This window comes from Artemia franciscana, chromosome 5, assembly GCF_032884065.1.
Source record: "Artemia franciscana chromosome 5, ASM3288406v1, whole genome shotgun sequence".
Taxonomy (NCBI): Eukaryota; Metazoa; Arthropoda; class Branchiopoda; order Anostraca; family Artemiidae; genus Artemia; species Artemia franciscana.
Genome location: NC_088867.1, coordinates 30195156 through 30483513, shown reverse-complemented (window position 1 = coordinate 30483513; position 288358 = coordinate 30195156). Strand labels below are relative to the sequence as shown.

The following is a 288358-nucleotide window of genomic DNA, read 5'->3' as shown; positions in this document are numbered from 1 at the left end:
CCTATCTACAAAAATGTGGAATTTCGCATTTTTTTTTTGCCAGAAGACAAATCACGGATGCGTGTTTGTTTGTTTTTTTTTTGTTTTTCCCCAGGGATGTTCGTATCGACTGAGTGGTCCTAGAATGTCGCGAAAGGGCTCATTCTAACGGAAATTAAAAGTTCTAGTGCCCTTTATAAGTTACCAAAAAATTGGAGGTTACCTAGGCCCCCTCCCACGCTCATTTTTTCCTAAAAGTCACCGGATCAAAATTCTGAGATAGCCATTTTATTCACCATAGTCGAAAAACATAATAAATAAGCCTTTAGGGACGACTTACTCCCCCACAGTCCCATTCTGAGGGGCTGTAAGTTACAAACTTTGACCTGTGTTTACATATAGTAATGGTTACTGGGAAGTGTACAGGCGTTTTCACGGGGTGATTTTTTGTTTAGGGGGGAGAGTTAAGAAGGGGGTTACGTGGGAGGATATTTCCATGGAGAAACTTCTCATGGGGGAAGATAATTTCAATGAAGGGGGCGCAGGAGTTTCTAGCATAATTTGAAAAAGCAATGGAAAAATAAATATGAAAAGTTTTTTCTACTGAAAGTAAGGAGCAGCATTAAAACTTAAAACAAATAAAGATTATTACGCATATGAGGGGTTTACCTCCTCGTTGTACCTCACTCTTTACGCTAATGTATTTTTAGTAATTTCGACTATTTATTCTATGGCCTTTGTTATCCAGAGGTCATTCTTAAGGAATTGGGACAAGATCTAAGCTTTAGTGTAAAGAGCGAGGTATCGACGAGGGTTGAACCCCCTCATATACGCAATAAAAACATACGAATATAGAAGATCGTTATGTAAGTTAATTCGTAAGTTACGTATACTTTTTACCAATGAAAACGTTTGTAAAAATTAAAAGTTATATTTGCTTTTTAAAGTAATAAAAAACTTGGAGTGCAACTAGGCCTCCTCCCTCACTCCTTTTTTCTCAAAATCTTCTGATTAATTGCAATTAATGAATATGCAAATTTCGTTTTAATTATTTATGTGCGGAGAGCCAAGATCAAAACATGCATTAATTCAAAAACGCCCAGAAATTAAATAAAAAAAAAACAAGTTTTTTAAATGAAAGTAAGGAGCAACATTAAAACTTAAAACGAACAAAAATTACTCCGTTTATGAAAGGAGCTTTTCATCCTCCACGCCCCGCTCTTTACGATAAAGTTTCTTACTGTTTTAAAAATAGAGTTAAGAGAAAGAGTCAAACTTTAGCGTAAAGAGCGGGGCGTTGAGGAGGAAAAGCCCCTTTAATATACGGAGTAATTTCTGTTCGTTTTAATGTTGCTCCTTACTTTCTTTTAAAAAACATGTTTTTTTTATTTAATTTCCTTTTACGTCCCATTGTACATTAATATTGTACTAATATCCAAATATTAATACGTATTACTAAATATCCAACAGTTCTTGAAATAATGTTTTCAGCATTGAATGAGTATCCAAAAGTTCTTGAAATAATATTTCCACATAAATCCACAGAGAGGTCTTAAATGCGTCTTGCTCTGACGAGAGCATTGAATGAACTGACTTCTATGTTTTGATAGTCAATAACTAAAATGTTGTTAAAATGTAAAGTGGATAGATGTTTGTGTTTGTCAGTATCGGAAAAAGTAATTAATCACCTGCCTGTATGCTTTAACTTCATACTTTTATTTTATTATTTAATGATTTATTTTACACGTAAAAAAAAAAATTGAAATTGGCTGAGTCGTTTTTATAAAGCTCTTATTGATTTTACACGATTTATTGCTTTAAGATAAAGAATCAGTTTGTTGACGGTTCTTTGTTTATTTTACTGCTCCTTTTCTGTTCAAATAGCCATGTTCTGTTAAGTAAGAATACCATAAATTTACTAAAGCAATGTTTTATTTTAATGGATAGATAGGTAATTGATACGAAACATGGCTGAATCCAAGAAGAAATGTCAATAATACAGTGATGATTATTTTAAATTTGGTTTTCTACCATCAAAAGCCGACAAGCGGCTGCCCATATGCCTTTTATGCAACTAAGTTTTTAGCAATGATTCTATGAAACCATCGAAGCCCAAAGATCATCTAAAAAGGTGTCATCCTGATAAACTTGATCAAGATTTTGGAATATTTTCAAAAATTGAAGAAAAAAAATGAAAAGAGACCCAATGTGCACAGTATGTTTGCTTCAACGTCTGAAAGAAACAATGATGGGTTTCGAGTATCTTACAATATATTATTACTTATAGCGAAATCTGGAAAACCGCACACCATTGGAGAACAGTCAGTTTTACCCGCTGTTGAAAAGGTTTTAAAAAATGTTCTGCACAACTGTCCATATGATATACTCAAAAGAATTCCTGTGAGTAACAACACTGGACAAAGACGTGTTGATGAAATGAGCTTTGATACTTAAAGTTTCTGATGTAATTATCTGCAAACAACTCATTTATCCTGGACGAGTCAACCTTACCCGGTAATGATGCGTTATTATTGGCATATGTTCTATTTGTAATTGACCAAGAAATTCATGAGGAGTTACTATTCGTGAAAAATTAAAAGACGGACACGAAAGGTGAATCAATATTTATCATCCTTAGTGATTTTTTAAGGAAAAATCGATTCCACTCACAAACGTTATTTCAGTTGCTACAGATGGAGCTCCTGCCATGTTCAGGCAATATCGTGGGTTAATAAGCCATCTTAAAAAATTATACCAGAGGTAACTGCAATTCACTAGGTCATCCACCGACAATATCTAGTAGCGAAAAATTTGGGTGAGAAATTGCACCAATCACTTCCATTTGTGATTAATGCAGTTAACAAAATAAGAAGCAATGCATTGATTGCGCGTTTATTTGCACAATTATGCGATGAAAAGGATGAAAAATTTTAATGGTTGCTCTTACATACTGAAGTATGCTGATTATTCAAGGATGCATGTTTAACAAGATTTTACTCAATATTTGAATCAGTGTTGAAGTTTTTGGAAAGTAAACATCCAGATTTAAGAAAAAACTGATCAATTCAGAAGCAGACATCGCGTATTTGACAGATTTGTTCGAAACATTTAATGATATTAACTTGCAATTACAAAGGGACATTCTCAATTTATTAACAGTAAAGGATGAGGATTCAGCTTTTCTTAAACAAGAGCTAAGAGCTCATATGGCCCTTGTGACGAGGCAAGAAGAGCTAAGATCCAAGAGGTCATATGGTATGAGCTCTGGCAAAATTCTAAGAATCAATAGATTGAAAAAAAAAGGAAAATAAGAGGCTTAATGCTGGTCACGATTTAAAATAAGAGCTCTGAGTCACAATATCCTTCTAAATATCAAAATTCATTAAGATCCGATCACCCACTCGTAAGTTATAAATACCTAATTTTTTCTAATTTTTCCTCTCCCTTTAGCCCCCCAGATGGTCTAATCTGGGAAAACGACTTTATCAAGTCAATTTGTGCAGCTCCCTGACACGCCTATAAATTTTCATCGTCCTAGCACGTCCAGAAGCACCAAACTCGCCAAATTACTGAACCCCTCCCCCCAACTCAACCAAAGAGAGCGAATCCAGTACGGTTCCGTCAATCACGTATCAAGGACATTTGCTTATTCTCTCCACTAAGCCTCATCCCAATTCCTCCACTCCAAGTGTTTTCCAAGATTTCCCACTCCAACTCCCCCAATGTCAAAAGATCTGGTCGGGATTTGAAATAAAAGTTCTGAGACATGAATTCCTTCTAAATTCCTTCAAGATCCGATCACCTATTCGTAAAATAAAAATACCCCAATTTTCACGTTTTCCAATAATTCCGGTTTCCCTTCCAACTCCCCCCAATGTCACAGGATCTGGTCGGAATTTAAAATTAGAGCTTTAAAGCGCAAGACCCTTCTAAATACCAAATTTCATTAAGCTCTGGTCACTGTTTCGTAAGTTACAAATACTTCAAATTTCAAAATTACCCCCCCCCCCCCAACTCCACCAAAGAGAGCAGATCCGGTCCGATTATGTCAGTCATGTGTCTTAGACAGGCTTTTATACTTCCCATCCAGTTTCATCCTAATTTCACGGCTTTAAGTATTTTCTAAGATTTCCGGTTCCCCTCAACTGCTCCCCCCCCCCAATTACGCTGGATACGGTTGATATTTAAATTAAGAGATCTGAGTCACGAGTTCCTTCTAAATATGAAGTTTCATGAAGATCCGATCACTCCTTCGTAAGTTAAAAATAAGTCATTTTTTTTTAATTTTTCAGAATTAACCCCCCCCCCAAAAAAAAAAAAAGAGCGGATCTGTTCCAATTACGTAAATCACGTATCTAAGACTTCTGCTTATTTTTCCCACCAAGTTTCGTCCCGATCCCTCCAATCTAAGCTTTTTCCATGATTTTAGGTTCCCCCACCCTAAAATCCCCCCAATGTCACCAGATCCGGGCGGGACTTAAAATAAGAACTTTGAGACACGATATCCTTTTAAAAATCAAATTTCATTGAGATCCGGTCACCCGTTCGTAAGTTAAAAATACCTCATTTTTTCTAATTTTTCAGAATTAACCCCACCCCCAACTACCCCAAAGAGAGCGGATCCGTTCCGGTTATGTCAATCATGTATCTAGGACTTGTGCTTATTTTTCACACCAAGTTTCATCCCGATCCCTCCACTCTAAGTGTTTTCCAAGTTTTAGGTTTCCCCCTCCCAACTCCCCCCCCCATGTCACCAGATCCGGTCGGGATTTAAAATAAGAGCTCTGAGACACGATTTCTTTCTAAATATCAAATTTCTTTACGATCCGATCACCCGTTCGTAAGTTAAAAATACCTCATTGTTTCTATTTTTTAGAATTAACCCCGCCCCCCAACTACCCCAGAGAGAGCGGATCCGTTCTGGTTATGTAAATCATGTATCTAGGACTTGTGCTTATTTTTCTCACCAAGTTCCATCCCGATCCCTCCACTCTAAGTGTTTTCCAAGTTTTAGGTTCCCCCTCCCGCCCCCTTCCCCTCCCCAATGTCACCAGGTCTGTTTGAGATTTAAAATAAGAGCTCTGAGACATGATATCCTTCTAAATATCAAATTTCATTGAGATCCGATTACCCGTTCGTAAGTTAAAAATACCCCATTTTTTCTAATTTTTCAGAATTAACACCCCCCCCCCCAAATTCCCCAAAGAGAGCTAATCCGTTCCGGTTATGTCAATCATGTATCTAGGACTTGTGCTTATTTTTCCCACCAAGTTTCATCACGATCCCTCCACTCTAAGTGTTTTCCAAGATTTTAGGTTTCCCCCTCCCAACCCCCCCCCCCCCCCAATATCACCAGATTCAGTCGGGATTTAAAATAAGAGCTCTGAGACACGATATCCTTCTGACTATCGAATTTCATTGAGATTCGATCACCCGTTCGTAAGTTAAAAATACTCCAATTTTTCTATTTTTTCCGAATTAACAGGCCCCCCACTCCCCCCAGATGGTCAAATCGGGAAAACGACTATTTCTAATTTAATCTGGTCCGGTCCCTGATACGCCTGCCAAATTTCATCGTCCTAGCTTACCTGAAAGTGCCTAAGGTAGCAAAACCGGGACCGACAGACCGACAGAATTTGCGATTGCTATATGTCACTTGGTTAATACCAAGTGCCTTAAAAATTGAAAATATATGAATAAAAATATTAGCCGGCATTCAACATTTAATTGCCCTGCATGATGACTTTCAAAATTATGTTTGAAGATATTCTGACGATGGAAATACCATCATGGATCATAAATCCATTTGATGAAGTGGAATTGGGCAACGTTATATTACAAGTGGAGTTATTCAAGCATAGCACTAATGAGGAGCTGAAGGTGAAATTTAAAAGAGAGTATCAAACATTTTAACATTTAACATCAAACATTTTAGGCAGAAATACCCGAAAAATATTTAGGAATGTCGGTATTTGCGAGAAGCTTTTGATAGTGTTTCCCTCGTAATGTCTTGTCTATAAGATTTTAGTGTCGTTACAAACTTTATAACGGAAAAAGGAGCAGATTGAATACCACAGAACGGGGAGATCTGCGGTTATTCCTAACCAAATTGAACCCTAAAATTGATAATTTGCTGTCAATTCATGAAGTACATCCTTCCCATTAACATATGACTATTTTGTGACTGTTATTGCACAAATGTAGAACTTAGTTTACATTATTAATTAAAAGTGTAATAAATACATATTTGAATAAATACAACGCAAAAAGTATACTCTTTTATATATTTTTCTGTCTGATTATTTCTATATAAAATAAGTGAGAATTTATTTTTTCCTTTTGCTGCAAGTAGATGTAAAAAAAAAAATTAGGTTGAATGGACACAATTTTTTTAATTGGTCAATCTTAAATTTTGACAACCACTCACTGAACAATCAGTTTATTAATCTACCAATTCTCATTTTTTTTTTCTCTTGAAAACTGTTAATTCGTGGTTGGAACTCAGCCAGAAAGCAATTTTCCATAAGTAGATCTGATTTTCTCATTTTTGTCGAGATTTGGAAATATGGTAGAAATGTAGCTGAAGGGGGTCCACCGGAACCAGTAAATTTTTTAAAGTGGTCTATGAGAAAAGAGAGTTGGGAACCTCTGCTCTAAAGTATAGTCAGTTGAAAGGTGCATGTCTCGCCCATGACCTACCATAATATTGCCTACCCCCACCGGTGGGGCATGCGCCCTACGTTAGGAGTCACGGATGTAGCGCTTCCAGTCCTTTTACGATAACCAAGGCTCTGGGATTAAGGTAAATCTTACTTTCAAATAATGGGAAAAATTAATTATTGACTTTTACCTTTCCACTCAATTGTCGCTACCTGACCTGGTTGGCTATCCATGAAAGATAGCAATCACAAATAAAAATTGTCCTCCTTGAGTTGAGAACTATGCTGGAGAGCTCAGACTTTTGGCCTTAGCATGCTTTTTATCATGGCGCCAAATTTTTGCTTTTGGGTTTTGCTTTGTGTTTTTATTTTTAGTTGTTGGGCTTTTTGGTCTAGTTTACAGGTTTTAGTGTCTATTTTCAAGGAAAATCTATCTTTATCGTATTTGCAAAATCATTTCGCGAATTTGGCAAGTATTTATAAACTTAGGGTTTTGGGGTGGATAGAGAAGACTTTCCCTTGAACCAAACTTTAAGAACAGCATTTTCTATATGAAGTAAATCATTAATTTATGTGGAAAATGCTTTGTACCTTCCGGTAGATAACAGCAAGCCCTGTAGTTGCGCAGTGGGTTTGATCTCAGCCTGGTAATACGGGATCCAGAGTTCGAACTCAGGGTTTGATTGCGGTGATGAGATTATGCAAAAGCGTCACCAAATTAATCCAAACAAGAAGAAGAAGAAGCATTAACAGTTTTTAATAACTGATTTTTGTTCTCTGGAAATATGTTCTGGCCATGGAGCTAGTAAAAGCAAAATAAATAATAATCAAATAGGCTAATTGAAATTTATGATTATTGTGGTGTTATGGATAATGATGGCTCTAAAACCCTCTAGATTGAAGAATAGGATTATAGAGTTAGGAAACATTCTCCCAAAGACAAGAACCAACGAACTTACTCGTATGCACCGAAAAAAGTCATTGAATAACTTATTTGCAGTATCTTGTCACTTTTTAGTCAAGGTTAAAAGATGAGTCAAACAGGTTTTATGGTCCGTTCCTTTCTAGGGGTAGCTAGATCTTGATTTAAAAGAAAAATATTATGTGTACTAAAATACCAGTTATACCCGCATTCACAATTTTCTTTATTCTGTGATAGTGAATGTAACCTCAGCCTTTTGAACTAAAGAAGCAACGATTCGGTCAATGACAGAAAAGCAATTTTGAAGACTTGTTCATGGTGACCAGTCCCTCAAACGCAAGAACCTATATTTGCTTTCCAGATATTCTTGATGTACTGCATCCTTCTAACAACTGAATGTGATATAACACCATGGCATAAAACTCTGCAATGACAAAATTTACCCATGAAGGTGTACTGATCATTTAATCAATTTTAAATGTAACGTTAGCCTATAACACTCCACATGCTTCATTATGCTTGTTATTTACTTTGAGATATTTTTCAGTTGTCCAATTATACCATTAAATGATTTTACCCCCAGCCACACTGTTTCTTCATCATATATCTTACACCGAAAGATTGCACTTCTTAAAACCTTCAAATGTTCAACCATACCACTACAGAGTAATCACATCAGTTATGGAAACTCTTATTTTTGATTAATAGAGTTGGTTCCAAAACCACCTAAGATGTGTAATGGTTATTCCACACCACGCCGTAAAACTTTTCAAAGTAGCATAAATTAAGACTAAGTTGCGTTATGGAATCTTACGCAGCAAATTTTGTCGGTGACGTCAGCAGTTAGGGGTCATATCCAGGACTTCTTGGGGGAGGAGGGATACAAAAAGGGATTTTTTTTTCGCATTCATTTTGTTACGTTTTTGCTAATTTGACAAACATTTCGGGGTTGAGGAGTTTTAAAACTTATAACCCCCTTCCCCCTGGATACGGTCTTGTCAGCCGTATTAAGTAAACTCCAGCTCTACTTAAATTTTTATATATTGTCATTTTGTTGTACGTTATGGAAAAATCAACGGTCAAAAGTCAATAGCAGAAACAGAAAGGAATTTCCGGATGCGCGATTTTCAAAGCCTTAAAAATAAATTTTTCCAAGAAAGCCTTTCACACTTGGTCAAAGATTGAATGTCTATCTCCATTGTACATTTTTGATTAGCTTAGGACGATTTTAGTCGATTATTATGATGGTTTTATGAATATTTATTTTAGTCTAGTTCTAATAAGTTAAAAGAGCCAATGGGTGGAGGAAAACGAGTTGAAAATAACAATTTATCGAAGATCAAGAGTATTGGGAGAGGGAGTTCAAGTTTACCTGAAATTTCGGACTGAGGAGGGGACAGAGGTAAGCCAGAGGAGACTATACGTATCCAGAATATTGAAACAGCATATCTACAATAAACAGCTTGGTACAGATTGGAGGATGGAGTTGAGACTCTCAAGTACCGTTGAGAAAAAAAGGGGGGAGGGTGTGGGTAAACAGTCCACAAATTTTACACAGGGAGAAAAGGGAAAAGGCTAAGATATTTTTGTCCCCGATCCACTACAATTTTTTTGTAATATAATCTATAATCTATGCACGGTTAAAAAGCAAGGTAAATCAAAAGACAATGTTTGTTGCAAGTTTATTCAAATGGTGCATCTGCAATAAATCGGGAACTGGTTGAGGCATCAAGACAAAATTTTGTGTTAAGAGGAGGGGCAAGTAGTGCAACCCACTACAGAACCAAGCTGCCTGAGGCCGATACAGCTGTGCAAGCTCCTCCATCCCAATCCTTTCAAAGTTTCCCTCTTCACCCCTTCCCTTAACGTTCCAGTTTTCCATCAATTCCTTTCTTTTGGCCTTTCCCCCCCTCTTCAGGGATGATTTGATTTTTGCTTGACCCAAAATAACTAGTCAAGAAGCACAATCTTTGGCAATATTCCATGTGTAAAACGTGGCTTAGTCACTTTAACCTTTCTTTCGCTATAGGCCTGGGAAGTTGGATCGAAAAAGCAACTTATTGTTTGATATACGGTCAGCTAAACAAGTACCTAAAACTATCCTTGGACAATTCCTCTGAAAACACTGACACTCAGTCTGTCTAAGCACCCAAATTTTCTAACCCAGGCTTCTAAGCCCCACCTGACAACTATTGTTACCCTGGTTCCCAATATTCTAATCTTGGAATAATCGTCTCCGCATTAATTTTCTAACCTATTTTTCCACCCTAAACCAAATTCGTTCATTTCGCTAACATTTTCATCTAGCATTTTTCAATCCATCTGAGTGGTCTAGAAGAGCATTACTTTTCCATTTAATACCATGTTCTTTCGTACCCTTTGACTTGTTTGTCAAGACCAAGTCTATCAAATTCATTCAAAATAATTATTCAAACAACATCTTCCTAGGGTAGCCCAACAGGAGGATAAGTGTGCATCAGAAGACCTAAAACATGGATAATATGAAAAAAACTTCGTTTTCTTAAAGAGTTAAAGAGGCTGCGTCCCAAAGTCGAACCTTAAAACGTACAGGAATTAGGAGAGGCAGTTGGGGGGCTGCCGCCCCCCAAACCCCCCCCCCCCTTTTAAAGACTCTTTTGTACAGGTTTTTTGTTGTGGAGGGACTTCATTGTTACTAATTGCTTGTTTTGGCGCAATGGTTCTCCTGTCCTCTTGTGTTTAACATTTTTCGAAGTTATTCCATTATTCATTCATTTCAATTTTTTGTTAATTAAAAGAGGGCCTTTCCGAAGCCAAGAGCGGGGGGTTAGGGGGGCGTCAGCCCCCCACAACAAAAAACCTGTACAAAAGAGTCTTTAAAAGCGGGGAGTTTGGGGGGCGGCAGCCCCCCAACTGCCTCTCCTAATTCCTGTACGTTTTAAGGTTCGACTTTGGGACGCAGCCTCTTTAACTCTTTAAGAAAACGAATTTTTTTTCATATTATTTCTGTACGTTTTTCTACAATCCATGGTGGATGTAATTTAATAATAATTTTCCATGTTTATTTTCTCGCTTTCTGTATCAATAAATTCAAACTGACAAAATTATCTAATTTTGATAATTTTAATAGTTTAGCAGCTTAATTAAAAATTTAGCAGCTAGTGGTTTTTACCCACCCGCCTCCGGTTTATGGGCCCAGCGCGCTTCCGCTGCGCCAAGCTGCTGTTATGCTTGTTATCAAACAAGTTATTACAATAGAAAATTTCACCAACGGCTTCAATTAGAAAAATCAATTTAAATGGTTCTTTTAACTTGCTTCCATCAAGCCTTACCCCCGCTTCAGTATAAATTCTTGTGAACATTCCAGTATGTAATTCTGATCACATGTTTCCATGTTTATTTTCTCCTTTTCTGTATCAATAAATTCAAACTGACAAAATTACCTAATTTTACAAATTTTAAAAAGTTAGCAGCGAGCGGTTTCGATACACCGGCCTCTGGGTTATGGGCCCAGCACGCTTCCACTGCGCCAATCTGCTGTTAGTGTAAGAATTTTTCAAACAAGTGATGTTATTACAAGAGAAAATTTTACCTTCAATGGGGAAATGGGTTTTTCTAAGCTAGAAAATCGGGGGGTTAAGATTTTCCGACGAAACTTTCCAGAAAAATTACTCCGAGAATTCCGCGTCGAATGAGTCCTCGTACACCCAGATCCGATGTCGGCTGTGACCTGTAGGCGTGGCGAAAAAAAAGAACACGAACATTAAGTGGCTATGCGTGGTTTCTGGAAAACAGGGAAGGAGTTATCGGATCCAGCTGAAATTTCGCGGATAAGCTCCTGGGCCCTAGGGGACTTTAACTTGTGAATTTCAGCCCAATCAGACAACGTTAAAGGGGGGCTGGGGTTGGGGGGTCGGCTACGAAATGCATCCCTCCACATCCCTCTGCGACCACTGGAACCGAAGATCGCTTAACATTGTCGTGGTTCGCCTCTTTAAAGAGGCACGAGTGTGCCTCCTTGAAAAGAAAGATTTGTTAATGCTATGAAAGACAAGACATCTTACTGGTAATTTTTTTTAGTCATTGCTACTGTATGTCAAGGTTATTTCCTAGGAGTTATTTATGAGTATACCTTACTTTCAAACTTTTTAATAATTGTAAAATGAGCATTAACGTTATAAGCTGGTGTGCATACGTAAATATAACAAAAGGAAAGCTTTGGGGAGGATGTCCTAAGTTGAAAAAAAAGGAAGAAAAACGAGTAATTTATGTGATAAATATAGAAAGTTATAGGAAAACTGTAAATATTTTGTGCTTTGAGGAACCCATGGCCCTAAACTCTCCCCCTTCCATGCCTAATCATGTCCTTTCGAATTTTTTTCATCAGAAAGACAACTTAAGGGTTATCAAGTATTTTCTACTGGATACACTTCTAAAACATCCCCATCCAATTATCCTCATCGTCTCTGAGGTAATTAAGGGGATTGCCGGTAAGAAATAGTAACCAATACTTATAATACTTCTAAATACCTGGCCAATCCTTGTTAAAGTTATAATCCAGGAAATGTCTACGTTGGAAATCGACTTCTTTGGGGAATTGAACAGTTGCCATACGATCGTTGGAAGACGATTCCTCCTCGTTAGATACGGATTAGAACCAAGTTATACAGTCAAATGACAGGGGAAAAAGAAGAGGATTTCTGACAGTTATCTCTAGAAAAGGCAACTTGGGCAGCATTTCCCACAAGCTTAGAATTTCTGCAGAGTTTAGACAAGGATGCTCTTTTCGTTTTGAAATTGATTAAATCATGGTCTCTAGAGTAAGGTTCAAAGAGTGATAATCATCCCGCTCATTCCTATTTTAAAACCTGACCTTTCTTTTTTTATTTCTCCTGCATAAGTTTGCTAGTTTTTCGGAAACATAGTTACTTTTTACGCTGATTTGTAGTTATGAAAGGTTTCGCCCAAATAAGTATAATAGTAGAACTGTAAATACTCGAGGTGACAATAAGCTGAAAAATTGAAAATACGGAACTGGATGTGCACCAAGTAAAAATGGGACGTTTAATTATTCAGGTCTTCCATTTTTGAAATAGAAGTTTGTGTTGTAATTGCACTGTCACAGGCCGTAACCACAATTTTTTTTCGTATCTAGATGCTCTTGAGGATATATTCGCTCTTTATCCTGATTAAATAAAAAAAACTAGTTTTTTAACTGAAAGTAAGGAGCGACATTAAAACTTAAAACGAACAGAAATTACTCCGTATATGAAATGGGTTGTCCCCTCCGCAGTCCCTCGCTCTTTACGCTAAAGTTTGACTCTTTGGCACAATTCTACTTTTTAAAACAATTAAAAACTTTACCGTAAAGAGCGAGGGACTGCGGAGGGGACAACCCATTTCATATACGGAGTAATTTCTGTTCGTTTTAAGTTTTAATGTCGCTCCTTACTTTCAGTTAAAAAACTAGTTTTTTTTATTTAATTTCTGAACGTTTTTGAATTAATGCATGTTTGATTTTGGCTCTCCGCACATAAATCATTGAAATGAAATTAGTATATTAATTTTTTTTTGGCTAAATGGCTTTCTCTTAGTTTTGATCAGACGATTTTGAGAAATAAGGGGTGGGGAAGGAGGCCTAGCTGCCCTCCAATTTTTCGGTTACTTAAAAAGGCTACTAAAACTTTTAATATTCAACGAACGTTTTTATTAGTAAAAAATATACGTAACTTAAGAATTAACTTACATAACAAACTTTTATATTCTTATATTTTTATTATGTGTACGAGGGGGTTTGTACCCTCGTTAATACCTCGCTCTTTACACTAAATCGTAAGTTTTGTCCCAATTCTTTAAGAATGACCCCTGAATCAAAAAGGCCGTAGAATAAATAGTTGAAATCACTAAAAATATTTTAGCATAAAGAGCGAGGTATTTATCTCCTCCTAAATACCTCGCTCTTTATGCTAAAGAATTTTTAGAACCCCTCATATGCGTAATAATCTCTGTTCGTTTTAAATTTCAATGCTATTCCTTACTTTCATTTGAAAAAACATTTTCATATTTTTTTTTCATTGTTTTTTGTATAGTAATGCTAGAAAATCCTGCGCCCTTTTCATTGAATTTTTCTTCCCCCATGACATATTCCTCAAAGGAAAGATCCTCCCACAAAGCCCTCTCCCATCAACCCCACCCCCAAACCAAAAAATCCCCATGAAAACGTCTGTACACTTCCCAATAACCATTACTATATGTAAACACTGGTCAAAGTTTGTAACTTGCAGCCCCTCCCTCTGGGATTGTGGGGGAGTAAGTCATTCCCGAAGACATAGTTATTATGGTTTTCGACTATGCTGAACAAATGGCTATCTTAAAATTTTAATCTGTTGACTTTTGGAAAAAAATAAGCATGGGAGGGGGCCTATTTGCCCTCCAATTTTTTGGTCACTTAAAAAGGGCACTAGAACTTTTCATTTTCGTTATAATGAGCCCTCTTGCGACATTCTAGGACCACTTGGTCGATAAGATGACCCCTGGAAAAAAAAACAAAAAAAACAAACAAACAAATAAACACGCACCCGTGATTTGTCTTCTGGCAAAAAATACAAAATTCCACATTTTTTAGATAGGAGCTTGAAATTTTTGCTATAGAGTTCTCTGATATACCGAATGCGATAGTGTGATTTTTGTTAAGATTCTATGACTTTTAGGGGATGTTTCCCCCCTTTTTCCAAAATAGGGCAAATTTTCTCAGGCTCGTAACTTTTGATGACAAAGACTAAATTAATTGAAACTTATATATTTAGAATCAGCGTAAAAATTCGATTCTTTTGATGTATCTTTTAGCATCAAAATTCCGTTTTTTAGAGTTTCGTTTACTATTGAGCCGGGTCGCCCCTTACTACAGTTCCTTACCACGAACTGTTTGAAAAGAAAATAATTCGGTATTTCGGGGCTTCTGACATTATTACTCCTTTGCGGAAGTTAGGCTCAAAATTGAAAAAGGATTATATTTTTTCTCTGGGCCCCTTCCACCTCTTAGTTCGTTTATTTTCCCCTTAGTTTTCACCTGTTTTCGCTTTATAGTTGTGTTATCTCTTAGCAGTTCTTTCGTTAGTTGAGTTATGGCTGTGGTATATATGTTTTATCGCTCGTATAGTTGTGTTATTTTCAAATTATACTCCATAATAGAGAGGCTCCGAACACCCAGCATTGTATATTAAGCTCTTAATTTGACGTTTTTTTCTAACGTGACCAGATTCGTCCTGCGACCTTTTCATTGAATTTTTTTCCCCCATGGCATATTTCTCCAAGGAAAGATCCTCCCACATAGCCCCCTCCCTCAACCCTACCCCCAAAACCAAAAAAATCCCCCTGAAAACGTCTGTACACATCCCAATAACCATTATTATATGTAAACACTGGTTGAAGTTTGTAACTTGCAACCCCTCCCCCAGGGACTGTGGGGGAGTAAGTCATCCCCAAAAACATAGTTATTATGATTTTCGACTATGCTAAACAAAATGGCTATCTCAAAATTTTGATCCGTTGACTTTGGGAAAAAAATTAGCGTGGGAGGGGGCCTAGATGCCCTCCAATTTTTTTGGTCACTTAAAAAGGGCACTAGAACTTTTCATTTCCGTTAGAATGAGCCCTCTTGTGACATTCTAGGACAACTTGGTCGATACGATGACCCCTGGGGAAAAAAAAAAACAAAAAAAAAAAAAAACAAATAAATAAACACGCACCCGTGATTTGTCTTCTGGCAAAAAATGCAAAATTCCACATTTTTGTAGATAGGAGCTTGAAACTTCTACAGTAGGGTTCTCTGATACGCTGAATCTGATGTTGTCATTTTCGTTAAGATCCTACGACTTTTAGGGGGTGTTTCCCCCTATTTTCCTAAATAAGGCAAATTTTCTCAGGCTCGTAACTTTTGATGGCTAAGACTAAACTTGATGAAACTTATATATTTAAAATCAGCATTAAAATGCGATTCTTTTGATGTAGCTATTGATATCAAAATTCAATTTTTTAGAGTTTTGGTTACTATTGAGCCGGATCGCTCCTTACTACAGTTCGTTACCACGAACTGTTTGATTCCAAATATATAAAGTCTCTTAAGTTTAATTTTACGTATCAAAAGCTACGAGCCTGAGATAATTTGCCAGATTTTCAAACAAAGGATGAAACATCCCTGAAAACCCAAAAGTCAATTAAAATCATATCACCAGATCCAGCATATCAGAGAACATTACTGTAGAGGTATCAAGCTCCTATATTTAAAAACGTGGAATTTTGAATTTTTTGCCAGAAGAAAGATTACTTATGCTTATTTATTCTAGAGCTGGAACGGATAAAATCTTACTCCTACTTCTTTATTTTTTATTTTGTGCCAGATAAATGTGCAAGTTTACAAGTGAATCTAAACATAAGTAAAGTTTTGGTATATAAGGGTTTGTAAACATTACAAATCTTATATTAACGAGACACCTGATTCCCCATCTTTTTCCACATATTAAATTTAAAAAACAAGTTTTTCCAACTGAAAGCAAAGAGCAACATTGAAACTTAAAACGAGCAGAAAGTATTACGTATATGAGGGGATTCGCCCCCTCGTCAATACCTCGCTCTTTACGCTAAAGTTCTAATTTTGTTCAATTCTTTAAGAATGAGCCCTAATCACAAAGGCCGTTTACTTAGAATAAATAGCTCTTTTGAAAGTACTAAAAAAAACTTTAGCGTAAAGAGCGAGGTATTGACGAAGGGATTGAACCCCCCCTCCCCGTATACGTAATTATTTCTCTTCGTTTTAAGTTTTAATATTTGTCCTTACTTTAGTTGAAAAAACCTTTTTTTTTTCATTTAATTTCTGATCGTTTTTAAATATTGCTGGGAAATCCAGCACCCCCTTCATGGAAAATTATCTTCCCCCATGAAAAATCCATCCATGAAAAGATCCTCCCATATGACCCTCTCCCCCGACCCCCCTACTAGAAAAAATCCCCCTTAAAACGTCTGCGTACTTCCCAATAAACAAAACTATATGTAAAAAATAGGCAAAGTCCATGACTTGCAGCCCTTATCCTGGGGACTGTGGGGGATTAATTCGTCCTCAAAAACGTAGTAATTAGATTCGTTTCAACTATGCTAAACAAAATGGATATCTCAAAATTTTGATCCGGTGAATTTGGGAAAACCTGAGCGTTGTGGAAAATTTGGGAAAACCGAATTTTTGTGGCCACTTTGAAATGGCACTAGAACTTTTAATTTCTGTTCGAATGAGCCCTCTTAAAAAAATTCTAGGACCATTGGGTCGATATGAAACCCTCTGGGAAAAAACACGCATCTCGCATCTGGGAAAAATACGAAATTCCATATTTTTGGAGACAGGATTTTGAAACTCTGCAGTAGGGTTCTTTGATACGCGGAATCCGATTGTGTGATTTTCATTAAGATTATGTGACTTTTAGGATGTGTTTCCCCCTTTTTGAAAATAAACCAAATATTCTCAGGATCGTAGCTTTTGATGAGTGGGATTAAACTTGATGAAAATTATATATTTAAAATTAGCTTAAAAATTTGATTCTTTTGATATATCTATTGGTATCAAAATTCTGATTTGTAGAGTTTCGGTTACTATTGAGCCGGGTCACTCCTTGCTTGACATTCGGAGACAGACATGCAGGAGCTATTTCTGGTATAAAATCTAATTTTCTACGCTTTTTCATTCTGGGATCGGAAAACCACATATTAATTTTTTTTTAACAAGAAAGTTAAATGTGAACTTTACATCAAGAGCTGCCCCCCCTCCAAACCATTGTTGCTTTACATATCATCCTTAAAAATTTTTAATTTTGTTCCTGCTATAACAATTTAAGAGCCTTCCTTACACCGAAAATATCGTTTTCTTTTCTAAAAGAGAACCGAATGGAAAATGCGTTCATAATATTTCTTTGTGAAAAATAAGTCAGCAAAACAAATTTGAGAGGGGAAGGAGGTAAATTTTTGAATAAAAATATCGATTTTTTTATCTTTAACATTGCAAAATCGATATTGCTAAGGGAGGTGGTAAATACATCATCAACCTCACACCGACCTGCATGTGCCCATTTTTTTTTCTTGTCCATAGTGTATGCTTTTGTGGGTAACAGTCTAGGTTATATTTCTCCTTAAAGACCTATCAGCCCTTCCACTACTGGCTCTTTCCTAAGTCTGCAATTTTCTTTAAATAGAGGGAGGGATAAATATTTAGAAAAAGTGCTAGAAAGAAATCGTTTAACATAACGAATTTTGCACTTTCAGGGGAAGGGGAGTAGATGCCCTGTCTACGTCCTCCAGTCTGCAAGTGCCTATACTTGTATCTTGTCTTTATTACAAACATGAATCTAGACTATGCCTGGGACTATAAGCTATAAGCTAGCAATTTTGTTTTTTCATTGTGCACAAGGTTTGGATAACTTGTTCATTTGCCAGCTCAGTGTTAGTTTACTTCCAATGGAGGAAATATCCCATCTAACCGGCTCCACCTATATTTGTCCGTATTTGTATCCTCATTACATTGTTTATAAGAGAATAGATTGCCCATAGGGTTAAAGAAACCGCAAAAGCCCATTGGCTTTTTTTATGGGGAAAATGTGTAAAAACGAATTTTTTCCCGAAATAGGTTTGGGGAAACATTTCTTTTTTACATTATAACTAGAAAGCTTTTCATTTCCCCGGGAGGGCTGTGAATTATGTACTCCCCTCCATCTAATAGTGCCCATTTTTGCAACGGTCACGACACAGCATTGAGGCCATTTCTACCATCTAGTGGTGTAAATTCCAATTTTAATAATAAAAATTTTTTAAGCATGAGAAAAAATTTTGAAATGATAAGTTGAAATATTAAGTTGAATAGATTCAAAAAAAAAGTGCTAGTAGTCCTTTAAAATGTGAGGCGATCTTGTTGAAAATCACTACGGAAAATTCAACATGTCTGAGGAGCCTAAAATAAATTTTTCAAGCTACTATATACGAAAATACAAAATTTCTCATATTTGTGCTACGACATCAAAAGTGACCGAGAGAGGGATAATTCTTAAGATAATTTAAAATTTTAGCACCATTTTTTAAGTAACAAGAAAGATCATGCCATAACAGAGTGCCTATTTTTGCCATTGATCTCATAAAACCACGGTTGGTGTCTGAACAGGGACAAAACGTTAGAGAACAAAAGTTATGAGATAGTCAATCTGCTTTCATCTATCTATATTCTACATAAATTTCCTCCTAATTTCAGAATTCATGTATGTGAGTGGCGACGCGTTCATCCCCGAATGTTCGCAATCGGCAAAAATGAGCTCTTATTATGGACCACTGTATATAAATTATATAAGTGTATATACATTATTAAGGACTAACAGATATTAGTAGATTGCTATAGTTACGTGCCAGTAATCAGGCTCCGGGGTAGTGGATCTGTTTTTGAGAAAGGATGGACACCAGTAGTGATGGCTCTCTGCTTTTAAAGGCACCTATACCCACTATTATTTTCTTCCTTTGACGATTTAAGTTGAATAGCGACCTCCTCAAGACGCATGTGCATGTTACGTCATAGGGAATGTTTTTTAAGGGATGCAGGTGTCTGTTACGTCATAGGGAGTATTTCCTAGGAGATGCAGGTCTCTGTTACATAATAGAGAGGGTTTACTTTGGCTGTTACGTAATATGGCTTGTTTACTTTTGGTTGTTACATATTAGGGTTTTGACTGTTACGTAATAGGACGGGTTAGAGTTCACTAGTCAAGCAGGGAAGTTTTTTTTTAAGACATTTCTCTTCAAGACTTTTCAAGACATTTTCTAAGACATTTTTCTTCAAGGTGTTTTTTTCAGACGTTTCAAGACATCTCAAGCCGTTTTCAAAGACATTTTTGCTTCAAGGTGTTTTTCTTCATGATTTCTTTAGTTCTTACCTAATTGAGGAATGTTTACTTATGTTAAGGATGACACATTCACACCTGACTTGTTTCTTCAGGCCCCCGTGGGGATCCCTGCTTGTAACTGAGGAGGATGTACATGTGGGTGTTGCGTAATGACGTTGAACACATGAGATGTTACATAATACTTTAAGAAATTTCATTTTCTTTCAATTTTTTTTCTCGGGGAACCCTTATATTCTAATGATTTATGTCCACATTATGATTCGAAAGGGCTATTTCCATCCAGTGGAACTACGCCCTAGACAGCTGGACCATGAAACCCTGTCTAATATTATGATTCAGGAAATAGATTCCAAGAAATTACCTATTGCACGCAAGGAGAACCCCCTGTTGGCGCATACTAGAAGAATTGAGGTATTTATAACGTGTTTCCTATGACTGCAATAACTGACATGCAGGGTAGAAAATCGAGTACTGAAATTTGGTTACGTTTGGTACGCACCAGCATGTTAGTACATGCAATGCTTTACAGGATGTTATCAGATAATATTGTGGGTTGCTTTTGAGGTCTTTTTTAGTAATAGAGTCTGTTACACTATTAGAAGTTGGAGTTTCTATCAGGTGTGAAATAAAGGTGAGGGGGCTACAAGATTGTCAACGGGGGTGCATAGTCTTGGCTCAAAGAAACGTGGCATTTTCGCTAAAAACCCTCAAAAATATATTTACGTGATTTAAATTTACCTTTGAAAAGATTATATAAAAATTGAAGAGAAAATATTATTCAAATGTGCGCTTGTCAGCCGGGGTGCATAGTCTTGGCTCAAAGAAACGCGCCATTTTCATTAAAAGCTCTCAGAAATAAATAGCTATTAATGGGGCTTAAATTTACCTCTAACGACTTTATGAGAAATTTGAAGAGAAAATATTATTTAAGTAGGCGCTTGTCAACCGGGGTGCATAGTCTTGGCTCAATGAACGGGGAATTTTCATTAAGAGCTCTCAGAAATAGCTCTTAATAGCGTTTAAATTTTCCTCTATCTGTTTAAACAGATCTGTTATCTGTTATAATAGAATTGAAGAGGCACATTAAAACTTGATAGTTCCTTCTTCTACAAGGTAATTACCGTCCATTTCAAGTTTTAACGTCACTCTTTACTGTCATTATATTTTCTTCTTTTTTTTAAATTGAATCAGGAAAAGAATCCTTTGATTTTCTTGAGTTTTTTCATTATGATTTAAGAGACAAAACATCTGTTGTGGTTAACGAATAAGTACATTGCCCTCTTTGTACTTTAAACTTTGCTTTAAAAGGATTTTTTTTTTCATAAACACCGCAATTTAAATAGTGGCTGGTTTACTTCAGGTACACTCCAAGTCATTTAGAAAGAAACATAATTATGTGAAAGATATTAATTGTTGTTTTTCTCAGCCAAAAAAGTATATATATTTTTCTCATTTTACTGAATCATTTAAACCCTTTTCCTAGCTAGGCTACTACCCGCGTTCAAACATTCAAAAACATTCAAAACATTGAAAAACGTCAGCTAGCTTTATAACATCCAAATTTTATTCGTTGTAATTACAGACTAGCTACAGGGTTTTCCGTAGTCTCCGACATTTTATATCAGTCCCCTCTTTTTTCCACCTAAGGAGTTTTAAGACCCACCTAGGAATCCACTTTCGAACTTTGACCCCTAGTTCAACAAAATATTGATTTTCACAATTTCTTTGAGAAAAAGGGAGATAAGCATGCCATTTTATGCTGTTTGATAAAATGTTAAATTCTTACGTACTTTCTTATATATTTGTTTTCTCTTTATTTTTCAGTTTTATATTCTTTAACATTAGTCTTGTATTAATGTAACGCTGTTATATATTGCGGATATCTTTTCAATATAATTTTTGTCATTAATATTCTCCCTGAGGCAATAATTGATGGTTCCTGAATAACGATACTTCCCTTCTTATTTTGATAGAACGCAGTTGGTCTTAAGGGGAATCCAAAACTGCATAGCCATAAGGTCCTAGTATGGCCCTGCTGGTTTTGTCATAATGTGGATCCTTAAGAGTAAATAGCAAAACAATCCTCTCTATTTTCTCATGAAAGGTCGTCTTTATGATCCGTTTTAAATATTAAATTTGACAGTTTTGATTTTCAGCGAAAGGTTTTTTTTTCTTGACTTTTAAAACATTAGGAATGTGCTTAACTATAGGCAGGTGAAAGTGTATATCTGATCCGCCATAGAAAACATTCAAGAGGGATTAATCGCAGTTTCATTTATCCCAGCACAATCTACACAATAATCATTCACGTCAATCGAAATCACCTTTGCACCTGCCCTCCTGCCGATCAGTAGAGTGCGCAGAGAAGAGTAACCTGATGACAAGGGGAGTGTGTGACACGTGTCCAGCTCATTGATAATTACCCATGTCCCGCCCATTTAGTTCCCCTCCATTAGTCACATTTTGTATCTTAATTGTTGTTTTGGCATCAGCTATTATGAAAAGATTTCTGTGTGTGCTATTGACATGGAGGGTAAAAAAATATCTAACTTCAAGTTCATAGAGCGTGAGAATGGTACTTTAAAAAGCAGAGATTTGTCTGACATATAAATCCGAGAAACGCCCACCATCAGCCGATGCCCCTGAATTATTTTCAGATGAAAGAAATTTGATTCAAAATCATGGAGCATGATTAGGCTATGCAATGTAATTTTAAAGGGTTTTTATGGCAATTGGTATTTACCAAGTGACATAGCAATCGCAAATTCTGTCGGTCTGTCTGTCTGTCGGTCCCGGTTTTGCTACTTTAGGCACTTCCAGGTAAGCTAGGACGATGAAATTTGGCAGCCGTATCAGGGACCAGACTAGATTAAATTAAAAATAGTCGTTTTCCCGATTTGACCATCTGGGGGGAGTGGGGGGCCGGTTAATTCGAAAAAATAGAAAAAATGAAGTGTTTTTTTATTTATTAACTTACAAACGGTTGATCAGATCTTAATGAAATTTGATATTTGGAAGGATATCGTGTCTCAGAGCTCTTATTTTAAATATTGACCGGATCTGGTGACATTGGGGGGGCTGGGAGGGGGAAACCTAAAATCTTGGAAAACACTTAGAGTGGAGGGATCGGAATGAAACTTGGTGGGGAAAATAAGCACAAGTCCTAGATACATTATTGACATAACCGGAACGGATCCGCTCTCTTTGGGGTAGTTGGGGGGGGGGGGGTTTAATTCCGAAAAATTAGAAAAAATGAGGTATTTTTAAATTACTAACGGATAATCGGATCTCAATGAAATTTGATATTTAGAAGGATATCCTGTCTCAAAGCTCTTATTTTAAATCCCGACCGGATCTGGTGACATTGGGGGAGTTTGGGGGGAACCTAAAATCATGGAAAACGCTTAGAGTGGAGGGATCGGGATGAAACTTGGTGGGAAAAATAAGCAGAAGTCTTAGATACATGATTGACATAATTGGAACGGATCTGCTCTATTGGGGGGGGGGTTAATTCTGAAAAATTAGAAAAAAATGACTTATTTTTAACTTACGAAGGAGTTATAGGATCTTCATGAAACTTCATATTTAGAAGGACCTCGTAACTCAGATCTCTTATTTTAAATCTAAACCGGATCCAGTGCCATTGGGGGGGCAGTTGGGGGGGGGCAGAAATCTTGGAAAATACTTAAAGCGGAGAGATTAGGATGAAACTGGATGGGAAGAATAAAAACAAGTCTAAGATATGTGACTGACATAACCGGACCGGATCCGCTCTCTTTGGTGGAGTTGATGGGGGGGGGGTAATTCGGAAAAATGAGGTATTTGTAACTTACGAACGGGTGATCAAATCTTAATGAAATTTGAAGTTTAGAAGGATCTTGTGCTTTAAAACTCTTATTTTAAATTCCGACCAGATCCTGTGAAAATTGGAGTATTTTTATCTTACGAACGGGTGATCGGATCTTAATGGAACTTGATATATAAAAGGATATTATGTCTCAGATGCTCCCTTTTCGACTCAAATTGTATCCGGGGACATAGGGGGTTGGAGGAGGAAAACAGAAATCTTGGAAAACGCTTAGAGTGGAGAGATCGGGATGAAACTTGATGGGAAGAATAATCACAAGTTATAGATACGAGATTGACATAATTGGAATGGATCTGTTCTCTTTTGGGGAGCTGGGGGTTGTTAATTTGGAAAAATTGGAAAAACTGAGGTATTTTTAACTTAAGAACGGATGACCAAATCTTAATGAAGTTTGATACTTAGAAGGAACCCATGTCTCAGAGCTCTTATTTCAAATCCCGACCAGACCTGTTGACATTGGGAGGATTTGGAGGGGTAAACTTGAAATTTTGGAAAACGCTTACAAATGTTGTAGATACTTGTTTGACATAACTGGACTGGATCCGCTCTCTTTGGGGGAGTTAGGGGGTGGTCTCAGAGCTCTTATTTCAAATCCCGAACTGATAATTTGACATTGGAAGGAGTTGGAGGGGGAAATCGGAAATCTTGGAAAACGCATAGGGTGGAGGAATCGGGATGAAGCTTGGTGGATAGAATAAGCAAATGTCGTAGATACGTGATTGACGTAACCGTATTGGATTCGTTCTCTTTGGGGGAGTTGGGGGGAGGATTCAGTGCTTTGGCGAGTTTGGTGCTTCTGGACGTGCTAGGACGATGAAAATCGGTAGGCGTGTCAGGGTGCTGCACAAATTGACTTGATAAAATCGTTTTGACAGATTCGATCATCTGGGGGGCTAAAGGGAGAGGAAAAATTAGGAAAAATGAGGTATTTATAACTTACGAGTGGATGATCGGATCTTAATGAATGTTGATATTTAGGAGGACATCGTGACTCAGAGCTCTTATTTTAAATCCTGACTGGCATTAATCCTCTGACTTTCCTTTTAAATCAATTTTTTTAGAGCTCATACCATATGAGCTCTTGGCTCTTAGCTCTTCTTGCCTCGTCACAAGTGCCACATGAGCTCTTAGCTCTTGTTTTTCAGGCTATTGTTTGGAATTATTCTATGCGTATAACCCCCCCCCCGGATGGGGGATACCTCCACCTCCCTCCCACCTCCACCTCCACCTCCCACCTCCCTGCGGCAACTTGGTCACCAATGACTTTCGACTAATAAAAAAAGGACAAGAACTCTCAATTTCATATCAAATGAGCACCCGTTGAAGCGTCTACAACTAGGAGAGGGAGGTAGGGATGAGGAGGGGGCAATCCCCCTCCTACATGGAATTGAGTCTGCTTATTTTGGGGTTTAATGTTACTCTTTACTTTCATAATTCCCAGAAATCAAGTGGGATTAAATATCAGTTTCACATTTTTGATAGGATTTTTAAGTTTTTATAACCCCTTTCCTACGCCCGAAAAAATATATGCCCTGAAGATTATACAATTTCTATTTTTGGTACTGTCTGGCACAGGGCTCCAGTGAGCCTCTAACTGGGGTATTTTTCTTGTACATTACCCAGTATTAAGCACATGAAGCAAAAATCCAGTTTTAAAACAGAAAGTCACATTACACAGCGTGCCAAAGTTCTGTAATTGACATCTATAAGCCAACTGTAGCTACAAAAGGTGTGATGTTGAACCTAAATAGCTATTAAATAAAAACAGTTTTTTTTAACTGAAAGTAAGGAGTGACATTAAAACTCAAAACAAACATAAATTATTCCATATATGAAAGGGGCAGTCCCCTCCTAAACACCCCTCTCTTTACGCTAAAGCTTGACTCTTTCTCACATTTCTACTTTTTAAAACAATAAAAAACTTTAGAATAAAGAGCAGGACGTTGAGGAGGGGGCAGCCCCTTTCATATACGGAATAATTTCTGTTCGTTTTAAGGTTTAATGTCGCTCCTTACTTTCAGTTAAAAAATTTTGTTTTTTTATTTAATTTCTGAACGTTTTTTGAATTAATACAGGTTTGAATGTGGTTCACCGTATATGAATAAATAAGACGAAAATGCACATAAATTTTACTTTTTTAACTAATAATAACCTTATAACCTATAATAACCGTTTTATATCAGACACCACAATTGTCTCAGATTTTTCTTTTCGTTGTTATTACGCATATGAGGAAGTTGCCCCCCCCCTCAGTACCTCTCTCTTTATGCTAAAGTGTTTATGAACTTGTAAAAAGCTTATTATTCTAGTTAAACGGTCCGTGTGTGTCAGGAGTCATTCTTGAATAATTAGAACAAAAAGTCAAACATTAGCATAAGACTGAGATACTGAGAAGGGGGCAACCCCCTCATATACGTATTAATTTCTGTTTGTTTTAACTTTTAATGTTGTTCCCTACTTTCGGTTTGAAAAGCTTGCTTTTTATGGCAACTGGTATTTACCAAGTGACTTATAGCGATCGCAATTTCTGTCGGTCTGTCTGTCTGTCGGTCCCAGTGTTGCTAGTTCGGGCACTTTCAGATAAGCTAGGATGATGAAAGTTGGCAGGCGTATCAGGAACCAAACCAAATTAAATTAGAAATAGTCTTTTCCTCAATTCGACCATCTGGGGGGAGTGGAGGGACGGTTAATTCGAAAAAATAAGAAAAATTCGGTATTTTTCAGTTACGAACGGGTGATCGTATCTTATTTGATATTTAGAAGCACCTCGTGCTTCAGAGCTCTTACTTTAAATCCTGACAAGATCTGATGACACTGGGGGGAGTTGGGGGGAGGGGAGCCGGAAATCTTGGAAAACGCTTAGAGTGGAGAGATTAGGATGAACCTTGGTGGGAAGAATAAGCACAAGTCCTAGATCCGTGATTGAAATAACTGGACCAGATCTAGTCTCTTTGGAGGAATTGGGGGGGGGATTTCAGTGCTTTGGCGAATTCGGTGCTTCTGAACGTGCTAGGACGATGAAAATTAGTGGGCATCTCAAGGCCATGCACAAATTGACTTGATAACATTATTTTCGTTTGTGTCTCAGATGCTCCATTTTCAATTCGAGTTGAATCAATGGACATAGGGGAGTGAAGGGGGGAAACGGAAATCTTGGAATTTGAAAATCTTGGGAAACGCTTAGAGTGGAGAGATCAGGATGAAATTTGATGGAAAGAATAAGCGTAAGTTCTAGATAAATGATTGACAGAACTGGACAGAATCTGATCTCTTTGAGGGAGTTGGGGGGGGGGGGATTTCCAGTGCTTTGGCGAGTTCAGTGCTTCTGGACGTGCTAGAACGATGAAAATTGGTAGGCGTATCAGGGACCTGCACAAATTGACTTGATAGCAGTCGTCTCCACGATACGATTATCTGGGGGCTGGAGAGGGAGAAAAATTGAAAAAAATGACGTATTTTCAAATTACGAATGGCTCATCGGATCTTAATGAAATTTGATATTTAGAAGTACCTCGTGTGTCGGAGCTCTTATTTAAAATCTTGACCGAATCCAGTGATATGGGGGGAGTTGGAGGGGAAAACGGGAAATCATGGAAAACGCTTAGAGTGGAGAGATCGGGATGAAACTTGATGGGAAGAATAAGCAGAATCCCTAGATACGTGATTGATATAACCGGAATGAACCTGCTCTCTTTGGGGGAATTGAGGGGTGTTAATTCGGAAAAATTAGAAAAATTGAGGTATTATAACGCACGATTGGGTTACCGGATTTTAATGAAATTTGATATTTAAAAGGAACTCATGTCTCAGAGCTCTTACTTTAAATCCCTACCAGATGTGATGACATTGGGAGCAGCTGGCGGGGGAAACCAGAAATCTTGAAAAACGCTTAGAGTGGAGAGATCGGGATGAAACTTGGTGGGAAGAATAAGCACATGTCTTAAATACGTGATTGACGTAACCAGACTGGATCTACTCTCTTTGGGGGAGTGCTTCTAGACGTGCTAGGACGATGAAAATCGGTAGGCGTGTCAGGGACTTACACAAATTAACTTGATAACAGTCGTTTCCCCCGATTCAATCGTCTTGGGGGCTGAAGGGAGAGGAAAAATTAAAAAAATAAGGTATTTTTAACTTACGAATAGGTGATCGGATCTTAATGAATTTTGGTATTTAGAAGGACCTCGTATCTCAGAGCTCTTATTTTAAATCCCGACCGGCATTAATCCTCTGATTTCCATTTTAAATCAATCTGTTGATTCCTAGAATTTCGCTAGAGCTCATGCCATATGAACTCTTGGCTCTTCCGATCTCGTTACAAGTGTCATATTAGCTCTTAGCTTTTGTTTTTATTTAATAACAACCACAAGTCGAAGACATACAATATCTTTGGCTTATAAAATAAAAATCATAGTCATGAAGCTGCTTAAGATAAAATTAAATGCTAAAATAGGCCAAAAAGTAATAAAAACAAATTATTGTTTATATCGGCCAATATTTAACACAATTCTAACTTTAGCATAAACAGCGAGATAGTTACAAAGGGCCGAGCTCCCTCATATACGTAGTATGAGGAGGTTTGCTTCCTCGTGAATACCTTGCGCTTTACGCTAAAGTTCGAATTCTGCTCCAATTCTTCAAGAATGACCCCTGAATCACAAAGCCCGTTTAATTAGAATAAATATCTCTTTTGAAATTACTAAAAATAGTTTGTGTAAAGAGCAAGGTATAGAGGAGGGGACGAACCCCCTAATATACGTAATAATTTTGTTCGTTTTATGTTTTAATGTTGCCCTTACTTTCAGTTGAAAAACTTGTTATTTATTTCTGATTGTTTTTTGAAATAATGATGAAAAGTCCAGGGCCCCCTTCATGGAAGCTCCCTTCCCCCATGACAAATTCCTCCAAGAAATGATTACCCCTAGGAAAAAGAAAAAAAAAACAATAAACACTCATCCCTGATCTTTCTTCTGGCAAAAAAAAATACAAATTCGATATTTTTGCAGATAGGAGCTTGAAACCTCTACAGTAAGGTTCTCTGATAAGCTGAATCTGATGGTATGGTTTTTATTAAGATTCTGTGACTTTTAGGGGTTTTCTTCATTTATCGAAAACCAGACAAATTTTCTCAGGCTCGTAACTTTTGATGGGTAAGACTAAACTAATATATTTAAAATAAACATAAATATTCAATTCTTTTTATGTATCTTTTGGCATCAAAATTCCGCTTTTTAGAGTTTCGGTTACTATTCAGCCGGGTCGCTCCTTACTTATAGTTCATTACCATGAACTGTTTAATTTCTGCAACCATGAGGACTTAGCAAAATTAAACAAATAAAATTTTAGAGACTTAGAATTTGATAATACAATTAACTACATGCTTGTTTACATTTGAAACTTGTAGTACAGTGGAAACATATTCCATATGCGTCACAAATAAGTGTTCTAGTCGTATTTCGCTCAATAAGAATCCCCTTTCTGATAAAGACATGGCCGGGCCCATGGTGTTAAGATTTTTCAAACGTTTTACATGCCTCTTAAATATCACTTTGCTTAGAACTATTTGCAATACATAAGGAGTCTCTTTTATAAATTTCTATCCATAATTTTGAGATCATTTTGACAACTATACCAAGTTTTGCCCTGATTCCTGAAAGCACGTAGCGATTTAGTCGCAGCCAGTTTTCTTATTCTTGTGCAACGTAAATATGTTTAACTTATTATCCAATTTCAATCCTTAATTATATGCCGGTCAAATAAAAAAGACCTTTACCTTGACTGGACGACCATGGTCCTATCATGAAGCTTTGACCTCCCAAAGCTCTATTCCATGTGGGGGAAACTGCTCACTGCATTCTTGTTGGAAATTTTTAAATTTTGTACTAATTCTTGGAGATGGGGCGGACAAGAACGGAAGCAGTGAGTGAAGAATTAGGCAGGATTGTATCCATGATTTTTTTCAGGGGTTCTTACAAAAATTTCTATATTCATTTTTATTATGTTTTTACAAGTCGAAAAAACATTTCGAGGGGGTTCAAACCCCCTATCCAGGTAAGGGCCTGGACACGGCCTTGGTTTCATCCCCATAGACATCACAAATATTCTAGATTTTTCTTTGCCCTTCTTCGTCAAAATAACAGTTTTTTCATTAGTAGAGCCCCCCCCCCAAAAAAAAAAAACATCCTACTTACGTGTCTGGGGACATAGTATTCATGCCATTGATTTTAGTTGTTTTTCCTTTGTTTTGGTAAGTAGCTTTCGTATCGCATGGATTGGCCTTATAATTATAGTATCCGAAAAAATCCAAAGTCTCATCATAAATCTAGAAAAATTTGAAATAGAAATTTCATAAATAAGATCAAACAGTTCGTGGTAACGAACTGCAGTAAGGAGCGACCCGGCTCAATAGTAACCAAAACTCTAAAAAATGGAATTTTGAAACCAAGAGTTACATCAAAAGAATCACATTTTAATGCTGATTTTAAGTATATAAGTTTCATCAAGATCAGTTATACCCATCGAAAGTTACCTGAGAAACTTTGCCTTATTTTAGAAAATAGGAGGAAACACCCCCTAAAAGTCATATAATCTTAACGAAAATCACATCATCAGATTCAGCGTATCAGACAACCTTATTATAGAAGTATCAAGCTCCTGTCTACAAAAATGCGGAATTTCGCATTTTTTGCCAAAAGACGGATCACGGATGCGTGTTTATTTGTTTTTTTTTTTTTTTTTTTTTCCAGGGGTGATCGTACATACTGATTGGTCCTATAATGTCGCGAGAGGGCTCATTTTAACGGAAATGAAAAGTTCTAGTGCCCTTTTTAAGTGACCAAAAAAATTGGAGGGCACCTAGACCTTCCACGCTCATTTTTTCCCAAAAGTCACCGGATCAAAATTCTGAGATAGCCATTTTATTCATCATAGTCAAAAAACCTAATAATTATGTCTTTAGAGACGACTTACTCCCCCTCAGTCCCCGTGGGAGGGGCTGCAAGTTACAAACTTTGACCTGTGTTTACATATAATAATCGTTACTGGGAAGTATACAGACGTTTTCAGGGGGATTTTTTTGGTTTAGGGGGGAGAGTTGAGGGGGGTGTTACGTGGGAGGATATTTCCATGGAGGAACTTTCCATGGGGGAAGAGAATTTCAATGAAGGGGGCGCGGGATTTTCTAGCATTATTTGAAAAAAAAAACAATGAAAAAATAAATATGAAAATTTTTTTCTACTGAAAGTAAGGAGCAGCATTAAAACTTAAAACGAACAAAAATTATTACGCATATGAGGGGTTTACCTCCTCGCTTTACCTCACTCTTTACGCTAAAGTATTTTTAGTAATTTCAACCATTTATTCTACGGCCTTTTTGATTCAGAGGTCATTCTTAAGGAATTGGGACATTTAAGCTTTAGTGTAAAGAGCGAGGTATCGACGAGGGTTGAAACCCCTCATATACGCAATAAAAACATACGAATATAGAAGTTCGTTACGTAAGTTAATTCGTAAGTTACGCATAATTTTTACCAATGAAAACGTTTGTAAAAAATTAAAAGTTCTACTTGCCTTATTAAGTAATCAAAAAATTGGAGGGAAACTAGGCCTCCTCATTCACTCCTTTTTTCTCAAAGTCTTCCGATAATTGCAATTAATTAATATGCAAATTTCGTTTTAATTATTCATGTGCGGAGAGCCAAGATCAAAACATGCATTAATTCAAAAACGGCCAGAAATTAAATAAAACGGCCATGAAGGGGGATTTTCTTCTTCAACGCCCCGCTCTTTACGCTAAAGTTTCTTACTGTTTTAAAAAGTAGAGTTGAGAAAGAGTCAAACTTTAGCGTAAAGAGCGGGGCGTTGAGGAGGAAAAGCCTCTTTCATATACGGAGTAATTTCCGTTCGTTTTAAGTTTTAATGGTGCTTCTTACTTTCATTTAAAAAAAACTTGTTTTTTTCTATCTAATTCTTGATCAAGTACGTACAATTAAGGCGTCAGAGGCTGAAGCTTAATTCTTTTTTTCAGGACGTCTTTTGATCTTCATAGTGTTTTTCGTGTTTTTTTTATGTCTAAGGAATTTGCCCTTCTCTCCCCATCCCAAATTCTATGCACACGTGTTTGTGCATTTTTAACTTCTTTCTTCAAACTCCGTTTAAATTCGGAGTATGCAATGATTGAAAACTACTTCTTAATCCTGGAATAATTAGTAATTGACAAACTTTAAAAATTCAATAGCCAATGTTCCAATACCTTGAGGTGTAAGAGGAACTGCGCTTGCTCTCTAGATTCTATTCACAGAGTCGAATTATACCCGACCTTGAATCCCCAAGTCTTGTTTTCACGAGCCTCACTTCTCCGAAACCTTTTCCCTTTACCTATTGTTCTAAGTTGGTGTTCTTAATCTCTTTTACATTGAATCTGGTGCCTCAGTAGATGAACTGATAGGCAACATTTTCGAAAACCCAGCTAATCCTGAACATGGTATCCATTAATTTTCTGGTCACTATGAAATTCTCATTGAAAAGAAACCCCTAAATAATTGCACTTGCCGTGTGTTTTTTTCTTCTTTTTAAGAGGAAAGAATTGGTATATGTGAAGCGAAACAAATTAATGACACTTCATAAATTTGGAAATGGTCATTGTATAGCGCTACGAATGCTTAAAAATCGAAAGTTGGCTATTATTCCAGAATCGAAATCCCAAAATCAGTCTGTTTGACAATGTAATCAAATTCAACAGAGGAAGCATAGCATAATAGCTATTGATTCATTGAAACTGGAGCTGCTAATGGAGTAAATACGTACAGCAGGTGTTTAACCCCCTAAAGGGCTAGTATTGAGTATGAGGTGTGCTAAGAAAAGTAGATGAATGGAAACTAATTGGCTTTCGCTTGGGGATCCTCTCCAAATTAAAATTAAAGCCGAGCGCTAACTTTTCAAGATGATCCGATGATATCAAATTTCTATGGTAACGGTATCCATTACATGGGACAGTACCAATAACTGTCAAATCATAGCAAAGGGTGGCATTCAAATTGACTGTTATTATTGTCGTTAGATATCCAATAATGAGCAGGCTTTCATTTTAAAAAGCTTGATAATAGCCATTGTTCATTAAGCATCTGTTTTGGTTCAAAGGACTATGATGTATGCTTTTTTTTTAGATATTATGTAGGCACACTGTGACAACTGTAGTTATGATACATTACACGGCACTAGCAAAATTTCGTTTCAGGGGGGGGGGTCTGTTTTCATTGTTTGGAATGAAATTTTTGCAAATGTACTGAAATTGTAACATTTTCTGTATATATATATATATATATATATATATATATATATATATATATATATATATATATATATATATATATATATATATATATATATATATATATATATATATATATATATATATATATATATATATATATATATATATATATATATATATATATATATATATATATACTACTAATAACTCACTGCATCACCAAGCCGCCTGAGGCCAACACAGCTACGCACGCTCCTCCTCCAACCTAATCTATTTAGAGCCTCCCTCTTTACACCCTCCCGGGTAGTTCCCATTTCCTTTAAATCTTTATTTATGACATCCTCCCAACCCAGACAAGGACGACCTGCTTTCTGTGTAGCTCCAGACGGTTGACCAAAAAGGACAATCTTCGGTAATCTGTCCTTCATCCGTAGAACGTGGCCAAGCCAATCAACCTTTCTTTCATTATAGCCCCAGAAAGCGGGATTGAACCACATTTTTCGTAAAACCTACTTTTTGAAATACGGTCAGTCAGCCGGGTACCCAGAACAATCCGTAGGCAATTTCTCTGGAAAACATATAGTAAATTTTCATCTGCTTTTCGGAGTGCCCATGCTTCAGAGCCATATTTGACCACTGTCATCACTGTAGCTTCCAATATTCTTATCTTGGTTTGAAGACTTATCTTTTCATTCTTCCAAACTTTTTTTTAACTGTGAAAAAACACCCTGAGCCTTAGCTATTCTACTTTTAACATCTTCACTGCTCCCACCATCCTTACTAATAATACTACCAAGGTAACTGAAGCTCCCAACCTGATCAATCTTTTCGTTACCTAATGTCACCTGTTCATCTTCACTTATTCCTATCCTTAGTGACTTAGTCTTCTTAACATTAATTTTCAAGCCTATTCTAGCACCTTGAACTCGCAAAACCTCTAAAAATTCATTCATTTTGCTCACACTTTCATCTAATATGCTTAAATCATCAGCATAATCTAAGTCCAAGAGCGTTTTTCTTCCCCATTTGATTCCATGGTCTCCAATTGCCTTTCCTGTACTCCTTAAGACGAAGTCCATCAAAAGGATCCATATAAAGGGGGATAGAACACAACCCGGCTTAACTCCTGATTTAATACAAAACCAGTTGCTAACCTCATTTCCTACCTTAACCGCAGCAGTATTATTCTCATACATAGCACAAATCACTTTAATGTATTTTTCTGGTATATCATACAACGATAAGACCTTTGTTGACGCTCTTCTATCAACAGAATCGAAAGCTTGCTCATAATCGTTAAAACCGAGGACCAAAGGTGTTTGACAACGAAGGGACTTATCAATTATTAACCTAAGAGTGAAAACTGAACGGTAGCCCTACTCCTGTTTGCGTAATTCCTCTTTAAAATTCTTTAAAGATTAAAAATCTTTGCATCAAATATTGTAAAAAAAAAAAAGGATTGAAGGTATTGAATCATTTTAATTCATGTCCCTCTTATGATTCATTAATTCATATGATGTTTTTGTTTATCCTAAATTTTATTCGGTTTGGGCTTCATTTATTCAGGGAAGTAATTTCTGTTTATTTTTTATCTAAATTTTCATAGGATTTTACGTCTGCTAATTGTAGGTTCAAATATCGCTTTTAATTTCTTTTAAGTTTCTTTTTATCGAAAATATTGTTTTAAATTGATAACGTAAACAGATAAACCTCCGCTAAAGCTTCTTTTAGTTGAATCAAATTCTCGTTTATAATCTTTAAAACTGAGGATTAAAGGGATCTAGAGATTCAGACACTACCCAAAACTCAGGCTGTTATGCAAACTCTTTCGTTTTTAAAACCAGTAGTCCAATAATAATCTAAGTCTTAGTCTAATAATAATCAGTAGCTAAGTAATTAGTTTCGTCTCGAAATCAAAGTAATGCCTTCAGAATTACGACACTCATTCTTATCATCTTTCTTTAGGGGTTATAATTAAAGTTTTCTTATATTATCACTTATACTATTATTTTCGGTACGGTATCTTGCAATAGCGGTATTTTAAAAGCTCTTAAAATACCCTTTGGGAAGTTTATGAAAAAAGAGTAATAAATGGGCTTTGGAAAAAGCAGATAGCCGAACCTTAAATACTCTTTGTTATACAGCTCTTTCTTATGTTGTTATACACAAATAATGTATAATAAAACATAACAAAATATATATAAAACATAACAAAATTATGTTTTGTTATGTTGTTATACACTTGTTGTTATACACACTCTTTGTTATGTAAAAATGAAAATATCTTGAAATAATAGTTGCCAAATGCCAAAGATCTGACGATTAAATATTTGTCACGCTAATTTACTCACTTCGCCATATTTGACAAGCAAATCCGTATCCAGGGGGGAGGGGAGATACAGGGTTTCAACCCCCCCCCCAAAAAAAAAAAAATTTGTCCAACACCTGAAAGCGTAACAGAATGCATATAACTTTTTTTGTAACCCCCCCCCCCTGAACAAAATCCTGGATACACCCTTGTTGATAAATCTTGCTGTTAACAGGACAAACCAAATATATTTATTGAGTGGATTTAATTATGATTAAATTGCAAATTTTTCTGCCAGAACATTGGACATCCTTCAAATACTTCTTAACTTGCGATATGCAAGTTTCTAGGATTTTTGTTTCTTTTTTTAGATATACAATTGGTTTGTATCCTAGACTTTGTATTTACTACCTTTTTCTTTAACTATATTACTCCCGTCACTTTCGTAAAGAAAAACTGTGTCAGACGGAAAATCACTCTTATATCGAGGAAAAAAAGAAACAGTCAGCAAATCCTGCTCCTTCCAAGGGTCATGGTCTCAAGTCTTGTGTAGGAAGGCCTCATTAAAAAAAGAAGCTTCGTTGCATAGTTAATGTATCATCAAGTTTTGGCAAATGCTTCTTTGTCGCCATGCAGGTACAGGATGAGCGGTTCACCTTGCAATCTGGGTATAAAGTTGATGCTGATATGAAATAACATCATCAGAGTTTCGTTTACTTTCATCGACTGATCATTACCGGATAACTGATCGAGCATCATGAAAACCGTAAGATTTTTTGAACGTTTCTTCTTCAAAAATTGGCTTATATATATATATATATATATATATATATATATATATATATATATATATATATATATATATATATATATATATATACTAGCTGTTGGGGTGGCGCTTCGCGCCACCCCAACACCTAGTTGGTGGGGGCGCTTCGCGCCCCCCCCAAGCCCCCCCGCGCGCGTAAGTCGTTACGCGCCATAATAGTTACGCGCCATTGTAGTTGTGTCCCTATGTCCCACCTGTGAATATAGATAGATATATATATATGGTTTTAACTACGTAAAACTTGCGAATATACAACATTCTTTGCTGTCCCATTGTCTTTGCATATAAATAGATTGTCAGGTTTACCGACTCTTGAACATGCAACATATAATGGTCCATGGGAAAACAATCTGTATTCAGATCTATACCTCATGATTCTAATGATTGCCCTTGAGCTTTGTTGATGGTGATTGCTAATCGACCATTCCCTGTCCCGGTGTCCCGGTCGTCATTTACATCCCCCTGTTTCCCCCGGTGTCCCCGTTGTAGTTGTGTCCCTGTGTCCCGGTCGTCATTTATATTCCCTGTGTCCCGGGTCCCGGTCGTCATTTGTATCCCGGTGTCCCGGTCTGTATATACATTCGTTTTTTAGTTTTGTTTTTCTCCTTTATTTTTTTCCTTTTTTTTTCTTTTTTAGCTTATTTAGATTTTTAGATTTTTTAGTTTTTTTATTAGTTTTTAGTTTTTTTTTCTTTTTAGTTTTTTTGTCCCGGTCGTCATTTATATCCCCCTGTTTCCCCCGGTGTCCCCGTTGTAGTTGTGTCCCTGTGTCCCGGTCGTCATTTATATTCCCTGTGTCCCGGTCGTCATTTGTATCCCGGTGTACCGGAGTTGTGTCCCTGTGTCCCGGTCGTCATTTATATTCCCTGTGTCCCGGGTCCCGGTCGTCATTTGTATCCCGGTGTCCCGGTCTGTATATACATTCGTTTTTTAGTTTTGTTTTTCTCCTTTATTTTTTTCCTTTTTTTTTCTTTTTTAGCTTATTTAGATTTTTAGATTTTTTAGTTTTTTTATTAGTTTTTAGTTTTTTTTTCTTTTTAGTTTTTTTGTCCCGGTCGTCATTTATATCCCCCTGTTTCCCCCGGGTCGTCATTTATACTCCCTGTGTCCCGGTGCTTTGTTGATTGCTAATCGAACATTCCTTTTGTCCTGGTCGCTTTCTCTTTGAGTGTCGTCATTTATTTTTTTCTTTTTTAGTTCTTTTAGTTTTTACCTTTTTTAGTTTTTTTTAGTTTTTAGTTTTTTTAGTTTTTTACCTTTTTTTAGTTTTTTTAGTTTTTTTTAGTTTTTTAGCTTTTTTATTTTTTTTATTAGTTTTTAGTTTTTTTGTAGTTTTTGCCTTTTTTTTAGTTTTTTTAGTTTTTTAGCTTTTTTATTAGTTTTTAGTTTTTTTTGTAGTTTTTGCCTTTTTTTAGTTTTTTTAGTTTTTTAGCTTTTTTATTTTTTTTATTAGTTTTTAGTTTTTTTTGTAGTTTTTGCCTTTTTTTTCTCTTTGAGTGTCGTCATTTATTAGTTTTTTCCTTTTTTTTTTTAGTTTTTTATTGGTTTTTACCTTTATTTTAGCTTATTTTTCAGTTTTTTCCTTTTTTTTAGTTTTTTTTATTTTTTATTTTTTTTAGTTTTTTACCTTTTTTTAGTTTTTTTAGTTTTTTAGCTTTTTTACTTTTTTTATTAGTTTTTAGTTTTTTTTGTAGTTTTTGCCTTTTTTTAGTTTTTTCAGTTTTTTTTTTAGTTTTTTATTGGTTTTTACCTTTATAGTTTTTTTAGTTTTTTAGCTTTTTTATTTTTTTTATTAGTTTTTAGTTTTTTTTGTAGTTTTTGCCTTTTTTTAGTTTTTTCAGTTTTGACGTCACCTGATCCAGTTTTTTCAGGTGACGTCACCTGACACATCCATCCATCCATCCACAGACAACTTATTTTTATATATATAGATATATATATATATATATATATATATATATATATATATATATATATATATATATATATTCTTAACTAAACAGTTTCATATTATTACATTGTTTAGTAGTGCCCTTTGCAAAAGAGTAGCATCATTCGGTTCCTCATTCAACGCTGTTCCCAAATATATTTGGCCGCTACCGTAATAGTTGCCCTCCAACCCCTCGCCAGTAAGATGAGTATATAGCCATAAGCACCTCACAAAAGCTGTCTGATTTTGTTGTTATTTGCTTTTTCTTTTCAAAATAATATTATTTGGTGCTATGAAGCAGCTGATAATGCGAAATAAGAACAAAAATTAATACAAACTAATAAAATCGTCTAACTTTTGTATATAATACTACTGTGCGTACTACTACCCATCTCAGCACCAGCCCACTTGAGGCCAACTTAGCTGTACAAGCTCCTTCTCCACCCCAATCTTTTCAAAACTTCCCTCTTTACACCCTTCAAAGACGTTCCCAGGCGTATATCCAGGCATTTGGAGGAAGAGGACAAGGACACAATCATGACTGGCAGCGATTGCTATAGTCGGAACGAGCGTTGAATACGAAAATAGAGGGTTATAGTTTTTGTTAATAAATTTCTGTGTTATACCAGAATTCTGCAGGGCACTGGGGGTCCAATTCTGTCAAAAATTGCATACCCAGGCATTTCATATATATCCGAAATTTTTGACAGGTTTGACAGGTTTTTACGTTATCGTCGAAAACAATTTCTGCAATAAATCCCTACGTTCTTGTCTGTTTTAATTTTTTTTTTTTTTAAACAAGTTCTTCCAACTGAAAATAAGGAGCATTAAATCTTAAAAAGAACAGAATTTTTTTCCTTATGTGAGGGTGGCTGCCCCCTCTTTGACCACTAACTCAATAGACCAATGTTTTTTAGTGCTTTAAAATAGTTTCGTTTACGATTCAGTCCTTAGGCTTCTGCAGTCGTTCTTAAGAAAGATTAGGACAAAAAGTCAAACTTTAGCGTAAAGAACGAGGGGCTTAAAGGGGGGAGATAGTCCTTTAAAATAGTTTCTCTTACGATTCAAAGGTCCTTGGGCTTCAGCAGTCGCTCTTTAAAAATTTGATAAATCAAAAAATCAAACTTTAGCTTAAAAATGAGGGGCTTAAAGGGGGGCAGCCCAGCTGAAATACAAAATTATTTCTACTCATTTTTAGTTTTAATGTTGCCCCTGGCTTCCAGTTGAAAAAATTGCTTTTATATTTAAGTTTTTTATCACTTTTCAACCCATGATCAAGCCTAACAAGATATAATGCGGGCTACCAGCCACACAAACCTCTAATTTCTTACTGTTAAATTGTGGGCTATAGATCAATAACTGTAAACTGATTGGTAGTGTCATGTTTTGTTAGTTTTTCTGCTTAAGAGTTAAAATGCTGGATTGTAGTTTGAATTTTGGATAGAATTTTGGATATTTAGTCAAATTTTCGACGAACACTAGTTTTTTCGAACAAGTTATTAATAATATTTTTACTAAATAATTTTTGTGATACGAAAAGGATTATTATTGTTCACTTGGATGGAAGTTCTGATTGAATTTGAATTTTTGAAGTTATCCAGGCCTCTACAATAAAACTGTAGTTTCAATAGAACTCTGGTATTTATATACATTGTGCAGATATGTTCAAATGTTCCAATACACCCAAACACTGTATATAAATAGGGAAAGATAAATATTACCATTTAAAATCACTGCAAGCAAAGCTCCTGGTAGCATTCCCCCCCCCAGGGAATTTTCTGGCGAGGCTCACGATGTCCTACTTCAAGTTTCCTCCTCTGTGCCGGTAGTCATGTGAGTGTAATATTTCTATGCTCCATAGAAAAAACTGCCCAATGGGAGGGACAATATTATCCCCCACCCCCACCCCTTCTGCCCTACAGCACCAATAATAAAAATGCAGGTCAAAAACATTCCCATGAGGGGTTAAATATCAATTTCTGCCCTGCAACAACAAGAGAGAAATCACCCCGCAGCACCCTTATTCAGGCTTAGTGTAAATGAAGGGAGACGAGATGTTGATATCTAAACTCCTCCCCCAACCCCTTTCTATGTATATATGAAAGTCAATGGAGAGTTAAACAAAATGAACATTAAAATGCGCTCTTTCAGGAACCTGGCAAACCCCCGCCTACACAATGGACCCCCGTCCCTCCTTCATAATAGCTAATTCACAATTATACATCGCTATACATAATTTCATGAGAAATCAAGGGAATGAACTTAGTTAAGTCAAGTTTATGATAAATGTAAATATTAACAATTTTTCTTGTACAAACCACGTAACTTTTCAGGAACGAATGTGCCACCTTGCGGGATAACTTCCTCTGTACCTGGGAAGCTGATTATATAGGTTTTTGATACTGTTAAATGGATTGACTATCTAATACTTTCCAATAAATAGCAGCTTTGTCCTTTTTGAAGGGAAATCGCATATTGGTGCCACGTGATGCCAGAAACGCCACTTTCCACGATGCGATCTTTTTAGACACTTAAGAAGGGCACTGGAACTCTTAATTTCCGTTCGAATGAGTCCTCTATCGATCTTCTTGAACCTTTCTTTCGATACGATCATCCCTAATAAACACACAAACGAACAATTTAGCACGCATTCATGATCTTTCTTCTGAAAAAAAGATTGCATAATTCTACTTTTTGCAAATAGGAGCTTGAAAAATCTTCAGCAGCGTTCTCTAGCATGCTAGGCCTAATGGTGTGATTTTTATTACGATCATTTGCCTTTTAGGGATGCCCCTCTATTCGAAAATCAGGAAAATTTTCACAGGCTCGTATCTTTTGATGATTAACACTACAGTTAATTAATTTATATTTTTGGAATCAGCAGAAAAAGCGAATTCTTTTTGAAAAGCGAATTGTTATCAAAATCCTTTTTGCTAGAGTTTCAGTTACTATTGACCCGAGTCGATCCTTAATTACAACTCGTTACCACGAACTGTTTCACACAAGTAGAGGACAGATTTCAGCTAATTTATATTAAGATATAAATTATCTGAAAATTATCCATTTATCCGTGAAGTTAGCTGAAATGATTAGCTTGCAAATCAATTTATTTGGACTTGTTATAAAAAAAATTGGGGTTTGAAGTAGAACTTCCGTGAGGTTTCCGAAGTTCTGAGAGAGTTTTACCAATACACTTCCCTCCCACATTCATATATTTTTGCTGCTAACAGACACATTCATGTAATATATCACTTTTAAAACTAAGAACGGTTTGAACCGCCCCTCCACGTTTAAGATCTTTGGATATCTCCCAACCATTTAATGCTATTTTAGGAACATCTTCTCCTTGTTTACTTAAATTAGTAATATTCCATAATCCAATCCTCAAAGAGCTGCCCCCCTGAATCTACCTGATGGCTTTATAATATTTTTTTTATTACCGTTTCAAAATTGCTTCAAGCATTGTAACCACTGTTAGACAGAATCAAATATTGGAGATCCCACTATTAACATGGCTTTAAATGATGTTACATAAGCCAAAAATGCTGGATTTTAGACATTTCTCTTCGTTTATTTCTATTCCTGTAAATTTTAGCATTAGCCTTTGTAAATTTGGACATTTTAAGATGTTGATCACTTTTGGTTTATGTGACATTATTTAACCACGTAATATAACTAGCGCGCTAATCTAAAAGGGCATGCAACAGATCAAATCCTTCAGTGACCCATAGTGTAAGACTTTTAGATTTAAATTAGGTGAATCTAGAGGAGATAGAGGTCTCCCTAGAGAGGGGGGTTTACTGTTATTTATTTACCATATAGTTGCATCAATTATAATGCTTACATATGGATAATGAATGTTTATTTTTATTGTCTTGGTTAAACCTAACTTCTTGAATTAACTCTATCCAAACTACTTTTTACCCTTTTATGAGTTCTCTTAGTAATCTTAGACATATGACGTGATCAGGCTTTTTATTTTAGTTCATTGTCGTTGCCTGCCTGTTAGCCGTTGCTTATTGTCGCCCCCAGGCATCTGAAAGAGAAGCCGAAGTTATTGAAGAAGAAAGCGAGCTAAACCCTGAAGATGGAAGCTACAGATTCGCGTAAGTGATTTTTATTACTCATCCTCTCCATAAAATTATTTATCAGCATTTTTCTCTGAAACAAGAACAAAAATATTATATTCCACGAAACGATTGAGCCTACAATTCCCAACACTTAGAATTGGTCTGAACTGTGTATTGATAGTTATGCACCTTTTTTGTCATTAGTCTGCTATTTTTGGTTAATTTACAGCGCAAATAGAATAAAATTTCTCTTGCTCCATTGTGCATATCACTCATTCTTAAAATGGTAAAACTTTCTACTAGTTATAGTTACAGAGGAAAACTTCAACAATATTTAATTTACTGCAGTTTTTTATTAATCAGCTTCAGGAACGTATTCGGCAAGTGTCCTGGTCAAAGACCATCAGATCTTTTAATTATTACTGTTTTCACAAATCCCAAGAATTTTCATAGAAATTTCCGTTTTTAAAGTTTTGTTCTTTAGATGCCTAATTAATGATACGGAAACCTCGAAACTTATCCACCATCTTTAGACTACAGTAAAACTATAAACAATAATAAATAAATTATGTAAAATTGCTGATTCTAGTTAACATTCCGTCTCATAGTTCCGTGTGCCGAGAATTGTAAAGAATTAATGTATACGAAATAATGATTCCCATGTGGTTATTTCATTTTTGAAATAAGAACATTTGAATCTCTACTCTTGACATTTATTTTGTATTTTCATTGGAAATTTAAGAAAAAAGACAATACTACCCCTCCCTAGATTTCAAACGCACATTTGGCCCTTTCTCCTAAATTGTTGTGAATTGACGCGATTTCCCGCTCCCTGAAGTACAGGGTGTCGTTTCTACTCTTCGCAAAATTAAATAGACAGTCTAAACTGAAAGTTCAACATAGATAATTCAGTTCTATATATTTGGAATTAATCGATATAAAAGGAAGAAAACATGGAAAAAAAGAGGAAAAGGTGAATATCCTTTTTTAGACACCCGATACTAAACCTCTTTTAGATCCTCAACCTTTTCCAGCAAATTTCTTATTGTATCTTGTTTCAATGTTGGATTGAAAGATCCTAGTCTCCTCCACATTATCGCTCATTTCTTCATAATCCTCATAAGTCTAGAAAAGATATAGAATCCTTGCCCTAACGGGCTGAGGTGTTAGTTTTATAACCTACACAAGCAACCGTCAAAGGACAAACGAAAAGTAGGTTGTCCCCGACTGGGGTTGGAGGACGTTGCAAGCAAAAATTTAAGAGAAATGGAGACTTCTTGGGAGGGTGTAAAGAGGAATGCTTTAAACGAGGAGGAGCGTGCGTAGCTGTTTTGGCCTCAGGCGGATTGGTGCTGCAGTAAGCTGTTAGTAGTAGTAGAAGTACACGAGCTTAGTAGTACCTAGCATCAAAGGAGCCCTAAGAAGTACACTCTTGGATTTAGGACAGTTTTGTTTTGCTAGTTCAGTAGTAGAAATTTTATTAAGTTAATAAAGTTGCAATTTTCATAACAAAAATTACCAAAAGTTTTGCAAACCTCAGAGAAACTTTTCAACTCCGTAATGGAATCCCCGTAAGTCAAAGATTTTCTAATTTCCACCTTTTATGGCTACCGAATTACAAAAGAAGCATTCTTATTCTGCAATACAGGTACAAAAAATGACCATTAATCTTCCTCGTCAAAACATGTTAGGTTCCAAGGCACACTCTCAAGCGGTCGTGTCCTTTGGACGGGCTGAATTTTACTATTGTATAGTCAATTCATTTATTGTAGGCGAGTTCAAATAAGACAGTATCTTCATTTTAAATTTCTGTTGAAATGACCGTAAAGAGCAACACTAAAACCTGAAATGAACACAAATCATTGCAAAACAAAGGGTTTTTTTCTTCACTTATCTTACACATTTACTCTTTATATCTATTTCGGTATATTAGTTTTGTATTAAAAACTTTTCACTATGTTTATACTTTCTCTGTCGACTGTTTTAGAAGCGGAATTAGTTTGGCTTCTGAATGGGTCTGTCTGCTTTTCTGCGTCTAATATACTAAAAGATGTCGATTGGTCTAAATCAGATTTTCTAATTTGGTCTATGAACTAGGCTTGACATTTAAGCTGTAAAAAAAACTATTATTATCTTTGATTTTCCTCAGAAAGTTAAACCTTTTCTATTGTAAGTTGCACGGTCCTATTAATTATGTGATAAAATCTTGTTAAAGCTAACACCATTGAATTTAATGCCCCTGTAACGATTGCTCACAAAAACCAACTGTCATTTCTTTTTTTCTAGCTATAAAACAAGCAACGGTATTACACGCGAGGAGAGCGGCCAATTGAAGCAGATTACACCAGAAGATGCTGGCACCGCACAAACCGGTTCATGGACTTATACTGCACCTGATGGTTCTGAGGTCAGATTTTCTTTCACTGCTGATGAAAACGGATACCAGCCATCCAGTGACCTTCTTCCAGTTGCACCCGAAATGCCCGCACATGTTATTAAACTTTTGCAAAGCATTGCAAGAAGAGCCGCTGCGTAAACGACCTCAGACTTCTTACATTTTTACTTCTATGTAAATAAAGTTTCTATTTTTATTTAAATAACGCGGTTTTCCATGTCTTTATTTTTCATAAAACAGGTTTATAACTTCAAGGAACCTTTCTTTAATCTAATCAAGTCCAAGAAAATTCCTTTGTAAGCTTCTTGAAGTGCTGATGAAACTTTTGGTAAGCTTTTAGTAGTTAACAACCACTTGGAGAGGAAACATGCTAAATAAATAGAAGTGGTACTATTACATTCCTTATTTTACTGTTTTTCCAAATACAATGACCGCTTTTCCAACAATGCCTCACAAGCCCCTTTCAAGGTCCCAGTTACAGGCTTAGGATAAATACAAAACTATGGACAAACGCTAAAGCAATTAAGCTTCTTCCTTTATAATATGTAGCATGTTTATTAAACAGATTATCATGTTTTTTTTTTTTGTTATCCCCACTTTTAACCATTTTTGAATAATAATTTTACCCAACAATTCAATTGTAATCACTTGGGCGATTTCACTAGAAATGACAAAATGAAAAATTTTGTAACTAAGAAAACAGCGAGGATAATTCCAGACAGTGAACGAAAAAGAATAACATGAGAATATTTCGATCGAGATCACCGCTCAGCACTCAGCCGCCCTCAGTGCAAAATAGGAGGTAAAGAGTAAAAAAATACAGTTAAGAGCCCACGGGACTGAATAAATACAGGACAAAACTTAAAACAAACACTAAGATAAAAGAGGCCCTCTCCAAGCAACCGCATCGGTGACAGGACAACTGAACTGAATAAGAACAGACATTGAATGTCTATTCAAACATGGACAGTCATTTTATCGGAGTTTTTTGAACACTAATAGCATACCAGGCACGGCATTATCAAACATCGGTTGCGAAATAGGAGTTTGTGAAAAGAATTATATGAAGGATTGGAATTAAAAAGTTCATTATAGAAGAAGCTTAGATAAATTTCTTCAAAATCAAACAGTTTGTGGCAGCGAACTGTAAATAAGGAGTAACTCGGCTCAATAGTGACGGAACATCTAAAAAAAAAAATTTGCATTGATAGACATATCAAAAAATTTCGTTTGTTATGCTGATTCCAAATATGTAAGATTCATTAAGTTTGGTGTTACCCATCAAAAGTTCCTGACCCCTTAAAAGTCAAGGAATCTTAATGAAAATACCGCACTAAAATTCAGCGTATCTGAGAAACTTACTGTAAAATTTTCAAGCCCCCATCTGCAAAAATAATGAGTTTTGTATTTTTTTCCAGAAGAAAGATCACGGATGCGTTTTTTTTCAGGGGTGATTGTATCGAACCAATAGTCCTGGAGTTCCGGGAAAAGACTCTTTCGAATGGAAATTAAAATTTCCAGTGCCCTTTTTAAATTACCAAATAAATTGGGGGCAACTGACCCTCTCCCCCTTTTTTCATCAAAGTTGACCAATCAAAATTTTTAGATAGTCATTTTGTTCAGCATAGTTGAAAAGTCCGTTAACTATGCCTTTGAGATAATAACACCCCCAGAGCCCATGGGAAAGGCCTGTAAGTTATGAAGTTTGTCCATTGTTTGCGTCATGAAGCTTGCAGGGTTGGGTGGCAACTAGCCCTCCTTCCTTTTTTCCTGAAAGTCGAAATTTTGAGATTTCAAAATTTTGAGATAGCATTTTTTTTCAGCGTAGTTGAAAGTCCAGTAGCATTGCCTTTGGGGATAAGATGACCCCCCACAGCCCCTGGGGAAAGGTCTGTAAGTCATGAAGTTTGTTCATTGTTTGCTTATGAAATTTGTTATTAGGAAGTTTACATACGCTTTTCGTGGGGGGGGGGGGTGAATTTTCTGGTTTGGGGATCTTCGAAGTGAAAAGATATCCTTGAAGAGGGAATTTTCAGGGGGTTGAACTTTCCGGGAGAAATTTCCCATTCCGGGAATTTCTCAGAATTCCTAAACAAAATTATTTTTACTTGTCTCACTTTCTCTTTCCCTACTCAGTTTTACGGTGGCCAGCGTTTACCCCCATGAAAGTATTACCCAGCGCATACCCCCCCCTCCTTGGAAAATTCCCCCAGAGAATACCCTCGTGGAAAACAAGGCTTTCCAAATTTGAGAAATTATTTGAGTTTTGTTTTTTAACTTTCTGTTGGGGGAAGGAATTTTGGTACTTGTTTATTATACGCCACTCACTCAAGCTTACACTGTGTAAAGCTCGAGGACAAACTGGTTTCTTCGTTAGTTTCTTTTAGCTTAGCGAGACAAAAGACAAAGACAAGTGATAGAATAGATGAGAATTATACAATTTGGGCTATATATTTGCACATAAAGGGGGTTATAGTATTTGGACGGTTTGAAGTCAGAAAACAATTCTTACTTCATAATATGCAAAATAATTGTACCTAACACATTTTGTATGCAGACCCACTATACTATACCCCCCCCCCTCCTAATGCGCAAATATGTAGCCCAAATTTTTTCCTAAACTAACGACGAAACTAAGGAATAAACCGGTTTGTTCTCGAGTTTTACACGTCGTAAACTTGAGTGAGTGTCATATAATACACATGTACCGGAAGTTTTCATGGAGAGAGAGCCAGATTTCCTTTTATTATTGAAAAACGATCAGAAAATAAATAAAAAAAAAAAAACAAGTTTGTTTCAGCAAGAAAGGAGCAATCTTAAAACTTAAAACAAAGAGAAATTATGACGTATATGAAAGGAATTACCCCTTAAACAAGACCTTGGTCTTTACGCTAAAGTTTTGACTTTTTGTCCTAATTATTTAAGAACGATTCCTGAAACGTAATGGACGTTCAATTAAAATAATAAGATTTGTTTTTTAAATTCTATAAAAAAAATTGGTGCAAAGAGCGATGTCTTGAGGAGGAGGTAGCCCCTTTCATGTATGTAATAATTTCTGTTCGTTTTAAGGTTTGATGTTGCTCCTTGCTTTCAGTTGAAAAAACTTATTTTTAGTTTAATTTCTGATCGTTTTTAAATAATACCGGGAAATCTGACTCTCTCTCCGTGAAAATTCCGGTATTTGTGTATTCTACGCCACTCACTCAAGTTTACGATGTGTAAAACTCGAGAACAAGCCAATTTCTTCGCTAGTTTCTTCGTTTCTTTAGGAACAAATTTGGGCTCGCGGGCCTTATGCAAAATGTGTTAGGTACAATGATTCTTCATATTATAAAGTTGGAATTGTTTTCTTACTTCAAACTATCTAAATATTTTCCCCTCCCCCTTTATATGCAAATATATAGCCCAAATTATATATTTCCCGTCTATTCTGTCACATGTCTTTGTCTTGTCTTACGCTAAGCTGAAAGAAACAAACACAGAAACCGGTTTGTTTTCGAGTTTTACATAGCGTAAACTAGAGTGAGTGCGGTATAATGCACAAGTGCTAAATTTCTTTCACCCTACGGGAAATAAAGGAAAAAAAACTTAAAGAGAATTTGCAAATTTGAAAAGCCCTATTTTTCAAGAGGGGAGGGGGAATTTTCCGGGGGAGTATCTTCCAGGAGTGTGTTCCCGGGAATGTTCGCCGGGGGGATGTATTTTTCAGGTGGATTTTCCAGGGGGTAAACGCCTAGAACCACTCGAATAACTTTCTAGTAAGGGTGGGGGGGTCTCTTTACGGAAAAACATTTCCACAGAGAAGGGGATTTCCGGAATGATTTTAAAGACAATCAGATTCCAATAAAAGTGCGCTATGAAAAAAAAATTCACCCACAATCGTCCACAAGAAATTTTCTGGGTTGAATTTCAGTTGGGGGCTGAAGTGTTGATTTGTTTTCATCTGCCATTTATAACCTTTTATCTATAATAGATACCAGCAAATTAATGGGATATTCATTGTGCTTTAGTTTGATGAAGCAATAATTTATAATCGGTGAATGAATATATGGTTTTCTAATCAATTTTCTTTCCAAGTGAAAATAAAAAAAAAGTATCGTCATCTCAGTAAGTTTGAAGTATTAAAATCTGAGATGCACGTAATTTCCTCCGGACAGCTGCAAGCCCCATTCAGTAGTCCCATATCTTCAAGAATACAAAAGGTTTCGCCTCAACACACATTCCTGCTTAAAAAAATGAAAAGAAGTCAATCAAAAACACATTTTTTCTGTTTAGATCCCATCCTACCAGTTCAAAATATCTGGAAATACCCTCCTCCCCCTCTCTCTCTCTGCCTCTGAAGATCGAATATAAATACTGTGAATGTAGATTAAATTTACTGTTGGATTGTCCTAAATTGCACTGTTTTTGGATCGAATCTGGGATACACTAGAAACACGTTTAAGCAAATAAGTGCTAACCATTCCTTAGCATACCGTATACAGGATTACACTGGTGCCATGTAATGCTAACCTTTGTAAATTTTGCCCTTAGCATTGGAAAATAGGTGTTTCTTGGTGCACCTGTCTTAGAGAAAAGGAAAAAAACGTGGTCACGAGCATTTAATGATACAAATTACTGTAACGATGTAAATAAATCCAAATTCAGAAATTTAATCATGCAACGCTGTTATTACTAGTACTAACGACTCATCATAGCACCAAGTCACCTGAGGGCAACGTAGGGGTGTACCCTCATCTTTCACGAAACTATCTTTAAACTTCACTCCTTGCTCTCTTCTTTAAGTTTCTAATTACCTTTAGATTCTTTCTTATGACCTTTTCCCATCCCTTGTGAGGAAGTCCTGATTTTCATTTGCCCTAGGTGAAATAGTCAAAAAGCGGAATTTTCGTAACCTATTATCCTTCATCCGTAGAAAGTGGCCTTAACATCTCAACTCTCTTTGATTTTGGCTCTAGAAAGTGGGATCAAATAATATTTCCCCTATAGTTTATTTTTTTATATACAGTCAGCGAAACTAGCAGCTCAAACTACAACAAAGCTCAAAGCTCTTTTCTGGAAAAAATTAAGAACTATCGAAGAACCAACAAAAAGGGTTGTTATTTTCATAATAGTTGGTTCGTTTTTTTTTTGTTTTTTTTTCTGCTGAAAAGCACACACAGACAATATAGCAGACAATATAATACCACAATTATCTAACTTATACAGCAATATTTTATGACAAATTGTGTCGAAAGCTTTTCCTAAATCCAAGAACAGCGTCGTAGGAAGAAGCCCTTTATCTAAACATTCATGGATATACTGCAGCATGGCAAGAACTGCATGCTGGGTAGAATGTTCTTTCCGAAAACCAAACTGAAACTTACTGAAAAATTGCCGCGATTCCAATAACTTATACACTCTATTGTAAAAACACCTTTCAATTACTTTAGAAAAACCAGATAATATGGATATTGGCCTGTAATTAGATGGGCTTGCAGAATCCCCCCTTTATGCAATGGAATTATCTTAGCACTTTTAAAAAAACTTGGGAACATTCCTGTTGAAAATGCAAGGTTAATCAAATGAACCATAATTCTACTAATACTAGGCATAATAGACTTGACAATATTAGTCGAAGATCCGTCAAGTCCTTGAGAATCACCCTTCTTCATTAATAGACATATATTCAACAGTTCACCTTCCGTTACAGGAGTCAAAAATATTGATATATCTGATGAACTCGGTAAATACTTTATAAATCTATCATTACTATAAGAATTTCCTTTCTCCAATTTTTTAAGTCACAACCTCTCCAATTGAAGCAAAGTGATCATTAAGGCAATCCGCCACACGAACATCGCCTTTTATAATTTGTCCAGCTAAATTATGTACCTCTATAGGATTCTTTGAAGGGAGGTTTTGACCAAGAATGACCAATTAATTAGTTACCAAGTCTTCTTAGGTGAATTTAAAGCATCCCGAAATGCCTCAAAATAATATCTTTTCTTAGCTACGCGAAATATTTTAGTTAGACAATTCTTATACTTCTTAAATTGGGTTTTATTTGATTCAGATGGGCCGTCAAAAATAACTTAAACAACTCATTTTTTACCCGGATAGATTTGAGTAGACCTGGTGTTATCCACGGTTGCTTCGGGGTATTATATTTATTTCTACGAATTTTAACCTCAGGGCAACTATCATCAAGAGCCAGGCGCAATTTTTCTAAAAAAGATTCTGTAACAACATCCACATTATCGCAATTTAGAAAATTAGAGCAATCATTAGAAGATAGAATAGCATTAAGTTAGCTAAATTCGATTTATTAACTATGTGTCGTGTTGTTTCAATAAACTTAGCTGACCGTACCGCGTAATTTATATCAGCTAAAATTAAAAAATGGTCAGAAAAATCGGTCAATACCACTTTCGATGACGTAACTGATCTCGTAAGAAAAATGGTGTCAATTAATTTTGCTGAAGAAGCAGTCACAACTGGGAATATTACACACAGGGGAAAGAAACCTTGAAAATAAAAGGGAAAGGAAATTAGATGTAGGTGTATCATTTTCATATTCCATTAGGTCATAACTTTTCAAAAATCGCTAGGAAATCATTAACAGATGACGAAGGTGGTCTATATACAACACATGCTTGTACAGTTTGTAGCCCTAATTTAAATTCAATTGCAATAATTTCACAAGGCATTTCTGTGCTAAGTCGCTCTATATCAGAAAGACAGTGAAATGAAATTTCCTCTTTAATAAAAAATCTCGAACCCCCTTACTGTTAGTCGACCGATTTTTTGCTGTAAAAACGTAACTTCAACATTCGGTACAGTTATTTCATTCAAAAAAGATTCGCAAACACCAAGAATACTAACAGACTTTGAAGGGAGTAAAGTAATTATTTCATTCATACTACTCAGAAGACCTTGGGTGTTCAAAAATCCAATTCTCACATCATTCGGGATCAGTGTATTAGCAAAATCATGCAAACATGAATAACAAGCTGATGGAGAATTGTTTACAACTGAATTATCATTTTCATTATCAAAAATACTAAAAGGTTCGCTAAAAGAAGCAAAATTAAGTGGCCTTGTCTCAAAAGACATCAATCTGTCACTCCCCGGCACGTCCAAATGATTGTCAATCATATAAACTTACCATTATTGTATCCCGCCATGGGCAGCTGAACCGCAAAACCAGGAATATTTGATCTCCAGTCTACTGAGTACTGATAATAACTAAAAAGCACATATGATTTTTGAACTTATGTTTTAAAAATAAACTAAAATACGAAAGTAAGACAAAAAAGAAAATAAGCCTCGTGAGAAACAAAGTGAAACGTTGGGCAATCTTAAAAGCAAAACAAAACAAAACCTTCGGCAGCCCGCACAATGATAATTAGATTAGTCACTGTCATCAATGTCCGACCACTGCTCATTTGATGCGTTGCGATACTCCAACTTAAGAACAGCGCCAATTTGCCTTATACGTACACACGTGTATTTTTTTTTTCGTCATTTAAAGCCTTAGCTTTGGCAAGCAGCTGGGCTCTAATTGCATTTAGGGTGGGTGGCAAATCAGCGCAAATATGCAGTGCTGAACCTTTTAGTTTACCCACTGATTTCATGATAGTAAGAATCTCCGAATCCTTGCTGCAAGAGAAGACAACAGGCGGTAAACTAGGTTTCTTGGTATTCCCACGAACAGAAACATTGCTTTGTTTTGCTTGACTCTGAATGATCTAGTAATCTGAATATTGTCTTTAATCTCTAGAGAACTTCTGAATAAATCCTGAAGATTTTGCTCAAGGGTTTCGCCATTTTTTTCTTTTCTTAAACCATCACAACAACATTAAGCTTACGGTCTTTAACTTCTAGTTCCAGTAATCGTTGTTCCTGTTGTTCAATCCTCGAGTTCAGTTCAGGGATTAGTTTGTCCTTTTCTGAGAGCTTCGAACTCAGCAACTGAATTTCAGACTTCATTTCAGAGAATTGTGCAGGTAACTGACCTTTAATCTCTGATTGCGATGCAGAAATGGCCACAAGCCGAGCTTCAAGTATCGAAGACAAGTCCTTAAGGGCTTTCTCCAGAGTAATCTGAGTGACTGACATTATCCTTAACTGTAATAACACAATAATAGCTGCCAAGGTTAAATCACATTAAACGGACATAAGCCCCACTTGCTCCGCTATGCTATTGGTCACGCTTACTTCACTCAAAACTGGTCAAACGAGTTGACGGATTAGATCCTTCGCGAATGAATGGTAAATCAGTACTCTTGATAATAATTAAATAAAAAAAACAAGTTTTTTCAACTGAAAGTAAGGAGTGACATCAAAACTTAAAACGCACAGAAATTACTTCGTATATGAAAGAGGCTGCTTCCTCATCAACGCCCCGCTCTTTACGCTAAAGTTTGACTCTTTCTCTCAATTCTTCTTTCTAAAACAGTAAAAAACTTTAGCGTAAAGAGCGAAGCGTTGATGAGGAAGCAGCCTCTTTCATATACGAAGTAATTTCTGTGCGTTTTAAGTTTTGATGTCACTCCTTACTTTCAGTTGAAAAAACTTGTTTTTTTTATTTAATTTCTGAACGTTTTTGAATCAATGCATGTTTTGATTTTGGCTCTCCGCAGAGGAATGATCAAAACGAAATTTGCATATTTTTTTTTTGGCTCAATGGCTTTCTCATAATTTTGATCGAATGATTTTGAGAAAAAAAGAGCGGGGGACGAAGCCTAGTTGCCCCCCGATTTTTTGGTTAATTAAAAAGGCAACTAGAACTTTTAATTTTTTACGAATCTTTTTATTGGTAAAAGATTTACGTAACTTATAAATTAGCTTACGTAAAGAACTTTTGTATTCTCATGTTTTTATTACATATATGAGGGGATTCGCCCCATCGTCAGTACCTCGCTCTTTACACGAAAGCTTAAATTTTATCCCAATTCATTAAGAATGACCCCCTGAATCACAAAAGCCGTAGAATAAGTAGTTGAAATTACCGAAAATACTTTAGCGTAAAGAGCGAGGTATTAGAAGGAGGTGAGCCCCTCATATGGGTAATAATTTCTGTTTGTTTTAAGTTTTATTGCTGTTCCTTACTTCCAGCTGAAAAAGCTTTTTCACTTTTATTTTTTAATTGTTTTTTTTTTTAATAATGCTAGTAAATCCTGCTCTCCCTTCATGGAAATTTTCTTCTCCCATTACAAATTCTCGAAGGAAAGTTCCCCCAGCATATCCCCCTCTTCTCAACCCCTCCCCCAAACCAAAAAAATCCTCCTGAAAACGCCTGTATACTTCCCAATAACCATTACTATATGTAAGCACAGGTCAAAGTTTGTAACTTGTTGCCCCTCCCACGGGGACTGTGGGGGAGTAAGTCGTCCCCAAAGACATAGTTATAAGGTTTTTTGACTCCGCTGAATAAAATGGCTATCTCAGAATTTTGATCCGTTGACTTTGGGAAAATAATTAGCGTGGGAGGGGGCCTAGGTGCCCTCCAATTTTTTTGGTCACTTAAAAAGGGCACTAGAACTTTTCATTTCCGTTAGAATGAGCCCTCTTGCAACATTCTAGGACAACTGGGTCGATACGATCACCCCTGGGGAAAAGAAAAAAAAAACAAAAAAACAAAAAAACAAAAAAACAAATAAACACGCATCCGTGATCTGCCTTCTGGCAAAAAATGCAAAATTCCACATTTTTGTAGATAGGAGCTCGAAACTTCTACAGTAGGGTTCTCTGATACGCTGAATCAGATGGTGTGATTTTCGTTAAGATTCTATGACTTTTAGGGGGCGTTTCCCCCTATTTTCTAAAATAACGCAAATTTTCTCAGGCTCGTAACTTTTGATGGGTAAGACTAAACTTGATGAAACTTATATATTTAAAACCAGCATTAAAATGCGATTCTTTTGATGTAGCTATTGGTATCAAAATTCCATTTTTTAGAGTTTTGGTTACTATTGAGCCGGGTCGCTCCTTACTACAGTTCGTTACCACGAACTGTTTGAAACTAATCAAAATATATGAACAACAAACCTTAGCCTATGTTCGACCAATTAGATTAGGTTATTAGGTATACTCAATTTGCTAGGCTATTGTTCTTGAATATAGGCAACTGTCCTTGCAGACTGCATTTCATATTTATATACACAATGATGATTATGGTAGCAATGTTAATAATAAGCTGAAGAAAAGGGCTGTCCGCAGTGCTCCCTATCCAGCTTAAATTGACTGAGGAGCCCTTGTTGATAGATGACAGGACTGTATACTGACTGCAGTACCCTGGAACACTTCTGCAGCTAAAATTCCCCTCAAACTTCCAACTTCAACGGAAAATATATACTTATAGCCTCAGATTTTCCAAATTTGAGCAACAGTCTATGAGTCTGTCACAGGTAATTAACCACAATATATATCAGACTTTTCAATTATCCTTTGTTGCTGTTGTGCTGCTAATATTCTTAAAAAGGAATAAAAACAGAAAAAAGAAGGAATGAGGGTGTCAAAAAAGTCTTGGAGGGGCTGGGGTTCCCCCCAGGATTCACCACTGCACACAGAACCCAAGACAGAATAAATTGTCAATCACAAGAGTACCCGTAGTTAGAAAGCACCTGCACTAATACATCCATTTAGCATATTGTACTAGGTTTGCACAGAACCCTGGATACGAAATTAGCGATAGCCAGCTAGAAGAAATTCAGTGTTTTTTTTTGTGATACTTCTTCTTCCTGATGGTAACCTTCAGCGCAGGATGAGTATTTCACTTCAGTTCCTAAGCTTTTTCTAAGGTCTCACAAGCGTGTAAGCCGTGACTTGTAAACATTTCCTTGGAATCTTATATAGAAATATCAATTGAATAGTTTTCTAATTATACATACAATCAAGTTTTAAATATAGTTCTACTTTCAACAAATCTGTATTCGTTATCCGTGTATTTCATTCATCACTCGTGGATTTACAACAGTATAGCATGAGGTTTGACAAGGAGGAATCCCCCCTCTTATTCGTGACAATTTATGTTCTTTTAAGTTTTACGGGATTATTTATTTTAATTTCTGATCGTATGGGCTTCATTCATAGTAATTAATATTCGTTTTAAGCTTAACTTATTATAAAACTATTACAATTAGTTACTTAACACGAATACATAAACTTTTGATTTCCACTCGAATGAGCAAATCTCTTAGGCATTATATACCAATCTAAAGCACGATCGTCCCAGGGAAAAAGGACCAATCAAAACAAACAACCACTCTTGATCCATGATAGATGCTTTTGAAATTCACATTTTTGTAGATAGGGGCTTGATACCTCCGAGGTATTGTTCTCATATTTTGTGAATTTGGCGGTGCAGATCCGTTAAGATTCGCTTATTCATCAAACATCCCTTTTTGTTGTGTTTTCTCTTTTCTTTCTAAAATATACAAATCTTCTGTGGCTAATAGGTTTAAACTTGTAGCATTAAAATTGATTAATTTTAAATCTATTTTTTCATACTATGACCGTTGTAATCGACGGCTTTGTAGATTAAATGCTTTCATTTTTTTATTATTATTATTATTTGTTCAGCTGTCATCCTACAGAACGGACGAAATTAGTAAAAGTTTGAGGGCTTTTTGTCTAAAAGTTGGTCATTCAGATACAAAAGGGAGACAAACCTAACTTTAGACGAAAATCCAAAATTCTATAAAAATCACACTCGTCAAAGATTTCAGGCTAATGTCACACATCCGTTGCATTGCTCAGGACAGTCAGGAAACACAACTTTATATTATTCAATGCCGGAATATATAATCTAATTTGTTTAAAACATTGGAAGAGTTTTAAATAATAAATTTCCGACAATGTGTCCTAATAAAACAATTTTTTTCAAAGTTGTTTTCTCTAAATGAGAAAAAAAGGAAGAAACTTAACGGAATATTTGCCTCCAGCGCTTTTCTCTTCTTAATTACAATACGCCCCATCTAATAATAACTATTTAAATAAGCTAGTTAGCGCCGAGCGAGCTTAGATAGTACAAATATTTTCGAGTAACACCATAGTCAAACCTGTCGATAAAAAGCTAAGTTTTATGACTGGCATAAGTTTTTCTCGATCTTAATGTGCCACTTGTATTTCACAAGCGGAAAATTAAAATGGCAAAAAATTGGTTTCGAAAGCTTGTAGCAACATTAATTTGTTCCCAAATATTCTCTACTAATAAAATATATTTTTAGATCCCTGTAATTGATGCTAAAACTGCCATTCCAAATTTCCATCTTTTCAAGTTTCAATAAATTACGCTTTAACTTTTGATTGGCCAATCAGAAATTTTATTCTTGAACAATGTTTAAAAAGAGAAATTACGAATGAGAAAAATAATTGGCGTTGTAGTGTGTAATTTCAATTTTGTCGACAAGCGTTACTACCATGTGGCCCGGGTATTAATGCAACCAAAAATTGATACACGACAGATTTTTATGCCTTATGACAGGTTTGTATGCAACTCCACAACCTTAAAAAACATCGTAGAAAGTGGAGCCTACAAACATGAACAAGGTTGTTCGTCGTTTCCTTCCTATTTAGCCTTTGGGGAGGAGACGCAGAAATCAAAATTTCAACCCTTTTGAAGATCAGGCCCATAGACTAAGCAACACATTTTATCCATAGTTATTGAGCTTTCGTACTATTTTTTAGGAAAAAAGACCTAGGCTGTCCCCAATGACCCTTTTAGCATCCCCCTGTGGCATCCATGGCACCAAATCAAACTATGAAGTCAGCTATTAAGTATAACACCTACCAAAACTACTGCTAATAATACTACACTGCTACAATTTTATAACTAGTACTATCGGTCGTTTAGTACACCATCCACAACTATCACTCCAACTCAGAGTATTGCCTTCCAATAAGAATTATTTAAGCACAGCCTCTCCTCCTCAATGGCTACCCTTGGTCCCTAAATTATGTTATCAAATGCATATTTCATTGCGGGTTGTTCGATCATTTAAAAGCCAAAAATAAATCATAAGTAGAAACTGTTTACTATGAGAAGGGGGGGGGGGTAGTACTTTGAAGTGTTGCGGGTACTCAAATACTACAATTAGCTGCTATTTATTTAGTTTTCTGGTTTGTCCGGATTTTACATTTTCGTCGAAGAAGTAAAGGAAAACTATCAGCGGATTTTTCCAACGAAAATGTTGTCTATGTTTTAAGGTTTGCTAATTACAATTTTAATCTTTAGACAGACTATTTTCAATACTTCCAAAAACTTTCAAACTTATACTTATAAACTTATACTTATCGCTCAGTATTGTTTTCGAAAAACTTTTATTAAGTATCCATAACATGGTTCAAAAGGTCTATAAAATTACAACTAAGGAAGAAAAATCTAATCTTGAACGCTGTCATTTTGACATGGAATACTTTGGTTTTAAACCAAAGCTGCGGTTATCAGAGCCAAAATCTTATTATTGAAGCTCTAGTTGCAAACTGGTAGCAATATAACTTGGAATATCTATTTGTCACCGGCTGTGCCCAGTGTCATTTACTCTTGATTTTGAATGCGCGGCACCTCTAGCTATGTATACTTATGAGGAGGCGGGTATCCAGAGGACGGGGTATTTGGACCTTTGCCTCCCTGAAATCTCATTATTTGGCCATTTTATCTATATTTCAAATATAGTTCACGTGTTTATAAGCTAATTCCTCACCCCAAAATAAAACTCAACGTACTTGCCTTACTATAAGTGATAAAAGCTGTTTAATTGAATAGTAATTGAAGAGTTAGAGTACCATTGCTATTTAGAATATTTATTTTGATGCATTCAATTTGGATTAGAAATCTAATGGCACCCACGAGCACAGCTTCGTAGATTCTAAAATTTTTTTTGCTTGACTTTATACTGAATTCTACGTATTCAATGTTTATAAGATTGAGGATCAAAATAAAATTAACAAACAAACAAGGGTCGAATTCAATGCATAAAATTGTATCAATTTGTGCGTTTTCATGCTAAGTAAAGATTTAGCTTATGGAGGTGGTGCTATGAATCTAACTCCATATCAGGGTTGGGCAACTTATGACAGGTCACCAAGTGACTTATTTACTAAATTGACCCACTTCAGTTAAAAAAAAATAACACAAAAATATAAAATATTACTCATAAACACAAAAAATAAACATTAAGGATGAGAAAAAAACAAAACAAATGAAAACAGATAGGAAGAACAAAATTCTAGTTCGGTGAAAAAGCTCTACAAACGATAATAGGCAGACTACAGCAACATTCTCCGAACACATTTTGCCTTTATTAGTCGTTCGGGGTGTGTCATCCTTACAATTATAGATCATGTTCAGTAGCACAAACGCATTTACGGAGCTAAATGATTATTACGCAGTTAACTAGGCAAGATGATTACTCTTATTTAAGAAAATACTACCAAGAACAAACAAAAAGTAAAAAAAAGTCCAGACAGAAAAATGTGGATGCACTAAAAATGGTGACAAGTTGATTTGCGCTTTAGGAACAGACGTGAATCCAGTGAGGACTTACAATACTGAATGACCGTTTTCATCAAAACATAAAGACGTGAGTGAAATGACAATTTCTGAATGCATTGCTAAACGTGTATTAAATTTTGAAAAACCAAATAAATGTAAAGAGTTTCGTCACCAGCTACAATGACACTGCATCCGCCAGCTTCACAAATAAAGAACAAAAATCCTCTGGATTTTTAATGCTGCATCCTTAAAAGTGTCACACTCGTCTTAGTTTCAAAACCAAGAGAAATTGAGAGGCAACCCGCCTGTTAAATCGACCACGTACATTGTTTGTGAGCGCTTGAGTTCAATATATCCCGGTTTGATAAAGTTCATTATGCATCTCTTAATTAAGATATTTAAATGCCAACTTTGCCACCTCGTACTCACACTACCTGTCTTGGCTTTGTTCCAATTGGCCAATGACTTGATGGCAGCCTTATTTTAATTCCTCAAATTTTAAAATGAGGGCCAGAAGAACTGTTTCCCCTGCCCATTTCTTTTAACAAGAGAACCATTCTGGTCATGTTTCCTTACAAGAGTTTATATGTTGCTGAATGAAAAGAGTTATACATTGATTTTATATGTTATTGCACATTTCTACTTATTAGTCACCCAAAATCTGAACCGGATTGATCCGCACTAGGGTCCGACCGATATGGATTTTTGGAGTCCGAGACTAATATATCGTTAGCGTATTGATACGATACCGTTATAATTCCCATCCGGAAAAAAAAACCTTACCTAAAGTTTAAACTTCCCCATTTTCTCCCCATATTCATACTCACGTGTCTCTTTCTGCTCTATTACAAACCAAAGAACAGCCTCAATAATTCATTATGGATTCCAAATATTAGGCCATTTACAAGAATCGTTTGATTTTTTTTTCTGATTTTCTTTACATTTTCTGATCAGTAGCTTCTGAGCACACAAACGAAATGGTTGATAATTGCGGAAGTGACAAACAAGAAAAATATTTAATCAAAAAAGCCGGTTTAGTCACATAAACATAAATACGTTAAAATCTGACTGAAAGAAACGTAAGATATTTATCAAAATTGGTTATTCAAAACCCAAATCTCAATAGCTTGACTTTGAATTTTAATCATTCACATATTAATATGAAAACTTTTACTTTACATTCATATGACATGGTCTCTTACTAACGAATCCAGGCTAGGCACACTGGATCCAAGAGTGCGGCTAAAGTTATAGCTTTTGAGTAGGGATTTAAAGAATGTGTCGACAAAATCGTCTAGTATGCCTACAAATGCGGACACACAAGCTAAATTTCCAAGATAAATTTTCTAAGGTGTTGACAGTTGACAAGCGATGGCGAAACCTTAGAACTCCCACCTCCCCAGATTAAAACACCCCCCTCTCCTCCTTAGCTGCACCCCTGCCTGGATATCATGGTTTCAACCGATTAAATCTTGGATCTTTCACCCGTGCAAATGAACTTAATTAAACGACAATGTATGATTTCCAATATTCTTTTTAGTTGCTTTGGTAGAAGATGTAATTTCTTGAAGTCTCCATTTACATTTAGAATATTGCTGCATGGGTGTGTATTGACAGCAAATACACTTTGACTTCATTTGACTCACCTGAGCTACTCTTTCCAAAGTGGTTAGACTTAGCTGGTGGCTCCACCCCCAAGGAATGGGCAAGCAAAAGTACCCGAGGAAATCTAGTGCCATCTTCTGGACAAGTTGCACAAACAAAATAAATATATACCCGCCAATAACCGGTACTTTTTCCGATATCTGATAATGATACTGACCCTCATATCGGCCCGATAATACCGGCCGGGCCCTTATCCATACACTACTCCTACAAAGCACATTCAAGCGTTAAACCAACTTAGTCGGACATGTTAACAAAGAGTGTCAGTCTTTTTCTGAAATTGAACTTGCTTGATTACATTAACGAGTTTGATTAACTGGTTTTAACAGTGAATTTCCATCCAATTCTAATATGCGATAGTCTTTTCCCTCCGGTTAGTCAATATTATCAGGTCATTTTGAGCCCTTGCAGTTATATACTAGTTTTTGGAACATACCCACTATATTTTTATTCCCGGTTTATTTTCGCATGTTAATACTGGCGATCACTATGATCACTATATTCACTATGCCTCGCTTGCTTTCAAGGCCGTACCCAGGGTGGGAGTTTGACCCCCCCCCACCGAAATGTTTGTCTAACTCGTGAAAACGTAGAAAAAATTCATATAAACAAATTTCCGATGCGTTTTTTGAAGATTTTTGTGTACCCCCCCCCCCCCCACCAAAAAAATAATGAATCATGGATACGGCCCTGATTGTACCTGCCATTTTGGTCAAGGAAAGAAAAATATTCTTCCCAAATATAGTAGAACGGACACAGCAGTATGTAATCCGTTGTTTTGAAATGCCTTTCTTAATTTCGATTCTTATTGTCCGCTTCTCAGATTATTTCTTGCATTTTTGGCTTAATTCATAAGAATATTACTTAATTTTCATATTTTTTTTAATTATTTTTAATACACTGTCTTTTTTTTTGGTTTGGATAATAAATAAACTATTTATGGGCTTCGAACAAGTATGACGCATTTCATTTTGTGAACATCAGCTGTACGACGCGTAAATGGAACAACCGATGACAATTAACCTAGCTTATCAGATAAATAACCAATTCAAACGGAGACGCGCTCAATGCAATGACAACCTAGACTTATAGTAAATTCGATGTAAAAAAAAAAAAAAAATACCATATACTGTATTTAAATCATGAAAAATATGTACATATTTCTGATAAGTATGACATTACGCGTACTATTTACATATATATATGTACAAACAAGAAAAATCAAAATGACTTAGTGACAGATATAAAAAGTGTCATGGCTACTGCTAAAACACAATAAAAAGGAATGTAACTCCAATATCATAACTAAATGTATAAACATCAAAATGCAATACCAACAATAATTTAAATAAACAATATATATTTATCTATCAATATTAATTTTAAATTATTTTTGATAGCTATAACCATTAAAATTTGTTCAAAGCATGCAATAATATCACAAACATACTCGCAAAAAAAGCAACATCTTTTAACAGATGGGTACACCTTTCTTTAGATGGGCACAGGTAACATACCAAATAAGGATGCAAACGATCATTAGCCCACTAATGTGAGGTCAACTATTCTTCTTCGGGACCACCCTCTATCCCTTTTCTCTTTCTTGATTGGCTTACGTATATCCCTAGTTTCACTCGTACTAATATTTTATATTTTTATTTATTTTTTTTTGGGACATATTAACCTAAACAAAAGAATAAAAAAGCATCTTCATATAAGGATGACCACTGTCCTACTTTTTACGAGTTTTTTTTTTATTAGAATTTTGCTTTACTCATCAATTTTTTTTATATTCCTTTTTCATCAATTTTAGCAAAACAAAAATCCTCTAACGGTATTTATCTCCTTATCATACGAAAACAGCAGATCAATGATTAATTTACGAAAGAAGGCCCTGGCCAAAAAGAGCTAAGGGTAAAGAGAAAGAACTAATTCATCTTCTTAGTCCTAATCAAAATTGTCAATTAAAAAGAAGGGATTTCAATATGGAGGGAGTAAGCCAGAGCAATGGCTGCCAACACCTGGCACATGTAATCCTCGGAGTATTTAGCGAAAAAAGTCTGAGATACGAGACAAAGTCATCAACAATCGTTCAATCAAATGTATTTCACATTTGGTCATATCCAAAATCGAGATATCACACACCATAATCATTTTATTGTGCTCTTGAAGCAAAGTTCTAACAGAAGAAAATAAATTATGTTATGGAAGACAAATCGACGTCGATGTGTGAAATATGGCGCATCTGTCTAACTGGAAGCAAAATTCTTTTCTAAACATCCTACGGAATTTGCGATTTAATAAAGGTAGGCTTTTTATGTAATAATGAACAAAAATCTGTGCAAAAACAGGAAGTATTTTATTCATCTTAATCACGGCTTTGATACCATGTGAGACGAAATTTCCCCCCTAATCCAACATGAAAAGGAACTAGCATTCATCCATATCGAGACCCTTTTTAAGACAAGAGTGTGCCAAAAAATCAACTACTCAAACAAAATTCTATTCATGTACCTTAAGAATACTCTAGCGGATTTTAGTCCAATAGCCACATTTAAGTAGGCGCTTACTTCATAAAAGGTAGAAATTACTCATGACTGGTACAAAAAAGTTCAAGTATTTCTTAGAAGACAACTGCACATGATTTGGCACTGTGTACCAAAAGGAATCCGAACTACTCGAATGAACACCATAGCTTCAAAAAATTTTGTCTTAAAACACTTTTCTTCGCAAAATTAATTTGTGCGCCCTCGTGACATTGTTGGAGATACCATATCCATATACACATGCCACTCTTTCACAGAACGATTTGACGATACCCAATCCCAAATTCATTTCTTGTCTTTTATCTGTGTCCCTACCTGCATCATAACAACCCCATAACAACTTTTCCTTTGGTTTTATTACTTTTAATGAGCAAGAAGGAGCAAGATTTTGACTCTTGGCGAAACCGATATAATATCCGTACATTTACGCTTGGTGTTTTAATTACGTGTGAAAATCGGTTTAACGCTTTCCTTATGACTGTACGCTACATCTCAGTCCCAAAGAATAAATTTAAGGTCCTTGAAAATACAAGGACAAGGTCAGGTTACATATATCAAGAGAGAGTACTATTTGCTGGATGGTCCATTCAAAGATGGCTATGGCACAGAAAAACAGCCTTATCAGGGCACCCAAGAAAAAGAGGAAAGAAGTTGAGGTCTTATGTCTCAGAGGATAAATCCGTAAAATCAAACTTAATGACCGTCAAAAAGCCAATGACGTTGTACAATATCGCTTCTAGACGGTGACTCAGTAACCCCATGCCTGTGTAAAAAACGTTCAACTTCTTTAAAATCTTAATTTATATTTTTTTATGACGAAGTTATTTCAACATGAGTATTATAGGAAGTCAGAAAACAGTTTTTATAATAGCTTTTTTACGGTTATAAAAATAAAAAAGGGAAAAGTTAAACGAATTGAAGAGAAAGGCAGAAATACAAGTTGACTAGTAGTAAGGTAAGCAGCACTCAAAGATGAACAAAAAAAAAAAAACGAAAACAATTTAGATACATTAAATGGGTAATAGTTTTGTAGCAATCACAGGTTTAGCAGCAAATAACTTATTTGGAAGTAGTAGCCAATAACTTCTCCTTCTCAAAAATCGCAGCCATATTTTTAATTCTATTCTTATCCACATCCCTGATTATATCTCTTCCGGACTGAAGTCTCCCAGTCGGTGAAATTACAATTGATCTCAGTTTCACTTCCTCTTTTTTTAAGTGTGCTTTTTTATCTTCTTGTTTCATAATTTCACTTTCCTTTTCCTTGGTCCAGTTTGCAACAAGCTCTTTTACGTTAATATCATCACCAATGAGCTCACTTTCAACTCGCGGAGGTGTCCCAAGTCGATTTATTCGCTCGGAAATCGAATCGTTTTTCGTATCCAATTTCAAGTCTGATTTAAACGATTGTAAATCACTTTTAGTCGAGTTTCTGCGCATAGAGCGATTATTCCTAGAAAGTTCAAGTTCTGTAGATAAAGGGCTTAGACATTCAATTCGGGTTGGACTGCCCGCTTTTTGCTTCAATCGGATTAGCATGTCATCTTTTTCTCCTCGAAAGCTTTCAGACTTGAATTTTTCACGGAGCTGAGAACGTCTTTCTTCTTTATATTTTTCGATTCTTTGACGAGTGTTGGGGTCGTTCATGTCGACAAGGACTTTCGCGTCGATCAATCGGTCGTTTAGTTCAGTTAAAGACAAATTGTCACTATTTAAAAGATGTGATTCGTCATTAGGAGCACTTTTTGGTCTTACGATTTCATCGTTTGTGGCAGTTCCTTGTATTAGACTTATTCCCCCTTCAAGTGATTTTGTCTTGTTGTCCAGATCTTCAACCTCTTTTCCCCCCTCAAACTGGTTTAGTAAATCCTTGACACTAGCTTTTTTATCCGTCTTGCGTTCATATCGAGTAACAGGGGTTATCAATGCTGGTCTTGCACATACAATACCATCAACAAGTCTAGCGTCAATTTTTGGATTGATGTTCTCTTTCGATTCAGTTGCTGGGGGCACTTCATGCCTTCTCGTCACTATTTCATCTCTAAACTTTCGCGCGTGAATTAAATCCCTTCCTATTTCTGATTCAACACGTCGCTTTGATTCGTCTGTCTCCAAAAACGAAAGCCGACGAGCAGGAGACGTATGAGTATTTAGCTCTGATTCCGTTCTGCACCGATTCCTACTTTCAGACGTTGGTGGCTCCAGTACTAAGGAGAGAGAAGGGCGTTTAGGGGTGACTGGAGACTCAATTAGACTCATTCGTCCATGTACTTTTTCTAGACTGCTTGTAGAGTGGACAAGACCGCAAGATTTTTCTTCAGTACATTTTGGCGTCGGAAGTTTCTGTTCTGTTTCAGAAATCGCGCTAGCAAGTGTCGGACTTTTCATATTGATCTTAGATGGCGTTACCGTAGTACCCTTTATTACAGCAGTTTCAAACTTGGAAAGGTCAAGTTTCTTTGGTCTATCAGGGATTTCTTTTGTTTTTGGCGTGGAACATTGGCTAGGGTGATTTGAAACTTGGGAGACAACTTTTGGTTTTACATCTGTCTTAGATTTCTTAGCTCTCCAAGGTATTGGAAATTCAACAGTGACAGAAGTAGACCTATCTAGTGATTTGTTATCCTGAGGGGTTTTGACTGGCTCAATTGGTTCAGAAACTGCAGATTTTGGTGACTCCGTTGCGCATATTTTCGACGGAGTTTTAATTTTCTGTATAATCGAAGAAGCGTCCTTTATTGTACTTTTTTCGGTGGATGGCTCACGAATTATTTCATTAACTTCTTCAATGGATCTTTTTAACACTTTAACTTGCTGATAGACAACTTCTTCCGATTCAATTGTAGAAGGTGGCGAAGGCATAAGATGCAAATCTGAAACGGAGATATCTTCGTACAAGTTATTGTCAGTCACTGAAGATTTGATAATAGCCTTCAATTCAGACTCCTTTAAAATATTTTCGTATGAGATACCACTGTCTTCAACCTTGTCTTCCGGGGCATTCCCATTACAATTCTCATATGGAACATCTTTTGGAACTGAGTTTCTAGGAGCCGGCTCTGGCGGTAAGTTTTCATATGTTAAGTTAGGCTCAGTTCCAACATTTTCATATTCTAATTGATTAGCAGAATGATTAATGTTTTCATATGTACTTTGAACATTTTCGTATGTATCAGAAAGTTCAGTGCCAAAAGTCTCGTATGGTCTCTCTTCAGTGGAAGTAAGACATTCATACGGACGATTATCCAGCAACTGTTCATACGAGGTTTCATCTTCTCTTTGTAGCACTTCGTATCGAACTTCTTCTTTGACGAGTGGCTCATAGTTTTCATTTTCCTCGTTTTCCTTTTTTATCAGTTCGTATCCTGAAGTATCATAAGGACCGCTTGACTCCTGGCTTGAATACAAAATGTTTTCATAAAACTCATCATGTATAACAGCGTTATAGCTGGGCGGAGCTGAGTCAGCAACACTTTCATATGGCACGCTTATGTCAACAGAACTAAGTATGTTCTCATAGTCAATATTCACAGCAATTTGAGGTCGCGTCTGAAGGGCAAGACTTTGATCAACTGTCACTGGTAAGCTAATACTGCATTCTGAGATGGGTACTCCAGTTTCTTGCTCCGTTGTCTCATGAACAGAAATATTATCAAGAGAATCACTGCGATCTACTGTTTCACTTATAATATCCCCAACTTGAAACTCTGTATTTTCAGGTGTACTATCACCGCTTTTTTTGTCGGAGATTTCATAGACTGGATTAAAAGCGCATTGAAGACCCGTCACTGACACGGCCCGGTTCACAGCGCTAGCAACATGGGCACTTATTATCTCTTTCTCTACTTTAGTTCGTTTTGGATCACTGGCTACACACGATTCCTCCTGACTTTTATCCCTCATCATTTCTTCGCTACACATCATATTCATATCTGAATTATCTAAATTTAAGGTGCTATCTAATTGCATATCACTCAACACAAATGATTCATCCACTTCATTCAGCGGCTGATGATTGATTTCCCCTGGTTCAAAAAGGATATTAAAATATGAGTCATGAGATGCACTCCGGTTATGGGTTCTGATTTCCACTGGCTGAGAATCATCTTCTTGTGTTACCACGGAAGCCAATATGAGATCGCCGGCTTGTGGACTTGTAACTGCAGGGTTTTCAATACACTCTGAGTTTCTACTTGAGCATGTTGAGCACGACACCTTGAGGGATTCTGCACTCTTAACTGGTCCAAGTTTTCGCCGTCGGGGCAGGCTCCCTTGTCTTGTTATTGGCGTAGTAACTTGATCCTTTAAAAAAAATAAATATATGTATATTGCTTTGTTCTAAGTTAAACACTTTCAAACGCTTACACAGACTTATCCTAACTATTTTCTAGTGCAAAAAGTTTTCACTTTTTTCTTAACCTGACACAGAAAACAGAGAAATATATAGGAGTGTTTACTATCACCAAGGTCTACTCTGAACAATAATAAACAAAAAGGAATACATTTCTTAGAAAGTCCTCAAGAAATTTTTTCTCCTTCTGTTATTCTCATTAGCATTTTTTTTACTTTTCAAACTCAAAACACTTTTTCTCAAGAAGAAAGGGAGACAATAACAAGTAATCAAAAGTTTGACGAAAAATTACAGGATATCCCACAGCTATCCCCCTTTAGCTCAAAGCTAGCACTTTTCAAAAATCTACACTCAGCTCTTTACTTCATGAAAGCATTTTATTCTCAAGACAGGTAACAAGTAATTTGTATTAATGTAAGAACTGAAAAAAAACTTTAATCACAGACGAAAAAATGCACAGTTAAATTTATTATTTACGAACCCATTAAAGGATAGGGCCCCCTTATTAAATGATACCACTCAAGACCAAACGGAGTATCCGAAGATGTAGGAATATTGCCAAAGAGCAAGGGAGGTTTTTTAACTTTTCGTAGGGGCAGTGTATTTTGAACATTTGAACAAGAAAAATATATAAATAATACAGCTTTTAGCTGGATAATATGGCAGCAATATGGTATATAGTTAGTGTTGGGCGATATTGGATATCGATGTATAAGACTAAATATCGATGTCGAAAACGATATTATTTCGGCTTTTTCTTGTATCTAGGCTACCGCTGAAAGTCTAACAGAAAAGACCCAAAATAGAAAATTGTTTCGCAAATGGCCAAGAAGAAGAATATTGTATTCAGCCAATTGACTCTCATATACTGATACGCGACAAGGACAGCTGTATCCATAAGTTGACATAGCCAGTTCTCAAACTACGTTTCGTGAGGGTGGACTCTAAAATTTTGATGAGGACTTGCGAAAGGTTTGGCTAGATATAATACCTTCTAGGCCTATAGGCCCTGTTCAGATCACACTCGTAGCAATTGCCACATACTTCAGTCCGCGTTTCAATAAATTGTATATTACCCCTGACGATCTTCTCCAAACTGAGAGTAAAATATCAAGAGACATGGATTTGGCCTTACTGTAATCTGTATCAACAGATGCAAATGCCGTGATAGTTTCTGTGATTCAGCCACTAAAGAATCAAACCAGTTTGTGGGGATCACGTGAAGAAGTTTCAATAATCAATGCAAGGCAAGCTTCGTTAGCAGCTGCATCTGTCATGGCTCTCCAGATTTTCAGTAGGGAATCTCCATTTCCAAGAAAAACTGATCCACATAAGTCGTGGAAGTCTTGTAATAAGGGTCTCAGAAATACCTATACGATGTTATCATGAAATTAATGTCCATGCTCGCCAGCAATATCCTTTCTGGGAGTGGATTCCAAGTCTGATCAATTAATTAAATAGTTCGTGGTAACAAACTGTAGTTAAGGAGCAACTCAGCTAAATAGCAACGGAAACTTTAAAACAGTTTTAGCAATAGCAACGGAAACTCTTGAAACAGAGTTTCAATATCAATGGATACATCAAATGAATTGGCTTTTTAAGCCAACTTCAGACATATAAAATTCATGAAGTTTAATATACCCATCAAAAAGTAGGAGCCTGAGAAAATTTGTCTGATTTTCGAGAAAGGGTGGAAACGCAGGTAAAAAAAGTAAAAAAATCTTAATAGTAATTGGCATCATCAGATTAGGTATATCAGAGAGCCTTACTGTAAGAGTTTCTAGCGTCCATCAGCAAGAATAATTTTTGTCAGAAGACAGATTAGGGATGCGTGTTTATGTGTTCTGTTCCACAGGCTATAATTCACCTATTTTTTTCTTTTCGGGGTGATAATATCGAACCAATGGTCATATAAGATTAGGAGAGGGCTTTCTCAAACGGGAACCACACTTCTAGTTCCCCATTTCGTGACCAAAACGATTGGGGGAGGATAAATAGATTACACCCCCTCCCATGCCCCCTTTTCTGAAGTCATCTGATCAAAATTTTAAGATAACCATTTCTACCACCATAGCTGAAACGCCAAGTAATCATGTCTTTAAGGATCAAACGACCCAGCAAATCCCTTGGAAAAGGATTGTAAGTTGTGGGATTTGTCTAGTGTTTAAATATAGTATTTGTTATTGGGAAGTAAACAGACATCTTTTGGGGATAGTGAATTTTCTGCGGGGGGGATTTCCCAAGGGAAAAATTTTCTGTGGGGGAATTTCCTTAGGGGAGGGAAGTTTCCAAGGGTGAATTTTCAAAAGGAAACTATATACAGGAGAATTAACCAGCATTCTTATATATTTTTTTCTTTATTCGACTTACTTTCTCTTTGCCAGTCCAATTTTACACGGGGAGATATTCCTGGGAAATTCTCTGGAGTAAATTTTCAAAGGAACTGAATTTTTTGGGGGGATTTTCTGCAAGACTTGTCTAGAGTAAGGGGGATCTTACACGAAAGAAAGTTTCCAAAGAAGAATTTTCTTGGAGGGATTTTCCATGGAGAGAAAAGGCATATTTTTTGGAATTGTTTGAAAAACAATCGGAGATTAGATACAGAAACACATTTTTTTTCAACTAAAAGTAAGGAGCAGTATTGAAACTTAAAAAATACAAAATTTATGCCGTGTTCGAGAGGGATTCCCCGTTTCGATGCCTCACTCTTTACGCTAATTTTAAATTTTTGTACAAATTATTCAGAAACAACTCCTAAGACACAAGAGACGTTTAATTAGAGTAAATAAAATTCAAAATACATAAAGAAACTTCGACGTGAAGAGTGAGGTACTGAGCAGGGGTTATTCCTCTCGTATAAGGAATAATTTCTGTTCTTTTAGTTTAATGTTGCTTTTATTTAATTACTGAAAGCAGAGCCAATTCTCAGGGAGAAATATTGGCATGTTGTTGAATTTAAATAGCCAAAAATAGCTAGCTGCTTATTTTTCTTTGTGCTGAGCCCGAATAATTCCAAATAAGGGTTTTTGTGATATTCATTCATGTTATGGAAGTTTTTTGTATTTTATTCAAAACTTGGAAAAATCGTGCAAGATACGTTTTAATTATAATTTTGGTTATAGACTTTTGGCAAAACCAAAACCTAAAGTTAACTGAACAAAAAACTGATCAGAAATATCGAAATCGATATATCGTTTAATCAAATTATAGTCCAATACTATATATAGTATACGATATTGCACAGTATTCGTCAAGCTAAACGTACTTAAACATTTTGTCCTCTTCAAAGCAAGTTCTCCCACATTTTACTAGGTAAATACAACCCTAAAATGTACCCCACAGCATAGAAACTCGCTTCATAACTTCTACGAGAAAAATAACTCATTTTCAAGTGTCAGATTTGCCTAATGGTTTTGTGTAAGAAGAAATATTTTCCTTTAACTCTCAAACTCCTTAATCTACAGTCGTGTAAGATATTCCCGATGAGGTAAAGCCATATAGGTGCATCATAGTACTACAAGAGACAAAATATTAAATGCTAATATGAATGTTGTTTGATCTTAAATTCTAAGGTAGTATTTGTTGTATAAGCCCGTTAAAAAAAAATTCCTCATTGGACAAAATCTAGTGATAAAAAAACTTTCTTCGACTAGGGCACTCTTAATCATCAAAATTAGCAAAATACTCTGTATCACCTTTGGTAATAAAAAAAAAAACAAAAACAAAAAAAAAGCAAAAAAAAAACATGGAGAAAGAAAAAAAAGAGAGGAGATACACATAATTTTTATATGAGCAAGGGACTTAGATTTAGAACAACAAGGCCTATTTTCTGACAAAATAAATTGTAATTGTTTTTTTGGTTGGTGAGTGTCACCCCACAGTATGGACATGGTGTGTAGATGCTGCCCGGTAGCATTATTATTATTTTATATTTGCTTTTGGATGAATCAATATTGTTTTTTTTTATGTAAATTGTTGTTAAGGTTAAGTGGCTATATCATGTCATATCAAAGAGTCGTCGAGAACGAATTTCATTATCCGTGCAAGGTTACCTAAATTTACAAAATTCATCCAATTACCATGAAACTCTATAAGGGTAAATCCTTTAGGTGCCCTGGTACAGGCCTCCGTTAGGTACTAATTGAGGCACTGCATCAAGACGATTTTCTATTGAAGAATAAAGAAGATAATTGTAAATAACGTTAAGGATAAAAAAATCAAACTAATTAGTGAAAAAAGGAAATAAGAATTCGCCGGATCGTTCAAGCATAAGAGATGAATTATAATACAAGGCCTTTAATAAACAATGTTGGTCTAATAAAAACTTTATATCGTCGGGGAAAATCATACGTAAAAGAATGCAAACTCAAAGAGTAGAAAGGATAAAACTAGAAATAAAAGTTCAGAATGTCTCTACAATTAACCTGAATATTTTACTATAAACCATCTTCCTAAGAAATAGCACTGCGCTTTTTCTTCAGTTATATACTCACCTTGCGGCTAATATGAACAACGGGTCCGGCACTAACAGAAGACAATGTTCTTGAGTGACCTTTTGCAGATGAACTTGGTTCCTCTCTGGTAGCTGAGCTGCTTTGTCCTCTTGACTTTGAAAAGAAGGACTTCCAACCCGATGGCGATTTCTTTTGTTTAATACTTGAATTTCTTTTGTTCGGCAGTTGAATAACAGTGTGATATTTCGGCAATGTTGCTGGTCCACCGCCTGCAAATTTTATTGCATGAATAACTTGGCATGTTTCTCATAGACACGGTGAATATTCAACGAAGCACGAAAGCTTAGTCATCCTATCTACGTATTTTGACTTCTACTGTCATAAAAAAAAATGAACACAATAATTATTTGATTCAGAACCAGCAAGGTCTACGCACATACGACTAAGGCAAGGGGACTGTTAGCTGCCATTTTTGAGTCACAAGACAAGGTCTGAAAGAAACTCCAATACGCTAAGGAAACACCTGCTATCAACATGATTCTAACTGGTGATTTCAGCAAGACTAGACAGAAACTTGGCAAATTCAATTGGGTGATGCAGTATTAGACTTCACATCACGTTTCTGATAGCGGCTTCGGCCATTTACAAAAACACAATGGAAATAAGAAAAAGAAATCTCCCCAACGAAAACAGCGCTTGTGCTTATTCTATTTGCTACCAGGAGTGATCGTATTGAACTAGTAGTCCTTAAATACAGGGAGGGAAGTCATTCAAACGAATATTAAAGTTTTAATGTCCTTTTCATTAAAAAAAAAAAATAAAAAAAAAAAAAAAAAAAAAAAATGCCACAGCAAAGTTGTAGTTTCTGCGAGTGTATGAAACAAAATAACAATTTGGCCTTTATCAAGCCAAAATGCTATCGTAAATAAATTCGTGAATAGTTGCGTACCAACTATTAGACATATGCGGTTTAATGTATCTTTATGCGGATGGGGTGAGGGATATCCCCTATAAAAATATTTGATTATAGAAATTCCATAGAAAAGCTGGAAAACGAAAAAAACACAATGGAAATGGATATGGATATCCTATAATCACTTCTGATATTCTAAACTACCTCCAAACAATTTTTAAAAGGTGAGATTTTTCAGATATCATTATCTATTTCGAAGTTCTAGTTGTACGAATAATAAGCTTGAATGTAAAAAAAAAGATTAGTAGAGGAAGGAAGAACATGGCGGGGAACCACCCTTGTGTTTAAGAGAGTCCTGGTAAAATTTCATGTTAAAAAATCAAACAGTTCGTGCTAACTATAAATAAAGAGCGATCTTTGTCAACAGAGATTTGTCAACAGAGATCAAAACTCTAAATAAAAATTCAACTACAATATTTGCATCCACAATACTAATTTTAAAGCTGGTTCAAAACATATAAATTTCAATAATTTTAGAAAATCGATTAAACATCCCCGAGAGGATAAGCTTTTGATGAAAACGACGTAATGAATCCAACATGTCGACAACCCTAATGATACTACCGACAAAAATAATGAATTTTCGGAGAAGGATAGTCACATATGCATGTTTGTTTTCTTTTTCCCAGGAGCGATTGCATCAAAGCAATGGCCTTAGATTATCGAAAGAGGGATCAGTCAAACGAAAATTTAGAGATTAAGAAATAAGAGATCATCGACACTAGGGAGCAGGCTTCTGGCATTTTGCCCCGCAAAAGGACAATTACATAAAACCTCAAAAGTGCGATTTAAGCCTAGATTTTCAAACCCACCATGAGATGAGCTTCAAAAGAATATAATAAAGAAGAAGGATTTAATTCCAAGACCTATCATCTTTCAGAAAAAATAGATGAATATAGGATGAAGCGTGCAATATTGGTACAGAGTGGGTGAGCTTACGGTAAAAAACGCCAAAAAAAAACAATGTTTAACTGAAAAGTTATTTTTAGTATATCAAAGCATTGCGACAAAAGCTGAGCTTCACTGTAAAAAGTGAAATGATTTTGATTCCGTCTTATTTAGCAAATTTATACTTTATGCTAAAAAAAAAACAAAAAAAACTGTATGAGCCCTCCTTTTTCGAAGAATTATTACGCCAAATTTAACTTTAGTGTGAAGATTGGAGGTTGAGGGAATGGCAGTCCCTCCATGGTTAGGACAACCCTAAACATGGAAATAAACCAAAAAAGAATTTAATCTAGAAAAAACTAGTTTTTCAGACGAAAATAATTGTTGAATTAGAACTTAAGACGAGCAGAATCCATCCTGTATATGAAGGGAGCTCAATCCCCTACTCTGTCTGCTAAATTTTCGAATTCCCCCAGGGCTACAAGAACGAGTTCTCTAACACAGGGGTAACGGAATCAGTTTTTTCCCACGGTGTCTTAAAAATGGAAGGGATTATTGATACACGTTGGCTTTAAAAAATAAACTTTTCAGTGCAAATGTTTTGAAGGTAAATCGGTAAACATACCAATTCCAATTACTTGCTGATTATATTTGTTGCATTCCAAAGTGCTTTAACTAAATGTAAAATTACCGTTAAGAGTGAGAGCTCCCCTTCCCAATATGTAAGATAGAATGATGTTTTCTGTAAGTTTGATATCACTTTTCACTTTAACTTGATTCTTCTTTTTTTCATTAAATACTTGGCAGGAGGTCATGAAGAAGATCCAGGCGGTGGTTAACAAGAGCCCTTATTGCATGATACACGTCCCATATCTTGTTTAAAAGAAATCCCACATGCTTTTCAATCATTTGAAGGAAGGGGGGAGGAGGAGAAGGAAACCACAACTGTCGTTCTCTTCTATTTTGAAGCTTAGTGCCAGCAGCACGTCAATAGCCAACATCCACTAGCAGCAATACAACTTCAGTATATTTTCTGATTTCCGATTTTTCTACAAAAGTTCGAACTGTCAACTGCAAATCCGACACTATTTACTAACCACATATATTAATCCTGATATTTGTGTCAGATATTTACGTTTTTGCTTGGCTAAACAGTGAGTTTGACACAAAGAGATTAAAGGGTAATTACAATGAGCATAACAAAATCGAGACAGCCAACACTATAAATCTTCCTAAAAATCGAAGGTACTGATTATAGGATGAATAAGATATAAACATATGCTCAATGTAAAAGCTACGCTTGGTTAATTGAATATCACCATGATCAATAAAAATAGTTCCGTAAGCTTACTTTTTCAATTGGCAGACTGTTCTAGTTTTATCATAAATATTATACACTTTGCTAGATTTACGGGAGTAAATCTTTCTTTTATGCCTAAGGGGAACATGGAAATCAAAACCAGAATAAATGACTAAATTTGGAAACTGAGTTGGTAATGCAACCCTCTTTTTTCATTCTTTCTTCCTTTTTCCTGTTAATCAAAAAGCCATTTTCTCTCTTTCATACAGCTATGTTGTTCTCTTTATAAACGAGAATAAAATGAATCATATAGCTCTTAAAATAGTGATGGAGTCATGTCTATATAGAAACACAAAAAACTCAATCTTTACGCCATCACTTCAATTCTTCTAGGGAGGAGTGTCCGCATGTCACAAATTTGGGGGAAAAGGGGTCTATCCGCTTGAGAGTATAAAAACAATGGTTGGCTGAAATATGAAAGACAGATGTGAAATAAAGCCTCAGCGTAAAACCCTTCGTAATAAGCCTAAGGAGAGTACAGACGTATTTGTAATGAATTGCATAGAGATTGAATTGCAAGATATAATTCTAGGTGCTGCCAGGCATCGGTTTCAGATCCATTTGAAAGGGTTAACATCACACTTGCTGAGTGCTAAAGTACCTTGATCGTTTTTCGTCCTAAGTAACAATGATAACTTTCTCAGGCTAAGAAAAACAAAATCTTGATATATATATATCTCTGTCCTATTATCTGTAGATGGAAATGTGTTAGATAGAGTACATGAGAGTTTTTCTAGCGCTTCAGGTCAACTTGTGCCACACACTACTACCATCTGTCAATTCCTTAAAGCAGAGTTTCGTCACTATTTTTTTTTAGATTAGCGTTTTGTTTTAATAATGTCAGTATCCAGCAAAAAATAGAAAACTACCTTTTTACCCGGGTAACGACAAATGAGTTGACTTGCTTGATATCAATTCGCATCAACCTATTGAAACAATTTCTGTCAGAATTCTTTCATTAGAACAGAGGAAGTACTAAAACTAAAATCTTAGTTAATTGACCGACACTGTTTTCAACAATTAGACAGTAACAAAACAGCAATTGAGGCATCTTTCCCTTGTTTCCAAAATTATTGTTGAAATTAAAAGACCTAACAAAGATAGTGAGTTAACCAAAGCTGCGTTTTTAGAAGCTGCAGATTATTTAGCTATCTTGAAAATAATGGCGAGATAATGTCCGCTACTCAATGGGAACAACTATCTACAAATAATTATGAGAACTAGTATCAATGATTTTTGAAGTAGTTGCACAACTTGAAATCGAGTTACGCCGCTGCATTTATTTGTCCCAGCAACTTAACGAACGAACTGATTTGTCTTATCGATTGATATAGCTGTACCAGTCGATTCAGCTCAATTAGCCTTTTTTATGAGAATAATTTTCGATGATTTTCAATTCAAAGAAGGGCCATTTCAACGGTATGCTACGGGACGAGAATTTCATAGTCTTCAAAATGATCCTGTGCAAAAGTGGAAGGCTCTGGCAAGTGATGGAGCTCCTGTGATGGTAGGTGGTGAGAATACACCAATTGCCTTATGTGGTAAGGACGACAGCTTTTCAAAATTTACGTCTAACCATTGAATGGTGCACCTAGCAATCAGGATGTGATATTTTTTTTAAAATGAGGAATGTAAGGAAAACCGCAATGTAATAAAAAAGACAGAGCTCATATACTTTTCCAGAGACTTGCTCAAGACTGACGGAAGGGCTAGGATGCCAGAATGGAGATCTATTGCTTTATACAAAGATTTGTTGGATTAGCACAAATACAGTTTTGAGACGTTTCAGAGTTACTTCCTGCTTAGGTGAAATTTTTTGAAAGAATCAGATGAATCACTCCTAGATCCAAAAGATCTAGTTTAGCAGCGAGATTTTGTTTTTCATTTAGACATAATCAGCAAGCTAAATGTCCTCAATTTGTAGCTCCAAGATATTGACCAATTTCAGATGTAGTTCACTTACAAGAATTTGGATCTGTGGCGAAAAAATTCAATCCAGGGTGAATATAAACGCTTTGTATTTTGAAACTGATTCTTGAAAAGCAATGCAAGAAATAGCTCGATCCTTGAAACAGCCTTCTTACAAAACAAAGCATACTGCAATTCTTTTAGCTTTGAAGAATCAGTTCATTTTCAGGGCTTCAAAAACAGCTTAATTATGACGGAATTTGTCACATTTCCTTTTTTAGAGACTAACACTGAAGAATTTTATGCTTATGTCAGGCAGTATGTCGAAGAAGACAACGCTGCCATGGAGATGACACTTACTGATTTTCAATGTGACCTTTTATTAAAACCATATATCCATGGCTTTCATTAAAGCCATGGATATATATGGCCATTTGTTCCTAAACAAGACTGTTTAATTTTATTTAAAGTTGGTTTACAAGTGAAGCAGAATTCAGCTCATTTATCGGTACAAGGGTTTACTTTTCCAGTATGACATGCATTTAAAACAAGTACAGGAAGATTGACTGAAAAACATTTAGAAAACTGTATTCGAATGGTCGCTATACTACCATATATGAGTCTGACATTAAAAAAAAAATGTTAATGACGCAAAGTGTGCCGGCCCTCCCATTGAACTACGTTTTTTCTGTATGATGTCAGTCGGGTATCAAAAGGACGTGTCTTTATAATTGTAAATTTCCAGAAGATTCAAAAAAAAACCTCACAACTGATTGATATGTCTGCCTTGATATGTATTGATCTTGCATATCGATCCGTTTTTGTTTTACGGTTATCAGACGGGAAACAAAAAAGTTGTGAGGCTTTTTTCTGCTCTTCTAAAAATTTGCAATTATGGAGATACGTGCTTTTGATACCCGACTGACAAAATATTTTGTTAATTGGTTAATATAAATTAGAAATACATTTTTAAAGGTAATAAGAACTGTGACCTAAAAAACATGATTGTTTTCTTACTTTGTTGGGTAGCTCACAGGAAGTTTTGTGAGCTGTTAAGCTGCTCAATCGCTTAAGCTTGCAGACCAATGGTTTGGGCTAAGGTCAACGTTGTCTTAAATGGTATAAACAACTGCTGAAACACGGAAGAGGAATAACTTAAATTGCAGTTATTTAATTTGGAAAGCTTGCATTTTGGCATATTATTTTTTGGTTTAAACCAAGGACTGCGTTTGAAACTTGTTCTAAAAATGAGTACCACCAAGAAGGTTCTTATTGATTTCGACTCATCGCATTTTAGGAGGGTATTTTATAATCTCTATAGGAGGTACTTGTTCAAGCTTATGCTGGCATATGTACACCGTTACAGTTTTCATGGAACTTAGAGTCCCCTGGCTTCAACAACAAGGAAAATCACTTTTTTTCCATGTTTAGCACTGATATGTGCTCTATTTTTCGCTTTTTTTTTCTCCACTGCTAGGGGAGCATTGGACCATCATAGAGAGCTGCTTGAGTGCTCATTTTTAAGGAAATTGATGTATGTAGTGCCTTTAGTGATAAAAAAAACACAACGTTTAAAAAAAAATCAATTTTTGGCAAAAAATGCAGTGGAATAAAGCCCAAATAATGACTCACCAACTTCAATAAATTTTTGGTCTGTTTTTCCGGCGGCCAGTTGCGCTCTATTTCGCGCTTCTTCAAGCGATAAAAGTTTTCCAGGTGTAGATATTGCCAGAGATTTCGGTCTCAGTCTTTTAGGATCTAGAAAACAATTCTTGAAAATAAACAATACACACTTGACGGCTTTCTAGAAAAAGAAATGGGAAAATAAACATAAGACTGGCAATCTTCTATAGCGCTGAAAAGGTCTTTGATACAATCCAGTGTCAAGAAATTTCAACAGTTCAAATCCGAGTAGGAAACTATTAGACAAAAGAAAGGCATAACAAAAGGGTTGATAAATAATGAGGCACTTTTTACATTGAAAGATTCGCGAGGCCACATTTGCGAAAATTGAAACTTCCTTGAAAGGTATTTAAAGATGGGACGTTATTCGTGTGAATTTCTTTGAGATTATAAAATTTATGGGTTTCAAATTTCTTTGCACCATTTCAATAGATTGGAAGATTAGTACTTTACATTTCACTTATTTTGATATTTGTTTTATTTTAGCAAAATGAAAAAATAGAACAAAAGCTAGTTTTATTCTAGTAGCTTGACTTTATATAACAATAGTTGAGGGAAATCTTCAAAAGATAAATTTTTTTCAGTAAATAATTCAGTTTAAAAAAATATAACTTCCGCTATTTCCAAGGCCACTTTTTACTTTCATTTGAAGAAACTATTTGCTCAATACAATTTCTGAACGTGTTAATATTCTATAAAAATGTTCAGAAGGATGAAGTTGCCACAACTCTTTGCAGTACATTTTAACTTAAGTTTGATTCCAATTGGGAATAGTGCTCAATGGGGATAGAAACGAACTTTTTGAGACTACAGCCTCAGCAGTAAAAAATCCAGCCTTCCCCTTAAAGATGGTAGACCCCAAAGAAATGCTCTACAACCTTTCAATCAGGCTTATGGAAAATACATGCTACAGACGAATGTAACACCCTACGGCGGCAAGGCCCGTGAAAAGAGTCGGTACAAAATAGTTTTTCAACAGTTCTAAACTCACTAGCTGTCTCAGAAAGTTAACTAAATAGCAATTCCGCTCTATTCAGATCCATTCTTTTATTTTGTGATACAAAAGGTACCGTACTTTGCTGATATACACAATGCTGTATTCAGGGGGAGGGTTTTGAAGCTTGATCTCCCCCCCCCCACAAAAAAGAAAACTGTTTCCGACTCGTAAAACGTAACAAAATGCATAGAAACACAATTCTGCGGTATTTTTCAAGTTTTTTGGACCCCCCATTCCCACCCTCAAACAAAGATTCTGGATACGATTTTGACTGTGCCATCTCGTTTTTTTTTTTTTTTTTTACTAAAAATGTCTGTTAAATTATTATAAAAATTGCTCTAATCTTGATAAATGACAAGAATGATTTAAAACATAAGATATTTATACAGCATACGAAGTGCTTCGTCTTTTTGTGAATTTGTTATGCATTCCAAGTATTTCTATAGGCAGTAGAGGGTCAAGCAGGGGGGGGGGAGACTGATACAGAACAAATGTGAGGATTCTAACACTTGAATCATAACTCTTATAAGATCAGATAAAACGGAGAAAGTGGTAATCAAACCCGGTTTAAACACAATAGGTTTCAGGTTCGATTTCAGATGAACAAATTTTTATTTAGCTTTTGCAGCTTGAAAAGACAGGAAATATCGGGTAGTGGCCGACGAAAGAGACAAGAAGAGATTAGAAGGAGTTTGTTGGAGAGGAGTGAGGGATAGTTGGAGATTGCGATTTCAGGAAGCATTAAAAGTTAAAGAAATAATATATACCAAAATCAAATATATATATATATATATATATATATATATATATATATATATATATATATATATATATATATATATATATATATATATATATATATATCGGAGCCCAGAAAAATGAAACAGTTAAACACAGTTAAACGTAGAAGCAGTTAAACATATATCTAATATATGTAACGTAAACAAATAAACTGTTATAGGTCATTTCAATGGATTACCACGTTTAATTTAAGATATAAAATATAATCTGCTAGAGTAAAATTTTCAATGAACTAGCAAATTAGGATCAGCTAATCCAAATAAATAAATGAACTCACCTGATTCAATGAGATCATTTTCAATCAATAAGTCGCTGCTAAATATGACGTTTACATATCTGACTAGATATTCTGTAACCACTGCTTGAATCCCAACACCTTGCAACGCAGCAACACCTCCAGCTTCCAGGTCCTTGCATCGAAGGAGGTTTGGTGCCCAAACTATAGCGAGGTTTTTCGCTGTCATTCCTGTCAATGAGCTATTCTCGGCAACATGGAACAAATGCCGCATCAGGTACTCAAGGGTTCTGCAAGAAAATACCTCACGCTTAGCATGATGTAACGAAGATTGATACCCCCTTAAGGGTAACATATTTCACAAAACGGAGATTATGATTAGTAAGTTGAGAAAGACGAGCAAAGATATACAAAAAAATAACCAGGGCATTGAAAAAGTTAATAGTATAGAGAAACAGTTCAATTAATTTGCCACAAAAACTGAACTCACAAGAACCAAGAAATTTACCAAGAGCCGTACGCAACTAAATAAATATTGTAGAAGCTTTGGCCATGTGGCAACTAGTAGACTACAACAAATATATAGGAGTTCCTTCCAATATATTTTTTTTTAATTCTTTTTTTACGAGTCACCTGCGCTTAAAATAAAGCAATTTTTTTTTTGTTTCTATCATTGCGCAACACTGTCCTTTTAAAATAGCACTGTCCTTTTCCAATGATTGATTTTATTTAAGTTTAGATCAAATGTATTAATCTATGCTGTTATTATGCTAAAAAAAAATTGTGTAATTCAATACAACATTCTGAAGAACGTGTTTGTCTTTGACAACAACAAAGACAACTTGTTTTCCAATATTAGTTAAAAATCAGAAGGGTGAAATCCTGAAACTATCATAAATGATATTCCAAAATAAATGTAGACAGAAGCCCAAATCTTGGCATTATGCGCACATAATAGCGATGTGACATGACCAGAATCAAAATAATTTTGTTTATCTTTAAACATACTTTTGTTGAGTGTTCAACCTTTTGGGTTTCTTAAATGCAAAAGTGTTGACCATTAGATCCTAGAATAAAGAAGGAACTAAATTAGCACCAAAATCTATTATTTGCATTTGAAAGAATACTACAACAGTAATGCCTTTTCATGTCTCTTAATTGGGTTCAATGTAGCTGGACAGACAAGTTTGCTAAATAGCGTGAAGAAACGTTCATTATTTTTCTTAGCAATTGAAACTGGTATTTTTTTTATACATCCTGGACTTTTTCCAAGTCCTACCTACATGAACCATTGCATCTGCAATAACTATCTCCCGTGATAGTAGATATTTATTATAAAGCAAAGCAGTGAAGGTAGGGTCGATGAAAGCCAACAGAACAGGTTTTAATTTAAATAATAGCGCATCTGTTCACCTTTCAAGTGGTATGATTTTTTAAAGCTAGTCATGGCTTCATTAGCTTATGGAAATCTATTAAGAACATTTAGGTAGCTTACATAGAAAGTTGGAGGATACACAAAGAACACACTTTGAGGAGAAAAAGGCCTTTTCTAATATTACCATCAACACAATAATGTCACCAAAGTTGGAAAAAAAGGAGAAACAAGTAGAAAATAAATCATTCACATTTTGCTTTTTACAACGCCCATTTTTTAGTAGTAAGACATGATATTTATTAACACTAAAAGCCTTTATGGGCCATGGTTAGTACTAAAACACACAATAACAAACAAGAGCTAAGAGCCCATATGGCACTTGTGGCGAGGCCGGAAGAGCCAAGAGTCAAGAGCTCATATGTTATGAGCTCTAGCAACATTCCAAGAATCAACCGATTGATTTAAAAGGAGAATCAGAGGCTTAATGTCGGTAGGGATTTAAAATAAGTCACGGGGTCCTTCTAAATATCAAAACATTAAGATCCGATCACCCAATCGTAAGTTATAAATAAATCATTTTTTCTAATTTTTCCTCTCCCTGCACCCCCCCCACCCAGATGGTCGAATAGGGGAAAACGACTTTATCAAGTCAATTTGAGCAGCTCCCTGACACGCCTACCAATTTTCATCGTCCTAGCACGTCCAGAAACTCCAAACTCGCCAACGCACTAACCCTGCCCCGTAACTCCCCCAAAGAGAGTGGATTCAGCACGTTTACGTCAATCACGTATCTACGACATTTGCTCATTCTACCCACCAAGTTTCATCCCGATTTCTCCACTCTAAGCGTTTTCCAAGATTTTCGGTTTCCCCCTCCAACTCCCCTTAATGTCAACAGATCTGGTCGGGATTTGAAATAAGAGCTCTGAGACACGAGTTCCTTCTAAATATCAAATTTCATTAAGATCCGGTCAACTGTTCTTAAGTTAAAAATACCTCAATTTTTCTAGTTTTGCCAAATTAACACCTCCCAGCTCCTCTAAAGAGAACGGACCCGTTCCAGTTATGTAAATCACGTATCTATGACTTGTGCTTGTTCTTCCCATCACGTTTCATCCCGATCTCTCCATTATAAGAGTTTTCCAAGATTTATGTTTCCCCCCTCCAATCTCCTATGTCCCCATATCTGATTCGAATTGAAAATGGAGCATCTGAGACATAAGATCCTTCTATATATAAAGTTTCATTAAGATCCGATATCCCATTCGTAAGATAAAGATACCTCAATTTTCACGATTTCCAAGAATTCCGGTTTCCCCCTCCAACCTCCCCCAATGTCATCAGATCTGATCGGGATTTAAAACAAGAGCTCTAACGCACAACATCCTTCTACATATCAAATTTCGTAAAGATCTGATCACCCGTTCGTAAGTTACAAATACCTCATTTTTTCTAATTTTTCTGAATTACCCCCCCCCCTCCCCAACTCCACCAAAGAGAGCGGATCCGGTCTGGTCATCTCAGTCACATATCTTGGACTTGTTTTTGTTCTTCCCACCAAGTTTCATCCTGGTCTCTCCGCTTTAAGCGTTTTCCAAGATTTCCGGTTCCCCCTAACTCCCCCCCCCAATGACGGTATCTAGGACTTCTGCTTATTTTTTCCACCAAGTTTCATCCCGATCCCTCAACCCTAAGCGTTTTCCAAAATTTTAGGTCCCCCCAACTCCCCCCAATGTCACCGGATCCGGTCGAGATTTAAAGTAAGAGCTCTGAGACACGATATCCTTCTAAATATCAAATTTCATTAAGATCCGATCACCCGTTCGTAAGTTAAAAATACCTCATTTTTTCTATTTTTTTCGATTTAACCGTCCCCCACTCCCCCCCCCCCCCAGATGGTCGAATCGACAAAACGACCATTTCTAATTTAATCTGGTCTGGTTCCTGATACGCCAGCCAAATTTCATCGTTCTGGCTTACCTTGAAGTGCCTAAACTAGCAAAACCGGAACCGACAGACCGACCGACATAATTTACGACACCAAGTGCCATAAAAATTTATAAGCAAGATCACATTTTTAAGTCCTAACTAATAAATAAATAAAAGTGTGTGCCACTGATGTACCCATCAACTTTCACAAATTCTTACTCCTCATAAAACTTCTATATCTTCTATAAAACTTCTATCTCTACATAAAATCCACCCATTCATTCCTTATATTTCCTTCCTCAGTCCATTCAATTCTTAATACAAACTCAAAAGATGATCTAAGTCATTCACTCCATATCAAAATGTTGGGTAAAAATAAGGATCTGACTTCAACCTCGCTCTTAACCCTTTCAGACCTGAACCAAGAAGGAGTTGCGTAAAAATTCTGAAAATAGCAGAGAGTGATCCTGGAGGTTCAACTAGAACAGGTTTATTTTTTTTAATTTTTATTTCATTCCATATCCAAAATGTGAATGGTTACCATATGGTCACGTCAGGTATATACAGATACTATTTTAGGTGAAAATTTGTGAAACAGTTGCGATCTGATTTCAAACACAGTCGAACTTTGCACTTCGAACACATGATTCGACTGGTTCCACCCCTAACGCACTTCTCATAGCGACACCTTCCCTTTTCAGTCGTATCCGGAAAATGCGAGGTCTGGTCAAACCTCACTGATTCCGAAGGCATCCCGTCTTGCGAGGTAGTCGTATTGCGCTTGGTCACTGATAAGAATGGTCTTCCAACTCGAGGACTTTGAGATACGCCAGTAAGAACCAACCCACGAGCAATGTCCATTTTGAAGTACAGCAGACATGTGCTGAACATTGATCTGCTTACACTGTCGGCGGTGTATCAGCCAGGCGTTGTTCACAGCCATGTCAAAGAAGTAGTACACAATCCTCATATACCATTTCTTAGAGCGAATGTCAGTCCTGTAAAGCTCCAGGAACATGTCAGCAAGATTTAGGCCCCCCATTGATTTGTTGTAGTCACGGACGATTCGGGGGCGATCAACTTCGACGTATTTCCATGTTGTGCCATCCCATCTCTGACACTTATCAATTGGGGTGACTGCACAGTATGAAGAAGCCAAATGGACTGGTTTGTTGTCATACCATTTTACTACCGATACTTCTGAATGTCTTTCAAAACGGAAGTCCACTGACCCTCGTCCTTTCTTCTTCATGTTGGCGTCGGTATCTAGAACAGCGCCCCTCATTCTGTTGCTGCGTATCATACCACATGACTCGATGCCATATTCAACCCGGAGCTTGTGAATGAGATCGATGCCAGTATAGAAGTTATCAAAGAACAACTTGAAGTTCATGAACCTTGGCAGATTTTCTACAAGCCGAAGGACAACGTCAGTACCTTGGCCAAGTTCAGAAATTTCAACAGCTCCTTTTCCTGTATATATCTCTATGTCATACACTATTCCGCTGATGCCGGCTCTCGTGAAAACCTTTACACCCCACGAGTGGGGCTTGTCCTTCAAGTACTGTCGAAATCCAATTCTTCCTTTGAATGGGATCATCTGTTCGTCAATACTTTGGATCTCTTCAGGGTCTATTTTTTTCAGATTCTCCCTGAATGCGTAGCATAGTCTTCTGATCTTGAACAGTTTATCATGACCAACCTCCCCTTTCAGTATCATTAAGGTGTCATCACAAATGTGGAAAAAAGACCTCAAGCTGATGAGCCTATCTCTGCTCATGGTATCAGCCACCGGGGAATATCGTATTCCATTCTCCCAGTACATTCTAATAGCCGGAAGTTTGAGAATGCTCATAAGCATTTGAACTCCAAGAAATCTGCGCAGCTCTTCAAGGGAAAGTTTCAGAGCAAGATTTTTCTTTCTCATGGCATTCAGATTCGTTTGGTCCACAATGTTTGAAAGAATGTCTTCTGTGATAAACATTCGGAAGAGATCAAGGGGCGTTTGTACCTCGTCATAGTGTGGCATAGAACCCTTCCATGTAATATTTCGAGGTTCGGGCTCCGTTTTTATCCACTTGTATTGCTTTACCTCCTTCGCTACCTTCTTTTTTGCTACTGGTTTTGCCGTGACCTAAGGAGCATCAGTTGGAGTTACTAGACCGGCCACTGCTTGGGAAGGAGCATTTTTTTGAGCTATTGTAAGGACAAAGGGTTCAGCAGGTGCAGTAACTGTTGCTGACTGTATTGCAGAAGAAGCTGACACTGGTGCTGATGATGTGCTTGAAGAACTGTTTGACGCTGTTGTATCATTCAAGCCCAGGAGAGGCAAATCGAATTGATCCGTGTCATTGCCATTGTCTAACTCGAACCTGCCAAGCATTGCTAAAGGGATGTCGTCTGTGTGGTCGATATCCTCTTCATCTCTTCCGTCTTCATTGCCATAACAGTTGAGAGAACGTAAAGGCTGAAATTCTTGACCTGGATTGTCTGGTGCCCAGTTTGGGTCGTCGTCGGAAGAGATATCGAGATCTGAATCACAATCAGGTATGAATAAAAGCCTTGCTGCTTCTTCTGCACTCATTTTCTTGGTAACTTTTCTACTTCTTTCCTTGATCAGTCTCTCTTCCAAGGGCTTGGGACCATGACCTCTCATGGATTCAGAGCTCGTGCTTGGATCAGCTGAAAAGAAATTCAAGGTAAGTGCATCACTTAATAATAACAATAATAATAGTATATTGCAATAAAATAGGCCATTGGCCTCAACACTTGCCTGAGGCATCCCACAAAATAGCTTTTTTACCCTTGTTTCAGTAAAAAGGAGGAACAGAAAGAAAATGTGCCTATTCCCGATCATAAAAAGGACTTGCTGCCTCGTTTGCTGTACAAATCTGCCTAGGTATGGTTTGGCACTGAATGCCTGACGTGACCATTTGGTAACCGATCGTTAGCAACCTTGTTTGCGGCTAAACTACAGCTCAGAATTAGACTAGTGATATCTCATTCGAAAGAACGTTCTTAGCTACAAAATAAGATCATAATCAGGCTCTGAACTTACCAGAAACGTCCAGGTCATCGAGGTCGAAATCTGCACCTTTCCTCTTTTTCGACATTTTATGTTTTGTCTAAACTTGGACGCTCGCTCGACCGCTCGGGTAAAGCCTTGAGGGACAATAAATTCAAACGCGACAGAGTCAAGCAAGCGCTATCTAGTGGAAAAGAAATCACGGTTGTGACTTCGTCGAGTCGAGAGAAAAAAAATAGGAGGCGAGCGGTATCCGTATGGTGACCACAGACATGAAAGGGTTAATGGACATAAAATATCATGAGAAAGCTGACAGGACGCTCATGGGTTTCTCCCAATCATTTAACAAGAATACAATTGTATCTATGGCCAAGAACTCTAAACTACTAGTTTACAACCCTCTTTTTCAAACCTCTCTGCGGCATTTATAGACTATTTATTGCTGCTGCAAGAGACCATCCCATTTTTACTCTTTTTTTGGGGGAGGGGGGAGTCAGTATTGTCTTTTCAGTAAAGCCCTTTGTCTTTTAGGTAATATTTACGGAATTCTAACAACCAGCACTATATTGTAAACACAGAATCAAACCCAAAATTAAAAAGTTCCTTGGAGCAGAAAATAATGATGAGTAGCCTGAAGAAACTAGAGAACTAATTTGCAAGCACCTAAATAGTCTATCGCCAGCCATGACATAAATACCTTCTAGTGTACAATTTTGATTCCCTAAAATACTCAAGCAAACGCAGTCTTCAGTAAAGCACTAGTTTTTGAAATTATAAAAATATATTAAAAATATTAGTTAGTTTATTTGAGCTTATTTGGTATATTTTGTGTAGTCTACAAAGCATCATTTTTGTTCGTTTCAAGTTTCAACTTAGTTCTTTACTTCCATAAGAAAAGCTTCTTTTTTTTCAAATTAATTTTCACTCAGATTCAACTGAACAACAATTTACAATTATATGTTGAAAATATTCAACTGAACAACAATTTACAATTATATGTTGAAATTATTTAGGATTTCGAGAAATAGTCTAAACCTCACAAAAGAGCCATCAAGTTCAAGTTTCATGTTCGTTGTTTGCTTTGACCAGAAACTTTAGTTTTCTTATCCCCAAGGAAGGAAAGCACTTGTGTCACCACCCTCTAGAATTTGAAAAATACTCTTTTCGGTATTTTTATTGAAAACATTTAAAAAACAACAAGTTTGCAACAAATATTTTGAAAAATACATTCTCCCATAAATACATAAATTAAATTAACTCATTGTTATGTCGACTTTCAAGTAAATCGTTCATTCTGCAATTCTCTCCCCTCCGAATCAAATTAGGAAAATTCAAGAGGTGATATGGTTTCAAGATAACCCAACTCCTGTAAATAGAATTAATTTCTATTCAAAAGTAATAAAAGCAATTATCCAACTCGTGACTCTCGTGATGAAGTGACTTTGCATCATTAGCTTTTAGAGTGAAAATTTATGAAAAAGAAATATACCAACTGAACTGCAAGAGTTTTTTTGAATCGAATGTTTTAAATATCAACAATATTTGATATACTGAAGAGGTTTGACACCCGGTTTAGTATATTTGAGTAAAAAAGGACATAGATAATATGTAAACTATGTTTTCTTATCTTTAATGCTAGTATTATCTTTTCCCCCTTATTTACCTCTTTTTAGTGTATTATGACTGTTTCTTATTTATTCTATTCCCTTGTGCTATTTGGTGTTTTCTTATAGTTTCAAGCTATATTCTGCAGATTAGAAAGTTTAATGATCTGTACGGGCAAAGTCACTGAATAAATCATCCGTTCGTTCATTCATCTTTTAAAGACAACTAAATTCTATTGAGGCACACTGCACTCGCAGATGCCAAAGTATAATTCTGAAAAGCAACGTACATCGAGCTGATTGGAATTAAAAGTCACAATGTCCGTTTCCAAGCAATCTCATATAAATCCATAGCAGTTTCGTTAAATTTCAACTCTCTTACGTGTCTGGCTCCCAGCTTCTCAATTTAAAGACTAAGTTGGGATTTTTTTTTTTTTTTTTTTTTTTTTTTTTTTTTATAGCAATATACGACAGTTTTTACTTCTTACCTTCATTAAACTTCCCAACAATTCAAGTGCGAATTTGTCAAATAGTTAAAGCGTCTTAGGGGATATTAAAATAAATCAATGGTATTTTATTCAGTTTTTTTCCGAAACACTTTTTTTAATTTTCACTTAAGTGGACTGGGAGAGGGGTTTGAAAAAGAGGATATTGTAAACTAGTAGTTTAGAGATCTTGACCACAGATACAATTGTATTCTTGTTAAATGATTCGGAGAAACACACGAGCGTTCTGTCAGCTTTCTCTTAACATTTTCTGTTAATTAAGGGCGAGGTTGAAGATAGGTCCTTATTTTTACCCAATATCATGAGATGGAGCGAATGATTATGATCATCTTTTGAGTGTATAAAGAACTGAATGAACTGAGGAAGAAAATTTCCCCAATGTGGTATATAAGGAATGAATGGGTGGATTTTATGTAGAGATAGAAGTGATAGAAGTTTTTTAGAAGATAAAAGTTTTATGAGGATTAATTATTTATGAAAGTTGGTGGGTACATGTAAACTTTTCGGAAAAGGCCGTTCTTTTCAAATGGGATAATTTTTCTTCAACTATCCGGCTAGATTTTGAGGACCAATAATAAAAGGTGAGTCTAATTCAGGATTAATTTAACACTGGAGAAGACTCACTAAACTGGAAAGAAACATTTGACAAGCGTGGGTCAAAGGACTCAGTGCAAACCTTGCAGCATTAAGACACTTATTCTTGCAACACGTCAAATCTCAAGCATCATCTCCAGTGAAGATACTAATAGCGATTTCAAAGGAAAAGAAACAGTTTTTCAAAGAGAAAGAAGATTTCACAAGAAAGAGAGTTTATCTGTTGGAGTTGTCACTGGTAAATGAGGCACGAAGTGAGGATGAGAGGGACAAAGAGAGAAGAATTTTGATATCTGTTGAATCTGATACGTCTATTGATGAAGTCACTCTAAGGAGTAAAGGAAGTATTGCTTCCCAGAATGGAATTCCAAAAAAAGCAAGCAAAGATCATCAAAAACCGTACTTCCGTTCACAAATATGCCTAAAAGATTTCGAAAGTAGAAAAAAAATACATTATCCATTTTGTATTAGTTAATTTCCCAGCTGTTGATATGCAGCCTCTATCAGCTGTCAAAAACTCCACGTTTCAGAAGCTGGTGGATCTTCTTTATCCAAAACATTCTCTACTAAGTCGAGTAAAAAATTACCACATCCTAGCTACCCACAAAGCATTAACGATAGAAGGCTCTTCTGATGAAATAGATGGATGCATATGGCACTCACAACATGCATTGGACTTATTGATTTGCAAAAATCACAGTTCGGTACGGTGACTCCGATACCATATTAAATGGAAAAGTAATTTGTACAAAAAATAGATGACAACCACACTTTTTTTTACATATACTCCATTTTTAAGAGTTTCCTTAAGAATGGAAGATCAAGACAAGCTCTTTACAATACTGGAACTGAAAATGGTACAAATATAGTGCGTGTAGTGGAAGAAATAGGCTTGAAAATAGGCTTGAAAATTAATGTTAAGAAGACTAAGTCACAAAGGTTAGGAATAAGTGAAGATGAACAGGTGGCCTTAGGTAACGAAAAGATTGATCAGGTTGGGAGCTTCAGTTACCTTGGTAGTATTATTAGTAAAGATGGTGGGAGCAGTGAAGATGTTAAAAGTAGAATAGCTAAAGCTCAGGGTGTTTTTTCACAGTTAAAAAAAGTTTGGAAGAATAGAAAGATAAGCCTACAAACCAAGATTAGAATATTGGAAGCTACAGTGATGACAGTGGTCAAATATGGCTCTGAAGCATGGACACTCCGAAAAGCAGATGAAAATTTACTAGATGTTTTCCAGAGAAATTGCCTACGGATTGTTCTGGGTACCCGGCTGACTGACCGTATTTCAAACAGTAGGTTGTACGAAAAGTGTGGTTCAATCCCGCTTTCTGGGGCTATAATGAAAGAAAGGTTGAGATGGCTAGGCCACGTTCTACGGATGAAGGATGACAGATTACCGAAGATTGTCCTTTTTGGCCAACCGTCTGGGGCTACACGGAAAGCAGGTCGTCCTTGTCTGGGTTGGGAGGATGTCATAAGTAGGGATTTAAAGGAAGTGGGAACTTCCTGGGAGGGTTTAAAGAGGGAGGCTTTAAATAGATTAGGTTGGAGGAGGAGCGTGCGTAGCTGTGTTGGCCTCAGGCGGCTTGGTGCTGCAGTGAGTTATTAGTAGTAGTAGTAGTAGTAGTAGTGGAAGAAGCATGCCTTCAAGTATCACGCATTGGCCGTACCCTTAGTCTAGTTGTAACAGGAGCAATTGAAAAAACAAGTGAACTGAAGGTACTTGTACACTGCAAGAGAAACTTTGTCGCACTCTAGAAGAAGTATCGTCGTTGCAGACAAGCTTAAACAAACTAAGTCCTAATTTCTGATAGAAACCCAACATAAGTGAAAAGTTATGTTTTGACACAGCGGAAATCTCTCTCGGCAGTGTTGAGAAGTTTGTCATGAACTAAAGAAAACATATTTCATTTATAATTGGAGTGCTAAGTCAGAGGGATTTACTTTTTGGCTACGATTAAGTGAACCTAGCTTTTGGTTATACGTTCTTACTTATATTACTGCTCTTATCCATCACTAATTTGCTGCAGTGTCCCTGTATCTTGTTAAAAAAAATGGTTTTCTGAAGAAAATCTTTTGCGGTAGCTCTATATCTCAATGAAATAAGTTACCACTTGCAGTAAGAGAACCTCAAGGAAGCAGGTTATGCTTTAAATAAAGGCTCCAGAGAAACAGCTACTCTGTAAAAATCTTTCGATACGACCAATTACTAGCAAGAACATGACAACAAGCAGTCCATTTTTTAACCCTTGCAAAATGAAAATGACCTAAAACTATTTAAAAGGTATCGATACAAGAATATTGATACTTTCGCCAAGTATAGCATCGATTCCGGATAAATTCTGGGCATCGCCCATCATTATCACTTACAGAGTATGTAATGAAGCGCTGTTATTACCTGATATTTCTTCATTTTTTATAGTTGTGCATTATTCATAACAATACCCTCAAGTGAAATGTATGCAACACAACAAAAGCACACAATTTTTGAGTCTGAGACATTGAAAACCAGCAAAGTGTGAAATGATTGTTTCACACGACTATTGGATTGTTTTTAAAACATTAGATATTCATATAATTTCGTGAAAAAAGCAATTTTTGAGCAAGTGTATGCTTTTAATTATTTAGTTTTTACATCTTAGGTCAAATTAGAATTTTGAAATTGCATGCTTTTTGTCTCAACAGGATGCGACATTAAAGATCCAACATACTTAAATAGATACACGACTTCAGACAGACGAAAAAAAAATACTGGCATAATATAATTAACTCTATTTATGAATTCTAAGGTTACATTATTAAAACTTTACAACTGACCCTAATAATCAAATGTAACCCACAGAGAAAACAACAATTTCACAATACAAGTAAAATCACAATACCCGGCCCTGATATACACACCACATATCCATGGCGCCCACATGTCCCCGAAAATCTGGGACGGTCCCAGATTTTAGCGTACATTTACGGTGTCCGGGGAACTTGTCTATATGTCTCAGATTTCCGTGACACAAACAACAAAATGTGAAACTGCTGTTATATTTAACGCTTGATATCTAAGAGTCGAGGCTTTGCTGCTTGGTATTCAATTCCAGATTAAAAACCGTATAAAAGCCGGAATGTTTATTTAATCTTATTTTTAGTAAACACATTTTTACTTAGTCTCACTTTTTTCAAACTGAAGCGTTTTTGTTCCATTTTATGCGAAGAATGGTTTTCATTTATAATTATGAAATTCGCTATCAATAATTGCTTTCCTTCATCTTCCTGTTTGTTCATCTATAGAACATTTAACTATCATTTAAGGAGAAAACACAGTAATTTTTGGGTAATAGCAATTTAACACTACAATTAGACAATTTTTATTTTTTCATTAGAATTAAAAAGTAGTGATACCTCAGTGCTTTTAACGGCATTCCTATTCTTTCAAATCCCGCCCCGAAACTTTTTTTTAAAACTTCTTCAAGACACAGGTGCATATTAAGCAATAGGGACTGTTTTCTACACGAAGCACGTGTTAATTACTTAATAGTTTCTTTGAGTGTAAAAAAATGAAATCAACATCTAGAAAAAGCAAAATCTTTTTAGTATTACGTAACAAACTTCGTATGAACTGTCCTTACGTAACACCCCACGTGTGCGCTCTCTTCAATTACAAGCGGGGATCCCCACGGGCCCCTGAAGTCTAGCATGTCACGCGAGATTGCGTCATCCTTAACATAAGTAAACATTTCCTTATTACATAACATCCAAAAAATCTTTAAATGTCTTGAAAAACGTCTTGACGGTGAAATTGGTTGCTAAGGAGCCCTTCCCCCAATGAAATTGTATACTAGGGGTGCCGTTGGATTGACTGTTGTGAGACCCCGTTGGAATTGCTTGCTCGGGCCCCAGTGAAATTGGATGCTAGGGTTCCGTTGAAATTGGATGCCAGGGGCTCCGTTGGAATTGGATGCTAGGGGTCCAATTGGAATTGACTTCTAGGGTCCCCGTTGGAATTGGTTGCTAGGGCCCTCCATTGAAATTACTTGCTAGGTTCCACCGGTGGAATTGGTTGCTAGGCCCCCATATAGAATTTGACGGTAAGGGCAACCTAAAAGGTTTCTAGGGGCTCGGTGCAATTGGATGCTACGGCCCAGGTTGAATTGGTTGCTAGAGGACCCTCCGATGGAAAAAGGTTGCTAGGGGTCCGGTGAAATTGCTCACGAGCGTCCGGCGTCTTGAAGGTCTCCCAATACCAAATCCTAAAGGTTTTCCTCTGGACCTCGAGGGTTTTTGAAGAAAAATCACCTCTCTAATACGTAACATCCGAAGCCTATTACACAACAACCAAGTAAATCCTGATTGGATGGGACCCCTGAAGGTTTTTTAAACACTCAAAGAAACTACTAAGGAATTAACACATGCTTCGTTCAGAAAACAGTCCTAATTTCCCTATTGCATAACTTGCACCTGTGTCTTGAAGATGTTTAAAAAAGTGTCAGGGCTGGTTGCTAGGGACCCCCCACCCCAAAGGAATTGGATGCTAGCCCCCCCCACATATATAATTTGATGGCAAGGGCAACCTAAAAGGTTTAGGGGCTCGGTGCAATTGGATGCTGCGGCCCAGGTTGAATTGGTTGCTAGAGGACCCTCCGATGGAAAAGCTTGCTAGGGGTTCGGTGGAATTGCTCGCTAGGGTCCAGCATCTTGAAGGTCTTCCAATAGCAAACCCTAAAGGTTTTTCATTGATCTCGAGGGTTTTTAAAGAAAAATCACCTCCATAATAGGTAACACCCGAAGCCTGTTACGTAACAACCAAAGAAATCCTGATTTGGTGGGACCCCTGAAGGTTTTTTAAAAACTCGAAGAAACTATTAAGTAATTAACACATGTTTCGTTTAGAAAACATTCCCTATTGCGTAGCCTGCGCATGTGCTTTGAAGATACTAAAAAAAGCGTCAGGACTTGATATTCGAAGGGATAGGGTCGCCGTTAAAAGCAGTGAGGCATCACTACAATTTAACAGCAATTATAAAGTAGTTGTAATTAGTAATTTTACACAGTAATTAAACATAGTAATCTTTATCAATGATGACAGAATACATAATAGGTAATGATCTTTCTCCTTATTTATCTGCCACAAAAGAAGTTTAAAAGAAAATTTTAGTTCCTTATTTTATCGCCTTTTCCGAAGATTCCCCCACCCCGAACTATGAAGATTTTTCCTAGTTTTTTCTAGAATTTTGAAAGGTTTTCATATGATTCACCTGTTAAACGGTTTTCTGGGTGTTGTTTTAGCGAGCCTTGTCTACCTCGAAACATATTACTTGCCAGCCACTGCCAGCAGTGACATACGTGTCAGTCATTGCATTGCAGGCACATTTTGCAGATATTGAAAGGTCGAAATTATCCTAGAACTAATATCTAGTGACCATTTTGTAAACAAATACTGGCAGTCAACTAATGTATATTCAATAGCAATCCGTGCATAACAATTAGACAGCCGAAAAATTGGCAATGTAAGCATCAACTATAATTACGCTCGTTATAGGAGGCATAGCCTTGTCTTATGCATCAGTATGGCTTAGCGCCAACCTAGGATCGGCTCCATTATGCCTCATTCATTGTACTTGGCACGCAATATTGTATGTAGAAGAATCTTGAATGACTTGCTGTCTTTTTAATTTGAGAACCTGAAATATTTTTTCCCAGAGACAGATTGGCTAATTAGGGTTAATTAGAGACTAAAAAAAGTATTCAAAAAATAGAAAAAAACGAGTTGTAAGCATTCTAGTAAATATTTTTTAAAATAAAATCCAGTACAACAGCGATCCGTGGATTTACTATTGATTAAAGGAAATTCCCACTGGGTACACCTAAACCAATGTCCACCACCATCCCAATTCATATTTGGAAGAGAGGGGAGGGGGACTTCTTTCTAATAAATGTCCGGGAATTTCCCGGTTTTTAAGAAAAACAGAAACATCAAAATGTCTATTTTACAGTTTAACACTTGAGAGTCGTTTATTCTTTAAGCCTTCTTCTCCAATTTTAGCAGCACAAAAGTACTACCAAACCAAGCCCTGTAAGGGACTCCATTTCATGAGCTGAGCATGATCATATCTACAAGCAGAGGAGAAACGGGCTTTCCCTTTAAGGGATGTACAATACCTGCTTACGATAGATAAAAAGGAACAGAAAACTGTGAAATGTTTTCATTATATTCTGGCATTGAATTTTACGTCGTTTTTTAAGCTAGCCCACGCCTATGAGTTAAAAGTCTTCACTCTTACGATTCCTTTTTCGAGATCAAATGGTTCTTCCTCCTTAAACTACCTCGTTCAGTAAAACATGATATTTTCATGTAAAATATCATATGGTAATGTAAACATTACCAAATTCATACCAAATTTACTCCTAGTACCCTTACCAGCACCAGAAAACTTGCCAAGAGGCGGAGGACAGAGGCTCGCAAAGTACTATCAGTAGTTCTGTTTTTCCTAAGATTTATATGGTAATCTTACCCATTTTTCTATCTTTCTTCATTTTTGAGTGTTTCCCTTGGATGTGGGGGGGGGATTGCCCAAATTGGCCAGTCCTTCCTACCGGCGTCCATGTCCAGCAACCGCTATCAGTGAATAATTTTCATTTTCAACTAACTTCAAAAATAACAAATTACCTTTAGACAGTTATTAACAGATTTCTTTTTTTGAAACATTATTTCGCCGAAATTGCACATCAATGATCCCAAAATTAAGCCAAATTAACTAAAGTCACATATTATTCCAACCAACCTGTAATGGGGAGGGGGTAGCTGCATGACAACACTGCGCATACACAGCAATCTAGACTCGTCATCTTCCTGCTGGACAGCTTCTACAAATTTATCATATAGTTGATAGGTACACAAGGGGTTTGGCAACTCACGAAAATACATTTTCAACAGCGAAGATACAGCATGAATGTCTAGCACTATTTGCTCATCGCTTTGGAAAACGGGTGTTTTATCTTCATCGAAGGCTACCCTGAAAATAGGAAATATAATCACTATTTAAATAAAAAACTTTTCTCTCTTAAAATGGCAAGCCTTGAGGAGGATACTGTTTGCAGTTGAAAGTAAGCAGGAAACCCAAGGTGGATTTAGAGCTTGCCCACTAGTAGGCTGTAACATAACGATTTCAGCCTTGATAAAAACATGCATAGTTTAAAACTAAAAATCTAAATTGGAAAAAGACAGGGAACTTGTTCAGTACAATGTCGGTTGATTTTATGAGTCAGATCCGTTTTCCTAGGTCCCCGTACTCACTTCACTATGTCACGCGTCACAATAATAGCAATAACTATAGGTTTTACTTCTGACCTCGCCCAAATTATCCCATGAAGGTATCCCAACCGGCCATTATAGGTAAACAAGAGCTAAGAGCTCATATGGCACTTGTGACGAGGCGAGAAGAGCCAAGAGATCATATGGTATGAGCTCTAACAAAATTCTATGAATCAATAGATTGATTTAAAAAGGAAAATAAGAGGCTTAATGCCGGTCAGGATTTAAAATAAGAGCTCTGAGTCACGATGTCCTTCTAAATATCAAAATTCATTAAGAACCGATCACCCACTCGTAAGTTATGAATACCTATTTTTTTCTAATTTTTCCTCTCCCTTTATCCCCCCAGATGGACGAATCTGAGAAGACGACCTTATCAAGTCAATTTGTGTAGCTCCCTGATACGCCTACCAATTTTCATCGTACTAACACGTCCAGAAGCACAAAACTCGTCAAATCACTGAACCCCTCCCTCCAACTCCCCCAAAGAGATCGAATCCAGTACGGTTACGTCAATCGCGTATCAAGGACATTTGCTTATTCTATTCACCAAGTTTCATCCCGATTTCTCCACTCCAAGCGTTTTCCAAGATTTCCGATTTCCCCCTCCAACTCCCCCCAATGTAAACAGATCTGGTTGGGACTTGAAATAATAGCTCTGAGAAATGAAATCCTTCTAAATTTCAAATTTCATTAAGATCCTGTCACCGGTTCTTAAGTTAAAAATACCTCAGTTTTTCTAACTTTTCCAAATTAACACCCCCCAGCTCCTCCAAAGAGAACGGATCCGTTCCAATTATGTAAATCACGTATCTCGAATTTGTGCTTATTCTTCCCATCAAGTTTTATCCCGATATCTTCACTCTAAGTGTTTTCCAAGATATCTGTTTCCCTCCTCCAACCCCCTATGTCCCCAGATCCAATTCGAGTCGAAAATGGAGCACCTGAGACATAAGATCCTTCTATATATATATATATATATATATATATATATATATATATATATATATATATATATATATATATATATATATATATATATATATATATATATATATATATATATATATATATATATATATATATATATATATATATATAAGTTTCATTCAGATCCGATCACCTATTCGTAAGATAAAAACACCCCAATTTTCACGTTTTCCAAGAATTCCGGTTTCCCCCTCCGACTCCCCCCAATGTCACAGGATCTGGTCAGAATTTAAAATTAGAGCTTAAAGCACAAGATCCTTCTAAATATCAAATTTCATTAAGATCTGGTCACCCGTTGGTAAGTTACAAATACCTCATTTTTCCGGATTACCCCCCCCCCAACTCCACCAAAGAGAGCAGATCCGGTCCGGTTATGTCAGTCACATATCTTAGTCAGGTTTTTATTCTTTTCATCCAGTTTCATCCTGATCTCTCCGCTTTACGTATTTTCTAAGATTTCCAGTCCCCCCAGTTGCCCCCCCCCAATGACACTGGATCCGGTTGAGATTTAAAATAAGAGATCTGAGTTACGAGGTCTTTCTAAACATGAAGTTTCATGAAGATCCGATCACTCCTCCGTAAGTTAAAAATACGTCATTTTTTCTTATTTTTCAGAATTAACCCCCCCCCCCCCAACAGAGCGGATCCGTTCCAATTATGTCAATCACGTATCTAAGACTTCTGCTTATTTTCCTCACCAAGTTTCATCCCGATCCCTCCAATCTAAGCGTTTTCCATGATTTAAGGTCCCCCCAAACTCCTCCCAATGTCAACAGATCCGGTCGGAATTTAAAATAAGAGCTTTGAGACACAATATCCTTCGAAATATCAAATTTCATTGATAAGTTAAAAATACCTCATTTTTTTCTAATTTTTAGAATGACCCCCCCCCAACTACCCTAAAGAGAGCGGATCCATTCCAGTTATGTCAATCATGTATCTAGGACTTGTGCTTATTTTTCCCACCAAGTTTCATCCCGATTCCTCCACTCTAAGTGTTTTCCAAGATTTTAGGATTCCCCCTGCCAACTCCACCCCCAATGTAATTAGATCCGGTCAGGATTTAAAATAACAGCTCTGAGACACGGTATCCTTCCAAACATCAAATTCCATTAAGATCTGATCAACCGGTCGTAACTTAAAAATGCTTCATTTTTTCTATTTCTTTCCGAATTAACCGGCCCCTCACTCCCCCGAGATGGTCAAATCGGGGAAACGACTATTTCCAATTTAATCTGGTCCAATCCCTGATAAGCTTGCCAAATTTCATCGTCCTAGCTTACCTGTAAGTGCCTAAAGTAGCAAAACTGGGACCGACAGACCGACAGACAGACAGACAAACAGACCGACAGAATTTGCGATTGCTATATGTCACTTGGTCAATACCAAGTGACTACAAAATTATGTAGAAATTATGGGTAAGAATTCCATAAGATAATTATGGCACTTGGTATTAACCAAGTGACATATAGCAATCGCAAATTCTGTCGGTCTGTCTGTTGGTCCCGGTTTTGCTACTTTAGGCACTTCCAGGTAAGCTAGGACGATGAAATTTGGCAGGCGTATCAGGGACCAGACCAGATTAAATTAGAAATAGTCGTTTTCCCGATTTGACCATCTGGGAGCGGGAGTGGGGGCCCGTTAATTCGAAAAAAATAGAAAAATAGAAGTATTTTTAACTTACGAACGGTTGATCAGATCTTAATGAAATTTGATGTTTGGAAGGATATCGTGTCTCAGAGCTGTTATTTTAAATCCAGACCGGATCTGGTGATATTGGGGGGGGGAGTTGGGAGAGGGAACCTAAAATCTCGGAAAACACTTAGAGTGGAGGGATCGGGATTAAACTTGGTTGACACAACCGAAACGGATCCGCTCTCTTTGGGGTAGTTGAGGGGGGGGGGGGGGGTAATTCTGAAAAATTAAAAAATGAGCTGTTTTTAACTTACGAACGGGTGATCGGATCTCAATGAAATTTGATATTTAGAAGGACCTCGTAACTCAGATCTCTTTTTTTAAATCTCAACCGGATCCAGCGTAATGGGGGGGGGGCAGTTGGGGGGAGCCGGAAATTTTAGAAAATACTTAAAGCGGTGAGATCAGGATGAAACTGGATGGGAAGAATAAAAACCTGTCTAAGATACATGACTGACATAACCGGACCGGATCTGCTCTCTGTTGGGTAGTTGGGAGGGGGGGGGGGTTAAATCTGGAAAACTAAAAAAATGAGGTATTTTTAACTTACGAACGGGTGATCGGATCTCAATGAAATTTGATATTTAGAAGGATATCGTGTCTCAGAGGTCTTATTTTAAATCCCGACCAGATCTGGTGACATTGGGGGGTGGGGGTGGGAGGGGGAAACTTAAAACTTGGAAAACACTTAGAGTGGAGGGATTGGGATGAAACTTGGTGGGAAAAATAAGCAAAAGTCCTAGATACATGATTGACATAACTGGAACGGGTCCGCTCTCTTTGAGGTAGTTGGGGAGGGATTAATTTTGAAAAATTGAAAAAAATGAGGTATTTTTAACTTACGAACGGGTGAGCAAATCTCAACGAAATTTGATATTTAGAAGGATATCGTGTCTCAGAGCTCTTATTTTAAATCCCGACCGGATCTGGTGACATTGGGGGGAGTTTGGGGTGGGGAAACCTAAAATGATGGAAAACGCTTAGATTGGAGGGATCGGGATGAAACTTGGTGGAAAAAATAAGCAGAAGTGTTAGAGACATGATTTACATAATTGAAACGGATCCGCTCTATCGGGGGGGGGGGGTTAATTCAGAAAAATTAGAAAAAATGACGTATTTTCAACTTACGAAGGAGTTATCGGATCTTTTTCGTATTTAGAAGGACCTCGTAACTCAGATCTCTTATTTTAAATCCCAACCGGATCCAGCGTAATTGGGGGGGGGGGCATTTGGGGGCACCGGAAATCTTTGAAAATACTTAAAGCGGTGGGATCAGGATGAAATTGGATGGGAAGAAGAAAAACCTGTCTAAGATACGTGACTGACATAACCGGACCGGATCTGCTCTCTTTGGTGAAGTTAGGGGGGGGGGTAATTTTGAAAATTGAGGTATTTGTAACTTACGAAAAGGTGACAAGATCTTAACGAAATTTGATATTTAGAAGGATCTTGTGCTTTAAACCTCTAATTTTAAATTCCGACCAGATCCTGTGACATTGGGGGATTGGAGGGGGAAACTGGAATTCTTGGAAAACGTGAAAATCGGGGTATTTTATCTGACGAATATGTGATCGAATCTTAATGAAATTTGATATTTAGAAGGAATTCATGTCTCAGAGCTCTATTTCAAATCCCGACCAGATATTTGACATTGGGGGGAGTTAGAAGGGGAAATCTTGGAAAACACTTTGAGTGGAGGAATCGGGATGAAGCTTGGTGGATAGAATAAGCAAATGTCCTTGATACGTGATTGACGGAACCGTACTGGATTCGCTCTCTTTGGGGGAGTTGGGGGGAGGGGTTCAGTGATTTGGCAAGTTTGGTGCTTCTGGACGTGCTAGGACAATGAAAATTTGTAGGCGTGTCAGGGAGCTTAACAAATTGACTTGATAAAGTCGTTTTCCCACATTCAACCTTCTGGGGGCTAAAGCGAGAGGAAAAATTAGAAAAAATTAGGTATTCATAACATACGAGTGGGTGATCGGATCTTAATGAATTTTGATATTTAGAAGGACATCGTGACTCAGAGCTCTTATTTTAAATCCTGACCGGCATTAAGCCTCTTATTTCCTTTTAAATCACTCTATTGATTCATAGAATTTTGTTAGAGCTCATACCATATGATTTCTTGGCTCTTAGCTCTTCATGCCTCGTCACAAGTGCCATACTTGTCACAATCCATGCATCACAAGTGCCGTATGAGCTCTTAGCTCTTGTTGGTATCACTGCTTCAAGTTACAAAAACTCAGATAATAACCTACTTTGATCTGATGAATATCTTAAAGATATGTTTTTTGCGAGATATCTTTGACTGAGTTAATTCGTTAGCTTTTGGTTACAAATCATTCTATAAAATTATTCTAAACTCCAGCACTTTCACTACAGCTTATGATTAAGATTAAACTGTCTTGAAAGATTATTCAAATTCCCTGAATACCAACATTTAAGATCTGAATTTCACGTTTTCCCTTTGGAAAAAAGTGAAGATGAAATGTTCAATTACCACTGACAATGGCAGTTTTTTTTTAAAAACTAAACAGCACTTAGTTACTTATATTCATTCTAAAACGGCTCCAAATTGGCAAAATTTTTAGAAAAAAAATTCGTTTCTGTACTTCAGGCTCATTCCAAATAAACAACACAGTTGAGCATGACATGTCAATCAATAAGCCGGTGAAGATATAATTTATTGAAGCATATCTCTACTTTCCGTTAGAAATGTTAACAGAATACATTTCTCAGTTAATCAAAGGACGTCATTTCCTGTAGAAATTTGCAAACAGTTTTAATCGAATTTGAATGAAGTTGAACACTCTCGAGACCAACACAGGAAGAAAAATTCAGTTTTGTATTCCAGCTCTAACGCTTTTACAGCTGTCACTTAAAGCAAAAGGGTGACAAAGATTACTAATTTAATTTCTAAATTACGAATAACATTTATCCTGAAATATGTGTATCAGGGACAAAGCTCTAGCTTTGCCTGTATTAAAGAACCATAAGAACTTAAGTATTATTTGTTTTTTTTCCCTAGAGCCGCATCATTTGAAAGGGGTGATCGTAGAAACATCGAAGAGGGGTTTTCAATTGAAAATTGGAAGTTATAGTGCCCTTTTCAAGAGTTAAAGGTGAAAGGAGGGAAACCAACCCCTCCCACACCCTTTCTAGATGCCTCCTCCCATTCACATCCCATAGAAATTTTAAGAGAGCCATTTCGTTCAAAAATGAATGAACTCTTTATTAGCTACTAAATTACAAAAAACTATTAATACACACAACCGCCCGGGAAAGGCTCAAACAGCCTGATGTTGGACGGCTGCAATCCTCTGATTCTCAACCTAATTAATTAAAAAAATAAAAATTAAAGAAGGACACAAACACTCTCACTCAATTAACCCTTAATACCAGAATATACATAAATAAAGGCTAACAATAATAATAATAATAAAAAAATCTCCCCACTCCCAATAAGTGTTTTTTTTTTAATTTACTTTAAACGACCCAATATGTTCAGCCTCCCTAAACAGTCTAATTGTCCAATTTTATAATCCTAATAAGGGGGTTAATGACAGATTTCCCTCTCAATCAATCAGACTATCTGTCTCAGCTTTTTCTACAATTAACCATGGCTTGATGCCTACAACTATTCGATTAATTTTAAACTTTCAGGACTAATATTACTGCTGCTGTGACTACTTCTGAATGCCACTACTTGTGGCTGCGACAATGACTACTGGCTTCCCACAATGTCATCATTTGACATTCTCGCAGACTCGTGGCTGCGACAATAACTTCCCACAATGTCAACAGATCCTGTCAGGATTTGAAAAAAAAGCTCTGATAAATGAGTTCCTTCTAAAGATCAAATTTCATTAAGATCCGGTCCCCCGTTCTTAAGTTAAAAACTCCTCAATTTTTTTATTTTTCCAAATCAACACCGCCCAGCTCCTCCAAAGTGAACAGATCCATTCCAATTTTGTCAATCACGTATCTAAAACATGTGATTATTCTTCCCATCAAGTTTCATCTTGATCTATCCACTCTAAGCGTTTTCCAAGATTTCTGTTTCCCCCCTGCAACCCCCTGTGTCCCCAGATCCGATTCGAATTGAGAATGGAACATCTGAGACATAAGATCCTTCAATATATCAAGTTGCATTAATATCCGATCACCCATTCGTAAGATAAAGATACCTCAATTTTTAGCCAAGAATTCCGGTTTCCCCCTCCAACTCCCACCAATGTCACTGGATATGGTCGGGATTTAAAATAAGAACTCTAAAGCACAAGATCCGTCTAAATATCAAATTTCATTAAGATCTAATCACCCGTTCGTAAGTTACAAATGCCTAATTTTCTCAAATTTTCCGAATTCCTTCCTCCCCCCCCCAACTCCACCAAAAAATTTCGGATCCAATACGGTTATGTCAGTCACGTATCTTGGAAATTTTTTTATTCCTCCCACCAAGTTTCATCCTAATCTCTCCACTTTAATGGTTTTCCAAGATTTCCGGTTCCCCCCCCCCCAATGACGATGGATCAGGTCGGGATTTAAAGTAAGAGATCTGAGCAACGAGGTCCTTTCAAATATGAAATTTCATTAAGATCCGATCACTCCTTCGTAAGTAAAAAATACCTCTTTTTTTCTAATTTTTCATAATTAACCCTCCCACCCCCAACTCCCCCAAACAGAGCTGATCCGTTCCGGTTATTTCAATCATGTATCTAGGACTTCTGCTTATTTGTCCCACCAAGTTTCATCCCGACCCCTCCACTCTAAGCGTTTTCCGAGATTTCAGGTTCCCCCCTCCAACTCCTCCAATGTCACCAGATCTGGTCAGGATTTAAAATAAGAACTCTGAGACACGATATCCTTCCAAACATCAAATTTCATCAAGATCCCATCACCCGTTCGTAAGTTAAAAATACATCATTTTTCTATTTTTCCGAATTAACCGGATGTGCCTTGGTTAACACCAAGTGCCATGAAAACCTTAGAAAAAGATGTTTTCAAAGAAAAATTAAGCGTCATATTAAAACTTAAGACGAGCAACAATGGAGTCCTATAATAATTCAAAGGTTAAAACGACCAGGAGTTATTATCAAAGAATAGATGAAGCTCAGAACAAACAAAAATTTAAATGAATAATCAAATCAAACTTAAAGATAACGGAAAAAAAACTTACTAAAAGAACATACTAGCAGGGGAGTGAGTAATATACTGAATGGATATGATTGTAATTTCGTCATTTTATCAATTACCAAAACGTATAGTAATATAAAACCGCCAGCTCAGGCACACGGACTCGCAGCCAGAATTCAGACGTTTGAATTTATATTTACACTTCATCTACCAGAAAAATTGTGCGTGCCACAAAACCTCTTCCTGAGCAGCTGCAGGCAGTAAACCTAGTATTTTTCTAGAGCTACCTGGTCTTATTCCAGCTACACGAGATAAAATATAAAGATACAAACTGAATAGGTTTTCGATGAAGTCTTCCTGTAAGAAAAATTTTGTGAGTGAAATCTCACTGAATACCTTCTGAGAATTTACAGAGTTCAATTCTTCATCTTCACAGCCAATCAAATAAAGAAAACTAGTTTTTTTTTTAACTGAAAGTAAGGAGCGATATTAAAACTTAAAACGAGCAGAAATTACTCCGTATATGAAATGGGTTGTCCCCTCCGCAATTCCTCGCTCTTTACGCTAAGTTTTTAATTGTTTTAAAAAGTAGAATCGTGGCAAAGAGTCAAACTTTAGCGTAAAGAGCAAGGGATTGCGGAGGGGACAACCCATTTCATATACGGAGTAATTTCTGCTCGTTTTAAGTTTTAATATCGCTCCTTACTTTCAGCTAAAAAAACTATTTTTTTTATTTAATTTCTGAACGTTTTTGAATTTATGCATTTTTGATTTTGGCTCTCCGGACATAAATCATTAAAATGAAATTTGCATATTAATTCTTTTTTTGGCTAAATGGCTTTCTCTTAGTTTTGATCAGACGACTTTGAGAAATAAGGGGTGGAGAAGGAGGCCTAGTTGCCCTCCAATTTTTCGGTTACTTAAAAAGACAACTAGAACTTTTAATTTTCAACGAATGTTTTTATTAGTAAAAAATATACGTAGCTTTAGAATTAACTTTCGTAACAAAATTTTATATTCTTATATTTTTCATTATGTATATGCGGGGGTTTGTCCCCTCGTTGATACCTCGCTCTTTACACTAAATCTTAAGATTTGTCCCAATTTTTTAAGAATGACCCCTGAATCAGAAAGACGTAGAATAAATAGTTGAAATTATATTCTTATATTTTTTATTATGTATATGCGGGGGTTTGTCCCCTCGTTGATACCTCGCTCTTTACACTAAATCTTAAGTTTTGTCCCAATTCTTTAAGAATGACCCCTGAATTACAAAGACCGTAGAATAAATAGTTGAAATTACTAAAAATACTTTAGCATAAAGAGCAAGGTATTTATCTCCTAAATACCTCACTCTTTGTGCTAAAGTATCTTTAGAACCCCTCATGTGCGTAATAATCTCTGTTCGTTTTAAGTTTTAATGCTACTCCTTACTTTCAGTTGAAAAAACTTTTTCATGTTTATTTTTTTATTGTTTTTTTTTATAATAATGCTAGAAAATCCCGCGCCCTTTTCATTGAATTTCTCTTCCCCCATGACATATTCCTCCAAGGAAAGATCCTCCCACATAGCCCCCTCCCCTCAACCCCATCCCCAAACCAAAAAATCCCCCTAAAAACGTCTGTACACTTCCCAATAACCATTACTGTATGTAAACACTGGACATAGTTTGTAACTTGCAGCCCCTCCCCCAGGGACTGTGGGGTAGTGAGTCATCCCAAAGACATAGTTATTATGGTTTTCGACTATGCGAAACAAAATGGTCCATTGACTTTGGGAAAAAACCAGCGTGGGAGGGGGATTAGGTGCCCTCCAACTTTTTTGGTCACTTAAAAAGGACACTAGAACTTTTCATTTCCGTTAGAATGAGCCCTCTTGCGACATTCTAGGACCACTTGGTCGATACGATGACCCCTGAAAAAAAATAAAAAAAAAATAAACACGCACCCGTGATATGTCTTCTGGCAAAAAACACGAAATTTCAAGTTTTTGTAGATAGAAGCTTGAAATTTTTGTTATAGGGTTCTCTGATACGCTGAATGCGATGGTGTGATTTTCATTAAGATTCTTTGACTTTTAGGGGATGTTTTCCCCTATTTTCCAAAATAAGACAAATTTTCTCAGGCTTGTAACTTTTGATGACAAACATTAAATTTGAATTTAAAATCAGCATGAAAATTCGATTCTTTTGATGTATCTTTTAGCATCAAAATTCCGTTTTTTAAGTTTTATTTACTATTGAGCCGGGTCGCTCCTTACTACATACAGTTCGTTACCACGAACTGTTTGAAATGTAAGCACCAAGTACCTTCCTGCTTTCGTGATTTTGTAACCATTTCGACTTTTGGCCAAGCCGATGTTGCAAGGGTGAGAGAATAAACTGAAACTGCTTTGCAATGGGGTTATTTTCAAACTCTTCGTGGTAACGAACTGTAACTAAGGAGCGACGCGGCTCAATCGTAACCGAAACACTAAAAAACGGAACTTTGATGTCAATAGAAACATCAAAAGAATTGGCTTATTATGTTGATTCTAAATATATGAGACTCGTCAAGATTAGTGTTACCCGTCAAAAGCTACGAGCCTGAGACAATTTGCCTGATTTTCGAAAAAGGGAGCAAACACCAAAGAGGTCAAGGAATCATAATGAATATCACACCATCAGATTCAACGTAGCAGAGAACCTTACTATGGAGTTTCAAACTCCTATACACAAAAATGTGGAATTTTTTGCCAGAATAAATATCACTGATGCGTCTTTTTTCAGGGGTGATCGTATCGAACCAGTGATCCTAGAAGATCGAAAGACGGTTCATTTGACCAGAAATGACAATTCTAGTACCCTTTTTAAGTGACAAAAAATATTGGAAGGTAACTGAAACAGCTCTTTTTTTCGCCAAAGTTGTACAAAAGGAATTTTTAGGTAGCCACTTCGTTCAGCATAGTCGATAAATCTAATAACTCTGTCTTTTGAGGATGACTTAACCACTGTACCCCGGGAAGGGCTAAAAGCTACGAACGATGCCCATGGTTTACATATAGTATCGGTTATTCGGGAGTATATGGAGAGACTTGTCAAAATTTATATACAAAGTATATTAGAGGACAGTTAGCCCATTTCCACATCCCCCTTTTCGCCGAAGTCGTCCGACAGAAATTTCAGGGCAGCCATTTTGTTCAGCATAGTCGAAAGATCTAATGACTATGTCTTTGAAGATGACTTGACAAACAAAACCCTGAAAAAGGGTGCAATCTATGAACTTTGCCCATGATTTATGTACAGTATTGGTTATCGGGATGTATAGCCTGCAGATATTTTTCCAAGAGGGATTTTCTGTAGGGGAGAGGTATTTTCTGTGCGGAGAATATTTCGTTGAATGAAAAATATTTCGAGGGAAGTTATCCCACTTTATGTGTGGAGATGTTCTGGGTGAATTTAAAGGGAGAGAGGGGGATGTATTTTACCTGGGAACTATCCACGGACGAGTTTCCCATGAGGGGAATGGTTTTTTCACGGAGGAGCCAGGTTTACCGGTACTATTTGAAAAACGACCAGAAATTAAATAAAAAAGCAAGTTTTTTTCAACTGAAAGTAAGGAGCAACGTCAAAACGCAAAATGAACAAAAATTCCAATTATGAACGAGTTACCCCGCCGCCTTCCCAATACCTTGCTCTTCAGGCTAAGTTCGACTGTTTGTTCCAATTTTTCAAGAACGACTCCTGAAACACAATGGCCGTTTAGTTAAAATAGAAAGTTTTTTTTAATGCTTAAAAACTTAAGCGTAAAGAGCAAAGTATTGGGAGGGGGGTAACCTCTTCTTATGTGGAATAATTTCTGTTCGTGTTGAGTTTTGATGATGCTCCTTACTTTCTGTTGAAAAAAAAAACTTATTTTTTTTTTAAATCTTGTGATACACCGATTGTGTTTCAAGTTTGAAAACCGCTCCACGAATGATTTTCTACTGTTAAAGTTAGATTCACCACTCTTTCTTGATTCTAGCAGATTAGAATGTGTAGCAGAGAATAAGGAAGCTTACATTGCCAAAACCCAGTTATAACTTACGAACAAATCTTGTAAGAAGATTCATTGACTTTTTGGCCATGAGCCCAAAAATCTTTTGAAGTTCTCTGGGGAGAAGTTCAAAAAGAAAACTATCCATAACGCATAAAAAAACATATATATAAAAAATATATATAAAAAAACATATATAAAAAATATATATAAAAAACATATATAAAAAAAACATATATCCATAACGCATATATATATACACACACACACACACATATATATATATATATATATATATATATATATATATATATATATATATATATATATATATATATATATATATATATATATATATATATATATATATATATATATATATATATATATATAACTATGTGTGTATATGTATACAAAATTCTTTATTGAATTTTCACCTCGTCAAGGATCATGCATCCTTGTCAATTAGAGTGACAAGTCAAAACAATGATTAACTGTCATGTTCTTAAAAGCCACCAGACAAATAAAGCTGAAATTAATTCCAAACATTAGCAGAGGCAATTATCTCAAACAAATTTGAAAGTATAATGAATAAGGTTTGTCGGAACGTTTGTGTCCTTTGGAAGATGTTACTTTTTTCTGCATAAAAATGACTTACAGAAGTGGTAACAGGTGGAGAATTCAGTTTTTTCACCTTTACAAACTTTTATGATGTATATGAAACATAACCATATTTAGAAAGTTCGGGTCTTGGCCGGTCTTAATAAAGCTGTCATTTATTGCTAACAGAGTATTCGGTTGGGTTTAAGAAACTTTAAGGATGCTGAAATGAATTCAAAGCACGATGGAGAAAACATGTGTGGTCACCAAAACAGATTATAATAATAACAGAGGGGCGACTAGAGAATTTTGAATTTACGACGCCTGACTGCCCAAAGCAAATATAGTATTTGCCCTTTTTTATAAATCAGGGTTTTACCATAAAAGGCACAATCCTCGGCTGCGAGTGCCTTTGACTCTTACAAACCGAATGAATTGTTGTAATTAGAAAACGGGTGATCGAAACAAAATTTATTAGTCGAAAAAATTTAGATGCAATGATTATATAATTTTAGTCAACATAGCTTTGACTGTGTAAAAAAACAAATTACTTTTTTGTTTGATATAGGGTTTTCTGTAAGTTCAACTATCGTTAGCAGTATCATAAACCCTCCCTCCCCTTACAATAGATCAAAATAAAGTCGATCACTTTATAATAAATATAATTGGTTGCAAATTATTGGTTTTATCTACTACTACTACTACTACTACTATTACTACTACTACTACTACTACTACTAGCCTACTACTAGCAACTCACTGACGCACCAAGCAACCCGAGACAAACACAGCTATGCACACCCCTCTTAAATCTTAATTTATTCATAGCCTCCCTCTTTACATCCCCCAGTAAGTTCCTATTCCCTCAAATCTTTCCTTTACGACATCATCCCATTCCAACAGGGGACGACCTACTTTTCATTTGGCCTTAGACGGTTGGCCGACAAGGACAATTTTTGGCAATCTGTCATCCTTCATCCTCAGAACGCACCCTAGCTATCTCAACCTTCTCTCATCATATCCCTTCAAAGTGGGATTGAACCACACTTCTCGAATAATCTACTATTTGAGATACGGTCAGTCAGTCGGGGTACCCAAACAATTCTCTGGAAAAAATCAAGCAAATTTTTCTCCGTTTCTCGGAGCGTCTACGCTACGGAACAATACTTGGCCACTGTCAACACCGTAGCTTCCAATATACTAATCTTGGTTCACAGACTTTTTTCAACTGTGAAAAAATACCCTGGGCCTTGGCGGTTTTACTTTTAACATTGTCACTGCAACAACCATCTTCACTAATTATACTACCTAGACAAGTGAATCTGTCCTCTTGATCGATCTTCTCATTACCCAACATCACCTTTCCACCTCAACTTTTCCGAGTCTTAGCGACTCAGTCTTCTAGAAATTAATTTTAAAAACCTATTCTTCCACCCTGAACCCGCAAAACTTCTAAAAATTAATTCATTTTGCTAACACTTACATCTAGGATGCTTAAATCATCCGCATAATATAAGCTCAGGAGAGTTTTAGTCCCATTTGATTCCGTGTTCTCACAGTGCCTTTGTTATGCTTCTTAAGACAAAATAAATCAAAATGATCCAGCTAAGTGGGAATAGAACACATCCCTGCTTAAATCCTTATTTAGTACGACACCAGTAACTAACCTCATTTCCTACCTTAACCGTAGCAATGTAATTTTCGTACACAGCACTAATTACTTTTTTTCTGGTATACCATACAATCGTAGAACAAACACAAAGTAGAAACAATAGGGAAAATCTTTTCAAGACAGTGGAAATCAATTCAGTGGATATTTTGGCCCTATGTCCAAGGGTCGTCTTCAGCACAATACGAGAAAGAATATATATATATATATATATATATATATATATATATATATATATATATATATATATATATATATATATATATATATATATATATATAGACTTACGTTAAAATGTGAGAATTAAAACTAATAATATTTTTTTAAAAACTTAAAAAAAAGTTTTTTAAAGGTTGCATAGAACCTTCACTAAAGCTCTTCTATCAGCTGAATCAAACGCCTGCTCATAATCTATAAAACTGAGAACTAAAGGTGTCTGATGATTCAGGCACTTTTCAATTATTATTCTAGGAGAGAAAATTTGGTCGACACATCCTCTACCCTTCCTAAAACCACACTGTTCTTCTCTTAAAACTTTATCTACAGCCTCTCTAATTCTAAAAGTATGATCATACTAAATAATTTGTTACCAACCAGAAACCAGGCAAATGCCAATATAATGAACACACTCATTCTTACCACCTTTCTTATAGAAGAGTTTAATTAGAGCATTTTTAAATTGCTAGGTACTACTCCTTTAGCAAGAATTATATTCATAGTCTTCAATAACTTATTTCTAACCTCATAAACCCCATATTTAGAAACTCATTTACCACACAATTAGTGCCTTATCGTTTTTCAATCCCTTCAGTATTGCCACTAATTCTTCCTCATAAATTAAATCTTCCTGCACATCCAAAGTGTCATAAACTTTTCACTTCTTTTCAATATTGTTTCCTATAACCCTATCACGGTTTTGCATATTCTCAAAATGTTCTACCAATTTATTATCACTAACTGTGGCCCCGTTCCCATCTTTAACTGACACAAGTCCAGATGGACTATTCCCTCTCAATTTATTAACATGCCAATATAATATTTTACTGTTATATCATTTGACTGCGTCTTCCCGATCTTCGCCATTTTCATCCATGGCCTCTACATCACACCTCCGTAATGCTTTCTACATTTTCTTTATATTCCTTTTACTTTCATGATCTATCGCTCAGTTAATTTTTGTACAAATGCGTGAAAATGATCGTACTGTACTGGATCGTACTCGTACCGTACAAATGATCGTACTGTACTGGTCACAAGTAGATTGCGATACCTACAAAATTACAGCAGTCTGTAACCATTACTGTTTTCTTTTCCCACACCAAAATTTACCTAGGCTAAGATACCATCTATCTTTTTTTTTGTGGGGGGGGGGCATTGAAAATTTCTAAAGAACAATCCCAAAGATTATTACAAGGAAATTGCAGGCGTTAGAAACAGAAATCTGATTTACGATGTGAACATTATAAAGAGTTATTAAATGAACTTTCCTAGCCAGTTTAGCTTTGTTTTATTTTCTGTACATAAATAATTTGGGTGATTTCATCGATGAGAATTTTACAGTGCAGAAGGTCCCGAAAGGAGATCCTAAATAACACTAGAACGACCCACTCTATTTCTCAGATACTTTTAAGGAAATTTCTTAGTCATCCTTTTTAATTTCCCCACACGAAGTTCCAAGTAAATCCGGGTACATATCCCATCAATTTTAATATTCACTAGGGGCTTTGCTACAAATTGCAGTTGGATGTTATTAACCTATTCATCAATAAAGGAAGACTTTTTAACAACACCACGCTAGATTATTCCCATAGGAACCAGAAATTAAACAGACTAGAACAAGTACACTGTCGACAAGGAAACTACAGCAAATTACTATCAACGAATATCACAATCAGGAAGCAAGGTATAATGCCACAGCTACCAACGTTTTAAAAACAAATAATTAATGAAACGACTTTCACGGAGATTTTTGCAGGACATTATAAACAATTCTTCCTTTGTCTAGGCACTGGTTGATGATATATGGTGATGATATATATATATATATATATATATATATATATATATATATATATATATATATATATATATATATATATATATATATATATATATATATATATATATATATATGTAACTAATAATGTATATAAAAGATTTTCTGGACACAAGACAACAGTTAATGAAGAAAAAACTAATAACTATCTAGTTCAACATTGTAATAATAGTATGTCTTCCATGTCAGATATAACTGTCAAAATTTTAGAAAATTTAGAGTTTAGAAAATTTAAATAAAGAAGAGAAGAATAATAGACTACGTAAACAGGAGGATTTCTGGATCCATACCCTTGGTACAGCTTATCCTTTTGGGCGAAATGATCGTGTACTAGTACTTGTACTTGGGTCACGCTCGAGCCTTGTCCAGGCCCATCGTGGCATCCAGAATTTGTCGACATGCGTCTCTCCATTGCTCTCTTTCAAGTGCGATTGGCTCGATCAACTTGATCCATTGTCTATTCCATCGGTGCCCGTACTTCTTGAAACCTCCCATTGGCTCGAGGTCGGCTCTGACTGTTGATAACCATGTCTTTTTTTGTCCTCCAGGCTTCTTCTTCCAGTGCGCGAGGGGTTGGCATTTCAAGCACTGTTTGCTGAACGAGTCATCCGGTCGGCGCAGTGTATGCCCGAAACATCGTAGACGTCTCGCTTTGACAACATCAGAGACAAGTGGTATATCACCACATCTTCTTCGGATGACATCGTTACGGACGCGGTCAGAGAGACGCAGGCCAAGAATACAGCGAAGACACTTGTGGTGGAAGATATTCAGGTTATTAGCTTCCCCAACTCTGAGGGGCCACGTTTCGCAACCATAAAGAAGCACAGAGAGGACCAGAGCGTTATATATCCGGAGCTTTGTTCGAAGGGAGATTTCATTTCGTAGCCAGAGGCACTTCCGAAGCTGGATGAATGCTGCCCAGGCTGCGGAGATGCGGCTTTGTATTTCGCTTAGAGCTTCGCCCTTGGGATTTATTAGGGAGCCTAGATATTTGAAATTCTGGACGTCCTCGATTGGGATGCCATTCAATGTGATTGGAGTTTCATCTAGCCCAGAGGTGCGCATCGATTTTGTTTTCGATTGGCTGATCTTTAGTCCAGTAGCAAGGGATCTAGCAGCAATGTCGTCTATCATGAGCTGTGCTTCTATTATCGACTCAGCCAAGATATCCACATCATCAGCGTAATCAAGGTCTGTTATTGATAGTGCTGGACTGATTGTCACACCTTTGTATTTGTCAAGAGTCTTCATGATCTGGTCAATGACAAAGTTAAATAAAATAGGCGATAAGGCACAACCCTGTCGCACTCCTTTGTCAATTGATATTTCTTTTGAGATTTCTCCGTCAGCTCTTATAAATGCCCTCGTTTCCACGTAATACGCCTTAATTAAACGGACTATCTTTTCGGGCACTCCATCATCCCTCATTGCATCCCAGATGGGAATTCTCTTTACCGAGTCAAAAGCCGTTACAAAGTCGATAAAGACTTGTATTGTTTCCTGCTGGTGTATAAGGCGGTGTTCCAGGATCTGTCTCAGGCTAAAAATATGATCGCAGCATCCTATACCAGGTCTGAATCCTGCTTGATTTGGCCTCGTCCGATCATTTCTAATATTTCTGAACCTATTTAATGCTATTATTGTGAAAACTTTTGCAGAAATGGGTATCAGGGAAATTCCTCTATAATTTTTACAATCGGTTCGATCCCTTTTCTTAAATACAGGAATTATTATAGAGGTCCTCCACTCTTCAGGAATGCATTCGTTGACCCAGACATCCGTGAGTAAGTTGTGGAGCTCGTCGATAGCCGCTTCTGGATGGGCCTTGAGAAGTTCAGCTGGTAATTCGTCAATGCCAGGGCTTTTATTATTTTTTAATAGTTTTACGACATGAATAATTTCTTCTCCGCTTGGAGGGGCGATATTGCAATCCTCATACACGAATGGTGACTCAGAACTGCTGTGGGCTAGAATGGGTTGGCTGTGGTCATTTTCTGATGGGTGAAGAAGCTCCTGGAAGTGAGTACGCCATCGTCTGATGCGATCTTCTTTGCTCGTGAGAAGCTTGTTGTCCTTACTAAGTAGCGTGGGGGTAGATCTTTGCTTCTTTTTCCCGGTTGATTCTCCTAGGAGCTGGTAGAGTTTCCATGAATCATTGCGTGCAGCAGCTTTTTCCATTTCACAGGCTACATTAGACCAATATGCTTGTTTGTCTGCCTTAGCAGATTTGTGACATTCTTGGCGGAGTGCTTTAAAAGAAGCAGAGTGTTTATCAGTCATTTGTTTCTTCCTTAAAGAGAGTTCTATTGTCTTCTGAGAAATCCATCTTTTGGGTTTTTTGTCCCTTACTCCGAGAATTTCTGTAGCTGCCTCTTTCACTTGATTTCGGAACTTGATCCAGCGCTTTTCTATATTTAGTGATGGGTTAAAATTTTCTTGCTCGGTCATGGCACTTGTCTCGGTCTCAGAAATTGCTTGATTGGTCTTAAATTCTCGGTCATTATCTTGCAACGCCGTGAAACGGTTTGTAAGTTCGAGCATAAAGGTCTCTTTGATTTCAGGGAGTTTGAGTTTCGTTGTGTCTAGGATGCGTCTAGGTTCAGATACTTTTTTGGAGCTGAGTCTGAATCTAACTTTTGATTTTAGCAATAAATGGTTGGATCCACTTTTTGATCCAGTGTCCGCTCCTCTGTATACTCTCGAGTCTTTAATCATTGACTTCCAGCGACGAGAAACGAGTAAATAGTCAACTTGGGCGCGGGTTCTACCATCTCGGGATCTCCAAGTGTAAGTGTGGCAAGGTTTGTGTTTAAACCATGTATTAGCCACACTGAGATTATTCAGCATAGCAAACATGAGAAGTCTAACTCCATTAATGCACCGGTCGCCCAAACCGTGGTTGCCAATGGCCCATTCAGAATCGTTTAGTCTCGTGCCAATCCTGGCATTGAAGTCACCACCGATCACGAGGATGTCCTTACGAGGAATTTTATTCATAGTCAGTTGGAGGTCAGCATAGAACTTGTCTTTCAAGTGGTCAGGGGCGTCACGAAAAGGGGCATATACAGATAGTATTGTCAGGTTATTGCTCTGATCTTTTAAACGGGCCATCACAATTCTGTCAGACACTGCTTCATAGTCAAGGAGTCCCGATGCGATCTTGGGTGCCATGATTATTCCCACTCCTGCGAGGCCGGATCCATCCATTGGGCCAGAATTGAATAGTATGGCCTTTTTACCCGAAGGGGCTATTAGGTCAAGTGTCGTTTGTCCATTTAATCTTGTCTCTGAAACACAGAGTATGTCCAGGTTATATAAATAAAATGCTTCAGCTACGAAGGCTTGCGTTAGTGAACATTTGATGGAACAGAGGTTCCAGCAGCCGATATTCAGGCCATGTCTCCTTGATAGTATGGTAGCTAGCTCACTTTTCGACGAGGTCGCCAGCCTCGACGCATCGCTTAATGCCGGGAATGCCGTAGCCAAATTCGCTCTCATATTAGACATATTCAACATAATTCTGGATGTTTCTTGGGTATGATTAACCGCAGGGGCCCCAGTCCTACGGGTCACCCGGAGCACGTTGGCCGTCACTTCGCTTGGCGTGAAGCTAGGTGACGTTTACACCCTCTCACCGCTATGAGGTGTGCTGGCGGGTTTGCTCTACTGCCTAGGGACGGAAGGGGGGAGCATCCTTGCTTGTAACGCCACACGCCACATGTCATGCAGACATGTCTCATGTTGTTGTTAAATGTATTGATGGTTTTATGGACCATCCTTCTTTTACTTGTCCTACTAAACGTAAAAAACGATCGAGAGGACATAGGAAAAATAATAGAAAAAATGAATTAGATTTACATATGTTTTCTATAGATCTATGCCAGCTACTTGAATCTAAGGGTATGACTTCTGTAATAAAATGTCTAAATAAATTATCCAAGAGGAATTTAATCAAACTTTTCTGGATTGTTAAGAATAATACAGCTCTTGAATATAATTTTAAAGTAATATGCGATACAATTTGCATTCTAACTAAAACGAAATTTATTTAAAAAAAGAATAAGTTTGATAAGATTGGTAATAAGGACACCAGATTATATTTACTTATTAATTTTACTTATAAGCAGATTGAAGATATTAATTTACCAGAAATGTTAAATCGGCGGGATGTGAAACAGGCCCTTCCTAGTAATTTGAATTATAATGATAGTCCAGTTTTAACTTATAAATTTTCTAAAACTATTGGGCAAATGATTTCTAATTATAATTTAATACTTAAAAGATTGGATAGTGATATAAATTGGAAACCTGTTTGTAACTGTAAGCAACTTGGCCCATTTGTAAATCCCACTTACCAACATGTTATAACAGGGGACTTGTCAATAATAAAACAAGATGATCTTCAAATTATAATGAATAAAGGGGCTAATTTCCGTCTTTCTCATCATTTGAAACCATCGAGTATTCTTGATAACTTGGAAGGTGATTTCGATTTATTTATTGATAAATGGTGTAAGAAAGAGAATAAAAATAAAGAGAGTTTTCAAAGTTGGAAGAATTTCATTATTAGTAGAATACGGAATAAAATATATTCTAACTTAAAAAATAGTAATACTAAATCATTATTTTATAATGCTAAGATTAAACAAGCAATTGCTAATCTACAGAATGAATTTGTAATTGTGCTGGTGGATAAAGCTAATAACAATTTTGCCATAATTTGTCAGAAGCTGTATTGTGATGTCTTAACAAGGGAGTTATGCACGACTAATGTTTACAAAAAGGTGAATTTAGGGGATGAGAATTTAATTGAAAAAACTGAAGAAATACTTTTAAAAAAATTTAATATTAAAATTAATGACAATGATAAAAAGTTCCCTTTCCTATATAGGATTGTAAAATTTCATAAGAATCCCCCTAAACCACGGTTTATTGCTTGAGCTGCTAAATGTCCAACCCGCATTGCTGCAACTGACCTCTCTTTAATTTTAAAGGAAATTATAAATAAACTTAAAACCTATTGTTCTGGTAATAAAAATATTTCGAATTTTAATCCATATTGGAGTGTTAATAATTCACTGCAGGTGATAGACTTTTTAACAATGGTTTCAGCTAAAAGAATTGAGTCTTTCGATTTTGCGACAATGTATCAATTAACGTAGTGTTAGATAATTTAAAAACGGTTATCAAGAAATCTTTCCTCTTATCTAGTAAGAGGTTCTTAAAAATAGACACTTATCGTGGGAATTCCCATGGGGGGGGGGAATGCCAGCCCATTTATAGCTGACTTGTTTTTAAGTCAACTCGAATATAAATATATGATGGATAAGAATAATCCAAATAATTTAAAACATGTTTTGTCAAATAATAAAAGATATTTAGATAATATTTTGGTTTTAAATTGTAAAGAATTCATTGATATTTCTAAAAATATATATCCATCTCTTGAACCTAGTCATGGTACTGGTCTAGAAGATCATTTCTTAGATTTGAATATTAATATTTCTGATAATAATAAATTAAGTTTTAAAATATATAATAAAACGGATGATTTCGATTTTGAAGTGATTAATTTCCCGTTTCCTGAAAGTAATATACATTCAAATATGATATATTCGGCATTTTTCTCACAGTTGCTTAGATATGCAAGGATTTGTAGTAATTATATTGGTTTTAAAAATAGATGTAAAATTTTAAGCCAAAAATTGATTTTAAGAGGTTTTTCTGCAAATAAATTAACTTGGCAAATTAAAAAATTTAGTTTTCATTATAACGAACTTTTAAATAAATACCAAAAGAATTATCTTGAAATACTTAGCGAAGTCTTTGGTTAATTTTGATTTTCCTTGTTACTGAGTTTTGGCGTGTCCCTAATTTTTGACAGTGGATTTCCGGAGGATCTTGCATATATTGTCGTTTCAAATGGTCTTATTTTACATTCATTTCCTTGATTTTTATCTAGGTCACATTTACATTAATAGAGAATTTTTGACATAGTGAAAAATACATGAGAGCCAGAACTAAGGTAGGAAAAACTTGTTTTGGTGCTACTTGGTTGTTTTGCATTTGCTTGTTTTTTCATAGGCATATGTTTTGGGGGTGATACCTAACACGGGGATACCATGGGGAATTTATGGTAGGCACGCCACTTGCCTGGGTAGAGAATTTAAAGTGCCGAAACCCTATAGACAAGTGTGTATTCTCCTAATGAGCCCTTGTGTTGGGTTGTTGCCCCTGAATTATTTGTCTTTTTTTCTTTATGTTTGGTAAATGACGACTTATACTTACTGACGACACGACTGCCTGTCCATGGATTATTCTTTATGGTTGATTGTGTATGGCTATGCTGTTTGACCTATGTGATTGTATGGATGAGTAGGGTTAAGGCCTCATTCAAGTGCTGATCTATATTAATCACTAATGTAGGAAAACAGTCTTCCTTTTCTCCTTCTTTTTTTTTTTTATGTGTTTGTGCTGTTGCACTGGTGATTTCTCTTCTCATTATATATATAATTAGACATATATTCTAAATTATTTTCATCAATAAATCATTAATACGCTTCCTAGTAGCAGTCTTACGTCATATAGACAAGATATAATGCAAGGGAAAACATAATTCTTGACTATCAAATAATAATATCTCGTTTTTTGTTTTTTTTTCAAAGTAACATTTCATGGCATTTTAATTGAAGCATCCTTGGGAAAGAAAACCAGACCCAGGAAGAATATCCTGAAATACTTTTTAGCATCAGCTTACGAAATTACAATCAAAATTATTCTTGTATTGTTTTGTTAAAATGTGTTTTGCTTATTATTAAAAACAAAAACTACTTGGGAACCGAAGAAGTTGACAGTCCTCTTTCATGGTTTCTATCTGCATTTCCTCAGAGGTATAAAATACGGTATGGTTAAAGGAGGTGGGGAGTGGAAACCTCTTCTTTTATTCAGGATATTGAGTACATGAAGCTAAGCGCGTAAGCAAATACTTTTTTATTTTTTAGGGGGGAGGTAATAAAAAAAAGGTGAGGAGGGGACAAGAATAATAAAAAACAAATTTTAGTTGATTTTTAATAAAAACTCCCGGAATTTCAAGCATCCCCCCCCAATCATCCCTGCATACAGCTATTGGTTGGACATTTGATAGCAGTAGAGCTTGCCAATTTCTGACTGGATGGTAAATTCAAAGTTGGAATTAATTAATTATCTGTAAGATAGCAGGCAAACAGACAAAAACTTTCCCAGGGGGGGGGGGGTAAATTTCAGGACGGTCCGAACGGAAAAAATAGCAAAAATAGGTGGTTAACGTCGTACAATCTTTAGATTTAAATGAGTGAAACTATCTCCTACTATCTACTCGTGAAACTAATCTCGTTTAGGGTAGCTAAGCATCATATATAGTTACTAATTATGAATATCGAATGCCATCGATTTTATTTTTCGAGCCGTATTATATTTCAGGTAATCTGTCAAAATCGCTACTAACGACAAGGTATATACTCGTTGGAGAGGAAATTCGACATTTCCCCGAAAACATCAAAACAAAAATTAATTATTTTTGATTTGTGCGTGTGTGTAAAATTCGCTACTATCATTAAAATTTTGACCTCTTAAGATACAGAAGAGCACAGTTGTTTGTTGTCACCACAAATATAGCAATACTCCAAATTCAAAATTGATTTTCTCCAAATTACAGTGACGGATACTACCAATTCGGTTCTCAGAAGATTTTTCTACGCATGCAACGATACAATGGGATGCTCATTCATTATATTATTTGTGGATCAGTTAACAATGAAAGACGCATGGTGTTTTATCCCAACAATTATATCGGAAATACCTTGGTCTTGTAAGAAATTATTTGTCCGTTATCTTCATCTATTACTTTTCCCTCTATTTCGCGTTAATGAAAAAAGAGATTAGAAAAGAGAAAAACCAAAATTAAAGATGGCACCCAAAGTGGGTCTTTCCTTTAAATGTAAGATATTCCCTATTAGTTGTACAAAACGGATTTACCTGAGTTTCTGTATGTTGGAGGAAACGCCGGAAAGCCTGTAAATGCCATCTACAATGCCATGAGATTCTATATAATCAGCACACACACGAAGAACAAGAGGAACTAAAAAGAAAAGAAATGAATTATTTATCAAACAAATCAACAGATTAACAGTACCAAGATCCGATTCTGCAAAATGTAGCCAAAAAGTCCGACCATCTCTTACCAGCCACTCAGTTTCGACAGTAAATCCCACTCGGACACGGTTCCGTATAATTCTATAAAATATATTCCCATGATACTACACGATCGGCCAGGGAATTGCAAAGATTCTGCTCAACGTAGAGTTATGCTCATAGTGTTGGCAAACATAAGCATCTAATGGAATAACACGATAAAGATCCTAAAGGAAACGATTGAATAACTTTTTATGCGCTTTTACCGCTATGCTTTAAATAAATAATAAATAAATATATTGGAAAAACCCGTCACAATTGAACAAAAGACGGATAAAAAACAAAAGAGAAGAAAACGCACATACAAAACACAACGAAACTTCTTGAAATGAAAATAATCACGAAGGAACTATAATACAACTATGTAAGAATGGCGGTCCACTGGTGGTTACTCGCTTCTACTCTATCACGGTACTTTTCAAGACACGCTTCCACCGCAGTAAATGGGTCAGGTACTGAATACCGCCTCGTTAGGTAAGAATTACTTGTTCTTAATGGCATCTCAAGTAGGAACTTGAGGTACCTGAAGAATATTCTTCTTATAGTTACTTTATTCGAATTTGTAAGTAACTTCCAGAACGGCGAAACGTAAAGAACATGGGGTAAGGCAACAGCAACAAATATTTGTGCACGCAGCGACCTATTTAGATTACGCTTGGAGGAAACCGAAGCTCCATAAGCTGACCTGATCTTCTTCTCAATGTGCTTTACAAGCAGTGCTCGTGTATGCTGAAGAGTTTCACCGATCGGCAGACCCAGGTATACAATTGACTTAGAGGGCATGACCACCTGTGACCCTAGTTGGATTTCGGGTTGAGAGGCATTCCAGTTAAATAACAGTACTTCACATTTTGTCACATTAAAACTCAACCCAATTTCATCATACTCCATCTCCAAAATTTTAAAGTTAGATTCCAAAGAAGACAAAATTCTTGAAAAGTTTAGAAGGTCATCTGCAAACCCAACTAGGGACACGTCAATGCCTTTAAAAATACAGCAAGGGGCCACTTTTGACTGGGCCGTCGATATGCTGTTGTTGAACAGATCAGGTGATGATACGGCTCCCTGTTTTATACCTTTCTTCACCACAGCAAACCTACGACTTAATTTACCTGACAGTTTAATACGGACCTTGAGCCTACTATACATGTCGTTCAAGGGTTTGACAATAGCACGGTCAACTCCGGACTTTCTCAGCTCAACCATATTCTGAGAATGGATACCCGAATCAAAAGCCCGCTGTACATCATATTCACCTATAGCTAGGCTTTCTTTCGAAATGTGGGCATCCAGTAGAACATTTGCAGCTACATGCAAGGCATGGGCACATCCTAAGCCAGCTTGGAATCCAAACTGGTGGGGAGGCACTTTACAACTAGCTTTAATGTCCGAAATTATGAGCTTTTCAAATAGCTTGCAAAACACAGATGATACAGTAATGGGTCTGTATGACGATGGTTCATGAGCAGGTTTACCCTTTTTCAAAACTGGAGTGATCACACCTAAACAGAAAATGTCCGGTACAATACCATGTGTTAGTATAATTTGGTAAGCTATTGCTAAATGCTCCGATAGAACTGGACCACCATTCAGTAGGTGTAGAGCACAGATTTGGTCGGCACCGGCGGATAATTTCTTCTTTAATTTTTGACAAAGGTGGGTTATTTTCGCACTAGAAATCACGAGGTAATTATGCTCTTTCGTCATAAGCTGATCGAGCTCTTCGCTAAACTTTTTATTTTTCACTTCATCTGGTGGGGAGAATTCAGCAGCAAAATAATCTACCCATATTTCCTCATCTATATCACTAGCATTTTGTCCCGTACTTTCTACAGGCCTGGCACGGAGCTTCCAGACCAAATTAGGGTTTTCAATGATTTTTGAAACTGTTTCCCGTTTGAGGCTACTATCCTAGGACTTAGGCTTAATCCTAGGACTTACCGGTAAAACCTGGGGCTCGCCAACCTTCAGAATTCTACAATAAAACGTACATCCAACAAGGGATAGTGCGTTTCTATATTCAGCTGTTCGCAGATGTATTCCACCTACAAATAATTTTTGGTATTATTTTTGGTTATACTTACGTCTTTCGGAGAGTTTGATTGTGGGGCAATATGATTTTCTGATAGAAAATTTTACCCGTCGAAATTATTTGCAATAAAAGTCGAAACGGGGACCATATTTTTGGTACCGTATATTTTTAAAGTTATTTCTCTTTTGCTAACCTCTGAATGCTCGAACAGTTGTTGCTGTAAATTATTTCTTCATTTAGGATTTCGGGTTTACTAGCCTTTTAACGTCTTGACCAATAAACACCTGTTTCAAAAATTGATTAGGGCCATAAATCGAAAATTTTGTCATTTCGTGTGAGCTTTTCTTTCATGTGTTCTATCACCCATTTGGAGCCGTAGAAGAGGCAGGAATCAACAAACTGACTTGATGTTTGCTGTGAATTGATTCTCTTTTCTTCAATACAATGGGTAGTACAACCAAATATTTTTAGCTGGAGACTATGATTACGGGTTTGGACGCAGAATGGAACATATGGAAACCGTGGGCTTCTTCCTATGATTTAGTTTAATCACTACCCTATGGTCAAACCTGGGGGTCACATTGCGTTTTTATGGCAGAAGTTGCTGCTAGTATACAGGGCTCATCATCTTCCTTTTATTTCACTCGCTTCAAATTAAAACTAAAAAAAAGATATGGCTTAAAAGTAAACGTTATCTTTAGAGGAGATTTGTGTACCACCTTTTCATGTTTTACTTCCTTCCTGGTTCAAGTCAAGAGTCCTTAAAGAATTAAGTAAGCGTCATTTTGAATGCAAAATAATAGTTTTCGCTAAATTTTATGGATTTTCAAAAAGTAGCATTTTTTATAACTAAATGTGGAGTATATTTAGCCCTAGACAACTAATACACAACATATAAATTTTTCCAATAACCTCCAATAAATCCAATAGCCTAACCCGAGTAGAAATTTTAATTCGCCCAAGACGTGTTCATCGCTAATATAGGATAACTAAAAATACTTGCACCAAGAGCTTTCACCAAGGTTATAAAAAAAAAAAAAAAAAAAAAAAAAAAAAAAAATCTAAGTACCATTCATAACTTGGATTCGCCACTAATTTCAGCACAATATTAATTACTTTCTAAATGTAAGACAAGGTTAAATATGATTTTAAAGGCCTTGAGAGAGAATATCTTCTGGGACATTATTTGGTAGGGTGTCTGATCGCATGAAGAAGCTTTTTGATAAAATATCCTGTCCATAACGTTCCTGCCGATGGTGTGCTCAATGGAAAGAATGTTTGGTATAAGAAATCATTTATCTCAAGGTTATCAGTGCGAGCATCCGGAATTTTGGCTTGTTATGACACCCTTCCGACAGCAATGCTTCATCCTTTTCTATTTCTAACATTTTCATCCATGCATTTATGCATCCCATCGAATTTTCTATATATTTCGGCACTTTCGCTCAATAGTTTCTTTTTCAATGGGGAATAGCCAGTTTTCTCAAAATCTCCATCACGGGCATGGTTTTCGAAAGTGACACTTTTCTATGGCACATGACAGTTGTGCTATCACCACCAATTTACAAAAGAATATTGGATTCTCCATTCGATTTTGTGAGCACCAATTCGTCTCTCTTCGACCTTTAAGAAGGTATCAAGTCTTGGTTCAATATAGCACCAACTCATCTGACGCTTAATCTATGGATTCAATCGATTTTACACCTTTATTAAATAAAAAGAAGCAGGATATTTCAACTGAAAGCAAGAAGCAAATCAAAACTTAAAAAAAAATTTATTACGTATATGGGGAGGGGGGCCTTCTTAATACCTTGCTCTTCATGCCAAAGTTTTTTAATAGCCCACTTTTGAAAAAGATTCTTCTTGTTCCAATTAAACAAACCTTATGTTTCAGAAATCGTTCTTAAAGAATTGGGACAAAAAGTCAAACTTTAGCACAAAGGACGAGGTATCAAGAAGTGCGATTTAATGTTGCTCTTTTTTTCGGTTGAAAAAATTTGCTTTTTTGTTGTTCTTTTTTAATTTTTGATCGTTTTTTTTATAAAGCCAGAAAATTTTCCCCCCATCCCCTCCACGGAAAGATCTTCTCTACAATTCAATCCCGATGAAAATTTACCCCAGACAATTACCATTAACATCTCCAAATCTAAATTCACTCTGCAGAGATAAAGTAAGACGAATAAAAAGAATTTTGTGCAGGAATTCTGGCAAATTCCCCTAGCATAGAATATCCTCTGAAAAGTTTGCCTTCCAGAAACTTTCTTTCCCGTGGAAAATCCCCCAAGCCAACTAAACATGCGAACTTGATCTTTCTTTAAAAGAAGGCAAAATTTCACATTTTTAATGACAGGAGCTTGAAATCCCTACAGCAGGGTTCTCTGATATGCTGAATCTGACAGTGTGATTTTCATTAAGATTCTTTGACTTTAGGGGGTGTTCCCCACTTTTTCGAACAATCAAGGTCGTAGCTTTTGCTGGATAACATTAAACTTAATGAATTCTATATGCTTGGAATCAGCATAAAATCTAATTCTTTTTATGTACCATTCGTTATTAAAATACCATTTTTTAGAGTTCTGGTTTATATTGAAACGAGTCGCTCCTTATTTACAGTTCTTTACCACAAACTGTTTGCTAACAACTAAAAAACATCTTTATTAGAACATCTGTTGAACCTGGTACTTACTGCAATCAATTTAATGGTTTGTCAGGTACAAACTTGACTTACCCATAGAGCTACTCAGAATCTTTCGTATTCTTTAAAGCAAGTTTACAATGAAATCCCTTTTTTTGCAGGCAGATCTACTGACATAATTTGTATTCAAAGCATAAAGCAAGATGGCAAATGAAAATTTTAGTATGCCTATGTAGGGAAAGTGGAAGTTTTTCTTTTCCTAATCTGGTGACAGTAATCATTCATCACTTAAATTGCATTGAACACAAAAAGGAAAAAAATATAGGAACAGAGTAGAAAGTTGTAGCGGGTCAGGATTCTGTTCAAATTTCACCCAGAGCCAGGGGTTAGCTAGTTTGGATCAAGCCAGTCAGTCCCTGGGGCTTAGTCCGTTTTCCCCTGGAGTCAGGTTTATCTCCGTTTGGCAACGAGTTAGAAATTGGCTTATATTCGCAGTGAGCCACGGCATAGCCCATTTCTGCAAAGTTAGTCTGGAGCTTTCACTTAGGTCATTTAGCGCTGAGCTTGACAATCTTTGCACGATTCAGATTTAAAAAGCTGCTACATGCCTACGTTTCTGCTAAAAAGTTGACAGTAGAGGGGGTGTGGGTGTTTTAACGCCACCGCGGTTTTCCGCCACCCAGGAAATCTTGCATCATCAAGAGGATTTGTTGGGTCAGAATAGATAGGTCAGGTTAGTCTATGTCTATGTCTGTTCTTATGTCTATGTTTATGTCTATATCTATGTCTATTCTGACCAACCTAAATTAAAAGGTGGCGGGAAACATATGGTGGCAGAAAACTGCGGTGGCGTTAAAACACTGCTACGGTAGAGGGGGGTAGGCTTGGAGGGGTCACATACCAAACATAAGATTCAAATTATAATGATTTAAATTGTTTCCTTTTTTCGTGTTTACCAACGTGTAAAATAACTTGGGACCCTTGCCCCGAGGGCTAAATGGATCTAGTTCCATCCCCATGAGGTGCATTTTTTAGCCTTTTGATTACTCCAAGTTAGATTACTACTTTAAAGCTGCTATGTACAGATACAGAGAGTTACGGGGTGCCCAAGAACCAAACAGGTCATTGAGGAAGGGAATAGAGTTGGTTGCCCTTGAATCTTTTCGGCTACTCCTACTATTAAAGCTTTCAGTCTGACCAAATGAACCCGTTCCTAAGCTTGTAAGATTCAGATTCATTTATTCAAAATTTCATATTAAGATCATTATTATCACTAAGATCATTCCTTCTATACGAAGTGACTGAAAAAATTACATAGCAGATACGTCCCCCTTTACTTACTCCGAGCTACTGTTTCGGCTCTGATTTACTACATAAGTCCCATAGCGCATTTTGGTGATAGCTGAATCAATAACCCAAGATAAAGAACGTCCCAGGAAATCCAAAGTTACTGGATTTACTAAAAAAAAAAAAAAAAATCTATTGACAATACAAATTGAACAATGGAATGAATTACATCGCGAGGATTGGATCCCACAGGTTTGTATAATATAAAAAAAGTTTTGTTAGAATTGTTTGGTCGTAACCACCAGAATTTTTTACTTTATTCCCGTTATTAGATTGAACCGTTCCGTCCCACTGGAAGACCCAAACGTGTTAAATCCGTGAAAAATCGGTAGAAACATGCTAAATTTCTGACGAAAAAGAGTAGACTTTAACCACATAAGAAATCCTTTCGGTGTTCACACGATAAAATATAGTTTTGCTAAATTCAAGGAAAGAAGTTTATTTACACATTCAACCTTTTCCCCACTATGCTCCGACATTAAAACTAATAATTTTCAATAAAAACATCGATTCTGCATTAAAAGTCGACCTGTAGCCTCCCTCAATACTCCTACTGCAGACCTAGTAAGAATCCAAAGTAAGGGAGGTAGCGCATGTACCGATCCAGAGTCAAGTTTTTTTTTTTTGTGGGGGAAGGTGCTCAAAAGGGACGAAGAAGCATCATATTTTTAATGTAGCTAAATATTCTTGGAATATAAGCACAAGATCCAACGAGCTTTAGACAAGTTTACCTATAATAAGAATCATAAAACACGACTATGGGTAAAACGGGTCGATGTAAGGTTTAAACAAAAAAAAAAAAAAATCCCATGAAAGTAAGGAGGGATATTAAAGCCTATAACGAACAGAAATTATTCCGTATATGAGGAGGCTACCTCCTCCTCGAAAGACCGCTCTTTAGCCTACACCAAAGTTTTAAAGTGCATTAAAAACAACTTCTATTCCAATTCAACGGCTCTGTAAAATAGTAGCAGTTCTATAAGTATAAAGATGAAAAATTAAACTTTAGTGTATATACCGAAGTTGAGGAAGGGGACAGTTCCCTTCATCGATGGAACAATGTCTGCTCCTTTTCAGCTTTAATATCCCTCTTCACTTCCACTTAAAAATATTTTTATTTGATTTCTGTTCTTTTTTAATGGCATGCCAAGTTACTCCTAATTTGAGGAGGGCAACCACCGCCCCAAACCCAAATGTTAACAACTTCAGTGTATATACCGAAGTTGAGGGAGGGGACAGTTCCCTTCATCTATGGAACAATTTCTGCTCCTTTTCAGCTTTAATATCCCTCTTCACTTCCACTTAAAAATATTTTTATTTGATTTCTGTTTCGTTTTTAATGGCATGCCTAGTTACTCCTAATTTGGGGAGGGCAACCACCGCCCCAAACCCAAATTTTAACTTTTCTACAGCATTGCTAAAAAAAACTCATTTGGTGTATGGACTTTTAGAAACAAATGCTAATTATCCAAAAAAAAACTAATATATCCTCAATATTGAAGTTAATACTGCGTTTTTTAGAGTCCCGGTTTCTGTTGACAAGGGTCGCTCTTTACTTATAGTCTGTTACTGTAAGTAGCTATTTAAATAAGGGCTCTCTTAGATGTGAAGGAGGGCTTCCACTCCCTCCTTTAACCCCCGTTTTCAATATTCAAGTTAATTATTAGCAATACCCCGAGGATGACAACCATCCCTAAAAAATGTATCCCTCCAAATAAGGAAGAGAGGTCAGGATAATCTGTATTAAGTGTAGTAATGAACTACACGGTTTTCAAGGCAAATTTTTTGAACATGATTTTTTTTTATAGGGGTGTTCACGGTAGACATCAGGGGGGAGGGGATAAATGCCCCCGAGGAAACTAGAAAATATTACTAGACGTAATAAATGATAAAAAATGTAACTGCGTGGCAAAATCTTTTCTGCTGCCTAAAGAGTTCAGTAGAGCCTTTATTTTCTTTTTTAATGAACCTTCTCCTGATATTATCGGACCACTGTTTCGACACGATCCCCCTTGGAAAAAAACAACTAACAGACAAACTAACAAACACACAAATATTCACCATCACCCTCTCGGAGACAACATTTTCTATTCTTGAAGTTGGAATTGAAATCTCTACAATGAAGTGCGCTGATATGGTGAATTCAATGGTGTATATTTTATCAAAAGCAATCGTCCTTTATCGAAAGCGAAGCAAATTTTCTCAGACTCTTCAGTTTTGGTGGGTAATGTTAAACTTAATGAATTTTGTATATTTGTAAACACCATAAAAATCAATTAATTTAGTTCGTGTATTGTTATCGAAATTCCTTTTTAGAATTTTGGTTACTATTAGTACTAGTCACTCCTTACTTACAGTTCGTGGTAACAAACAGTTAAATATACAAAAACATAAAAGACAATGTTTCCATTTAGAAGTCGACAAAAATAAAGTCCAGATAACCCTTACCCCTCCCCCTCCCAGAAAATTTCTGAACGACATTCAAATGTCCCTTCAAATCTCAATCTTTTGCGCTGGTAAGCATATGAATGTAGCCTTTATGTTGCAAAAATACCTTTTTGTCAATAAGAAGACAGATAGGCCTATCCATAGAGGGCCAAATCAGGGGAGACTAGATTTAATATGTCCCCCCTCCCAATACCTTCTACTATATTCATGTGAAGGCTCGCAGAGAATTAGAAAATTTGGGCATAAATGTATCTCAAAAGTACACTTTTTGAGACATCAGGCGCACACGCCCCCCGTCTATACAATAACCTATCGAACCTCCTTCGCAATAAGTAATGCACAACTATATATTACTGAACATAATTTTATTAAAATCGAGAGAATCAAATCAGTTAAATGAAGCTTTTAAATAGATGCCTATATAAACCGTTTATTTTATAGGGACTAGTTGAACCTTTAGAAACGAATGCATCACCGCGCGGCATTACTACCTCTGAAAATAGGAAGGTCAAAATACAGTTTTTCGATAATTTTTAACAGATTGACTATCTCACAATTTTCAATCGATAGCATTATTCAATACTCCTTTTCTTAGAGCTTTGATTACTATTAAACCAGTCGCTCCTTGCCTATACTGCATTACCGTGAACTATTTGAAAGGCTTATGAAAACAACGTGCTGATAAAAAACGGATATTAAAATTAACAATCAAGTTCAGCTTAAAATGAACAGAAATTATCACGCATAAAACCGAACAGTGTGTGTAAATAAAAACCCAATCAAGATGCTATTAAAGGTTTATAAACAAGAGATTTGACATGGACGAGTTGGGATATATATATATATATATATATATATATATATATATATATATATATATATATATATATATATATATATATATATATATATATATATATATATATGTATATTATCAAACAGTTCGTGGTAACGAACTGTAGTAAGGAGCGACCCGGCTCAAAAGTAACCGAAACTCTAAACAAGAGCTAAGAGCTCATATGGCACTTGTGACGAGGCAAGAAGAGCCAAGAGCTCATATGGTATGAGCTCTAACAAAATTCGAAGAACCAATAGATTGATTTAAAAGGAAAATCAGAGGATTCATGCAGGTCGGGATTTAAAATAAGAGCTCTGAGTCATGATGTCCTTCTAAATATCAAAATTCACTAAGATCCGATCACCCACTCGTAAGTTATAAATACCTCATTTTTTAAAATGTTTCCTCTCCTTTTAGTCCCCAAGATGGTCGAATCTGGGAAAACAACTTTATCAAGTCAATTTGTGCAGCTCCCTGACACGCCTACCAATTTCCATCGTATTAGCACGTCCAAAAGCACCTAACTCGCCAAAGCACTGAACCCCTCCCCTCAAACTCCCCCAAAGAGAGTGAATCCAGTACGGTTACGGCAATCACGTATCTACGATAAGGTCGAAATTTAAAATAAAAGCTTTGAGACACGATATCCTTCTAAATATCAAATTTCATTGGGAAATTTCTCAGAAATTTCTATTTTTTCCGAATTGACCGGCCCCCCACTCCCCCCAGATGGTCAAATCGGGAAAACGACTATTTCTAATTTAATCTGACCCAGTCCCTGATACACCTGCCAAATTTCATTGTCCTAGCTTACCTGGAAGTGCCTAAAGTAGCAAAACCGGGACCGACAGACAGACAGAATTTGCGATATGTCACTTGGTTAATACAAAGTGCCATAAAAGGTCACAAAAGGGACTTTATACCAGGAAAACCAAAGTCGGCTCAAGTTCTTCGAAGATTTGGATCTCTTTATCAGCATTGGAAAAAAAATCTACCCTATTTAGATAAAAAAAAAAGGTACCTTCAGGATATAAAAAAAAAATCGATGCGTCATGACAGCGGTGGAAACCATTTCTAAGCGAACGAAGCAATTTAGTTTACAAGAAAGATCATGTCATCTTGCATACTTTCAGAGAACTATTCGTTAAAAATACAAGAAGCACCAAATCCAAAATTTCGGAAAACAACCAAAGAAATTCAATTTGGCATTAGAAATCAATTTATACAGAATTATTTCCAATGAATCTAGAATAGACACAAATTTTTATCCTCCGGTTCTCAGAGAGATAATTCAATGTTCTGTCAGATTATGAGATAAAAATTGCTTCAAAAAAGTTCACTTTCCCAGCTAGGATAGTTTTGCTTTGACATCATAAACAACATGAAGAAAACAACAGTTTTGACCTTTTTTTTCCTGAAGAACTACTGGAAACTTTACAAATTTGTTGACCTCATTTCATGATCAAAATGCCCAGGAAAAAATTTAGTTTGCATCTCTTACCACTTCGGAGCTATACACTGCTGACCACGAAAACTTCGAACAAAAATATTGCGTATATGAGGGGGGTTGCCCCTCCTCAATAGCTCGCTCTTGCACTATGTTTTTTAACTTTTAAAAGAGGTTATTACTCTAATTTAACATCCTCTGTATTTCAGGAGTCATTCTTAAATAACTGGAACAAAAATCAAACTTAGGTTATTGTAAGGTTTATTATTAGTTAAAAAAGGTAAAATTAATATGCAAATTTTGTTTTAATTATTCATGCACGGTGAGCAATCTTCAAAACCTGCATTAATTCAAAAACGTTCAGAAATAAATAAGAAGAACAACAAGTTTTTTGTAGCCTAAGGTAAGGGGCGACATTAAAACTTAAAACGAACAAAAATTATTCCGTATATGAAAGAGACTTTAATTGTTGTAAAAAGTAAAGTTGTGAGAAAGAGTCAAAGTTTAGCGTAAAAGAGCGGGGCGTTAAGGAGGGGACAGCCTCTTTCATATACAGAATCATTTCTGTTCGTTTTAAGTTTTAATTTCGCTCCTTACTGTCAGTTAAAAAATTGTTATTTTTTGTTTTATTTCTGAACGTTTTTGAGTTAAGTCAGGTTTTGGAGATTACTCACCGTATACGAAGAATTAAAACAAAATTTACACATAATTTCACATTTTTTAAAACTAATAATAACCTTTTTGTTCATGTTATTTAAGAAGGACTCTTGAATCATAAAAGCTGTTTAATTAGAATAATAACCTCTTTTAGAAGTAGAAAAACTTTAGCGCAAGAGCGAGCAATTAAGGAAAGGTATCCCCATCATATACGTAATATCTTCTGTTCATTTTAAGTTTTATGTTGTTACTTAGTTTCAGTTGAAAAAACTTGTTTTTTTTATTTTAATTTCTGATAGTCTTTTAAATAATGCTGGATAATCCGGCGCCCCTTCATGGCAAATTCCCTATCCCAATTAAAATTCCTCCATGAAAAGATCCTCACACGTAACCTTTTCCCTCAAACCCCCCACCAGAAAAAATCCCCCTGAAAACGTCTGGATACTTCCTACAACCAATATTATATGTGAACAATGGACTATGTTCACAACTTGCAGCCCTTCCCCCAGGGACTGAGGGGGGATAATTAATCTTCAAATACACAGTTATTAGATTTTTCGACTAAGTTGAACAAAATGGCTATATCCAAATTTCGATCGGATGACTTTGGGAAAAAGTGAGCGAGGGAGGGGGCTTAGTTGCCCCCCAATTTTTTTGGTCACTTAAAAGGGAACTAGAACTGTTTATTTCCGTTCGAGTGATCCCTCTCGCGATATTCTAGGACCACTGGGTCAATACAATAACCCCTGGGAAAAATAAAAGAAAACAAGTAAAAAACGCATCCGTGATCTTTCTTCTGAGAAAAAATTTCAAAATTCCACATTTTTGCAGATAGGAGATTGAAACCCCCACAATATGGCTCTCTGATACGCTGAACCTGATGGTGTGAGTTTCATTAAGATTCTATTACTTTCATGGGTAGTTCCCCCTTTTTTTCGAAAATAAGACAAATATTCTCAGTCTCTTAGTTTTTGATGGGTAAGATTCAAATTGATGAAACTGAAATCACCATAAAATTCCGATTCTTTTGATATATGTATGGGTATTAAAATCCCGCTTTTTAGAGTTCCGGTTATTATTGATCCGGGTCGCTCCTTACTTACAGCTCGGTACGACGAGCTGTTTAAAGACCAAAAACTGTCATAAAAGCAGTGCTGTTGCTCCAGAGCATAGTGAACAAGAAACAGGCATCTCGACTCACTTTCTACACGAACAAGAGAAAGCGACAATATTGCTTCCTGAGATGAAATATGCTGTGTAGCCTACAATCTTGCAGTGTTCAGCATTGTAAACAGTGAAAAGGGCATTAAACGGAGTATAACCCCAACCCCTTGCTAACATAAATATTTTAGCTTTAATTGTCACATATTTGAATTATACTCACTGTCATGTGCGGAGTTGAGAAGGTGTTCCCCTAAATCGCAACCAAAGACTCTCTCCTTCAGAATGCCAGACTGTTTTAGCTTCCTTCGAGCTGGTCGCGAGAGAATGAAACTCCTGTAAAATGGAATTTAATTGAACCAGAAAAGAAATTAGCTTTTATTGAAATACAAAAGAAAAGCAATATAAGGGAAATCTTCTCAAGATACCTCTGAATTGAAGCACATCATACAAACAGGAAATCAGAAAATGTTTTCTTATAGACTGTTTACAGCTAAAACAAGCTATAAAGACGAAAAAAAGAGAGACAAGAACCATGAAATATCTGGCAGGAGATATTTTTTAAATGGCAGTGTAATGACTTTTTGCCAATAGCTTAGCATTTAGCGTTACTAAGGACGTATATTATGAAAAAAGCAATCCCTAATGCCCTCATTTAGCGCTTTGTACCAATTGATATGGAACGCATACTGACCGGTGTACTCATAAATGAAGAAAATTCAAATCATCTAAGCCCGTGAACACTTCAAATAGGATAATAATATAGTCACCATCTTTCTATTCAACATTCACACAATCAATTTAATGTTATAATCGTATGAATTCCTTACATACCATTAACTAGCTTTAGATTTTCCTAATAATTTATTCCAGAAAAAGCCCGTGGGCCATAGGAAATTTACATAACAAAAAACAAACAACAGATTAACTAAATTAAATTAATACTATTTAAAGAAAACGCTCCCGATGTTCCGCTGCAATCCTTGCAAATCTTGATATCCTTTTAATACTCAGGAAATTTGTCTCTTTCATTCTATCTACCATCCATATCTCATTCAATTTTTCTTTACCATACATCTCTCGCCTCATCTCATTCAATTCGACACATTCACACAAAAAATGTATTAAACTTTCATCATGAGATCCACACATAGGACAAGCAATAGATTCTACCTTCTAGCCTTTTCTCCCTTGATCCTTTCTTTTCTCCCCAATCAAAAATCCATTTCCCCTCCAATCCAAATAAGCCTTCAAATCCTCTCTACTTAACCCAGCCTTTCAAAATACCTCCTCCTCCAACTACCCTTTATTTGTCTATACAATTTTAGCGACCCTGAACGATCCAAACTTTCCCACCATATCTGTATTTCTTGGTTCTTCAACCTCTCTTGTACCTCCCATATTACTATTTCCTCCATACCCATAATCCCCTCTTCTTCATTCCACCATTCCCCTAATCCACACTTATCTAAGATATCCTTAATCTCCGCCGGCCACCCTGTTTTACTATTCTGTCTCAACGCCTCTAAGTATGCTGCCTTTGCTACCGTAAATCTCTACATACCCATTATCCTAACCCAATATCTCACCATGGTCACTAGCCTCATAGACCGCAGCGATACTAGCCCTAAATCCCCATGGATTACCAAATTACTAAACGAATCAAATAGTCCTAACATCCTCTTATAATATCTCATCATAACCACCTCAAGTTTTGGACCTTTCCGATAGCCTCAGATCTCTGCTCCATAATGCATCGCCGGTACTATCTTACTTGTCCAAATCCTTTTATGTACTCTAATGTCTCTCACCCGTCTAAGACTACTCCTCGCTATTTCACCGCTAATATACCCCCCTCTTGCATTTGCTAGATCCAGTAAACTCAGTTTGGCAGGGTGATGAAGTAGCAAGTAGACCTCTCCCTAGCCCTAATCCAAACCTGACATAAAAAAAGAAAGAAAATAAAAAAGCTTTTATAACTGTGAACTGTAAGATGAATCAGATTCAATGTGATGATTAGAGGATTTAAGGGCTAATTGCCTCTCTTAACATGCATATATTCTATCTTATCTGCTTTAGCAAACGTAATTTCATACAAGGGTGCATCCAGGGGATGGGAAATCCCGATCTTGACCCCCCCAACAACAAAGCGTCTGTTCCACTCGTAAAAACCTTGCAAAAATGTATAAAAATTTTGGGGTACTGGTATGATATATGGTTGAAAGCTATATAATACAAGTTTCCATGTTAAGAAAATAATTATTACTTCAGAATAGGCAGAATCATCATAGTTGACACGTTTTGCATGCAGCCCCGCTATACTTCCCCCAAACCCTCCTGATGTGCTAATACATATTTCCTTTCTATTCTCCCAATGCGTCTCAGTTGTTAGTAGTATAGCGTTAACAGGTCCGGGAAATATATTATTTGCATATACCCTACCCTAAACCTTATTTGTATAAACATTAAATCCCATTTGCACATTCCTGTCAGGACATGATTAGCATATATTGAACCTTCACTGAATAAGAGGAATGATCAGTTAAGTTAACCGGTTAATCATTCTGTAAGCCCATGACAATTTTCTATGAATAAATTTTTATTTGGATTGAATGAAACCGGTTACAGTATCATAAGTTTCCTTGTCTGAACAAGTGTAAGGCGGGATTTTAAATGTGTTAGATTAAAAGACAGCAAAAATAGAATTTTAATATCATTTAATTAAAAAATTAAAAAACAAGTCCAAAAAATGTCACTATAAATATTGTTCTTCTAAAATGAAAAATCGCGACTATTATATTAGAAATGATCATGTATTAATATATTTGAATGTGTACTTTTGTTATTGACTGTGGAACTTAAAGAAGTTGACTGTTATCACTAAAAAGTGAATTATAATATGTTTGGGTAGGATAAAAGCTTGCAGAGTACTAAATTACACCATGTGAATTTTTTATACGCAAATCTGTAGTACTGCAGGTACCACTATTTAAATAAGAATACTTCATTGAATTACTTTCTTATATTTCCAATATTTATGCGGTCACCCCGTTGGTACTCTATGATTGGTCATTGGCAGTAGTTGGTTTAACAGACAAACAGCCGCTAGACACACATATACAGAGAGAATAAAGCAAATACAAACACACAGATTCGGACACACAAAGACAGACACAGAAATATGAGAATTTCATAATATTTGGGTCAAATGCTTTAAAGAAAAAGAATCCTTCATACTTAGGCTGATTTTAGTTTGTTTTAAATTTTCAAGCTACGTTTTTACAAGTCACTTTCATGCAACAATGTGAGCTTAGTTTTAGTTTAGTTGTGTTTCCGTCTTTCTGTGTGCCTGTGTGTGTGACTGTCTGTTTGCATGTCTCTGTTCTGCCTCTGTGTGCGTTTCCGTCTCTCTCTCTTTCTGTGGGTGTATGAGCGGCTGTTTGCTTGTCTCTGTGTATTTGTGTGCCTGACTCCATTTGTATGTGTTTTCTCTCTCCCTATGCCTCAGACATAGGTCTGACATAGCCGCTCAGACATAGGTCTCGGCGACTGTTTGCCTGTCTCTTTATCTGCCTCTTTATCTGCCTCTCTCTCTCTCTCTCTCTCTCTCTGTGTCTGAGCGGCTCTTTATATGTCTCTGTGTTTGTGTGTCTGACTCTGTGTATTAGTATTTGTTTTTCTCTTACCCTCTATGCCTGTGTGTCCGAGCGATTGTTTCTGGTCTCTGTGTCTGTCTTTGCATGTTTGTGTGTGTGACTGTGTGTTAGTATGTTTTTTCACTCTCTCTCTGCCTGTGTGTCTGAGAGGTTGTTAACTCGTCTCTTTGTCTATCTTGTGTCTGTGATTGTCTTTGCGCGTCTGTGTGTCTGAATGTGTGTTTGTCTCTCTTTATGCATGTGCCCGGCTGTTTGCATCTCTCTGTACCTGTCTTTGTGCGTGTGTGTGTCTGATACAGTGTGTTTGTATGTGTTTTTTGTCTCTGTGTCTGTCTTTAAGTGTGTTTTTGGGTCTGACTCACTGTTTGTTTGTTTGTGTTTTCTCTCCATATCTCTCTCTGCACCTGTGCGTCTGATTGCCTATCTTTGTGTGTGTGTGTTTCTGTCTCTCTTTGCAACTGTGCGTCTGACTGTCTGTTTGCCTGTCTTTATGTGTTTGAGTGTGTGCTGTTGTCTCTCTCTGTGCAAGTTTGTCAGACCGTCTGCTTGCCTGTCTTTATGTATGTCTCTGTTTGTTTTTATTCGTGTTAATGCGTCTCTCTGCCTGTGTCTCATGTGCCTGACTGTCTATCTATTTGCATATCCCTGTGTTTGAGCGTGTGTGTGAGTGTGTTTCTGTCTCTGTCTCCCTGTGCCTGTGTGTCTGGCTGTTTGTCTGTCTATTTATGTCTGTATCTCTCTTTCTCTCTGTCTGTTTGTCTGACCGTCTGTTGGCCTGTCTCCATGTCTGTTTCTGTGTGTTTGTGCGTGTGTTTCTGTCTGTTTGTCTGTCTATGTCTCTGAACTCTTTCTGTGTGCAAGTGCATCTGACCATCTGTTTGCATATGTCTCTCTCTTCGTGCCTGAATGTCTACCGTCTGTTTGCCTGCTTTGTGAGTTTCTGTTTCTCTGCTTGTGTCCCGGTGTGTCTTACCGTCTATTTGCTTATCTCAGTCTCTGTCTGTGTGTCTGAATGTGTTTCTGTCTCTCTGTCTCTCTCTTTCTCTCTATCTGTCTGTGTGTCTGACCGTCTGTTGATCCGTCTCTCTCTGTCTCTCCCTCTCTTCGTCTCTCTCTCTCCAAATTAATATTGACCAAAAACATGTAATAAACCAACTACTGTCAATGAATGATCATAGAATACCACGGGGGAGACCGCATAAATATAGAAAACATAACAAAGTAGATCAATTAAATATTCTTATTGAAATAATGGCACATACAATGCAACGTGTTTACATATAAAAAATTCATGTGACGTAATTCAGTACTACACAAGCTTTTATCATACTCAATTGTAATTCACTTTACAGTGATAATAGTCAATTTCTTCATGATCCACAGTCAATAACAAAAGTACACATTCAAATATTGCCAAATGACAATTTTTTCAAGGCAATAGCAAAACAAATTCACTTGTGATACTTTTGAAATGCCAAATGAAAATGGGATATATATGATAATCGATATTATTCGTTTTATAAAAACAATATTTGCAGTGACATTATTTTGGACTTTTGCTTTTTTTCAAAGAAAATCATGACTAACCGGTTTCATTCAACCTAAATAAAAATTTATTCATAAAATTGACATTGGTTTACAGAAAGTTCAGTACTCATGTAAGAATGCAAATGATTCATCTGTTATGATATAGCTGATTCTACCAGACTATTTGAATTCAAATAAACCGGTTTATTTAACTGGGCATTATTGTTATTCAGTGAAGGTTAAATATATGTTAATCATGTCCTTAAAGGAATACACAAATTAGGTTCCGGATAGTATATTCAAATGATGTATCTCCCAGACCTGTTAACACCATACTACTGTTTTTTCACCTGTGTATCTGTAAATTGAATCAACTGTGACGAAAAAAACAGAAAAAACACGTTACGGTGGCAGAATGCATTGAAAACAAAATTTGGGCTATGTATTTGCACATTAGTGGGGGAGGGGTAAAGTACAGCGAGGCTGCATGCACATAAAATAACGTGATTATTTTGCATATTATGAAGTAAGAACTGTTTTCTTAACATGGAAACTTGCTGTCATGCAAGTACCAGTGTATCATACAAGTACCAATTTTTGACGCGTTTTTCAAGTTTTTTGTGTACCCCCTACCGAAGAATATTCCCGCCCCCAAAATATCCTGGATAGGCCTTGGTTTTACATATCAGATACAATAAAGTAATATTTCAAGAGCATTTTGCAGTTCATCCACCCAGTACCATCTCAATCTTGTTTTTACTTGGAAAAACTTGCCTAAATTGTAAGGCCATCCTTAATAGCACAATACCATTCTTTACCACAGTGGTTCCCGACCGGTGGTACGCGTACCCCAGGGGGTACGCGAAACCCTCGCAGGGGGTACGCGAAGGTCCCAAAATTAATTTAGTCTACATCTTTAAAACTTGTTTCTGACTCAGTTCCAACATTTCCCTCAAAATCAGATAACATAACCCATTGTACGTAATTTCAGACTCATTTTCAAAACTTTCGCTTTCAGTAACCCGCTAATTTTTCTCCATAGCCGTAAGGTCTCGATGCTAATTTTTCTCCATAGCCGTAAGGTCTCGATTTAAACTCAGCAAGTTCAGTATCTTGTCATCTGTTGAAACACGAAGTTCGTGAATTGTGGTTGCAAACAAAGATGGATAGATTCCTGATCAGGAATAACAAGAAGCCGAATGATGGTACCCAAAACTCTGAACCTGCACCTAAGAAGAAGAAATATGACGAATCATCGGTCAAAGTGCGTCGATATTTGTCAGAATACCTAGGGCTCGGATTTAGTACGACAAAGTCTGATCCAGTGAATGCACAGTGCGTTCTTTGTGGTCAAGTCTTGGCCAACAGTTCCATGAAACCTGCGCATATGAACCGGCATCTCAGTACTGTGCACCCTTCTCATGTCGGTAAGCCCATAGAGTTTGTCAAGCGTAAACAAGAAGCATTCGCTAGTAACTGTTTGGAAATTGCAAAAGTGGCATCAGTTTCTTCAAAGGCTCTCCGGGCTTCGTATGCTGTTTCATATTTAGTTGCGAAACAGAAAAAACCGCACACCATCGCCGAATGTCTGATATTACCAGCACTAGTGAAAGTCAGTGAAATAATGTTTGACACGAAAACTGCTACTGCCCTTCAGTCTATACCTTTGTCGAACAATACCATTTCAAGAAGGATAGAAGACATTGCAAGCGATATTGTCATGCAGGTTATTGAGCAAATAAAGTTGACGAAGATGTTTGCGTTACAGCTTGACGAAAGCACGGATGTGTCAGGTGAAGCCCAGGTGATCGTCTTTGTTCGATATCAAGATTGTTCTGACATAAGAGAAAATATTCTGTTTTGTCAAAACCTACAGTCAAGAACAACAGGAGAAGAACTATTCAAGGTGATTGACAAATTCTTCACAGAAGGGGGCATCTTGTGGGACTGGGGCACTGCATCATTCACAGGCAAGCTCTTGCATCGAAAAGGATGAACGCACATCTGCACGAGACCCTCAACGAGGCTGTAAAAGTGATCAACTTCATCAAAGCCCGACCACTGAACTCAAGAATGTTCAAGTTGCTGTGCCAAAAGATGGGTTCAGAACATCAACATTTACTTCTGCACACAGAAGTTCGCTGGTTGTCTCGTGGGAAGATTTTAAACAGACTTTTCGAGCTTCGATAAGAAGTTCATATGTTTCTTCTGGAGCAAAAATCTGCATTCAGTTCACTTTTTGAAAACCAGGACTGGGTCTGCAGGCTGGCCTATCTTGCGGATATTTTCGACAAACTGAATGACTTGAATCTGTCAATGCAAGGTTTCCGGACGGACGAACTCTCCCTGAATTCGAAGATGTGTGCTTTCATCAAGAAATTGGAGTTCTGGCTTAAAAAGGTTCAAAGAAACAGCGTTAGTGTCTTCCCGACCCTTGACAAGTTTGCGGACGATAGTGAAATTGATAACCTCAACACAATCTGTGATTGTATTCGGGAGCATCTGACAAAGTTGCGAGATGAACTTGTGTCATATTTCCCATCGATTATGAACCAAGATAGAACGCAGGATTGGATCCAAAATCCATTTGTTGAAGACGTGACCTCAAGCTCCGGTCTTAGTGACAAGCTTACAGAGAATCTGATCGAACTTGCCAGTGATCGCGCCTTAGAACTGAAATTCCAAAATGTAACTGTTTCTCAGTTTTAGCTGGAGGTGAAAGGAGAATACAAGGAACTAAGTGAAATCGCCATGTCTGCTTTGTTACCATTCGGATCCACTTACCTTTGTGAAGTGTCATTTTCGGCAATGTCATTGATCAAAACCAAACACAGAAACAGACTGAGTGTACAAAATGACCTTATAATTGCCGTTAGTGACATCGAGCCAAGATTTGATAATATTTTAGCAAAAAAGCAGCCTCAAGTTTCTCATTGATTTTGTACGTACATTTAAGCACCGTCATATTGGACAATAAATCTCGTGTTTTTGAAAATCTGATTTTAGTTAAGAAAAAAGTAAAACAACGATTCTCAAGAAAGGGGTACGCAAACTTTTTGGGCCTTGACTAGGGGTACGAGGACCGAAAAAGGTTGGGAACCACTGCTTTACCATATACACAAGGTAACAGATAAAGTCTAATGCAAAGATACCCCCCTCCCAATAAGCAGCTTCTCTACAATTTCATATTTGTTCATAAAACTTACACTTTCATGCACCGTAGAAAAAGACTCAGGAAAAATGTGCTACCGTGTTAAGTCGAAAATCCCAGACTTCGCGAAACATCGTATCTCTTACCACCTAGAAAAACCCTCTAGTCTGAACAAGGTTCTGTGTTCCCACATCTATGGCTTATGTTACATTCAAGGGAGCTCTCTGGGGGAAGAAGAAATTTCAGACCTCTCAGAAAACCGAAAACACAAAAATAAAATAAACTCTGTAGCCTAATAATCAAAAAAATATGGTACTTTGCGCCATCAGTTTTTCTTAAAACGCCTTAATTTATGATAGAACCGTTTAAAAATCAATTTGCACTTAGTCATATAACTTCATCTTGGCAACACAAACAATTTCCCATCTGCTTTTTTCTCAAATTGAAAACCCATAAAAATTCATTGGGAATTGCAAATAGAACATAAGTCAAAGTAAAGCATTGTGACAGAAAGTGCTTAATTGACAGGCAAGAATCTAAGTCTTAAAGCTTTTAATCTTCAACTCAATCTGCAGTGGCAATTTACGGCACTTTTTTGTCACCAATTCAATATAACATTTGGCAAAGGGGATTTTGGTTAAATTGACCAAAGAGCAAGCAAAATATTACTCTTCAAACCAAATAAAATTAAGTAGAATTTCCAAAAAAACTCATAAAACACTTATTTTCAATTCTGAAAGCTTTAAAATCCTTAATAGCAGGACTTACGAAAATTTGATATGGTTAAATAAGTTAATAATAATAAGTCAATACAAGTTAATAATAATAAGACGAACGGCAATTTGAACTTTGCAGGCGAAAGAACAGTATTTTTGAATAAATACCCAAATTACTCATTCAGAATTTCAGAAATAGAAAAGCTCATTTTAAAATTATATAATGTAAAAAAAAAATAGTAGCTTTTTCTCTTGAAGGTAAAAGAAATATCTGGAAATGAATAAAGGAAACTCAAGTTACATAAAACCTAAAACAAATAATCAAGTTACGCTTAAAAAAGAACGAAAATTACTACGTTTTCTTCGTTTGAACACATTCCTTTCAAACCTAGGTGACAGAAAAACAAATGACCGATCATTTACTGATTACCCAATCTATAAAATTGTTTTAGAAAACAAAACAGATAGCTTGAAAATGTTAATTAACATTTCTAAGTTAAGTTAAGTTCTAAGTTATTTAGGCGTCAACTTTTAAGAGAGATTAAATAAAAAAGAACAAGATTTTTAAATGAAAGTAAGGATCAACATTAAAACTTAAACGAACAGAAATTACTCCGTATATGAAAGGGGCTTTTCCTCCTCAACGCCTCGCTCTTTACGCTAAAGTTTGACTCTTTCTCTTAACTCTACTTTTTAAAACAGTAAGAAACTTTGGCGTAAAGAGCGGGGCGTTGAGGAGGAAAAGCCAGATTCATATACAGACTAATTTCTATTCGTTTTAAGTTTTAATGTTGCTCCTTACTTTCATTTAAAAAACTTGTTTTTTTTTTATTTAATTTCTGGACGTTTTTGAATTAAAGCATGTTTTGATCTTGGCTCTCGGTACATAAATAATTAAAACGAAATTTGCATATTAATTAATTGTAATTAATCGGAAGATTTTGAGAAAAAGGAGCGAGGGAGGAGGCCTAGTTGCCCTCCATTTTTTTGATTACTTAAAAAGGCAACTAGAACTTTTTATTTTTTACAAACGTTTTCATTGGTAAAAAATATACGTAACTTACGAATTAACTTGCGTAAAGAACTTCTATATTGGTATGTTTTTATTGCGTATATGAGGGGGTTCAACCCTCGTCGATACCTCGCTCTTTACACTAAAGCTTAAATTTTGTCTCAATTCCTTAAGAATGACCTATGAATCACAAAGGCCGTAGAATAAATAGTTGAAATTTCTAAGAATACTTTAGCGTAAAGAGTGAGGTACAACGAGGAGGTAAACCCCTCATATGCGTAATATTTTTTTCGTTTTAAGTTTTAATGCTGCTCCTTACTTTCAGTAGAAAAAACTTTTCATATTTATTTTTTCATTGTTTTTTCAAATAATGCTAGAAAATCCTGCGCCCCTTCATTGAAATTATCTCCCCCCATGAGAAGTTCCTCCATGGAAATATCCTCCCACGTAACCCTCCCCCCATGACTCTCCCCTCTAAACCAAAAAAATCCCCCTAAAAACGTCTGTACACTTCCCAGTAACCATGTGAACACAGGTCAAAGTTTGTAAATTGCAGTTCCTCCCACGGGGACTGCGGGGGAATAAGTTGTCCCTAAAGACATGGTTACTAGGTTTTTCGACTATGATGAATAAAATGGCTATCTCAGAATTTTGATCCGGTGGCTTTTTGAAAAAATGAGCGAAGGAGGGGGCCTAGGTGCCCTCCAATTTTTTTGGTCACTTAAACAGGGCGCTAGAACTTTTAATTTCCGTTAGAATGAGCCCTCTCGCGATATTCTAGGACCACTCAGTCAATACAATCACCCCTGGGGAAAAAAACAAACAAAAAAAAACAACAAATAAATACGCATCCGTGATCTGTCTTCTGGCAAAAAAAAAAATGCGAAATTCCACATTTTTGTAGATAGGAGCATGGAACTTCTACAATAAGGTTCTCTAATACGGTTAATCAAATGGTGTTATTTATGTTAAGATTTTATGACTTTTAGGGGGTGTTTCCCCTATTTTCTAAAATGAGGCAAATTTTCTCAGGCTCGTAACTTTTGATGGGTATAACTGATCTTGATGAAACATTATTTAAAATGCCATTCCTTTGATGTAACTATTGGTATCAAAATTCCATTTTTATGGCACTTGGTATTAACCAAGTGACATATAGCGGTCGCCAATTCTGTCGGCCTGTCTGTCTGTCTGTCGGTCCCGGTTTTGCTACTTTAGGCACTTCCAGGTAAGCTAGGACGATGAAATTTGGCAAGCGTATCAGGGACCGGACCAGATTAAATTAGAAATAGTCGTTTCCCCGATTTGACCATCTGGGGGGGGAGTGGGGGCCCGGTTAATTCTCAAAAAATAGAAAAAATGACGTATTTTTAACTTATCAGCGGGTGATTGGATCTTAATGAAATTTGATGTTTGGAATGATATTGTGTCTCATAGCTCTTATTTTAAATCCCGACCGGATCTGATGACATTGGGGGGAGTTGGAGGGGGAAAACCTAAAGTCCCGGTTTTGCTACTTTAGGAACTTCCAGGTAAGCTAGGACGATGAAATTTGGCATGCGTATCAGGGACCGGACCAGATTAAATTAGAAATAGTCGTTTTCCCGATTTGACCATCTGGGGGGGAGTGGGGGCCGGTTAATTCGGAAAAAATAGAAAAAATGAAGTATTTTTAACTTATGAGCGGGTGATTGGATCTTAATGAAATTTGATGTTTGGAATGATATTGTATCTCAGAGCTCTTATTTTAAATCCCGACTGGGTCTGATGACATTGGGGGGAGTTGGAGGGGGGGAAACCTAAAATCTTGGAAAACACTTAGAGTGGAGGGATCGGGATGAAATTTGATGGGAAAAATAAGCGCCAGTCCCAGATACATGATTGACATAATCGGAACTGATTTGCTCTCTTTGGGGTAGTTGGGGGGGGGGAGCAATTCTTAAAAATTAGAAAAATGAGGTATTTTCAACTTACGAACGGGTGATCGGATCTCAATGAAATTTGATGTTTAGAAGGATATCGTGTCTTAGAGCTCTTATTTTAAATCCCGACCGGATCTGGTGATGGGGGCGGGGAGTTGGGAGGGGGAAACCTAAAACTTGGAAAACACTTAGAGTGGAGGGATCGGGATGAAACATGGTGGGAAAAATAGACACAAGTCCTAGATAGATGATTGACATAAACGGAAGAGATCCGCTCTCTTTTGGGTAGTTGGGGGGGGGGGGTATTTCTGAAAAATAAAAAAAAATGAGGTATTTTTAACTTACGAACGGGTGATCGGATCTCAATGAAATTTGATATTTAGAAGGATATCGTGGCTCAGAGCTCTTATTTTAAAGCCGACCGGATCTGGTGACATTGGGGGGGGGGGAGTTGGGAGGGAGAAACCTAAAAATTGGAAAACACTTAGAGTGGAGGGATCGGGATGAAACTTGGTGAAAAAAAACACGAGTCCAAGATACATGATTGACATAACCAGAACGGATGCGCTCTTTTTGGGGTAGTTAATTCTGAAAAATTAGAAAAAATGAGGTATTTTTAACTTACGAACGGGTGATTGGATCTCCATGAAATTTGATTTTTAGAAGGATATCGTGTCTCAAAGCTCTTATTTTAAATCCTGACCGGATCTGGTGACATTGGGGGAAGTTTGGGGTGGGGAAACCTAAAATGATGGGAAACGCTTAGATTGGAGGGATTGGGATGAAACTTGGTTGGAAAAATAAGCAGAAGTCTTGCATACGTGATTTACCTAATTGGAACGGATCCGCTCAATTGCGGAGGGGGGGGGTAATTCTGAAAAATAAGAAAAATGACGTATTTTTAACTTACGAAGGAGTGATCGGATCTTCATGAAACTTCATATTTAGAAGGACCTCGTAACTCCAATATCTTATTTTAAATCTCAACCGGATCAAGCGTAATTGGGGGGGGGCAGTTGGGGGGACGGAAATCTTAGAAAATACTTAAAGCGGTGAGATCAGGATGAAACTGGATGGGAAGAATAGAAACCTGTCTAAGATACGTGACTGACATAACTGGGCCGGATCTGCTCTCTTTGGTGGAATTGGGGGGGGGGTAATTTTGAAAATTGAGGTATTTGTAACTTACGAAAGGGTGACCAGATCTTAATGAAATTTGATATTTAGAAGGATCTTGTGCTATAAAGTTCTAATTTCAAATTCCGACCAGATCCTGTGACATTCGGGGGAGTTGGAGGGGGGAACCGTAATTCTTGGAAAACATGAAAATTGGAGTATTTATATCTTACGAATAGATGATCGGATCGTAATGAAATTTGATTTTTAGAAGGAATTCATGTCTCAGAGCTCTTATTTCAAATCCCGACCAGATCTTTTGACATTGTGGGGATTTGGAGGGGGAAATCTTGGAAAAACACTTGGAGTGTAGGAATCGGGATGAAGCTTGGTGGATAGAATAAACAAATGTCCTTGATACGTGATTGACAGAATCGTACTGGATTCGCTCTCTTTGGGGGAGTTGGGGGGAGGGGTTCAGTGATTTGGCGAGTTCGGTGCTTCTGGACGTGCTAGGGCGATGAAAATTGGTAGGCGTGTCAGGGAGCTGCACAATTTGACTTGATAAAGTCGTTTTCCCAGATTCGACCATCTGGGGGGCAAAAGGGAGAGGAAAAATTAGAAAAAATTAGGTATTTATAACTTACGAGTGGGTGATGGGATCTTGATGAATTTTGATATTTAGAAGGACTTTGTGACTCAGAGCTCTTATTTTAAATCTTGACCGGCATTAAGCCTCTTATTTTCCTTTTTAAATCAATCTATTGATTCATAGAATTTTGTTAGAGCTCATACCATATGATCTCTTGGCTCTTCTCGCCTCGTCACAAGTGCCATATGAGCTCTTAGCTCTTGTTTAGAGTTTCGGTTACAATTGAGCCGGGTCGCTCCTTACTACAGTTCGTTACCACGAACTGTTTGAAACTAGACTAGAAGTCGCAAATACATCAAGAAACCTTATCCGTTTCATTTCTGAGACCCTGATTGGTGCTCCTAATCTCTTTTACATTGCAAGTAAAAATACAATATCCGACAAGGGCGTATCCGGGACTATTGTTCATTGGGGAGGGTACAAAAATGTCCTTACAAAATGCGTCAAACAGTTGTTTATATGCATTTTAAAAAACTTTTTTTGGGAGGGGGGGGGGGGGTTCAAACCCTGTAGCTCCCTGGACATGGCCTTTATGTCCAAATATTTTTCGTTTTCAGCGCAAATGGCGTTCTAACTATTAGAGAAGTTTAGGGAAGAGTTCCCCTACTCTAATTTGTGGTGATTTCCCACCATTTTAAGTTTACTGAATTTAACTATGTTATTTTATGTTCTGCTAATTTTATCTTAGTGATTTCTGTTCGTTGTAATCTGATTAGCTAATATTTTAGCTAACTTGACTAATTGGACATCGAAAAACATTTCGATCTTACACGATTAACACTCGCACAACTTTCCAGACAACTTTCCATCAAGAAACCTGGGTAAATAACGGATCATGTGTGTCTTCATATAGTGCTCTTTGTTATAGGTTTACAAAGACGCAATATTGAGTCACATCAATTACATAGAAGCAAGTAGATTCCGCAGAACAAGGTCACTTATTTGAATGTCAAAATGCTTTTGACACAAACAAAAGGACAGTTGATGGAATATCTTACGTCAGCCACAATAACAAAATTTGCGGTAAACTTTAACTGCCATAAATTACAGCAAATAATAGTGAATTAACATTTAGCTAACCGCGGCTCTTCAACATTTCACCGGAAAGCATTTACGTGACTGACCTGTTCTTCTTTCATGATGACAAGTGTTCTCACAGCCATTTAAAACTCGAATTATTTATTTGTCCTTATATTGACTTGCTCACTCTTTTTTCCAATTCTTTCAAAAGCTTGTCAAAATAATAGAAAATACCTTACATATAGGTCTATGTAATTCAGGGTAGCCTATATATTTTCATATAAGGGGAGGGGAGAGATAAAGTTAATTTCCGATGCAAATGACTGTTACATTTGGATTCAGGATAAAATTCTGATTCTATAGATATGTCTCGGCTATTTCTTAGCTATCCATTACTGAGTTAATCGGAAAATTACCAAATGAATCCTCTCCTCTGGTGATCCCAGATACTACTCTAGGCTATGCACAAAACTAAAAGAAAACACTGACATAATAAAACTCTTACGTCATAATGTACTACATGTTTCTATTTATCCGATTAGGTTATTATATTTTCTTCAATTTTATCCACATTTAATTCATATTTAAATAATTTTGTTAACCCAAAATTCTACCTGAAAGTTTCATTTTCCTAACTCTACCCCTTTCCGAGATAGCAAGAAGTCACTAAACTAGAATTTTACCATACCGTTTCCTCCTAGGCTATTCTAGATATGGCTGAGTTTACAAAGAAGAAACACGACGTATCAAGAGATGGAGAACAACGAAGAAATGTTTTATTTAGGGCTATACCAGGGCGGGGAAGTGATCATCAAGGGCGGAGAAGTGAATTAGGCCAATCAGAAAAGTGACTGTGAGATTCAATATTTTAAAGGCTAACTCAAAGAAAAGTAGGTCAATGTTGGTATTACCTGAACAATTGTTTTGGGTCATGAAACTATTGTTAATAGATACATTTTGACTTTTTGAACACCTTTTCTCTCTTGCAAAACTACCACAAACTCACCGTTATGGAGTTATTATATATTTGCACATTAGGGGGGGGGGGCGAAAGCATATAATATATTAAATACACCAATGGTTAGTTTACGTATTTAATATATGCTATGCTTTACCCCCACCCCCCTAATGTGCAAATATATAGCCCAAATTTGTTTCTAAACTATTACAGATTCGCGATTACTAATATCCGATCAACGAAAACGGAAATGATTGCAATTCTATATGTGTAAATACAAGAATATCTGGGCCGGAATAACTCCATAACGGTGAGTTTGCGGTAGTTTTGCAAGAGAGAAAAGAGGTAAAGTTCTAGTTAATTGACTTCTTGCTATCTCAGAAAGGTTTTAGGTTAGGAAAACGAAACTTTCAGGGATAAATCTACTGACTAAAGTATGTTCCGGGACGGTATTTTGAAGCAACTACCACCACTCCTTCTCCCTCTAGAGGTCCCTGACCTTTGATGGCCTTTAAAAATGTGTGTTACACAAATTGAAACCTTGCAAAATAGATCTTCTGCTTAATTGAAGGGTAAAATTCTATTTAATTGACTTCTTGCTATCTCAGAAAAGGTTTAGGTTAGAAAAATGAAACTTTCAGGCATGAATCTAAAGACTAAAGTATGTCCCGGGAAGGTATTTTGAAGCAACTACCTCCACTCCTTCTCCCTCTAGATGGCCCTGACCTTTGATGACCTTTAAAATATATGTGTTATAAAAGTGAAACCTTGCAAAATAGATCTTCTGCTTAATTGAAGTACAACAAAATTGTTTTCAGCTTCATAACTTTGCTCAATTCCATTTTATAAGGTTTTAAAGATATGCAAATATATTTCCTAAATTTTGAAAAAAAAACATTGATATGGCTCAAAATTCTACTCAAATAACAGGAATTGAATTTACAGAACTAAAGGAAGAGAAAAAGCAACTAGTAACTGAAAATTAAGGTAAAATGTTGTTTTGTCAAAATTTCAATAGGTGTAGACCTGTCATGTAGGCACATTTCAGGGCCCTCTAGAGGGAGAACAAGTGGAGGTGGGTACTTTAAAATACCTTCCCAGGACATACTTTAGCCTGTAGACCCATCCCTGGAAGTTTCATTTTCCTAACCTAAACCCTTTCCAAGATAGCAAGAAGTCAATTAACTAGAATTTTACCCTTAGTGTTTTATTCATCGAATTCAACTAGACTGTCCTACTTTTCAGGACAGTAGTAACAATTCCCCGTCATATAGAATTTTACCATTTATAGTCTCGATGGCTAAGACAATAGTTTAAATCCTTTCAGAGGCAACGGCTTAAATTTATTGGAATGGTGGAGAAACCTTACCATTTATTCGAAAGATGGGCTAACTTACCTATGGTTTTCATCTTTACCCCCCTTCGTCATTTCCCTGTTCTATTTTGAAGTCACAGTCGCCCAAACATCTTTAAAGCTACGCATTTACATAACTTTGCCAAAAGTAATAATCCGTATTATGCACTTATTTGGTTTTTTTCTAAAAATCCTCTCAAAATCAACACACAGATTTGAATCTTACAGCTAAACTGAAAATAGACAGCTGTTCGACGAGTCTCAGCTCTCGAGCTCAGAAATTTTGCTGGAAGGCAAACTCCAGAAACCGGAACCTCATTTTGCGTGAATCCACAGCCCGAAGAGAGTAGTAGACATTAGTCCTCTCTGCAATGGGATGATTCAGAAACACTAGTTCTCCCTGTCACTACTTAGAAACAGGAGAAAAATATTGCTTTGATTGTGCTCGCCAAGAATTGAAACAAATGTAGTCTCCGTTTGGATTGCTTTATTGACAAACTCATAAGCATCAAAGTCTTTTTTCATTTGATCTCTACAAGGCAACCTTCTGCCGGGGTTAAAGACACAGTGTAGAAAATTGTGAAGGCTTATCTAATAATCCCGAAATCCTTTGAATCTTTTATGTTACACAAGTGCCTCTATGTAATATATATTTATATATTTCTTGTTGTTTACGGATTTAAGCTGAAACAAAACAATGACGCATGGCAAAATGCACGGGAAATATATAATTTGGACTTTATATTTGAAAATTGAAGGAGTTGGGGGCAAAGTAAAGTGAAGCGAATTTAGGAATGATGTAAGTATTTTAGAATTACTTAGATAATTCCTAAACGCGCTTCAACTTACTTTACCCCCAAAACCCCCCTCCTAATATGCAAAAATATAACCCAAATTATATATTTCCCATGCATTTTGCCCTACATCACTGTTTTATTCCGACTTAATACCCATAAATTAAAGCAACTTAATCCACGAATAAATAGGTATAACAGAAACGACCCCTCCTATTTCGTAATTTCAGATATAAAATTGATTCATATTACTTTTTCTCACTAGTTTTTAAACGATAAAAATTTTGTTTGGTGAACTATTGGATCGAAAATCCAATAGTCAAATTCGTAAAATCGACGTAATTCCCCCGCCCTGAATAAAATGATCGATTTCATTTGTTAAACTGTAAAAAAATAACAAGTATAAAAAAATATGGATAGGCTACATTTTTTTTTATTATACTAGAATATGTGGAGTTTTCCACTAGTATAAGTTTAATTGCATGTTCTGAAACAAGCATAGCACAAACACAAACATAGTTGTACAAGATGAACAAAAATGGACATTATGCGTAACTGAAAGATTTGTCGAAGTATTTTTTTTTTTTTTAATTAGCTTTCCAAATTAGCTTTCACTTCCACAATTTCAAAGCAAACTTACCATTGCCAATGGGACAAAACAGTCAGAAATGAACAAGTGACTAAAAACTGTTCCAGACTTCCGAGATTGATAGCCAACTTTATTTCTTACAGCAAAGTTGGCATTAGGTTTAAGTGGGAAAATTTCACACAGATTTTCTTGGTAAAATGCATCTTGACAAAGCAGTAATGTTTCACATTACTGCTTTGCTATTAGCAGCGACAAACCTCTAAAACCCAGTGTCAGTATATTTATTCCTCACAAGATTCAGTTTTAAAAGAAATACCTTTCAGAAAATTACTTAGAAATCACAGAAAATTTTATTTCGGCAGTAATTCCTATGTAATAATAACAAAATATCACAAAAGACTGCATTAATCTAACCTTAACATATATGAACACTTTTAACCCTTAATTAAAAAGATGAGTAAACTATTAAACTTATTCTTTACTTATTGCAACCTTTTAGTTCTGTTAATTTGAAAAAAAAACGTTTTCGGTGGAGAGTAATAGAGCATGGAACTTTAAATCAGTAATAGTATGAATTAAAAGATGCAACTTGAAGCGAACAACAATAAAATGAGCAATTAACCCAGACTTGACACAAATAGGAAATAACACATAAAATAGTATTATCGTAACCCTTCAATCCCCTAAAAGACCAGTGTCCTTTGCCCTTTCCTAAAAACTAAATATACTGCTTAGACTGAAATTAATGTTTAGCCATTTATTTTGCCTGTGCAAATGACAAGAAGAAATCTCTTCTAACAACCCAGCAGTTCGTGGTAATAAAATGCTTTGGGGATCAGTAGCAATTGATCCTTCAAAAGAATTGGCTTTTAATGCTGATTTCAGATATTAGAAATTCCTCAAATGTTACCTATCAAAATTACGAAACTGACAACACTCGCTTGATTTTTGAAAAAAAGGAGGGAAACATCCCAAAAGTCAAACGATAAATCACACCATCAGATTCAGCATATCAGAGAACCTTGCTGTTAAGGTTTCGAGCCCCTATCTACAAAATTGTAGAATTCTGTATTTTTCCCAGACGAAAGCATTCTGGCATTTTTGCCAGAATGCTTGTTATTTCTTCGTTTGTTGTTGTTTTTTTCCATTCGTCACCACATCGAACCAGTGGTCTTAGGAGTTCGCGACAGGGTTATTTTGAACGGAAATTAGAAGTTCTAGCGCCTTTCTTAAGCAACCAACAAGATTGGAGGGCAACTAGCCGCTCATGGCCCTTTTTCTGTAAAGATATACGGCCACAATTTTGATATAGCCATTTGGAAGCATCATTGAAAGGTCCAATAACTATGCCTTTGGGAATGTCATAATTCCCATTGCCCCTGGGGAAAGGGCTGTAATTTATGCAAAACTTTCGGGAAAATTTGAAACGGAAGGGGGAAGAGGGATTTTCCGGCATGATTTAGAAAACGGTCAGAGACCCTATTTAAAAAACGAGTTTTTTCAGGTGAAAGTAAAGAGCAACGTTAAAATTTAAAACAGATTGGGTTTCGGGAGTGAAATTACCAGTATTATTTACGGTAATATATGCTCTTCTCGAGATTAACTTTAAGTTATATCTCTATGAGCCAACAGGGAAAAAGAACGACCCAGACAAGAAAATGAAATAAAAACCACTTTCAAACCCGAATGAGCTTCAACCAAGTTTCCTATTTTTCAGTCTTTCTGTTTTCTTTTTTTTTTCTGAGAAAAAAAAGGAAAATAACAGAAAAGAAAAACCAACAATAGAACCAGAAAAGCAACATACGACGTCTTCGGTGTTTTTATTTTCTTTTTCTTTTAAAGAAAAACAGAGACGGTTATGAGACTTGTTCATTAAATGTCCTACAGACAATTCTGACGAAATTGAAATTAATAAAAGAGTGAAAGTTTCTCTAAGAGATTCTGAAGTTTGACAATCATGTAATTTATGCTTTTAATTAAGTAACATGTTGACAATAGAAGATTCAATTTAAACTTCACAGTGCTATCTGTAATTTGTAAATTGATTAAGTTAAAATGGTCAAATCTTATGCTTAGCTTCCTACGGCATAATGGTAATATAAAATAGTAAAAATAATGGAAACCCTAAAGATATTTGCAAATGGCTTTGTTAGACTGACCCACTTTGTCAAGTCACGATTTGAAGTTCTATAAATAAAAAAAACTTAATCTATTGTGTTCAATTCCACTTAGCTATTAAGGAAAATAAGCGAAACGAGTAAAAAAAGAACAACAACAAAAAACAATTGTATTCAAATAAGAATTTGGTCTGCTTTAGTAAGAAAAAGTCATACCATTGTTCAATGGCTCAGATAAGAATATTCTCTAAGCAAATCACGACAGAAACACGAGATTTATTTATTGACTAAATTTACTAATGATATCGAATATTATAGTACAAACTTAGGCATCAGTGTTTCTTTCTGAGAAAGCACACAAAGCAATTGGCCCTTTTTTTATACTTTTTTTTATGGTGACGAGAAAATCAAAGAGAAAATATATGAATATACAATAGCAGTTTAATTTCCAGGATTTTGATTGGTAACATTTGAGTAGTATAGCATTAATTACTACAGAAGGAGCGCCTGGACCTCTAAAGATTATGTCCTAAACCCCATTGAATATACCATGAACCTGATCAGTCATCAGTACATTACAGAGGACACATCATTAGCATAAACATGATTAACATGTATTCAACCTTCAGTGAATAAGAGGAATGACCAGTTAATTAAACCGGTTTATTTCAATTCAAATTGAATAGTAGAATCGGCGTAATCAGAGGAGTGACCAATTAAGTAAACCGTTTTATTTGATTTCAAATTGAACTAGTAGAATTTATCATATAGCATTGAGCTTGACAGCAAATATTAACATAGGTATAAATTTTGAACTTATAATTTTTCAGATTTATTTTTTTGGACTCAGATATTCTTTCAACTATCTTTTCATGTCTCAAAATTTCAGTAAATATACTCATAACAAATGAAATTCACTTGTGATATTTACGAAATACGAAATGAAGATGATAAATGTTGGTCGTAATTTTTCCTATTAGAGAACTAATGTTCGTAGTGAAATTTTTTTCACTTTTTTAGAGGACATAGAATTTTTCATCTTTTTTTACATGTTTCAAAATTACATTAAATATACTTATAAAAAATAGAAATTCAATTGTGATATTTTCGAAACAAGAAACATGATGTAGATATATTAGCTGTGATTTTTTTTGGAACAAAATTTTTTCGAATTTTTTAGGGACTTAGAAATTTTGTCTTCAACTTATATAAGACCCCAAAATGAAATGAGTGTCGTGTCAAAAGAAAACATAATGAAGTGTTTTAAGTAATGGATTCAAAGCATTTGTTTTAAATTTTTATGATGATATTCTACATGCCGTTATTTCAATAAAAATATTTCATTGCAAAATTTTGTTATTTTTTCTATATTTTATGCGGCCATCCCCGTGGTACTCCATGGCTGGTCATCGACAGTAGTTGGTTCACTGTGTTTTAGATCAATAAAAATTGTGCACTGGAAGGATAAACACTTACATCACATATTAAAGAAATTGAAGATGAAACACTCCAATAAAGTGTGCGCACATGACAAAGTTATCGTTGCGTTGAATGCTGACAAAGACAAATATTTGAACTACGAAAAAAGTACTAGTGGTGACAATATTTTGAAACGTATATGTGCTTTTCATGATGATTAGAGATTCAATTTCTTTAGAATATAGAAAAACTTCAACATTAATGATAGTGGATATGCGAGAGTAACATTTCCAGAGATGATAGCATTGAAACAGAATGCAAACATTAAACTAATAGTTGATTACGAGGGAAAGCTTCTTGCACATGGTTCTGGTAAAACGTTACCTGTTGATAAATGCTATCACCATCTTTCAGGCATTAGCATGCAACAGAAGGTAAAAAAGAAGACAGGCGTATTGCTGCACCAATATCATAAACCATATATTGTCTCCATGTCGAAACTACTACCTATGTATAAATAATGGGGCAATCGACAATGAAATCACAAGTAAATTAAAAAGGACATTGGAAGATAATATCACAAAGGAATATAAAGAGGAATCGATGAAAAACAATACGCATATGAACACTGATCGAACATAATATGAACATTGAGTACCATTGATCGTATACCAAGAGATACTATGGCACAGACATGTATGATCAGACACACAAACACACAAAGACAGACACAGAGACAAACAGACAGCCACTCAGACGCACAGGCACAGAGGAACAAAACACATTGAAACACACAGTCAGACACACAAACACACAAAGACACACACAGAGACATTCAGACACACAAGAATAGAGAGAGACAGAGAGAAACACATACAAAGACATAGAGTCAGACACAAAAAGAGATAAAGACAGGCATAGAGACAAGCCAATCATCACTCAGACACGCCTACATAAAGATAAAAAGAAAAAACAAATAAAACACAGATTGAAACCCAAATAGACAGACACAGAGACAAGCGAACAGCCACTCAGAAACACATTCATACAAAGAGAATCTCTCTCTCTCTCTCTCTCTCGTCTGTCTGTCTGTCTGTAGCTCTCTCTACCTGTGTGTGTGAGCGGGTGTTTGCTGGTCTCTGTGTTTGTCCTTGTGTGTTTGTGCGTCTGACTCTGTGTGTGTTTGTTTCTCTCTCTCTCTCTCTCTCTTTGCCTGTGTGTCCGAGCGGATGTTTTTCTTGCCCCCGTGTCACTCTTTGCATGTTTATGTGTCTGAATTAGTGTGTTTGTATGTGTTTTTGTTTGTCTCTCCCTGTGTCTGTGTCTGCGCGGCTGTTTTCTTGTCTCTCTCTCTCTCTGTGCCTATGCGGCTGAGCGGGTGTTTGCTTGTCATTGTGACTGTCTCTGTGTATTTGTGGTCTAACTCTGTGTGTTTGTATGTCTCTCTCTCTCTCTCTCTACCTGTGGGTCTGAGCAGTTCTTTGCTTGTTTCTCTCTCTCTATGCCTGTGTGTCTGAGCGGGTGTTTGCTGGTCTCTGTGTCTGCCCTTGTATGTATGTGCGTCTAACTTTGTGTGTGTTTCTCTCTCTCTCTCTCTCTCTGTACCTGTGTGTCAGAGCGGATATTTTACTTGTCCCCATGTCTTTCTTTGTATGTTTGTGTGTCTGAATATGTGTGTTTGTATAAATTTTTGTCTCTATCTCCGTGTCTGTGTGTCTGAGTAGCTACTTGCTTGTCTCTGTGTGTTTGTGCATTGATTATGATAATAGTAGAACAATGCAACTGATAATGCAGTTTTTGATAATGCAATCGAGAATTCCCGTTATATCAAGGCAAGATTTTTATAATGTAGTGCAAGATGTGTGATTATATCAGACAATATTTTAGCACACGAGATTTGGAACACTTGGCTGAAAAGTTTATCAGTATCACAACCTATTTCCACAAGGCAACCTTCAAAAAATATTCACTTGATGAAACCAGTTTACTGTTTACTGTTAATTTTAATTTTGATCCCTAGTATATATTTGTATGTATGTATATATTTCCTAGATTTTTATCTAGGTCACATTTACATTACTAGAGAAATTATGACAGTGAAAATTTTTGAATAATTGTTTAGTTTTAATATTGATTATGAATTGGTAACTTAAATACACGAGAGCCAGAACTAAAGTAGGATAAGCTTGCTTTGGTATTACATGGTTGCTCTACATTTGTTTTTTCATAGGCATATATTTTGGGGGTGATACCTAACACGGGGATACCATAGGGAATTTATGGTAGGCAAGCCACTTGCCTGGGTAGGGAATTTAAAGTGCCGAAACCCTATAGGCAAGTGTGTATTCTCCTGAGGAGCCCTTGTGTTGGGTTGTTGCCTCTGATTTTTTTTTTCATATTTGGTAGATGACGACTTATACTTACTTGCGACATGACTGCCTGTCCCTGGATTATTCTTTATGATTGATTGTGTATGGCATCATAAATTCTATTAGTCCAATTTGAAATCAAATAAAACGATTTACTTAAGTGGTCACTCCTCTGATTACGCCAATTCTACCATCCCACTTGAATTTATATAAACCGGTTTACTTAACCCGTCATTCCTCTTATTCAGTGAAAATTAAATATATGTTAATCATGTCCTGACATGTATATAAAATAACATCATTCCTCTTATTAAAGGAAGATTTAATATATGTTAATCATGTCTTGACAGGTATATTATGTAACTGGTTATTCTTGTTATTCATTGAAGGTTGAATATATGTTAATCATGTCCTGACGGGTTTATGCTAATGATATATCCTCTGTAAAATACTAATGAGGTTTATTGTATATACAATGAGGTTTGTATATACAATGAGGACCCTCTGGTGCCCCTTCTGTAGTAATTAATGATATATTACTCGTTTCACTTAGGAGAGGTAGCTCACTCTCACCTAAACTGTTTTTTATATTTATTATTAATTTAGTAGGTTTCCCAAAGTAGGCATGGTATAACAGTGAAAATAGGGAATACGGCGCTTCCAATGCCTTTGTTTGGAGATGTGGCTAAATCAGAAGAAACATGCAGAAATTTGTAGATCTTACTGCGGATTAAATAGTAATAAAAAAAGTTTTTTTTTCAAACAGAATTAGGAACGACATTAAGTCTTAAATGTAATAACAATTATTCATCATATGAGGGGGGTTGTCAAATCATCAACCATCCCCCCACTCTCTACTCTAAAGTTTGACCGTTTGTCCTAAATCTATAGAAACCACTGCTCCAACACGATGGCCGTTGAACTGGAATAAAAGCTATTTTTATAGCACTGTAGAACTTTAGGTTAAAGAGCAGGGGCTCGAGAAGGGGTTAGCCCCCTAATCTCTGTTACTTTAAAGTTTTTAAGCGTTCCTTACTTTTATTTAAAAAAAATAATTTCTCGTCGTCTTTCAAATCATGCCTAAGGCTGTCCAATATATAAAAGGGGCTACTTACCCTTATAAACCACCCAGTGCTTGCTTTTAAATTGTATATATCGATACCTGTTAATTGATTGGTAGCGTCCAAGACCGATAGAATAGAAATGTGCCTGAGGATTAACAAAATTTCTCTGGTATTAATTTCTTTGATGTAATAACAAGGGACTGCAGCGATTAAATGTATTAAAAAAAAAGAAAAAATTGAATGACAGAATATTAACTACAGGGCTGCCACAGGTTTAGTGGCAAGAAAATAGGGACTTAGTTTGGAACCAAAAAAGGGACTTTTAGGGACCTACGATTGTTACTACCAGACCTATAATACAGATGTACTGTATGCCCTTTGATAGCTAGGATCGGAGGCCAGGGATGCTAGAAAATAGATCACATGCAATTTCATCACATCCCAGAAGGGTTATAGAGCAGATTTGTCCTTCCACAACACCTTTCAATCTTTCTTTCCAATTTTAATTTTGACCTTGTATTTTTATTTTAGATATATTACCTAGTATATATTTGAATATATGTATATATTTCCTAGATTTTTATCTAGGTCACATTTACATTAATAGAGAAATTTTAACAGTGAAAATTTTTGAATAATTGTTAGGTTTTAATATTGATTGTGAATTGGTAACTTAAATACACGAGAGCCAGAACTAAAGTAGGATAAGCTTGCTTTGGTGTTACATGGTTGTTCTACATTTGTTTTTTCATAGGCATATATTTTGGGGGTGATACAGAACACGGGGATACCATAGGGAATTTATGGTAGGCACGCCACTTTCCTGGATAGGGAATTTAAAGTGTCGAAACCCTATAGACAAGTGTGTATTCTCCTGATGAGCCCTTGTGTTGTGTTGTTGCCTCTGATTTATTTATTTTTTGTTTTTTTTTCATATTTGGTAGATGACGACTTATACTTATTTGCGACATGACTGCCTGTCCATGGATTATTCTTTATGGTTGATTGTGTGTGGCTATGCTGTTTGGCCTATGTGATTGTATGGATGAGTAGGGTTAAGGCCTCATTCAAGTACTGATCTATATTAATTACTAATGTAGGAAAACAGTCTTCCTTTTCTCCTTCTGTCTTCTTTTTTTTGTGCTGTTGTATTGGTGATTTCTTTTTTCATTATATATCATTTTCGTTTTGTTTTTCGAAAATATCACAGCTGAATTTCTTTTGTTATAAGTATACTTATGGTCATTTTAAGAAATGTAAAAAAACTAAAAATTTCCAAGTCTCCCCCCCCCAAAAAAAAGGAAGTAAAAAATGCTGCTAAAAACATTGATTTCTTAATAAGAAAAATCACTACTAACATATCTATGGCATCTTCATTTCGTATTTCGAAAATATTACAAGATAATTTCTTTTGTTATAAGCATATTTAACGTCATTTTAAGACACGAAAAAATTCTAAGTTCAAACAAAATTCTAAGTTCAGGAGGTGGGAAAGGTAGGGGGGCATTGGGGAGCTTGGAAGTGGGACATGGCTCACCATAAGTTCACTCTAAAAGTGTTTACAGGAGCACTCATTCCCATGAATATGATGATACAAGCGGTTACACTACGCCTATGTTAATACATGCTGTCACTTAAGTTCAATACTACATGATAAATTCTATTCGTCCAATTTGAAATCAAATAAAACGGTTTATTTAAGTGGTCACTCCTCTGATTACGCCAATTCAGATGTATACAGATGTACCCGTAATCTATAATACAGATGTACTGTATGCCCTTTGATAGCTAGGATCGGAGGCCAGGGATGCTAGAAAATAGATCACATGCAATTTCATCACATCCCAGAAGGGTTATAGAGCAGATTTGTCCTTCCACAACACCTTTCAATCTTTCTTTCAAATTTTAATTTTGATCCTGTATTTTTATTTTAGATATATACGTAAAAAAATATAAAGTACAAAAAAAAATGAAACTGGATGAAGCACACTTCTCACTTTTCTGACTGTTTGAAAAGACTAGTTATGAGCAGCTGCTTCTTCTTCTGGATTGCCGTCTGCGTGCATTCAAGATCTGCGGAATTTTTATTGTTCATCGCGGAGTGCTAATGATCCACCTAGCATTACCTGAGCAAGCTGGATTTTTACCATACAGTTCTTCTGAATTTCTTTTTTCAGTCAATTCCTTTCTTCTTGAAGCATCTAATCAGTTGCTTTTTCCTTAATCCCGAATGCTTCCTTTTTGTTCTTTCAAAGTCTTTTCAAGAGTCTTTATCATTTCTTTGCTCGACGACATTTCAGGGATTAGCTGCTGATTTTGCTGTTCTTCTTTTTCCAACTTGTGCCGTTCTTCATTTTTTTTTCTCAACTCTTTCTCCCATACCAGATAGTTTCGATAGCTCTTCCGCGCTGACTTGGCAAGCTTTATCAAATCTTCAGTAACACAAACCTTTTCAGAACTCCCACTAGCTCGACGCAACCTGTAAGCTACAAAAAGCTTGAAATTGAATGTATGCTCATTCAAGGATGCTCTCTGCTCACTGAGGATTCTCCCAGACAGTGAAAACCGCGCTCAACACTGGCCGAACCATGAGAAATAATCAATGTATTCTTCACCATGACAGCCAAATTTGGATACTTCCCATCTTCAATGAGTATATTCCATTGTTAATCTATCATTGCCTGCACAGATAGGAACTCATTCATCTGAACTAGCTTAAACTCGTCTAGAAGCAAATAAGTTTTTACTGGGATGGGCAGTTTTCGGGCGACATACAACAAACCCTGAACAGAATTTGACTTCGAAAACTGGCTTGGCTTCGAAAACTGGCACAAGAAAGACAAGCTTTTCGGGAACAAGAAAGATTCTCCGTTCAAAGCTTGCTTTAAGATGCACTTTGCAGCCAAAGCGTAGTGCTTCTGTACACTCAGCAAAAACACACGTTTTGAAAGTTCGTCAGTAGCTCTGAGACAGGTCTCAACTTCGTCACTTAGAGAGGCAGCAACTTCCAACATTTTTCTCATCTTCAAATGATCTTGGACTCAAGTCTTTTAACAATTTCTAAGCTGCTTCGGCTTTCAAGATACGCCCAGCAAGCGTCCAAACAAGAAGCTCCAGTTCCATAAAAATTTTCATGTACCAATAGTTCTTCGCACTGGAACTTCAAAGTAAACCGTGTAAAAATACTAGAACTGTCAACAATGAACTGAAACTGTGCTTTCAAAGTGGACTGCTTCAGGAGTTTTGCAATCTCTTTATATGCGTTCACTTCATCAAAATATCATTTTTCTTCGGAATGAAGACGGTAAAATCCTCGAAAATAGCTGGCCACTGCTCAATCATCCCAACAGCAGCAGTACACATCGATAGCCATCGGGATGGTAAATGTTTGAAGAAGTTCGACTTGGGAACGCCAGTTTCCTGCTGGATTTTTGAATAGTCTTCCAGTCGTGCAGGCCACCGACGAAAAAAGTAATACACCTTCATAATGAGATAAGAGCAATTCCCCCCCAGCTCTTCTAGGCTTTTGCGAAAGGCGTTGTGTACAATGTGGATTCTACAGGTGCCAATGTCTAAAAGTCCGTCATCATTTGTTACCTAACGTTTCTCACTGGCCATCAGTCTGAACAGTTTTTATTCAGATTCAGGCCATCACTACTCAAAGTATGCAGCTTAGAGAGGGACAAACTGCTACCATCAATTGCGTTCAGAATTTCCGATTTTATGAAAATGTAGGGTAGGGATGGCCATGTAAATTTGGGAGGACTCATTTAATGAGAGTTCTAGGGCTCTTTTTCAGGATCAAAAATGAGTGACGGGCAACCAGTCTTCCTCCCGTGTTTTTTCCGCCACTGAGCGCCTCTGTAATCACTAAAGGCGTCTCATCAAAGTTTGGCTTTAGCAATTACAAATTACTCTAAAATTGAAAATTGATTAATTTCCATCGGATTATCCACGATGCACACCTAGTCTCGGCACGCAGTCTAATCAGGTTAGCGCGACGATCGTTGCACTTCTAAAAGGCAGAACGACAGTTACGCCAGAGATATCCCCGTTCATTGGCTATTCTTCAAGTTTAAGGAAGATGTGCAAGAATGTACTTGATATTGCAGACACCTCACATCTAGAAGTTTTGTGAAACTGAGCTGAGGTGTTCTCAATATGCAGTTCTTCAAGTCGTCTCAATTGTTCAACCCCAAAAATGTCTAGCACAGTCCACATAAAATGCTATGTTCATTCAGGACTCACTAATTTTTTATATGTACATTCAATATATTTTCCTGGATTTTGGGCGTAACTTTTGTATCCATTATTAAAGGGAAACTGCTAAAGCTGACATTTTGTTCTCCTTAAAAGTTAATATTTTCCAATAAACGAGAGGTTCACGCTTCAACCACAATAAGTTACTTCCACAGCGTCTCAAATGGATAATTGTGTAGCACGAGGCTCAATTATTCCAATAAAATGGGCGTAGAGTTTAGCTAGGAGGGTTCAATTTATAGAAACTATGATAGATGTGTGAGACTCAGTCCTCTAAACATCCAATTTTTCTTTGAAATGCAATAGCGAGCAAAAATTTTATCAAACACCTACTGTGCATGCTTTATTTCTTTTGCTTAAACGTAAAGAATGCCCTGAACATAATTTTGTTTTAGCTTTCACGGCGCAATTGGTGGTGTTTAGCGCGCCAGGAACGTCGGGTTTAGTGCTACAACAAAACCATTTCACAAACACTAAGTACTAGAGATTTCCTCCTGTTAATAATTAAAGGAAGCGATGCGGCTACGTGCATATCTCTTCGTCTTGACCAATGATGGAACAAGGAGTGAAAACCCATAAAAAGGTGGGGAGTCGAACTTTTTTATTAAAGGTAACACTTGACCTTCGGTGGTGCTACAGCCTTCCCTACTAGTCCAGTTCTGGATCCTCTGGAATGTGTCCAGAATGTTTTAAGTTATGATAAATAAAAAATAACTCGTAATCTTAAAGGTTTAAATGTATGACGTCTTTGGCACCAACATACTGTACCACAGTAGCTTTACCGATTAGATATTTGGCTAAAAATAATTACTTAAATGACTAAAAGCATACTAATGGAACATACCTATCGTGCAGGGGGGCTAGAGACCAGGCCAGCTATCTAAATTTAAATAACTGGGCGTCAAACCCTGACCCGAAGGCCGTAAAATAGATATGACTTGCTAAAAAAGTTCTCGGGAGATGACGAGGATACATGCTTTACATAAAGTTATGCAGTGAGACATGAGTTGTGCAGAGAAAAACACCTTAATACTTGTAATCAAGCAGATGTGAGAATTTTCGTAAAATTAGTACAATGTTAAATATCTCTATTATTCGTCCTAAGTTTGGTTTAGATCCAGAAACACAAAAATTATGAATATCCAATAGATTGAAATGCATGGGCCTCATTGAAGGTCTGTATTGCTCTTGGCAATCTATTGACAGCTGAAGATAATCTTTAGTCTTTTCTGACCTTTGCCTTCACAGATATTTTGAATATCAATGGAATTATCTCATCCCAAAATATTCCCATAAGCCAATGAGAGAATAATTTGCATTTCATGAACAGGGCAAGGCAATTCCATAACAGCCAAAATACAAAGCATGAATCTAAGCGTCAAGTAACCACAAGCTGTTTTGTAAACAATTTGTGTAGCTCATGTTTACTGTGTCATCATTTATTTAAATTAGAATGACAAGCAACGATAATCCTGAACGCCAACGTTCACACAAGGGAACGCGCTGACACTTCTCGGGAGGTAAAAAGAAATAGAAAAAAAAATGACACACTAATTTTAGACTATAAAAAAATCCAAAATATTCATCGAAAAACGAAATCAGAAATTCTGCGTAAGAACCTTCAGCTTTAAATTATTATTTTTATTTTTTTTTTGACAAGCGTTATCGATAGACGAAGATAGTGATGTTTTGAAACTTGATAACATTCAGGAGATCGAATGCCGGACATTAGATGTAGCATATGAAACAGCGAGACAGAACGAGGAAAAAGAAGTGGGCGGGAAAAGAAGGCAGCAAGGGGTTTATAGAGAATAGGGGTTAGTACAGAATATTAGAGGTAACTAATGAAAAAACAAGAGGGATGCCTTCAGAGTTCGGAAGGTACAACACACGTACCAATCATCAGAGGAAGAAATTTCGTGGAATTTTGGATACACACTGAAAGACAAAGCTCTAAAGCAGCGTATGCCATAAATTTTGAATGCTCAATTAACTTTTAATTCAATTAATGCTCAAGGACATTTCTGTATTATTAACTCAATAATATGTGATACAAGTCTGGAAAACAAGAGGCCGAAAAGGGGGAACGGTGCTACTAGGCTAGCAGAAGATCATGAGAGGACGTGGAGAAAACAGCCAACAGGCAACAGGTCAATATGTCCAAATGGTCAAGAGAATGAGACTAGACGAAGCGGAGTATATGACCAAAAGGAAAAAGAGTTCGTGCCGTACAAAGAAAAGGACTAGAAGGAGCGGAGTAAACTGCAAAAGGCAGGAGGCTGACGACAATGCAAACTGTCAAAACTGAAAACCGTCAAAAACAGACATTACTTGATTTAATTTTTAATAAAGTTAACATGCAACGTCTAAAGTAAAATGACAGAAGTCTGGTAAAGCCCTTAAAGCACAATACAAAATGATATAAAATTTGTAAGAAGAAAAAAAGAGTAAAAAACAACAACATTTAAATCCGGTTAGCTATTACTTCCACCACCAGTCTCAATACCAAGTTCAATAGCCTTTTAATTCACATAAAAAAAGAAAAATGTCGATTTGGTAGTATGCGAACCTTCCTAGAAATCAGAAAGACCCACCCTTTTGATTAGACGATAAACTTTCTTATGCATATCGCTTACTGAATTATGACCGGACAACTGCTATTACAACCTATTTTTGGCAAATTAAGGCAAATCCAAGTATCGTACAAACGACAGAAAAATTATAAACTTTTATCTTTTAACATAGCAGCGAAACATCATATTAGGGACAATAAAATTAAATAATAAAAAGGGGCATGGTAAAAAGCAGTACAATGCATGTATATATATATATATATATATATATATATATATATATATATATATATATATATATATATATATATATATATATATATATATATATATATATATATATATATATATATATATATATATATATATATATATATATAGAAAACTCTTTCACAGGAGAGCGATTTTTGTCGGACGTCCCTTTTTGTGGACGTGGACGTCAATTTTTTTTCGTCGTTGGATTACAATGCTGAATTTATGTGGTCTCATAGTAACGTCGAGATAGACATTCAACGAAGCTGCCTCATATGAGTTATGAAAGGAAATAGCGCAGCAGCGGGATCTAGAGGAGTGGCTTCCTTTGAGGACACTGCAGCCTAGCTAACGACACAACATTACAATGGCTAATTTTCTGGGTCTTGTTTCTTTTTGTGAGCAACTTAACGTCGCCTTGCTTTGTTATTTTATAGCGGGTTGTCTCCCAATGTTAGCACAATATTTACAAGCATAAATGTGCGAGTAGAAGAGGATATTCAGAGGAAGTGATTGTGTAAACTTTCAACCTTGTTTATCGAAGTGTAAAGCCAAGTGCTGAAAACAATGTAGTGACCAAAAAAGGTTGCTTGGATTTGGGAACAATTCTCTGTGAACAATTACTAACTATTAGTTGCGTTAATAGAGTACTTTATACCCAGATCAAGTTTTTCGCCAAGCAAACACAAATACCTGATGAGGTCCATCTAAGAGGGTGGCGATACTGGGGTTACATGACTTGAATGAGATACAGATGACTCCCCTAGAACATCGATGTATGGCTTCTCTGGGCCTCCGGAAAAGTGGTAGACAACGGAAATTGAGTTCCCTTGAAAATTAAGGCGCGAGTTCCACGATCATCCCTCGATGAGCAGTGGGTCATTGACTTATGATCGTCCAGCGTGAAAGTCAACTGTTGCTGGCTCATACGCCCCTAGGAGTCGTAGCACTATATAGGACAACTAAATATATTTTAAGCACTTGTTCTTTGTAATTTTAGCTTCGAAAAATAAAAAATTACTGAGATTTCTAGGGATTTTTATTATTTATTAGTTCTCTCATTAGTTCTTTTCATTATTAGTTTTTCTTATTAGTTCATTAGTTCTTTCCAATCATTTCGATTATTATAATAATCTTTATTTGATAAATAACTGTTCAAAATACATACTGTTTTTAGTATAACACAAATGACATTCAAGCCGTTCAGAGGGTTTGGGAGGGAGGGGAAGTCGTACTACTCTTCTTAGTAGACCTTGATTAGCCTTGTGAAATTATTTTTGCTGTTATGTGGTTCTTAATGTTATGGCAAATAAGAGAAAACTGCTGGAAATACTAATCTTTTTTAGAAAAGCACGAATGAGGCTATGGCCTTTAGAAGGTTTAATGGGCGGAAGCCCCCCCCCCATCTCCTCCCCTGTTTTAGTTATTTTTGTTTGTTTAAGTCTCAAAAGAGTATTCATTTAAATTTTTGTTCGTTTTAAGTTAGAACCATTATAAAACCTTATTTTCGTTCGTCTTCGATTTTAATTTTTTACTTTTCTCTGTACTTTTCTGTGAAAAACTTTTTTTTTTCGTTAAGCATTTTTATATATTAATTTTTGCTCATTTTTATTTGACATTGTTTTATTGCTGATTAATATAAGGCATATTTTTAGTCTTTTCGCTTAAGTGCTTTACCTCAATAATTAGATGTGAATAAATTCTAACTCTCATAGGGGCTTAAATTACAAACATTTTAGGCTTATCAGGAAATAACATTCTTAACTACTCCCCCATCACAAAATTTGAAACCCCTGCTTCTCTCCTTTTAATTCTCCTAGGTAACCCGAACATTTTAGCTCCAACCACCCCAAGCTGTCCCCAAGATATTGCGGGTATGGATGATATTTTGATATACAAGATGTACATAGTGCTATTCGATTTAATTTTAACGGTTCGTTTCCAAGCCATAGCTGAACGCCCGGTTGGTCTTCTTCCTCCCTGTCAACAATCCCTGAAAGTTTCAACTTAATACCCAAAGCCGCTCTTAAGGTGTTGCAGATACACTATTTCGATAGCTTGGCAATACATAGCGTATTTTGATTGACATCGATAATAAACTCTGCATGGATTACAAGTCCCATGGATTACAAGAGCTTGTATTTCAAATCGAATGCTGAATCAGACGAAATTATTTATCTCTTAACCCCACTCTTCTCCTTTCTTTCTCCAATAGTGTTTAAAAATTTTAACTTCATTCCCCACACCGTCCATAATATATTGAGATAAATCTACCTGAAAAGTTCAATTCCATCCCTGATTTGTTGCCGAGATTCGGCAGATAAGATATTACGATAACCTGGATGCACACATTTCTTTTAATTTGGCTATACCCTCTCCTCAAAGACATAGCTCAACGTCTGCTTCCCTCTCCTCCCTCCCTAGAACATCACTGAAAGCTACAACCTGATGTCCCAGGTCGTTCCCGAGATACTGCTAATGCTGATCAGGGATTATAAGGAGATTATAGTGCAAAAACAATTTGGTGGGTCTGAGACATATAATTTTCACCTCTTTTCCATCCCCCAACACCAAAATTACCTACCCCCCTATCCGTCTGCTTTTCCTCGACAGTGCCTTTAAGCTATAACTTAAAACCCCAAGCCATTCTCAATATATTGCAGATGGGCAATTTCGATGATCTGTCTATGCACATGGTCTTTTCATTTACCTCTGAACCCACCCCAAATCAAAATTTTACATTGATTTGAGCCTACTCCGAAAACTTTAACTTGACTCTCTGAAATTTTCAACTTGATCCCCAATCATTGTTCAGCCCCCCTCCCCTCTGAAACTTTCCTTATGTTTTTAAATTGCCAATTTATCTTATTTAAGTTCCTAGTCCCATGGCCTGTGCGGACAATGTCATCCCCAGAGACATATTTATTGAACTTTCAATTATTTTAGACAAAATGTTTTTTCAACATTTTGATCTGATGTCTTTGAAGGTTACGGGGTTGTTTGGATAAAAAGGGCATGACAGGAGGGCTGGTTACCCTCCAATTAGTCTTGAACCTTAAAACAGGAATCAGAAGTTCTAATTGCCATCTGAATAAGCCCCCACTAAAGTTTCTACGAATAACCCTTCCATATGAAGCGATCCTAAGAAAAATAAACAAATTAATGATATCTTGAAGGTTTATGTGTCTTGCTACAGAAAACACTACACCACTGCCTCTGACTGACAGTATATTAATTAATTAGACTAAGAATCTAGAATCATGCTGTATTTAGGACTTTCAAATTAGGAAAATCTTTGGCATCGTCTCGTCACTAGTCTTTAGGGTTAGAATAAAAAGACAACGAGGTGACCAAACGCGGATTTCCCATCTATTTTTGCAAACGACAAAAGAAGAAATATTATATTTTTAGGAGAAAGAAATATGTGAATCAAGCACATCAAAAAGGAATTTGTTTTTAGGGTAGCAACTTTTTCGGGTGGGGGGGGGATTTAAAAATAAACCCAAATATAACTGGTGAAATATGTGACAATGATAAAAAAATTAGGAGATAAATAGTATAAATCTTGATGCTTTGTCCCTTAGAGGGGGGGGGGGGGAGCAGGGACACTCTCACTTCAAATCAAGAAAATAAATTTGGTCAATTAGTCCGAAAGTCTTATTTTAGAAGGGCGGATTATAAGTACTAGTTTTCTTAAAAAAAAAGGGAGAAAAAACTACGTACCCCGTTTCGATTTACCGCTGACAAGCTATGGAAACAAATATCATTTATATGATGTTATCTATGCTATTATGCACTTAAATATTTAGTCTTTTTTATTTTATTATTTTCTGCAGGCAACGGACCAGTTGTTTTCAAATAGTTCGTGGTAACGAACTTTAAATAAGGAACGACTCGGTCCAGAAGTAAACGAAACTGTGAAAAAAAAAATCTTGATAGCATTAAATACATCAAAAGAATTGGCTTTTTATACTCCTTCCCAAAATTTCTTCCTGATTTTAAATAAGGAAGAGAACACCCCCAAAAATTCAAGGAATCTTGAAGAATATACATCATCAGGTTCAGCGCATTAGAGAACACTACTGTAGAGGTTTCAAGCTCCTATCTCCCAAAACATGGATTTTTTTTTGCCTGAACTAAAATCACTGATGCATGTGTTGTTGTTTTTCCAGAGACGATCGTATCAAACCAACGGTCTTAGAATATCAGGAGAGGGCTGATTCAAATGGAAATTAAAAGCTGTAATACCCGTTTTAAGTGACCAAAAAGATAAGAAGGCAACTATTCCCCCTATCGTACCCCCTTTTCCCCCAAAGTCAGTAACTGAAATTTTAAAATAGACATTTTTTTCAGCATATTTGAAAGTTCCAGTATTATCCTCTGGGGACGACGTGTCCCCTCAGAACCCCTGGGGAAAGGGCTGTAAGTTATGAAAACCCCCCATTTACAGGTTAAGTTTAGAGACGTTTTTTTTGGACGGAGGGGGAATTTTCTGCAGGGGTGGGGGAGGGGATTTTCCACAGGGAGAATTTTCGGAAATTCCATGGGATATTTTCAGCGGTTTTGAAACAGTATGGAGGATTTTTCTGTATTCGTTGGGGGGGGGGGGGCTCTGCGGGAGAAATTTTCCATTCGTGGGAGGGGGAATTTTTAGGAAACAATTTCCACGGAGGGGGTATATCTGGCATGATTTGAAAAAGTGATCAGAAATCAAATAAAGTTTTCTTTCAAATGAAAGTAAGAAGAATCTTCCTGGCAGAATTGTCTACAGGAAATTTTACAAGTGGAATTTTCAGTGAAGATGGAATTGGCCGACTTTACGTGGGAGGAATTTTCCATGAGGGGGGAATTATACATGAAGGACGAGCCAGATTTCTCGCTATTATTTGAAAAACGATCAGAAATTAAATAAAAAAACAAGTTTGTTCAACTGAAAGTAAGGAGCAAAATTAAAATATAATCAAAAAGAAATTATCTCGTTTACAAGGGGGAGCCCCTTCTTAATACCACGGTCTTTGTGCTAAGTTCAACTTATTGTCCCAATTATTTGAGAACGATTCCTGAAACACAAGGGTTTTTTGATAGGAATAAGAAGTTTTTTTAAAATGCAAAGAAACTTTAGCGAGGTTTTGATGAGGGGCATCCCCCCTAGAATACTGAATAATTTCAGTTCATTTTAAGTTTTAATGTTGCTCCTTACTTTCAGTAGAAAAACTTGTTTTTAATTTGTGTAAAAACAACCGGATTGTCAAGGAAAACAATTTGTTAAAAAAAAACTAATCACAATTATTTTTTAATTAAACTGATTTAATTCCAGCACAAACACACACACACAGACATATACACACTTTAATGAACACACAAACACAAAAATAAATTAAGATGTAAATAAAGGGAAAAAAACATCACATGGTAACATTGTTAGGTCTGGTATTGATTATGTTGATTTCTTAAATTTGATTAGGTTAGTTGTTCGTGAGTGAAAAACTACATTGCTAGTCTTCCTGTGATTGACGTTTTTAATGTAAGAATTTATCTTATCCTATTTCTAGCAATATACTCTCTACTGATTAATTTAGATATAATATTATAGATGGCGTTGACTAACGGATTCGTTTGAAATAAAATTTAGTATTCTAGATGAAAATTGAAGATTCTGTATTCTTCATCGAGTTTTTATGATGGAGGAGCAAATTCAGGAAACAATGTCGCAAATAAGTAAATATATAGAGGATGTGAGCAAAAACTACTTATAAAATACAACCCGGAGAATGACTATCATCATAGTTTCTTAAAGAGTGGTTTGTGACTCAGCACCAGATGATAGAAGGATTTTTCTGGGTCGTGAAATATTGTAAAAATAAATATTTTTTTCCATACTATTAGTTTTGAAAAAAAATTTCCTACGTTTCAAACTTTTTCCTACGTCATCAAAAAGAAGACTTTTACCGAATTTTGCATGGAAATGGGGAGTGATCATAAACACCTCCTTTTGCGCTGCAATTTACGATAGCTTTCTACAGGAAACATTTTGTAACATCTTTGAACTAAAAGATAAAGCTTTGTTATTTCTGAAGGAACAATTACCTTCTAAAAAGTTGCTATTTTCCTTACAAGGATTCATTTCACACTTTAAAGTGCTAATAAGAGTAGGTAATTAGTGCAGTATTTTTGTCAAATTCAATAATGAAGTTAATAATAATGAAGTCACAATAATAATAATGAAGTTAATAATGAAGTCACATTCAATTTAGTTAAATTGGCAAGGCTCAGATTTAAATATTTCTCAAAGGATTGGAAAAAGTCGCTGCAATAATTAATAAAAAATGACTATGGAAATAACAGCTTTAAAAATAAAATTTTTACTCCTTTGAAACATTATATAAATTTAACTATTTGAAACAATGTAAACTATGATGGTGAAGATTTACATTGCGAAACACTATCAGTTTCAATTCAAGAGCATCTTTCCGCACTAAAACTGCTTTCCACTAACAACGGATACTGATAGCAAATAATTATGGCTTCATCAGCCAGGTAGGGAAGATCACCGATTCAAGCTCGTTAGTTTAAAGATTCAAGCAGGATTGAAATATTAAAAAAAAAATCCAAATAAAAATAGATTGATGCTAAAACTAAATATTTATCACAATGCTTGGAAAACGAAAGGACTCATTTTTTTCGTATTTGCTTAAACACAAATCTCGCTTTAGTTTTATTGCAAACACAATCGAAAAATAAAATACCACAGTCATAAAATTTATGGAATGAAATTTGCTCATTGCTTACGTATAGTATTTGGTATTGGGAAGAATACAGACATTTTTCGGGGGGGGGGCATTTTTTGCTTGGGGTATGTTTCTATAGGGACAAAATTTTTGTGGCGAGAGAAAAATCCTGGAGTGAACTTTCCAGTGGAAGGGGAGGGATTTTTGCACTGAGAGGATTTGACAGAATTCTCAAACCAAGTTCTTTTTATTTGTCTTACTTTCTCCTTGCAAACTCAATTTTGCATGTGGAGATGTTCCGAGGAATCAAACGGGGGCTATTTTCAGCATGGCTGGATTTTCGGGGAAACAATTTCCATGGAAGGGTGATTTCTTGAGTTATCACAAAATGATTAGAAAATAAAGTCTTTTTCAAACGAAAGTATGCTAAGGAGAATTTATCAGGCTACAAATTCTTGGTCCGCAAAAAATGTTACGGAGGGGGGGGGGGTCTTCAGCGAGAATGGAACTTTCAGGAGGGAATTTTCTGAGTAGGTGTATTTCACTTGGGAGTAAATTTTTACGGAGGAGTTTACCGTGAGGAGGGGATTTACTGGAATTATTTGAAAAACGATCAAAAATTAAATAAAAAAACAAGTCTTTTTAACTGAAACTAAACAGCAAGATTAAAATTGAAAACGAACAGAAATCATTCTGCATATGAAGGAGTTGTCCCCCTTCTCAATACCTTGCTCTTTACGCTAAAGTCTGACTGTTTGTCCTAATTTATTAGGAAAGGCTCCTAAACACAAGGGCCGTGTACAAAGAATAGGAAGCTTTTTTAAAACTTCTAAAAGCTTGAGCAAAGAGCAAGGTGTTGAGGAGGAGGCAACCCCATCATATACGGAATAGTTTCTGTTCGTCTTGAGTTTTGATGTTGGTTCTTACTTTCAGTTAAAAAACTTTTTACTTTTTATTGAATTATTATAAAAAAAGAACTAGCGAACTAAGTCAAAAGAATTTGAATGCATCCTATTTTCAAAATGGCATAGCGTATCCAGGTTGTCAAAAAGAACTTATCAGCAATAACTCGCGAATGGTTGACTGTTCAGCTGAAAGTTTCAGGGTCGGGGGAGGGGTTGCACGAAATCAAAAGACACTAGGTGCGTCCAAGTTGTCGAAGAGGCGTATCTCAGCATACCTGTTTGATCTTAGGAATGGCTCTGGGTGTTAAGTTCAAAATTTCATGAAATGCTAAGGGGGTGTTAAACAAAATCAAAAGACCCTGTACAAAGCCAGGTTGTCAAAACAATATATCATCAATATTTCAAGAACAGCTAGGGGGGGATTTCAAGTTGACACATTGAGAGAATGTTGAGGAAGATGTTAAAGTTAAGGATACTGTATCATCCCAGCAGTCAATGGGCATAACTGAAATATTTCAGAAACGTCTCAGAACAGTAAGCTGGATCTTCCATGTAATATCAATTAGGACACTGAACTAAATAAAAAAAAAAAAAAAAAAAAAAAAAAAAAACGTCATATACATCCTGATTTTCAAAATGGCGTGTCTGCAGTATCACAGGAATAGTTAAGGGTATTAAGATGAAACTTTCAAAGATTTTTTTTTTTTTGGGGGGGGGGTGGGGGTCTTGAACTTAATCAGAATACAATTATTTGCATCCCGATTGTCAAAAGGGCTTATCTACAATATCTCAGTATTAACTAGTGTTGTTAAGTAGAGGCTTTTAGGTAATGTTGATCTAAATGAACAGATACCCTGTACATCCAGCATTCCAGATACAAAAGCACTAGGTGTATCCGGTAGGTAAAAGGGCGAATCTACAGCCTCTACGGACGAGCTCATAGAATGTAGCTGAAACTTTCAGGGAAGGTTGAGGGGGGTGTTGGAATAAATCAAAAGACACTCTTTACATCCAGTTTGTCAAAAGGGCGTATACGAAATATCTATAAAACGGCTATGATATCAGATTTGAACGTCCGAAGAGTGTTGAGAGGGATGTAGAATCCTCCGGGTTGTCAGAATGATATTCTTTCCATACCTTTACTAGAAAACGCTCACGTCAAAGTCACAATCAAAACAGTCAAAAATATAGAGAGCTGAGTGATGTCTGATATATATTAACTAAGAAAAACTTTTCACAAAATAAAGTTTTTCAAAGAAAAGTAGAGCTCAATTAAACCAAAAATGAGCAGAAATAAAGTTAAATAATCTTCTAAGCGTAAAAGTACTACAAACCACCATCAATAAATAAGCGATTGATCACTGGCTGTGTCGAATTTTCGATTTCTTTTCTGAACACACTAATCAAACTTATGTGCAAAGACCGGGGGTTGAGGGAACGGCAGTTCTTTTTTTTTTCAGGCCCACATCCTTTAATAAGACAAAAAATTATTTTTCCTATTTAACAATTATGAAGAAGCTATAGAAATTCATTTTTCAGAGCCAATACAGAGTTTCAAAGACTACTGTCCGGATATCCTTCCAGTAACACGTGGACCGGAGATCTTTTTTGTGTAGAAAGTGAAAGGAAGATACGCTTAATATTAGTAAACAAGATAATTTGATTAAAGTTCCTGCAACACCGATCCAAAAAAGTGCTTGAATCTCTGCCACTAATTAATTTTGGGTTGCATTGTCAAAAGGAGTATCCAAGCGCAAGTAAAAAAGGGATATAATTTTGAGTGCCTTTTTCCACCACCTACACGTTTGAAGCTGAATTCTTTGGTGTAGTTAAAAATAAGTATAAAAAAACTACTGGATATCGAACCTACCTTGATAGTAACTTTAACATCTTGATATAAGAATAATACCTTGATATAAAAATAAATTTAGCATCTTTAAAACCTTAATAGTAATGTTAACATCCTTACTTCCCATTTTGAAAGCTTTATGTGAGTGCGAACAACACCATCCTTCGAACTAAAGAAAAATATGTGGAAATAAAGTTTAATTGATTTCCTAAAGTTTTAAATGAATATCACTTTTATTTTTAGTTACTTAGGTTTTCTTTATATAATTATTTGGTGTGTTATATAATAATATCTTATAATTGTATAATAAGTTTGGTGTTTGAAAACAAAACAGTAATGGCTACGGAACGCTGCAATTTTCTAGGTGTAACAATCTAGTTATAAGCAATACAGTATTTGGTCATAAAATGGCCCAGTATTGGTTATAAAGTATTGGTCATAAAAAGCTTTATGTTTACGAGAAAGGAGAAGGGGCTTGTACAAGAGTTATCTGAGTGATGGCTTGAAAACAAGAGGAATATAAAGAAAGTGGAGAAACCATTAAAATATGAACTAAGGAGCTGTAACGTGGAGGCCTTTGACAGAATTGCCGGGGATCTGGAAGATGCAGCTATACGGCATAATGCAAAAATTTTGTACTGGCATGTTAATAAATTGCAAAAGAGTAGTCAACCCGGAATTGCCCCAGTTAAAGAAAGGATCGGGGACAGAATTAGTGATAAGGAAAGAGTCAAAGAGAGATGGACAGAACATTTTGAGAATGTACTAAACCAAGATAGAGTTGCAGGATAAGACATAGAGGAAAATGAGAAAGTTTATGATACCTTGAATGTGAAAGAAGGTTTATTTTGTCAGAAAGAATTAGTGACAGTACTAAAAGGATTATAAATGGTAATACCCCAGGTGCTGACTGTGTGGTGGATGAGTTTCTTAAAAACGATGTCTCTGAGGTTAGAAATAAGGTACTGAAGATTATGAATATAATTTTTGAAAAGGGGGAAATACTTAGCGATTTTAGGAAAATTCCAATTAAACCATTAAATAAGAAAGATGATAAAAGTGAGCGTGGTAATTATCGAGGCATTAAGATTGTGTCTGGTGGTAGCAAATTACTTAGTAATATGATACATTTTAGACTGAGAGATGCTATAGACAAAGTTATGAGAGAAGAACAGAGCGGTTTTAGAAAGGGTAGAGGACGTGTCGACCACATTTTCACGATTAGGTTGATAATTGAGAAGTGCCTGAGTTATCAAACACCTTTAGTCTTCAGTTTTATAGATTATGAGCAAGCGTTCAATTCTGTTGATAGAAGAGCTTTAGCGAAGGTTAAGGTAGGAAATGAGGTTAGCAGCTGGTTTCGTATTAAATCTGGAGTTAAACAAGGCGTACACTTTCACTTACCTTGGTATCATTATTAGTTAAGACGATGGGAGCAGTGAAGATGTTAAAAGTAGAATATACAGGTCTCAGATTGTTTTTTTACAATTGAAAAAAAGTTTGGAAGAAAAGGAAGATGAGCCTGTGAACCAAGATTAGAATATTGGAAGCTACAGTGATCACAGTGGTCAAATATGGTTCTAACATACGGATGTTCCAAAAAACGGAAGAAGATTTGCTAGATGTTTTCCAGAGAAATTGCCTACGGATTGTTCTGGGTACCCGACTGACTGACCTTATCTCTAACAGTAGGCTGTACGAAAAATATGGTTCAATCCCACTTTCTAAAATCATAATTCGAAAAAGGGATAAGTGGCTAGGACATGTCCTACGGATGAAGGATGACATATTGTCAAAGATTGTTCTTGTCGGCCACTCGTCTAGGCCCAAACAAAAAGCAGTCTTCCCTGAGTGGAGTAGGAGGAAGATTTAAGGGAAATGGGAACTTCTTGGGAGGGTGTAAAGAGGGAGATTTTGAATAGATTGGGATGGAGGAGGAGCGTGCGTAGCTGTGTTGGCCTCAGGCGGCTTGGTGCTGTAGTGAGTTAGTAATGGTAGTATTCAGACTACAAGAACATACTGCTTGTGCGAATTGCCCTATAGAATGTAGACAAACGGACTTGTTCATATTTCCAAAATGGCAAGCACTTAAAATTAGTTTTTATTTGATTTGTCAAGCACAAGATGGTTCCAAGCAAAGTAAAAAGCGCTAAGATGAACGTTGTCTTTTGGGCTCTTGGGCAATTAGTTTCAGTCGGCCTGTCAGAGAAAAACAGGAGACTAATTCACCCAATTCAGAATTGGAAAGGAGCGAAGGGTAAAGGTGTTTTCCAGACCACAATTTGACAGGTCGAACTTGAAGGACCCAAAATGATTAGCGTCTCGACTGACAAGGTTAGAAGAATTACATATCACTGGATGTATAAAAGTCTGTGAAAGGAGATTTTCAATTATTTATTTAATAACACCTTTGGTCACAGAAGTTAAATATTATCCGATATTCACAAAATATAGCGTGCCATGTGCACAACTGTATGCAGTACAACCCATTAATTGATTTCCGCATCGAATGCTGTGATAAGCTATTAGTAGCAACATGAGATTTACTTTTAAATTCCTACCTGAAAAAAGATATTAGCTTTCCGTGTTTTCTAAGGACTGGCTTGTTGGGTAGTTGAAAGGAATCTCTTCGAAAGGTAGACGGGCAATCGGCTAAGGGAGCTGGAGGCGGGAACTGTAACCCTCTAGGAACTTTTTCACCAATAACCTAGGAAGAATACATATTAGAATCCTGCAATATTTCTATTGAAGAGCACTTTCGAAAATTGAATCTTTTGCTTTCCCAAAGCTTTCCACCTAAGATCTCTATTGGCATAACACAAGGTCATTATTTTTTCAACTATGTGTTTATTAAGCCTTGAGGGACAGTTAACATCCAGATGGTTCTGAAGCGCATTGTTCTCCCTTCTTTTTGTAAACACACTCCAGTCACATTTTTAAGCACTTAGAAAGTTGCTTAATATAATTTTAAAATCCTCCTTACTTTTGATGAGATTAAATCAAGGATTGTCTACAAAGCGAGAGAGGGAGCTACTCTTCCTAACTTATTTCACTTTAGTTAAACTTTCTATTTTCAAAATACTACCCCATTCCCTTAAAATAGTACTTCTCCAACAAAAAGATAAGAAAGGCCAAAAATACATTTCCCGGTCATAATTTTCAAATCTATTAAGCGGAGAAAATTACCTCTTCCCCTTCGTGCGAGCTAACATCTAGATGGCATCTTTCGTTTTTACAGTTTAAATAGTTCCATGTTAAAAGAGCAGTAATACATCTCATTGTCGATATTGAAGACTAAATTCAAATATATTTCTTTCAACGAAGGGAGGTTAGGGGATAAGTCGTCAACCCCGGCCCACCTTCTCAATGAAGGATTTATAGGACCGAGAAATGTGGGTCCAAAAATTGAAATTTTGTGGGCTTAAGCACCCTTCCCCATAAAGAAAGATCCACCCTCCCCAGTGAACGGTTGATGCCAAACTATGCAATATGGTATTTAACTGAATGAAGTGTCAAATGAATTAATCCAATCGAAGCAAATTTAAAAAAAAACTTTGCATAGTAACCGCTCATTGGGAATGGACGAAATATAAATTGTGATTTGAAAGAGCATCATCTAGCAGTTTCTTTTACGTGTACAGGTTCAAAGTCCATCAGTTGAAAACTACAAAGAATCTTATCCTAACTAAAAGAATATCTATACCTGTACACACTCATATGGAAAAAAACCAACATCAAATCCTCTTTTTCCTCTCCACCATGCACTCTCTTCCGGAGGAGGCATGTCAATTACTGAGATCATGTCGCCAATCTAAAAATGAAGGAGGTAAAATGAATTAAAAACGCATCTATAAAAGGAGGGATAAATATCCCCCAAAGCAGTTGTGGTGTAATTTCGTCAAAATCCTGGGGGGGGGGGAAGTTGGAGCCAATTTTCCCAAATCAAATGAAAATAACAGTGAAACTTGAGCCATTTAGCGCTATAAAGGCAAAGGTATACTAAAGACAACTGACCTTTGTATCTGGTAGCTTGAATAATGCACGCTTATCTTTATTTTGACAATATTTTGCGAAAACTAAATTTTAGCTAAAAAGTTCTATACTCTCCATTGAAGTCTTTTTTAAGACACGTTAATCACACACCTCTCTCCTGACTCTGCCTTTCGTCCGTGCGAAATGACAAATTTTTAGCACATTACAATAGGATTATGGGAGATCTATTGCTCTGATGTATTGGTAACTTCCCAGTCAGCACGCTACGATGTGTCCCATTTTTTAACAGACTTTTCGCTACTGTTTTTATATATATATATATATTTATACTGTGCTAAATATACAACTGTACATGGATGCAGCAGCCCATAATTGTGCTCTTCAACTAATAAAATTATTCAGTTTCATAGTAAGACAGATATAATATACTGACTATTGACATGTTTTTGTGGAAAGCTAGTCCAGTTTTCACATTAGCCATCATTGTCTTCTCAAAAATCTGAGCTTCTTAACAGAGTAAGCTTATGATTAGTAATGGTCCCAAGATATCCTGTGCAAAACCTTTCATTTATTATTTAATGTTTTAGAATAGTTGTCAAAATGTTGGCAGCCATGTTGTTCAGAAATTGTCGATAAGTTCAAAAACGATACAATTAAACCTTAAGATTGACGATGCTTATTTTGAGTTTAGTCTTTATTGGGATGTCAAGCTTCACATATCTTCTCCTCCTAACCGTTGGCAAACACGCATGTTCCAATTAAAATTGGTCATATTTACTTTATTGTTTCTTTACCCACCTCCATCGCCCAGATTAGAAGTAACAGGTGATACAATATCAAAGCAAAAAAATACGGTTGATAAAAAAGATCATGGCCAGCTCTCCATGAAAGGGGAGCTCTTCATGTGGTTTTAGTCAACAAATTTACGAAAGGTGTCCAAAAGAAAAGCTTTTTGCACGATTTTCGTGGAAAATAAATAATTTTAGTTTAACTTTTGAGACTTGGATTGCGAAACAGAAGTGTCACTTCCATTCATTTTAATCATGGTCAGCAGTCGTATAAAAAAGGAAAGAATCCACTAAAATTATCGTCCGTTAAAAATACAAAAGATCTGAAATAAAAAAAAGTTCAATATCATTCGCTTTGTATTCAAACACAGTGAAAGCCAAGCAGCGTGAAAAAATCAAATAAACAAGTGAAAATTATAGTGCTCTCATGGTCACGGATGCGATTATATTATCACAGGTAGAAAACAAACGAATACGTTATACGACTTCAGCAAAAACAAAATAATCATTAAATTTACCATGGTAGGGTTACTTTCGCGTAATTTATTACCATTAAAGGTCAGAGGAATCTATACTTGCCATGCACACATCTTCTAATTCAGTATTTTATGCTGTCTCTTGGGAAATACGGAGGGGTGTTAGTTATTAAAGTTTTAAAGTTATAAAGTTATTACGTTAATTCAATGTCCGACGGATAATTACACTTTAAGTGTCAAATTTCCAAGCATTTTTGAGTTGAGAAACAAATTCAAATAAATTAAGGAGCTTGGACCTAGTTTGGACCTCATTTATGGAAAACATCCTTTCCAGGCATAAAATCTTGGTTCCTTAATTTCATAGTCATGGTATGGGTACGACTAAGACTAGTTATGTTGTAAAATAAAGAAAGAAAACGATAAAAAAGGGGTTTTTTAAAGACCAAATGAAATCAACGTTAAATGGGCAACATGGGATGTTGCGGTAACCTTTGTTTGGCTTCGCCAAGTAAAGTGTTGCGAGAGCAACACTTTGGTTTCGTTTCCTCGCTTCAGTCAAACGCTGAAGCTGTTAATCTCCAAGGATCTTAAAATAAATACTAGGTACACCAACTCACAAAAGTTACAAACCCCTCATTGCAACTAGCAAAAGTTGCAAGCCCCTCATCGCTGAAGAGGATTGCGGCCCAACAGCCGATTATTACTTACAAGTCCCCTTCATGTCTTACCACTGGCACCAAATTGGTCTTACCATCAAACACACCGGAAACAAATAATAGGTACACCAACTAGCAAAAGTTGCGAGCCCCTCATTGCCAAAGATGATTATGAGCTAACTGCCGAATGCTGCTTAAAACCCCCCTATATGTCTCACAATTGAAATCGGCCTACTTTTGGTTTCCGTGTGTACCTTACTACTGAAGTTATCAACCCCTTTAAACCTTCAAACTGGTATATCTCACGAAGAAATTTTTCTACTAAAAAATGGATGACATAACTTAGATCAGCCCATCAAGAGAGCTATCGACTGCCGTCGAAAAAAAAAATAATCTATCTGTCTTAGTTCAAAGTTGACTTTTTCGCCGTAGGCAAAGTTTCTAACACCATCACTTAGAAAGGAACAAAGGACAAAATCAAATTTCTTGAGCAATGAGGGAACTTTTAAGCTTAAGAGGCACATCTGATACCATTTCTGTATCGGCCTATTTTTGGTTTCAGTGTGTACCTTACTACTGAAGTTATCAACCCCTTTAAAATTTCAAATGATATATCTTACGAAGGAATATTTCTACTAAAAAATGGATGACATACACTTTGATCATCTCATCAAGAAATATCGACTGCCGTCGAAAAAAAAAGTCTATCTGTCTTAGTTAAAAAGTTGACTTTTTTGCCAGAGGCCAAATTTCTAGCGTCATCACTTAGAAAGGAGCAAAGGGTAAACTCTAATTTCTTTAGCAATGAGAGAACTTTTAAAGTTTAAGAGGCACATCTGCTACCATTTCTCTACCGCAATTCCAAGTGCAAAAAAACGAATAATAAACTAAGCTGAAATCACGAACAGAAAAGGGTAGAAACAATATATTTTTGGCCCCAGGCAAGAGTTCTACGGAGCTTTCCAAAATGCAAAGTCATATTCATCAATCCGGCCTACGGTCCACACTTTCCGTAAAACTGCAGAGGTTAGGACCTTACCGCTTTCTAGGAATAAGCTGAAATTGGGGTACTAGGAACAAAAATCGGCGTTCTTTTCTTTCTTTATGTTATGACAGGCCGTTGTGTCGTAGGACTGGTAGTCATAGAAGCTACGGTCGAAGTGGTCGTAGTAGCTTTATTTGTGAAGAGCAGTTACGGACTAGTCGCTAGGAAGTGGACCCCTACAATGACTAGGAGTTTGCCGGTTGACTAGGAGCATGGCAATTTAGTCGGTTTTTCCCAGTTTTTCTCTTTTTTTAAATAATGACTAGGAGTTTGGCAAGTTTGTCGGTTTCTTCCAACTCTTTTCAATAAAAATGCCATAAAATGGGCAGTTTTCAATGAAAACACCCCAAAAAAGGTATTTTTCAAAGTCAATAGGGAGGGGGGCAAATATCCCTTCTTCCTATCGACACCACTCTCTTTCTATAAAAAAAAAGATCGGGTCCGACAGCGAACTACTTTTTTTCAAAATCAAAAATTGATTTTTTTGTAGTCTAATATATTATTAAAAATAATTAGTTTTATCCTATTTTTGTGTCTAAGGAGGAATTGTAAAAAAATTATAATCGATTGTTTATATTTCTAACCTCAAAGGAGATTTCATCTGCGGCCAGAGCCTGGTAGCGACGAATTGCATAAGCTGCTGCAACAGCCGGAGTATTAATATCACTATCATCAGTGGCAATTAACCTATGACCACGGTTGTCCAATTCAAACCAGTTTAAAACAGGAGCACAATTTAGAAGTGGTCCGTTGATTTCACTCAGTCGGTTGAGGTATTCTGCAAGAAGAGGCCGAAGTAGGTCCTAAAAAACATAGAATTTATTATTGGCCGAATTTTAAGCGTATTCAAATTATCGGATTGTTCTCCCCTGTATCTAAGTATATGTGAGATTTTTCGTATAGCTTTTCTAAAATATTTGATCCTTCTATGCTAAAGACCGATCCCTGAAAGTTTTGAGCCAATCCTGTACCCAACATCAAACAAACTCACCCTTTTTTCAACTAAAAAGCCTAAATGCCAACGATAGGGAGGTCGAATATACACGGTCCTTGCCCCAAGGGTTGTGGAGCCATGCCAAACCCAGGGGTATATTTATTGGACTTTTCAACTATTCTGAGAAAACTGGTTATCCGAAAATTTGATCAGATAGCTTGGGTTTACGAAGGGATCCATTAGCAAAAACAGACACGAGATCAGAAGACTAGTTGCCCTCAGATCACCTCCAATTTCTAAAAATGGCATTACAACTTTCAATCATATGACCCACCCTCAAAAGTTTATACTACCAGTTCCATGAATATGGCTGGAGCAAAAAAAAAAAAAAAAACTGGAATGCAATATGGCTCTTTACTACAGGCAAGGCTAGACCGGCTGATCAGAAGAACTTTTAATTCATTGATTGTTTAAAGGAACATGAAACAAATGAGATTGTATAATGCTTGACATTGTACTGCGCGTCATACAAATTATGGTAACTCAAGCAGAGCCTTTTTTTGTAGATTGGAGTGATTCAATTTCCTTGGAGCCTCTGCAGCTGTCCTTGAAAGCCCACAACATATAATTTTGACAGAATCCATTTAGCTTTCCTTAAGGAAATCGCAACATCTGAATAACTTAAAGCAGCTAAATATTGGCTGGTGTCAGATACATCCATAAAACTTATGGTGCTGTGATCTAGATCCCACTTAAAAAGTGGCGATGTTTTCATTTAACTGCCAAATTCGTGTAAAAGTTTGGTGGTTGTGGCTGTGACAAAAGTACCAGATGTCACCATCCTTCGGTGGCTATGATTGGATACTGAAGTTGAAGCCTAGGATCGCATTGGTTCGTTGAGAATCTGTCAAATGCGTGGGCCGTACATTTTCCTGTGCTCCTAAAGGATGAGTTTTTCCACTGTCGAGGATCTGCAAATGGTAGAAGCATCAAATATTTATGCATTTTTTTATGCATCAGTTTATGCATTCAGTTTATGCATCAAAATATTAGACCCAATGAAAAGCACAGATAGTTATAATTTTATTAGTATAATTGGCATTTCAATTAAATTCATTTAGTATCTTTTAATTATACTACCAACTGCGCTTTTTGAACGGTAAGGTAAAAAACGGCACTTGACTCCTTAGTCGAAACTGGTAGTGCTGATATCCATTTCGTGACCTTTCAACCATAAATTGCAAGGAGGGTTGGGAGCCAGCTACGGTTTGCTTTCACAGACTCTTCCAGTTTACCTTCCCCAGATTTCTCAAGATACCCAGTTAGGGTTGAGTTGAACCTGTCCGAGGTTAGAGCGTCACACCGCTTACCCTTGTCCCAACCAAACAATCGAGAACATTAGGAGTCAAACCCCAGCTCTGAAATCATAGGATTGCAAGTTCAGCAGGCTAACCACTCGGCTCGGAGAGCTTGGTTAGGACTCGACGTCCACCAGTAACACATACAAATGCAACACCGGTAGGGAAAATCACGCTGTATCTAGCCAAAGTATGCGGTTTTGGGTGAAAATACCCCTGTTTGACAAAGAGAAAAAAAATAGGAATTCTTTTGTACATGTTTGTCTCCCCAGAATTTTCTTAGGGTTTCCCATTAAAACAGTGTTTTTGTTGATGCATAGAAGCAATTTAAAAATTTAGAGTCAACTCGAATTCAAACTCTCACAATTTCCTTGAGTTTTAGCAGACCAAAAATCCCATAAAAATTTGAACAACGATCTACTTAATTATAATAATTTTTTTTTATTCTAAGAGAGTTATAATGAGACTTGGATTTAGTCTGTTACTGTTAATAAAGGACCCTTCATCCATTAATCACAGTTGGCACCACTCTACTTGTCTTATTTCATTACAAATGAAACTATGAAGCTATAGTCAAGTCTGTCCAATCGTCAAATGCTTCAACTTTAGATATAGTCAAAGTTCCAGGTAAAAACTATTGATAAAAGTTTTAGGACAATACGGGATTATTCTTTGAAATGTATTGAATTTGACAATTTAGTTCGTCGGGACTACCAAACGAAATGAAACAGAGTACCCTGCACAATGGATGTTAAATTTTAAAATTACTATGTTCTTGTTTTCAAACTAAAGTTTCCAGGTTTCAATAACAAATCCTCCTTCGTCTTTCGGAGCGCCCACGCTTCAGAACTTTACTTGACCACTGATATTATTGTAGCTTCCAATAGTCTAACAACGGGTTCCAATGTGAAACTGGGGTTGAAATATAAGTGAGACTGAACCGAGTATGGAATTCAACTGTAAAAAATCACCGGGGGTTAACAGTTTCACATCTCAAAAACAATTCATTGCACTTTAATATGGCAGAGTTCTTTTTTTCCACCAGAGCTGGCAGCCTAGAGCGTTCTAGAGCGGTATTAGGGACTTATTCGATAGGTAATTTTTTAGCCCACCGGCTATTAACAAACCCATTATGACAACATTTAAACAAGTTGCCATTCTACGCTATAAGGGCAATTTTTGGGTACTATCTCTGAAATTAGTGGGGCCTACTGGGCTTAGAGGACTGGCTACACCATTTCTGGAGAGGACATGCCGATGAAGGTGCAATTATGAAATCGATTGGACTCTTTCACATGGTGCCAGATGCAATACCAGCACATGGATCGAAGTTTATTTTCTCCAAGGGATGAAAGAAAATGGTTTTCAGAAGCTACTCAAACGGCGATTAATTAAGGCATAAAAGGAATCTACTCTACTCACGCATCTTAGTACCAGATCTGATGAGGACTGGGCATCAACATTCACGCCTTAACAGAAGGAAAAAACCTTATTTGAAATCTACTACTACTATTACTACTAATAATAATAATAACTCACTGCAGCACCAAGCCACCTGAGGCCAACACAGCTACGCACGCTCCTCCTCCAACCTAATCTATTTAGAGCCTCCCTCTTTACACCCTCCCAGGAAGTTCCCATTTCCTTTAAATCTTTATTTATGACATCCATCCAACCCAGACAAGGACGACCTGCTTTCCATGTAGCCCCAGACGGTTGGCCAAAAAGGACAATCTTCGGTAATCTGTCATCCTTCATCCGTAGAACGTCACCTAGCCATCTCAACCTTTCTTTCATTATAGCCCTAGAAAGCGGGATTGAACCACATTTTTCGTAGAACCTACTGTTTGAAATACGGTCAGTCAGCCGGGTACCCAGAACAATCCGTAAGCAATTTCTCTGGAAACATCTAGTAAATTTCCACCTGCTTTTCGGAGTGCCCATGCTTCAGGGCCATATTTGACCACTGTCATCACTGTAGCTTCCAATATTCTAATCTTGGTTTGCAGACTTATCTTTCTATTCTTCCAAACTTTTTTAACTGTGAAAAAACACCCTTTTTTTAACTGTGTATAACAGATAACATAAATTTAGTTCTAAGAGGAAAATGTTGCCATATGTAAGTAAAGCATATGTAAGTATATGTTGAAACTTAAATAAACAGAACTTATTCGGAACAGGAGTATGCCAATCCTGGCTAATAATGTTCAACGTCGTTGCTTGCGCTTTACGGAAAATACTCTACAGCAAACAGTTGCCCAATTGGCAATTACGAATGTTTTGTCAAATTTATTAAAATCAGAAACAGTTCATTTTTTTAAGCGAACTATCGAAAGTATGATTTTTTCAGTAAAACATAAGTAACCACTTGAACTTGAATAGTGACAAGTTGAGAGGACCGTCGGTCCACTACCATTTCGGCGATTTTTGTTCGTTTCAAAGTTCGGCGTTTCTATTATCTTGCATCTGAAAACATTTTTTTTTTAGTTTAGTCTATGTTGAAACTTCAATTACTTTTAACTGAGTGATGTTCAAATTAAAAATGCCTTTTTTTTGATAAGATCCTCCAAAGGTAGGAGAACGAAAGTCTTTGAGCTTAGGTCAACAAACCCGGACTGATATCAAAAGAATTCTTTAACTGGGATCTGAAATTCGGTAAAAATGTGTATTTGGGTCAGAACATTTCCTTTTTCAGGAAGGTTCTTCAGGGGAACAACATTCCTTAAACAGCCCCCCTCCTTATAAGCATATATAACCATTAGTATGTCAATAGCTTACGTCCTCGAAGTCTGGAACGTTAATGAAGGAATTCTTTACTTCAAAAATTGGTCTCGCACAAATAAGCAAGCCACATACGTAGGTACAATGCAAACAGTTTGCAGTTCCATTGTCATTGCCAATGTCAACTTTTAAGTGAGAAACAAATCGCCTCCTCAATATCGGACTAGTCTGTGTCGATTTTGAGACACGGTGTTTCAAAATCTTCGACTTCTTTTTCCCACACAAACCATCGTAACCCATTATATTCAACAAGGCAATCAGAGACAATCGTCCACAAACTCAGAATAAAAGAGTTATAACACTAAGAAATTTCCAGAAAATATTTCCACGGACAGACTCCGTTAAAGACTGAATTACTGGGATTCATAAGTTGTGTCTTGGTCCGAGCGGAAAACTTGAGCCAATTGTGACGGCCAACATTCAAACATATAAAAGTTAAGACAGCTCTACTCAGATAAAGGACTTTCAGTTAATTTAAGCAAATTAGCCTATACTGGTGTGCTTAGCTAAAAAGACGGGCGTCAATAAACCCAGTTTTAAAGGAATAAACAGATATTATCTTTTACTGTGCATAATTCAGATACATTTTCTTTTGGTAGTAGTTTCAAAGTATTCTTGAGTGAGGCATGGCTTCCCTGTTAAAAAATAAAAAGATCAATTATTTCCTCAAAAATCCCCCAAATCAAAAAAAGCCCAGTTCAAGAAACCGTAGATTTTTACATTAGTAATTTCAATTTCAATGAACACATCTACCGCAGCCCCCTTAGTGTAGGTCTTAGTAATTATGTCCCGTTTCGAGAAAGGCATGGATTTGCTGCTCACGAAAAGTAAAGTGAATTAGTCTTTTGCACTTAGAAGGCTATATCCTCAAATATTCGTCTTGAAAGCAAATAACGACAGCAGTACTTATTACTGCTCAAAAAAACGGTTGCCAAAAACCAACATATTCACAGCACAAAAAAAAATGCATGTAATATTTATGGATATGTGCCCTCCTGTATATGACGTCTGTGAATTGATCATCCCCCATTTAATTGATGCTCTCAACAACACTTCAGCTTTCCTCTGCCTAGTACCTTATTTATTTATTTAGTTATGTTAATTTTTGTAAATTTGCACTAAGTTTTGTCAGTTTAAAACCGGTGAAATCTGTTCTTATCCCTGTAAATACTAAGAAATGTCTCTACCCCGAAAATACTGCAGAAAGAAAATTTTTGACTGTGAACACTCGACATTGAAGATTAAAGGAGGTTCACCCTTAAATAACAATCGAGAAGACAACCAACTGGAACATGTCAAAGCTAGTATGAGATTTTTTTTTTTTTTTTTTTTTTTTTTTAAGGCAACTGTGTTTCGATTTTGGACGGCACTAGTCTGGCGGCATATTTTGACGCAGTTTCCATTAGTTTTATTTTGTTTATAGCAGGGTTCTCCCTAGTGTTTCTTTTATGAATCCATTTAATTTTGTGCCCTGCTCGTGTTTCTGTACTTTGTTTTTCTATAGTTTATTAATTCTACATTCGTTAAGCTATTATCGAACATACGTTGCGTCTATTATTTCCAATAAGTTTATCTTTTGACGTTTCTTTTGCCCTATTGTTCAGTTTTACAAGTTATTTACAAATTAATGAACCAATAACGATATGAAAAACTACTAGAAATTTTCAGTGTCCATCCCATAACAACATACGAAGATATCAAACAGTTCGTGGTAACGAACTGTAGTAAGGAGCGACCCAGCTCAATAGTAACCAAAACTCTAAAAAATTGAAGTTTGATATCAATAGCTACATCAAAAGAATCGCATTTTAATGCTGATTTTAAATATATAAAGTTTCATCAAGTTTAGTCTTACCCATCAGTCGTAGGATCTTAACGAAAATGACACCATCAGATTCAGAGTATCAGAGAACCCTACTGTAGAAGTTTCAAGCTCCTATCTACAAAACTGTGGAATTTTGTATTTTTAGCCAGAAGACAAATCACGGGTGCGTGTTTATTTGTTTTGTTTTGTTTTTTTCTTTTTCCCAGGGGTCATCGTATCGACCAAGTGGTCCTAGAATGTCGCAAGAGGGCTCATTATAACGGAAATGAAAAGCTCTAGTGCCCTTTTTAAGTGACCAAAAAAATTTGAGGGCATCTAGGCCCCCTCCCACGCTCACTTTTTCCCAAAGTCAACGGATCAAAATTTTGAGATAGCCATTTTGTTCAGCATAGTCGAAAACCATAATAACTATGTCTTTGGGGATGACTTACTCCCCCACAAACCATGGGGGAGGGACTGCAAGTTACAAACTTTGACCAGTGTTTACATATAGTAATGGTTATTGGGAAGTGTACAGACGTTTTCAGGGGGATTTTATTTTGTTTGGGGGTGGGGCTGAGGGGAGGGGGCTATGTTGGAGGATCTTTCCTTGGAGGAATCTGTCATGGGGGAAGAAAAATTCAATGAAAAGGCCGCAGGATTTTCTAGCATTACTTTAAGAAAACAATGAAAAATAAACATGAAAACGTTTTTTCAAATGAAAAGAAGGAGTAGCATTGAAACTTAAAACGAACAGAGATTATTACGCATATAAGGGGTTCTAAAAGTAATTTAGCATAAAGAGCGAGGTATTTGGGAGGAGATAAATACCTCGCTCTTTATGCTAAAGTATTTTTAGTAATTTCAACTATTTATTCTACGGCCTTTCTGATTCAGGGGTCATTCTTAAAGAATTGGGACAAAACTTACGATTTAGTGTAAAGAGCGAGGTATTAACGAGGGTACAAACCCCCTCGTATACATAATAAAAATATAAGATTATGAAAGTTTGTTACGTAAGTTAATTCTTAAGTTACGTATATTTTTTACTAATAAAAACGTTAATTAAAAATTAAAAGTTCTAGTTGCCTTTTTAATAACCGAAAAATTGGAGGGCAACTAGACCTCCTTCTCCACCCCTTATTTCTCAAAACCGTCAGATCAAAACTAAGAGAAAACCATTTAGCCAAAAAAAGAATTAATATGCAAATTTCATTTTAATAATTTATGTGCGGAGAGCCGAAACCAAACATGCATTAATTCAAAAACGTTCAGAAATTAAATAAAAAAAAACTAATTTTTTTAGCTGAAAGTAAGGAGCGACATTAAAACTTAAGACGAACAGAAATTACTCCGTATATGAAATGGGTTGTCCCTCCGCAATCCCTCGCTCTTTACGCTAAAGTTTGACTCTTTGCCACAATTTTACTTTTTAAAACAATTAAAAGCTTTAGCGTAAAGAGCGAGGGATTACGGAGGGGACAACCCATTTCATATACAAAGTAATTTCTGTTCGTTTTAAGTTTTAATGTCGCTCCTTACTTTCAGCTAAAAAAATCAGTTTTTTTATTTAATATATCAAAGAAAGAACAGGACAATAGACAAGAACATTTTTTTAGACCACTGGAATGCTAGTTTGACACTAAAATGAGCCGTTCAGAGGCAAGACGGCTAAGTCCATGGGACCAATAACTGAGAAAATTAAACAGATAGGGTACATTTTAAAGCCAAAGCAGAAAGCCGGATAGGCGACAAAATAGTTTCAGGTATAGTCTGATAGTGACAAATAAATCAGAAAGAAAGGACATATTTCAAGTTCTCTTGGTAACAAAATTAAACCCGATACGCAACTCACAAAATAGTGGTATGCACAATTTTTTGCGGTCTGTATCTTGTTATTCTTAAAAATGGAATTTTGTAATTGGTCAAGTTCCAATATATCCGAGTAGCATCGTTTGTCATACATTAAATATCCTATTACGAAAATGCTGTTCCAAGGCCCTTGAATAAAGCTAAAGGCAAAACATTTCACTGGCATCCAATTAAATGAGCAAGAATTCGCTTCTTTTTTCTTACAATTTTACAAAATGCATTATAAGTTTACAGTACAGTATAAATTTCAAGTGCTTTATAATCAAACGTTTTTATACGTCCCGAAGTCTATAAAAAAAGGCCTTGTCCTATTTTGTTATGTCCGTCACATATCTGGCCTTTTTTCTGCTGTTTTGCTGACTTAACCTTAGCCCCCTCCCCTTCCAAAATAAACTTTTGCTTACGTGCTTGAAATATAGATCCCAAGTATTCATTAGACGAATATGATTTCTAATTTATCGAGAAATCATGTACACCAGGTGGTACGTGGCGGAACCGTGCCAAGCATTTTGAGACTGTACCAAGCGTGGCAGAACTATGCAGCACACCTGGCTTCAGTGGCGGATCCACGTGGGGGCAAGGAGGCACTCCCCCCTAACGTAGTGGTGGATTTGGGGATAATATCATGTTGTTCTATAACTTACTGTTTTTTGCATCAGTATTTTTGTATCATTTTAAGTTCAAAAGATTTATTAGAACTTTAAGCCTCAGCAGATTTCAGATTAAATTTACGACCATTTCCACAACGACCCACGGCGTAAAATCGTTGAGGTTCCCTTTAATCTGCTGGTATTTCTTTGTTCGTAAGTTTATCGGAGTTAAATATTTTTGCGCTAAAAAAAAATCCTGGATCCCCCAATGCCTGACGTTCTGAGATGTGTACCAGGTGGTGGGAATCCAGCATCAATTTGTAAGATTGCTAACCAAGGATTTCCTCCCTTCTTGATTTACTCATTTATGTGTTTAGTTAATATAATTTATTAGAACTATTATTTTGTGGTTCAACAAGACATATCGCAATATTTAAAATCATCTGCCAATTTTAAAAAAAGCTCTCAGTTTCGATACGCAGATGACCACCGGATGCAGGCAAATTAAGATAAAATGAAGTATAACCTATTTGCAGTAAGTCTCCATGCATAGGGACGTCCAACCATAAAAAAAATCAATTTAATCCTTTTTCATGTTTGGTTACCATTTCCTAGTACGTAATATGTTAGTAAAACAATAGTCTCAGAGTTCAGAAAGGAGCGCCAATTAATTGAGCCACAGAAATCAATTTTAGGAGAAAGAGATCCAAATACAGGAAGAATGGAAAATATTTCAGAATGAGGCTTACGACATAGGGTAAAATATTTAGCAGACATGCAGGATGCAACGAGGAGATGGGAAGGAAGTGTTCGAACTTAATCTTAATGAGCTGGGTAAGGGACTAAGACACAGGAGAAAATTTTCGAGAACAAGGTGATATCTGTGATGCATTATGCATTGGAGCTTTGGGTATTCCATAAAAGTGATAAACAAGGTAGGGTACAGCTAGGATATTATAAGAGATGCCTATGCATAAAACAGAAATACTAGTTAGAGGAAATTCAAGATTTCTTTTTCGCTAAGTTGTCGGTTAGTGAATATAGTTAGATTCTCGGAAGGTATTGTGAAGGTGTCACAAGGGTGGCTGCTTAGATTAGCTTATTGAGAAGCTCTTGGGGATGAGTTTCGAAGTGCATGGCCGTACCAGGTAAGAAGGATTTTCCAAGGTTGCAGAACAGGAGAAATACGAACTAATACAGGGTATGTAGACAGGGCCAGGTACACCTTAATGAAAATAGAATATTTGAACTATGAATTAATGGATATGTGACACTTAAAAGCGAGCCAAAAAAATTCAGTTTTTTTCAGACTGGTTTAGGTTTTATGGTAAAGTAAACAGAGACAAAGGGATCTCAGAAGATACAGACGCTATGAGAAAGATCTTTATAGTGATTCGTCGTGCCCAAAATTGTTTTGTCTCCGATCGTCAAGGAACTAACAGGTCAAGTATGCTGGGTCAAACGAATTAAAAATAAGAAAAAGAAAATGAAAAACATGGGTCGTAACGAAATATGAAACCCCAACATAGGCTAAACATTATTTTTCTGAAATCGGTTGAATTTAAAGAGGATAGACAGAAGTGGTGCTGACTTTAATGATAGACAGTTTTAGCTTTTTACAACTTACATCTGCTGCACTACTGGAAAAACCAAAGTTTTTGCTGACGTGCAGTAGAAAAAAAAAATTCTAAACACAGCAACAAACAACATAAAGAAAAAACTACAACAAACGCAGATCACATTATCATTTTCAAAATAAACATATACCTTCTAATAGCACTACTCCCTCCCTATCAGCCCAACCTTCCACCCGCACATTACTTCCTACCACCGCAACCAACCATTCCTCCCTAACACTCTCAACCAACCAATCCTCCTTATCAAACCAACACAAGCGCCCATTTCAGCCATCATTTAATGAACATGCTTTTAAATTTCTTTTAAACTCTAAAAGATGTTCAGCTGTCCTAATGCTCACTAGTAGATTATTCAAGACTGCAGTTCCAAGAAACTGTAATTAAAATCCTGATCCAGTGTTACTTCTAAGTTCAACCACTAAATTTTCAATATTCGTCGCATTATATTCACGGATTTTACTGTGAGCATGGTAATCATCACGAAAAACGATTAGGACTAGGTTATACACGCACCGGAAAACGAAAACTGCCGCTTGATAATCACGTAGTGTGCTGACGTTGAGTAAACTTACAGACTTAAAACAAGCACATCATTCACATCTTTGACATACTTGCTAATAATCCTCACAGCTATGATCTGAAGAATCTGGACGCTTCTGAAATTGCTGTAAAAGTGCTTTTCTAGATCAGACAGCCATATGAGATATATGGGAAAACAATTGGGTGATAAATGATTCGTAGAATCCGCTATAGCAAAAAATGTTTCAGTCTACGCAACATTTTAACTGGTTTGGCAATTTTGCAGAAATAACATCACCGTAATGCTTCCATGAAAGATTTGAATCTATGAAAAATCCGATGTACCCTACAATCTGAACTTGTTGGACAGGCCTCCTAGAAGAACACAACAAGACTACTAGCATCAACTGACATACCTACTATGCAGAAAGTCATTAAGAAGGTTTTATGACGTTGACATACAGTAAGCTAAGCTTCATACAGACCTCCAATCTTTTTAACGCATCATTAGCTTTCAACACAAGCTCTTCGATCGATTTAAAAACCTGCCATAATTTGTAAATTCCGATTGACCTAACAATATCATTTTTTGTTGTTGTTGTGTTGTTGTTAATGCTATGATGAACAGAAAACCCACCTATCGAAATACAAAGTTTTTAGTATTGATTGATTGATATTAATTCCTGATCGTTTTGGGCTTCGTTTATTAATTGATACTGGTCTCGATTTAAGTTTTAAATATTAAATAATTGTATTTCTGTCTCGTCTTAGGTTTTAATATGGCTCTTTACTTTCTTTTAAATTGATTAATAGAAAGATGGGCATGCAGGACCTGGTTGAAATCAGAGCTATACAAGGTATTTCAATCTCCATGACTGAAGGGCACGACGTGATATCGCAATATAAAATTTCAAACTCAAAACACAATCCGTATACATTCCACAACAAGTGAACATGACATGCCTTGCTGAAAATCAGAGTCATGCGAGGAAGTTTAATCTCTATGATTGTAGTGTTAAAGCTGGGAGCCTTGGGCCTCCAACACCCCCCCCTATTGCCAAATTCATTAATTAAAACCAAACAAAAACGCTTTTCTTTTCTCATTATAACATACACCAATTTGAATACTACTCAAACTTACGAATTAATTTCTGTCCACAATTTTAATTGTAAAATCTCTTTATTTTTATTTACATAATGTGTATTCAATTTTCTCCGATTTTTCTTGTTTTCAAATATTCATTTATTTCAAATATACAGAAAAACACGTAGCTAGAAAAAAAAACTTAGTTTCGGCAACCTGTTTTTTTTAGTACAACATAAATGAGACATTTTTCTTTTGCAGGACGAAGGAGCAGAAACCCAGACTTATTTTTGTATGTCTTTAAGTTGGACTCAGTTTTTTATTGTAATTTTAGTTTTTTTTTTTGTTTTTTTTAGGTTTCATTTCTTCATAGTAATTCCTCTGGTTATAAGTTTGAGATCTTATATAAGTTCGATACTCCCCATTTTAAAGTTTTAAACTCTTACTGTAATTTTACAAAAACAAAAGCCTTAATATAAAGCACTGAAGTCGCTACCAGTAATCAACTCTAGATTTCAGTCATCAACACCAACTGTAGAGCCCAACCTTGCCTTTCCCCCCTTTTTTTCTAATAAATTCTTAACCACGAATCACATATGATTTGGAGAAAGAAGCAAAAGAATTTAGATAAAAAAAATATAAATATATATAAAGCATATCTAACCACATCCTTAAGTTAATAGAAAGGTGAAGTTCAAGGTGATGATCTTTATTTATTTTTTTCTCTCTCTTTTTAAGGTCTTCTTAATGACATAATTGCAAACTAATGACGAACATTAGAGCAATCGACTACCCGTTTTCGTGATTTTCACGGGAAATATTTCTTAATAAGAAAAAAATAAAATATATAATACTAGGAGAGCGGTGGTTAAACATTTTGAGCTAAGTGCACCGTATCAATTTGACGAAACTTTTTTTTTTTTTATCAAACCGATTCAACATAGGTATAAAATGAACACAAACGAAAAACTATGTAAGTTCACGAGGGAGGGCAAAATGATAATAGTCAAATGGTATGAAAACTAGAAATTAATGTCTTTTTTTTATAATAGAGTTTGTTTGCTTTTCCATCGAGTGCAGGTTATTAGTTGGTACACTTCAAGACAAAGGAAACGCCACAAACTTTATCGTTTAAAGATAATTTCTTTTTTTCTTCTCAACATCGTTTAAAGATGGGACTCAAGTGACATTAAGACAAACTGAAAAAATCAGCAAAGTGGTTGTTCGATTTTTATGTAACTAAAATGTCACGAAATCCGTTCAAAGCATTCAAAGCTTCTTGCTCATATTAAAATTTTGTTGACTTAATCAAAGAGTTTGATTAAAAAATGTCAGGTTTCGACCTTAAATCGACAAACAATTTCAAATGCTACCTTTGGAATCTATAAGTAGCATCTTTGCAAATTGCAAGATCAATTTTTAAAATAATGTGTGATTTTCACTAAACTTTGTATTTTCACTAAAATTCACTATGAGCGTCAGATAATATGTTGGCCCCTCCTAATATTTACTCCTACCAAAACTACTATTGGCACGGTTGTACTGTTAGTTAGAACTAAAAAAATATTAATAAAATTAAACTAAATTAAAAAATAAATTAAAATGTAGTTTTAAGTTCAAATTAAATGATAAATTAAATAAAAAATTAAATTAAAATATAGAAGTTTTCCGTGAAAAGTAAAGAGTGCCTCTAACGCTTAAAACGAACAGAAATCAGCTGGAAGATATCAAACATAAATGAAACTTAAAAATTAGACACTAGCATAAACTTGAGTTTTATGTTGCCTAGGCAACGTGAAATGTTTAAGAAACCTATGGTCAGTTTCATCGACAAAAGCGTTTAGTTTTGTTTCTTTACTATCGATTAAATGCTGTCGTTGACTATCTATAAGTCAGTCAAAGAACACTAAATATGCATTTCAGAAATGGTGTTTCGATTTAGACAAGGATTGTTCTATAACAACTACTGGGCATGTTGATCACAAACCTGAGGCTAATATTCCAATATAGAAGTCCAAGATGAAAACATATTATTTCCATATTACACAAATAGATGTTGATTCTCACTAAAGTTGTTATTTCAGAATTTAACCTTTTGTTGATTACAATCTAAGGCTAATATTGCAATTTAAAAATACAATGAAAACACTTTAAGACACATTTTACAAAATAGTGTTTGAATTTGATCAATAACGGTATTTTAATATCTGTTAGATTTTGTATTATAGATCTGAGGCTACTATTTCAATGTAGAAGTCAACAATAATTGTGCGGATCCCCGTACCACGAGTACTCCAATCAAGACTACAATTGCAAAGTTTCTACTGTTAATTAGGATTAACGTCTACTATTGATGAAATTTATCAGCCAATACGACGACCATTAATCCACACTAAACTACGTCAATTAAAACCGAAAATGAAATTTCTCGCTCCTGAATATGAACATGCTTTACCATTCTAGCTTACCAATCACTTTCAGTGATAGAGTATTTAAGCCTACCACTGCCAGGACCTTTAGGTACCTGCCTAAAATATTTCAAATTAATCTGGGCAATTTTGTGCAAAAATAGGTGAGACTCGAAACTGCTGTACGCCCTTGAAAATCAATCTCCATGGTCTCCATCGGCCAAATGTTTGCATTTTAAGTTTGAAGCTGAACTGCACACTTTCTTGCAAAGGTCGAAGAAGGAGAGTACCCTATCAGAAGCATAGTTCCGATGTAATCATAATAAATGTGCTTGTCCCGTAAGTTTAAATCTTATGGATAAAAACAGGTTGCTGAACTTACAGCTAAAGCTTGGTGGTAGTGGGAGAGGTGGCGCAGGAAGGACAAGAGGTCTATTTGCACAACCAATCATAATAAGTGGAACTTGCAGTATGATTCTGAAAAAAGGGGCTAAATATCCACCTTTGCACTAAACATGGTGGTGACAGGGACAGGAGAGTAGTGGAGGTCACAGGTACATTTTGATTTTTCTATAGCACAGACAGGAGATACTTGCACGATTCTGCTCAAGAAAAGTACAACATGCATGTCATTCTGGAAAATAGTTGGCCTTGGTAGGAAGGAGGAGATAATGGAAGAGCGAAGGACCTATTTCGTGCCTTCAGTAACACATATTGAAAAACGAACCTATCTTCAGTTATACAGATTTAAAATAATCTCACGTTTCTAATTTAACTAAGGTGGAACATGACTACCTTTCTGCTATAAAGTACAAGGTGGTGGGGGTGGCCTACTAGAGAGCTTGACTCTTTGGTCCTCAAACCACACAAACTGGAAACCCTTGCATCATAGCGGTTAAACAAGATGCGGGATGCCCACCTTCCTACAATAAAGTTAGCAGCGAAGGGCCGGAGAGGCATTAGCCCACTTGGAAGGGGCCACTACTCACTTCAGTTCTCCAACTGTACAGAGATCCTTTAAAAGAATGACGTGACCCTGGTTCAAATAATATGCAACTTGTCTATCAGCCCCTTCAAAATTTGACAGTGGGCGGGACAGGGGCGTTGGAGGGCTTGTAGACCTACTTTTTGTCTCCATTACGACATATCGGAAATCCTTGGGCGATTCTATTTTAAAAAGAGCGAAATTCCTACGTTCTTGCTAAAAATCCAACAAGGCAATCAATAATTATCAATAAGAGCGCTAGAAAAATTTAGAAGGTACATGCAATATCATTTCCCTACATCACTTCCAAACATAAAACATAATAAAATACCAGCTCAATCAATATCATGAACTCTAAGCAAGGAGCGACTAGGCTCAATAATAACAGAAACTTTAAAAGACGAAGTTCTGATATCAATAGATGCATCCAAAGACTTGACTTATTATGCTAATTACAAATATATACGGTCCATTACGTTTAGTGTTACTCATCAAAAGCTACTAGCCTGAAAAAATTTGCCAGATTTTTGAAAAAGATGGAAAACACTCACAAAAAGTCAAGGAATGTAAATGAAAATTGTACCGTCTGATTCAGCGTATCAGGAAAACATACTATAGAGGTTTCAGCTCCCATACTGTAGAGGTTCAAGCTCCATCGCGATCAAAAGATCGCGGATGCGATCTTTTGGTGTCGAACCAATGGTCTTAGAATATCAAGAGATGGCTCATTCGAACAGAAACTAAAATTTCTAGTTCCCTTTTCAAATGACCAAAAAGATCGGAGGGCAACTTGCAGCCCTCCCACACCCCTTTTTCACAGTCAACTGATCACTATTCTGATATATCCATTTTGATCAGCATAGTTAAAAGGTCCAATAACTATACCTTTGGTGATAAAAATGCCCCCCACAGCCCTTGGGTAGAGGGCATTAAGCTTCGAAATTTGCCCATTGTTTACAAATAGTATTTGTGATTGGGAAAATAACAAACCAATCGGAAGGAGGCAGGGATTCAGCTGGGGGATATTTTCCACAGAGAATTTTCTGTGGGCAGGGAAGTTTCTGTGGGTGAACAATCAGGGGAAAATTTTACATTGGGAGAATTTGCCAGATTTCCTATAGAAAATTACAGTACGCATAATAAGGTTAATTTAAAGCTGAAATTTCAGAAGGTTAACCGCCTTTCGGGAAGCTATGACATTGGTAGAATCCAGGATGATAATTTGAGATAAACTTTCCAGGAACAGTTGAATACTAAACTGGAGAGTTTAAAAATTTGACAATGTAAAATATGGATGGAATAATTTTATGAAAATATTTCGAAGTTGCTGATGGTGTCTTAAGGAAGAAAGTAATAAACGCAGATACGAATATCAGTTAAACGGTTTTATGTTTAATAGAGAGGAGACGGAAATTGTACAAGAATTATCCGAGTGATAGATCATAGGAAAATAAAAGGAATGTCAAGAAAATTGAGAAAGCATTAGAATATAAAATACGGAGGTATGAAGTGGATAAAATTTATAAAATACCGAAGGATCTTGAAGATGCAATGAGACGATATGATAGTAAAATATTGTACTGGCATGTTAGTAAATTGGGAGGGAGTTGTAAATCTGGACGTGCCCACGTTAAAGATAGGAACTGGATCCTCGATGTCGCAGAAAATTTTTAATTTATTTTTGATTAAAAAGTGATAGGATCGCCATTTTGTGGAAACTATCGGTGAGTTGATTTCATTTCCTTGTAGATTGATATTTAGACGTTGTTTAGCATGGATATGCCCATTTTCAACACTATTTATTTATGTAAGCTGCTTACAATAAATAAATAAGAGAGAGAGAGAGAGAGAGAGAGAGAGAGAGGAGAGAGAGAGAGAGAGGAGAGAGAGAGAGAGAGGAGAGAGAGAGAGAGAGAGAGAGAGAAGAGAGAGAGAGAAAGAGAGAGAGAAAGAGAGAGAGAGAGAGAGAGAGAGAGAGAGAGAGAGAGAGAGGAGAGAGAGGAGAGAGAGAGAGAGAGAGTGAGAGAGAGAGAGAGAGAGAGATTTAAAAACTATCGTTTTTTACAAGTTCTTAAAATTCAGTTTTTTTTTTACAAATTCTTACATTTAAACAAAAATCAAACACTACTGCTTAGCATTGAAAATCGATGTGAAGAAAGGCACAAATGAGTTGGCGTAACGATTAGTTTGTACTTTAGGGGGTAGAAGTTTATTTTGTAACTGAGTTCGACTATTGGGAGGGGCTGGTTCGGGTAGTAGTGATCGGTGGCTCGTATTGGCTAGGACAGATTTTCTGAATTGCAGAATCAGGTGTTCAATCCGGACTTTAAGTAGATATAAATTCAGTTTCGCGAGGGCTTGATAACAGGGTATGTCACGGTTTTGGAGTATAATCCTTGTTGCTCTTTTCTGGACGGACTCCATGCCGCGTAATAGGTACGCAGTGCAGATAGCAGATGAACCCCACACCGGGCACGAGTACTGGAGCAACGGGAGAACATAACACATGTAGGCATGGAGAAGACTGGATAATTATAGGAGAGGAGTGCGATAATTAGAGAGGCGTTAGCCTGGTTTTTGTAGGTAGTAAATTACTTGGTATGATGATACTTTTTAAATTGAGAGATATTGCAGACGAAGTTTCAAGTGGAGAACAGTGCAGTTTTAGGAAGGGTAGAGGGTGTCGAGAAAATGTCAACCTTAGGTTAATAATTGAGATGTATCGGAGTCATCAAACACCTTTAGTCCTCAGTTTTATAGATTATGAGCAAGCGTTCGATTTAGCAGAAAGAAAAACTATAGCGAAGGTCTTATCCCTGTATGGTATACCACACAAATGCATTAGAGTGATGAGTGCTATGTACGAGAATAATACTGCCACGGTTAAGGTAGGACACGAGGTTAGTAGCTGGTTTTGTACTAAATTAGGAGTTCACCAGGGCAGTGTTCTATCCCCGTGTATATGGATTATTCTGATAAACAATGGGAGAAGGCTGAATCAAATGGGTAAGAAAAACTTTCCTGGACTTAGATTATGCTGATAATTTAAGCATTCAAGATGAAAGTGTGAGCAAAATTATTAGGTTTTTAGAGGTTTTCCGACTTCAGGGTGCTATAGTAGGTTTGAAATTAATGTTACGAAGACTAAGTCGCTAGGGCTAGAAATAAGTGAAGATGAAAAGGTAACATTGGGTAACGAAAAGGTCGATCAAATGGACAGCTTCAGTTACCTTAGTGGTTTTATTGAAGACGGCGAGAGTAGTGAAGATGTTAAAAGGTAGAATAGCCAAGGCTTAGAATGTTTTTCACTGCCAACGGAAAAACAAAGAATTTATGACTATTATAATAAAGAGCCTTGAACCTTGAAAAAAGTTTGGAAGAATATGAAGATAAGTCTGCGAACTAAGATTAGGATATTGGAAGCTACAGTAATGACAGTGGGCAAATATGATTCTGAAGGATGGGTGCTCCGAAAAGACGGAGGAGGATTTTGCTAAATGTTTTCCAGAGAAATTGCCTACGGATTGGTTTGGGTTCCACACCGAGTGGTGTGGTTCATACAGTAAGCTGTATGTATGTATTTCATACAGTAATTTCAAACAGTAAGCTGTATGAAAAGTGTGGTTCAATCTCACTTTCAAGGGCTATAAAAAGGGGAAGTTTAAATGGCTAGAGCACGTTCTGCGGATGAAGGATGACGGATTGCCAAATATTGTCCTTTTCGACCAATCGTCTAAGGCTGAAAGGAAAGCAGGTCGTCCAGGGTTGGGATGGGAGGATGTAAAGAAAGATTGGAGGGAAATGGGAACTTCCTGGGAGGGTGTAAAGAGGGAGGCTTTGAAATATTGGGATGGAGGAGCGTGCGTAGCAGCGTTGGCCTCAAGTGGCTTGGTGCTACTGTGAGTTGTTAGTAGTAGTAGTAGCTTTCCATGGAGAGCCGTCCTAGCCGAGTCGGTCGGTGCGCTGGATTTGGGATCCTTTGTCTGAAAGGACGTGGGCACGAATCCCAGTGTACCCCATTGTTCAGTTTGGGACGGGGGTCAGTGGCGTGACTCTGTAAGCTTAGCCAGAGTCGACCCAGCTCTAAATGGGTACCTGAAGAAATCTGGGGAAGGTAAACAGGAAGGGTGTGCGAAAGCACAGGATGGTTGCCCCCCCCCCCCCATTGCAGTTCCTGGCTGAAGGGCCAAGAAACGGAGATCAGCACCGCCGGTAGGGACTGTAAAGTCTACTGCCGTATCCTTTACCTTTTACCTGTCCATGGAGGAGTTCTCTGGGGGGAGGAACTTCCCATAGAGGAAGAGACAAATTTTTCGGTACAATTTGAAAAACGATCAGAAATTAAATTAAAAACAAGCAACTGCGTAAGGAGTAAGTTCAACTACAACTGCAGTTTCAACTGCAAGTAAGGAGCAACATTACAAATTAAAATGAGCATAAATTATTCTGTGTATAAGGGGGTTGTCCCCTCATCCATACCCCAATCTTTATACTAAAATTTGAATTGTGTCCCAATTCTTTAAAAGCAACTCCTGAAATACAAGGGCTGCTTAATTAGGATAAGAAGTATTTTTTTTTAAGTACTAAAAACCCTGTAACGTGAAGAGCGAGGTATTGAGGAGGGGGCATACCCCTTACATATGTAATAACTTCTGTTCGTTTTAAGTTTCAGTGTCGCTCCTTACTTTCATTTGAAAAAAGCTTTTTTTTCATAAACAGAAACGGCTTGTAAAGTATACGGCAGCACTATTAGACCCGCAGTTTGTTTGTTTTTTTTTTTTTTTTGATTGTTCTTTATTTTGCATTTATGGATTTTTCCATTGGTTATTTTGAAATTATATTTTGGTAGTAAAGCCAGAGAACTGTTAAGTATCGTAACTATTATTTTTTTTACTTAGCCTCAGTCCGAAAGGGGTGGCTGCTTGCTTGGTAGCAAGAACGGAGCTTTTCGCTGGAAAGCAGAAGCACTCCTCGAAGAAACAAAAACTTGACAGAACAACTTCAGATAGTCTTTTCTGGCATATACTATAAACTCAACTTCAGCTCAGACTATCAGCTACGAAAAAAAAGAAGCATTCTCCACGGCCCCAAGCAGGAATGGCACGCCAAAATGTAATGTCATATTCATCAATCCCCCTGAGGTCCACATTTGCCCTAAAAACCGAAGAGGTAGTGAAACCCTCACCGCTTTCTCACAGTTAACCAAAATCAGGGCCTTAGGAGAGAAAAAAAAAACAAAGAAAGAAAAAGCATTGCCCCTCAAAACAATTCCTATCAACAATGAAGTGAAACCTAAAACAAGTAGAAACTAAAATGGGAAATGAAGCCTAACTTCAAATAAACATAAATCAAGGTGAAAATGATAGTACTACCATTCTTTAATCCTCCCCCTCCAAAAAGGGCGAGAATTTTAAAAAACACACCCCACACATACTTTGAAAAAAGGGGCGGGGGGTCCATGACAAACCTTTCTGAATTTTGAGTAATATAAATTTTAATTTATATTACTGAAGCTTGAAAAGTTGGGGCCATGGACCATCCCATCCAACATACCACCACACTGGGTTAGCAGGTATTGACCGGCTTTCCTTTTTGGCATCACTATCCATTTCGGAAAAGTCTCATTTCGGCATCACTTTTCTGTACTTCCTTTTTTACGAAAATTGTATCTGTAATGGATCAATTCCACCCCGATGGTCTGTTGGCCCTTGGGTCTATGCGGAACAGATATTGTCCCTTATAGGCACATGTTTTGGACCTTTCGAGTGAAGTAGCTATCCTCAAAGAAAATGTTATTTGAGGTTGTGTAGGTGCCTGTGGGCAGAAATGGGAAGTAAGAGCGGCTAGATACCCTCCCATACCTTTCGACCCTTTCGAGCTTTTACTTTCCGGTCGAATGATTCTCCTTCAAAAATCTACAAAAATTATTTTAAAAAAAATGGCCAGAAAAAAATAATAATAAATGCGATACATTGGTCTTTATTAAGTAAACTAATTATTGAATAAGACATTTTTCTTTGCCAAGATATTTAGTTTTTTGATCTATTCAATTTTTTCATAAAAAATTTATTAAGGCACAAGTAAAGGCTAAGGTTACCAAGTAAAGGCTAAGGTTACAAGTAAAGGCTAATGGAAAAGCTACCCATTCTAATAGAGTACGCATAGCTACCATTCTTAGATAAACTAATCAAGAATAATTTTTATTCTTAGGTAGTATTGTGTTGCTAGTTGAAAATTGGTGATTAGAACTATGGAAACATATGATTTTGAACAATCTGATGAATTTTTCCATAGATTTACTGATAACTAATAAACTATCTGACTTGCACGTAAAACAAATAATAAGCTTTTATTTCTATTTGAAATATTCTTTCGAAACTATAGCTCATGTTTTTTTCAAAGTGTAAAAAACTTATGTTTGTCTCAGAAATATTTCCAATTAATTAAATTGGTCTCATAATTAGCACAAATATGCAACAGGGCCAATTAATACGGGTGTTGCTACAAATATAATTTGTATTAAGCGACAATACAATAGAAAAGAAAGGCATTAAAAACAAAACAAGAATGGCAATTTACTATTTGCGAGATACGTTGCATAAGTGACTTTTAAGAACTTTCCCATTGAATTTTTGAAGTGCGGTTTCACCATGCGTGACTGAAAACCTTCAGGTACGTGTGCTTTTTTTACTTGTGTGAAGATCCAGAGTTTTGAGTTTAGATAAACATTACCTTCAAAATGAAGAAGCATGGGAGCACCAACCGGAAACAAATTTGTAAACAAGCATTATTTTAAAATTAAATTAACCATGTCAAATAATTACCGGTGTAAATCTCGGATTTTCCAAGTCATTTACCAAAACTTAAGCGGTTTTAAAATTAGTTTAGATTACTAAAAGGGCTGAAGCCGTAATACACTAGTGACATCTCTGTGGCAAGCCCTATTTGATAAAAGGTGGTCTTTTTGGTTCAATTGTTATTGTTGTACCTAAAATTTAATTATATTTTCTTATGTGGATATTGTTTTGGAATTTAGCTGTTTTTCTTTGAGGCCAAGAACGCATGTAAGGATAGGCGGAAGTGCCTGGTGATTCGAAAAACTGAGAAAGATATAGGCTACTAGGTTTTCTACGAAAAGTTATTCGCACTCCTTTGACTAACCTTATATTAAACGATAAGCCGTAAGACAAATGGGATTCAATTCCACTATCATGTGCTTTAGTGAATAGTATTTTAAATGATTTGATCCCATTTTTAGGATGATTTGATTTCGAAATCATCCAAACCAGCTGGGACCATTCGAAAACAGGACTTACACAAATAGTGGTGGAATAGGCCATCATACAAATATAAAGGAAGTGTGAACTTTAGGACAAGAAGTAAAAAGAAAGTATTCTATTACTAACTTTGAAAATACTGAAATTATGTTAAAAACATTTCATCCTGTTTTGGGTTTTTTTTTTTAGTTTAACTGGTGAAACAAATAAAAAGAATGCTTCTGAATTCTAAAATATTATTTCGATTTTATCCGAAAATAATATTTAGAAGCAATTCACATCTCTCATTTTACTGTGAGTGCGTTTTCTTTTCCCAGTAGTCTTTCTTGTCAATTTTATATAACGGATTTCCGACATACTTCGCATTTGCGCAATTTCAATCCGTGAATTTGCCTTTATAAAAACAAGGACAAGCTTTCGTATTAACTTGATACCATGGATAATTAAACTACGAAAAAAATACAATTGGAACCAGAAACTTTGATGCATCAAAGCCCGGAAACTCTACGGTGATAAAATACTTTTGACATTAATGTGAGATTGCCTTGTTTTTCTAATAAAGCAGCAGCACTGAAGCGGTTTTCTCTAAAAATTTAATTGAATGTTGAAACCTCTTCTGCATATCACACAGGCAAAATAAAACTAATATTATTTCAATAAGCAGTACTACAGAATGCCAAAATACGATACACCTGTATATTGGAAATGTGTTTCAATCAGTAATTAGATCTTTTTTTCATTGCGTCCAATATCTTTGCCTTTAGATCTTTGGGCAGATATTAACTGGCCCTTGAAAGAATGCTAAAAAAGAATCATTTACAAGGGTCGAAAAGAACTTCATATGGAAGCGGAAGGGGGGATATATTAGAAAAATATCGACTGCAAATGTTTTTCATACGAATTCTTCCTAAAAAAAACAAAAAAAAGTAAATTTTGTCCAAATTTTTTTTTCAAAAAAACATTCCAGTCAAAGTTCCATGGAAATTAAACTTCTAAATGACTTAACAAATCAAAATTTACGCAAGAGCCTAAATTCGTTTGCATGGCTTTAATTTTTACTATACCCTTTTTGAAAAAAAGCAATTGGAACGAAATCCACTTTAATTTCGCTTACAATTAAAAAAAAAAAAAACAACAACAAAAAAACATATTTGGTCCCTTATAGCTTTGGAAAATCACCTGGGTACCCTACAAAATAAAAGGCGTTCGAAAAGTCATTGTCAGCTATGAGCTCTCGAAATAGTCAAGACGGAGAAAACAGTTTTACTTCACGCTGTTTCGAAACATATTGTGTACAATTTGCACGGAGCCAGGGGCCTAAGCACAACTTTCCTTTCCCCATTGAGATCTAGGAAATCAGGGACGTAACAAAAATGGAGGAGTGACCCCTCTCCCCCCTCCTCATTGAGGTCGGCGGAGAGATGCCCGTAAAATTCAGGCAGGAGCATTGCGAAACCCCGCAATTCGACACGTACATGAACTTGATGGAATCTAAGACAATTTTTTAAACCACACTGGCTTGCCATAGTATAAAGAAGAAACGATCGAAAATGTTTTTTTTTTAAGCCAAACAAAAATACTGGAAAAAAAACACACAAAGCGAATATTTCGAGAGGACAACCACCTCTCTTCTTCAGCGCGAACAAAAAAAAATATATTTAAGGAAAACGCCAAAAAAGACAAAGAAAAAACTAAAGGCAAACACGGAAAGTCAATGTGAAAAAACAAAATTAATGAAAAAACCAAAATTAAAAGATAAATAAAATTCAGTAGAAGTCAAAACTAGAAGAATTAAAACCAAATAACTAACAACCATAAGGCGAGTCATTCACCAATATCCGCGATTTGCACAAAATCCAAAACCTTGAACTGCCATCGACGGATAATAGCGAAAAACCGACAAATAAAAGAAAAATTCATTTACTCAAAAAAAAAAAACAACAACAATTAAACAAGTTGGAGTGAATGAATTTTTATTCATTCCTGGACTGGACTGGGACTTATCCCGGGGACTGGAGGACCAAGGGACTTCTTGCTGTCCGCTTCTAAGCTGGCTCAAGCACTTCGTGTCAACAAAACAAAAAAGGTGTTATTAGTCCCTGTCCTGCGCTAAATGTGGGACCACTGCTTTTCCCGAGGCCAACTTGGAATGCAACTTGGAACATTCAACATTGCAACTTAGAATGTTACAACGTTAGACAACTATCGTACCGACGTTTTGACAGTTGAAATTAGATGCTTCAAACTTAGATGCTTCAGGACTTAGTTCAGAAACTCATATCCAAGGGGTAGGAAACATAAAATTAGGGGATATAGTATTTATTCACTCAAGCAGGAAGGATGGAATGTATAGGAGTAGGGCTCATGATGAATAGTGAAGTTGCCAGGTATTGTTTAGGTTGTGAAGGTATTAATAATAGAATGCTAGTAGCTCATTTTTTGACTAAAAAGTGCAGGTTATCAATAATAGTAGTATATGCCCCTGTAGAACTGACTGATGGTAGTAGTAGATTAATTTTACTTACAGATACGGGAACAAATAGGTAAAACCCTAGGTAGAAACATTGCACTTATTAGGAGATATTAACACCCACATCGGTAGAAATATGGATAGATTGTATCCTTTCCTGTGTAAATTTGGTGTAGGAAAAGAAAACAGTAATGGTGACTGCAACAGATTTGTAGGTATAACAATCTAGTCATAACCAAAACAGCATTTGGTCATAAAATTACCCATAAGTTAACATCGTATTCACATGATAGTAAGACAGATATTGATTACGTTATTGTAAAGCAAAGAGTGGCAGGATCGATACAAGATCCTAGGTTATATAGGAGTACTATTACTGATGTTAAAAGTAAAGATCACCATCAAGTATTGTCAAGGGTTAATTTAAAGCCGAAATTTAGGAAGGGTAACTACCTTCCGGGAAACTATGATTTGGGTAGTCTCCCGAATGAGAATTTGAGAGACTTTCGAGGAACAGTGGAATAGTAAATTGGAGAGTTCAAAACCTAACAATGTAGAAGATGGATGGAATAATTTTAGCAAAATAGTTTGTGAAGTGGCTGATGGAGTCTTAGAGAGGAAAGTTAAAAACGCAACTAGGAATATTAGCGAACATGTTTTATTCTTAATAGAAACGAACAAGGAACTGTAGAAGAATTATTTTAATGATAGATCATATGAAAATAACAGTAATGTAAAGAAAGTGGGAAAATCATTAAAACATGGATTAAGGAGGTGTGAAGTGGAGGTCATAGACAGAATACCTCCCCTGGAAAATAGTTGCCCGTTCCACAGGACCTTGCTCTTTACGCTAAAGTTTTGATTTTTTGTCCTAATTCTTTAAGAACGATTCTTGAAACACAATGGCCTTTTAATTAGAACAATAAGCTTTGTTTTAAAATTCAAAAAAAACTTTAACGTGAAGAGCGAGGTCTTGAGAAATACATTTTAAATGTTTTCACTTTTTTTTTACTTTAACATATAAAGAAGTACTAAAACTATAAGGAATAGATAGTAGAATATGTATATCAAACTGACAATACACGGTATTTGTTTTCGTTTTTTTCTATAAGTAAAGTGTAAATTATGTTTTGGTCTGAAGAAGACATGGGTGTTGTCAGCCATACTCCTTTTAAATTTTGCTCGTTATGAGTTTGACAAGGCAATCTATTGTAATTTCTGTTAGTTTTGGGTTTCATTCATTTATTAATGTTGATTTGCGATAGTTTTACACTTGGAAGATAAGAAAAACAAATTCACAGAATTTGACAATGCTTTCGTGCGTAAAAAATAAACAACAAGAATTTGTTGTTTCCAGAAGCCAACTATTCTTTCAAAGGATAGCTAAACCTTCTTAAACTTTTTGGTGCCGTATGTTTTAGCTTAATTTTGATGATTGTTCGCCTACTTTTTTTTCCCCTTCAATTTTTTTTTTAATTAGTCATCCGCTACTGCCAAAAATTGCAGAAGTCCATATGGAAGTCTTTTCAATACAAATGGATTTGAGTTTTTTTTCGAAGTTTTTAAGATACTTCTGGTGTGTAAATTCCTCTTTTACCCGTTCCTTAGCACTTTTCAACGAAACTTAAAAAACTCGAATAAAAGTCTCAAATTTGGAAAGCCTTATTTCCCACGGAGGGGGGGGGGGGTTCGGGGGAGGGGATCGGGAGTATTTTCCACGAGGGGGTATATTCACCACGGGGGCTATTTTGCACGAGGAGGGTATTTACCAAAGGAGGCTATTTTGAACGAGGGGGATATTTTCCTCGGGAGGGGGGTATTTCTCAGGGGAAGGTTTCCGCGCGGGGGTGTTTTCCGGAGGTATTTTCCACGGGGGTATCTTCCGCGAGGGGGTATTTTCCGGGAGGAGGGATTATTTTCCAGGGGAGGGGTAATCGCCGGGGGAGGGTTTAAACACCTAGAACCTGAGAAAAAATAGCTGCGGTTCAACTATTTGTAGCTGATTTCGTATTAAATCGTGAGTTAAGCAGGGTTAAGTTCTTTCTCCACGTGTATGGATCATTTTGATGGACACACAGCAATGGCAATACGGAGTTACACTACTTCTTACTAGGTCTATGTTTTATTACACAATGGTTTAAATTATCTATGTTTTAAAACACAAGATGAAGAATTCTTAGTAAAAAGAAAGGTCACATAAAGGAATTTCAAGATAAGTGAATTAGACACGAATTACCTTATATACCTCCAAGGATAATATGACTCCAATAGCCTCTGGGCAAGGGCTGTAAATTCCGCAAGTTGCCCATTACTTGAATAGAGGCTTAGGGAGGCATGTTTAATGCTTGGTATCGGAAAAGGTAAAGGGTATTCAGCTAAAGCTTTCAGATAATGTTGAGGGGAATATTTAACTAAACCAATATACACTAGTGCATCCAGGTTGTCAAAATAGCGTATTTGCAATATCTCAAAAACAGCAAAAGCTATTAACCTAAAACATTCGGGAAATATTGAAAGGGAGGGGGGTGTTGAACGAAATCATAAGACATAATTTGTATCCAGGTTGTCAAAATGGCGGATCTATAATATCTCGGTAACAGCTGGAACAGGATATCTGAGGAATAGTATTAAGAGGAAATTCTTATGGAATATTGAAAAAGGAAATGAACTAGATCTACATGCATCACAAAGGTCACCAAAATCGAGTTTCTACTATATTTAGCGGTATTAAGTTGAAACTTTCAGGAACTTTTAAGGCATATGTTTAACTAAATCAGGAGGCATTATGCGCACTTAGGTTGTCAAAATGGCTTATGAGATCGAGCTGAAACTCCGAGGGAGTATTCGAGGGTCAAGTTGATTTTATAATTTCTACTAGGACGGGGGACAACAAATCATAAGATACCACGTCTATTTAAGTCATCGAAATAGCAAGTTAGCAATATCTTGGGAACAGATTGGGGGATAGAGTAAGGAATTCTGGGCACCGCTTTACAAAGGAAAAAGGAGGAGTCCAGCAATAGAAGCTCAAATTTAGTTTTTGTAGGGGATGAAAGGGCTAATGAGTTTTTGTTTCCAGTTGACACTTAAATAACGTTTTTGCCTATTAGACTTAAAATTTACGCACAGTCAAGGAGTTTGAAAAATAAAAAGGCACAATGTACTGCCAGGTTGGTAATTAGAAGTATATGGAATATCTCAAGAACGGCTTAGGCCATAAAATTGAACCATTTAAAAAAAATTGAGGGGTGCAATGGACGGTAAATTGTGGTTAAGGTTAAAGGTTAAAGAGCTAGAGCTAACTTAAAAGACACTATATGCATCCATGTTACCAAAATACCACAGCTGCGATGTCAGAGGAACAGAGATTAACTGCTCAAGGCCCCGATGAATATTGGACAGAAAGGAAGGTCACGTGGATTTCTAATTCTGACTTCCTGGGAGCAAAAAGAACTTATGCATAATAAAGAGCAATAAATTTTTGAAAAAAATATATAGTTCTTTTGACTGCTAGAGCAAAACATTCTTTTTTTCATGCTCATCTGCTTTAAAATTTCAAGCCATGAAGACACATAATTAAATCTTCAGCACCAAGGAAACATCAGTTGGAACCAAATCTATTGGTTCTTGACGTCCAATTTAATTTTTATTCTTTAACAACAAAAATAGAACTCTTTTTAATAAATGAGCTAAGAATGCATCATTATAATAAACAGGTAATTAAAAAAATGTAATACAAAAATACTCTTATAAGAAAATGGACGACCAATATTCGTCTATAGTCAAGGTTGCACCAGGGTAGGGGTTAGGAACCTATCACCAATAGAGGCAAAAATAATGCATAATTTCAATTCATTTTAATAATATTCAACCACAAACTTAAAGTATTTCGACAGAATAAATTGTCAGATAACAAATGAACACAAAGTTTTAAATATAAAAGTCACTGGAATCAGAGTCACTTTATATTTAAGTCAACTGTGACATTAAGTGTACTAAGTTGCGCTTCCGACTCTGCAATTACAGCCTGAATTCTGAAAGACCCTGACTTTAGCAGTAAATTATACACAAATGGAACTTTTTAGTCTGTTTGGAAGGTCTGTGTGAGTAAATTAAACCAGAGATAGAAGTGAAATAATACAAATTTACAGACCACTTTTACAAATGAATAAACCACTGGAGCTTATTTTTCAGATCCAGGATTCCTCACCACAATTGACCAAAGTTGCTAATTTTATCGTGTGACAAACGAAACATGAAATTTTTAAATATTCAATTCTTAAATATCATTATTAACCACTCTTTTCAAGTAGTATTCTTAATTGTTAAAATAAATACAAATTTAAAGAAAAAGAAAAAAACAGCTGTTTAAGAAATAACTTGCCCTTTGGGATCTTATTTTTTAAATATCATGGTGAAGTAAGCCTATGTGTTTTCATTAAGTCGCTACTTACCATATTCCTTAAACCGCAAACAATTCAAAATCCGAAAGAACAGAGAAATAGTGAGGTTAATACTTGTTAAGCATACGGCCCCTCCCTAAATCTCATGACTGACAAACTTTTCCCAGATGTTCAAGTAAGTTCTACATTAAATAAATGATTTTCGGTTTTAACAAGTTCACCCTCCCCTCCCCTTTGAAATGCTACCGTGTGCGTGCTTGATCACTTTAGCAACATGAGGAATTAAAACCGACACGCACTATAAAATGGTCCATAAAAGAACTTACGTTACTATTGTCATCCACGTAAAAACTATAATCTGAAAGTAAATTATCCGTCTTCATAACTGAAAAAAGCAAACACTGACATAATCCATTAAATGAATTACACTCCTAACTTTACACATAAGAGAAAATTGTGTATCAAAAATACTAGATCCAAAGCCGTTCTCCTTGTATTTACAGGATGAACTAAACCGAGTAGCTCAATCAGAATTTTCTTTGGCATAAGGATTCATCATCAAAGTGTTTTTATTCTTTCACACTTTCACCATGAGCATCAGCAATTCTTCTTGAAATGCCGAAATTCCTTTAGCGCGTTACACTATTATTGAGAAACCAATCAAATTGAGACCGTCCTTGACGACTCGAGTCTCGCGCCGGTGCGCTTACTCTAAGGGACTGTCAATCCCTTAGTAATTCTTAACTTTACTATATTCCTGTCCATTTTATGCAATCGATTTCTTTCTTTCCCATTATAGAAAATAAGCAAGTACTTTTTGGTTTAAGAAAGACTCATCAGTGGCCTTAGCATAGAAAAATCTCTATAATTTTAGGAGAAATATCTTAGGAAAGAGGTTGTGAATCTTGGTGAAAGTTATAACAGCAAATTCAACAGGTTTGAGAAATTGTAAGCAGATATTTCGTGCCATATCGAGCAAAATACAGAAATTTCAAGTTCTCGCCAAAAAGATGTCTAAAACGCCTTTTTTCATCGAAGGTAGTAAATAAATGAAGAAATGGATTGAGCACCAAGAGCTAGTCATTCAGATGGAGATTCAGAGTCCACGGGCCCTCTTTCTTAAAAAAAAGAGATTGTGTATAACAAAGGGTAGCGATTCGCGATGTTAAACATTAAAACAATAACAGCTAAAGATGGCTAATTCCCATCGATCAAAAATTACGACAGACTTAGGGTTTTAGCTATGGCAAGCTATTTATATATTTTCCGAATTTCAGTGGCCTTGCTGCAGCGCGTAGGCACATTCGTCCCTGAGCATATATCCGGTCTATAAGAACATTACGGTTACTACAGACGCGAAACATACAGTAAATAATTATAAAACAAGAGTTAAGAGCTCATATGGCACTTGTGACGAGTTCGGAAGAGCCAGAAGCTCATATGGTATGAGCTCTAGCAAAATTCTAAGAATCAATACATTACTTTAAAAGGAAAATCAGAGGCTTAATGCCGGTCGGGATTCACAATAAGAGCTCTGAGTCAAGAGGTCCTTCAAAATATCAAAATTCATTAAAAACCGATCACCCACTCGTAAGTTAAAAATACCTCAATTTTTCTAATTTTTCCTCTCCCTTCAGCCCCTCAGATGGTCGAATCGGGGAAAACCACTTTATCAAGTTAATTTGTGCAGCTCCCTGACACGCCTACCAATTTTCATCGTCCTATTAACTCCAGAAGCACCAAATTCGCCAAAGCACTGAACCCCACCCCCTAACTCCCCCAAAGAGATAGGATCCAGTCCGGTTATGTCAATCACGTATCTACGACATTTATAAGCGTTTTCCAAGATTTCTGGTTTCCCCTCCAACTCCCCCCAATGTCAACAGATCTGGTCAGGATTTGAAATAAGAGCTCTGGGACATGCGTTCCTTCTAAATATCAAATTTCATTAAGATTCGGTCACCCGTTCTTAAGTTTAAAATATCTCAATTTTTCTAATTTTTTCGAATTAACAACCCCAAGCTCCCCAAAAGAGAACGGATGCGTTCGAATTATGTCAATCTCGTATCTATAACTTGTACTTATTCTTCCCATCAAGTCTCATCCCGATCTCTCCACTCTAAACGTTTTCCAAGATTTCCGGTGTCCAAGATTTCTGGTTCTTCCTCCGACCCTCTATGTCCCCGGATCCGATTCAAATTAAAAATGGAGCATATGAGACATAAGATTCTTCTATGTTTCAAGTTTCATTAAGATCCGATCACCCATTCGCAAGATACCTCGATTTTCACGTTTTCCAAGAATTCTGGTTTCCCCCTTGAACTCCCCCCAATGTCACCGGATCTGGTCAGGATTTAAAATAAGAGTTCTAAAGCACGAGATCCTTCAAAATATCAAATTTCATTAAGATCTGAACACCCATTCGTAAGTTACAAATACCTCATTATTTCTATTCTTTCCGATTACTTCCCCCTCCCAACTCCACCAAAGAGAGCAGATCCGCTCCGGTTATGTCAGTCACGTATCTTGGACTTGTGCTTAGTCTTCTAACCAAGTTTCATCCTGATCTCCCCGCTTTAAGCGTTTTCCAAGATTTCCTGTCCCCCCCCCAATGACACTGGATCCGGTCGGGATTTAAAATAAGAGATCTGAGTTACGAGGTTCTTCTAGATATGAAATTTCATTAAGATCCGATCACACCTTCGTAAGTTAAAAATACCTCATTTTTTCTAATTTTTTTGAATTAACCTTTTTACCCCCCCCCCTAACTCCCCAAAGAGAGTGGATCCGTTTCGGTTATGTCAATCACGTATCTAGGACTTGTGCTTATTTTTCCCACCAAGTTTCATCCCGATCCCTCCACTCTAAGCGTTTTCCAAGATTTCAGGTTCTCCTCCCCCAACTCCCCCCCAATGTCACCGGATCTGGTCCAAATTTACAATAATAGCTCTGAGACACGATATACTTCCAAAAATCAAATTTCATTAAGATCCAATCACTCCTTCGTAAGTTAAAAATAACTCATTTTTTCCAATTTTTCAGAATTAACACTCCTCCCGCCCCAATTCCCCCAAAGAGAGCGGAACCGTTCCGGTTATATAAATCACGTATCTAGGACTTGTGCTTATTTTTCCCACCAGGTTTTATCCCGATCCCTCTACTCTAAGCGTTTTCCAAGATCTTACGTCCCCCCCAACTCCCCCAATGTCATCAGATCCGGTCGGAATTTAAAATGAGAGCTCTGAAACACGATATCCTTCCAAACATCAAATTTCATTAAGATCCGATCACCCGTTCGTAAGTTAAAAATACCTTTTTTTTTCTAATTTCCGATTTAACCCTCCCCCTACTCCCCCCCCTCAGATGGTCGAATAGGGGAAACGACAATTTTTAGTTTAATCTGGTCTGGTTCCTGATACGCCTGCCAAATTTCACCATCGATTTCACCGTTAGCTTACCTGGAAGTGCATAAAGTAGCAAAACCGGGACAGACAGACCGACAGACCAACATAATTTGCGAATGCTATATGTCACTTGGTAGATACAAAGTGGCACAAAAAACAACCTTTTCCGAAAAGAGGTTTTCCAAAGAAAAAAACAGAGCTATATTAAACCGAAGACGAACAAAAATAAAGTCATAGAGTAATTCAAACTTAAAACGACCAGAAATTGGTACAATGAATAGATGAGACCCAAAACGACCAGAAATTACAATAAATAATCAAGTCAAACTTGTAGCAAGCAAAAGAGAGAGAGAGAGAGAGAGAGAGAGAGAGAGAGAGAGAGAGAGAGAGAGAGAGAGAGAGAGAGAGAGAGAGAGAGAGAGAGAGAGAGAGAGAGAGAGAGAGAGAGAGAGAGAGAGAGAGAGAGAGAGAGAGAGAGAGGTTTTGTAAGTACATCATATACGTTAATTTTCCACAAAATAACAGAGGAATTCAATTGTTTTAGTTTTTTTCACTTCTTACTTATATTACCTTTGATTTTTAAGCTAACTGCTGATCTTTGATGTATTTCCGTTCGCTCAATTAACTGTAATTTTTGTATTCAAGCTCAAGTACGGTAAGAACACAACCACAGCCCAAAAGCGGAAGACCACTTAAAAGGATAAACAACCAAAAACTGCAAACGAATGAAACAAGGCGCCCTAGTCGGTGAAGCCACCACTGTTTGCTAAAATTTTTAAGTAATATTTTTCGTCACACAAAACAAAGTTTTCACAAACGCTAAATCAATTATCATTAATGAATACAGGCAGCTGGCGAGCAGCCCGCAATAAAGAGCATAGTGAAAATTTCCCCCCTTGAATATTAGGATATCATCCGCTTTTCATGTCTCCTGAAGATTCCGTTCTCTTAGTTTAAATATATAAGGAGGCCCTGGACGCTTCAAATGAAACGTCATCCAATTTAAATTTTATCTCGTGATTTATTGAAAGGGATTCCTAAGAGTATTCAAGAGAATGTTTCCTTAAACATTTTCTTCAGGCCTCGAGTCAATAAGGACCCGGATAAATAGATAAATAAATAAATAAATAAATAAAAAACACCGAAACCAATATTTTACAAAAAATAAGAAACTGAGCAGTAATTTTTATGAACAAGAAGAAAATTTTATAAGAAGAAACACTATTAACCACTCATAAATTTGCAAGGCTTGAACAAGTAACAATTGGAGGAAGAAACACACTTACATATACAAGTATACAACTGAAGAGTATCCTTAAGAGGACTTAAATATAGTTTTCCAGGTCTTATCAAGAACACACAGAGGTGGACCAGTCTTTATAGCCTCCCTTCCTAATTTCACTAAAAGAAATACTGATTCTCCTGTAGTTTCCTTTCCAAAAGTTTAAATGTAATTCGCCTATTTTTTGCGCTATTCTTTCCGAATTCCGCCGACTCCAAAAAAAAGCCCTGCGTGCGTGCCTATCCTTCATCCCACGACCGATTTGGCATTTGACCGTCGTCTCATATTAATAGATAGTAGGGATATTTATCCTGTTTTCCACCTTTCTAAAGAAATAAGTTAAGTACACGTGCCACACGAGGGATCGCTGACTTGCCGCCAGCTGGTGTACATCTTGGAACGCCACTTGTGCTTCACATTTCCACCACACTTGACACGCTCCCCAAAACACATAACAAGGAACAGATCCGCCAAGCTCGGTACAGATCCGCCACGCTCGGTACAGAACCACCACGCTTGGTATAGATCCGCCACGCTCGGTATAGATCCGCCACGCTCAGTACATATCTGCCACGCTTGGCACGGGCTACCTGGTGCACATAGTTTCTGAGAGAGTGACCCCTCGGTGCCGTAGTTCTTTCTTGACTGACATAGTCATCTGCAATAAACTTCCACCTGACAAAGTCAAAATACAATCTCAGCAATAAGCCAGTTTTGGGCAATAGCAATTTAAGATTTTGAAGTGGTAAGGCAAATGATGTAAGAAATAGAACATTCTGAATGAGAATTGATACAAAAGGAGCCACCTCACGAATCTACGTACGTCACTAATCGAGGCAGTTGGAGCGGTCACCTTTAGTGGTTTGTTTAACTCAAAGCCTGTTTTTTTTTGGGGATTACATTTGACTTTGGGTGTCCAAGTAAGCTCTAGTGCAAAAAGGGCAGAATCAAATATCAGCAAATCCTAGTATGATCTTTAAATTCTTCTACGACAATTTTACGACAATTAAGAAAGAAATGGAACAGCCCAAATCCCAAACCGTAGATGAACTTTACATTATACATTTCAACATGAGAAATTTGAAAAACAAAAGGTTTCCTTGCGGAGAATCCAAGCAAGCTAATCAAACAGGAAGTGGCGAAGTAAACATTTTCTCATCCCCTCATAAAACATCTATCAACTAAGCCAAAGATCAACTTAAACCACTACATTTGTCCCATCTACTTAAATTCGCCATTTCTGGAAAACATCAAGAAGAAAACGATAACATAACCGATTATTACTGTCTCTGCAAACTAATTGAAGGGGGGATGAAATTCGCCAACAGGGAACTCAGACACAGAGAGACCATTAAGTTATCAACCCAGTGTGACAGAAAGGCTGCGATTAGAAAAATAGAACGAGGCGTGTGGCAAGCAGAACCGGAAGCTAATCATATTTTCATTTCCAAGTATAAAGAAGTTTCTTGGCATAAAATCTTAAAATGATTGAAAAGACGATAACTTTGTAAAGATTCAGCCGATACTCGAAGACTGTCAGATATAACTGAAGCTAATGCTTTAGTCGGTCACCGAAGATACAACTTGTAACTTAAGATAATGAAAAAATGAAACCTCACATTTGTTTCTCACGTTGAATCGAGTCAAACAGAAAGAGGATGGAGCCCGAAACCAAAATCAACTTTGAATAGATAAATGGCCTAAGCCAACCAGAATGACGCGTTAAGTCCAAACATGCTAGCAAATGATTCTTAAGATTTTTTCAAATCCTTTCAAGAATTGCTGAATTTGCCGACTTAATAGCATTACAAAGAATTTTCTAAAGTTGACTAAACCTTAAAATGGACCGAAATTACCCAATGTTCGAGGAAAACCCTCATTCTCTCCATCCCCTAACCTCTCCCAGAGGTTTAATATGAAAGAATTCACCATTTAAAAAAAACTTATTCGCATCCTTATTACATCCTGTTATACATTAGAGGCTGTAGGGGCGGGGTGGGATTCTGAGTGAGTGGTAGATCACTAAAACTTTTAATTATCCTTACTTCTTTGTAAAATATGTTGTCTTTTTTATCTTTGTACCTTTTCAATAATTTCAGCATAAAAAAAAAATGATATTTTGTATCAATTATTGTCAGATATTTTAAACTAGTTTCCGGAATTTCAGATAAAGCTTCACATTATAGCCCATGCAAACCCTTTGTTTGGATTTGAGTCGAATTCTCCAAAAAGAAAACAGCGCCAGTGCCTGGCGCTGTTTTGAATTCGATAAAAATTAAATTTTGAAAAAAATTGAATTTTTTGTTTCCTAAATACGCTCAGTTTCCACCTCATTCCACCTTCCGCCTCGCATGCGAAGAACGAAAGTCAGTAGGCTATCCCACGTTTTCATAATTTTGCAGACAACAAATTTCAACTTTCCAAAGGATTTTTTTTTGTCCCAGGATGTAGACGAAGCAAATTATAGAAACTGCAATTCAAAAAAAGTGGTAAATAAATAAAACTAATAGTGCAAAATATTTCCTTGCAAGCCTTAGGTGCCGTAATTCAATCGGGTATAAAAATAAATATATTGTATATGGACTCTGAAAACCAAATGTTTGAAGCTTAGTAGATATCGTTGTTAGAAATCAGATTTGCTGTAATAATCAAACATATTTGAAAACATGAAAAGACAGCAAATTTTCTCAAACTGTTTGCGGTTAGAAGACAAGCAACAATCAGAATCCATACATAGAAGCCCGCCGCTTGCCGAGTGCCGGGGCCCTCTGGCGAAGCCGCCGGTCTCCCGGTACTATATATATATATATATATATATATATATATATATATATATATATATATATATATATATATATATATATATATATATATATATATATATATATATATATATATATATATATATACACTCGGCGAGCGGGAGGCTTCTATGTATGGATTCTCATTGATGCTTGTCTTATAACCGCAGACAGTTTGAGACATATAATATATATATATATATATATATATATATATATATATATATATATATATATATATATATGCTCCTATAGAACATAAAATGTATTAGTGTCGATTCAATAAAACTTACAAACGTTTCATTTTTGTAACATACGCCATTTTTGTAAATTTTCAGAAGAGGAAAGCTTGTCGGCTGTTGTCGCTCTGAAGGATGAGGCTAATGGAGATGAAGGGAACATATACTGAACCAACTTTGTATTTTCTTTTCAGTGGTATAGATTAAATTCAAGTTTTGTGAACAAAGTTAAAATTATTTCATTTTATGGCGCACATCTCCTTGTTCCTTGACAAAAATTGAGTCAAATGCCAGGTCCCCACGTTAAAGCTCCATAAGACAGTACCGAAGTCCGAATGACCAGGGTCAAGAGGGAGAAATGTACTCTGCACGTGTGTTTATATTCTTATCAATAAGAGATAGGACAATTCTGACTGTACCATTCGATTCCTCGAATTTACTCCAATACAAACCTAACTCAACAAAAATACTAATCAAGCAACTAAGGAATACCGCTACATTGGAAAATAATTGGTGTTGAAGATGCATTTGAATAGGAAATGGGAAAAAACATCTATACTCTAATTCTCATTTTGGAACAATAGCCAAAATCCTCATTTTGTTCCATCATTTTAAGTGTAATACCTTGTACCCATACCACTGCTAGCAACAACTCATTGCAGCATCAAACCACCTGAGGCCAACACAGTTGCGCACGTTCCTACTCCAAATCTGTTTAACGCTTCACTCATTACCCCCTTTCATGCACTTTAGATCCTTCCGTGTGGCCTCTTTCCACTCCATTCGGGGAGTACTTGCTTTCTGTTTGGACCCAGATGGATGGTTCAAAAAGCACAGTCTTTGGCAATCTGTCATCCATCATTCGTAAAAAGTGTCTTAACCACCTCATCCTTTCTTTCATTTTAGCCCTAGAAAGCTGGATGGAACCACATTGTTCATACTGCACGCTGTTTAACATACAGTCAGCAATAAGGGCACCTAAAACTATGCACAGACAATTCCTCTTGAAAACATTTATCAAATCTTCCTCTGACTTTCAAAGCATCTGTGTTTCAGAGCCATACTTGATCACTGTCATTGCCGCAGCTTCCTATATTCTAATCTTGCTTCGAAGGCTGATCTTCCTATTCTTCCAAGCTTTTTCCAACAGTGAAAAAACACCCTGGGCCTTGTCTATTCTATCTTTTACATCTAAGGCATCAATAGCTGGGGACAAAGCAAGGACGCAGCATTAAACTTGGTAACTTTTGGCTAAATCTTAATTTTGGTTGCAGACACCATACTGACAGTTTTATTGGGGTCGTACTTGAGAGTCGTGGTTGTGCCCCGGGGAAAAATGTCAAGCCCCTATTAAATGTTGCTTTTTTTATTTTTGGAAATTACTTTAGCTACCTTCTTACTGTTCTGTTTTTCCTACTATATACTTAGTATTGTAAATATTATGGATTTTATGTACAAATATATGCAACAATTCCTTAATCGGCCACTTCTACGACGCTTCCGTACATAATGTCGGTAATGGTTGTATCGTCATCGCCAACGTAAAAATCTTAATCACCGAGTTCCACGAGACCCTAATCTCCGAACTCTCCTTTCATGACTGGATGTGTTAAACCGGAAACCGGAGAGAGCTCAAATAAAAATCCATCAAGGCCATATCCAGCAGGAAGGGGGAGGGGATTAGGTTTTGCCCCCCCCCCAAAAAAAAAATATTTTTCTGGTCGTAAAAAGGTAACAAAAATGGATATAAACATATTTATATGTGTTTTTGAGGGTTTTGTTTGTGTACCCCCCCCCCGAAAAAAATTCTTGTGTAAAACATCCCCCGAAAAAAAAATACTAGAATACGGCCCTGATATCCATATTGATTTTATCACAAGTTCAGTAAACATATTGCGAACACCCTCCACACATAAAACGATTATTTTTAGGTACCATATATGTGGGACCAAATGTTTACGATGATTTCTAGAAAAAGGGCAGCAAGAGGAGATTAGTAAGGAGGGATCAAGCAGAATTAACAAAGCAGCGTACAGGTGAATATAACAGGGCTATTTTTATCAAACTGTGTTTTATAATAGCTATTTTATAATAACTGTGTACCAATCCTGAATCGGTACACAGTTATATCGCAAAATTGAGTCTGCGCTTCGGGTGACACTTAAATGTGGTTCTATCGTGATGTCACCATCGTCTATCAAATATTTTATTTGGCAGCTAAATAAAAAGTTTCCGTCCGGAATAGATCGGATAAGCGCTCGGCATTTAGAGTACGTAGTGAATTTCTATATGTCTATCTTTCTTTGTTGTATCAGATGATATTTAGTTTTGGTATAGGGCCAGATAACTTTTGTATAGGCGTGATTGTACCTGTTTTGCAGAAGGGTAAGTCTAGCACAAGTTGCACTTAATTACCGTCCAGTCACAGTTTCAAGGGTATTGACGAAGTATTTGAGTTAAAGATTGTAGATACTACAGTTGATGTCTGTAAAATACCCTCCCCCCTTCCAATTCGGGTTTCGCCGAGGATCAGGTTGTTTTCAGACACTTAAATCACTGTATAAGATTTTGAAAGATTCGGGAAAAGCCTATGAGTTTTTGGCAATTGGTGCTTTTGGTGTAATTAATATCTTCGGGTCGTTAAGTCATTCTCATCCAGTGTTGGAGATACTTAACAGAGGGGTTCCTCCTGATATAATTGTGCCGTTATTTTATATGTATAAAGACCTTAAAGTCCAATAAAGATAGATGAGTTATCATAGTTCAGTGAGTCATCGTGAAATCATTGTTACACTAGGAATTCAGCAAGGAGCAATTATTTTTCCGACCGTTTACAATAAAACGGCGCTTGTTGCTCAATCCGGATTCCCGACTTCGTGTATTGTAAAGGGTACTAATGTTTCCATTATGTGTTATGCGGATGACCCGTTGAATTTGATTTTGTCGGTTGCCAGTCTTGGAAATAGTTGTCCTGTTGTAGATGGTAATTATAAGCGTATTGATTTATCTTTGAACGCTACAAAGTTACAAGTTTTGCTTTTTAATTGTCCCCTGGATCTTGCACCTGATGTCATAAATCTTGGTGGCACAGCTATAAAACATATAAGGGACCTTATTTACCTAGGCCTTTCAATTGATCATTGTGTAGCTGTAAGCTGATTAATGTCCGCACAGACAAGAAATTACGCGGGGCTAACGCGTCACTTGCTCCGTCACAAATAAACTTTAAAAAGTTTTATTGGGAAGGCTTTATAATGCTGTGGCTCTATCTAATGTACTAATCCTAGCACTATTTTGGGATCTTCTGACAGCCACGGATAAGAAATATTCGAAAAATGTTTTTCAAATTTGCTGATTTTCATCTTCAGCTCCCCAGTTGGAATGAATTGTTTGTAGTCAGTGTTAAGATTTCTTGAGTAGAGTAGCTATCTTTTATTCTTTTTTCTCTTTTTGTGCTCCATCGTCTTCACTTTGTATTGATGGGTAATAAAATATTTCGTTCATTCATTCCAATGAGCTGCCACTCCTGGTCTATCTATATAACGGTGAAATACAAAGCCAAAGGTGCATTTAAATTTCCTTATACCTGTATTTAAGGATGATTTTTCAAGATTTCTAATTCCTATATCAAACAGTTCGTGGTAACGAACTGTAGTGAGGAGCGACTCGGATCGATAGTAACCGAAACTCTAAAAAACGGAATTTTGATACCAATAGTTACATCAAAAGTCATATTTTAATACTGATTTTAAATATATAAGTTTCATGAAGTTTAGTCTTACGCATCAAAAGACACGAGCTTGAGGAAATTTGCGTTATTTCAGAAAATAGGGCTCATTCCAAGCCAAAATCAAATCATGCATTAATTAAAAAACGTTCAGAACTTAAATAAAAAAAACAAGTTTTTTTAACTGAAAGCAAGGAGCGACATTAAAACTCAAAACGAACAGATACTCCGTATATGAAAGGAGCTTTTCCCTCCTCAGCGCCCCGCTCTTTACGCTAAGGTTTTTTACTGTTTCAAAAAGTAGAGTTGAGAGAATGAGTCAAACTTTAGCGTAAAGAGCGGGGCGTTGAGGAGGGAAAAGCCCCTTTCATATACGAGTAATTTCTGTTCGTTTTGAGTCTTAATGCCGCTGCTTACTTTCAGTTAAAAAAACTTGTTTTTTTTATATTTAATTATAAAAAAAGACACGAGTCAGGATGTGTACATACCTGACTTTAGCACATTTGAATGCTTCAGCTAAATTTATCACATGTGCCTAATTTGAAACGCAAAAGATTAGTGTATAATATTAGACGGCCTTAAAAGAAGAATAGGAAGAGGAGAATGTTGATTGCTGATTATTGGTGATTATGAAACGACAGTTTTTTTTTATATTGTAATTATAGAAAAACTACAAATTAGAAAAACACGTTGCTACATAGAAGTGAAGACGTTTAAAACTTTGAGTGGGCTGCCGATATCTCAGCCTCAAACACCCTCCTGCGAGTTGTAATAGGGAATAACAACCCATTACTACTAGTACTGCTAAAACTCGCTAAGCACCCGGTAGCCTTAGGGCGACAGAGCTACGTATGCTCCCCATCCAATACATTCAAAGTTTACAAAATACCCATAGTGGAGCATATAGTATAAAAAAAACTTAAAACATGTCATTTGTATCACGAACGTGGGGATTTTGCAGATTTCAGAGATTTTTTTGAGATTTTTCAGTCGCTCTTTAGTGTCAATTAAATATTATAATACAAATAGAGATCCATGCAGGCACTTACGAAGAATATTTTCAGTCGTGCAAAATGACGAAAAGCATATAAAAAAAAAAAAAAAATGATAGAGAAACAACAGAACTATTTTTCACAGCCCTCCTCCCCTCCGTATATGCCTGTTCAAATGTAGTTTGTGTCATTCATTTTTAAATAGAATCTATCTTATCAGTCACTAAACTAGTTCAACTACTAAAATAAGCTGCACTTACCTCAGAGGAATGTTCAAAGTTACTGTCCAGCTCCTTAAGCTGGGAAAAATTTCTATCATAAATACAGCGATGAAGCTGCAGATCTAGCGAGCAAAAATTCCCAAACGTTCGCCGAACTAGCCATGTTTTACTTCTGGATGCTACTTGGATAATCCAAAACTTTTCTGAAACTGCACCATTTGGGATAAAAGGAACAACTGCCGAGTTTGACTTTTCAATGTAGATTTCCGCCTAAAAAGAGAATTGAAAACGCTATATACTTTTTCTTTTTAACTGTGTCTCAACACAAGAAAACAAATATCCCTCCAATTCAATGCAAACATTCGCAAAATACAATACAGAACATGACAACCAGGCCAGTGGTCTAAAAATCCAATGTTTTGAAGGCTTCCCAGCTACTTGAGGGAGAAGGATAGATACAAAGATTGACAGAGTTTCCAGGGCTATACCCCCCCCCCCAAAAAAAAAAAAAATCCAGAAATTTGTGTTTATCACATAGCAAAATCTGAACACAGGAAGATTCCATGGATACAGAAAGACGTTAATTCATACATCTGACCTTTTGGAGCTCTAAGATGTTGGACGTACCAGACTTGTGTTTCTCTACCTTTTGACCTCTGCATAGCTCATAAAATAAATTCACTGCCTCATATGAAGGAGATTTAATCAAAATGAATAATTTGAATAGTAAAGAATAACAAGTCAATTTTGTTAAGTTCTTTAAAACATATTTTTTCTACCTAGCATGTCTCCTGACCGTGATCTCTGGGATTTAGTGAAATTGATGATTAAAATTCGGTCGTCAAGATCTTCCATATCTACTGTTGAAGTTATACCAGATTATTCCCAACATTTTCAAGTAGAAAGAAGTTTTCAATAAAAACATAGTCCAACTTATTTGACTATAACCAAAGGACTGTCCAACTGAAGTCTCCAGATCAAACAATCTCGAACATGAAGCTTCAAAAGGGCTACAGTAATCACCATTACAGCTGGAGGGGATCTCGTCTGTCCACTAAAGCTAGAATATCCATTTATATATTTTTCTGCAAACTGACAGCTATAAGTTTAAGTTAGTCTAGAGTTTAGACTTAGTACCTGGGTAGCTAGTATTTAGAAGCCAAGGTAGGACTTTGAAACATTGCGGCTTTTTTATTAGTATCCTTCAAATTCCCTTTCCCAATAAATTTCCTAAGTACGTACTTTAACCTTGTTTTGATTTTACAATAATCGGCAAATTGTTTCATTGAGCTTATTCTTTTTTCAATTGTAATATCAATATGATTTAGAAGCAATAAGCAGTAGTATCTTTATTATATTTTCGAATAAAGTCATAGATGGCACTACATCAGAGGATACAAATTATCAACGCTGATTCTTGACAAACAATTTAGGGATTAAGGTTTTTCTTCGTTTCTACCGATTATTGTTTTGATACTCATAATAATACCATATTTTCCGTTCACTCTCATAAACGAGTTCGGACTCAACATTCTTACCATGTCATACTTTAAGGTTACACTAATTGTTTCTACTAATGATTCAAAAGAAGCGTAGATGTTGATAGGTAGATGAAGTAGTGATGGAAAAATAAGGTTAAAAGTAAATATTTAAAGTATAATACATCTTTGGCATTGAAACAGTTTAAGAAGAAACACTGCTACAAAAAATAGATTTTTTTGAAATTAACTATATTGTCTTATTACATTAATAGAAAATAAAACACATATCGTATAGGGTTCAAAATACCGTGTGAAGAGCCCATCTTCTTCAAGAAAATCTCTAATAATAAAGACAAACTTAGGGGGGAGAGAGAGAACAACAAGATAGTGTACCCTAAGGGGGGCGTCGATCCCCCTTAAGGTACGTCCCTAATACAGACCCACTACGATTCACCTAAACTGATCGATTATTTTGATAAAAACAAATAGAAAAGAAATTTCTAACCAGATTTAACTATTTTGTGCCAATCAATGGTCTTAACGGAGGGAGGGGGAAAAATGCCCCTAAATTCTTTTACCCCTCCCACCCAATTGCCCCAAATCCTTTTGGGTAATTTTAAGAATCAAACAAAACGCCATCCTTTAGAATTTAAAAATACAATTTATCCCCCCTCCCCCCTAAATTATCGTGAATTGACGAGCCTCATGCAAATCATTAAAATTGGAACAATTTCCAGGATTTCTTTTTGTGGTGGCTTCTGTGTTTGCGGACGAAAACACATATTTAGGAACATTTTATAATAGTTAATGAAATTTTGTTCGAAAAAGATTATTTAGTATTCATGATCAAGGCAGTTTTGTCAAACCGTTCGTGGTAACGATAACGAGCTGTAAGTAAGAAGCGATTCAGTTTAATATTAACCAAAACTCAAAAATCAGAATTTGATAACAAAATATAATACATAAAAAATTTGTTTTTTTTTTGCTGATTGCAAACATATATAATTCATGAAATTTAATACCACCCTTAAAAAGCTACGAACCTGTGAAAATTTACCTGATTTTTGAAAAAAGGGGTGAAACAATTCCTAAAACTCAAGGAATCTTATTGAAAATTTTACTATCAGGTTCAGCGTACCAGAGAGCCCTACTGTACAGGTTTGAAACTCCCTCCTGCAAAAATGTGGAATTTTGTTGTTGTTGTTTTTTTTTTTTTTTGTTCTTCCGAGGGATGATTGTATCGAACCAATAGTGCTAGTAGATCGAGAGAATGATCATTTTAAGGAAAATTCAAAGTTCTAGGGCCCTTTTTAAGCAAACATAAAGATTGGATGGCAACTAGTACCTCTCCCATGCCTTTCTTTCTCCAAAGCCGTCCGATTACAATTCTGAGATACCCATTTCGTTCAGCATAGTTGAACAGTCCAAAAACAATGCTTTTGGGGATGATATGACCCCCACAGCCCCCGGAGAAAATCGTTGCAAGTTATGAAATTTGCACATTGTTTACATATAGTATTTGTTATTGGAAAATATAAAACCATTTTTTTTGGGGGGGGAGGAGGGAGGGAGTATTCATTCTCTTTGGCGAATTTAGGTTTCCGCGGTAGAAATTCTCCATGGGGGAATTATTACCAGGAGAGATTCTCCATTGGAACATTTTGCACGGAAGAAACTTTCCGTTGGGGGGGGGGGGGCTGGATCTCAGAGATAAATTTTCCGCATAAGGTTGGGGAGGTTGGAAAAATGACGAGAAATAGAATAAACACAAGCCTTTTTCAATTGAAAGTATATTAAGGAGAATTTTTCAGACGGATTCGTTAGCAACAACATGGAGGAATTTTCTGTGATGAGGGAATTTTTCCATGGAGGGGGAAGTGGATTTTTCAGCATTTTTTGGAAAACGATCAGAAATTAAACAAAAAAATGTCTTTTCAATTGAAAGTAAGGAGCAACGCTAAAACAAACAGAAATAATTCAGTATACGAAAGGGGTTGCCCCCTTCTCAATATCCCGCTCTTTACGCGGAAGTTTGACCTTTTGTCCAAATTCTTTGCGAACAAGTCGTGAATCACAAGGGTCGTTTCATTAGAATCAGAATCTTTTCTAAACGTACTAAAAACTTGAGCGTGAAGATAGGGATATTGAAGAGGGGGCAACCCCTTTCATATACGGAGTAATTTCTGTTCGTTTTAAGTTTTAACATTGCTCCTTACTTTCAGTTGAAAAAAACGTGGTTATTTTATTTAATTCATATAAAGTTATCACTCATTTTCTAAAGAATAAAAGTTGTTTAACAGCGAATTATATACAAACGACAATGAATGGAAACAGGATCACAAATTCGGATTTCGATTTTCGAGGTTTTTAAGATTTCTCCCTTAGTTTTTTCTTCAGTCGCAAGTTTTTTATGTCTTTCTTAAATCACCACTCCCCCAAACAAATACTTCCGGATCAACGTCCTCATCTTGAGCTTTTTTTCGTTGAATTCAACTGACGTCTTGTAAATATGCCTAGCTCCAGGCAATCTATGTAAGGTTAATTACTACTGCAACTACATCCTTTTGATTAGCAGTCAAGGGCTTGCAAAAGTCAATTAATGCAAATATTATCTCAGCTTTTGACTTTTGATGCATAAACTGTAGAGATAGCCGGCTCTAGAGTTGTCAAAATGTTATCCCATCACAATATTGATAGAATTCGAGATTTGAAAAATAAACTAGTTTCAAACGATATATGTTCAGAATTTTTAATAAAGAGGTTAATGGAACAAAATCATGGTTAAAACCATCCTCGAGCAATTATTAGAATCAAAACAACGATATCGGAATTGTTTTTAAAGGTGTAAGAAATCGGGACTTTATAGGAATTAGAAAAGAAAACAACAATTGTTCTGCTATTTATAATATTGAGTTCTAACTGTCAAATGTTGTTAGAATGAACCATGGTTGCAATCAAAACAGAAACAGATGATGTTAAAATAAATTTGGTTTATAACTGAAAGGTACTCCCCTTTTGGTGATCGGGTGCAGAAGTGTGCACAACTGGCTCAAGGCATTTTTGTGTTGCAATGACTGGTTAGTAGTCGCAATAGTAGTATAAAAAAATAAGTGAAGAAAATTTTGATGTACAAAGCAGCTAGTGAAAACAGCCTTCAGAATTAATTGAAGTTTGCTTGTGAGCTTGCATGAGCTTAAGTTTGGGGAATCATCTTAAGCGTATTCTAAAATAACCTTATTAAAGTGACTACTTGAAAGAAAAGACAACTTATAACTCGGTGGCAAAGGTATTTTGTATTTATTTGGTTGCAATGCTCACTCTTAGAGATTATCCTTCTGACTATATGGAGTAAACCTCTTCCTAGCAAAGTTATGTACTATTGGTTGCCTCTCTGTAGTAGCACAATTATTGAGGGCATGAATATATAATGAGTCGGAGGTAATAGGCTTGGAATTTTCTGTGTAGGATTTCAACTCTTGTTGATAGAAAAGCATCGCCAAGCATGGAAAACCATGCTGTGATCTAGATGGACCTAAGATTGCACAAAACCTCCATTCAAATGGAGGGCCCTGGGGCTTCATACTGTCCGGTTCTAATCCGGCTTAAGCGCTTCGTGTAGGCTTGAGAAGATGTCTCAGTCCCCGTCCTGCACTGGTACTGAGACCATTGCTTTTCCTGACGCAATAATATTTTCAATGACTTAAAGGAAACGAAAATTGAAACTTGGAATCTTACGACGTTAAAGAACAAGTATCGTGTCGACATTTTGGATAACGAATTCATACATTTCGAACTGGACTTCTTAGGCATTTCAGAAACTATATCCCAGGGATGGGAAAGATGCAAATAGATGATATAGACTTTATTTACTCGGACCGGAAGGATAGGATGCATAGGCAGGGAGTAGGGCTAATAATGAATAGTGAAGCTTCAGTCTTTTTTAGGTTAGGAAGGTATTAATAATGGAATGCTAGTCGTTCATTTTCAAACAGTTTGTGGTAACGAATCACGTGGTATATATCAAAATATTTGGTTTGTTATACTGATTCCAAATATATGAGATTCATTAAATGTACCATTACTCATCAAAAGATAAGTGCCTGAGAAAATTTGCCTGATTTTCAAACATCTGAGAAACCTAATGTAGAAGTTTCAAGCTCCCTTGTACACAAATGTGGAATTTTGTAATTTTTGCCCGAAGAAAGATCACGGATGCCTGTTTATTTGTTTGTTTGCTTTTGTTTTTCTTTTTCAAATTCTTTCTTTGGAGTGATTGCATCGAACCAATAGCCCTAGAATATCGAGAAAGGACTGATTCGAACGGATATAAAAAGTTTTAGCGCCCTTTACAAGTGACCAACAAGATTGGAGGGCAAATAGACCCCCTCCCACCCTTCCTTTTTCCTCGAAGTCGTCTGATCAAAATGTTGTGATAGCCATTTTGTTCAGCATAGTTGAATGACCCAATATACCTTTGGTGATAATATGGCCCCTCACAACTCCTGGGGAAAGGTCTTTAAGTTATAAAATTTTCCGTTATTTGCGTATAGTATTTGCTATTGGAAGAAGGCACACAGTTTTCGGGTGGGAGGGAGGGTGAATTTTTGGCTGGAAGGATTTTCTATGGGTAGAATTTTCCATGAACTTCCAGGGGGTGACCTTTCCAGGGAATCTTTACAGTGAGGAAATTTGTCAGGACTCCTATACGATTTTTTTTTTATTAGTCTTACTTTCTCATTGCCGGCTCAATTTTATACGTGGAGATGTCAAGGGGAAATGCCCAGAGGGAACTTTTTACCGGGTTGGAGTTGCCTAGAGTACATTTCCTTAGGGGGGAGGGGATTGTTCACAGAAAATTTCAGCATGGGGGAGCTCTCCTCGGGAAAAATTCTCCAGTGAGAATTTTCGGCGGAAGTAGCTTTTTATTAGGGGATGGAGTATTTGCGGGAAAACGTTTCCACGGAGGAAGGGATTTCCGGCAAGATCTTAAAAACAATATTTTCAAATGAGTCTTTTTTTAAATCAAAGTGCGCAAAGAAACATTTTTCTTCCGGAACCGTCAGCAAGAAATTTTTTGGGGGGAAGTTTCAGTTAGAATAGAATTGTCTGAGAAAAATTTTCCTAGCGGGGAAGGGAGGGGAAATTTTCATGGGAATGACTTGCCACGGAGGGATTTTCCTTGGGGAGGAGGAGTTTTTCATAGATTGGGAGATTTCCTGGCATTATTTAAAACGATCTGAAATTAAATAAAAAAAAGTTTATTTCAGCTGAAAGTAAGGAGCGATATCTAAACTTAAAACGAACAGAAATTATTACGTATACGAGGGATGCTACTCCCTCTTCAATACCTCACTCTATAAGCTAAAATTCAACTTTTTGTCCAAATTCTTCAATAACGACTCCTGAAACACAAGGGACATTTAGTTAGAATAATAAGCTTTTTTAAATGTTAAAAAAAACTGTTCCAGAAAATATTTGGTGTAGGAAAGGAAAACAGTAATGGTTTGAGCCTGCTGCGATTTTGTAGGTAATAACAATCAAGTTAAAACCAATATAGTATTTGGTCATTAAATAGCCCACAATTTAACACGGCGTTCATATGATGGTAAGACAGCTAACATTATTGATTATGTTATTGTAAATCTAAGACCGGCAAGATCGGTACAAGATACTCGGGTATATAGAAGTGATGTTAAAAGTGAAGATCACCATCTAGTATTGTCAAGGGTTAATTTAAAGCTGAAATTTAGGAAGGATAACTACTTTCCAGGAAGCAATTACATTAGTAGACTCCAAGATGAGGATTTGAGGGAAAATTTCCAGGAACAGTTGAATACTAAACAGGATAGTCTAAAAACTGACAATGTAGAAGATGGATGGAACAATTCAGTAAAATAGATGATGAAGTCGCTTATGGTGTGTTAGGGAACAAAGTTAGAAACGCAGCTAGGAAAATGAGTAAAAATGCTTTATGTTGAATAGAGAGAAGGAGGGGCCTGTACAAGAGTTATTCAAGTGATACATCGTATGTAAATTAGAGCAATATAAAGAAAGTGGAGAAAGCATTAAAATGTGAATTAAGGATGTGCGAAGTTGATGCCATGGAATACAATTGCCGAAGATCAGGAAGATGCAGCGAGACGGCATAATAGTAAAATATTGTACTGACATATCAATAAATTGAGAACTAGCATATCAATAAATTGAGAAGGAATAGTCAATTTGGACTTGTCCCAGTTAAAGCTAGGAACGGGGCCACAATCAGTGAGAAGGAAAGAGTTAAAGATAAAAGGGCAGAACATTTTAAGAATTTGCTAAACCGTGACAGAGTTATAGGAAAAGATATAGGAAAGAGTGAAAAAGTTAGTGACACTTTGGATGTGAAGGAAGATTTATGTTGTAAAAAAAATTTAGTGGAAGCACAAAAAGGATTGAAAAATAATAATAAAGAACAAGATGCTGATAGTATGGTAAATCAATTTTTTAAATATGGTGGTTATAAGGTTAGAGATAAGTTACTGACGATTTTAGAATTAGTGATAAGAGTGAGTGTGGTGATTATAGAGGTATTAGCCTGGTTTCTGTACGAAGCAAATTATTAAGTATGATGATACTTTTTATATTTAGAGATGCTGTAGATAAAGTTTTACGAGATTTATGTTATACAGTTATATTATATATGTTATATTAGTTTTATAGATTATGAGCAACCGTTTGATTCAGCTGATAGAAGAACTTTAGCGAAGGTCTTATCCTTGTATGGTATACCACATAAATACATTCAAATGAATAGTGCTATTAACAAAATTAACATTGCTGCGATCAAAGAAATGAGGTTAGTAGCTGGGTTCGTATTAAATAAAGAGTTAGGCAAGGTTGCATTCTATCACCATTTATTTGGGTCATTTTGATGGACTTTATCCTAAGCAGCACAACAAAGGCAATGGGAGAACGCGGAATCAAATGGGAAAGTTAAACTCTTCTAGACTTAGATTATGCTGATGATTTAAGCATCTTAGATGAAATGTTAGCAAAATGAATGAACTTGGCGCTTTACTGATTAAAAATTATATTACAAATATTTTCTTTTATACAGTATTGAAAATAAAAACAAAACTACAGTGAAATAAAATCTTGAACTGATGAGCTTTCAGCAATTAATATTATTGAATATCAAATATTCAGTTTGATTTTATTAGTTATTTCCAGGACTGTTCAAGAAAGATAGAGTTTTCACTACAAACAGTCTAAAGCCCTCTGCGTAATTGGCGCTTTACTGATATTATAAAGATTTTCTTTTGTACTTATTGCAACATTGAAAATAAAATGAAAATTGCAGTTAAATAAAATCTTTAACTGGTGGCTTTCAGCAATTAATATCATTATATATCAAATATTCTGTTTAATTTTAATAATTCTTTCCGAAACTGTTCAAGACACATTTACTGCTCAGTAAAGCGCCGATGACGCATTAGGTTTATAAATCATTAGGATTTTTCTTCATTTTAAGCTTGATTTGCATATTAAATTTAAGCTTTGCTCGTTTTAAGACTTATTTATTCAATCATATTAATAGGCTACCTGCTGTACGTTTATTTGCTATGGCTGTATATTAAATTTCTGTTCGTTGTGGATTCATTTTTTTCTTAATAGTAAAAGATTTTTCATCGTTTTAAGCTTGATTTGCATATTGAATTTAAGCTTTACTCGTTTTAAGACTTGTTTATTCATTCATGTTAACAGGCTACCAGCTGTCGGCAAAACTACAACAAGAGAATACACTTAAGGTGTTTGAGCATACTTGTCTACGAAGAATTCTCAGAGTACAGCTACGTGACCGTATCTCCAACGTGAATATACGTCGAATGTGCAATATTCAGAGAGATGTTGTGCTCACTATTAAAGAACGCCGTTTGAAATGGTTGGGCCATGTATTGCGGAAACCGCCAGAGTACCTGCCTCGCCAAATACTTCTAGTTGAGCCTATTAGCTACTGGAAGAAACGCCAAGGAGGACAGAGGAAGAACTGGTGGAACCTGGCCAAGTCAGACCTTGAACCAATAGGGGGTTTCAGAAAATTTGGTCACAGATGGTCAACACAGTGGCTCGCCTTTGCAGAGCAGCTGGCACAAGATCGATCAACATGGTCCAAGAAGGTCTCTAAGATCATCGATGCCGGGCGAGGTGGAAACGCCTGATTCCCGCCACAAGTACAAGTAAGAAGTAAGCTACCAGCTGTACGTTTATTTGCTATGGCTGTATATTAAATTTCCGTTCGTTGTGGATTCATTTTTTTCCTTAATAGTAAAAGATTTTTCTTCGTTTTAAGCTTGATTTGCAAACTCAATTTCAGTTTTACTCGTTTTGAGATTTTTTTTATTCAGTTATGTTAGTACCTCTTATAAATTTTTTGCTAGGGTTGTTCGTCTTGGCTTTCATTTATTCTTTAACAGTAATTTCTGGCCGTTTTGAGTTTGAACCACTATATTTTTGCTGAACTTAAATTTAATACTACCTTTACTTTCTTTGAAAAACTTTTTTTCGGAAAGTTTTTTTTATTAATTTCCGTTCGTCTTCGATTGATAAAGTTTCAAGTTTTTTAAAATTCCCTATTTCTAAATCCGTTTTTTCTAACATCAAAGTTTCCTCTAAGTATAAAAACTAGTATAACAACATCAAAGTAACAAAGTATCAAAGTAAAGAAAGTGTCAAAACAATCAAAGTAACAATAAGCAGCTTGAATAACTTACAGCCCTTGCCCAATAAATCAAAAATGCCCGGTAAATCAGTAAGTCCAATTATCAAATTAAACAAAGTATCAAAGTAACAAGCAACTTACATAACACACAACCTCGCCCTGGGGACTGGGGGGAAGCACAATCCTGGAAGCATAATTATTTTGCATTTGGACTATTTTGAACCAAGTTGCTACCTTGAAATTTTGACTGGATGCCTTTAGGGAAAAGGAGGTGGGGTGGTGGTGGTTGCCCTTTGATCGCCTTTGCCTCTCAACAAAAGAACTAGAAGTATCAATTTTCAATCAAACGAGTCTCCTCCAAAGGTAGTACAACCATCCCTTCCACAAAGACCTTATATGTTAACAATGGGCAGCTTACGTAAGTTATAGTCCTTGCCCTGGGGCTATGGGAGATTTTTCAACTCCCAGGTTATAGTTATTTGAATTTCGGACTATTTTAAACAAATCGGCTATTTAAAAATTTTGATCGGATGTATTTGGAGGAAAAAGGGGAAGTGGGAGGATGAGGGTTACGCTCCAAACACTTTTGACTCTTAAAAAGAGCACAAGAAATAAAAAAGGCGGGGAGAGGGGACTGGTTGCCGTCCGACTACTCTAGACTTTTAAAAAGGGAGCTTTGAATTCTAGATAAAATGAGCCTTCTTCGAAAACTATACAACCACCCCTTCCATAAAAATCTTATATGTTTAGAATTGAACGCTTGTACTTACAGCCCTTGCCATTGAGACTGTGGGGGTTTTGTCAATCCCAGAGACATAATTACTTGACCTTTGGTCTATCCTGAACGTAATGGCCAATTACAAATTTTGACCGGGTGCATTTGGGGAAGAGGGCGTGGGGGGACAGGTTGCCCTCCGACCACTTTTGCTTCTTTTTAGGGCACTAGAACTTCTAATTTCCAATCGAATGAGCCAACCCCTTATATACCCTCCGTATAAGAAACTTATATATCCCTGGTGTATAACTTACACCACTTGCCCCTGGGCTCTGAGGAGTTGTGTAAAACCCAGAGTTTTATTTATATGATATTTGGACTATTTTAAACAAAATGGCTATCTCAATTGGAGAAGATTTGGAAAGGGCATTAGGAGGGGGAGGTCTAGTTGCACTTCGATCACTTTTGTCTCTTAAAAAGGGAGCTAGTACTTTCAATTTGCAATCGAATGAGCCCCCTCCGAAGTTTATACAAACATCACGTTCATAAAAACCTTATAGGCCCCCAGGTCATGGCTTTCAACACACGCCACCGGGGTTTGGGAATTAGTGTCGACCCCGCGAGTTTTTGTTATCTGATCTTTGAACTATTTTGAACAAAATCGTTATATCAAAATTTTGATCGGATGCATTTGGGGAATAGAGGGCATGGAGAGGGGGTCTAGTTGCCCTCCCATCACTTTTGGCTCTTAAAAAGGGAGCTGGAATTTTCAAATGAGTTCCCTCCGAAGTTTATGCGACCAGTCCTTCCTTAAAAACCTTATATACCCATGTTCTCTTGGGGTTTGTGTTGACCCAGAAGTTTTTTTTTTATCTGATCATTGAATTATTTTCAACAAAATGACTATCTCAAAAATTTTATCGGGTGAATTTGAGGGGGAAAGGACGAGGAGGAGCTACTTTCCCTTCGTTTACTTTTTTCTCTTAAAAAGGGTAGTAAAAGTAAAGATTGCCAATTGAATGAGCCCCCTCTGAAGTTCATACAATCACCCTTTCTATACAAGTGCCCCTGGGAAAAAATAATAATAAGTAAATAATAAAACATTAAAGTCTTAAGGCTTCGCTGAGTCAGGCAATGCTGTAACATCACCTCTGACGGCTGATGCAGTGAAGATGTCAAAAGTAGAATCGCAAAGGACCAGTGTGTATTTTTCACAGTTAAAAAAGGTTTGTAAGAATAGTACGACAAGTTACCTGCAGGGGTGTCATTTCGTCAAGATCCTAGGGGGGGGGGGCAAAGTTGAAGCCGATTTTCCCAAGTCAAGGGAAAATGACCAAGTGAAAAATGAAAACAAATCAAATAGTACCATAAAGGCAAGCGTATGCTAAAGAAAACCGATCTATTTCTGTGGATGCTATAATTATATAGATCTATCTTAGTTTTAAGGTAGGCCTTATCTTAATTTAAGAAAACCCTTTTCGGCCAGCCGTTCAGGACTAGACAGAAAGCAGGTCGTCAACAGTTTGGATGGGAGGACGTCGTAAAGAAAGATTTAAGGGAAATGGGAAATTGCTGGGAGGGTGTAAAGAGAGAAGCTTTGAATAGATTAGGATTGAGAAGGAGCGGGCGTAGCTGCATTGGCCTCAGGCAGCTTGGAGCTAAAGTGAGTTGTTAGCTCTTAGTTTTGACGGGATTTCCGAAGACGCTAAATTTCAGCAGGGGTTGGCAAACTGGGCTCTAATGGGAGAAGTTACCCCCAGTCCCATAGCAAATTACACCCAGGTTTACATGGCAAGGTGTATTACTGCGTGTTCCGGCAGTTGTGGGATGGGACGAGCGGGCTCAAGCATTCTGCCTCCGTCGCTAACGTCCGTTTGGGAAATCCTAGATGCATCTCAAAATGGCGCACGGATGAACCGCCCTTAAACGGTCTACCCGAGTTTAAGACAGCTCACGTACCATGGTAACCGATGCCATGGGGAACCAACGTCAACGAAACTCCCACGAAATGTCATGGAATGGTGTTGGAACAAAGCAAAACCTATGTTACGGCGTCCCCGGCAGGCGACAGGTCAAGGCAACCAGCAACCTTGACGAAAAGTGGCGAATAATTACAATAGAAACATCGATGAAGATGATGAAGAGAACTCTAGAAATCACGACTTGGAATGAACGTTCGTTAAAATTTGACATGACACAGGCTTTCACAGCCAAAAAATTACACCAATATAACCTAGACATCCCGTGGCTTACTAAAACCCGGTTGAATGGCAATGGTAAAAGAACAATTGGTGATCCAGAAACGGCAGACGTAAGCCACTTTTACGATTCTGGTTCTGGCGACAGCTCCGGGAATTATGGTGCTGAATTCGTCCTCAGTGACAAAATAAAATCTTCAATGTTGACATGGGATCCAGTTGCTCAAATTGTGAGAATATTGCTGCATGGACATCCTTTCAACGTTAGTGTAATAGCAGCGCGTGCACAAACACGGGACTCCCCTAACCATCCGAAACAACCATTTTTGTGACGAATTACAGGCGGTCCTTAGCATATTTCCAAGCCAGGGCAAATTTGTTATGGGGGAAGACTCCAATGCAAAGGGTAGAACGTCGTTCTGACCCGGCAGAAAATGGGAGTGTCAGACAACGTGGACGCGGAGAACGATATGTAAGAGGTAGATTGCTTCAGTTTGCAATACAGAGCAAGATATCCCTCATGAGCACTTAATTTCAACACAAACACACCCACAAGTTCACGTGAAGATTACGAGGTGGCCACACACTTTCATTACTCGGTGATTTAGTAATAAGGCAAAGACGGCGTTCCTTTGTCCCTGACTGTAGGATATACAGAGGGACAGATACTGGCTCACAAAATGGGTCTGATCACTGCCTTGCCATAGCCAAACTTAACCAGAAACTGTCAGCCAGGAGAATAACCCAGCCCACGAACAAATATGAAAAAGGAATCTACAAATCCCAGCAATTAAGGCAGTTTGATCTCGAGTTGAGTAGCAGGTTCCAATCTCTCGCCGTCCTCCAAGATCGGAATAACAAGTTGGACGCGAAAATACAGAACTATCATGGCAAAAATCAAAGTAGCAACATAAAAAGTAGCATCAAAGAGGCTCAGAGAACAAGTCAAAACTACAAGAAGTGGTGCATGGCAGAGACAATTCAGAAACTCAGAGACAAGTCGAAAGTGTCCCTAGATAGAGAAGAGTTCAAACAGCTTCGAAAGAAAACACACGGACAGCTAGGAGAGACAAGAACATAATGGGCTAGAATTAAAACAGAATTGGAGCAAGCTGTCCGAGGAGATGAAACCCCAAGATCAACACCAGATTCTTAAATACCTCAGGATAACAGAAAATCTTATAATTGAAAACATAAAGAAGACGGATGGTGTTATAATGACCGACGAATAAGAAAGAACGAATCGGTGAGCAAAACACTAACACAAAATCAGTGCCCCACTGGCATTTTCCCACCTACGCTTGAAGGAGTAATATAAGTCTTAAAATCACTCAAGAGATATAAAGGACCAGCAGAGTTAGATAAAGAAAGTAAATCCTTGTTTAATACACTCATGAACCTCCTCAAAAAGATCTGGGGCAGCGAGTGTTTCCTCCAAGATTGCAGAGACGCAACAATTATTCCTGTGCTCAAGGAAGACTACAGAAGCGACTAAAAAAATTTATCAAGGCATCCCGTTCATGTACATGGCCGGAAAGATTTTCATCATTATTGTCATAAACAGATTCAGAGGCAAAAGAGCGCAGAACTAAAAATCAAGCTGGCTTCCGCCAAAGAACAAGAAGCAAAGACATTTCCTCATTTTGAATCCTTACACGCCAGCGCTCTATCCATATCCGAGAAACCCTGACTATCTTTTGGATTTTATAGCCGATTTCGATTCGGTACTTTGCCCGCTACTATAGGAAATAGCACTAGAAACTGGAGTCCCGCCGAAAATAATGAACTTAACGAAAGTCGAATACAAGAACACAATTAGTGATATCCACGTGCATAGGGAACTCACAGGGCTCTTCGAAATAGCCTATGGCGAGCAGCTCAACTATACAGCTTTCTCGATTCACTTCAGATGCATAATTGATTGGATCTTCCCAAACTCCAATAGATTGGAATAAATATTTGAGTTGGGCAGCGGTGAGAAACTAAGGAATCTCGAATACACAGACAATAGAACTGCTAGCCCAAGCCATGGATATTAAGCAGAGAGTACCAAATAGCGGTAGCCTGATTGACTTGGCAATCAGTGTCCCCAAAACCAAGCAATTGTATACAGATAGAAATTCGTCAGTCACCATAAACGGAATACAGTTTGAAAAGTTAGAAGAATTCCGGTACTTCAGGTCACTGATATACGATGGAGCCTCGAACGAAATCAAGGCTAGAATAAGCAAAGCATGAAGCACTTTCGGCCAACTACGAAAGCCATTATGGTCCAGAAGAGAGATTAGCCTGAAGACCAAACTCTGGGTCTATATGGTATGTACTCGTCCAAATTGTTGCCTGGCCACTAAAGACAAAAGAAGAACGCTCTCTCGACATCTTTTGTCAGGGATGCCTGAAAGCTATTTGCCACCTCAAACTTAGTCAAGGGATATGAACGACATTCTAATGCAAATGTGCAGTCAGAAACATTCATTATCCGCTATCGTCAAGACCAGATGGCTCAAATGGTTTGGGCCTTCTTCTCTTGCTGTGTCATTTATCATGACACAGTAAAGACACAATTCGAGCCTTTGGGATGATTCCAGAAATACGGACAAAAATAGGACAAATCACGGTTGGAAATCCTCCACCCTCAACATCGAAGACAGTAGCAAAACATATCCATGGTACTGAGCCAGGCTGAACAGCCTGTTCCTAGACTCAAATAAAGTACTTTAAAGTAAGTTTGATGTTAAGAGCATTTTAAAAGATGGAACAGGATTATTTTTGCTTCTGAAAGGCTCAATTATCGAAATGAATCTCCTTACAAATGACATTAATTGTATATGATACGTTATGATACAACACAATTCTTTATCTTGAGAGTAAATACTTCATTACTCTTAGAATGTTATTGTTTTTATTTTAGAGCCCCAATAAAAGGAGTAAAATATTAAAATTTCAAATTTATTTTATTCAATCATAAGCACCCATAAGCATTGTTGTTTAAAAAACATTTTTCAGAGTATCTAACCACAACATTTGGGCTAAAATTTTTTTTTTTTTAATTTGTTTAGTTTTCTGATCCTGAATGTCCTTTTTTTCAAAACTGTTCCACAAGATCTATGTTGTTAGGAGTAAATACAATGTCTAATTTTAATATTTTATAGCTTGTTAAGAAAATATAGTATGCATATAATATATTTCAAAATAAAAGTTTTTTGAAAAAAATCAGTTGTTTAAAATAATATTGACAACAATATGGGAACAGTGCCAACGAATTTCGATGTTATATCAATCTAATTTTGAAATCATACTGAAAATAAATAAAAAGTTTACATTTGTTAGCTCTTTTCTGACACAACAAGATTTCTATCATCCGACACGATCGTCAATTTGCTTGTCATGATTCAGCATTTTCCTCCCTAATAGATTACTTTTCGACCAAACACACCAGAATTACGGAGTACAGGTCACGGCAGTTTGGCAAGCAAAAAGACACGCCTTTGACGAACCGTTTTTAAACAATAGTTTAAACAAGTTCAGCACTAATGTATGTATCCTGCAGGGAGAGGGATAGTAGACATTCTGGAAACACTGAGAAAGAGAGAAAAATCCAAACTTGGGAACCAACTGTTTATACAAGATAAAAAATGCTCGTATTGAAGACGTGCCAAAACCGAGGAAGGACTTATTAATTGAGATATGGAAAGTAACCAGGATTTTCAGTGATCGGTGATATTTGATAACAGTGTTTGATTTGAAAGGAACATTTTCCGATAAACGACTATCTCGATGAAAATAAACAAAAGAAAAGAAGAATCTATCTATTGTTATTCTTTTTTTCGGCTACTTGTGAACAAAGGTTAAATTCAGAAGATATCAGTTTGTGAAAGAAGAAAATGGTCGTCGTGTGTTAAATAGAGCTGCTTAAAACAATGACTTGTCATTCAAAAGGCATTTTGGCAGGGAAAATATTTTACAGGAAAGCTGAAAAATACCACTCACCGGCAATTGTTAGTCAAGGAGATGACGCATCAACCAACATCAACGGGTCAAAGGAAACTGATCTCCTTTTTTTTCAAACCAGTTTCTTTGTTAATTTCTTCGCTATTTTAGAAACCAATTTGGGCTATATATTTGCATATTAGGGGGGGGGGGGTAAAGTATAGCGGTTCTGCATGCAAAATGTGTTAGGTACACTTATTCTGCATACTATGAAGTAAGAATTCTTTTCTGACTTCAAATCACAGTAGATAGATGTATACATTAGAATCATTCCCTATCTCACCATTATACAAAGCCGGAACGAGATGCAAGTGCTCCGGAGAACGTTAAAACATAAGCGGCATTAGATTTTTTTAGTAGTGTAATGTTATTATTAGAGTTTTCAGAAATTACAAGTAGGTTGCAAAGTCTCGAATTGGTTTCAAAGGTATTTTGAGAAAGTTTCTGCGAAAATACGTGTTCCCGGATAATACAGACAGAGCACCAGATTCTGTATCGTGCACCCACCCATGCCGAAAGGTACAAAAGTGCTGAGGACGGATCCTAGGGTAGTCGACCATGCCGAGAACGAATATCGTAGGGCACATGTTCGCCGTTGGGGTGTTTCGGACATATAGGCCAAATTCAGCCTATAACTAAGTGTAACGATTCAGGATTTTTTTTGCGAGGTTTTGGGTTAAGGAATCGGGCATAATCTTATATCAATCGAAAAGAAGAGATATAGATCTACAAGAATATGGTTTTAAATTAAAAAAAAACACTATTTTTTCTCTATTTACTGTAGTTTCAAAATAAGTGCTGTACAATTTGACAAATATCTCAAAGAAAGGCTAAAAACTCGAAATTTCTTCAAGGTAACAAACTTTTTTTCATATTAGTAAAGATAGTTCATTCAAATCCGTACAATTTGAGCTAAAAAAAATATAACTATTTTTATTTTTAAAATGTCTGCAATTTTTTTGTAGTGTCACTGAAATGATCACTAGCCGTATCGTGAAAAGGGACCAAGTTTGTTTTTTTTTTTTTTTTTCAAAGGGTAGGAATACTTCAAACTTCTTAAATGTTTAAAATTTTTAACTTTTACTTAAAAATAAAAATGGGGTTTTAAAAAATTTTTAAATTTTTTTTTTTTTTTTTTTTTTTAGAATGGACGAATATATTTCCTGGTGTACTAAGGGGTCTGCAATTACCTTTTTGTGACCTGGATTGCTACTGATACGACTACAGAAAAGAATTCTGCTTCACACATGGATTCAGTCGGCGCACAGAAATTGTCTTTCTCGGCCTGCCCGTAAAATTGGGTTATAGTAACTGATTAGGGACCTGTTGTAGTTAAAAGTAAAAGGTACCAAATAAAACTTTCAAAATATACCTCATTTTCTTCTTCTGAGAATTCAGATGGGACAAGGTCAGAACCCTGCACGCCCTCCTCATTCAACGACAGGAGCATGAGCTACAGCATCTTTTCATTTTTCAGGACATGTTGTAATTTCCTTGCATCTTCCAATTTTGCATATGCAGTAAGCTTCAGCCTTGATGCTTCTTTACAGCTTGAGCCGACCGAATCTGCTCCCCTTTCAGCCATCTTCCATTTATGGAGGAGTGGATCTGAAATGATCGGCTGAGCCTGTACTGACGACAACATTATCCATGTAGCGAATATGGCTCTTCGTATGCATGGCTTGAAGGTTTCGTCAGAAGGTGGTAGTCTTCTCACATCTTGTTTCAAGCACCAAATGTAAGCACTTACACTGGCCAGTGAATTAAATCCGGCCTGTTTACCGCACATTTCAATGACCAGGGATTTTGATAGGTCGTAAACGTCTCTAAACACATCGTCTGAAAACTTCCCTTCTGCATCTTTGATCCACACCGTCACAGACACCATTTTTTAGACTAAAGTTGGAAACGCCACGGTGTTTAAGAAAGAAGCTTTCCCGATGTCGAAAAATAAGTTAATTGTGTCATACCCTGACAGACAGTGCACGAACGGTAACATAATATGCTCCTCTTTGGACAAGTGGACTCCATCCGCCAGCTCGTGTACAGGGATAATGTAAGTCGAAAACTTCAAGAAAAGTTCACTCAGTCCCTCAGCTTGAAGCTCTTCAAAATAAGAATATAGGCTACTGCCACGTCTTTGTTGTTGGCATACACAACCATTCTACAAGCGTAACGGCTAGCGTACTTGACATTTGTCATAAGGCGGTGGTCAGCCTCTTCGTGGCTGGAGGACAAGCATTCCTCGTAGTCACAGTGTTCTGGTAAAGTTGGACTGCAGCCACCCTTGACGAGAGACACTTTGAATCTCTCCTTGAACCCACCTGAGAGAAAAAGGTTGAGTGTGTTCGGAAGCTGATCACCCATCTGCTCCTAGGTTTCATACAAAATTTCGAGGAGCCAGCTTTTAGACGCTGAACTTGAAAGTACGGCATCCCATTCTTCAATTGTGCTGAGTGGAAATCTGGAGGTTTTTCCTTTTCCCTCGTCTGAGTCTGCATGCTGATTTCAAGGAGATCGACTCTCCGGTGTTCGTGAACTTTCCAAACAGTCCGTCGTACTGATATGCGACAATGTGGACTTCAGAATACCCACTGGAAGATCATTCAACAACGACAGAAGCAATCTTTCCGTGAAGGATTTGACTCTTTCATACCTAGTAAGCTAATACGACCTAATCTTGGACAATAGGTCAATGATGTGTACTGTAGCTGATGTTGTTTCTTTGGATTTCAAAGTCACCAGCCAAGCTGCAAATCTTTTTTTTTTTTTCTTAGCCAGTCCAACAGCACAGCTTTGTTCCCCGTCCTCATTTTCCAGCCAGAGGTTGCCTTGGTTGATTGTTACGAAAGATATTCAAAAATGGATGGAGGGAAAAGGAAGAATCTCTTTAATGAGGATCTTTGCAACTGCTTTCTCCTTTTCTTTGCCGTAGCTCAGCTGAGCAATAATGATTCTCTTCAAAGCTGTTACTTCAGAGCTCAGAAGATCGGTTCTAGGGACATCCTTCACTTTTTGAGTTTTTATCTCTGAAGCGAGAGTTCGGAGTGCAACCTTTTCCACATCATCTTTCCTGTTGCACAGAAAGTCCTCAACCACCTCTTCTCCTTTTGTGGCTACACCAGTAACACCAGAAACAATCTTCTCATCGTCCACAACTTCTGACAGCATAATATTCACTAGTTTGAAGTCCATACTGCTAAACGGATTGCGATGTAGTGAAAATGTCTCGAACTCTATCTCACTAAAGTTGTAATTGCGTCGTCGTCGACTGATTGTCTTCGTGATGTTTCAGTGTTTCTGTCAATACGTCGACTACTTTCAGGAAACCATTGCTGATGGCAGCGGAAATCGGTAAGGTAAGAATCCAAGCTTCAGTCTGTCTCTCATCCATTTGTTTTCCTATTATTCCAGCCGTCGTCTTTGCATCCTTTTCACTGTATATTCCAGTATCTGATCGGACCAGGTGGCCGCGAATCTGGTGTGGATTCTCCTCACTGCAAAGTATCCTTGATATAAGAGCTGCTCTGAGGAGCATGTAGTGCATCGCGAGACTTAGACTTGACTTTATTAAACAAGAAACGATATACATAAATCTTATACAATGGAGACAGGGAGGCAACTCGTTTTGTCTCCTTTAACAATAGAGAGAAAAAGAAGAAGGAATTACACCTCAATGACTCACACAGAGTACATAGAGAAAGAGAGAGAGAGAGAGAGAGAGAGAGAGAGAGAGAGAGAGAGAGAAGCGGGAAAAAATTGATTCATGGAGACATGGATGGGAGTTATAAACTAATTTATGAATAAATCACTTTACATTCAGTCCCCGCTACTATGGGCAGAAAGAACTATCTCTTTCAATTTCTTTTTATATGTATAGAGTGATGGTGACTCACCTATTAAATCAAATAGTTTCTATTCATTGGCAATCTCAAGAAGTTGATATCTTAAACTTGGTCTTGATTTCTCATTTTCAATAAAAGGAAAATGAAACTTTTTCCTTGCTCTTGATAAATGGCTATGTTTATTTTCAACCAAGAATTTCATATTATTGAAAAAGTTATCCCTACACTGGATTTCTAAAAACCATATGCCTAGAATAAGGTGAAAAATCTGTTGTAAATGAAAAATATCAAGAAATAAAAAAAGATGGTGTGGTTTCAGATAATTCTTTTGTCCTCCTAGGGTGTGTTAAAAAAAGCTCCAGGATTCTTATTGACTTGTTTCGGACAATTTGGAATCTTCGTAAATGTGAATAGAATGTAAACATCCAAACGGTCGGGCAATATTGAAAATAGCATTCAACTAATGAAAAATACACTTTTCTCATTATTTGGTAAGGAAACAGGAACTTTACTCTATGCAAACAACCGAGATTCCTGGACACTGCAGCCTCAAGTTTATTAATATGTGCCTTAAAAGACAGAGTTGAGTCAGTGTAGGAGTAGATACCTAAATATCTAAATAAACCCGCTCTTTTTATGGAGGAAGTTCCAATAATAATAGTTTTAAATGACACATGCTTCACTCCTCTAAAACTTCTCCCAAAAACCACAAATTCCGACTTCTCTAGGTTAGGTATTAATCGATTATTATGAAACCAGGAATTTACATTAAAAGCAACAGTTTCGAGGGCCACTCGTAAGTCCTCCTCGCTGCCAGCCTTCAAACTAATTGCGATCTTTTGAGATCGAAATGAGAGCATCGGGTGTTTTCATTTTAGCTAGTGCTAGAAGTGCTTTCATTTTAACCAGTTTTGTATCCTGACAATGATTTTGCACCATCTGTACAAAGTCAAACGCAATTATTCTACAATGTGCCTTTTTCATTTGAGAAAAGTGTCAATTATATAAAAGTTTCAAGGGATGTGGCTTTTCTAGGAATACTTTTGCAAAACAAAATCTTTGATTATATTATTCATTTCAATATATCAAAGATATCCAAATAAATTTGGGGTTGTAGGTTCACCCCTAAATGGAGCATAAACCAGAATCTATAACATCTTGCTAGTTCTACCTTGAGATATGGAAACTACCTATTTTAATGCCTATTATAAACTACCTATTGCAAATTACTATTTTACCTATTAAACTATTAGTTAGGCACAAATTAACTAAACTACAGATTGCTAAATCTACCTATTTATTGTTGATCCCGGTCCAGTAAATTCCGCAGTTTCGAAAGGGTTAAGATATTTCGCGTGACTGTATAGTTTTAATTTCATTTAGTTTTTTGTCAATTCTGGCTAATACTCCTGCTTCCCCATAGAATAGTCCATGCCTCCCTGGGGAGGCACGCCTCCCAGTTTGGAAAGTGCTGCCCTAGTCAATGTTTTGAGCCACAGTTCTAACAAACCGATCACGTCCCATAAAATAGCTGTTTATCTGCTTAAACAGCACTAATTAACTGGTGTTTACCTTTACTTTGGCAGTATTATATCATCACTTCAGGGCCAATGACTTTCTATTTGTCAAGGAATGATTAATTCTACCTTCTGTCACGTGATGAAAAAAAAAAACTTCCCGCTAGGTAGCAGGTTGCTAAACATCCTATTATCGGGTACACTCACTTAGAAACTTACTGACCCCTCAGACACAATAATTCAGACACAATAATGTGTTCGGTATTAAACGGGCTTGCTTTTTTAAACAAAAAGAAAATTACTTTATCTTGAAAAATTTTGATATTTTAGCTTTTCTGTTAGAAATTTGTCGACAAAATCTGAAATTTTTTTATAACTGCAGTAAAAAGTGTACTACTTTTTTTTTTAACAAAGATAATATTCGTGTAGCCAAAAGCCTCTTCTTTCGATTGACGTAAGAGTACGCTGGATTTGACCAATCTCATCTGTAATTGAATAAAAAAAAAGCTTTTTAAAAATGAAAGTAAGGAGCAACTTAAAACGAACAGAAATTACTCCGTATGTGAAAGGGGCTTTTCCTCCTCAACGCCTCGCTCTTTACGCTAAAGTTTGACTCTTTCTCTTAACTCTTCTTAGTAAAACAGTAAGAAACTTTAGCGTAAAGAGCGGGCATTGAGGAGGAAAAGCCCCTTTCATATACAGAGTTATTTCTGTTCGTTTCAAGTTTTAATATTGCTCCTTACTTTCATTTAAAAAGACTTGTTTTTTTTATTTAATTTCTGGACGTTTTTGAATTAATGCATGTTTTGATCTTGGCTCTCCACACATAAATAATTAAAACAAAATTTGCATATTAATTAATTGCAATTAATCGGAAGATTTTGAGAAAAAAGGAGTGAGGGAGGAGGCCTAGTTGCCCTCCATTTTTTTGATTAGTTAAAAAGGCAACAAGAACTTTTAATTTTTTACAAACGTTTTCATAGGTAAAAATAATACGTAACTTACGAATTAACTTACGTAACGAACTTCTATATTCGTATATTTTTATTGCGTATATGAGGGGGTTAAACCCTCGTCGATACCTCGCTCTTTACACTAAAGCTTAAATGTCCCAATTCCTTAAGAATGACCTCTGAATCACAAAGGCAGTAGAATAAATAGTTGAAATTACTAAAAATACTTTAGCGTAAAGAGTGAGGTATAACGAGGAGATAAACCCCTCATATGCGTAATAATTTTTGTTCATTTTAAGCTTTAATGTCAATAAAACTGTTTAATTCAGTAGAAAAAACTTTTCATATTTTTTTTTCATTGTTTTTTCAAATAATGCTAGAAAATCCTGCGCCCCTTCATTGAAATTCTCTTCCCCCATGAGAAGTTCCTCCATGGAAATATCCTCCCAAGTAACCCCCCCCCAACTCTCCCCCTAAACCAAAAAAATCCCCCTGAAAACGTCTGTACACTTCCCAGTAACCATTACTATATGTAAACACAGGTCAAAGTTTGTAACTTGCAGCCCCTCCCACGGGGACTGCGGGGGAGTAAGTCGTCCCTAAAAACAAAGTTATTAGGTTTTCCAACTATGATGAATAAAATGGCTATCTCAGGATTTTTATCCGGTGGCTTTTGGGAAAAAATGAGCGTGGGAGGGGGTCTAGATGCCCTCCAATTGTTTAGGTCACTTAAAAAGGGCACTAGAACTTTTAATTTCCATTAGAATGGCCCTCTTGCGACACTCTAGAACCACTCAGTCGATACGATCACCCCTGGAGAAAAAAGAACCAAAACAAAAACAAATAAACACGCATCCGTGATCTGTCTTCTGGCAAAAAATGCGAAATTCAACATTTTTGTAGATATGCAATTGAAACTTCTACAATAAGGTTCTCTGATACTCTGAATCTGATGGTGTGATTTTCGTTAAGATTGTATGACTTTTAGGGGGTGTTTCCCCCTATTTTCAAAAATGAGGCAAATTTTCCCAGGCTCGTAACTTTTGATGGGTATAACTGATATTGATGAAATTCATATATTTAAAATCAGCATTAAAATGCGATTCTTTTGATATAACTATTGGCATCAAAATTCCATTTTTTAGAGTTTGAAAATATTTTTAGAATCAGCGAACCCCATTATAGGCCAAATTTGGTGTTTTTGGCCTTATATCTCAGAAACGCCCCAACGGTGAACATACGCCCTACGATATTCGTTTTCAGCATGGTCGACTACCCTGGAATCCACCCTTAACATTTTTGCACCTTCCGGCATGGGTACTAATCGAAATAAGCGAGATACAGAATCATGCGCTCTGACTAATGTACACTGAGTTGTTGATGCACCAGGACGTACGAGAATATGGCGGAGCTTATATACGCGCCAAAACTGTAGTAGCCAAATATTAATGAGTCGTGATTCCACTGCATATTATTTGTAAGCAGTGCTTCAAACTGTGCAAATACTTTACCCCCCCCCCTCCCTTATGTGCAAAAATATAGCCCAAATTATATATTTCCCATCTATTCTGTCCCTTGTCATTGTCTTGTCTCACGCTAAGCTGAAAGAAACTAACGAAGAAACCAATTTTTTTCCGAGTTTTATATATATATATATATATATATATATATATATATATATATATATATATATATATATATATATATATATATAGCATTATATACTGCATGACTCGTATCGTACAAAGACTGGTGGTACTGACACAGAAACACTAAATTTTGAACTTTCGCGCGCTTAGCAAATTGGCATGCTTTCCACTTTCAGAAATACCTGCAAGCTTCTGCTCGACGGCGCAGATAAAACCAATCGGTAACGTAGGGAAAACAGAAAATGTTCCCAGCCCCAAAACTGATCGGTGCTATGCGAAAAACTGATCATTTTTCCCATGATACCGATCGGTTTTTGAGCGCTTTCCCATGCGTCGGAACGGGCTATTACATTTAGATTATTGACAAAACCCCCTAGTTTGCTACATCTTCAAGATGTAATTACGCTCGTGGCTTTCTTGGCTATCAAGCATTTCTTCCAAAAATGAGAGAAAGTTGCTAATTGATAAATATCAAAATAATATACAAACTAAATTCTTCCTGTTTTACAGTTAGAGTGCACATTGTTGAATATAAAAACGAAATTAAAAATTGTTTCCTAGGTACAAGATAGAACTCATTATGATTTCTGTTTGAATCACCTAAATATTAGAGTAAATTTTAAAATTTGATGGACTATTGTCTACAATATTTGTTCTTTGAGGGTTATATCCACGTCAAGGGACCACCGGCTTCCAGAAATCAATTACACCCGGTGGCAAGTGCCAAGCGAGGAGGAGCTGTTGCAAGTGTTACTAAGAATATGCCACGCATGGCCAAACTGTCCAGCAAACGTGACGCTCCGAGATGTGCACAAGGTGGTAGAAAGTGGATACTCCCTTGATCCGCATTGCTGATGAAACATCCACCAAAAACATGATTTGCAAAAGCTTCAACACCCAATTGGACTCATGACTTGGACCCTTGTAGAGACAAACATTTGGCTATCGATTTTTTTCAAAAATGTCAACAAAGTGGTTAATTTTAGGAAATGTGGGATCATTTTTAAACTCTTTTAATACTAGAAATAGTTTAGCTTCGAGAATCACGGTAAATGAAATATGTATTGAACTCCAAACTCAAAATAAGATTAACAAAAAAGGTTTATGGTCACCTTTTTTAATTTTTAAGACCTTCATCAGCATTTTTCAACATGCTTGAAATTCATATTCACATCTGTTATTTCCTATTCACTCCTGAATTTGAATTTTATGTGCTTACTTTGTTAGTCTTAAGTGTTAGGTTAATTTTTAGGCACAGAAGCGCTTCTTGATTTAGCTCATTAACGCTCCTTATTCTCATGAGCGGTTGTGAACAGCATATAGTTTCTTAATGGCCAAGTTTATCAGGATATAGTAACAAACGAAGAATCAAAATACTTACCGCAAAAGACGACAGTTCAACATTTTCATAATGAAAATGAGCACACTCTTCCAGGCGCGGGAATCTCGGTGAATCTTCTTGAGCTCCATTAGATTGGAGGGCACTGCATGTCAAATGATGTATACGAATGCTCCCTCGTGTGGTTTCTATCTCTGTCTCATTATCCAGTCCACTCTAAAGATAAAAAGGAAATCAAAACCAAGATATAACTATTTTCCAATGCATCTTTTTAAAAAGTACATTAGGTCCTTGTAAGAAAGATAGTCATATTTTGCAGGGCAATATGAACTTCTCCGGTTTCAAGGCCGATCCCTTTCCTTTACATTTTATATCTAAAAATGCGCTGGGTTTCTGTTAGGTAAATAAAGGTGCGTTTCATACTTTTTACTGGTCATTTGTTTTTCTTCAAAAAGGCTAATGGGTTAAAACAACAAGGAGCAAAAAAACGGTACTTTCGTCACAGCAATATAAAAACGCCCCTTACAGGTTTTCAGAAATAGAAAACTATTCTATTAACAAAATTAACCCATCAAGTAATTGACGAAATTTTTTTTTCATATTTTTACAAAATGGGGAAAGCACCTTTATTAAGCAAGTACCTAAAGCCAGTAAGTCTAAAAAAATTTAGCTTTCCATGAGAAGTATTTCCTTTCAGTCTGGAGACAGAGTGGAGTATTGAACCCCTACCTTCCTTCTACTGGATGAATATATTTGAATAAGCTTGCATAAGGGGGCCAGGGCAGTGATAGCTCACCCTTATTTGCAGAAACAGACACTTTTTACCGGACACAGTACTTTTTAAATATTGAAGCATTGGCATAACAAGGTGTAATTTTAGTGAAAAGTGCTGAGTTTTAAGGGAAGCCAAATGCACCTAATTATTCTCGATGCATTGCATATAGAAGTTTAATGTTAGCAAAAGAGAAATGGAAGGATAAAGGAGTGGCAGCCCCTCTTATGAACAGGATAACCATGAATATGGTATTTTAAACAAAGAAAAATCAAATACAGAAAACAGTTTTTTTTCAAATAAAAGTCAATAACAATGTTACAGCTCACAATGTACAGAAATTATCTACACGTAAGGAGCCCTCCCCCCCATCCCAGCTCCCTAAGCTATAAGTTCAAATTTTGTAGTCAATGCTTCAAGAATGAATGCTCTAACAAGCGACCAAATATGATAAATGTTCAATATTGCTTTAGAATCAAAGGGCTCAGGTGTGTGTTTGTTTTAGTTTACGCTTCTTTTTTTATTCCCAATTTTGAAATTTTCTAAATTTTAAATTCAAAGTTTTTAAGTGCAATCAACACAGGGAATAGCAAAAAGGTATATTTTTGTGTTCTGAAATGCTCTCTGAAAAGCAAAAGCCAAACACTAGCGCAAACAGCAGGAGGTTGAGGGGGGCGTTATATGTAGGCTACTCATTCTACATGAAAAAAATGGTTGAACTACCATAATGAAGTTCCTTAAAAATCCAAAACCGAGAAATGACCAAAACTCATACTTGAGGCCCCGAATATTAGCCATAAAAGAAAAAAATATACGATTTTGCTTTGTTTAGGTTTTTAAGCGCCTTCTCAAAAGACAAATATCGGCTTTAAAATTTCTCGAGACTTAAGTTTCGCTACAAGGTTAAAAAAAAACACAAACATACATAGCCGAATTTCACGGAAAAAAGCCCAACATAGACATTACGGCTTCAATAGTAACGAAAATTCGCCCCAAAAATGATCGTCTACCTAATTTCTACCCCAACTTTGTAACTACCAACTAAAATTTTGAATTATCTTACACTGAAATAAATGACACTTCTTGAGCAACTCAACGTGTTAAATCAAGAACTTCCTTCTAAGTATTCTACCTTCTGCTTACATATGTCAATGCCTGCATAATCATTCACCGCTTTAAGCTACAAATGGTTAACCCGATAGCCGAAACTAGTAGACCCATAATAAAAGGAACACTTTCATTTTATCCGAAAGCAAGGTCACTTCTACAATACAAAGAACTGACAGGAAAAGATAAGAAAAACTATAGTTTCAAAGACAACGTTCATTAAACACTGTTCAGTTTAATGACCATTGGGAAGTCAAAATGCACAAGTCCATGATACTTAGAAAAGTGTTATATTTATTGATACAACCATGACCGGTAGAGAATTGAAGTCATCACGCAAAAATTTCGAACAAGACTACCAACATCTGGACCGGTGTCTGATCTCACACAATTAGGAATATGCTCAAACTGAAAACTGAAAGATCGAAGCTCAAAGGCAGCTATACCGGAAATTTGTTTTTGAAAATTACTATTACACCAATCCAGATATATCTCCCCCTAATTTTGGTCGGATCTGTCTTCAATACAATACGATTAAAATAGTATCTGATAATCTTATTCCAAAACATATTAGGCAAAAAATGCGGCATACATGCCGTGATGGATTTTGGGGGCCCATGTTTTGGTGGGAAGGTAAAATTCAATTGAAAATCAAGAAATATGGGAACCATGTGAAAATCAAAGAGTATTATGTCATAACCATCCAGAAATCATTAAATTGTTAAGAGAAACTTGTAAATAGTTCTAAATTAGGCTACTATAGACTCTAAAATTACCTCATGAATTACTGGTATCTAACCTGCATATATATATATATATATATATATATATATATATATATATATATATATATATATATATATATATATATATATATATATATATATATATATATATATATATATATGGTACGCGAACCGTGTAGTTATAAGCAACCGCTAGAGCAATTGCTGCCAATAAGAATTATAATTATAACAAAATTAGATGTTAAAGAGCAAATATAATTAACAGTAACCACACAAGCCAGGAGTTCACATAAATGACGGTAAGAAAGCCAGGCACTTTAATCAAGCACTGTTCTTAATTCTTGGATGCAGCAATTACCGTTTATTCAAACGGTCTTGTGTCTGTGTGTTTGTGTGTGTGTGTTTGCGTGTCTGTGTCTGCGTATGTGTGTGTGTGTGCGTGTGTCTGTGTAACTGTGTGTGTGTGTGTCTGTGTATGTGTGTATCTGTGGCTGTGACTGTGTGTGTGCGTGTGTCTGTGTAACTGTGTGTGCATGTGTCTATGTTTGTGTGTCTTTGTAACCACCCCCCCTTTCCCTTTTGAGGTCCCCTATATAACTTTAGAAATTCATTCCATTGTTGCGTTGAATCTCATGATGGCATTCTTTCTTGTTAATACGAGTTTCTGCTAATTCAACTCCGATGAAATTCAGCTTCGTCTTAGTGATAACAAGATAATTGTGAGTATGAATATTATTAGAGAGGTTATTAGAAATATAACTAGAAAGCTGGTATCTTAAAAGTTTTAAGGATACTATTCTTAGAAGGAAAGGGCATAGTGTTGTTGATCATTATTTGGGTTTGGTCAATCCAAAATTAAAATTGTTCCGTTTGTTTCTTAAATACGTTTTACCCTTTGTTAACAGACTACACGTCAAATATCAGACTGCAGACGTGAAAGCCCATAGATTAAAGTCTGGGGTTTCATCCTTTCTTCAAAAAACAAGATCTAATTTCATTAGCAAAAGTCAGCTGAGGTCAGGAAAAACCTGCTTATTTACAGTTGATTTTTCAGATACTCGAAACTTTAGGAATATAGAAGATATCCATTTTGGTGCAGAATTTCAACTATACGAGCTTGAAAGCATCGAAAAGGGTCGACGAGCGCCAAGTGCAAGAGTTGAAAAAAGCTGTTTAACATTTTATATCAAGTTCCAGGCCAAGATAAAATTGCGAATCAACTCAAAAGACCCTATATTGAATGGAGGTAAAAATGTTTCTCCTAGCGTCACAAAGTCCGGGCAGAAAAAGTCAATTGTTCGTTTGTTTAAGATGTTTAGAGAAACTCCCTTCATGTCAATCTAGAGACGTTCAACGCAGAGTAAAGACGTCTTCCTTTAATATAAGCAAGGCAGATTTATAAGTCTGTAGTTAAGTTTTGGAAGTGTGTTGTCAATTTAAAAGATAGAGCTGATAGTCCTTCCTAACAATTTTTGCCAAATTTTATGCTGACATTGACGTGTCTGCCCCATTCCAGTGCTGGAGCAGAGCGTCGGTTTTCTAAGCTAAAAATAATAATAATAAAAAAACATGTTTCTGCATGTCAGAAGATCAATTTTTGACCCAACCTCTTGGGAAATCCCAGATACCCTTGTAACAAAAGCAAGTTAACTATGTTCCCAAATTGCTTATTTTTGCTTCGCTGTAAAAGTATCTAATACGTTGTGTCTTATATTTGGATATAAAGTAAGTTTTAAATTAAGTCTAAAGCGAATTACTTAAGTTGTTCATCTAGATTTTGCTAAATAAAAAAGGAATATTTACTTGTCTTCTTTTTCTAAGTGTGCTAAATTACATCGAAATAAATGACAAATCGAAAACAAACTTAAGGCACACCTAAGCAAAACTTGAGCAAATGCACCCTGCGAATGATATGGACCTGATTTATTTCATTCCTCCACATTCTCGAGGGGTTTTGTTTAAGAAAAAGGTGACTGAAGATCTATTTCATGGTTTACTTTTATTTTTCTTTCGTGAGAAACAAGTGTCATTCAAAATTGCTCGAGATAAAAGGCCAAATTGCACCCGAATCCACTCGATTTTTTAACTGCATGGCTTTTTAAGCTGTAAAACAAAACAGGATTCCAATTGATTAAAATTTACAAACGAGGTGGGGGTCAATTTTCTAAATTAAGATACAAAAAGGTATCTCTTAAAATTTGAAGGAGAATTTTCCTGTAAAAATTACGAAATTTTTGGGTCTGGTGGCAATCATTTTCGTACATCCAAGCTTACTTAAAAAATTATGTTCATTCAGTTCCAGGAGACTCAGCACATAAAAAAAAAGAAGCTTAGTAAGTACAGGGGAGGGAACAATATCTTCAGACAACTGAATGAAGTTATCAAGATTCAATTCAAATGTTCCCACGTTGCATTATCAGCTAGAGCTGAGAGCTCGTATGGCACTTGTTACGAGGTCGGAAGAGCCAAAAGCTCATATGGCATGAGCTCTAGAAAAATTATAAGAATCAATAGATTGATTTAAAAGGAATATCAGAAGCTTAATGAAGGTAGGAATTTAAAATGAAAGCTCTGAAACATGAGGTCCTTCTAAATATCAAAATTCATTAAGATCCGATCACCCACTCGTAAGTTAAAAATAAATCATTTTTTGTAATTTTTCCTCTCCCTTCAGCCCCCCAGATGATCGAATCGGGTAAAACGACTTTATCGACTCAATTTTTGCAGGTCCCTGACATGCCTACCAATTTTTATCGTCCTAGAACGTCCAGAAGCACCGAGCTCGCCAAAGCACTGGAACCCCCTTACTCCGCCAAAGAGAGCGGATCCAGTCCGGTTACGTCAATCACGTATCTACGACATTTTCTTATTCTACCCGCCAAGTTTCGTCCCGATCTCTCCACTCTAATCGTTTTCCAAGATTTCTGGTTTCCCCCTCCAACTCCCCTCAATGTCACCAGATCTGGTCAAAATTTAAAATAAGAGCTCTGATACATGAGTTCCTTCTAAATATCAAATTTAATTAAGATCCGGTCACCCGTTCTTAAGATAAAAATACCTCAATTTTTCTAATTTTTCCGAATTAACACCCCCCCCCAGCTCCCCCAAGGAGATCGAACTCAGTTCGGTTATGTCAATCACGTGTCTAGGACTTGTGCTTATTCTTCCCACCAAGTTTCATCCCGATGTCTCCACTCTAAGCGTTTTCCAAGATTTCCTGTTTCCCCCTCCAACTCCCCCAATATTCCCGGGTACGGTCAGGATTTAAAATAAGATCTCTGAGACACGAGGTCCTTCTAAATACCAAATTTCATTAAGATCCGATCACCCATTCGTAAGTTAAAAATACCTAATTTTTTCAATTTTTCCTCTCCCTCCAGCCCCCCCCCCAGATGGTCGAATGGGGGAAATTACTGTTATGAAGTCAATTTGTGCAGGTCCCTGACACGCCTACCAATTTTCATCGTCCTAGCACGTCCAGAAGCACCGAACTCGCCAAAGCACTGGAAATCCCCCCTAACTCCCCAAAGAGAGCGGATCCGTTCCAATTATGTCAATCACGTATCTAGAACTTGTGCTTATTCTCCCCATCAAGTTTCATCCCGATCTCTCCACTCTAAGCGTTTTACAAGATTTCCGGTTTCCAAGATTTATGTTTCCCCCCTCCAACCCCCTATGTCCCCGGATCCGATTCCAATTGAAAATGGAGCATCTGAGACATAAGAGTCTTCTATATATCAAGTTTCATTGAGATCCGATCACCCATTCGTAAGATACCTCGATTTCACGTTTTCCAAGATTTCCCGTTTCCCCCTCCATCTCCCCCCAATGTCACCGGATCTGATCGGGATTTAAAATAAGAGCTCTAGAGCACAAGATCCTTCTAAACATCAAATTTCATTAAGATCTGATCACCTGTTCGTATGTTATAAATACCTCATTTTTTTCTAATTTTTCCGAATTACTGCCCCCCCCCCAAATTCTCCAAAGAGAGCGGATCCATTCCGTTTGTGTCAATCGCGTATCTAGGACTTGCGCTTATTTTTCCAACCAAGTTTCATCCCGATCCCTCCGCTCTAAGCGTTTTCCAAGATTTTAGGTTTCCCCCTCCGACTCCCCCCAATGTCACTGGATCCAGTCTGGATTTAAAAAAGAGCTCTGAGACACGATATCATTCTAAATATCATATTTCATTAAGATCCGATCACCGGTTCGTCAGTTAAAAATACTTCATTTTTTCCGAATTAACCGTTCCCCCATGGTCGAATTCGGGGAAACGACTATTTCTAATTTAATCTGATCGGGTCCCTGATACGCCTGCCGAATTTCATCATCCTAGCTTATCTGGAAGTGCCTAAACTAGCAAATCCGGGACATACAGACAGACCGACAGAATTTGCGATCGCTATGTGACTTGGTAAATACCAAGTCCCATACAAAATAAGTGTTTTCCTTGAAACAAAATTTAAGAACTACTTTGAGACTTAGAAATAAAAGGCATTGTCTTAAAAGGGGGCTACCCCCAAACCCAACTCTCTTTACACCTAAGTTTCACTTTCTCTTTAATACTTCACAGAGGAATGCACAAGAGTAACGTGATCACGAGATTTACTTTCAGAATCCTTGACGCTTATTTATTTGCACTGGCATTACCAATCAAATATTCAGTTAGAATATTTCGAAAGGCTTTGAAATCTGGGCAACAAATTACAAAATATTGATTATATTTTTCCCGTAACAGTTATTTAGAAATTTTGTTTACTAAATAACGCACGTTGCTCTTGACTGAGTGTACACTGACGTATACACTGTTATGTCTTTCTTCCAAGATTCACAGAAATTAGAAAAAGAACAGAGAAAAACAGAAGGATTTTGTGGGGAGGGATACCAACCTGAGAGGTAAACTTCTTGTCGATGTCCTCTAGCCTTCTCCTTGAAGCGGCGACCAGACCACTGTCCATAACTCCAGTCTTCAGTTTAGATTCCCCACTTTTATAAGACGGAGGCCTGGAAGAAAAGATTTATCATTTTAAATCAATGAATTTAAGACTTAACCTTTCAATCAGGACTACTCAGGCATTTTACAAATAGAGGCTTAAATAGGATGAAGAACCGCATTTTGAGCACGCAAGTTTGAGCCCCTTAATTCCAAAAAATCTGTCTTTGGAAATAAAATGGATAAATAAAAAACTTAACTTGCGTACTTTTATTTTACAGTTGTACAATTAAATGGTATGCATCAATTAAATTTTCAATTACAGAAAATCGAGAGTTTCCCCATTGTCTCCGTAGGGACAACCTACAAAACTGTTTCATCTTCCGGAAAAACTTACGAAAGCCGTGAACGGCCGAACACAGATGCGTCGCGCATCTAACAAACTATTTTCTGTTCGTCATTGAAGGGGGCCGAAATACGGCACATTTCCATACTTATCCGATTCTAAATAGAACATGGTAGTCAAGATTTTTACTGGCTCTAAAGTATAAAGTGAGCAAAGTTAAAAATGTGGCATATTTTCAGTAACAGCCATCGGCGCTCATTTCAAGTTTTAATTTTTTTTTTCTAATAGGGCTGGGGCTAGTGACATTGAGTATAACCTGGTTTCAGAGGATGAAACTGAATATCAATAGAAATTATAGATCCCTTTCAAACGTTTTGTGTGGGGGGCTTCTAACCCGACTAGTGTTTTGGCGGTATCTCTGCCCCCCCCCCCCAATGCTCACGATAATTTCACATATGGTTGCAGCAAAAGACTATATTTAACTAGATTTCCGGCACAAAGGCTCCATGGATTGTCCCAGCAATTATGAGCCATGGGTTACAATTGTGGAGCAACATATGCATTTATATCTCACGGGTAATAGTTATTTAAGGTCCTGAATCACGTTTGCATATGCGTTATGAATCTAAGTTATATGTGTTAGGTCAGCGTCTAATTAGAAAACTTCTGATTTAAGTTGTTTGCGTACGAAGTAATCGCTCAATTCTATATCCATATCGTTTTCCTTCCTTGTATTGAGACCGTATACTATTAACTGCAGTTAATAAACATCCGTGAAACGGTTCAATGTGTGAAATTTCTATTTCTTAGTTTATGGTTTATTTCGGATATAGAAGAGCGCATGTCTTGTTGCTCACTTTCCAAGGTATTAAACGTCTAAATTAAACATTCCAGACTCTAAAATAAGATAAACATCAACATCGAAAATTTTAGAAAAAATCGAAACATTTGTTGCGAAATAAGAATTTCTGGCATTATTTCCTAAAAGTTTATGAGGGATACTGAAATTTTCATTATGCTGTCCAAGAGATAATATAAAATTTTATTAGCATTAGAATTTACATGATTTAAAGTTAAGCTTCGAAGCGTGTGCATTTTACTTAAACAAAATGCAGGGAATTCACAGAATCGAAACTTCAAAATGGGAAGTCACCGAAGGAATTTTATTGCTGCAAAGTCAATGTGCGTTCCAGTTCTTAAAGGATCAAGACCTGCCTATACGCGCTGGAAAAAAAAGTCCTCCTCGTCTTGAAAACAAGAGCTAAGAGGTCATATGGCACTTGTGAAGAGGTCGGAAGAGCCAAGAGCCAAGAACTCATATGGCATGAGCTCTAGCAAAATTCTAAGAATCAAAAGATTGATTTAAAAGGAAAATCAGAGGCTTAATGCCGGTCGGGATTTAAAATAAGACCTCTGAGACACGAGGTCTTTCTAAATATCAAAATTCATTAAGATCCGATCACCCACTCGCAAGTTAAAAATACCTCATTTTTTTAATTTTTCCTCTCTTTTAAGCTACCCAGATGGTCGAATTGAGGAAAACGACTTTTTCAAGTCAATTTGTGCAGGTCCCTCATCGTCCTAGCACGTCCAGAAGCACCAAACTCACCAAAGCACTGGACCACCTCTCCTAACTCCCCCAAAGAGAGCGGATCCAGTCCAGTTACGTCAATCACGTGTGTACGACATTTGATTACTCTACCCGCCAAGTTTCTTCTCGAACTCTCCACTCTAAGTGTTTTCCAAGATTTCCAGTTTAACCCTCCAACTCTCCCCAATGTCACCAGATCTGGTCAGGATTTAAAATAAGAGCTCTGAGACATGAGTTCCTTCAAATATCAAATTTCATTAAGATCCAGTGACCCGTTCTTAAGTTAAAAATACCTCAATTTTTCTCATTTTTCCGAATTAAGGCCCCCCAACTCCACCAAAGAGAGTGGATCTGTTCCAATTATGTCAATCGCGTATCTAGAACTTGTGCTTATTCTCCCTATCAATTTTCATCCCGATCTCTCTACCCTAAGCGTTTTCCAAAATTTTCGGTTTCCAAGATTTGTTTCCCCCCTCCAGTCCCCTATGTCCCCAAATCTTATTCGAATTAAAAATGAAGCATCTTAGACATAAGATCTTTCCATATATCAAGTTTCATCACGATCCGATCACCCATTCGTAAGAAAAAGATACTTTACTTTTCACGTTTTCCAAGATTTCCAGTTTCCCCTCCAACTCCCCCCAATGTTACAGGATGTGGTCGGGATTTAAAACAAGAGCTCTGAAGCACAAGATCCTTCTAAATATCAAATTTCATTAAGATCTGATCACCCGTAATTTACAAACACCTAATTTTTTTGTAATTTTTTCGAATCCCCCCACTCCCACAAAAAGAGCGGATCCGGTTCGGTTATATCACACACGTATCTTGGACTTGTTCTTATTCTTCCAACCAAGTTTCATCCTAATCTCTCCACTCTAAGCCTTTGCCAAGATTTCCGGTCCCTTCAACTCCCCCCAATGACAATGGATCGGGTCGGGATTTGAAATGAGAGATCTGAGTTACGAGGTCCTTCTAAATATGAAATTTCATTAAGATCCGATCACTCCTTCGTAAATTGAAAATACTTCATTTTTTCTAATTTTTCAGAATTAACCCTCCCCCCAACTCCCCCAAAAAAGAGCGAATCCGTTCCGGTTATGTCAATAACGAATCTAGGATTAGTGCTTATTTTTCCCACCAAGTTTCATCCCGATCCCTCCACTGTAAGCGTTTTCCAAGATTTTAGGTTTCCCCCTCCAACTCCCCATAATATCAATGGATTTAGTCAAGATTTAAAATAAGAGCTCTGAGACACGATATCCTTCTAAATATCAAATTTCAGTATGATCCGGTCACCCGTTCGTAAGTTAAAAATACCTCATTTTTTTCTAATTTTTCCGAATTAACCGTCCCCCCACTTCCCCCCAGATGTTCGACTCGGGAAAACGACTATTTCTAATTTAATTTTGTCTGGTCCCTGATATACCTGTCAAATTTCATCGTCCTAGCTTAACTGAAAGTGCCTAAACTAGCAAAACGGGACTGACAGACAGACCGACAGAATTTGTGATCGCTATATTTCACTTGGTAAAAACCAAGCGCCATAAAAAGTACCAGTAGAATGTCAAGAAAATCGATGTGCTTTGACAACTTTAGAAATTATTTCTTAGAGCTCAATTCATTTTCACATATAGATAAGTGCATATGTTCTTGCTTACTTGCCATGGCATTAATTTTCTACAGTATAGTGAACATCAAAATCGAGACTTTAGGACAAAATCAAACTTCCAAACCGAAAAAGGCAATAAAATGTAATCGATATGAGCTCCAATTTTTAGAAATTATATGTTTATCCGTGCTGGAAAAAATTCTGCCTTGCCAAGAAAAAAAAAGTTACCTCTAGGATATCAAAAAAATTTCATGCGTCATGACAACTTAGGGAATTATTTTTCAGTGAGCAAAGCAATTCTATATAAAAGAAGGTTCATGTCATGTTGAATACTTTTCATAGTACTAATTAATTAAAAAGACATCAAATGAAAAATGTCAGAAAACAACCAAAAAAAATCGGAATTTGGCATTCGAGATCGACTTTTTGTATACTATCTCCAAGAAATCTAGAAAAGGTACGTAATTTTGTTCTCAAATTAGGTTCTGAGATATAACTTAATCTTCTGCAGGAGTACGACATAAAGTTGTTCTTAAGAAGTTTATTTTCCCAACTCAAATCCATCCTTCATCGTTCCACTGATGTTCCTTTTTATTTGTCCCCTTATTAAAAAGATATTACAGTTCACTCAGCCTTCCGTTCAACTCGAACTGTTTCATTGAAAAGAAAACTAGGACAAACAATGGAAGCACCCATATACTGTACTTTTCTACTTTCGTAATACAAAAGAGTGAAAAACAAAGAATAAAGAGATAAGATAGCAAATATTTATGATGCGTGCAAAAAGAAAGATGAGGAAGTATTTGCAACGTTTCTTTAAAAGAAAAAAAATCTGGAAACGCCAAAATGTTTGAAATTCAAATGGTTTCCATGAATTTAATGGAGAGAAGAAAATCGATTCAGGACTTTGAAAGCGTCTCCATTAATACTATCGAACCAACACTAATAAGACAGCTCCGAAGAAGGTTCAACTAATTATTTGGAGAAAATCTTTCTTGGAAAATAATGAAATTTTACCCATAAAATTTAGTAGAACCGCAGTAAAGATATGAGTTTTTGTATCCTATACAATAATGGCATCCTATATGAATTCCAAATTCATCAGGGCATTGCTATTTAGCTTTAACCAAGTAAAATTTGTAACGGAGTATTAAGCAGAAAAATCCTCATCTAGTAAATTCTGAAGGGTACTTGTGTCTTACAGCCACCACACCGAAGAAGTGAAGTTAGGTTAATCCTAATAAAACAATTCTTGCTTCATAATATGCAGAATAATTTTAACTAGAACATTTTGCAGCCAAACCCGCAATACTTTGCCCCCACTCCCCCTAATGTGCAAATATATAGCTTAAACTATATATTTTCAATGCATTTTCCCATCCGTAATTTGTTTTTGCAGTTTTTGTCAGTTGATTCAATTTACAGACACCTGGGTTGAAACAAGGGAGACGCATTGCGGGAATAGCTACAAAAAATATACATTTAGGGCTATATAATTGCACATTCGTTGAGGGGGGGGGGGGGTAAAGCACAGTGGATCTGCATGCAAAATGTAAAAGCTACAATTATTCTGCATATTATGAAGTAAGAATTATTTTTTAAGATTAACTTCACTTCTCGGGTGTGGTGGCTATAAGACACAAGTACCGTCTGAATATATAAAATGCGTTAAGTTTAAAGTTACTCATAGCAAAAGTCATGAGTCTGAGAAAATTGGCTCCATTTACGAAAAACTGGGGAAACTCTTTCAAATTCATGCAACCGCTTTAGACACTATTAACCAAATAAAAGAAACTAAGTACCAGAGAAATTATGTTAATCCTCAGGCCAATTTATACGCTACCAATCCAGGACGTTACCAACCCATTTACAAGTAGTGATATATATAATTTAACTGCAAGCAGTGAGAGATTTATGGGGGTAGTAACCCCAATCGCATCTTATATAGGCCTGGGGATGAGTTGAAAAACTATCAGGAATTAAATTATAAAGGGATTTTTCTTTCCAATGAGAATAGGCTAAGGAGCACCATAAAAATTAAAACAATTCTTATTCCAATTAAACGGCACTTGTGTTGGAGCATTTGTTCTTAGGAAAATGATAAAAAAGGCAAACTTTAGCGTAGAGAGCGAGGGGTTCAGAAGGGTATTTCCCCCCTTATATACGGAACAATTTTTCTTCGTTTTAAGTTTTAATACCGCCCCTTACTTTCATTTAAAAACTAATTTTTTTTTATTTAATAGCTAAGAAAGAACCCTAATTAAGAATTTTAGTTCAGTAAATTACGATAAAAACTAAATATACCAATTTCTCAGTATTTAAATTAAGGCCAGCATCCTCAAACTAACTACAAACTTACATGTTTTAAATTGCTAACTTTAGAACGGTTAATTAACAGCAAATCGTCAACATATATGCAACATACGCTTCCCCTGCTTTTATTCTTTATTTTTCTTTTTTTTTATGGACGCTGTTGATGCTTGAATTGTTGTAATGACTTGTGGTGTGACCAAGGCCGTATACAGGATATTTCGAGAGGGGGGGACAAAACGTTTTTTGGGGTGGTTTTACAAAAAGACTTCAAAAACGCAAAAAATTGTGTATGTTCATTTCTGTTACGTTTTCACGAGTCAGACAAACATTTTGGGGGAGGGGGTCCAACCCCTTACCCCCCTGGATACGGCCAAAGGGAGTGACCTATTTTTTTGCTTTTAAAGCTCAAACTTTGGGAGGTATCCAAACAGATCTAAAAAAGATTGAACTGTGGATCAATGTAAGATGGTTGTTTTCCAATAATAAAAGAGAAGTATTGTTACTAACCTCTTTACACTAGAAGATCTAGAGCGTTTTCTTCTTCTGATGCTGGAAAAATCTAAACTTCTACTCCTTAGCATGACTGATCAAAAATACATAAGCCTATATCAAGTACAACAGATATACTAATTGAATCAAAGCTCTTTACATTTGCAAACTTTGCGCAAATTGATCACAATCTTCGCCCTCAGGAAAGTATAATAAATCTTCTATCCACCTAATTAAGGTTTAAATAAAATCCTGTCAAGCTGGACACTTCCCAGGCTTCATCTAAACAGGTATGACGACTCTAGGGAGATGTTTGAGGGGTTTTAAATTCTTCCCTGCTTAAAATAACAAAACTGAATTCAAGCATATAATTCTTAACCGCAGTACAGGAAGTACTCTCATCTTTCTAACTGGGCTATCAAGTAACCTGGAGATCCATTTCACAAATAGAGAAGTCGCTTTGAGAATTAATTTAAAAACTACAAAAAGGCCAAATTCCAAAACTCTATTTTTATTTTTGCATCTCAAGAGAATTTCATTTCATTATAGTAATGTATGATCAATAAAAAAAAGGATTTGAAATCCGAAAGATGTGAAAGCAGTAATTATGACCCCCAATATGATGCAGACAGGGAAACTTTTTTTTCTCCCTGATGAAAAATGGCAATAAATTCACTTGATCCGTGTTCGATTTTATTCAAAGGTAAGCGTTAACATTCCTATATTATGAAGTTGGTAAATACCAAATCAACACAGAATAATTTCAATCTTATGTCATACGGCTTTCTTCTTTTCACATTTAAGATGTAGTGCCAATAGCATAATTTGACGTAAAACTGAAAATCACGCACTTTACAAACTAGGGAGAACACTCTCCAAAGGAATGGCTCGGGAATAATCACAAAAACACTGCAATGAACCTATATTTTTTTGTAAATAACAGAAGATTGTAGCACAAAAGAAACATCACTTAAAATGTTCAGCATTGCTGACTGTTCCACTTTTCAAACCCAACTATCGAATAGCCTACTTCATACTTCCACTTAAACCGTATCAATTATATCAGCTAGCGTCAAATTATGATATAACCAAACTTGCTCAACAGCTCTATCTCAAAGCTGAAACCAGAGTAGATCTGTGTGATGCTCAGATTCAGCATACCGAGACAAAGATTAGAGAAGCGTTTATCTCCAAGTCAAAGCTCAACTTCAATTTATAAGGAAAGACAATATCAAGTTACAATATGCTCACATCCGTAATAAAAAGAAACCGCTAAAATGTCCAGAAGTCAGCATTACTTTTATTCCACAAAGGGGCAAATTCACAGAATTTATAATAATGAACATATACGACTCAGTAAACAATACCCGAAACTATAAAAAATTGAATTTTTATAATAACATAGGCTATATATACAAAGAATTGACTTTTTATATTGATTTCAAATATTTAAAATTCATCAAGTTTAATAATACCCATCAATAGCTACGAACCTGACAAAACTTGTCGAATTTTCGAAAAAGGGGGAAACATCCAGAAAGGGTCGAGCGATTTTAAGGAGAAACACACAGATCCAGCATATCTGAGAACCCTACTGTAAAAAAAATGGAATTAGCATTTTTGCCAGAAGAAAGATCACAGATGCTTTTTTCTCAGGAGTAATCAATCGAACCAATGGTCCTAAGAGATCGGGAGAAGGCTCATTCAAACGGAAATCAGAAGTTTTAGTACCTTTTTTGCATGACCGAAAAAATTGCAAGGCAACTAACCCCCTTCCCATGCCCCCTTTTCCCTCTGAAGACATCAGATCAAAAACCTATTCCTGAGACCTCCCTCTGTACGCTAAAGTTTAACTTTTTGTCATAATTCTTTAAGAAAGACTACTCAAACATAAGGGCCGTAGAATTTGAGCGAGAAGTGTTTTTAAAGAACTTTAAGACTTTCGCGTAAAGACCAAGGGAAGAGGAAGGGGTAGTCCCCCTCATATACGGAATAATTTCCGTATATAGCTTTAAGGTTCGCTCTAAGCTTTAACGCCGGTCCTTTCTTTCAGCGAACAAAACTTTTTTTTTATTATTTCGTCTGTACAGAGAGGAAGTCACAGGTAGTTTACAAAAGCGAAAAATAATGAGCTCCTATAAAGAAAGTTTTGACTTCTCATTTACTTAGAGCTGAAATAGCACTTGGCCTTATACAAATTCGACTTTGGCACAGACTTGAATAATATTTGGGCCTAATTTCCACAAGACCCTCAAAATAATGTGGCTCCAAAAATTTCGAACTAAAGTAGCAATGTAATTACTTTCCCTCTGAAAATTTTTAACTAATCGAAATAAAATTTGGAATAATATGATAAGCGGTAGGCTTATCACAATAGGTACACACAGACTTGATTTTCAGAGGTTGTTAGAGAATATTGTCCGGGGAGGTGGGCAAAGAAAATGTTTTTTAATCGATTTTATATGAAACATTTTTAGACTAATTAATTTGAAAAGGCTATTTGAGTCAATCTTAGTGGGATTCTTTGTATTTGGCCTCCGAGACGCATTTATAAGATTGGGGACACCTTGGATTTGTGCACTTTCAAACACAATATATTTTTTTATTGTTTTAAAAAGTAGTGAGAGAGTCAAACTTTAGCGTAAAGAGTTGGGCATTGAGGAGGGGATAGCCCCTTTCATATACGGAATAATTTATGTTCGTTTTAAGTTTTAATGTAACTCCTTAATTTCAGTTAAATTTTTTTTCATTTAATTTCTGAACGTTTTTGAATTAATACAGGTTATGATTTTGGCTCACCGTACATGAATAATTAAAACGAAATTTGCATATTAGTTATACTTTTTTGGCTAAATGGCTTTCTCAAAGTTTTAATCAGACGATTTTGAGAAAAAAGGAAGGGGGGAAGGCCTGGTTGCCTTCCAATTTTTTTGGTTACTTAAAAAGGCCACTAGAACTTTTAATTTTATTTATGAACGTTTTTATTAGTAATAAATACACGTAACTTACAAATTAACTTAATGACAAACTTCTATATTCGTATGTTTTTATTACGTATATGAGGGGGTTCGCCCCATCGTCAATGCCTCGCTCTTTACACTAAAGTTCGAATGTTGTTCCAATTCTTTTAAGAATGACCCCTGAATCACAAAGCCGTTTAATTAGAATAAGCAGCTCTTTTGAAGTTACTAAAAATACTTTAGCGTAAAGGGTGAGGTATTGAGGAGGGGGCGAATCCCCTCATATACGTAATAATTTCTGTTCGTTTTAAGTTTTAATGCTGCTCCGTACTTTCGGTTGAAAAAACTTAGTTTTTTGTTTAATTTCTCAACATTTTAAATTAATGCAGGTTTTGATTTTGGCTCACCGTACATGAATAATTAAAACAAAATTTGCATATTAATTTTATTTTCTTTTGGCGAAATGGCTTTCTCAAAGTTTTGATCAGACGATTTTGAGAAAAAATGGACGGGGGAGGGTGCCCAGTTGCCCTCTAATTTTTTTGGTTACTTAAAAAAGCCACTAGAACTTTTAATTTTATTTACGAACATTTTTATTAGTAATAAATATACGTGACTTACAAATTAACTAACGTAACGAACTTCTATAATCGTATATTTCTATTACGTATATGCGGGGGTTCGCCCCCTCGTCAATTCCTCGCTCTCTACACTAAAGTTCGAATTTTGTTCCAATTCTTTAAGAATGACCCCTGAATAACAACGACAGTTTAATTAGAATAAATAGCTCTTTTGAAATTACTAAAAATACTTTAGCGTAAAGAGCGAGGTATTCTCATATACGTAATACTTTCTGTTCGTTTTGAGTTTTAATATTGCTCATGACTTGCAGGTGAAAAAACTTGTTTTTTATTTAATTTCTCATTGTTTTTTTTAATAATGCTGGAAAATCCAGCACCCCCTTCATGGAAATTCGCTTCCCCTATGATAAATTCCTCCATGGAAAGATCCTCTCATGTAACCTCCTCCCCCACCAGCACCAGAGAAAATCCCCCCTGAAAATATTTCCCAATCAACACTATATGTAAACAATGGGCAAAGTTCATAACTTAATTAGCCCTTCCCCCGGGGACTGTGGGATATTAAGTCACCCTCAAATACATAGTTATTAGATGTTTCGACTATGCTGAACAAAATGGTTATCTCAAAATTTTGACCCGGTGACTTCGGGAAAAAATGAGCGTGGGAGGGGGCCTAAGTGCCCTCCAATTTTTTTATCACTTAAAAAGGACAGTATAGCTTTTAATATCCGTTAAAACTAGCCCTCTCGCGACATTCTAGGACCAGTGGGTCGATACGATTACCCCTGGGGAAAAACAAAACAAAAAACAAATAAACACGCATCCGTGATTTTTTTTTTCTTGCAAAAAAATACAAAATTCCGCATTTTTGCAGATAGGAGCTTGAAACCTCTACACTAGAGTTCTCTGATACGGTGAATCTGATGGTGTGATTTTCATTACGATTCTATGACTTTTAGGGGGTATTTCCCTCTTTTTTCGAAAATAAGGCGAATTTTCTCTGGCTCGTAACTTTTGATGGATAAGACTAAACTTGATGAAAATTATATTTTTTTAAATCAGCATAAAACTCCGTATATATTGGTATTAAAATACCATTTTTTATAGTTTCGGTTACTACTGAGCCGGGTCACTCCTTACTACAGTTCGTTACCACGAACTGTTTGAAAGAGGTACGAGTCTAATATCCATTATATTTTGCGGCAAGTATAGACCTCAGGCTAGTTTAATGAATATGACATTAAATTCTCAAAAAAAGGCGGATAATTTTTCCCTGGTAACAGCAAGGATGATTTTTACTTGTCAATAAGCTAGAATATAATGTGTGCGCTAAGTGGAGTTTTATGTCAATGTCAGAGAGGAATAACTATTGTTTTAGCCAGTTGTTCCGTCAAGCTTTCGTTCTAGCAAGCAAACTGGAAGGGATCTGCTTCGACTGAAGTTGGACCAAAATCGAGAGAGCTTATGGTACGCGACGATTCCTTGATCCCATTGCCGAAACGTCTTCTTAGAATAACAAAGAGAAAATTTTGAAATGAAAAAGGGTGCATTTCTCCACAGTTCCATATGTGCTGTCACCTAGAATTGCTAGCTATTTTTGTTCATTGTTTGTAATGATTCGTCATTTCGTCTTCTGCGTTTCGCAGTAACACAGAGGAATGGAAGCAGTAATGACCAGTGACAGGGTACTCGGCAGCAATGGAAGTAGTTGACCATGTTAATACTAATCCACAAATAGGGGTCTACTACTGCTAATTTCAGGCACTCCCAGCCACTGGTCGTCCACGCCAGTGTCTGACCATGATTTGGTGTATTTTGCGGAATACACTGCCAAGATTGGATGGATTGAGCGTAGATAACATCACATAAAATGGCAAACGAAATTCATGATTCGGATCGAGGTTGAAGGAAAGGATACAGTGGATAGAGCTCGGTTGTGTCCGTGCCCGATAAATAGTTCAGGAGTCCAAGTTTTCCTTGTATAAAAAAGGCTGCAGTACCATTTGGCGCATAGCCTCGTTCGCTGTAAATAAGCACTGGTCGACAAACCAGAGAGGAGGCTGTTGTGGCGTGCGGGAGACTCCGCCGTAAATTGACGCCTGAAAGATATCATGTTTACTAGATGCTGTAGATTGGGTGCTATAAACTCGATGTCTAGTTCGAAATTATTTACGGAAAATCGCATATTGATGACTGATGTTCAGACCACGGACAATCCATCCCCGGAAGACACAATCGTTGACTGATGTACTGCTCAACAGCGACACTTCTGGATCAAGGTTTGTGGAAAATATAGTCTCCCAGCCTCAGCCCCTCAGAATGAGGGAGGGTGGGTGTAGAGATAAAACAGCAACCAGAGATTGCTCAATCATCTCTGGGGAAATCCTCTTTGACCTTATCGCGGAAACCTAGGCATGTGACACAAATTTCCATAGGCATCATGCCAGGTTTCAATATTTATGATTAGAGGACCAAAGTGGTCCCGTAGCACCTTCAACACCACAACCACCGCTGAATTTTCTGTATAAGAAAGGCAGACAAGTTTATTTCTTCATTCATCGGCCTGAAACCTATGGCACAAGTACATTGAACCAATTGGACACTGATTAAGGCATATGCAGCTTCCAAGCCCATCTACGATCCACATAAAAATGCCTACATTCACTTTAAATCGGATAGGCCCATAGCTACAGACAAGGAGCTATATCCCAGTATATTTTGAACTGCTGTCTTTAGTGGTCCAGGTAGTAGCAGGCTTTAGAGTTCCGAAATTTAGGGATTTCCCAAGGCACGAAACTGATGGCCACTAGCAACTGGAGTGTAAAAATAAGCAACCTAGAATTATGTAAAGTCTCCCTGGCTAAAAACCGAATTTGAATATTAGCACCTTTGATAATCGGTCATTCTCCCCAAAATCGTTACTATTGTCTTCAACACCATAGCCAACAGTCCATTAGGCTACCTCAGCCCAAATATGTCCTTAGGTTGTCTGTATGTGTCCTTAGGATTGAATCTCCTTATCATCATGCTCAACAACCGGAGGTATATAGCGAGCCCTTGAGTGATCACCTTATAACCCAGCCCCTGCGACCAGTTAAACTAAATTGTTGACATCCTTGGGAATGAATATTTACATATTGTAACTTGTTTGAAGCAGAATAGCGCATGGATATTTAATCTAAATGGCTGGAGAAACAAAGTTGGTCCATGGTCCCTCTAATACATCCCCCTCTCCCTCGACTATTTATCAGAAAAAAAGGCATAAGCCTATTTTTCAACAACAAAAAAATACATACACCTTTGATTGGATAGCCCAGTTCTCGTCAGAACTTGCTAACTCTATTCAAGCATGTAAAATAACTATATTTTTGAATTCTTTTCTTTTTTATTAATCGATTGGTCAAGAACATTTCACAGCAAATTCGTATTTACCATTTTGAAGTAGCATCTGGCTCACCAGCCTAGTTTTCTGCTAGATCGAAGCTTACTACTGGGTAACAGATCAATGCTTAATAAATAAAAAGAAAAAGTCTTGGCTGTATCAAATGGGCAGTAGATAGACTAACTTGAAAACTTTTCGTTCTTAGACCACTACACCAAGTTTCAAAAACTATTTCACAGTATATTCACATGCATGATTTGTTACGGTCGAATTTCTCACATTATACCGAATAAATTTTAATCAAATCACTGTACAGTACTTTTCTTTTTTCGCCTGTCTTTGCTCTTAACCGTTTATTTTTTACCGTTTATTTTTATTTGAAGTTTCATTTTGAAAAATATCTTTTCTAATTAACGTAAGAATAGGACTGCACCGTTTACAATTCCCCCTATAACTATAACAGCGATATTTCCCCTTTATTGAAAACACAAAAATTTAAACAAAACTACAGGATTTAAAGCCCAAACTCTAAAAAGACTTTTTAATGTGTGTTAGGGCCAATGACCGTTTGGATTAATAGTAAAATGTAATATTATATGTGTATTTCATGATGAATAAATCTTATCTTATCTCATTGTGTTCGAAACAAATTGAGTTTTAGCCACAGTCGCATATACCGTAGCAATTGCATAGCAAGTCGATGGGGCAGCCTTCTTTTAACATGGAATTTTGAAATGTTGATCCGGCTCAGCTACAAGTAGGCAATAAATTTCTACAGATACTGAGCCACTCTTTAAAAAGGCTATAACATGGGAAGACAGGGGATAGCTTCCCGCGTTGGAAGACCAGGAGCAGAAAAACTACAGTTTTAGAAGAAAATGCCATTTTTTTGGAAAAAAAAGTTGTGTAGAGCATTTGCTCCACTTTATTGGATTATTTTTTGCAGACATTCTTGAATATTTCACTTACTTCCTCATCCCACTTTTGGCTTTGAAACACTTCGTGTCAATTTTTATATTGTACAAACGCGCTTAAAAAACGGGATACCAGCATAAGGGAGAATAGTTTTGTTTTACATTCGCCCTAGTTTCTTATCTACTATACACAACTTACGTTTCAGTTGAGCCTCTTAAACACTTTCTAACAGAGGGAAGCATAGCCTAAAAGAGGGAAATATATCCAGTTTCTTAATCAGAGCGAAACGGTTCTAGTCCTTAACTGAAGCAGACTCAGGTAAACAACATCGGGAAATAGCAATACGCAGATTCCAACTAGAAAAAGAAAAAATATTCAAGGAACAGCAGAAAATCTGGTTTCTGTGACACTTTCTAATTTGTATTCTTCAGAAGCCATTCAACAGGCTTTTCAAAAAATATAATTGGTATACACAATGGCACGGAAGAAGAGAAATCTAGAAGGAACTCTAGCCTTTCCTAGGAATATTTTCGTTATTCAATGTAATTTTCCTATTTGATTAGAATAACCACAGGCAGGGCTCTATGAGGTATAGAATTAACTTACACGCACCGTGTTTTCCAGGAATGTAAATGCTAGGTGTATCAGTTTATAAACTTGGTGCCAAAATATAACTTAGTTTGGCTATAATTCTCTTCAGCTTAAAACTTGTCAAAACCTATTCTGAGCTTATTTTTGAAATCACAGTTTTCCAGCTACTCCATTGATCGTACAAATTTGGAAGGTGGCTCAATCGATTGAAAATTTGACGATTTAGGTCTTTTTCTGAGAGCTATAGGACAACCAGTTCCCCTCCTGTGTCACCTTTACCCCTGGCCAATGGATCAAAATTGTAAGATTCGTTTTGATTCATTCAAAATGATCAAAAAGAACATATGTTCCTTCAGGGACCACATGATCCACGCAGCCTGGTACCAGAACCAGGTATCAGACAATAATTTGGCTATAATGGCGTAAATGCATGAGCAAACGTTTTGTTGCCTCTTGCCTTTAAATTAAATAAAAAAAAAAACAAGTTTTTCTCAACTGAAAGTAAGGAGCAACATTAAAAAATAAAACGAACAGAAATTATAACGTATATGAAGGGGGTTGCCTCATTCTCCACACCTCGCTATTTACGCTGTTTTTTTTTAGTGCTTTTGAAAAAAAAATTCTTGTTGCTCCAATTATGCAAAAATGGTGTTTCAGAAATTGTTCTTAAAGAATTGGGCCAAAATCCAAACCTTAGCTTAAAGAATGAGGTGTTGAGCAAAAGCCAACATCCTATGTAATACATAATACGCCATATACGTAATAATTTATGTTCGTTTTAAGTTTTAACGTTGCTCCTTATTTTCAGTTGAGTGCTTGTTCGAGTAGCTGCGGGCATAAATCAAGCCTTGGCTATTTGTAGAAAAAGCAAAGACAAATAGTTCAAATGAGTGAGAGGCAAATATGGCATAAACCCTTATAGGGATTGTATAAAAATGATGTCATTTCACTTATCTATATATATAAAAATAAGTTGTCTGTGTGTGGATCAGGTGACGTCATGTTTGTCCGCATATGACGTCTGAATTATTTCACACTAATACAAAAGAAGAAAAAAACTAAAAAAGGTAAAAACTACAAAAAAAACTAAAAAGAAAAAAAAACTAAAAAAGCTAAAAAACTAAAAAAAACTAAAAAAAGGTAAAAATCTAATAACTAAAAAAAAAACTGAAAAAAATAAAAAAAGGCAAAAACTACAAAAAAATAAAAACTAATAAAAAAACTAAAAAAGCTAAAAAACTAAAAAAACTAAAAAAAACTAAAAAAAGGTAAAAAACTAAAAAAAAAACTAAAAACTAAAAAAGAAAAAAACTAAAAAAAAGGAAAAAACTGAAAAATAAAAGAGAAAAAGAAAACTAAAAAAATATGAATGACGACCGGGACACAGGGAGTATAAATGACGACCAGGACATAAGTAAAAAAAAAAAACTAAAAAAACTAAAAAAATGGTAAAAACTACAAAAAAACTAAAAACTAATAAAAAAACTAAAAAATCTAAAAATCTAAACAAACTAAAAAAGAAAAAAAAGAAAAAAGGAAAAAAATAAAGGAGAAAAACAAAACTAAAAAACGAATGTATATACAGACCGGGACACCGGGATACAAATGACGACCGGGACACAGGGAATATAAATGACGACCGGGACACAGGGACACAACTACAATGGGGACGCCAGGGGGCACAGGGGGATATAAATGACGACCGGGACACCGGGACACAAGGAATATAAATGACGCCCGGGACACTCAAAGAGAAATCACAGACTGGAACACCGGGACACAAATGACGACCGGGACACAGGGAATATAAATGACGACCGGGACACAGGGACATAACTACAAAGGGGACGCCGGGGTGCACAGGGGGATATATAAATGACGATGGCGACTCAGGGAATGGTCGATTAGCAATCACCATCAACAAAGCTCAAGGGCAATCATTAGAATCATGAGGTATAGATCTGAATACGGATTGTTTTCCCATGGACCATTATATGTTGCATGTTCAAGAGTCGGTAAACCTGACAATCTATTTATATGCACAGACAATGGGACAGCAAAGAATGTTGTATATTCGCAAGTTTTACGTAGTTAAAAACATATATATATATATATATATATATATATATATATATATATATATATATATATATATATATATATATATATATATATATATATATATATATATATATATATATATATATATATATATATATATATATATATATATATATATATATATATATATATATATATATATATATATATGTATATATATATATATATATATATATATATATATATATATATATATATATATATATATATATATATATATATATATATATATATATATATATATATATCACAGGTGGGACATAGGGACACAACTACAATGGCGCGTAACTAATATGGCGCGTAACGACTTACGCGCGCGGGGGGGCTTGGGGGGGGGGCGCGAAGCGCCCCCACCAACTAGGTGTTGGGGTGGCGCGAAGCGCCACCCCAACAGCTAGTTGATAGATAAATCTATCATCCATCCGTCCATAATTCATTCCTAGGGCAGAACCAAGGTAGATAGTCATAGAACTAAAGGATGAAAGATTGAATTGATTTTGGGTTGACACATGACGGACAATTTCCACTGGACTTGTATGCAAATTCTGGGACTGAATTTGCTTGGACTCAGAGGCGAACAAACGTCTTTTATTTAATTTCGGATCTTTTTTTTTAATCCCAGGAAATCCGGGATTTTTCAAAGGGTAAAAAATAAAAACGTATCAAAAAATTGCCTATATACGTTTTAGTTATCTCTTTACAAGTTGGACAAAAACTTGGGGGCTTGACATTCCCTAACCTTCCTCTGGATACGGCCTTGTTTAGCTTAAAAAGCCAAGATATTTGATTATTTGAGGGAAAAATTATTCGATTATCCATCATAGTTTCAACATCAGTTTCAGTTTCTCCACCTCCACAGAAAAATACCCACAGATATATATCCGCGAGGATATATATTCTAGACAGTTCAATTCTGATGAAAATTTACCCAGGACAACTACCCTTAACAACTCCACGCGTAAAATTAAGATGAAAAAGAGAAACTAAGAAATATGAATAGAATGTTGTACAGGAATTCTGGCAAATTCCCCCAATGTATAATTTCTTTTGACAAGTTCAACCCCTGGAAACTTTCCTCCCCATGGAAAGTTCCCCGGTGAAAAAAATAAACACCAGGAAAATCGTCTCCCCCCCACCTAAAATGTATGCATGCTTCCCAATAACAAGTACTATGCGTAAATAATGGGCAATTTTTATAATTAGACCTTTCCCCTGGGGCTGCGGGGGGAGGGGGGCGTGCTATATCCAAATACATAGTTATTCGGCCTTTCGACTATGATTAACAAAATAGTTGTCTCAAAATTTTCATTAGATGATTTTGTGGAAAAAAGGGGTGGAAAAGGGGGCCTGGTTCTCCTCCAATCTTTTTGGTAACTCAAAACGGACACTATAGCTTTTTATTTCCATTTTAATGAGCCCTCTCACGATTATCTAGGACCACTGGGTCGTTACGATCACCACTGGAAAAAAAACAAATAAATAAAAAATAAAATAAGCACACACCATTCTTCTGGCAATTAAATGAAAAAAAAACTAGTTTTTTTAGCTGAAAGTAAGGAGACCTGAAAACGTCTGTACACGTCCCAATAGCCAATACTGTATGTAAACAATGGTCAAAGTTTGTAGCTTGCAGCCCCTCCCCCGGGGACTGTGGGGGGAGTAAGTCATCCCCAAAGACATAGTTATTTTGGTTTTCGACTATGCGGAACAAAATGGCTATCTCAAAATTTTGATCAGTTGACTTTGGGCAAAAAATGAGCGTGGGAGGGGGCCTAGATGCCCTCCAATTTTTTGGTCGCTTAAAACGGCACTAGAACTTTTTATTCCCGTTAGAATGAGCCCTCTTGCGACATTCTAGGACCACTTGGTCGATACGATGACCCCTGGAAGAAAAACAAACAAACAAACACGCACCCGTGATCTGTCTTCTGGCAAAAAATACGAAATTCCACATTTTTGTAGATAGGAGCTTGAAATTTTCGCAATAGGGTTCTCTGATACGCTGAATGCGATGGTGTGATTTTCGTTAAGATTCATGACTTTCAGGGGGTGGTTCCCCCTATTTTCCAAAATAAGGCAAATTTTCTCAGGCTCGTAACATTTGATGACAAAGACTAAATTTGATGAAACTTATATATTTAAAATCAGCACGAAAATCCTATTCTTTTGATGTATCTTTTAGTACAAAATTCCGTTTTTAGAGTTTCGTTTACTATTGAGCCGGGTCGCTCCTTACTACAGTTCATTACCACGAACTGTTTGAAAAATACAAAGTTCTACATTTTTACAGATAGAAGCTTGAAACCTCTATAATAGGGTTCTCTGATACACTAAATCTGATGGTGTGATTTTCATTAAGATTCTATGACTTTGTTGGGGGGAGGGGGATATGTAAAAACTAAAAAAAAATAGTTTAAATTATTGCCCCCTATAAACAATATTTAATGGTTTTATAAAGTAAGAACTTAGTTTTTATTATAGTTAATTTGGAAGTGGACTGATTTAACAAGATTTTATTATTGGTTGACTCACCAAACTCAGTTGAGGCTGAACCACAAAACAAGTTCCACTCAATCCACCAAAACTACCTTTTCTTTTAAAGACACTTGACAAACTCTTTGAAACCACGTAAAACAGGATTTAGCAAAGGTATAAAGCTAAAAAAAAACTTTCTATGGGCCTTAGAAGTTCTGTAGATCTATTTCTGAATGTTTATAACACTTCTTGGCAGATATATTCCTATATAATATACTGCAGCCTGATTGGAAGGTGTGTATGCAATGTTTTTATTTATAGCATATTCTAATATTAATAGAATGCTATTCTAAGACAAACTTTATCTAAAAAAAGGTCAATGCCCATCAAAGGGAGGAGGGGTACAAGTAGGTACTTCAGAAGACCTTCATAGGACATAATTTAGACTCTACATTCATTCCTGGAGATGTATTTACATCTCTTAACTACTTTTCAGGGTTCAGCTTAGAACTTTGAATTATACCAAGTGAAAATTGAGAGGTAAATTCAGGCTTTTCATATTTATTTGCTAGCTAAAAGATAAACGTAACACTACCATTCAATACACTAGTGGTGTCAATCCCCAAAAATATGGGAGGTGGGGGCAAAACGTATTTTTTGGAGAGGGGTGTTTTTTTCAATTTTTACAATGAAAATGTCAAAAAATTCAAATATAGGGAGTACACACCCCTTTCCCAAAATTATTACCAATGCTATGAATCTTTGAGCATTCTTTCAAAACAAACTAATTAATGTAACGGACAGAAATCAGATGGAAAAAAAAGAAATATATCATTTAATGCTTTCCAAATACAATAAATACTACCACTGTGATTTCATTCCCCCTAACAGGACAAGATATAGCCTTAGGGTATATAAAAGAGTTTGCTTTTTTTTTAATTGGCTTTATTTAGCATTATGAACAAGCTGTTGATGAATATAGAAAGTAAAATAATGCAAACCAACCAAACAAGTAAACTTTTGCAAATAGTTTAGGGCTATGCCCAGCCCCATGAGGGCTGAGATGAAATTGCAGTGGTAGTGATTACTACCCCTATAATGGTAATTTTTTACGTCTTGATAATTTATCAGCTAAAAGTTGAACAGACCACTCAAACATTTTTTAGTGCTTTTTTCCAAATATACTAATTGCTATTGTTGTAAATTCTATTTTGAGCCTTAAAGGAGTCTAAAAGCACAAGTAATGATAACACAACATCCCTTATGTATTTTTATGTAGAACTAAGAAAAAATAAATATACCTATCCAGTCCCCTTTTAGTACCCTTTCCAAACATAATAAACATTGAGACCGTTCTTCCTCAGCCCCTCCCCCTAATGAAAATTGCATAGAAGGCAGGTCTAATTGTTCTAATTTTTGAAAAGAATATGTTTTCCTTAATTTTCTGTTTAAGTCTACTTTCCTTTGTTTCAAGGTTTACAAAACACAATCCCAATGATTTGAGTGGAATCTTAAGCCATACTAGATTAATATTTTTTTTTAATTTAATACACGATTTTCAAAATTCTTTAAACCCTTACAGAGTAGGACTTAGTAAAGCTTTATGTGTTCTGTAGATCTACTTCTGAAACTTCTATTTTTATAGCACAAAGTTTGTTCAAGTTCATTCAGGTCAGCACCCTTTGGAGAGGGAAGACAAAAAGATAGATTGTTCGAAATATCTTCCAAGGACATAGTTTAGGTTCTAGAATTATTCCTGATAAGTTCATTAACCTAATTCATCTACTTTCCAAGGTACAAAAAACACCCCCTCTAGAATTTTACTCCATGCAATTACAGGTCCTACAGCAGTTGGGATGAAACCTTAGGCCTTATATTGTCAAGTAGAAATCAATCCACTATGTTATACCATGGAGTTAGGGCCCCTTTGAAGGAGATACGTAAATAAGATATAAGTACCATTAGATTCCTTATCTTATGTTCTTTCCAAATATCATGGTCAGCTTTCTGACAATACACCCACACCCCCCTGATGATCCCAGACATAGCTCTAGGAATATGTGCAAAGGAATTTTACTTTGTAATATGCAGCATGTTTCCTTGAGTTGTTATCTATATTTTCAAATCCTTTCAGATGTTATTTTTTATCCATAATTGCATCATGATTACTCAGGCAAAACTAGACTTTATGAAATCAAGAATGGAGCAAACTGTTATATAATGCATCACCAGAAGAAAAACAGCAAATAAATTATTAGGGCTATATGGATTTAAAGGCAAGGCTAGAAGACCAACAGATTCAACATTGGGGTGCTGGCGCAAGCGCTTAGACTAGTTTATTCTTCTATAGAAATCTTAAAGAGAGCTTTAATGAAGAATATTATTTCAAGTTAAATTTACCAATCAAATATATTAGAATTTGTAAGCTAATTGTCCACCACTTGTAATAAACTGAAGAGATATTGATTTTCCAAATGGACAACAAATTTGCCAAGCATAAGGTATTTTAAGGAATGTGCTGTGACATTTTCTTTTTAGGTGGAATGATTTGGTGAATTTAAAATATGTTTCATGATGGAAATGATGATCTGCTACAGTAATTCCTTAAATCAACATCTTCTAGATATACAGGAGCACTTGGTAACTTTATTTTATAGGAGGGGTGCCACCACATCCTCCCCCTTGTTGTCATAGAAACTTCAGAAGATACTCACTTGATAAGAAATTGTGAATTCTAGTCTTTTTTTTATAAGTAGAAAGTGATTGGAGACCAACCAACCTCTGTTCTACAACTGTTTTTGATATCTAATCCTTTTGTTATCCCTTAGGATATCTGATCAACACCTTCAGTTAACTATTTTGTACTTTCTCCATGCCTGATCAATTTCACATGTGGGGGATTTTTTCTGAAGGGGAGAAAATCCTGGCTCCCTGCACAAACGTTTTATATGAAATAACTTTTAAGCATGATTTTTTGTTGTTTCAACAAGGTTTCAGATGAGATGTTGCCTTTCTTCAGGTGTAGGAAGCTTTTGCTCAGAAATGCTCAATGCATTACTGCCCAAAAGACATTTCTTGGACTTTCAATATTGTTGTTTATACCTGAGCTGTGTATTCCCTTGCTTATTCTCCATTTCTATTGATTATTCAGTTATTTCTGTACTGCAATAATAATATTACCTTAAATTACCTTAAATCGCATTGTCCAGCGAGATAAGGATTAAATCCTGTAGAATTGCTGGTTAGTGATGATGATGGTTGGACGTCTGAACGGCATCCCACTCAGTTTGCCATGGCTTTGGTGACTATTCTCCATCAATGGCTCTTTTAAAGGCAGCAGTACTGGGGGTAGTGACTGCTTCTTTGGTGAGCAAATTCCACAAATTCACTATTTTGTTAGTGAAGAAGTTATTGTGTAGTCTAGTGGCAGCTCACTTCTGATATAGTTTCCAACTATTCCCCCTAGTTCTGGCAGACTGGTCAATTTGAAATGGCTTATTTAATGGAGAGTTAGAATTCAGGAGCTTATGCGTCATAATAATATCACCCCTTTTATGTCTGTAGACAAGAGTGGAGAGTTTCAGTTTCTTCAGATGGGATAAGTAGTATTAGTATTTGCAGCCCACAATTGCTTTTGTAGCCTGTCTCTGAACTGCTTCTAACTTCTGCTGGTAACCTTTGTTGAGGAGTCTAGCAACACACATGCCAAACTCCAAATTAGGCCTGACCAATGCCTTATATAATTTAGTCATCACCATAGGTGACCTACTAGTGACTGTTCTTTTTATAATGCCAAGGGTTTGGAGTGCTTTGGCTACAGCTGTCTGTGTGTGCATAGTGGATTTTAATTCTTTATCGATTATGACCCCCAAGTCTCTCTCAACTTCAGACAAGATAATAGTCTGTCTTGATCCATCCATCCCTAACATATGATAAGGGCATTTCTCATCTTTCTTTCCAAATTGGATTGTTCAACATTTTATTCACATTGAATTCAAGCCTCCACAAAGTTGCCCACTGGGAAAGTACCTATAGGTCATTCTGCATTGAGCCTCTCTTATTGGGTGTATTGACAGGTCCAATGAGTTTGGAGTCATCAGCATAAAGACTTATTTTATTTTTGACTGTAGTTGGTGCATCACTAATATAAATGTTGAATAAAGTTGGTCCAAAGATGGTTCCCTGGGGCAGTCCACTTAATACTTAATATGAGAATCTTAATGTGTGTATTAAGTGGCTGTCACATATTAATGATCCAGTAGCAGTTAGGAAAGGAGTGAGACAGCAAGGTGTTTTATCTCCTTATATATCATGTAAGTGTGTTCTTGCTACTTGTCTGAAACATCTATCTCCTACTGTTTTTGCTGTGATATTGGTTATAGCTATATTGCATATGCTGATGATGTCCTTTTAGTTAATTTCTCTTATCAAGGCTTGGCTCAGAGTTTTCATAAGTTAGTTTTTGTGATTTAATTGTAAAACTTCTGTATCTCCACTAGACCTTGGTTTAATTTCATTACCTGTTCGTTAAAGTTAAGTGGCTTGGTATGTTGTTTTGCCTGTCAATTTCTGAAACCTACTCTGAGCTGATTTCTGATATATTAAAAGTATTTGTGCTTCATATGGTAAGATACCTCCAAATAGAGGGCATTATAACCATATTGGCTTATCTTGCCTTTACAATAGTTTTTGTTCTCTAGCAGTAAATTCCCTTTCTTCATTGTAAATATCTGATGCATTTATTCAGCCAGTTCAAAAACAGGAATAGTGTATCTTATTATGGTGTTATTGATGCTTGTGCACTGCTCGTCAGTGTGAAATCCAATATGATTTCAAATACTAATAATGTTGTGTCTGTTGCTGACCCCCTAGTTTGCTTTTTCCATCATGACACTGGTTAGATTGTTTTTGCTCTTAGCAATGATATTGTTGCTTATTGTTGTGTGATCTAATTTCTTTTTGTTGAGTGTTGTGTTATATATGTTGGTTATGATATTGTTGAGTTGGTTTTTTCTCTTCTCTTTTTTCACTAATCTTCAGTGTCATTTTCAATATTCCTTGGTGAGTTATAGATAAATGGATATATATATATATATATATATATATATATATATATATATATATATATATATATATATATATATATATATATATATATATATATATATATATATATATAGGCTATATTTATGTTTGAGACTATTAGGTAGGGGTTTTGTGTATTATCAGAAAAGCAACCATGATATTTGGAAACAATATAAAATAAGGTTTTAATTGCCTTAATTTACCCTTTGGAGTGAATTATTTGAAAGAACTGTGATGCTCTGTAGTTGATGATGGCAATAAATATGGTCATTGTGTTAAAGTCAAGCAACAAACCATCACGACTAGAGAGTGCTAAAGAGATGCAATTTAAGCCCACTTGGTAACAGTGAGCACATGGTAGGTGTGGTTCAAGGACCATTCTCTAGCAATTTAGAGTTGGCACCACCACACAACAGCAGCTTTGGATTGAGTGTGCAAGATGGCTAAGTGTGCAAATGGTACTACTTATACTATATTTAATGTTTCATTGTCAGAAAAGTGACAATGATGTTTAGAAAAAGCATAAAATAAGGATACAAACAGTACTGCCATTAATTTATTAACATGTTTTCTTCAGAAGAGACCAACCAAAAAATATTTACCAGAGGGGCTCTTCTGAAAGAAACCCTTTAAAATAAAAAGAGTTGTACTTTTTGATTTACTATTTAGTGCTATTTTACAAAAGCCTATCCATATTTTTAAATGATTTTAAATAAAATTTTGGCACCATTGCAGTGGTTGCCCTTTCCAGAAGGAAACACAATAAAATTCTGAAAACTGGTTTAAAAGATTCTAAAACATGCCTATTACATATACTATTCCTAAGAGTGCTTCACTTTCCTTTGTCCCACCCCCCCCCCCCTATTGTGCAAATTTACAAATTAAATTATATATTCTCCATAAATTTATCAATTGTTTGATGCCATTGACAATGCTTGTGCACCATTAAATAGACTATAGGCTATTTGAAGAACATGGTTGACAACATGACGCAAAAATCAATGAAGAATATAGAAATTGGGCTATATATTTGGGCAATAGGGAGGGGGAGGGGTAAAGTAAGGCACTTTAAGGAACAACAGAACTAGGAGAGCCACTTGTATCCAGTGATGCACTTATCATCTCAATGTTGGTATGTGCCTTGTTGATCTCTCATATCAGCAAGATGCAAGGCTCATTGAAAATGTTCAGAGGCAAGGAACAAAGTGCATGAAAAGCCTAAAATCAGCTGCATGTGAAGACCAACTAAAGCAATTTAAGCTATCTACACTTGTCTACAGATGTATGCACAGCAATATAATGCTGAGTTACAAACTCAGCATTATTGGCAACCATACTGCCAGCCATCATCACACAAGAGGATACTCCAAGAAGCTGCCAAAGTTAAGCTCCTGATCAAGAATCTGTCAAATGTAGAATACTTTTCAAGACAGGTTATAAACCACTATAATCAATTGAAGGAATCAACTGCCAGCACTCTCCCCTTCCAGTTTTGAAAATATCAACTCGACAAGGAGTGGGAGATGAGGCAGTGGATTTTTGAATGGAAGCCATTAACTCAAGAGCACTATAGGCCCAGAGGACTGTAAAGCTCTCAAATGGATTAAGGTAAGGTGATATTATATCTGTCATATACTGTACCCCAAATTCACAATAAATGTGGGAAGAAGGTTGAAATACAAGTAAATTTATAATAGTTCATATAACTGACTTACCTATAAAGTGAACATACCACTCAATGCCCTTTTTTCTGTTCTTTACAAATATAATAATTACTTCTACTGCAAATTCATATTTAAGAACTTTTTGACCTAAGCTTATAATAAATAAGGTAAAATTCTAGTTAATTGACTTCTTGCTATCTCAGAAAGGGTTTAGGTTAGGAAAATGAAACTTTCAGGGATAAATCTATGGACTAAAGTATGTCCCAGGAAGGTATTTTGAAGCAACTACCTCCACTTCTTGTCCCTTTAGAGGGCCCTGACCTTTGATGACCTTAAAAAATATGTGTGTTATAAAAGTGAAACCTTGCGAAATAGATCTTCTGCTTAATTGAAGTACAACAAGATTGTTTTCAGCTTCATAACTTTGCTCAATTCCATTTTATAAGGTTTTAAAGATATGCAAATACATTTCCTAAATTTTGAAAAAAAACATTGATATGGCTCAAAATTCTACTCAAATAACAGGAATTGCATTTTCAGAAGTAAAGGCAGAGAAAAAGCAACTAGTAACTGAAAATTAAGGTAAAATGTTGTTTTATCAAAATTTTAATATGTATAGACCCATCATGTACGCAAATTTTAGGGCCCTCTAGAGGGAGAAGGAGTAGAGGTGGGTTCTTTAAAATACCTTCCCAGGACATACTTTAGCCTGTAGACCCATTCCTAAAAGTTTCATTTTCCTAACCATGACCCTTTTTGAGATAGCAAGAAGTCAATTAACTAGAATTTTACCATAAATAATTTTAACACTGAGAAAAAGTACTATTATTTTGTCAAAAACAACCAAAAACAGCACTGAGAAAATGTGGTAAGCCTGTTATTTATTGGAAAAAAACTGATATATCTTACTTTCACTGAAAATTAGTCATTTCTAAGAGCTCAAAGAGGACTTAAATCTGAATTTGTAGTAGAATTAATTATTATATTCATAAAGAACATAAAAAAAGGCATCAAGCAGTATGTTCACTTTATTGGCAAGTCAGTTATATGCACTGTCATCAATTTACCGAAATATGCATTAAATTGTACTCCCATATTCACTAGGTGGATTTATGTAAGGAAAAAACCTAGATTTACTACTGGGAATATCCTACCTCATCAATACCTAAAAGTGAACTGATCTTATCCTTTTCATATAGAAATATATTTTCATTGTATTAAAAACCTATACTCTACTGTCTGATAAACAAAGGCTTTACCTTCATAGTCCTTTACGTCTCGTCTGACCATAGAGATTAGTTTTGTAGCCTGGTTTATTTCGATTTCAGGAAAGGCAGAATTCAAAATTTTGTTTTTATTTGCGAGTTCCCATTCACAGACTAACACACCAACTACTACCTGTGATTTGTAATTGTGCTTTATAGGTAGCAGTACTTATCCATCTTAATCTCTTTAAAAACACATAGTCTTTTCTGCTCTAAAAGTTTAAAATAGCTCTAGGCTTCCTGCAATCAATATTTTGACTGCTGCTCTTCAAGAATAACAAAATTTCTCTCAACGGTATTTAGTTTAATTAAAATCAAATATCGGCGAGTATTTGCACCAAATAGATGTCTGAAGTGAAGACACCAAGGACCTGTTTCCTAGCTAATCAGGTGGTCATACAAGACCAGTATTTTTACGCTTCTTGCTCCCAACTAACTAATGTTTTTACAGGGACTAAGAGGTTGGTTTCAATTTCGATTAGAGCAATGATTCAGGGAAATCTGGAACAGTTCCTGACTCTGTTCCATGGCTTGGTTAGTATCAGATTCACCTCTGATGACAAATAATGTTTCAAGGGCGAGTTTATTATAACGGTGTCTAACTAATAGCTCATCGTTGAAACTAATATTATACAAACACTGGCTCCTTGAGTTCATTTTGACGGGTATTTTCGTGGAAATGCTCTCCAGTTTTGTTTAATCAGAAATGCTACTATCTCTAATTATTACTTTTACATTAATTTGGCACCGTTTCTAGTGAATCTCAGTTTAGTATGACAACAGGTCCTGAAGGAACCAGTACTGGTTTACCTTCAACGTTGCCATAAACTATTTAAGATGCCCTAGAACTGGCTGTTAAGCCAAAAAAAATCAGCTCGTTGTTTACCTTGGAACAAGTTAGATTGATTAAAAACACAAAGAAAAATTATATTTGTTCATCATTCCCGGAAAAAACTTGGTTAGCGCCATAACAGGTCATCAAAGGGCTACGTAGAAGTAGCATTTTTTCCAGCATATTAAGAGTACAGGCATTCGAAAAATAATCTGGTTTTCGACAAAAAAGTTTGTGGATTCTTGACAAATCATTATAAAATAGTTTAACAATTATAATGAGCAATCATCATAAATGATTCACATAATCATTATAAATAATTATAAACAATAAAAAATCTGGAAGCCCAAGCCATCAAGTAGCACAAAATACGAACTTGTAAGTAAATCCACTCCTACATTGAAAAGGTTCCAGTGGCGGTTCCGTAAACCAAAAAATTGGGTTAAATTCTGTTTACTGACTTTTATTTTCAAGGAATATTAATGAAGATATGGAATTTTTTTAATTCCTTATTCATTTTGATTATACACAATACCAACTACGCCCTAAAATTTGTTTTTGCACAAAAAAAATTATTTTAACTGATGATTATTTACTTAAAATTTTGTGCCCCTAAAATTTCTGTGCCCACGGCAAGTGCTCTCTTTGTCGCCCTAAGGCCACCAC

General features: G+C 36.3%; 3 protein-coding genes across 8 annotated transcripts; 2 read left to right on the top strand and 1 right to left on the bottom strand.

Annotated features, from left to right (window-relative positions):
- Nucleotides 1–35536: 35536 nt before the first annotated feature.
- LOC136027245 (endocuticle structural glycoprotein SgAbd-1-like) lies at nucleotides 35537–44339 on the top strand. The gene is made up of 3 exons (XM_065704315.1): nucleotides 35537–35676; nucleotides 41654–41775; nucleotides 44026–44339. Exons 1-3 carry the CDS (start codon nucleotides 35668–35670, stop codon nucleotides 44273–44275), a joined length of 381 nt encoding a protein of 126 aa, XP_065560387.1. The 5' UTR covers nucleotides 35537–35667; the 3' UTR covers nucleotides 44276–44339.
- Nucleotides 44340–61395: 17056 nt separating this feature from the next.
- On the bottom strand, nucleotides 61396–286981 carry LOC136027242 (GTPase-activating protein CdGAPr-like). 6 transcript variants are annotated; one of them, XM_065704309.1, is made up of 15 exons: nucleotides 286855–286969; nucleotides 273858–274015; nucleotides 259427–259541; nucleotides 251952–252125; nucleotides 225564–225794; nucleotides 183321–183539; nucleotides 179482–179589; nucleotides 178340–178485; nucleotides 133999–134111; nucleotides 120995–121097; nucleotides 96287–96517; nucleotides 80517–80764; nucleotides 78391–78516; nucleotides 71669–71898; nucleotides 61396–67126 (listed from the first exon to the last, which is right to left on the bottom strand). In XM_065704309.1, exons 2-15 carry the CDS (start codon nucleotides 273899–273901, stop codon nucleotides 63884–63886), a joined length of 5331 nt encoding a protein of 1776 aa, XP_065560381.1. In that variant the 5' UTR covers nucleotides 273902–274015; nucleotides 286855–286969; the 3' UTR covers nucleotides 61396–63883. The 6 variants fall into 6 exon arrangements, with proteins under 6 accessions (XP_065560381.1, XP_065560382.1, XP_065560380.1 ...); XM_065704310.1 differs by lacking the exon at nucleotides 273858–274015 and having other exon boundaries at nucleotides 286855–286981; XM_065704308.1 differs by lacking the exons at nucleotides 273858–274015; nucleotides 286855–286969 and adding an exon at nucleotides 265840–266940.
- Nucleotides 222868–235341, top strand: LOC136027244 (uncharacterized). The gene is made up of 2 exons (XM_065704314.1): nucleotides 222868–222969; nucleotides 234749–235341. Exons 1-2 carry the CDS (start codon nucleotides 222900–222902, stop codon nucleotides 235201–235203), a joined length of 525 nt encoding a protein of 174 aa, XP_065560386.1. The 5' UTR covers nucleotides 222868–222899; the 3' UTR covers nucleotides 235204–235341.
- Nucleotides 286982–288358: the final 1377 nt, after the last annotated feature.

Excerpts from the sequence above, each read along its gene's own strand:
- LOC136027245 (XM_065704315.1), top strand. Across the intron at positions 41,776-44,025 it reads GATGGAAGCTACAGATTCGC|CTATAAAACAAGCAACGGTA; the intron begins GTAAGTGATTTT and ends CTTTTTTTCTAG.
- LOC136027244 (XM_065704314.1), top strand. The coding sequence starts at position 222,900 with ATGATATTTAGTTTTGGTATAGGGCCAGATAACTTTTGTATAGGCGTG. Across the intron at positions 222,970-234,748 it reads TGTACCTGTTTTGCAGAAGG|GCTACCAGCTGTCGGCAAAA; the intron begins GTAAGTCTAGCA and ends TCATGTTAACAG.
- LOC136027242 (XM_065704308.1), bottom strand. The coding sequence starts at position 265,913 with ATGCTAAGGAGTAGAAGTTTAGATTTTTCCAGCATCAGAAGAAGAAAA. Across the intron at positions 183,540-225,563 it reads ACTTTGAACATTCCTCTGAG|GACCTACTTCGGCCTCTTCT; the intron begins GTAAGTGCAGCT and ends TATGTTTTTTAG. Across the intron at positions 71,899-78,390 it reads CCAAAAATTTATTGAAGTTG|GCGGTGGACCAGCAACATTG; the intron begins GTGAGTCATTAT and ends TAAAATTTGCAG.